Genomic DNA, 286,888 nt, shown 5'->3' on the forward strand with positions numbered 1-286,888 from the left:
TCCCTTGGAATGCCCATTCGTTCACGGTGTAGGAATTGGGTGTTTTCAAGCATTGGTGCTTGGATGCAATTGAAAATAGTTTCCCCAGCTGCCGGTCTGCTGGGTCTTGCCGACCAGCTGTTTTCCACAACCACAGAACTGAAACATGACTCTGAGTGGGGACACGTCAGCCGGCTACCAGCAGCTGTGGAGCATCACTAAGCCATGTCTCGACCCTTGATGTGGTCAAGGCCAAGGGCAGGCCTTGTTTGGAAGCCCTAGAGAGGGCAGGCAGGCTCAGGAGCCCACGCTGGAATGTCTGCTCAGGACCCCTGCTCTCCATGGAGACCCCCGGGGAGCAGAGGTCACATTAAAATCAGCTGGAAGCCTGGGAGGGTGAGTAGAGACCCTGGCCTTAAAACATGTGGTCAATGTTACCCGTTTCATGGAATACGTTTCAAAGATGTATGTCAATAATACTTTCTGTCTGGAAGGAAACTTAATGATAGTGAATTTTTCTAAAAGAAATATCTAATTTTAAAATTTTTCATTAACATGTAATGCTTGTACATATTTATAGGCTACTGTGTGATAATTCAGTGCATGTGTACAACGTGTCGTGGTCAAATTCGGGTCAGCAGCATTTTCACCAACTGGAATATTCTGAGTGTTTGGAACTTTCAGACTTTCTGCTCTGGCTGTTTTGGAATGTAATGTACATTATTTTAGACTAGTTATTCTACTTGCTATGAAAAATTGGAACTAATTCTTCCTGCTACTTGGGAACCTCAGGTTTGTCCCCTGTGAACCAGATATGCTTAGGATTTGGTCACAGGGTGGTAAGAGTGACTGAGTGGAAGTTGAGGCCACGTGTCACCTCGCTACCCTATAGTTGTGAAGCGTAAATGTAACCAAAAGATCTGGAACTAAAGCGACTGCTGTGCAGATGCAGGCCAGGGTGGGAGTGGCCTTGGTGGGTAGGGGGAGGGGGTTCTCCTTGGGTGCCCGGATGCAGAAAAGAGGAGGAGGTCGTGGAGCCCTCTGGCTTCCGCTTCCGGCAGCTTCCTGAATGACAAAGAGGCAGTGGAGCCTTTGTGTTTTCCCTCTGCCTCCTCAGCTTCTGCAGGACTCTGGGAAGGAATTCAGTGTACGGGAGACCTGTACAGTCCCCACCCCACCTCAGCGCAGGATTCCTTGGCTTCCTTCCCCTTGTTATTTTACGGACAGCACGCCTCCAGATTAGTAACTATTTCAGGGATTCCTGCTCCTTCTCTGGACAAAGAGAAGCCTTCCAAGCATTTGCAGCTCTCCACATAACAAAGGCACCAACCCCTCGGCTGTTATTTTATCTTTGGATCCAAGAATGTGGCCACGTGTTCAGCAGCTGTGAACTCTGGCACATGCAAAGGGAAGAAGGAGGTTTGAATTACCCGGATTCCAGCTCCCTGTCTTCAAGTAGGGTAGTAGACGCTGGATGGTAGGCATGTGGCCCAGCCTGCTGGTTCTGCTGGACCCTTCTCGGGTTCTCAAAAATATCTGACACTGTTAGGCTGCGGTCATGGGCCCTCTACATCCCTTTCCAAACCTGTGAGGACAGAATCAGGTCTCAGGAAGATGTGCAGGGCACCACGCTCAGGACCCTCAGCCTCAGTCTTTTTCTGTGGATCACGGATGTAGCACAGGTTCTGAGCCCTCGAGCCTCCTTCCTCAGGAAAAAAGAACAATAATCAAACCTCCTCTCTGCTATAGATACTGCAGTGCTGTCAAAGCAGCTGAGCCACTGGGGTATGCTGCAGACAGCATTGCTTTTTCAGGGCGCAGCTTGGCCTGGGGCGGAGCAAGGGTGTTGTGACACTGGATTGGATATGTGTGTGACCCTGGGCCAAGTGACTAACAAGGGGAGCTGCCAGTTAGCTATTGGCTCATAATGCATTTATTTGGCAGATGTTACTGTGTGCCAAGAGTGTCAGGCACCGGAAACACAGTAATGGACAAGTGGAAGTCATGGTCCTGTGGAGGAGGAGGAAGGTAACCAAACAAACCAGGAAAGTTTCAGACAGTGAAAGTACTATGAAGAGCACACTGCAGAATGACAGGGAGAGACTGACTGCTTTGGAGGCAGCTATCTGAGTCTGTTTGAACATCATGTAACAGTGAAATAAATACACCCATGGTATATTTATAAATGGTTCCATGTCATAAGCTATAAAGAAAACCCCAACAGAAAAACAAAGATCTTAACAGCCACTGTTTAACCAAAATGCAATCAGAGCTTAAATTAAGAAACAAAAGGAAAACAAAGCAGTAAAAGCTCTCCACTTAGAGACTTAAGACAGAAGTGTTCTTAAAATTCTTGGAATACAAGGGAATCAAAGTGGTATTACAGACTATTTAGTAATAAACAACAATCAGGCAGTACATGTAAGAATTTGGAAGCAAGAAAGGACAGGAAGATGTATGTCCTTATGTCACTCAGAGTGTAAAAGGATGAAGACAAGTTAGCTGATTGTCTAGGCATCCTGGCTTGTGTCTAGATGCCGCTGCCCCCAGGCCTCATGCTGTCCTGGGACTTCTTCAGAGATGGCTGAGTGCAGAGTGTCTGATGCTGGGATCAAGGGTGTGTGGTTAGTAAATAAACCCAAGATTGTTTTGGCATAGTGCAAGCTAAGATTAAGGGTGGGAGTGCTATGCCTGCTCTAGGGCATGTAGCCTGCATACAACATAACATAAGGGGCAAATGGAGTCTTGTCTCCCTGCATTGCTATTGGCTGTCATCCACCACCATGAACAGTTACCGCTTTGCTGTGTGCCACCTGCCTTGGAGCCAGCTGATTATGGACTGAAACCTCCTCAAACTGTGAGCTAAAAACCTTTTCTCCTTTAACTTTGGGTGTCTACTCTTTTGTCTCAGCAAGTAGAAAAGTAACTAACACAGAATTTTGGTACTAGAAGTGCAGTCTTTGCTGTGACTGTACCTGACCATGTGGTTCAGGAGCCTTTGGGAATGGTTGTGGGAAGAGTTTGGAAAGGTTTAGAGATGCTGGTTGAAAAAGTGGCACTGGGACACCTTAGCTGTACTGTATGGGAGATTTTTATCAGAGTTCAGAAGATCAGAGACCCAATAAAGACAAGGCTCAGTAGGTTACAGTAGGAAGAAGGACTGCACTGGCTGCAGGACTACAGGCAATGTGTGTTATGACTTGAAAAAAAGTTTATCTGCATTTTTCTTATGTCCAGAGACTTTGTCTGAGATAAAGGGTGGTGAACTAAATAATCTTGTAGAAGTAATTGTAAGGCAGTCAAATATTGAGGTGGTGGCATAGTTACTATTTGGGTCTTTTAGCCAAATTTATGTTGCAAATCAAGAGCAAAGAGCAGATCCCAGCAGAATGATTTTAAAAAGTTTTGAGTTTGGCTAGCAAGGAAACTCTAGTAAAGCTGTGAACTGCAAAGACAGATCTGGAGAGGCCTTGGTTGCTGAGAAGTCGTATAGTAAAGATAGCCTGAGAACATCACAAGAAGCAGCAGAACCCTGGCCTTTGCCGCCTCAAAACTGCAAGAGTGAAAGACTTTGCTTTGAGAAGAGACCCCCAGAGCACCATGTTCCAGAATGGCAGAGGCCCAGAGACTTTACTGTTTGGAAACAGGTACCGAGTGCTCAGCAATGCAGGCTCTCAACTGCTTCAGCCATGAGAGAGAAAACCCTGCCGACAGCCCCAGCTGGCAGCAGACCTTGGTGCTAGCCTTTAGGCACATACAGAATGCAAGAGTTGAGTCAGGATGGCGTGTCAGATTTTAAAAGAAGGCCTGGGAGGCCAGGCAGTGTGGCCCTGAAAGGGCAGTGTGTGAATCTGTGAGTGTGAAACCAAAGGTCCAGTGGAGACCTCAGTAGTTTAGAGAATCCTGGAATGTGGATCATCCAAGGAAGCCTGCAAGAAGGGAGCAGAGTGAGTCCAAGAGAGACGCCATGGAAGCTACGACCATCAGCAATGTCTTAGGGGCCAGCCACTCCAACCTTTTGAAGGTCACAACTTGCCACAGATTATCAACTGTATTGGAACTCAGGACGTAATGCTTGTTCTGCTGGATTTTGGCCTTGCTTTGGTCCCATTTCTTTGTATCCCCCTGTTTGGAACTTTTGGGATGGAAATGTCTGTCTTGTGCCATTGAATGTTGGAAGTGAACTTTCTTTTCCTTTATAGGGGGCTTGCAACAACAAGTTACCCTTAAATCTCAGAGGGGACATTGGACTTTGACTGGTCAGCTATGTTTAAATTGCTAGGACTTCGACAACTCTTAGAGATGGACTAAATCCCTTCTACGTGAAGGAAGGTGCATGAGTCTTTTGGGGGCCAGGGACAGAATGTTAGATGTCTCCTCAGAGCCTCAGGCAGTCATGGGTCTTTCAGAGGCTACTGAGGCTAGAGTGTGTGATGCTGGGATTAAGGGTGAGAGACCGTAAATAAGCACTGATCGGTGTGGCGCAGTTCTGGCCAGGATGGGGTGTGAGTGCCGCACCCTCCCAGGGGGGTAGCCTGCCTGTAGGGTAGGGGACAGAAAGAGTCTTGTCTCCCTTTGTTGCTTGTGGCTGTCATTCACCACCATGAACTGTGGGCCTTCTGCCATGTGACACCCAGCCTTGGAACCAGTTAATAATGGACTGTGAGCTAAATAATCCTTTACTCTTTTAACTTTGGGTGTCAGGTATTTTGTCTTAGCAATAATAAATATATCCAAGACACTAAAGCAGCTATAAGTATGAACAACAAACAAAATCAAAGTCAGAAGTACATACCGGGTTGACGTCATCCTGCCGTCACAAATCACCAGAGACAGCTGACTTCCAGGAAGTACGGGCTATGTCGGCTCAGGGTTCTGGATGTTACAGTGCTCAGTCCAGTGGCCTCATGCTTTGAACCTCTACCAAGGGCAGGACATCTGGGTAGGAGAGTGACAGAACAAATTGCCCACCTCATGGTCCCAGAAACGAGAAGAGAGACTGAGGGAGATGGGAGCCACACATTCCCCTCCAAGGTCCACGCCTCTGATTATGTAAAATTGTGTTAGCACCTCCCAACAGGCTTCACCTCTTAAGTCTTCCGCTGCCTCTTAATTTTACAATCCTCAGATTGCACCTTTAATACGTGGGCCTTTGGGGACATTTCAGATACAAACTATGGCACATTATAATGGGGTAGAATGGTAAAAATGCAATGAACTTGATAGTACCATATGTAGGTTCTTTGAAAACCTTGATAAAATAGAAAACAAATCTTTGACTAATACACAACGAACAGAAGAAGGGCAAGATGGAGAGGTGGAGAAGAATAGAGAGGAAACAGAAAACCGCGAATATTGGGTGTAAGGAAGGCATTTCTGGTCCAGAGACAGCAAAGACTTCAGGAGAGAGCAATACTGCAGACTGCATGGGCTTGGCTCTGCCCTGGGGACCCAGACCCTGCATAAACAGCAGCCAGTCGTGTGACTCAGACCTAAAGTAGCCCCCCAAATTCTCCTGTGCGTGGAAAGTGCCTGGATGGGGGCACTGTGCTGATGAAGCTGCGCCATCGTGCTGCGTGGAGGTCAGCCTGGCCAGAGGAGGTGGTTTCCTGGGCTGGTGCAGAGCAGGTTTAGCTTCCTTCCCTGCTCCTGCCTGCTCTCTCTGTTTCCTGCCACCCATGTGAGCCACTCTCCGCTGCCTGAGAGCCAGCAGGCCCTGGACTGAATCAGCTGAAACCAAGAGCCAAAAAGGCCTCCCCCCCTTTAAACTGCTTTCAGCAAGGAAAGGTGACTATGACATAAATGCCTTGGTTAACTGTATACCAATAAAACTTTACTTACAAATGCAAGAGGTCTGACAGACATGGAGTGTGTGCTGTGGAGAGAGCGGGGATGTAGGGTCAGGGCAGCTCTGGAGACCACCATTGCGCTCTGGATATTACTAATGTAGGTAAAGGAAGACGTTCAATGCAAACCGAGATAAACCTGTCCGTAAAGGTGGGGGTGGGGCATGAGCCATTACTGGAAGCACTGCACACCGGGCAGGGTAGAAGCGGAGAGTGCGGCCTCTCTTCGTCCCAGGGCAAGTGGAAGTGGTCTGGATATCAGGGAATTCCAGCCTCATTGCTCCCCAGCAATGAGGAACTCTGTCTTCAGGGCAGGGCTGTGGAAGTCTGCTGTGAGCCAGGCTGCTGTTGCTCTGAGCCTGGCACCTCCCAGGGCTTCTGGAAACCTAGGGTGCTCTGCTTGTGGTTTTGCCAGGGGAGCCTGCCTGATCTCTGGACAGGGCGGGCCAGCGAGCCCATACTGCCTGCGATGTGGCTTGGCAGGGTGAGCGACTCACTTGTCCGGGCAGAGCGTCTTCCCTGTACCTGTGGGTGTGCAGTGCTTTAGAGTATGGTGAATGGAATAGTTCTTAGAAGACATCAAATGAGACGCCTGTCAGTGTGCAGAAGATTGTTCTCAGAAGAGAAGTATGCCTGGACCCAAAATACCATCCTCTTTTTTAACCTGGTCTAGAGGTACCAGAGTTATTTCCTCTTTGATTTCACCCAGGCAGTGACCTCTCACAGGGGCTGGATGGGGACCCCTAGGCACTGCTGTCTGTGGGGCCTCTTGGGGATTGGAGCAGAGGCCAGCACTGTGCTTCCCATCCTGCTGGCTCCCTCGCCCACCCATGCCAAGGTCCCACAAGGTAGAGGCAGCCAAGGCTCCTGAGAAGATGCCAGCTGAACAAAGCAGCCCAGCCCGCCGCTGCACACTGCTGTTTGTATTTTGATAATTCCAGGCGCTCCTGCAGACTTTCCTCATTGGCAAAGTGCTGGGTGAAGCAATAAGGAATCACGTGAGCGTTCGTGGGCTGATGTCCCATCCCGGAGCTGACAGTGCTGATGTAGGCGCTGGTACCAGCCGGGTGGAAGCAGGCCTGGCACCTGCTCCTGGTTGTGAAACACCGAGCACCTCTCTGTGGAGTGCTGGTGGTGTTCTTTGTGATAGGTGCCATCACCTTTTAATTACCGCTAATTTGGCTTGGCAGCGCATCCTTGCTTGGCAGCTTGTTGAAGAAAAATATTTTTGCAAACTGGAAGGCAAGCTGGTGGTTTAACTTTGCTTTGTAAAAAAGCAAAACAAAACAAAACTGCGGTGCCCAGAGGGAAGCAGCATTTCAGGCTTCCCACCATGCACTGTGTTGCCCAGGGACAGATGTTTCTCCATGCCACCCTGTGGTCCATGGGGCACTGGTGAGTATGGGCACATGGAGAGACTGAGCTGTGTCTTCCTGTTGAACGAGGAAACTCAGGAAGCAAGCGGTTTGTGCTAACATCCATGGGCAAGAAGGAAAACTATAAGGAGACCTTGGCTCCTGCTCGGTCGTCTCCCAAGCTCTCGTGCTGGGAGGCACATGGGGCTTCTTTCTTTTCTCTACCCCCCTGCCCAGGACGCCTGCCCTGGCTGCTGGCTCCCGGCTGCACCTGGCCGCCTGGACGTCTGAGCCTGTGAGAGCTTCGCACTTGCCCTGCAGAGATAACAGGCATTCCCGAGGCAGACAGACACTCGGGCAGAGCTTTGAGAACGTGCAGTGCGTGGTGTTCCAGTGAACTCTTGCATCAGCAGAGAACAGTGTGAGCACAGAGCAGTGCAAAGGTCCAAGTGTCCGGAGAGAGTTTGGGCACAGGAGCAGACAGCAGGACGGCAGCCCTGCTGTGCGTGTTCCTCGAGGATGCACCCTGGGGCAGGGTGGCCCTTCACCTTGTGGCTTCAAGGTGCATACTTTTGCATACACTTGACTCAGGCTTATTCTTTATGGCAGAGTCGGGCTTTGCTATGTATAGCCCCATACTTTGTTTATCCATGTGTCTATGGAGATAGGCTGCTCCTAAAGTTTAGCTATTGTAAATTGTGCTGCTGCAAAGTGCGCTTTAAAAAATCAGAGTAAATTTAATTTGCTACTGCTCGGGCCCTCAGCAGTAGCACAGGCCTGATAGCATTCTGCAGCGGTCCTGAGTTCACCATGTGCTAACTCCCCAGGCGAGGAGGCTGATACCTGGGGCGCGCATGGCTTGTCCTGCAACCAACTGGGAGCAACACGATGAGGACCCAAGCCCAGGTGGGCATGGGAGCACAGGGCATGACCCTCTGTGTCTGGAAATGGCCAGGAGGCCGAGGCTGTGCCCCTGGGCTGTTTAGCTTTTCCTGTGCACATTGTAGGCTGTAGTCCTGGAGGAAGGGCCCGTTCTCAGCAGCTCTCGTCCTGGGCTGACGGAGAAGTTAGGGCCTTTCCCTCTGAGAGGTGACTTAGTGGCTTTTATTCTGCTGTTGGATGGGTGACATTAATTTCTTGCATTTATAATAGAAGGCAACAGGTTGCAAGGAAGCACACTGTGAGCCTCGAACCTTCTCAGTGCCCCTGTGGATCCTGAGGGTCCACTGCAGGCCATCTCCCAGCAGCTGGGGACCTCCAAGGAGCCTTGAGTAGTGACCGTGTTGAGAATGTGAGTCTTGGGGGCCGTGTGCTCAGAGGTGCCGTGGATGCTGCCCCATCGATCACCAAGCCCCTCTCCTTGTTGTGAGTGATGGTGACAGCACCCATGGTGAAGGTTCTGGGAGAATCACGGGGCTGGAGCTTCCTGGGGTCCTGCTAGCCCTGAGGTCCCTGTAGTTAGTGCTGTGAGAATTCACTGCTGGGCAGCAGCATGCATCTACCTCTGAAGACTGAGGGGGAAATGTGCCCAGTCAGGAACCCTCCCCCACAGGAACTAACAGGGACAATGGGAGGACCGAGGTCTGGGCTAAGGGCAGGGCAAGATGTGACCAGGGAGAGCCATCAAGTGCCCGCATAGTGACCTGCCAACTCCAGCGAGCAGGGGTTTCCCGAATCTGCTTCCTAAGGTGCTCTGTGGGTGCCTGGAAGTGCTCCACAGAAGGCCAGGTGGATGGACCCAGCTGGAAAACCAGATGGGCAGAGTCCAGGAGATCACAAATCCCAGGCTGCTGGGGCCCGCGGAGGGCGGAGCCGGTGCTGGAAGCTTCCCTACAGGAAAAGGGCCTGGCGGGAAGACCTGGCTGATGGCGCCACCTGCAGTGCGCAGCCTTGCGACTCATACCAAGCCCTGAAAGGTGAGATCCATGTTGAGCGACTCCGAAAGGACAGAAGAAGCAACGTTTATTCCAACCTCCCTGTCGTGGAGGTGAGTCACTGAGAAGTCACAGGGTGCTGGCAGAGAGAACGCACTGTATTCTGGAGGAAAACGGAAAGCTTAGGCAATGTCAGCTGAGGAACGCGCTCTTTGTACGCAGAGAGCTCTGGATGCATGCGTGTGTTCCCATCCATACCTCAGTGCCACCCTCCTGTGCGCTTGCAGGTGCTCCCAGCCCTGTGACTCTGGCCCACTGTGCAAAGAGAGTCGAACAGGGAAGCTAAGACATCTTCTAACTGCCACTGCTCAGACGAACGAGGGAAGGGATGTGCAGTGTGCCAGGAAACATGCCGAACATTCAAATTAAAAACGTATTTCAGGAGAGGACACAGCGCCGCAAATGCCTCTCAGAGTGCCCCTGTCACTCGGACATTCATCCTGTGTCCTTCCCTCTTCCAAAGCTGTTCTGCAGTCCTCTTCCCGAGTGTGGTCAGCTATGCTCTGTGGCCGCCTTGCTGTCCTGAAGTAATTCAGAGCTTGACCTTGCCCTGCCGTTTTGATGCTGGGGAGGAGCAGGCAGGCGTGCAGTGTAGAGCCTGGGGATGAGCTGGGGAGGACACAGCATCCTGCCTTAAGGAGCTGCCTTTCTCTTGGGTATCACTCGGAATGGCAGTCACTGTAGTTTTGGTTATACCTTGTGAAGACACTCAGGAAGCAGGACTTGCAGAAATGCTTCAGAAAGTGGCCCTAAGATGGGATGAGTGTTCCAAGCCAGGGAGGACTCTGGTGGAGGCTCCTGGCAGAGCATCTTCCCGTGTAAGGCACCGTTTCACTTACTCATTTGGTGGGTTTGTTGATCACACTGCATGGTCCTCAGCGACCACAGGGTTGGGGGTAATGATCGGTATTAGTGCAGGGCTGAGGTGGAGATTCCTTTATCCAGCTCTTTTTCGGGTGTACAGGTGCGTGAAGGTACCTGCATCTCTAAGTGGAAACACAGGTAAAAGAATTTCCACCATCCTGTGAAGCTCAGAAGGCAGTAGCTACGAGCAGCTGGTCCCCAGAAAGGCCCCACTGTACTGTGCCTCCCCAGGCTGGATGCCTCGATGTGGGGCACGGGCCTGAGCCTCAACTTTGCCAGTGCCTGTCATCTTGGTGAGGCTCCCAGCTTACAGGCCGTAGGACAGATCTTGGGTGGAAGAGGACCCGGGTGAGCACTGTCCGGAGGACCTGCTGAGAGTCACAGGAGCCTGGAGGAAGAGCGGCTTTTTGTACCTCGGAAGAGAATGACTATGTCCACGTTGCAATTAGACACCACAGTCCTGGCTAACCTGTCTGCATAGCTTTGCCCTCTGACACCTTGGGGCTCCTTTCTTTTATGGCTTCAGAGGACTTATCTTTGGCTTTGTGGGGGTTCACTGTGATCCTCTGGAGGTTCATCTTGGTTTCCTGGCTGGTGACCACAGGGCTTCTGCAGCAGGAGGATCAGTGTACCAAGCAGAACTCTGTTCTTCCACCAACACCCATGTCCACCTGCAACCTCAGACTGTGATTTCATTTGCAAACAGAATCTTTGCAGATAGGGTTAATTAAGATGAAATCACTTCATGGTATTCCCCGTACTTCATGGGAAGTGGAGTTTGTTGTGGATGCTTTGGGGACTTGGTATGTAGCTGAGCTTCCAAAGCAGAGCGCTAATGGCCCTGGTTTCTGCCCGGAATAAAGAGTTGGGAGAGAGCGATCAGCTGGTGAAGGAGCTGCTGAGTGAAACCAGTGCTAAGGATTTGGGGAGCCCCCAGAACCCTGCTTTTGTTCCCTGCTTTGGTTGCATTATGGCCATTGCATGGGCCTCACCTCCTGCCAGACCTGTGCCTCCCACACAGCGCATCCTTGATAACTAGTCCCTGGGGTTCAGAGAGAACTTCGTGATTGGAGGTGTGGTGTCCGTGTGTCCCCCCAGGTCCCAATCTCTCTGTGTCTGCTGCTACCCTCTCAGAGGTATGCTCACTCCCCATCCCTCACATCCCCCATCCCTGTGGAGGGGAAGAGGCTGAGTGACTGCCCTGGGGTCCTGCCTGGGGAGGCAATGCCTGGGATGGATAGGAAGACCAGAGTGGCCAAAGAAACCCACAGGTGTGGCGTGGGATGGAGGCGGAGACCAGAGCAGGAAGGGCCGAGCGGCCGGATTGCACCTGCTGCTGTGAATGGTGACAAGGTGGATGCCCACCTGCAGCACAGAATCTGTGTCTCTGTCCACTCCCAGCAGACACCACGGTGCTCCCAGCGCTTAGCTCTTGGGGGTCGCGCGTCTGTGAGCAGAGGCGTGTGATCACCTTTTCAAGTCTCTGCTTCCGGTTCTTTGGCACACTTCCCTGAAGTGGAATTTCTGGATCATATGGTTTTTCTGCTGGCACGTTTTGAGGAGCTACCACACTGTTTTCATAGCAGCTGTACCATTTTACATTCTCTCCAACAGGACAAAAGTTCCAGTTCATTCCCATGAAAACGTTTACAGACCTACAACGAGTTACCCCCTTCCGATTTTCCCTTTTAATCATAGGCATGGAAAGAAACAGATACACCAGCAGCATTTGTTCTACTTTGCAATTTTTTATTTTTTTCAGCCCTGGGGATTGAACTCAGGCCTTTGCATTGCGCTATTTCTCCGGCCATTTTAATGTTTTTATTTTTAGGTAGGATCTTGCTGAATTGCCCAGATGAGACTTATTTGCAGCCCTCCTAGCTCAGCCTCCCTCAGCAGTGGGATCACAGGTGTGGCCACCTCTCCAGGCTCTGCCTTGCAAAGCTTACCATGTTCGTTTGCCTGTAACCAGTAAAGACCGACACATTTCCTGCGCTGCCCTCAGAGCTCGTGAAGGTCTGCAGCGGAGTCTGGTCACAGCGTGTTTGCTGGCTGGATGTTCTAGCTCACTCCTCGCTGGGTCCTTCTACACGCACAGTGTGGGACATTGTGTATGGCGGCCACGAACACTGAGCTGAACCACAGGAAACTCTCTCAGTGCCACCCTGCCCCTCCCAGGTCCCCCAGCCAAAGCCAGGGCACAGGGTCTCAGCCCGTATTACACAGCCACAGACTTTGCGAACCACTGTGTCTGCAGAATGTTACTTTTGTGCAAAACTGGAGGTGGATCTAAACAGAAGAAAGAGGCTGTCCTGATTCCCACTGAGGTGAGGTCAGGTGGGTGGGAGCCCCCTCCCCCCCAGCTGGAGAATTTTTTCAGACCATAGTATGGAAATGAGCACCCAGAGGGCAGGCTGGGCCAACACAGCCCATGGCCTGCATTCCTCAGAGGAGCCTTGTGGGCACTCAGCCGTGGCTGGGGTTTGCTTGTGACCCACGACTTTCTGGCTGTAATGGTCACTGGGGTGTACAGTCACCCCAGCAGCCACATGACACTCACAGTGTAAGCTGTTCGCTACCTGGCAGCTTCCTTCTAGAGAATGGAGCTCCCCTGACAGACTGAGGTCTGGCGACTATCAGGGCTCCCCAGTAAGTCCAAAGATGCAGTCCCTGGCCTGTCCAGCAGGGGCACTGGAAGCCCTGGAGATAGGAGAGGCGGCATGCAGGAGAACAGGGGCTGGCAGGAGGCAGGAACCAGGAACCCTGCACATTTTATACCCGATAGAAAGCTAAACGGAGGAAGAAACAAAAGAAAGCTAGCATAGGATTCTGCTCTTAATAGAAATACCCATTTTCCAAGTGAGCAAATCTTCCAAACAGGAGCAACCAGGAGGGACTCGGGATTGGACCGGCATTCAGGCAGAGCACATTTCAGCCTCCGGGAGACTGATCTTCCTGATGTGACTGCCTTATCTGTGATAAGCGCTGTGTGTCCTTTCACCTGCCCTAAAGCAGGTGGAAACCGGAGCAGGGCTCCCTCCTCCTGGCTCCCAGCCTCCGCCCAGCCACGGCGGACTATGCCAGAGTGGAAAGGCATCACCACGCCACACGTCTGAAACGCACTCTACCCACATTCCAGCATTAGTGGCATTGATGGGTATGGGATTCCACTAAGATTTCTACACACTTGTGTTTTTCAAAAAAGCAATCAGTAGACCCAGCAGGGATGTCTCTACCCAGCTCCTGTGTGTTGAGGCTGATGATGTGTTTTTCGTCTTTGGGCTCAAAACTCTGTTGAGACCAACGACCCTGCAAAGAAGCTCGTACACAGCAGTGTTGCTCACATACACTGCTCACTCTCCACACGTGATGATAATCCACGCAGTCTGAACTTTTCCTCCAGTGCCCCACAGGGTGATAAATATGTGCCCTGGAGAGAAGAGGAACGGAAAACGTAACTTCTGGGCCATCACCCCTGGCTGCCTTCGGATTTTCCTCTGTACTATGTCCTTAGCAGTTGCAGATGCTTAGCAGTGGAGCTCAGGGGAGAGGATCTAGGAGCCCACGGCTGGCAGAAAGGATCACCCGCTCCTCCCAGCATGCATCTGCACAAGCACATGTGGCATTTCACCTGCAGCCACGTGATGTGGCCCAGCACTGTTGCGTAATGGGGCACTGAGTTTAATCACAGTGAAGGAAAATCAGGCCCAGCTGAATGCGTCTGCTCTCTATAGGCAGCTGAGCTCTAGCCCCCTTGGTCCCCAGGGATGGTAGTTTCGGGCAGTACATTGGCCACTTAGCATCACCCAGTGCCCAGGTTCAACCCCCACATTGTCAGAGGCAAAGGGAAACTGAGGGCCATAAAACGGGGGAGCACCAGGGTGCTGAGCTCTCTTTTGGAGTCTGGGGCTCACGACCCCAGGGCTCTTGTGACACTGACCTTTGGATGACTTTGAAGAAGACAGGTCACACCCAGATTCTGAAGGCTGAGTGTGACAGTGAGCACCCCTGTGAAGACACCAAAGGGCTACAGAAATTACTGCTGTGTTTAGACATCATCACAGATTGGTTCAAACACATTTACTATGGAAAAATTACTTTTCTCACATATCTTTCCATTTAAACATTTCAAAACTGTTGCTGACAGCTGGCCTTTGATAGAGCTAATCCATAACTTACTTTTCCTGTTGATACAGCACCACTAATACAGAATTCTGACAGAAAAAAAATACCAGATCCATAGTATGCCCATTTTAAAGTTAAAATATACTTTCAAGTTGTCCATTTTAATAACTTATAATTCTACCAGGAGCTACATGAGATAATGCTTACTTCTCCGTAACACTAGTTATTATTGTAATTATTATTTTGGGACAGGGTCTCACTACATTGACTCACTACATTGGCTTTGAACTCCAGAATGCAAAAGATCCACCTGACTCAGCCTCCTAGGTAGCTGATACTACAGGCATGTGCCACCACATGTGGCTTGCCTTAAGTAATGTTGAAAGTGACACAATCACAACAGTGTTACTTTAATTTGGATTTCCTGTAACCCCCTGAGAACCAGCATTTTGCTAAGGAACTCAGAGTCCTGGTTGTATAGGACTTGCCCTGTGAGCTGGCGAGGCAGAGCCAGCTTGGACTGGCTATCCTGCACTGTCCGGTCCTTGCAGTGTGGACCCAGTGGCTGCCACACCCAGCAGAGCGTTCCCACATGCACAGGGTCACACATCCCCTGCTGCACGGAGGTATCCAGAGCCAGCTATGACCCAGCCTCCCTCACCTCCACTTTAAGGTCCAGCATGCAGAAGAAATGAAAAGATGAAGCCTGAAGCTGTACCTGCACCTCTCTTCCCAGATCTTGGGATTGGAAGCTCCTGGCCTGGGTCCCCACCAGAGGGGACAGAACTTAAAGGGTGGCGCTGTCCCCCAGGGCGTTGTCTTTCCAGCTGGGCTGCAGCTCAGCTTCGTCCTTTCTGTTTCCGTGTCTGCAAATAACACAGTGACGCTCCCCGTCCAGACTTATGAGCACAAGACCGGGAACCATCTGACTGCACAGGACAGGCTGTACGGCATCTCCAGCCTGTGAGGGTGTGAACAGGAGAGAAGACGAGGACACAGTTCTTTCCGTCTGCCTTCCCTTGAGCCAGGACATCAGTTTTATCCAGACTCAGACTCACATTGGAGCTACTAAGTCCAGTTTCCCATCATTGGGCAAAACACCTGACACCCACAGCTTGAAGGAGAGGTTTTATGTGGCCCATGGTTCAGGCGTTCAGTCCGTGGTTGGCTGCTCCAAGACGGGGGTGTCACAGCAGAAGGGTGTAGTAGAGGAGAGCTGCTCAGTTCATGTGACCAGGGCCAGAGAGGAAGGGGCCAGGGAGCACATGCAGACCCCGGTGCCACCCCTCCCTGGGCCACCATGACTCACCCAGAAGTGTGCTCTGCAAGTCCTCTGGCACTTCTTGTGTTGTGCCAGTTAACAGCCACAGGGATGTGCACCATTAGCTGTCCTTGGATGTGACTCTCGGCCTCCTTAGTTACCCCAGTCAGAGCCTCATGATGGCCCTCTCTGTATTTATAACCCTGCTGGTTCTGCCCCCGGAGAACTCCAACCCATACGTATCTCCTTATGGTAAACCTGTGGGACCCTAAGGGAGCCACTGAGACCCTCCCTAGGCCTTGGGATTTTCTGCTGTACAACATGAGTGTACTCTCAAGCCGCACATGGACTGGTGCAAGGAATAAAGGACAGCTGGCACTTGGTGTGGGGCACCCAGCATGAGCTCAGGAAGCCCGGGAGAAGATTCAATGCATTTTCAGTGCCAACCCTGCACTGGACCTGTGCTCAAGAGGGTGACACCTCTTGCTCTAGGCTGCCTGGCCACACTGCTAGGGGCTGCTGGGGGAAGCCCTGCTTGCTCCTCTGCCTTTGCACGCTGGTCTCTTCCTAACAGCCGTGCACTTCTCTGACCTTTGCCGCCGATGCCCAGAGTTACCTGGCAGTGTCCATGCAGAACTCACACTCAGGCACTTGACTCCCACCCAGGCCTGTGGACAAGAATGCCTTGGCCGGGAGCCAGGGAGTTTGCATTTTAACAAGTTCCCCGGGTGATTCTAATGCAATTAAAGTGTGAGAGCTGCTGCCTTGCGGCCCACAGAGTCCCCTCACTCCAAGCCGACATAATTAAGCCTCTTAATTACACTTTTTGCCAAGAATGAACAGAGTCTTAATTATCTAAGACCGCTGATTGACAATAAGAGGCATGAGATGGTTGGGTCTTTATTGGCAAGGAAGACAACTATGAACACGGGTACAGAGTGGCACCTCCTGGAGGGGCAAGAGGCTCTCGTGGGTGCTCAGGGTCACCCCATCCACATCCGTCCACAGTTCTGTGGGCCTCTGGGTGATCGTGAGTGGATTCTTGTTCAGCTTGAAGCACTTAGATGCCTATAGGCCTCTCTGAGATCATAAGAGCTTTCAACAGCTTTACCTGCGGGGCAGTGTGGCTGCACAGGGTAACCCCTGGTGACAGGGCTACTGTGACCCGCCACTCACTATGTGTGGACAGTCGCAGGCAGGTGTCCCTGTCTTTGCTTTGCTGGTGTGGAGATGGAGGACAGGAGGCTGGCTGAGCTCTTCACAGGGTCCCAGTTGGGACCTCTGCAGTCCCCACTCTGATGTCACGAATCTGGGTCTCCAGGCCTCAAGGCGGAGCTGAACAAGAGGCAGCGTGCTGGAAAACCGTCCCTGGGGTCTGCCCTAGAGAGGCCCAGGCCCTGCGCTGAGGCAGAGGCGAGGTCCCTGGCTGTTTGCATGCACTCCCCTGCCCCAATCTATCCTAACTCAGCTTCCCACTGCAGCATCCCTGCATGACAAGCGCCTGGCCTTCCAGGGGGCTGCTGCAGAGAAACCTGAGTACCAGTGTGCCCCTCACTTGTCTAGTTCATCACACTGTGTGCAATAAATCATCCTTCGAGCTTCTCCAGGGTCAGGACACAGGAAATTTTTTTAGATGAGAACTGGGGAGAAAGAGAAAAGCAGCGAGCCTTCTGGGTGTGACTGTGAGCAGGGGCCAAGGTGGAGAAGGACAGGGCAGGGTCAGAGTAGGAGGGCGCAGAAGCATGCAGAGGCACACAGAGGCATGCAGGCACTGGCTGGCTGTGGTTCACAGCGGGAACGTCCCCTGACTCCGCTTGTGCTCAGAGGCAGGGCTGCTGGAAGGTCCCCGAGTTAGGCTGTGCGGAGGTGGGGTCTGGTGGGAACAGGTGGTCACTAGGGTGTGACCTGGAAGATTCTGTCCCCCGCACGGCCCCTTCTCTGCCCTCTGCTTCCTGGACGTGGTGCTGTACAATGCATCTCCCATGTATGTACAGTTTTTTATAGTTTTACAAATCATTTAGAAATTTTAAAAATGCACATTGAAAATAAACAGTATAGGAGGTCAAACGTATTAGTTAAATTGATAAATATAAATCAGCTCATGGGCTGGGGGTGTAGCTCAGCCACACAAGCACCTGCCTGGCAAGTGCAAGGTTGTGAGTTCAATCCCTGGTACCAAGAAACCAAACAAACAAACCAACAGAAACCCAAAAAAGGTAAATTGGCTCAACTCATTCAGTAATAGCAAAAGATTATCAACTCAGCTAACGAAGCAAAACCCAACTCAGAGTTTTGTAAGACAGAGCTGAAATGAACAGTTCAGAAAGTTAAAAATAACAAGCTAGTGTCATTGGTATGGTAGGTCAAAATTAATAATAAGATAGCGGGAAGTATTTGGGGCTAGAGCAGATGTTAAAGGGTCAAAGCACATCTGTAAGAGGAAACTTTTGCTCAGCCTATGGCAAAGCAAGGAGACAAAACACTCAGGGAAGTTCTTAACTGAATCCACGGGGGATGTTGGTCAATTCATGAGATTCAGAAACTGGGTTATATCGAGAACAGATCTCCTTCCAGGTACAAACAAATTTTCTTAAAAATTGTTCGTATTTTTGAACTTATATGAAAATCTTCAATAGCACGAGAAAATTTTACTTACACTGTTCATAGCCAAAATACAATAAGGTGAATATTAATTTTTAAAGAAATGTCAGCAATTTAAACATAAGCTTACATAGAGGAACTGTTCACTCGAAGCAGTGAGAAAGGGCAAATATAGTGCTTACCTCACTATTTATTAATGATTATTTTATGTGATTTCAGCAAACAATTGTTGGGTATTAACTCATGGTTCAAAGGAGAAAAATAAAACATAATTTTAGAACATCTCGAAAATAGCAATAATGAAAATGCAATACAGCAGAACATAAACTTCATAGCAGTAAACATTCCAGTAAGAAAAAAACCCAAATAATTTGCCAAATCAAAATCTTAAAAATCAACAGCATAACAAAAGAGAAAAAAAATCAAAGCATATTAAATACAGGAAAACTCAGCAGAACTAATAAGAAAATAGAAAACTCATTCTTTGAAAATAATGGCCATCTTAATTTAAAAAAAAGACAGTAAAATGCAAAACAGAAGCACGCAAGTTAAAGAGGTGATGAAAAAATAACCCTTGGAAGAGAAGGATAAAAAGAAGTCACTTTTTAGTGAATATTCTCAAATTTTATAACCTAGAAAAATGGATAACTTTTGAGGAAAACATAATTCCGTAAAGGTGACCCCAGGAGAGATAGGATATTTAATCAGGACCGATTCCATAAAAGAAATAGAGAAAATTGTGAGAATGTAAAGCACCGTCACCAGACTCATTCTGGATAATTCTCCTGAATCACTAAAGATCGGATAACTGCAGTGCCACTTAAAATAGTCCAGAGTTGTCCAAAAGGAAGGCCACGAGGGGAGATGCCGAGCGTGATGTGAAAAAATCAGTGTGAACAGTCTCATCTGTTACCATCTATTCAGCCAAATAAAATAATAGTCAGCAGAACGTAGCATCTCATTTAAACTCGGGTTTACTGTGATCCAGTGGTGCTTACTCCGAAATTGAAAAGGTGAATGAAGACTAGGAAATGCATTAGCATAATTCAGTATATTAGGATTCTAAGAAGAAAAGTCCCGTCATCAATTTGATAGATGTCAAGAAAGTATTCAGCACAATTCCACACTCATTCATGATTCACCAAAAAACAACAAAAACAAAACAAAAAACAAAAAAAAAAATCTTAATAAAAGAGAATGGATCTTTTCTTTTACAACAAATTATACAGCTCATATCAAAAGTCACTGTTTTCTTATAATAGAGAAACCTGAGAGGTTTCATCATCACCGAAAAGGAAGAAAAGGGAAGAAGAGAAGTCGTGTACCGGAGGGAGCAGAGGGAACAAAGGTGTGTTGAACCCGTGCAGTGAGCAGCATAAGGACTGGAAAGGAAGGGAGGACGCTGTGTCTCTGTGACACCGAAAGACTAGGATTTGAGGTCACATCAGTGATCTTCACAGATAAACACAACTTCTGGTAGATATCGTGGAACAGTAAGTAGGAATATAACAGCAAACACTGAGAAAACAAAGCTAGAATAAACCTGATTTTTTTAAAAAATGCAGAACTCTGTAAAATAAAAATAGATGAGCAGATGGATTCCTGTATCTCCATATATGTACGTTGTAACTTTTTCCCCAATTTTTTATAATGTATTGCTTGCTATCAGTAAAAAGCCCACTTCTTTTTGAAGTTAAACTGATTGATTTAAAAGTTGCTTAATGAGAATAAGCGATCTAGCTTAGCACGGATATCTTGAAAGTGAAGAGCTATTCTCAAGGACCAGCTCATCCATGTATTGAGAGACAATAATAATTATTAACCAGCTCTCTAAACGGAGCTGAGGAAATCTTTCCTGAGGAAAGATTTGCAAACCATCTTACGTGATTATGGAGCTCCTTCCAGAAAATAGAGCTAACCCTCCAGCTCACTAGTTGTCTTAGTTATTTTTTCTTTATTGCTGAGACAAAATACCTGAAGCCCAAAGTTGGGAAAGGAAAAGTTTATTTCTTACAGTTTTTAGAGGTTTCCGTCCATACTCATTTGGCTCCAAGGTACGCGGGCATGGCTGGGCCGCAGTTCATGGCGGCTGCAAACAGGAACCAGCAAAGAGTAAGACACACCTTCTTCCTGCCATTACATCACGTCCTGGCTCCACCCCTTTGAGAGTGTAGCACTGACACCATCAATCCAAGCACTAGACAATGAACCATCACAAATGCACAATGCAAACTCATGAGGCCTGCGGGGCACAGACATAAACCATGACACTAGTAAAAAGCATTCAGTAAACAGCGGGTCAAACCTTTGAGTTGCTGCTTCATCCAAGATGTGAGCTTGGCAAACGAGCACTGGAAGAAATATTCAGCGTTTTCAGTTATTATGAAAATGCAAGCTAGAAAGCAAAATGAGCTACGGCTGTGCAGGGATTAGGGTGGACAGTGTAGACACTGAACTGTGAGGGTGAGCTTCCTGGTCACTGTGCTCGACTTGGTGTCTGCCTGGGCTCCAGCCATCATTCCAGGTGCTACCGGTGAGCTCACGTTTTAATAGATGACTTGGATTGGAGGAGACTGTCCTCTTGGTGTGGGCCATGCGTCATCAGGAGAAGAACTGGCCAGAAAAAAAAAGAGGGGCCCATGTCTAGGTAAGAGGGATCCCACGGTGGACCATGCAGCGGTGGGAGACTGGGAAGTGGATGCCATCGTATATGGTGTTCTGAGAGCTGGCCATGGGGCAGAAAAGTGGACAGAACACAGCTACTCTTGGTTGTAAACAAGTAGCAGCATCTGGGTGACGGGTTGGCCAGGAGGGCGAGGGACACGGAAGATTCCGGAAAGCTGTGGGCTCTCGCACCTGGGATGGCGGTGTGGCAGGGGTGATGTGGGCTCTGCACAACTTGGTGCCCGTTCTGAGTACCTGTGGGTCTAGGGCAGCCGGCTCACTCCTGCTGCCCTGGGTGTTTGTGTGGGCAGCACTGGGGCTCGAACTTGGGATCCCTGCACTGAGCTGCATCCCCGTTCCATTATGTTTTTGCATTGAAACTAGCTCTTGCTACATTGCCCACGCTGGGCTCCAACTTGTGACCGTCCTGCGGCAGCATCCCAGAGAATGGGGATTACTGGCATGCACCACTGTGCCATTAGAAAAAGCTCTTTATCCTCCTATATTGCAGGAAGAGTGCTGAGCTTCCCCATGGTGTAGTCCACAGTTGTGTTAACTGTGTTGCTTTCCCAGGGACCACAGGGCACCTTGTGACCTCTGAGCTTATGATTCGTGTTCCTGTCCTCCATGGCCATCAGTGCTAGGGCCCTTCTTCGACCATGCCTGGGGTACCGTGGGGCACCCAGCGCTGTGGTGCCCAGCAACTGGAGCTCCCCTGGAGGCCCTCTGCCCCCACAGGTGTCACTTCCAGCACCCTGCTTTCCCCACAGTGACCCCTCTCCACCCCTGCACCCTAGATAGATGTGTATTCTGGGGTTTGTGCTGTTGCTCTGTCTCTTGCCTTCTTGTCTCTGGGTTAAAGCTCCCGATACCCACAGCCTAAGGAGGAGAGGTTATTGTGGCTCCAGGCACATCCCTGGTCTGGGCAGGAGGGGCCCTGAGGAGAAGGCAGCCATGAAGCAGAGGGCAAGGGAGGTCCTGGGACCAGGACGTGTGCTCCCATCAGTGCAGTCAGCCCTGACCTCGTGGGGGGTGGACCCACCCAGGGGTGCAGCTTCCGTGCTCTGGTCACTCTGGAGATGCTGATGATCCCCACAGCCTCTAAGGTGAGGTCCCCACCCATGGCCTGCAGAGCTCCGAGCATCACTGCCCCACCCTGGGGAGCATCCTGTCCCACTGTGTTTTGCCCTGTCTGTCCAGCATGATCAGCTGGTGTCACCTGTGGGGAGCTCTGTGGCTCATACATCTGGCTCTCAGTGCACAGGCCCTGCCTGGCCCGAGCCACCTCCTGTCTGCAGCTGAGTCTCAGAGAGCAAGGTCAGCCCCCACACACTGTGCCTGCTGGGCTTCGAGCAGGGTGCTGTCTCCTCCAGGTGCCCTTCAGAGGCCCCCAGGGTCCCTGCTGACGGATTTTACCCCAGCGGCCACAGAGCTGCTCATCGGAAGCTCGAGCATCCCTGGGTACTGGAAACCCAGACCGGAGAGCCGCACCCACTGCAGCACCTGTGCTAATCCTCAGTGTCTGCTGATTCTCTCTTCCTTTTTCTTTCCTTCCTTTCTTTTTTTTTCTTTTTCTCTTTCTTTCTTTCTTTCTTTCTTTCTTTCTTTCTTTCTTTCTTTCTTTCTTTCTTTCTTTCTTTCTTTCGTTCTTTCTTTCTTTCTCTTTCTTCCCTTCTTTCCTTTGTTCCTTCCTTTCCTCCTTATGTCCTTCCTTCCTCCCCACTTCTTTCCTTCCCTTCTGTTCTTTTTTCTTGATGTCCAGGCATTTCGGGCCCTTTGCAGGAATACAGGAGCTTGTGAAACCTCACTATAAATCACGCGTGCTTCTCTTTTATGGTTTCATTCAAACAAGCGTGCCTGCCTGTGGCAGGGTGCACTGGAAGACCCTCGGGTGTCCCCGCCACATGGTTATTTTGGAGGGACGTAGAAGGACGCTTATTGTCCCTTGGGTGACGGTGACCTGTGACCAAGACAGCAGGGTGGGAGGCAGGGGAGAGCTCGGTCTCCTCAGCCAGGCCAGCTTGGCAGCAGCTGTGTTTGCATCTCAAAGGTGACTCCTGGTCCTGTCCAGCGTGCCCCACTGCGTGCAGAGCCCCGAAACTGTGCTCATCCTCCCCTTGTCCTCACTCCGAGGAGGTGTGAAGTGGCTCCTGGTGCCAGCCCTGGCTCTGTCACAGGAGCCCTGGGACTTGCTTGGACCCGGCTGCCCCTGATGATAATGTGGCAGCCTGGACATTTCTTCCCATCCCTCTCCGAGCCAGCCACGTGAATCTGGGACTCAGGCAGAAGTAGCATCAAAGATGGGTCTGAAATGCACAACTCTGGGACCCCAGGCTTAGTGATCACTCACTGTCTTAGTGACTTTCCTCACATGGTAAAGGAGTGGGGGTTTATGTTGGGCCAGTATTGGTTCATGCTCAGCTGGCTTGAAGGCGGGGTCAACACAGCAGAGGGGCCTGGAGGAGGGAAGCTGCTCACCCCATGGCGGAGGGAAGCAGAGAGAGGGGAAGAGCAGGGACAAGAAGGCCCAATTTCCGGGTTATAGCCCAGTGACCTCCTTCTACAGCACGGTCAGCCCTGAACCTACCCATGACAAATCCCCGGAGGAGCACAGTACTGTGGGTTTCATCACCCCCACACACGGGAGGCTCTGGGACCTCCTGGGTGTGCACTGCGCCACCCACTGTAGGCTCCTTGCTATGCGAGGAAGTGACCACACCCACGGCGCAGGGACAGCCTGCCCAGCTTGCCCCCACATAGCCACCAATGGCCACCAGAGCTGGGATCAGGCGTCCTGCTGGCTGCTGACGTGGTCCTGGGGGGGCCCCAGATTGTGGCAGCAGCTGAGGTCCTGCAGGGAGGAGCAGAAGCCCTTGAGATGCCGCAGCTGAGCCCCACCTTCCTCAGCAATGCCCGGGACATGAGAGGGGACGTGGGACCCCTAAGGGACGGTGCCAGGGTACACAGTGGGGGGAGGTGCAGGGGCCTCCCAGCCTTCGGTGCAGCGACTGGGAAGCTGCAGGGTGAGCAGAACCACCCAAGTGACACCCAGGATTTGGGGGCAGATTTATTTGTATGGATGGGCACTGATTAGGATCGTTCCCTGAATATCAGGCTATGGGCTCTGGTGGTCTGGGGTTTATATGAAATAAGCAAGCAGGAAGTGTAGTGGCGGAATGACTTGTCAACTGGGGATCGGTTTCTACAGTGTGTATCACAGTGACAGCTGTTTCTAAGGGACAGGAGCAACTGGAACCAGAACAGGAACTGTTGCCTGGGCAGCCAACAAGCTGAGTACCTTGATGGGGGGCATCTTCTGCTACAAAGCGGATGGCATTTGGGTGACATTTCCTTCTTAGCACATCATGGAAAATGTTTGTCCTCCATCCTGAGCACAGGATCTCTTCGTGGGTGCAGTGGAGCAGGCATCACGCTGGCACCTGACACCCCAATGTCGAGGTGCTCTGAGGAGAGGGACGGCATGAGTCCACACAGCCAAGCCCAGGTTTTGAAGGGACCAGAACTGCGGGGTGTCTCCTCTGCCTGCACTGCAGGGAGCCCCATGCCCTGAGCTTGCAGGCGGGGAACCCCTGTTGCTGTGGTGCACAGGAGGGACGGGTGATGGGAGACCGCATCCAGGGAGAGGCAGCCACTGCCCAGCTCGCCCCAGCATCACCCACGGCAGCCACCGAGAGCCCGACCCAGCTGTCCCCAGCACCTGTGTCCCACCTAGTACGCCCCCAGAACCCGACCCTAGTGGTGAGCCCCGAGGCTTCACCTCCATCTCCTGCCCAGTCCCACCTCGGCCGACTCCTGGGCGTCACCACCAACCCTCCCTGCCTGGCTGAGACCTGGAAATGTTCAGGCCTCTCATGGCCACTAGGTCCCTGCTGCTTGGGGTCCTTCCCCAGATATGGAGCCTCCTTGGATGGCAGCACCATTCTGCCTAGCGTGGGCAGCTGCGGGGAGCTGCGACTGAGCTCAACTTGAGTTTGGAATTTCCTGCCTGTCTTGGTGCTACTCACTCCATTCCACACAGGCTTGTCATTGACCTATGGCCCTGGGCCTGAAGCTCCCCACAAATACCACACAGCCTGTGGCACTCCTTGTCACTAAGTGTAATAGGTTCTAGTGAGAAGTGACCTCAGTAAGGGGAAGTGACCCTTCCTACAGGGCAGTGGGTGGTTATGGAGGTCACTGGGCTTTGCAGGGTGAATAGGAGTCCTATGCAAGACATGGAAAGGTGAATCCACAGAGTGTATTTGGGGAAATACAAGAACCCTTCACTTTTGGAGGGGGAATGAGGAACATGAAGCTAAGCAGAGCAGCAGCAGTTTTTCAGGGCTGCAGCTCAATGAGGCAGGGCCCCACCACAGCCAGGCTTGCACCTATTTGCCATGCACCTTGATCAGGGTTTCTGCCTTCCTGGGGTGGGTTTTTCCACTATGGTCAGCTCCTCTCCAGTCTGAAGCCATGGGAACAATCCCTGGGAAGCAGAGCATGGTGTGCACACCTGTCATCCTAGCACTCCAGGAGACTGAAGCAGGAGGATCTCAAGGTTGAGCCCATCCTGGGGAACCTAGCAAGGCTCTGTCTCAGAAGTTTAAAAAGGTCTGGGGATGTCACTCAGTGCAAAGGCTCTGGGTTCAATCTCATGAATGAACAAATGAACGAAAGAATGAATAATAATAAACCCAAGGAGGCTGTATGTGCGGGAGGGGCTGGGACAGAAGCTGCTGCTCCCCGGTGACTTGAGCCCAGGCTCAGGGACTGGAGGGTGAGACCTACATGGCCACCACCAGAGCCCAGAGCCTTTTACAGACCTTGGCTCCGGCTCCGGGAGACCCCGGTCCACAGGGAGGTCTGGGGAGCACGCAGCCATGGCATGGCTGCCTTTTCTGCGTGATGTCTCATGCTCGGTAACACGGTTCTCAATTTTTTTTGTTTTTTTTCAGCGCTGGGGACTAAACCCAGGGTCTTCACTGTGCACAACACCCCCAGCCCCTTCCATTTTTATTTTTAGACAGGCCTTTTTTTTCCTTTTTAAAAAATTTTTTTGGAGATATGGTCTTGCTATGCAGTTCAAGCTGGCCTTGAGCTCACTGTGGTCTCAAACCCACAACAATCCTCCTGCCTCAGTCTCCAGAGTGCTGGGATTACAGGCATGCGCTACCATGCCTGGCTGAGAGAGGGTTTTGCTAGATCGCCTAGGCTAAAACCAGACTTGCAGTTACCCTGCCTTAGCCTCCAGAGTGCTTGCTGCCTGACTGCATGACCTCCCTCCGTGTTACAGGGGACGTACGCACACTATGCTGTAGGAAACCAACACAACGGCCAGGAGTCTGTCTTCATTTACTTGTGGCACTAAAAGAATCGATAGACAGCTGTGACTAAGAGCGATTGGTGGCAGCTTCTCCCTGCCCAGGACGTCCAGCAGCGAAGATCTGGGGTGCCAGGTCCCTGTCTGGCCGATCTCCAGGCCGGAAACCACGGCTGAGTCTTTAAGTGACTTCATGGTGTTTGCCTTTTGCTCTAGGGTAAGATTTTATGTCGAAAGGTCCTTTAGATCCCTGCATTGCTTGGTTTTGCTGCAGGGAACGAGCGTTCTGGAGACATGGGTGGGTCAGCCTGGCTGTGGTCCTGGGGCCGGGCACTGTGCTCAGAGAGTGCACTGGATGGTGCTGGAGTGGCTGCTGGACCGGGCAGCAGTGTCCCAACAGTGGCTACAAAGCACACATTGGCCTCACAGTCAGGCGGTGCCCAGGAGGCTCTGGGAGGGTGCCGGGGCTCCATACACGGGTTCCGGCTGGTGACCCGCTGTACTCACAGCCCGCGGGGGGCCCAGTCCACGTGGGGTCTGGCCAGCTCTCAGCGTCCTCGTCACCCCGAACACCCTGTCCCCCAGGCTCTTATGCTTGGTTGGACGGATCGCACGGTCTGAGGACGTCTGGGAGGGATTGGCCTCCAGCCCTGGAGGAGAAAGAACCGGGTAGTTTAATAAGCCAGCGAGGATCATGGAGCAGAGGGGAGAAGTTGCCCCTCTTCTTGCGCCCAAAGCGCAGGCAGCAGGAGCTGTGACAGGGGTTCTCTCTGTTGATTTGTGTGGGTTTTGCCCCTGGAATTACAATGTTAAACAAGGAGCTGCTTTTCGCCATCTCTGTGTGGTCAGGTCAGGGGGCCTGGTCAGCTGGAGACCAGGGTCCTTGCACGGTGCCCAGTCCTGACTGGGACCAGGGTTGGCTCCCACAGTGTCACCTGCCCCCTGCCAGTACACACTGTTCATTGGCAATGTTGCGTATTTATTTCCTTGGCACGCGGTGGCTGGGGAAGGCCACACTCCTCGCCGCGGGGCCCGATGCACAGCTTCGGCCTGCAGACGAGTCCCCCCCATCTTGTTCCTCGCCACGTGGGGTCCTGGGGTGGAAGGCAGGGGGTCTTCAGGGTGGGCTTCTGCCACATCTGGCCTCGGGGTGGTTCACACAAGCAAGGGCACCTACAACCGAGACAGACACAGTTACTCAGGGTGGGGGGGGTGTGCCCACCCTGTGGTACAGCGGATGCTAGGGAAGACTCCCATGTGCCTGCCCCAGAGTAGGAGGAAGGTGTGGGTGTGGACACAGGACCCCATAGCCCTCCTGGCCGCCTGCCATCCCATCCCTTTAGCCTCATGTCTGTGAAGGTGAGGGGCTCTGGGGTGCTGGGCTGATCGGTGGAGTCATCACTGGTGGGGCAGGGCTCAGGATGCTGTAGGAGCCGGGGCCTGGCTGGAGGTCACTGGACTGTGACTGGGAAGGTGTGTCCTCTCTGCTCCTGGCCACCGTGGGGTGGCCAGCTTCCCTCTGCAGGCTCTTCCACCCCGGGCATTTCTGTCTTACACTCAGGCAGCTACGAACCAAACCCTCTGACACCTTGAGAAGGCAGGAACATCATTCAGCATCCAGATGTGACTGCCACTGTGGACCCAGCTGGTGACCCTTCCCACACTGACGGGACCCCTTGCAGAAAGCCTTATGTGGCTCTTCTGAAACCAGCACAGAAATTCACCACAGAATGCATGGAGGTCAAGGAGCACGGAAATCGTCTGTCCACACTGTTTGCCAATGGACTCCTGGCTTCCGAAAGCCTGAAGGTCGGTATCTAGTTGGGGAGAGAGGGCCGCCCTTACGCAGGCTGGAGGGGCAGAGGGAGGGACATGGACAGTGGGACAGGTGGAGGGCGAGGTGGCTGTAGAGGTAAGATACGTGGCAGGTAGGCAGGATTTAAAAGTCACAGCCAGCAGCGGGGATCCATGCCAGCCATCCTCACCCTAAGTGAGGTTGAGGCAAGAGGATCTCAGGTTCCAATTCAGCCTGGCCAAGTCAGTAAGACCCTGTCTCAAAAGAAAAGATAAGGGAGGGCTGGGGATGTAGCTCAGTGGTACAGCACCCCTCGGTTTGATCTCTAGCACCTCAAAAAGAAAGCCCTACAGTTACTGCTTTAACCAGATGAAAAGTACACATGAAATATAATCAGATGCCTGCTGCATGTGAACACGAGTTCAAATCCTCCTCCTCCTCCTCCTTTGCTCATAACCCTGATCAAGCTTGTGGAAGTTCCTTCCTGCCTTACAGACCACTCTTCTTTTAAAATCAGAAGGGGACGCAGGGTATCGCCGGATGCCTTTACTGTGGCTGCTGAGAAGATGGTGTGAGGTTTTATTCTTTAGTTTCTTCATCGTGAGGAGCACCTCCATTTAGAGGCTACTGTGACCCTTTAATTCAGTTTTCTTTCCTGTAGTATCTTTGTCTGATTTTGGAGCCAGGGATGTTGGTTTCAAAGTAATGTGTGTGTGTGTGGGGGGAGGTCTCGGTACTCATCAAGTTTTAGAATGAATGTTGGTTCCATGTTTGTGGAACTCACTGAGGAAGTTACCTGGGCCTAGAAGGGAGTGGGAGGTGGGGAGAGGAGAAGAAAGAAGAAGAGAAGAGAGGAGGGCGAGAGACTGGGGATCTGCCAGGGCTTTCACAGTGAGCCATGCCCTCAGCCCTTTGATTGGGACAGGGTCTTGCTCATTTGCTGAGTTTCCAGGCTGGGATCCTCCTGCCTCAGCTTCCCACAGTGCTGGGGTCACAAGTGGATACCACTACTTCCAGCTGTGCGTTTCTTCTTGAGCGGGTTTTGCAGTTTGTGGTTTTCGGTCTGCGTGCGCTTTGTGGTCTGAGGTAACTTGTCCGTGGGACCTGCGGTCAGGTTCATTTGCCTCTTCCGCGTGCAGCTGTAGGTCTGCTTCCCCCATCCTATTGCTTAAGTTTTTAAAATCCAGAAGTCATTTCCAAGCATGGAAGTTCCACGCATCCCGTACCTGTTCCTTCTCCCCTTGGAGACGAACTCTTCCTGAGTTTCCGCTGCAGCTTCCACATTCTGCTTTTTGGATATGAGCGCAACAGCACAAGAATCCTGAAAAGGGTCTGAATTGCAGAGAAACGGATGGCGATTTTGCTCTGCCTTCTCAATTTGCAGTTGCAGCTCTTCAGGATTAAATGAAAGTTTATGTTTCCAAGTGAAAAGCATAAAATAAAGTAACGGGTTCACTGGCAAAGCTGCCCACGCGCGCCCTTTTATTTATTTAGTATCTGGAGACTCCCCCGGAGCGGCCGGGTGCGGTCATTCCTCCTTCCTCAACGCCTGGCTGTCTTCTCCCGTCTCTCTGCTATACTTGGCCCCAGGAGTATGGATTTTGTGGCTTTTGTTATAAGGAGAAGCTTGTTGGTTTAACTGATTGTGCTTTACCGTCCTCCTCTCTTTTATTTCCCCGTGCTCTGTGCTGACCTGTAGGAGTTCTGAGTCTCTGCTTCCTCTGGGTCTCTAAGTTTGCTCCTCACTGTCAGTCCCTGGGGGTGGGAGGGGCTCTGTCTTTCCTGGGAGCCACACAGCGTCACAAAGTCCCCACCATGAACGGGTTTTATGTCCTGCTTCCCTCCCCTCCCAAGCCCTTCCACTTCCCCCAATTCCGTTCACCCATGGGTTATTCAGCATGGGTCGTTTCTGTGTGTGGCTTTTCCTGAAGTCAGCATGCTGCGCGTTTCCAGTCACACCATGTCCTAACCGCAGGACACCTGTGTTCCCTGCTACTGTAGACACAGGTCCAGAGCTGTTCAACCTCCTCAGCGGCCTGACCAGCCTCAGCCCTGAGACCCTCTAAAGCGGTTCCAATCCAGATCCAGCCCCTCTGGCCTCGGGGCACCCTGACCCCTTTCCTGCCTGAGTTTTCAGCTGGATGCCAGACATCTCCATTGTCCCTGGTATGGTTTAATAGCTCCATGTGGCTGCTGCATAGGAGCCTGTTCCCTGTCTTCTGTTGCAGAGAATCTAAGGCAGTGAAGAGCTGAACCAGCGCACTGCAAAGAACCTTGTCTCACCCTCTTTGTCCATCCTGTCCGTCCACTGCACCCTCTTCTACCGCCCAAGTGGAATTCCATCTTCTATGAACTTGGGGTGCATTGTAGACCCAAGTGCAGACTTTTGACCTCAAACCCTGTTTGACTGTGAAGCCCTTGCCTGAAGCAAGGGGCTCACTGAGGGTAGCCCTAGGGGACAGGTGACAGGGAAGCAGGGCAGCAACCACTGGTTTGGGCCGGACCAAGGGTCAGCCTCTCCCCCCTGGGGCTGGGCTGGATCCGACCACAAGGTGCCCACTGCCCTGCCAGTAGTACGCTGGTGGGACCTGGATAGGAAAGGTTCTCAGTGAGGGCAGCAAATTCTTTGAAGGGGGAAGTAGGATTCCCAAAACTTGCTTACAAGAAAAAGAAACTGGGGGCTGGGGATTTAGCTCAGTGGCAAAAGCGCCTGCCTTGCAAGAAGGCAGTCGTGAGTTCGAGCCCTGGTACCGATAAAAAAAAAGGAAAAAGACAAAAAAGAAAAGGAAAAAAAAAAAAAAAGAAAAGAAAAAGAAACTGCAAAGCAGGGTGGGAAACATCTGGCCCAGCAAGAATCCTCTTCAACCCAGCTGCTTCCCTTCTGGTGTCTTCCCGAAAGAGTTACAGACGCTGTGTTACGGGATCAAACACACTATGCTCAGAGCCTCACAACTCACAAGGGAGTACTACTGTGCCACCACGCAGGATAAGCTGGAGTCCTGTAGAGGACGGACGCCCTTCGACACCGTGGTGCTAAGGGAAACAAGTAAGACACGGGAGCTGCAGTGTCCCCTGGCTTCCCTGATATGAGAAATGCAAACTATTCATGAAAGGCTGCATGAAAGATAACAGCAAGGTGGGAGCCAGTTCTGCAGATGGGATGGCGTGAGGGATGGCGGGGGAGGGGAGGCCAGAGGAACGAGGGTATGTGACACTCACGCACCGACTCCCACCGCGTGCTGCAAACCTGCACGTTAAAGAGAAAAGCTAAACACCGACTCTCAGGGGTTCTGTCCTCCCTGGGCTCACAGAAGCGGCACACGCAGCTCCCAGAGGTGAGCACGGCCTGGGGATGGGTCTCCCTGTCCAACAGAAGGTGGAGAAGGGTGTCCTGTGCGGGGGAGGCCGTGCTCTGCACCGGATTATGGAGGTAAAATGTCTACAGGGACCAGAATGGCTGATGCACGTAGGAGAGTGGGTGACAGAAGGAGCAGATGCAAGCAGTCAGCCTGGCCTGGCCGTTCTGAGTGCCACAGCTGCCTCTGCGGGGGCTGGGACCCTGCTGCTGCCCTGGCTGCGACCCTGGCCAGCACCGCCAGGCAGGCAGCTTGAGGACCTGCTGCTGGGGGCAGCCCCCAGGACTAGGCCACAGGCTTCCTGGAGACCTCTGGCTCCGGCTCCTAAAGGGGCCTCTTTGTATTTTGCTTGGAGAGAAAGAAAAGCGGAAGGCGCCCAGTGCCGCCGTTAAGACGCCAGCAGAGGAGCTGGCGAGATCTCGGAGGTTTTTTCTTGCTTCCTGGCCCAGGGAGAAATGAGTGTGGTGACGGGGAAAGGGGCCGGGCGAGGAGAGACAGCTGCTGGGCAGTGCGAGCCCCAGTAGCCCCTCAGGCCCCTGGGGGACTTCACATGTGGCCGGGCCCACAGCTCTCAGCCCTGGGGACACACAGGACTCATTTTCAGAGGAAGCAGGAATCCGGAGCAGTTTGTAAGGATCAGGGAACAGATGATCTAAGAGCAGTGGGGCAGCCAGAGGCCCTGGGACACACAGGGAGTTCCTGCACCCTCTGTCTCTCCCGTGAGGCGTTCTCAGTGCCTGGACTGTGCCAGGACTCCTGCAAGAGCCACCTGCTGGGTGGGCAAGAAAGGAGTGGCGGGCAGGCAGCGTGCGTCACACCGGTCCTCGGAGAACTCGGAGCTCTAGTTTGCAGCCCGGGTGAAGGAAGGAACGGCATGGCATCTCACGGGACTGGGCCAGCCCACAGACCCCAGGAGGCTTCCGGAGGACTTGGGGTTCACTAGGATGTGGGGGACCGGGATGTGGCAGAGCAGTGTGGGAGGCACATCTGTGGGGCCCTGCAGTGGCACTGCATTTGGTGGCCCTGAGACCAGCTAGCTGGTTCTGTGGGCAGACAAGAGAAGTGGGTCTGGAGAGCTGCTACCGGAAAAAGGATCCTGCACAAAAGTCAGCCACGAGCCGCCCACTCTGGGAGGCTGGGGCAGGAGGATCAGAAGTTTCAGTCCAGTCTGCATGACTCAGCAACTTAGGGAGACTGAGTCTCTAAATAAATAAATAAACAAATAAAAGAGCCAGGGTGGTAGGACTACAACCGATCAATTAATTTAAGACTGAAGAAAGTCAGCAGAGAATGACTGCCCCTACCGCTGGACACCACCCCCAGCCAAAGCCAAGGCTGCACAGGGCAACTGGTGTGATGTGGCCGGACACCCAGGTGTCTGTCACTGCGGCCTCTCCTGGAGTTCCATGTTCCCGAGGCCCGGGGAGGGGGCAGGTTCGCTGGAGGCCTCTTGCCTGCCTCAGGCTGTCCTCCTTCCTCAGAGCCCAGAGTCAAGGCCAGTGCCATCACCTATCTGCACACGAGCGCTGCTGCACAGGAAATTGGCAGCTGTGGGTGGGGGCTTGGCTAGAACTGACAGGATGCCCGGCATGGGCTGGCAGCACCCTACAGAGGTGCCCGGCGGGGCATTGGGACATCTGTCCTCACCATGGTGCCCGCCCTGCTCCTTGGAGGCTGAGACAGAGCATGCGGGGAGGTTTCCATGTTTTTCTTTTTTATTTTAAGGTGTTGCTGAGACGCTGAGTTGTGAAGACTAGGCTGGAACTTGCAGTTCTCCTTCCTCAGCCTCCCAGCATGCCGGGTTGATGGGTGGGAACCACCTGGCCCAGCGCACGGTCTGAATTTTAGGACCCTTTCCCGCCATTCTGTTCAGTTTCTTCCTTCTGCATCTACGCAGAACTCCACAGGAAAGGGAGACCCTGAAGGCGCCGGGACCCCGGCTGAGGCTCAGTTGTGCTTTTCTGGGGATAGAGCCAGGCTTGTGTCACCCCTGCCTGGGGTGGTACCCCGGGGTGGGGGACCACTGTCCCTGGTCTGGCTCTGGTTCTGCATCGGCTGTCTTGGTGCCTGCCCACAGCTGGAACAAGCTGGGTGAGTGATGTCCCCAGGTCTCCCCGAGGGCCCTGAGGGTCCCTGCTCCTGCCCCGTTGTGGGGCCTCTGAGTCCACACAGCCCTGAGTGACACCCTGCCCAGCCTGTGCCTGCACCTTGTCCTCCTCTGCCGCCTCAGGCTTGGGGCAGCATCTCTCCTGCCCATGTCCCCCATGTCCTCTCTATGGAGCATGTGGTCTGGACCCAGTGACCAGCACCTCCCTGCTTAGTGCAGTCCCTGGTGACCCCCACCGAAGGACCTGGCCTGAGCTGTAGCCCTGTGGTGCACAGACAGGAAAGGGGGGATGCGCGGGTGCCAACCGTTCCTGGGAGCAGATGCTTGGGAGGTGGCTGGAGTCCCAGGAAGGGGGCACTGGGCTCCCTGTCAGGATGCCCCCCACCCAGTGATGGTGGGGATGGAGGCAGAGTTGTGGCATCACCTAGCAGCTGAGCAGGGATCAGGCCTGAGCCCCACACACCTCATGCCTGGCTGAGGGATGCCTGCTCCACAGAGACAGTGTGATGTGCATGGATGGAGGGGACAGCGAGAGGACGCGTGTGCCCGCCCAGGGACCTTGGAGGGGGGGACAGCAGAGCGCTGTTTTGTGGAAAGAAACAAGATGAGAAGGAGGAAGGTGGGGGATGGAAGATGGAGGCTGCTGGCTGCAGGCTGAGGGCCTTGTGGATGATGGAGCCCCAGGTCCCCATTGCCTGCTTCGGCTCAGGCACGATGTCCCTGTTGCTCACTCACCTTCTTTAGCCTGGCAGCACCGGACCCCGAGCGAATGGCATCCAACAGGGCCTGGCGTGCGTCCACTGTTTCACTGAGGGGCCCTGCGCCAAGTCCTGGTGCCACTGGAGGTGCAGGGGGAGCACAGGGGCCCGGTGGGGGCTGTGGCACTTGGGGAGGCGCTGTATTTCGGCAGCCCTGGAGCTCTGCAGAGGCTGAAGATGACACCTGCCAATGAGACACTCCAGTGACCAGGCGGTGGGGGCTCAGGGCCATAGCATTGCCTCAAAATCCATCTGCTGGGAAGGGTCCCAGGGAGTGAGCAGGTCAGGATGAGGGGACCCTCAGCAAGATCAGTGCCCCTGAGTCTTTCAGGTCCTCTGAGAGAGGACAGGGAAGGCGCCACCTGGACCCAAGCCTTCTGGCCCAGCCTCAGGCTTCCGGCCTCCAGACTGCGAGGGTTTGAGCCTCCATTATAAGCCATGCGTCTGCAGTGCTGTCACAGCTGCTGGGTGGACTGGGTGGCAACAGTGTCTCCAGAGGTAGTTCCTGCAGCACCACCCCACTGGGCATCTTGCCCTGGCCTCCTGCAGCTCCTCCACTGGGGTGCAGGATGTCCTGTCTCTGGGCCACTGCTTCACGAGTCACAGGGCCATGCCATGTTGGGACTCAAGAGTTAACCCCCACCCCCAACCTACTCCCTATCCAGAGTTGTCTGGCTGGGTTTTGGAGACAGTAGATAACCAGCACTGTAGAGTGAGGTGCCAGTCTCCTTGTCTCCCCACGCAGGAAAGCTCAAGAGGACACCATGCTGGCTGAACACCATGTTGCCCTGAGTCCTATGACAATGCCCCAGGGCCGCCTGTCCCCTAGGGCCACCTGTGCCCCTGGGCCGCTGTGCTGGCAGGTGTGGTGCCTGCTCTGGCAGCCTTTGCCATCCTCCCACAGTGACAGAAGCGCCCACAGCACCTGCCCAGCTGCAGGGAGAGGTGGGCAGCCCCTGACCCTGTGCCCCGGGGGCCCCTTACCTTGCGCAGGCTGCGGGTTCCACTGTGTCCCCGGATGGCCGCCATCAGGGCTGAGCGCTCGCTGTCAGCCTCTGTGTAGGACAGCGTCCGGGGCCCTCGCTCCGTGCTGGGCTCTGCTGTCTGAAAGGCAACGGGAGGTTCAGTTCACCACCAAGAGCTCCCTCCCAGGCCCAGCTCGCTCACCCCAGGCCCTGCACTTCACTGTCAGTGCAGCCGCTGGGCCCTGCTTACAACGTGGGGTCTGAGCAGATTTCAACCAGACGGAAGCTGCATCAGGGCTCAGGGAGGATCCAGGCAGTGTGCGAGGCTGGGAGCACAAATGTTTGCTTTCTTCTCTTCTTCCTTGTCTCTTTCCTCCTCCTCTACTTCATCTTCTTTTTCTTTTCCTTCCTTCCTTCTCTTTTGCTCCCTTTTTACCCCCCGGAAGTGCTGGGATGGCATCCAGCACCTTTGCACTGAGTTGCGTCCTCAGTTCTTTTTAAATTTGTTTTTATTTTGAGACAAGGTCACTGGGTTCCCCAGATTGGGCTCAAAGTTTTGATCTTCCTGCCTTGACCTCCTGGAGTGCTGGAATAACAGGTGTGGACCTGCACACCCAGGAAAGCTCCATGGGCTCCCTGGGTCTAAGTGGGCCAGGAGCCAAGGAGCGGTGAACAGCATCAGGCACCTCTATTCAGGGTCAGTGCACCCTGCAACAGTCCCAGTGCCCCATACTGTGCGCGCTGTGGTCCTGTAGGCCCAGGTGAACATCCTGCGTCCCCATGGTGACTGGTGACTTTGGGCCAGGCCACTGGGCCATACCGTGCCTCAGTTTCCACACCCTGGTGACACTGGTTATCAGTGAGCATTCTGCAGTGTTAAACACATGGACAGGGCTTGTCCCCCTCACTGAGAATCACAGGGACCTTTGCAGAGTCACGAGCCGCAGGACTGGGTTCCCATCAGGGGCCACATGAGGACTGAGTCCCCTGAGACTGGAGCGGGGCTGAGCAATTCCTGTCACCTGGGGACCCTGTCATTCTCCCGAAACCCCATGGCCAGGTGGTCCCCACAGTCGGGTGACCCTGGGGTAAACAGATCCTGGCTGTGGGGAGCAGAGGTTCTACACAGACAGAGCCCTCAGCGCAAGGCTCTTGGAAGCCTCTGGGTGGACAGGTTTGTGTCCAGCATGCTGTGCTCACTCCGGGGTGCAGGACGGACTCCTGGTCACCATGGAAACTCCATCTCCTGACCTCCACCTTCTAGGGTGGGTGCAGGCTCACTTGTTCTGCACCGGGAGGAGCAGGCGGGAATGTGACCCCGTCCTGCAGCCTTCCATAGCCCCGTGGGGAGCCTGGCCCCTTCCCCTTGACACTTCTGGTGTGCAGTGTGCTGCCCTTTATCTCAAGGTCTCCGAGGCCCAGTGCTGAAAGCTTGGCCCTTGGCTTGGTGTCATGGGGTGCCATGTCTTCTGGAGGTCAGAAGTCATGGCAGGGATCTTGAAGGACAGTGAGGATCTGGTTGCCCCTCTTTTTGCTGCCTGGCCATGGCATGGAGGGTGGCTTGGCCATGAGCCTCATCCTCAGCCCGGGGAACGGCTTGAAACCAACCTATGCACGTGCCCGAGGAACCCTCTCTCCTCCTCAGCCAGCTCGGGCATTGGTCACAGCACAGAAAGCAGAGGCCACAGGTCCACATGCACCACATGGCCTTCTCAGCCCCTGCCCGCAGGGATGCTGATTCTTCAACGGGCCATTTACTTCTCTCCCACGGGCAGCTGAAGCTCACCCGCCTTGCGCCTGGTGGAAGGCGCAGGATAGAAGCTGGGCACACAGGATGCCTGGCAAGGACCCCAGCCCTGTGCTCCTGTGTCCGCCTCATCTTGAGCTCCTGCCCGGTCCGCTCGTTCTCCTGCCCTCCCCAGCCTGCCCACTTGCCATGCTTACCTTGCGGAGCCCGTCCTTCCCGCCAGCTGCCTGGATGGCCTCCATCAGCACACTGTGCAGGCATGTGTCCTTCGGGACCGGCCTCTGGACCACGGGCTTGAACTTCTTCTTTGGCCCAAAAATGCTGGCTGGGAAAGAGCTGTCCCCGTCACCCCGAGCTTCAGGGAACGGGCGAGGCCTCTCCCCCGTCTCCAGGGTGCTGTGGCTGTGGGTACTGGACACCTGTGGGCAGAGTGGGGGCTCTGGGTCCCATGCAGAGCCATTGGTGAGCACATCTGCCGGGTGTGTGGGGATGGGGCGAACCCTGTCCAAGGTATGCACAGAGTTGGGGGCCAGGCTGGCCTTGGGGTCACTGGGCTTCTTCTGAGGGCCACAGCTCCATCTTGCAGACATGGGCTCCCTCAAGGGAAGGTGGCTTGCCGAGGAGCAGGACACTCCTTGGACAGCAATGGGGCTGTCCTTGTCTGTGGCTGCTGCTGTCCTCTGTGGGCTGTCGGCCACCCTGCCAGGCTGGGTGTTGCTGGTGTCTCCGGGCCTGGGCTGCCGTGTGTCAAGGCCCTGTGGCTCTGTGTCCAGGCCACGAGCTGAGGCACCTTGGGTGGGGAGAGGCTGTCCAGGTGACACTGGACGCCTGGCCGAGGGTCCCTTCTCCATGACACTGTGCGGCCTAGCAGTGTCACTTGGGGCCGGCGTGGACCCCATGCGCCTCGCGATGGCCGATGCCACGTGCTGGCTGGATGTCCTCCTGTGAGGCCTCAGGAATGGGAGCTCCCCCATGGGCACAGCTGGCACCTTCTCCTGACCTGCGACTGCCAAGGGTGGCCGGCTCCTTGTGTCTTCCTGTGGCCTCTCGCCGGCATGGGGGACAGTCGGTTGCTTGAGGGTGGCCGGCACAGGGGCTGTTGTGACCGTGCTGTCCTGCGGTGGCTTCGAGGGTGCTAGGGTGGGGATGGGGGCAGCCATGGTGACACTGCTGGTGGTGGCCGCCGGGGTAACCCTAGCTGCAGGGCACCCCGCAGGCTGGCTGGGGGGCTTCTCTGAGGACCCGCGCCTCCAGAACTCCTTCACTTTCCCCAGGGGCCGAGCCTCTGTGTCCACCCCTGGTGTCAAGGGTGGGAACTCGGTCCTGCCACTGGCCCCGGCGGGGCTCACCAGGTTTCCCAGCTCGTCGATTTCAATGGCGCCTGTAGACAGGGACGCTCCACGGTCATAGCACCGCATCTCTGACCTGGGAGGGACGATCTTGTAGGTGGTGAGGCCCTGCTTCAGCCCGTAGCTTCCTGCGGCTGGGTGGCCTCGCCGACACCAGGCTGGAGGCCCAGGGATGCTGCTCGGCTGCCTGGCCTCCTGGTCCTCTGTGCCCCATGGGGCCTGAGTCCTCTCTCCGTGAGCAGAGCTGTGCCTGCTGCCTGGTTCCTTCACACTCGGGTTGGCCGGGGGTGACTTCACAGCCAGAGAGGCCCCCTTGGGCACTGGCCCCATGGCCTTCCTGTACAGGTCTCCTTGGCCAGCATCCTGGGGTGGGCTCCACCCGCCTTGGGGCTGGTCCTGCTCAGCCTTGCATGGGGGCAGGCAGGGGCCCCTTCCAGTGATGCCCCCTGAGGTGGAAGATGCTGCGTTGTTGTTCCTGTTGGATGACAGCCCTGAGTCCCCGGGCTCCTCAGAAACCTCCCCAATGAACGTCACCGGGATTGTGTCCACGTCGGCCATGGCACCATCCTGCACACAATGGCCCCACCCACCATCTGTGGAGCTAGCCGCAGAGCTGGAGTCCGTGTCGTAGCTGTCCTCCATCTCTGCAAGGGACAGGCACAAGTCATTGGCCAACAGCACCGTGCCAGGAGTCACTCCCACTCAACCCAACCAGCCCGGCTGCTCCTGAGCCACCTTCCCTGTCCCTGATCCTAGGCTTGCAAACTGCAGCTTCTGTTATGTGTAATCTGCATATCCCGGGCCAGAACCTTGGCTTTCAGCCCGTTTGCAGCCCGGCGAGGTCACAGGCTTGACAGTCTTTACCTTATGTTGGCTGTGTGTCTTTGGGGCATGGCTCTTTTGTTTGAAACATTTCCCACCTGTTTACTGAGATTAACAGCATCTGCTTTGGCCTTACAATGCCATCCCCTCAACATCTAGAGACCTCTGTGGCTTGGGGTGCTCCGCTACAGTGGGGTTACTGTGCATTTCCCTTGGAGATGTGCTGTGCAGTAGCCAGTTAAGACCTGCGTCTCCATAAAGACAGGGCTTTAGATCCAGGCATGGTGGAGCACTTGGGAGGCCGAGGCAGGCAGATGAGCCAGACCTTCTATCAAAAAAATGCAATAAGAAGATCTTGCTTATCTTTATGCCATTCTGTGCTTCTTTAACGCATTTGGGCACGCTAGAGCATTCTGTATGAAATTCTTTTTTTTTTTTTTTTGGTCTTTTTCCTTTTTATTGGTACCGGGGATCAAAGGCGCTTATGCCACCGAGCTAAATCCCCAGCCTTTTTATTATGTATTTTGAGACAGGGTCTCAGTCACTTGCCAAGTTGCCAGGTTGGGCTCAGACTTGATCCTCCCGCCTCAGCCTCCCAGAGTGCTGCGATTAAAAGCCCAAGTCCCCATGCTGGGATTGATACACCTCCTGAGTCCTCTCTCCAGGAGCAGAGCCATGCCTGCTTCCCAGCTCCTTCACACTGAGGTTGGCTGGGACACCTTCTTGGCCAGAGAGACCCCCTTGGGTGTTGTCCCCATGGCCTTCCCGACCAAGTCTCTTTGGCTGGGAGACCAAGCACCCAAAGGGAGAGACAGGCTGGCAGGAGTTGTGCTTTCTGAACTCCACCCCCAGTCTAGCCTCCGAGGCCAGAGATCAAGCTGGAGGCAGTCCTGTGGAGGACACGCCTCTGTGGTTCCACAGAAGTGCGCTCAGAGAGGGACTCGCTCTGCACTGACACCAAATGCAGGCCACGCTCACCGTCCGGGCCTCGCCCTCCAAGAGGCGCTGCCAGGGTCCTGCGTGAGTGTGCGTCTATGAACAGGTCTTCCTCGGCAGAGGTTACGGTGGCTGTCTCACTCCTAGGGAAAACCAAAGGACAGAAAGAGCACTTAGCTGGATTGTCTAGTGAGGGCACACTCAGGTTCAACTCCCGGAATTCCCCGCTTGGCAGGCCCCAGGGCTACCGGGAGCCCAAGTGTGCCAGAGTGTGCAGTGTGCGTGAAGTGTCAGGGTCACTGTGACCTTGGGGGTAGGACTGGAGGCTGCTTGGTGCCAAACCCAGTGAATGAGGGGATGGGGACACCTCATCGTGTTTTAAGTGACGGAAACTGCTGCAAATGTGCGGGATATAGAGGCAGCCACAGAAAGACCCTCCTTGAAGAGGACTCCAGAGGGGACAGGGTGGGCGGGTTCAAAGTGGGGGAGGATTTGGGCTTGGTGCAACGTGCCTTTTGCTGTGACAAACTTCTTTTAAAATCCAAACATTTGGCCCATGTTTTGATCTCAGCCCTACATGATGTGTGAGATGTGTGCATAGATGGGCCTGTGTCCTGTGTGGCAAGAGTGTTGTATATGTGACATGTGGTGTTTGTGGTGTGGGTGCACATGGCCCGAAGTGTCAGCTTCTGTCCAGTCTGCGATATAGCTCAGCTTCCGTCCTGCTGCCCAGCGGGTTTGTTCCTTCTCCAGGTTACGATGCCCTGGCACTTGGTAGCCCCAGAGAGGCACCTGGAGCCTGGGCTGCACACACACACACACACACACACACACACACACACGATGGCCAGGTCACCCCAGCCCCGCAAAGTCAGTGTCCCTTGAGGCCCAAAGGTGGAGGCTGCAGGTACTACTTGGGGCCCCACTGCAGGCCAGAGAACAGGAGCGCAGGCAAGGGGCAGGCTTTTGATCACCCACTGTGTGGTGTGAACAGGAGAGGCGTCCCCTGAGTCCCGAGGGGTGGTGTGGCCTCCCTATAAGCACCTTTAACACATGGGACCCGGGATAATCCCTGCACTGGACAAGCGATGGGGGACTCAGGGCCTCTGGGATCCAATCCTGCTAACTGCAGAGCTGGGTCCCTGACCCATTCCCCTGGGAACATAAAGTCAACCACGGGAGGTGACAGTAACCAGGAGAGATGCCATGGCAGGAAGGACAGCACTCGCCCTGCTCTGTGGAGAGCAGGCCTGCCCTGCCTCCGCGCCCGGCCTAGCAGAACTCTTGTGTGCAGACCACTTACTATACTCCCCCAGCAGCATGTAGGGTGGGCAGTGTGGGTGCTGGTCACTGCAGAGACGGGAACTGACTCAGGGAAACCAACAGACGTGCGCAAGCTCCCATAGCGCCCAGAGCTGCACCCAACTCACCAGCCAGTGGCCTGGTCTGCTTGGTGGCCAGGGCCTCCATGGCATGGGACATTGCAGGAGCCAGTAGCTGTCCTCCAGAGACCTGGTTCTGGCTTTGTGTGCATCCCAGGATGACACTGTCTGTGACACAACTGCCCCCAGCATTTGGGAGAAATCCAGCCTGTGCCTTCCCAAATGCAGGGAGCAGGACACTGCGTCCCCAGTGGTTCTGCCTGTAGGGGGAGCCAAAGCTTCTCTACCACCACTGGTAAACCTGATGACCATGTCCATGGCTGCCCACCAGGCCCAGATGATGACACGGACTGTGTGGGGTCCTCTGAGGTAGCACAGCCTCCACTGGATGGGTTCATCTTTCTCTGCCACTGGGGCCAGGCAGTGACCTTGGGGTCTGTCCTCACTAATGTCCTGTGACAGGCTGGACAAAGGGGCTGGCTGGGGGCTTGTGAGCCCAGACCAATTCACAAGGACCCCAAGGATGCACAATGGCCCTCTGGCCATGCTGCCTGTGGCTCTGAATGTTCGAATGCCTTTTACAGAAGCCTTTTCTTTTTTTGTGGGAATGTGGGAGTATAAATACATTTATATTTAAATATCTAATAAAATTCATGGCACAGGAAACTATAGAAATGGACAGATGAGATAGTACTTGAGATGAAAAACAGAGAACTTCAGGAAATGCTCATCCTTAGTATTGGTTGTGAGAGCCCCGCCACACAGATGGAGGCACAGACTTTTACTTCAGAGTATCTGTCTCCTCTCAGAGCCTGCCAGCCAGTCATGCTGGGAGGTGCTGTTGGGAAGAAGTAGGAACTGGGTCCCCGTTGTCCCTGGAGCCTCCTGAGGTGCGAAGTGAGACTCTTCTGAAGGTGGCTGAGTCCGGAGTGCGCAGTGCTGGGATCAAGGGTGGGCATCTTGAATAAAATGTAATTACGGGACAGAAAGAGGACTGCTTGGTCAGCGCTTGCTGCTCAGTGGGTTGTTTGCTTGCTTGTGCTGCCTCCTGCTGACCCCGCCATGCACTGCTCTGCTCTGCACTGTCCTCTGCCACATTGCCCTGCCCTGGAGCAGCTGACAGTGGACTGAAATGTCCACACGCTGTGAGCTACAGTAAACTTCTCAGCCCTTAGCTCATGGGGTCGGGTATTCCAGCTCAGCAATGGGAAAAGTAACGAGGACAAACTCAACAGATTTAAACTGGACATGGTGCACTCGTGTAATCCCAGCACTTGAGAGGCTGAGGCAGGAGGATTGTTGTTGCGAGTTCGAGACCAGCCTGGGCTACAAAGTGAGCTCAAAGCCAGCCTGAACTGCATAGTGAGACCATATCTCAAAAAGACAAACAAAACAAAACAAAACAAAACAGATTTAAGATGCAAGTTCTGTAAATATTTTGCTAGAGATAAAATAAGATAATAATAAAGTACCCGGAACTGAGGAAGAGGTAGTGAACTGGAGACACTGTTGCTGCTGGCTTTAACTGGAAAGCATCATGGAAACTTTTTATCAACAACAAACAAACATCGCTGCGTCTTTGTTAGCAGCTCTTGTGCCTCAGTCTCTATTCTCACAGCTTTTCCAACAGAAAGAAAAATGTCAGTATGGTAGTGCTCCCTGTGTCTTCATGAAGAAACTCCAGCAGTGGGGACAGATGTCAAAAGCTATGCAAATACGAGTAAAGTGCTCCTGTATCAGTAACTATGATGAGCACCATGTGTACCAAGGAGGAGAGATCGGTGCTTTGCCTAACATGGCACATGAAGGCTTCAGGCCATGTGACTGCAGGTCAGGTAATTAAGACATGAAAACAGCCAGCACTCTGGGAGTCTGAGGCAGGAGGACTGCAAATCTGAGCCCAGCCCGGGCACTTCAGTAACTTAGTAAGACCCCACCTCAAAATAGACAGTACCTTGAGACCAGAAGGTTAAATGAACTGTCAGACATAGGGTTTTAAATATCACATGGCCTTTATATGAGGAACCCAAAGTGTAAAAGAGCAAAATAAGAAAGAAATGACAGGAAAGAATGGGAGAGACCTTTGTAGATGGGGGGTGGGGGGATCTAGGAGAGTAACAGAATGGGAAAGATGGGGGGAAAGCCAGGATGAAGGGTGAGGGGTACACATACAGCTCCCCTCAGTGGGTTTACTCCTTATTCACTGCACATCCATACTAACCAAAAAATTTTAGAAATAATAAAATATGGGTTGGAGATGTAGCACAGTGTAGATGCCCTAGGTTCAGGAAAGGAAAGGAGAGAAGAGGAAAGGAGGGGAGGGGAGGGAAGAGTAGAGGGGAGGAGGGGAGCTGTACCTGTGGACAAACCAGCCAGTGTAAAGTACTGAAAGGGAGAAGGAGGTTTGCTGCTTCCCTGTCTGCTTTAACCACGCTTGCTGCACTGAGCACCTTTGCACAGTGAAGCAATTCAGGGGCTACACTTAACATACTATTTGCGCCCTCTGACCCACATGTATTGCAAAGCATTTCTGCCGCCTGTCACCACCGCGTGGCTCTGTCTCCACACGAGAGCCTCCACCTGGGTGCAGAGGTTGCATCAGGGCACTACTGAGTATGTAGTCTCTAGCTGCCATGCTGGGGAGTCTGGTCCCTGCCCTCCAGGTCAGGGGACACCTCGCCTCATCCTGTGCCCTGTGCCTGTGTCCTTGGCCCTGTCTGCCTGGCCTGGCCCTGGTGGGCTGTCCCTGACGCCGTCACCCAGTTCTGTGTGCCACAGCCTCAGCTCTGGATCCAGATGCGGGAGTCATGCTGTGGGCGTGGGCCCCTGCGGCCCAGAGCTCAGGATGGAGGGGATGGAGACGGAGAAGCCCCCTTGCTGCAGGGTCGCAGCCTGTTACAGTGAGGCAGGGGCAACAGACCCAGAAGGACACTCATGGCCACCCTGGGAGTCGCTGCAGAAATGTAAGTATTCAGTGTCCAGGGCACAGCCTTAAGGCTGGGATTGGGGGCTGCATCTGGGTGCCCTGAGAGCTAAGTCAGGCCCAGGGGGTTCTACCATGGTCAGGATCCTCCTCCTCCTGTCACCGCCTCTCAGTCACTGTCCTCAATGCCATGCTAAGGTCCCGAGTTTGTGGTCCGGCCTTTCTGTCCAGGTGGCCAGGGTGATGGTGGTGCCCTCCTGAGTAGCAGGGGCTCTACCTGATGCTTGCACAGTTCTCAGGTGTGGACACGGACTGGCCCACAGAGCCTGGTGCCTTATGCTGGCTTGTCTGTGCCTTGCAGTCCAAGTCTGCCCCGCCTTCGGTGGACCTCTTTTGCAGCCGCAGGGCATTTTGCAGGTGCGAACAGGAGGCTCCCTCAGAAGGTGCCAGCCTCAGTGGAAGACCTGAGACCTCCTGCACTCACATAAGGGTGTCTGCGCTGCCCTGAGGGTGATGCCTGGCAGGGGTGCCGCAGGCCGACTCTGGAGAGCACACTGCTTGTGGCATTTCCCAGGGCCTCAGCAAACTTGCCAGGCTGAGAGGAGCATATGTGGTGCCTTCCCCAGTGATTCCTGAGCAGCACCAAATTCCTCGGACCTCAGGGTGGCTGCGACCCTCTGGCCCAGTGGGTACTGCTGGAGCTGCCACCCTGGGCCTGTGTGTATCCCTGTCCTGATGCTTGATTTGTTTGCCCACACTGAAAATTTGGGAGGCATCATGGAAAGAGCTAGACGTCTGGTGTCTCCTTTAAAACCAGCCACACAGTGGCATGGGCCTGTAATCCCAGCACTCAGGAAGGCTGAAGCAGGATTGCTAGCTCAGGGAAGCCTGGGCTATTTAATGATTTAGTGAGACCTTACCTCAAAAAAAAAAAAAAGAAAAGAAAAAGAAAAACAAAGCAAAAAGGTTTGCATCAGGCCTGGAATCCCCAGCAAAGGGAGGACTGGGAAGGGGAGGAAGGCAGTTCTCTTTCAGAGAAGGCCCAAGCTCTACTTCCCTTCCAGTGGCCCCTCTCTACCTGCTCAGCCTCAGTTTCCCCATTAGCCAGCCCAGGCCCTCAGGTTTGCAAGACCCTCGGGCCACTGCAGGGCACTAAAGTCACACACTGGAGGATAAACACCCTGCCTGCACAGCTAAGAGCTCTCAGTGTGTCTGACTTTTCCACTGAGATTGCTCCTTAAAATAAACCAACCTAATGGGGGTTTTTTTGTTTGTTTGTTTCGTTTTTGAACCAGCAATCGAACTCAGGACTTCACTCTTGCCAGGCATGCGCCAAGCTGCTGAGCTATAGCCCCATCCTAAACTACCTGAAAATCCCCCCAAAACTAAAGTTTTTCATTTCATGACCTCAGGTCTTGGGTCACTAACTCAGTGCCGCAGACTGGTGAAGGCCACACAGCTCCTGCTGCTGCTGGGACCAAAGGTCCGTCTTCCAGGTTCCGAGACCTCTCCCCTTCCCCCAGGCCTCTGACAAATCGGGATGCTCAGGGATGAGGGCCGAAAGGCAGCCTCACTCCCTGTCTGGATAAAGCTTTGGGGTCCAGAGAGTAAGGGATTGGCTGTAGTTGCAGGCAGCATCACTGCCCTTCGTGGAGGAAAATCCTGAGTCCACACCCAGTGCCAGGGAGGCCAAGGCGAGTCCTGGACCAGTGTCCCTGGGCCGTGATCACAGATGTCTGATTAGCTTTGGAGGAGCCCAGGCTCGGTGACTCATCAAGCAGCCCAGGGTCCTGGCGAAGCAGGGTCTCCTTCCTGGTTGTTGATGGACAAAAGCAAGCAACCATGACCTCATTCCTACCTGCTCTCCTGGCTGCAGGGGACAGTGCTGGGCTCTGCTAAAACCTGGAGGGTGCAGCTATCCTGGGGCCTGATCTCCTCCTGAGCAAGCGCTCCGCTGGGCCCCGCCGCCCTCCAAAGGGGAGAGGCCGCCTGGCACCTGCCCAGGAGTGCAGCATGGTTAGACAAAGGCAAACTAGGACAAAACATGATGCGAGAGACCCTGACACCAGCCAGTGGAGATCTGTGTGCTCCTGTGCACAGGGTCAAGACCTGAAAGGTACAAAAGTAGTCACTAACTGTGTTGCCGAACTCCTGAACTTTAACACAACCATTTTACCTCATCTCTACTGATGTCCTGTAATACTGATTATCTGACTAGTCCCCCCTCCTCCATGACACTAGAGATGGGACCCCAGGGTCTGCCCTGAGCTGAAACTCTAGCTCTTTTTTTTTTTTTTTTGCTAAGTCTGCAAAGTGGCCCAGAATGGGTTTGAAGTTATGGTCTTCCTGCCTCAGCCTCCTGCAGTGCTGTGATCACAGGTGCACACCACCACACCCCACTCTAATGGCTTTTTTTTTTAATCAGTACCGGGGATGGAACTCCAGACCGCATGCCTGTAAGTTGAGCTAAATCCCCATCTCCTCTAATTGCTTGTGAAGTAATTGAAAAACTGACCGGCTAAGGAGAATAAATGCGTCTTTTTACAGAATAATATTAATAATGATAAAAGATTGAGGACAGCAAGGCTGTCTCAGAGGAGGAGGAATAAACAAGTCCACGCAAGCAACCCCTATAAGGGACCAAGAGAAGAGTCTGGACTTCAGCTGGGGTGGGGTTGGGGGCAGATTCCTTATTCACATCACACGGTAAAATAAACCTGGGGAAGGGAGCCCCAGTGATGGGAAACAACACTGAAACACCTACAAGGAATTTAGATTTTCCCTAGTCCATGAGGACGACGGGAAGGAGCTCCGATCTGCACAGATCTTATGCTCTGCAGAGACGGGACACATTCAGTGACACCGCATTAAAAGCCAGTTATTATACCATGAAAAAGCTAAGCTCAGGCCACAGACTTAGAGACGCTGCATGCAAATAGCCATCAAAGGAGAAGCTAATCATTTTTAAAAGGTAAACAATATACACTTTTAAAGATGGGCAAAGGCTACAAAAAGGCAAAATCCATAAAATGAGAAATTCAAGCTGTTAGTAAACAGGCAAGATGAACGCCCTTGTTAATCAGAGCCCTGCAAGTTAAAACCGCGTGAGGTGACCTCTGACACCCCAGGAGCCACGATGTCTGTTCCCCTCGAGGGTTTTGCAGATGTGGAAAAGCGGATGTCACAGGCCATCAAGGGACCTCTAAGCTGGACAAGCCTTTTGGAGAGCGAGTTGCCGATGTCCCATAAAACGAAACAGTTCTGTCTGATGCTCTGATGATTTTCCTTCTAGAAAACTCTCTATGTGTAAACAGACTATGTACAACTTCCTGGTAATTCCCAGTCCTGAAAAACTGGATGGGCCTCTGTGCCCAGAGCAGAGACATGCATAAACAAATGACCGATACCTATAATCACGAAGAGGTCCTGCAAACACACTGTGGTGCCAGGAATATGGAGCGTGGCACCTTTGGCCATTTGTGTTCAGCGCCAGGACAAGTGTCACACATCACTGAGGCACCAGGTGTCTAGGACAGCGAGGAGCTTTGACCACAGATAACCCCAGGTCAGGCAGCTGGCACTGCACCCTGATGTAAATGGGGAGTAACGGGGTTGTCCTGGCGCAGACCCCCACAGAGCCAAGGAAGGGGCTCCCATCCCACATGTCCCCGACTCACCTCAGACACGTGTCCCTGGGGCCAGGTCTCTCCCACAAGGGGCTCTTGGGGGGTCCTAGCTCTGGGGTTCCCGCGAGGTCCTGGTCGCTGCAGTCTTCCTGGTCTGTGGCCCACTTATCTTTGGATTTCAGGCTGTCGTGCTGGGAGTCCAGGGAGACAATGTCGGATGGGGAGCTGATCACCCCTGAGTCCTCTGTTGTGTCCTCTGACGCGAAGCAGCTGCCCACAGAGATGGTCTCCTCGGCCTCAGAGGTCACTGCCGGGCTGCTGTCCACACTGCTGTGGCTGCCAGGACTCAGGAGCAAACTCACTGCACAGGACACAGCAAGGACAGGTGAGCACAAGCCACGCCCGCCCGGCCACCTCCCAAAGCACATTCCGCCAGACTGGCTCCTCCGGAATGTGGGCGGCAGCGGGGCGCTCCATGTATGCATGCACGGAGGACCTGGTCCCTGGGGTCAGGGCTTCACCCAGGAAGTTGTTTGTGCCATGTGGCTGGAGGTAAAAATGGCCCTCATGGATGCAGAGTTTGATGGATTTGTCCTGCAACTATGTGTCCCTTGTAAGACAGGCAAACATGTTTGAATGTGTAATCTAACAGCATAATGAACGTGACTGTTTCTAGTCTGAAGGGGTCCCCTTGGTTTTGCTGAAATTGTTTTTAAAAAGTCCTTTTGTCAGCTGGATGTCATGGTATAGAGCTGTAATCCCTGCACTCGGGAAGGCTGAGGCAGGACGATCACAAGTTCTCTTGAGCTTACCCTGGGCAGCTTAACCACTCATTGAGATCCTGTTTCAAAATGAGAAGTTTGGGGTGTAGCTCAGTGGAAAGGTCCTGCCCAGGAATCTCCAAAAAAAGTTCTTTATAAAAATGGGGAAAAATTACTAGAGTTTCCAAAAATATAAAGAAATTTAGAAGCCATACTGGTGTGGGAATTCCTGGCACACTGCACAGGCACGAGGGATGTGCAGCGGCTTCTTAGCCCATCTGCCCCTTACTTTTCCACGCAAGGCCGAGATTCGAGTGTAAATAAGAACCAGCCTTGGGTGGGGGGACCAAGGTAAAATTCGGAAGCTGTCTGTCTCTGGCTGAGGTTCTCTGGCCCCTTGGGCACTAAGTGCGATCTGAGCAGTGAAAGCCAGGAGAGACCAGGGCCGCTGCTGACCCCGAGACAGATCGGGGCATGGGGGATGCCTGCACACCTCTCCTGAGAGACGCATTCCCTAAGGGGCAACTGTCTACCTTCCAGGGTGCAGGTTCCCTGCAGTCTCAGGGCTCATGCTAATGGCACCGAACCCCCATGACACCAGTGTCACTTGCTTCCCCCAGACAGCAGACAGACAGCATGGCACGAACAAAACCAACAGAAGCCCTCACGCTCTGACTTGCGCGAGAACCTGACAGCAACACGAGGACAAGCACTTGAGGGAACGCAGGCTTCACGAGACACGCGGAGGAGGTGGGGACCAGTGGGGGCTGCGACATGCTGGATGCAGTGAGCGTCCCGGGGCGGGCCTGGCCCAGAGTCACTGCCCGAGCTGCACGCTTTCTGTCCACGCTTTCTGTCCATGTTTTCTGCTGACTGCGTGAAAACGGTCACAAGGCTTCCAGGTCCCTGGGACTGGAGTTCAAATCCCAGCAGAGCTGTTTCCTGCCTGAGCCTGGACAGTGCAGGGACTGTGCTCTGCCCCAGGGCCTTGTCCAGAGGCTTCAGGAGGGATGGCCCTGAGCTCAGGCCTGAGATGAGGATTTCCAACTCAGGAACTTGGGCTGGCCAGTCCTGCACTCATGGGAAGGGGGTGGACATGTGTTCAGGGTTGGCCACGCCACTGAATGGCTTGTCTGGCAGGCAGGCCAGCCTGGGAGGACAGGCATGCAGGCAGTGACCCACAAATGCCTGTCCAGTATGCTCCTCATCCTGCCTCCCCAGGGCTGTCCCTGAAATGCACTGCCTTCCTGGAAGTTGGTACCCAGGGAGGTACGGGCTGCAGGCCCCAGGGAGCAGCCTCCCAGGTCCCTCCCCGGTCAAGGTTCCCTGAGGAATGGAGTGCAGTGAGGTAGAGGCAGGGTGGGAGGACCGGGTAGCCAGTCTACTTTCCCCATTCTCCCCCCCCCTCCCCCCGCTGTGCGGTCCTGGAGCTTGTTTGCGGGTTTGAGATCCCTGCGAAGTTCTGAGGTCAAAAATACCACAAAAAGACGGTGTAAATCAGCCAATTGTGAGCCCTTGAATCCACACAACTTGAGAGGCTGAGCCACCATGACCAAGAAACACAGCAAATGCTTAAAAGTTTTAAATACTACAGTAAAAGTCACATAGCCACGGAGCTCCCACCACAGACACCCCTCAGTGCCGACACCCTCACCCCATTGTTGCCTCTCCTGCACCAGCGCCGATGCAGTCCTCCTTCCTGAGGGTCTTAGCTACGCTGACCGGGTCCTCCTGGTCCTGAATGTCCCTGTCTCCCTCTCATGGCTGTTTTGACCTCATTGAGGAGCTGACAGGAGCTGCCTTGGGAGGTGGAGAGGATAATGGGGTGAGTTTGCCGGAAGGACAGGGAGGATTTTGAGGGGGGGTTCATGACAAGGTGGCTTTTACTGCAATGCATGTTTAGATTGTTATTTAAAACATTAGTGTCTATGTGCACTGTATAACAGTTACGTTCCTCGGGAGCTGGTGCATGTACACATGGACATTCTTTCTCCATCCCCTCCTCTAAATGTTCCTGTGCTGTTCAGTCACTCACACATCCTCAGGGCACAAATACAAGCACTTACAAATGTGTAACATGGGTGTAACAAGGTCGAGGCCCCCTCCTGCCTGCAGTTCCCAGCCCCCTGACATTCTTCCCATAGGCCCTCCTGGCTTGGTCTAGGGTCACCGGCCCACTAGAACCCTTGAGCCTACAAATGCAGGAGAACGTGGAGCTAATTCAGCCACCAGGTCGGGGGCTGTCTGGAAGGCCCAGTGCCCTGTGCCCGCAAGTACGTGCTACGCCGCTTCGCCATAGACCTGGAGTTCTGGGACTCTGTGATCCTGGGTCTTAGCCTGAAGTTGGGGCAGCAGCAGGGGGCACTGAGTTAGGAATCTAAATCCCACACTTCAGTCCCAGTTGTGCTCTCAACTTTGGGCAAGTGAAACAAGTACATTGATCCTGATAAATTTTAGAATCCCTCATAGATCTAGAATGTTCTTTGAAGTTTTGGGTCAAGATACAGGAAGTAAACATTGCTGTGCAGTTGACCAGTGACTAATTAGGAATTTCAGAAGGCACACAACAAGCTGGGTGTGGTGGCACACACCTGTAATCCAGTATTCTAAGAAGCCGAGGCAGGAGGATTGCCAAGCTTCCACTCAGCCTGAGCCATTTAGCAACTTGTTGAGACCTTATCTCAGAATTACAAGGAAATCTGAAAAGGCTGGCATGGTGTGTCAGTTCAACTAGTACTGCCAAGTAAGTAAACAAATACATGAATAATAATAAACAGAACACAATCCCTTCACCCTTCCTGACCCCTTCCATTTGCTTAAAGGGAGTCTGTTGTTATTTTTAGGTTAATTAATATGCTGACAAGTTTGCTTTTCTCTTAAGGCGCGAATGACCTTTTGTGAACTCAAAACTTAACACTGCAGGATTTTCAAAAATGTGAAAACATGTATTTATTTTGCGTTTAGCAGAAGCCTAATATACATTCAAGATGAAATTCTCTTCCAGATGAGTTGCTCCAGAGCCTATGAAAGGACTATGGACCCTTCATTTGTTCCCCCTTACAGAACCCCAAGTTCAAAAAGTGCCACTGTGTCTAAGTGGGGGCTCTGGAAAGTTCTCCAGATCCAGTGTGAGCTTTTCTCTTACATAGTCACCCAACAACATTTCAAGCATTGAATACAATGCCTGCTAGGGACACATGATCCCCAACTTATAAGGGCTTGGCTTGCTGTCTTGGTCACTTTCCTGTCACTGGGAGACAGGACCTGACACCCACAGCCTAAAGGAGGGTGCTGGTTTCGGCTCACGGTTTCAGTCCAAGGCAGAGACGAGATGGCCAAGGAACCTGGCTTTTAGCAGCCAGGAATCAGAAGGAGAGGTGGGAGGGGAGACTCACCCTGGGGGTCACACCCCAGCGACCACCCTACCTCCCGAAAGCACCCCTTTAATGGATTCATCACTGGTGAGCCCAGCGTGTGGCACTTCCAGAAAGTGCCAGCTCACAACACACGAGAGTTTAGAGCAGCGCTCCAGATGTAGCTCACAACACTTACAGCCCTGCAGACCCATCACAGTGCAGCGGTGGTAAACATACATCAGAAACCCCGTGTTTGGAATTCTGATCATGGCCGGGGCTGACACCAATTGCTGTCTGATTTTCTCCCTTGACCGAACACCAGCGGTGACCCGTAGCACCCAGCAGGCCATGAGGCCAGAGGGGCAGCTCTGTTCCCTGAGGATACGGGCGGCAGGGTGTACCAGGTCCCTTGTGCCTGTGATGTCCCCAGCTTAGCATGTGTCTGTTGCGAGGTGAACCTTCCTGCACAGAGGGGCCTCTGTATTCTCTCAATGGATTCGCTTTTATTGCTGTGTTACTAAACACAAATTGGAGGTCTTGTGTCCTATGACTTTGCTTTTTTGCTGCTCGTTATAGAAAGAGGTTTCCCAAGAGTCCACTCACACACTGATGCACATGGGCACACGGGACACTCACAACTGGCAGCAAGGCTTGTCCTTCCTCCCAACCCACGCTGGCCTCAGTCTGTGCTGCAGACCCAGCGAAGGCAAGGGACCCCAGCCTCTGCTAAGGCTCCAGATCCTTTTGAACAAGTTCCCTCTGATGTCTTTAATCAACATCTGGACATTTCCTCTGCAACAGACGTACAACACAAACCTTCATGTTCTTATAGCAGTGCTTCATCACTTTTGGAGGTGTAACCAAGGAGTTGGATACCAGTACCTTCACACCAGCACCCTCTCCGCAAAACTGTGGTCAAGTCTTCACTAAGATAGAATTTTCGACCATGTCCCTTCTTCCTGGAACTTATTTCCACCCCGCACCTGATAGAATCTCATCAGCTGAAGTACTTTACACCTGAGAGATCGTCTTTTAAAATCCAATCTCTATAAAATATGTATGTAAATTAAGTTTTAATGTCCCATTTCCTTTCACTGTAAGGTGGTAGTGTTAAGTTCTCTCTGTGTATTCAGTCACCACTGTGATGATTTACACAGACACATGCAGGTTTTTTGTGTGATTCTGGAGCTCAAACGGAGGGCCCTGCATGTGCTATACAAGTGGTCAATCTGTGCACTGCACCCAAGCAGTAGAAAAATGCTAGAAACAGTGACATCTACAAAACAGACACGGATCATGTTGTTACACATGCATTTTATAACGAGACACATCTTTTTAATGAATTCCTTAAAATGACGGAAATCCTTTTTGTTAGGATCAGGCAGGGCTTGACATAGCCCCACTTGCATCTGCCATTTGCAAAGCTGTAACCACCAGAGACTGTTCAGTAGGTGACTAGGGTTGAATGGAGGGAGTTTTAATCTAGCTACATCATCTTGTTCAATTTCTCAAACTCTTCCTCTGCTAGAGGCCAAACTTTTTTTAAACTTTAATGTCACAAGGACGATGCTTCATGATGTATTTATTACCTGACAGCTCAGGACCTTTGTCGATTTGGTTAAAAAGGAAAATTGGAAGAACACCTGGTGTTCAGAGGGATTTGTCGCCAAGCCTCTGGAGTTCGTCATCTGCCCCCCTTCATGTGATGTCTCTGCCTGTCCTGCTCGGCATTGGGAATGGATCTGTCCACTCCAACCATATCCTCAAGGCGCAAGACCAGTGCCCATCTCTGGGAGGGATCAGTGGGCATTTGTCAAACTTGGCACTGGGGACTGAGGCTTGGGCTGATGCTGGCGAGTTCTTGGGGACAGGAGTGCTGGAAGGGACCCATTTCTGGGGGATAGCCATGGAAGTGGACGCCCTTGGGCAGGCCCAGTGCCCTCCTAGTGGTGCCTGAGCACAGTACAGTTCCCTCATGTTAGAGCTGGGACGGTGGCAGTCGTGGAAGATGCCACAGGCATACAGAAGTGGGGCCATTGGAAGAGACAGGAAGCTGCCTATAGAACCACAAGACTCAGGCAGGTGGAGCAGGGAAGATGGGCCAGAGAGGGCCAAGTTCACATGCATGGAGCTGCAGGGAAGAGCAGGAGCTGGAGAGATGAGGGTCCCATGGCGTGTGGAAGGCCGTGTGTGTGTGTGTGTGTGTGTGTGTGTGTGTGTGTGTGTGTGTGTATCTTTGCAAATGCTCAGGTGCTAGTGCACAGAGACAGAGTTCAGGACCAGCCGTGGAGACACCCTCTGTCGCCAGAGCCCCTTGGGGTCTTCCTGGCTGGTAGCTTGCTAACCTCCTGTCCCCTAACTGAGCCCTTTGGCACGGTTTCTCAAATGGGAGTCCAGCTGGGTAATACTCTTCAGAATCAAACCCTTTAGCATGGTGGGCCCTAGTTAGCATTTTATATGAATGTGATTATCAATGCCCCCAAACATGGGCCCTCCAGAGACCAGTGGTGGAAGTAACGGCACAGCTAGCTGACCAGAGAACACCACCCTGTTAATATCGGTAGTTTTTCAACAAGGCAAGATGATGAAGACTTGGGAAGCTTGTACAGACCTAAAAATCTATTTTCGGAGTCGGGTATTGGATTCTTAGCACCAACCCACCCCTATTTCCCCACAGCCTGAAGTGTAAGTCCAGTTATAAGTGGCAGAGAGACACCCCACTGTAAGACCAGGCCATGTTCCTACTGCTATTCTTTTTTTTTCAATTTTTTTTTTTTATCAGTACTGGGGATTGAACTCACGACCACCTGCTTGCAAGGCAGGCACTTATGCCGCTGGGCTAAATCCCCAGCCCCTGCTATTCTTTTAAAAATATGGAGGGAATGGCTGCAGCTCTCAGCCATCCTCATTGTCCCCTCCCTCGTGTCTGGAGCAGGTAACCTGCTCCTCACTCACAGGGTGGTGTGCCCTGTCCTGAACACCCTGTCACAGAGGCTGGACCGAAGAGGAGGTGGACCTGGACCACTTGGGAGCCCATGGTAACAAGGACCCTCACCTTGTTGGGCTAGGATAGTGGATTAGGGGCCACATAAGCGGTGGGCATTTGAACTGAGGTGTGGAGGCAGTTTGCCAGGGACTGGATAGAAACTCAGCACTAACAAACTATTTCAGTTCAGGGAGAGCACCATGTCTGTAATTGGTGATGGGTGTCTGTAACCCCAGTGCTTTGAGAGGCTGAGGCGGGAGGATTGAAAGTTCAGGCTCAGCCTGGGTAACGTAGTGACTTAGCAAGACCATGTCTTAAATAAAAAATATAAAAGGGCCAAGTCTGTAGTTCAGGATGAAGGGCTTGAGTTCAATCCTAGGCACTAAAGAAAAAAAATGCTACTTGGGTTTCCAGTTATATGAACAACAACAATAAAAAGCACGCTTAGATGTGAAACCCTTTGATGTGTTTCTGTATCTCGGAACTAAGAATCCTAAATAATAAAGGCCTAAATCTCCCTGATTCTGCACAGTATTTATTTTACATTATGATCGTTCTCTCATAGAAACCTTTATTGTAAAGCCATAATAACCTGAGAACTGACATTCTAGGTCCTTCTTTTTTAGACTTTTTTATTTTCTCTGGACTGCACACTTGAGTGTAATCCAGTTTAGGGCACACGGAAGGGCGTGTCCCGAGGGTTCACTCTTGAAGCCCTCTCTCTTCTGAAGGTTGCCCCGTTGAACCCTTAGCCTTGACTCTGAGTAGAGCTAATTGCAAACTAGATTTAGATAAAACCTTTCTTTGAGAGTGTGCCCCCAAGGCCTCTGTTCTTGGGTTTTGGATACAGTGGAGAATCCAGGTGCTGTCTTCTGTCTTTGTAACCTATTTCTGGAAGGTGGCAAGATTTTCCTTCTCATCTGTGAAAATCGAAACACTTGCCAAAAGGTATCTAAATGTGTACTTAATGAATGACTCATTTCATTAGCAAGAAGGGAGTCAAAGATATTTTGATGTTCATTTGTATTTATTTTTCAGTAACGGCCTGCTCTTGTTTGATGTATGTGATAATCCATTAAAATTTGCCAACTGAAAGTATTGTGTTATAGCTCTGCTCTGTTTCCTAAATTCTAAGGAGCTCTGCTTCCTTTAGGATTAGTGTCTCCTCTTTGACGCACTGAACACTGGCCTGGGGCCCTGGGGTTTGAGTGGGGGTGGGAGGGGACACAGAAACATTGTTGCAGTATCACTTTGGGACAGGAAGCCCACTGACAGCCAGCAGCCCTCATGTGGCGTGAGGACCAGAACTGGACTAAGTGGATCTCCCTGAGGCAGGGACAGAAGGTCGCGTGGGATGAAGCCACAGTAGCCTTGGTGGACAGTGCTTGGACTCAATAACTTGGAGCTGTACTCCTTCTGTCCCCTTTATTCCTATTTTAAAAATTATAAAAGAAGCCCCACTGATCAATTATTTATGTGGAAGAAACATACTCTACTGTGTTCATAAAAGGGTAGGTCTGTTCAGAGTCACACATGTGTACACACACATGCACACATCTGCACACACCACTTGTCAGGGAAGACTCAAATTAAGGTTCTTCTACCCAGAAGACATGAACGGAACCTTATACAGAATACATGCATTTAAACATTTAAGCTTTCCTAAGCTAAAAGATTTTCTTCGTGTTCTATGGAGGAGCTCTTAATTCATTTATGGGTTCCAATATATTTGAAACTTTTTAAAGAAAAAAATGACATCAGATGTGGTGGTACACTCCTGTTATACCACTTGGGGGGCTGAGGCAGGAGGGTTAGAGTCCACCTTGGGCAACTTAGCAAGGCCCTGTCTTAAATAATAAAAAGCACTGAGGATGTATCTCAGGGTGAAGGCCTGGGTCCCATTCTGCTCGACCCTGTCTTACCCTGGGGCCTCTGCAGGGCACCGGACATCTCAGGCATGGGTGGCCGTCTCTGCGGATGTGGGAAGAGCTGGTGCTCCTAGCCTCAGACAGAAAGCTCTGTCTCTGGGAGTCTTGCACTGTGTCCCCAGCCTTTGGGTCACAGGGATGGCCCTGTGGGAGGTGACTGTCCCTGGGCAGTAGCAGTGGGGATGGTTTTGGGAGGACTCAAGTGCAGCACATTTAGTGTGAATTTTATTTCTACCACTGCACATTCCGTTTGCATAGAAGCCTATGAGCCTGACCTGGCCTGTGCAAGTCAAGGCAGGGTCCTTGCTCCCCTGGGAACCTGACACCCACTGTGGCCTGGGGTTGGGGACCCTGGTCTCATGTGTCAGACCCCGTGGATTTTATGTAAGCAGCACCTCAGAAAACTTGCTGTTCTGGGACCCACTGCGTGCCACGCTATTTACTCCCGAAGGTATTCAAGCATACCAGGGCGAGTCCCCCGCCCACGGGATGAGGAGTCTAGGGCAGGTGCTGCCAGAGTGGAACTAGGGGTGCACCCTGGTCTGTGCCTGTCTCCGCCCTCCCTCCTCCTCTCGTGGCTGCTGGGCATGGAAGCCACAATGCTGGGAACCTCAGGCTTCCCTGCCCTGGCCTCCCATCCCAGAGTGGAGTGGGTCACCCTGCTGTCCCAGTTTGAAGTCCTTCCTCCTCTGCTAGGAGCAGCTAGAGGGAACCAGCAGAAGCCAGGGATTCCAGGGGCATCTGCTCCCTCCCAGCCATTCAGCGCCACCCCCCACAGGCCCCAGGTGCTGCCAGCTCCTCTAACACCCTTGTCCATCACTGTCCTTCAGCTCCAGGTCTCAGAACAATGACCCAAGATGACACAGGAAGGAGCCACAACCGTTGCCCCTGCTGGTGGTGGCCCTGGAGACACCACATCTCTAAGACCTCGTGACTGCTTCAAGATGCCCCAGAAGATGTGTCAGTGGCCACTGTCCAGCTGTTCCAGGCCCCAGGAGCTCCCCCTGCAGCAGGGCGGACTGCCCTCCACTTCCCAGGGTACTCCAGCTGGACAGAGGCGGGGCTTCCTCACACCCTGCCAACTGTGGCCACCATGAAGGTCCCCAGATGCGTGACATCTTCCTCTACACGAAAGAAGAGCCGCAGTATCTCATGGGAAGTGCATGAGAATCGCCTCTGAAAAGCAGAGTGACCAAGTGACCCACCAACACCCAACACACTGCAAGGGTCTGCGAATGTGGTAGGAGTCACAATGACAGGAGGGACAGGGTCCACCTCCGAGTCTCATGGGCACCTCCACCGCCACGTGGCCCGCCAGCCTGCAGCCTCTGCTGGCCATTTTATTATTTTTGCTTTATGCTTATTTTTCCTGGAATGCACCAGCTGTCTGCAGTTCAGGTCTGGCTCCACCGCAGGAACTGGGAAGGCTGCAAGGGCTTCTGGGGCCTGGATTCATGTTGTGTGAGGAAGACGCTTCCAGGGAGCGCCGGTGCAGAGACGCATGCCTCAGTTCGGAATTCTAGAAATCAGAAAAGGCTGATACACCATAAAATAGGAGTGGTCAGACCGTAGATGAGTAACAGCTACGTTCTTCACACACACACACACACATACACACACACACACACACACTCCCCAGGAGCTGGAATCCAGGAGCGCTGTCAGCCCAATGAGCTGCACCCTGACCCTTCGGGCTGGCTGTGCGGGACTGTGTGTCTGCTTGTGTTGGCCACAGAGCAGCTTTCACTCTTAGAGCCCATCCCTGGGCAGGCGGCGGTAGAGTCACTCGCGGTCTTACTCAAGGCAGCAGACGACACGGTCAGTAAATTAGACGTTTCCCACACAAGCTGCCTGTCTAACTCACAATTATGGTGGCCCGAGATAACTTGTCTTTACTGGCTGGAAACACTCACCTAAGCAAATCCCCGCTACCCAAAATAACCTTCTCAAGAGGCCAAGGTCCAGTGCGGGGTTCCTGGCTCCGGGCCGGGACACGAACCCATGCCCTCTCTGTCTTTAAGGATGCAGCCAGCATCTCTGCCGATGCCCGCAGGCTGAGGCCTCTGCCTGGCCACCTAACCCAGCAGCGCTTCTCTACCAGGGTGCTCCAGGCTTTAAAATAAAGTGCAGCCTTCCTCCTGTAGTTTACAGAGTCAAGAAAATATGAACAGTTGAAAAAAAAGTAATCACTCGTTTCCAAAACATCTATCACCTGGCTGCTTCTCCTCCAATCTTCTTTTTAAAGACACTTTCAGGGTACAGGCGTGCTGGAATCACTCAGGTGTCTGAGGAAAATCGCGTGCACCTCTCTCCTTACCGTCAACGTGTTCAAGGCAAGTTCCTGCTGCATCCTTTGTGTGACTTTAAACGGTGATGTCTCCTGTCCCTACGCACTCGTGGGCTTTGCCGTGTTGGTCTCACAGGCTTTGACTCTGTCGCTCTTAAAATGTAGCTGGGGACAGTGCGTGCTTTTCGGGAGCTGTATCCTGGTGTTTCCAGCCCTTCGTTAGCGCACACTATGCTGGGCTGGTGAAAAGCACAGTGAATGTCCGAGGTTTTAATTTGGTAAGTAAAGGATGCATCCCCAGAACAATGGGACGAGTGTGTCTGAGTGAGGGAGAGGCCTTGGGGATTCATGGAAGGGTGTCTTTGACCGTAATAAAATTTTTAATTAAGCCTCCCACACCTTCTCCAGGTGTGCACACCAGCCAGAGAGTCAGACCCGGGCTGAGCTCAGGACCAGTTCGGACACAAGGCCCGGGCCAGGGGTTACATCTCCTGTAGGGTCATCAGAGCCGAGGCTCCTGAGCAGAGGGGCCCAGTTGGTGGGGAGAGACATGTCACTTGCTTCTTCAAAGACACACCGCACAGCCACAAAACACCTTACCCTGGTCACAGTGCCCCAGCCGAGCAGCTTGCTCCATGGGGAGGGAGCAGCATGGGCTCGCAAGGGGGCCTCACTGGTCCTCACGGTCTCTGCTGTCTTGAAGCCGCAGGGTGCTGTAGTCGCCTTTCAGACTGTGAGGCGCCGGTTGGTGCAGGACCTTGTGGGCCTGGGCGAGGCTCTCCCAAGGCTGCTCGAGTTCTGAATTGGGCCCAGGACCTAGCACTGTTCCTCCCACAGCCAGGATCCCCAGGCCCAGGAGCCACCTCCCTGTGACCCACTAGAGTCGTTGGGCCAGCCATTCCCACAGCCACCCCCACTGCAGGCCAAGGGCCCTTAGCTCCGGAGGCAGCAATGAGCCTGTCACAGACATACCAAGGAGGTCACCAAATCGGAAGCCCAGGCTGCCTCCCAGCCACAGGGACTCCTTCCGCTGCGGGGTCACCTGACAGTTGTGGCCTGGCAGTGTGGGTGGGGGTGACGGTCCAGACATCTGAGAGGTGTGTCTGGAACCCAGCGATCCTGTGGGGTGTCTCAGAATTATATACCCCATGACTAAGGTCAGTCGGAAACTACAACCCAATCCAGGCAGCACTGCAAATGAGCCAGGCCTTCAAGAATGAAGGTTTGGGTCATCTCGTCGGGTAGGAGCCATGCCCAACTAGGGCATGAAGAACAAAGGACACAGGAAAGAGGGGAGAAGAAGGTGGTCATAAACGCCAGCTACAGAAGCCTGGACCGGAAACGGCACACGCATCTCCTCTTCACTTTATTACACACGTTTATGTGTGCATGCAAGTACACATGCAGAATAAAAGCCTCTGGCTTTTTCCTCTCTCCCTTTAACACAACCGACTTCGCACCAGCATTTCCACATTAGATTCTGCATCCTGAAAGATATGGGACACTAGCGTAGTGCAACCACCACCCAGGGCCTGCACTGCTCCTGGGAGGGATCCTGTCTTTGCAGCTGTGTGCAGGACAGCTGACCATGTTACATGAGACTATGGCCTCGTCTTTCCCTAAGCCTGCAGACTGAGGCTGAAGACAGGCATGGGTTGCCAGTGACCAGTGTGGGCTCCTGGGGGTTACTCACCCTGATAGCCTGGTGGGGCAAAGCACGCAAGCTGCTCCTGAGGGTGTCTGCAGGCTCCCTGTGGAAGGAGCATTGGACTGGACAGGGTAGGCAGGCATTGTCCAGTCTCTTGAGGGTCGGCAGAGAACAGGATCTGAATTTGCTTTGAGCTGGGGCATCCTCCTGCTTTTACACATAGGGCTTCTCCAGCTTGCAAGCCTTAGGGGTCAGCACCTCTCCCTCGCTGGGTTTGCAGCTAAGGGAGGCAACCATGGCCTTTTGTGGTCTCTGCGATGGGTGAGTCAGTCCCTACCCCAGCTCCTTCTCCGTCTCTGCCTTTCTTTGCCTCTCCTTCTTCCTCTCCCTCCTTCTCTCTTGGTATATATAATTTGTGACACGCAGTCACAGGATGCAAGCTGTACTCCACAACCCAAGTTCTGGATCAGATCCAGTTCTGGTAGAACCAGGCCAAGGCCCTGGGCCATCTGCAAGACAGGAGAGTAACTTGTAGCCAGCATGGCCATGCTCTGGGTCTCAACTAACCAGGGAGCTTGGGAACAGTGACATTGGCTGAAGCGTCCACGGGACACCAGGCTTCATAGATTGCTTCACACTATGCAGAGTGGGGTGGCTCGTGACCTCAGGGGCAGGAGGAACAAGGCCTTCCTGGGCCAACTGCTCCAGCTCAGCCTGCCGTGACAACATTCTGCTTGGCTGACCCGGTCACATGGCTGAGGTCCTAGGGTAGCTTGGCCCTGCAGGAGCATAGTGGTGTGGGACTGTGGGTATCGCTGAGACCTGGGGAAGGAGGGAGGTAGCCCCTGTTCTGAGGCCCTCCGAGGTGGAAGGCACTCGGAGGCCGCAGGGGATCTCACCCCTGTGGGCTGTGAAAGGTCATTCCTTCCTAGCCCTCCCTCAACCCGTGATGTGCATGGTGACACAATAACCCAAGATAAAGGAGGACAGAGACAGCCCTGAGTTGTTCAGGAGGAGATGGGAAGCAGAAAAGTGAACGTACTGGTGAAAGCTCAATAATAGACTTTTAACATTTTCTGACTTTTTATAATGAGGGTTCATCTCTCCAGTCCGAATCGGTGAACACAGACTCACAGCCACAGAAATCTGGGGCCACTCTACTGTGAGTGCGCATGTGGACATCTGTGTGTTCACATGTGTGTGTGCATGCTATGTGCGCATGTAGCATGTTCACACGTGTTAGTGTGTGTGTGCATGGCTGTAGTCACTTTCTGATGGCTGGGACAGAACACTCGCCACCTGTGATTTAAAGTAAAAGTTTCTGTGGCTCACAGTTTCCAGTGGGGTCAGTCCGCGGCTGGCTCCAGGGCAGAAACAGCATGGCAGATGGCATGGTGGGGAGGGCTGGTCATCCCACAGCAGCCAGGACGCAGCAAGAAAAAGGCTAGGTTGGGGACAAGAATACAGCCTTCTGGGTCACACCCCAGGACCCCTACAGCTAGGCCCCAGCTCCTAACAGCACAGTCAGCAGCAGCACCTTCACCTCCATCACATGAGACCCTGGGACCTTGGGAAGCTGAACCATAGCAGCACAGAGAGGTACTGCCATCACATGTACACACATGCGCCCAGGTGTGTACACACATATACATAAACATGCACACTGTGCTGTATATGAGTGTACATGTGTACACTCTGTCTACATACGCAACTGTGCCTTGTGTGCACTTATGTGCCCAGGGATACTATGCAGCACACATGTTTGTGTGTACGTGCGTGTGCATATGCACATGCACTCTGTGTGTGCCATGGCTGCAGATGCATGTGTGTGTGTGTGTGCGCGTGCGCGTGAGTACACAGATCCTATTGTCACCCAGGAATGGAATCTCTGCCAGCCTGGGCCCTGGCCCTATTTAGCTGGGGTTTGAGCCTAGTCTCCGGACACTCCCAGCCTCCCGTTCCTCGATTTGTGCCCGGAGTGGGTTCAACCCCGTGACCATCATCACCCTGCCTGCTCGCTGTGTGACACGCTGTGGTACAACACTGGCAGGAAGCAGCGCTCTTAGTTCGGGTTTTAATCTTTGTTTCCTTTCTCTGCCAAACTCTCCACCGTTTGGAGAACCAGGGCTCCCCCTGGTGGTAGAAATGTGCAGACGGCCCTTGTACCTTGGCCGCCTCCCGGAAGCAGGCAGGCCCTTCGGAGACCCCGGAGGCTGAGGCTGGGCCAGACAGGGTGGGAGCCGGATGTTGGCCTGAGCAGGTCTCAATCCAGACCTCCAGCCCGGCCCAGCAAGGCGATGGCTGCCCCGGGGACCGGCGCCTGCTGTTTCCCTAGTGGAGCAATGGCTTGGCTGCTGGAGCCCAGGACAGGTATGCTCCTGCCAGGAGGACCCTGCCACACTGCAGGACATTGAGGTGGCGTCCGTCTGCCCCTCGGAGCATCGCGAAGGCTGGCAGTGTTAGCACAGAGCACTCCACCCTGGGACAGGGTCTCAGGCACGATGGAGCTTGATATCTCCATTAATTTAGACTTTGTGATCCACCACCACATTTGCTAACTCCTTTCCCCACTAGATTTACAGCGGCGTCCGGAGGTTTATTTATGTGCTTGTGTCTATAGTGCAAATAGACATCACGGTTTATATACAAGTGCATACATATGCATAGTTTTGCACATAAGCACACATATACACAGATTAGAAACTGTTACAAATAGTGAATGGGAACCCAAGGGTGCTGGTGTGTCTGTTAGCTTGCCTGTGGGTTACATGAGAAGGAACCTAACCAAATAACATGCTTCCTGGGAACACAGGGTGTCTCCTTGCACCTGGAGGACACAAAATAAACTTCCCACACTTCAACTTGCAGTACAAAATGTTGATGTATAACTCCGCCATGGGAGATTAAAAATCTGTTCAAAACCATCTATTAGCAGTGTGTGGTGGCACAGACCTGGAATCCCAACACTCTTGGAGGCTGAGGCAAGAGGACTGTGGGTTCGAATCCAGCCTCAGCAATTTAGCAAGACCATGCTTTAAAATAAAATGTAAAAAGGGTTGAGGACGTAGCTCAGTACTCCACAAGAAAAGGGATGCACCATCTGCTCTGTCACTTTGTAATAAACACTTTGTGCTCATTAATTAATTTGGCCTTCACACAAAGCACGTCTGTAACTGGCCCCGGGCTCCTGGGGTGAGTCTGGTGTCTAGGGAGCCCCAGGTTGGGACCTCACTTGGTCCTAGCACTGTGAACTGTGACGCAAAGGGTGGAACCCTTCTGTCCCTGGTGCCACTTCATGCGTGGCTTTGCAGGCTGTGTGTTTAGGTGGAGCCTGAGGCACCCTGCATAATTCCCACTCCCGTCCAGGCCTGTCTGCCTCTGGCTGAGGCTGGAACACTCCTGGTTTGGGAAATGTTTTCCACTTCTGCCCTCTCCTGTGGGCAACCTGATTGTGGGACCCAATTGCCTCCCGACGGCCAGCCTCTTGCTGAGCCCTTGCATTGATGCTAGGGCCTCGGGGACCCCAGTGACACTGGTGGCTCCTGAAGGAGGACCCAGCATCTCATGCTCTTCATGCCAGTGCCAGGTGGAGGAGGTCCGTCCACTGCCAGCCTGCGCTCCAATGCTTAACCTCGGCTTAGGGTCCCTGGGGTTGGAGGAAGCCTCCGAGGCTGTGGTCACTCTTTAAACCGTGGCCCCTCCATGCCAAAGAAGAAAGCCTGGTGCATGCCGGCTTCCCCTGGGACAGAGGCTGCAGGGGTTGGTTTTCCTCTCTTTCCTCCCTAAAAGGCTGCAGCAGATTTGCCAAACTAGAAGCGAGGCATTCGGCCTGAAGTATCTCAGAGACTAATAACTTTTGTCTCTTTTTCACTGAATACAGGTGGGTATGACTTTCCAAGTCTGACTCAGCTTCCTTCATGGTAACAAAAATGTTCTATTTTCCTAAGGTGGTGGGAAGGATAGAATAAACAGAGAAGTAATGATAAATTTGAATCACCCAACGTCCAGTGAAGAGTTACCTCCAGGACAGGGCGATTTGTCACTGGCTGTGTGACCGAAGGCACCTGGAGCTTCCTGACGCCTTGGCCTCCTCTTGCTTTGTGGGAGACACAATCCCATCCCTACCGCTAAAGCGTTGCTCTGTTGTGGGAGAGGAATCTGTGGGTGGAAACACTTTGAATCCAGTTATATAAGCTAGGAGAGCAGTGAACAAACTGTATCACACCATGGATCCAAATTAACATGAAAACTGTGAAAATTAGCAGCTGATAGGAATCGCAAACACAGATGGATGTGTGATTGATTACAACGGGTGCTCAAGGAAATACCAGGCAGGGAGCATGTGGGGCTTCCCAAGTGGCTTCTTGGATAGAATTGAGAACATTTAATGAAAACGGGGAAAAAGCTTGGAATCTTCGTATGAAAAAGTCCAGAGTACTGGTGATAAAGAGGACCTGGGAATTATAGCATGGGCCGCTGCCGACTGCCCACGTGGGCTTTAATGGAAAGAGTGCAAAAATTTAAGATGACTCTAGCTGGGAAGTAGTATGCAGCTAATGCATCTTCACCTTGGCATTGTACGGGACTGGTCTTACCCAGGGAACGTTCACGCCAGGAGCTTGTGTGAGCGCTGGGCAGCCCTGTGGGTGGCTTGACGTGTGCATCTCTAATCGGGAGCCATGACCACATGGTCATGTCTGAGTATGTGCAGCCTCCCATAGGAAAGAATGCCATGCTCTCCTGCTGGCCTCCCGGGGGAAGGGTTCTGGTCTGAGCCAGAAATGGGGAGCTTCGTGAAATGCTGTTGTTTGGCAGAAGGAAGACAGCTCACTTGTCTGATCCCTGCAGGAGTCTAACCCATTAGCACAGTGTTGAGTGCCCAGTAAACCTGCTTGGGACATCGTACATTGGGCCCCTGGGTGGCCGGTTGAAGGGATAAGGCAGGTGCTCTCTGAGACCAGCCATCTGTCTCTCAGTGACCTTCCCCATCAAGTCAGGGGCATAGTCCAACCTATCTGTTAGGTGTACTGACCAGGCTCTGTGGAATTTGGTCTCCCCCTCTACATATCTGTAGCTTGCTTCTGATAGAATGTGATATATTTGTGGCCTTATACTTTCTGTTTCTCTGACCAATAGTTCTGTGGGTAGAATCCCCTCCTGGGTCCTCAGCTTGAGAGTTGGTGCTGCCGCCTTCCTTCTACATAACAGTTACTTTTTAACCAAATGCTTGCTGCAGTAATTACCTAGCTCTTTTAAGGTCTTTTGCCTCTGGGTCATAAATTCTGATGTTTTCCCCAACATTTAGGTAAACATTACCTTTTCTTGTTTAGGCTTTTGCAACTTAATGGTGTGAAGTCGAATGATTGCTACTTAGCAGACAAAAGTCCTTTATTTTGATAGAGAGAGAGAGAGAGAGAGAGAGAGAGAGAGACAGAGACAGAGACAGAGACAGAGACAGGGACAGGCAGAGAAAGAGGCTTCCTAACTTGTTCCTTGTAAGCCATTTCTGTGACTTTCTGGTTCCCTAACAACACGTAGCACTGAGGTAGCCATGTGCAGCTTGGCTTATCTTTATCATCCACGCTGGTATCAGCTGTGGTCCTTTTTGCCTAAGTCAACTAACCTTTCCATTGTGATCAACCAGACAAAACTCCATCAATAGAAAATACCAACTGATCCTATTTTTTTCTTACTTTGAGCAGTAATGTTCTAGAGAAACAAGAGAAGCTGCCCCAGTTCAAGTATACTCATGTCACAGGGGATGTTCATGTTATTTGCTCAGCCCTGGGTCTTCACTATGACCCTTTATATCTCCTCCATGAGCCTCAGAATGCTGGGTGAGCGGCTCTCAGAGCCAGGGTTGTCTGTCTGCAACTGGGAGGCTCCCAGAGCTGAGGGCAGCGGGCAGCCCCTGCACACGCTTCGGGCACCTTTCACACGTGTGCACACTTCCGGACCTGCGCTTATCAAGTGGAGCCATCTCTAGTGGTTCCCCATGGCAGAAGAGGTTCAGATAAGCAACCAGCGTCCATGCAGCTGCTGCTCATCCCACTGCCCCACTACTTGGGAGCCAGCCTGGCATCAGGTAAGTGTCCCGTCAGTGTCTGGTGAATAAGTGATGGAGGAATGAACAGGTGAAGTGAGATGAGTCTTTCTTTTCCCTTTTTGTAAACTGCCTGGGTGTGGATACCAGGGATCGGGAAACCTGAACACACGGAGCAGCTGGGCCATGTGCCTCTCTCAGGGGGAGGCTGTCCGTGGACGGGAGGTCCTGCAGGTCTGGTTTTGCCAGGTGGACAGTGTGTCCTAACTCTACTACAATGACTACATGGTGTACCCTGGGCAAATGGAGACCAGATTCTCAAACGGGACAGACAGTAAGAAAACTGCGAATTCATGATTTATAATGAAGTCCTGCTCATCTCCAGATCCATGGGTCAACAAAGGCGGACAGGTCAATGTCACCTACTCAGAATTTACATAAAGTGCCTTTGCTACCTACAAAGAAAATGAGCCTGAAACAGATCTCTGCAAAGTATATGTTTATATGTAAATGCCAAGGAACAGAAACTGGATGTAGAAATGAGCCCTTTTATCCCAAAAGGTGGAGAAAGACAGCAGCATCAGAGCCAGGACAGCAGAGCCCGCTGGAGGCCAGGTCAGGAGGAGCCCGCTCGTCAGAGGTGCTTGCCATGGGCAGGGAAGGAGGCGCAGCAGTACACTGCGGAGGAGAGACGCAAACCGTGAGCCAGAGGAGGGGGCATGGCTGGCACTGTCCTCATTCTCAGCGCCGAGGGTTAAGGGTACGTGGAGAACAGAGGTGGCCATGGCAGGTGGCACTGTGCCCACTACTTTTCCTGTTTCCACACCTGCTGTTAAAGGGGCCGGGGAACCCACACAGGGAATTCTACCTCCTGCAAGAACCGTGCCACAGTGACTCAGTAGGTGTCTCAGATAAAGATCTTTGGATTTGGCACCAAACCTTAAAGTTCTTGGAGCAGAGACATCCAGAGGTGGTGAGTTAAAATCCCTGTTTCCCTCTGGAGATGAAGTCTAGTGACTGGAAAAACCCCACGGGGAAGCAAGAGATATGGCTTCTTGGTGCGCCCAACTTGAGGTCACGCCCCCTCCCCCCTGCTGTTGGGGTACAGGGAGGGCCCTAGCACAGGGTCACCAATCGGTTTACTGAGGTGGAGAGAGATACTAAGAGGCCATGGACCCAGGTTCCGGGGAGCATGGCCCTCTGAAGTTCTGCTGCTTTCTCCGGTACAGCCTGGCCCCCAAAATACAGGTCTGTCCGCAGAAGTAGTTTGGAGTCCCTGACTTCCTTGGAGGAGGAGGAGTAACAGGAGAGGGGATCCCTGGTCTGCACCAGCACACACAGACCCCGAGACACAGCAGATGACTGTCAGTGAGGGAATGCTCGGTGCACACGCCCTGGTTACTGCTCAGCTGGTGAATGAAGTACTGGTACTTAGCAAAAATTTGGACCCACTGAAAAAAAATAATCAAGACGCCCACACCCTATTTCTGAGAAGTTAAATTTACATGAACTGAGAAAAAATTTCTCACAATTAATTAAAATAAGTAAATGAACAAATAAATAAGAGATTTTTATGCTTAACTTGACTTTACATTGCCAATTAAGACTTCAAGAGTAACTATCTGTGTCATCTTAGTCCTTGATTGACAGGAAATCGAAGACACACTTGTCCTCAGTTTAATTAAACAATTCTGCTTCCCAGCATTTCTACTTATATTTGTTACTGTTTGCAGGGATATGCTGAGGAATCGGACCCAGCTCTCTGAAAACAAGAGATATAAATAGAAAGGGTAAGTTTTACTGATATAAAACACAGGAAGTACAAAATTATAAGTAATAAGAAAATATGCAGTCTTATTTTTATAAATTATATACTGTTTAATCAATAATTCCCACAGAATGCTTTCATTACTTTTTGCCAAATTCTTTAATCTATCGTAAGATAGTTTTGACTTGAAAGTGGACTGACAATTTCATTTATGACCATGAATAATATGCAAACAGGACCAGGGGAATACATAGCAGTATCTTATTTGTCAATCTTTGAGGAATTGATAATTGGCTTTTGAAAAATGGAAGAACAGTTAGTTCTTCAGTTTTTGGGGTTAGTGTACTACACTGGCCACAAATCTGAGATGTTTTGAATACAGTTAATTTGTACCATTAACTCTTCTCAAATGCTCTTTTATACATAGACAATTAAAAAACAATACATTAGCTTTGCTTCATAAACTTTGCCAATTAGCACCCTGTGAATACCGCAGGGTTGATTTCTAGCTCTGGCTGTCAGCCACTGGGGAAAGCACGGACACAGTGGGACAGGAGTACACTGTTCCAACACCTTTGCAGTGTCACACAACATGACTTAACTGATCCAGTGCACGTGTATAATGTCAAGGACGGGGAGATGACAAAATGTGTAATACTTAGGGAGTGTCATGAAGTTTAGCCTTACTGGCTTTGCTTTTAATACCATTTATTTAATTGTAAGTTTATATAATTTCCTTTTCTGTAATGACTCTGTTTAACAATTGGCTTGGAAAATTCCTGAAGTCTTAACTACTCGCTTTTCTAGGCTGGCACAGCACCACCATCCAGGGAGTTGGCACTGAGCTCTTTAATTCCCTTTGAAGTCATAGCATCCTGTCAGTAAAGGCCTGAGAAGTAATTAGCAAAAAAGGGACAGGTCCTGAAGCCTCTCTTTTGCCCTACTGCTAGCCACAGGTTGGTCGGGATTCCCACGGTTTCTCTTCCAGGCAGCATCCGGCCTATGGCCTGTGCAAGGTGGAGGTGATGGTTCTCAGGTGTAACAGCGGCAGGCTATGCCCTCAACTCCCCTCCTCATGTCCCTCTGGGTAGAGGCAGACTCTCCTCCTACACTTGGGCCTCCAGTTTCCCCAAGGGCGGCTGTGTGGTGGCTTTCTGGCCCAGGAAGGGAAGGGGACAGAAACCCCTATGGGGCAGGGGTCTTCCCTAGGCTGCCTCTGCCCTGCACACACGTACAAGGCTTCTAGGATGCTTCTCAGGAGACCTCAGACTCAGCATTGTGCCTGTCTCAGGAGCATCACAATGATCTGCTCTGGTTTGACACAGGACAGCATTTACAGTGGGCTCAAGTTGGAGGGAAGGAACACATCGGTGCGGTAGAGTTCAGATTGAAAGGCACCTGCCAAACTCCTGTTTCTCTGGTCTCGTCTCTGCTCAGACGGCCCTGGCCTGGTCTTCTCGGGCCCCGGGCAGGGTCACTCACCTAGTGTGTGAATGACGGCTCCTGTTATTTACTTCTTAGCCGTTAAGTTATCATATTCCGATTCAAGATGGGAGTTCTGTTTCCAGTCTTATTTCCCCATTTTAGAATGCTCTAAAAGAATTTTTGGAAAGGGACACCTGGCCACAAATTCAGGGCTCTTTGGCTGGAAGTAACACGATGGCTGTCATTGCTAGTACTGAGGACAGGAGGAAAATGACCTCTTCTGTCCCCACCTTTACAGTTCTTTGCCAAGGACTCTCGGGTGCATAATCAAGGAAGATTTACTTGGTCTTGGAAAGGAGGTAAGAAAATGTGTACCCAGTCACTGGATGGTTCAGCTCTAAGAATTTATAGCAGATTGTAGCTGTGTGATTTGAGCTCCATGTACATTGATTTTTGAATCTCCATGGTTTTCTAATTGGAATAAGTGATTAATAACTTAATAGTCTAATTATAAAGTCTTGTAAATCTCGAGGACAGACAGCTCAGTGAAGCTAATGGGGCAAGTTCGTTACTGTGGTCCACAGGGAAATTTCAACCACAATCAAGCATTAGGGGAAGCCTGATGGTTAGAGTCATGGGGGGCAAAGTCCAGACACACACACTTCTACTGTTCAGCCATGCACATGGTTAGGTATCTAAAGGTTAGTATGAAAGTCCATTAATAAGAAGCTAGAAGATTAAAGAACAATTAAAGAAAATCCTTGCTCATTATGCAGAGAAACCTCACACAGCTCCAGAATTCCGGGAGCAGTGACCTTTGTCCCACAGCTCTCAGCAGGGGCACAGTGTCATCACCCTTCCTGCACATACGAAGGAAATAAATACACAGCGACCCAGAGTCCACAAGCCACCCTGAGCGCGAAGAGGCTGGGAGCACGGATCTCATTAATGGGACCTCCTCGAGACACAAGGCCAGTGGCCAGCAAGGGCTCGTCCTCGAGGCTCACACCCCAAGCTGCCTCTTAGGGCTGCACTGTGCTTACCCACCCGGAAGACACGAAATTAGGCTTTCTACAGCTGAAGAATTTTAAGGAGGTCCAAACTTCATAAGTGTCCTAAATGGAACCCACAGCGTCACCAATACCACTCTGCCTTCTTGCCGCTGCTGAGATAGCCCAGAAACCAGAGCAGTCATCTCTGCATGCTACATGGGTGCACAGTGGCTCCTCTACCCATGGGGAATGTGTTCCAAGACCGTCAGGGGTGCCCAAAAGCACAGGCAGCAAACCCCAGGAAGACTTTCATTCTCACACACAGACCACAGTAGTCTCGGTGCCTGAGGGCTTCCTTTCCTTAGTGAGAATTTCCCTGTTCAGTTAAAAGAAGTACACAGGAATGCCAGTGTCTCTGCTGTCCACATTGGGCCACGATGGGCTGGGACTAAGTAGCATGATGGTATCTCAAGCTGTGGAGGACCACGGCGCTGGCTCCCCCTGAAAGAAGACAGTTTGCTTCCACGGAGGCTCAGCTCTGCCCTACTTCCGCGTGTACCGCAGTGTATACAGCTGGGACGAAGGCACTCTACCTCGTCGATTGGCTTTAAGCAATGCCCATGGGCCTGGAAGGCGCGGATGTGTGGCCTTTGAAGCAAAGCAACAGCTCTGTGTGCAGCCCTGCCTGGAGCTCCCCACTACTAAGCTTCAGCTAGGTCGAGCAACGCCAAGCTTGCAGCTGGGTTTGGGTGCTGAGAAGGAGCCAGGGAGGTTCTGGGGCGACAAAGGCCAGCGTCGGAGCTGAAGCAGGCACCAACAACACAAGACACCTCCTCAAACTGTGTCTGGCAGATTCCTGCAACTCAGAGGCCACCTGTGACCCACTCCAGTATACTTTGTGCACCCCGCTCTCTGCACACTGCAGAGGGCTATGGTGCTCCCACCTATCCCAGCACCCAGCACTCGGGTCCTACTGACCGGTCTCATAGTCACTCAACCCCGAGCCACTCCTCTCTTCACAAATTAATAAAACCCTGTTGGCCCTGGGTTGCAGCTTTTGCTCTGGTCAGCCTTTGTTTTGACTTGACTTAGGACCCCCTGGGCTCCCCACAACACAGATGTGTGTTTGTCTCCTTATTCTTGCTGTGGTCCTCTGAGTGGAAGTAGTAGATTGGAATTACTTGCGAGAATTCCAGTAACTTTTCCCTGAGATTACAACATATAAACTCCTCCGGATCACAAGGTCCAGATGGGCCCCTATATCACACCAGCCAGATCCATCCTTCCCAAGACACGGGCTAATTCCCAGCCACCAGGGACACTGCACTCACCATCCAGCTTTCCCCATGACCAACACTCCAGTGTGGACGAGGACTCTGTCCCGGGAGAGCAGGCCCCTTCATTTGTAGGCCTGGCTTCTGGTGAGGATCTCTTCTGGCCAGGGATGAGGCGAGTGAGACCCAGGAGAAGCTTCCTGCAGGTCTCTGACCCCTCCGACACGGTTGGAAGAGGGTCCCCCTTCTCCCTCCGCAAGTCCTGCTACCTGACTGTGACCCTACCAGTGACAGTGTAAGTATCACAATGGGATGAGTTTGAAGCGAGCTGGCTCAGGGGAGGGCTGGCAGCAGAAAAGGGGTGTCCCAGCAAAAGTCTCAGGAACAAGCCATGGTCAGTGTCCCACGGGGGTCAGGATGAGGTGTGGGACCATCAGGGACAGAAAGGCCCTGGGAGGAAAGAGACCGACACGGGGCGACACTCAGAGGACCGGCTTTTGTCTTCTTAGTTTCTTCATGCACGAATCTCTTCTCTACCAGCTTTTCTAATTTCCCACCTTCTGAAGGTCATCTGTGCCTGCTGCTTTGAAGGACATGCGTTTTCTTAGTTTAACAGTTTACGCACTGGATGTGTGAATTGCAGTGGACGTGCAAAAACAGTGGTGTCTCCTGGAGTTTTCAGTATAATGTGACACAGGTGCAAGGGACAGAGTGAGATTGGGGTCTGAGACCCTAGTCAGAGAAATCCCACCGTGTCACTTAGGGTGGAGAGGTATCTGCCTCAGTGTCCCCAGGGTGCCAAGAGCTGTGGCAGGGGTTGTCTACCCACATGGGAATTGCAGGGGACCCCCCCCCCCGACCCTTGAAGATCCCCAGGGTGGGTTCTCTCTGGGAGCAGAGTGTCTCTTGTACAGGAGGAGATGCGAGTTTGCAGGTGCATAGCAATGGCTCCACTGGGCTGGCACACAGCCAGACACACGTCTACCTGGGACAGCAGTTGGGGCTCACATTCACCCCGACACTTGGTACCAACCTCCCATGGGCTGGCTCAGTGGAGGACCCAGATTCTGGCATTGTGGGAAAGAACAAGACAGAAGCCCCAGGATTTGTCCTCCCTAACTGTGCTAAAGCCCAAGTCCAGAGCCAGCTGGACTCAGGCTGGTGGGGCCAGCGCCCTGGTCCCCGTGCAGTGAGCAGGAGCAACATGGGCAGTCTTGATGGGAGGGTGCAGGCGAGCTCCAAACCTCAGTGTGAAATTTGGGGGCACCAGTAGTGGGAGATAGGTGGGGGGCAAAAAGAGGCCAACCTATATCCTCAGCCCCCCTCAAATTTTCCATCCTCCCGTCTCAGCCTCCCAGAGTGCTGGGATTCTTGGCATGTGATGCGTGCCTGGCCTGCCTGATGGCTAACTAACCCTTTCCAATCGGTGTATTTGGATGAGGGGGACATTCAGATGCCCTAATGTACTCAAAGCATCTGTGGGGATGGAGGGACCAAGCAGGTTGCTTTGCCTGGAGAAAGTGAGTGAGTCACCCAACAGTTATCTCTTCCACCCAGAAGCCAGGACACTACTGCATGTTTCCCAAGGAACAGAGAAAGGTGCGATGGCTCAGGAGCAGAAGGGCTCAAATCCCCAGCAGGGTGCCCTCCAAGCTGCCACGGGCGGTGCCACCACTGTGCCCCTGGAATGCACAGTCCAGGGAGCGGCTTGGTTTCTGAAGAAGCCAGGGCAGCCTGTGTGCAGGGATGCCTTTGGAATAAACATGGCTGAGTGTGTGAAGCTCCTACCCAGCCAGGGTGGAGATTCTCCCCAGGGTCCCCAAGAAGGTCCAAAGGAAAGATAAGCCAAGGGACTGTGAGGACAGCACCCCCTTACACAGGGAGCCCAAGGAAGAGAGGCCAAACAGCGCTGCAATTCTGCCTTCTGTCAGACTCTCACCAGGCTATTTCTCCTTCTACTTCCTCAGTTTGCCCAAATGCCTGCCTGTAAAGTTTTGAGGCAGCTCGGCCGGGTGACTGGCACAACCCACAGGTGTCCTGCAGGTGCCTCTGTGACTGTCTCCATCCAAAGGGCCCTGTGCCAGCTGAAGCCTCACCTGGACAGCTGCCATCCTGGTGGCATCCTGAGCCCTGGGACTCTGCCTGCATCGGGGTGGGGCACATGCCCTGGGACCGGGGCTCACTGCATTGAGCATGGAGGAAGGAAGACCAGGAAGGAGGCACAGAGCCCACAGACAGCGACAGGAAGTGGGGGGAGGCAGCCCCCTCCCCCAGATGTGACCAGAGAGGCTCACAGTCAACACACAGCGGTGGGGATGAGCAGCACCTACGTTTAGGTCTCATCTCGGAGGCCTCGGAACCAGCACTTTCCCTTGGAGGGCTGAGGGGCTCCGCCTCCTCTGGGTTGGGAGGAGGGTAAGGCGGGGGTGGGGGCAGCACTAACTGGGGTGGGCCCCGAGCAGTGCCTCTGGGGGGCTTCTGCGGCACCTGCCGTCCAACACCTATGTGGAATCAGGGGAGCAACTTCAGGTTAGGCTGCAGATTCCCTGACCTCCAATGGAAGGTTTCCTCCATCTCACCATGCACTACATCCAACCACAGCCAAGGCCAAATCCAACCACACCCAACACCAAACCCAGCCACACCCAACACTAAACACAGCCACACTCCATGGCCAATACAACCACACCCAACACCACATCCAGCCACACTTAACACCAAAACCAACCACACCCAATACCACATCCAGCCACACTTAACACCAAACTCAATTTTACTCTGCACCAAATTCAAGTACATAACATAGCACCAAGTCCAACCCACTCTGCATCAAACCCGGTTGTACCAACACCTACACCAAATATGGGTTTATACACCACCAAATCCAAACTCACCCACATCACATCCAACCATACTCAGGGTCTGACTTTTTATGCATGTAGAATTCTGTTATCTGGCCAGTTTGGAAATCTGCCTGGTTGCAATCTCTCTGGCAAGCATAGTACATAAAGGCTGGGGCTAAAAATGTCTGAAGAGCCCTCTAAATAGCCCTGCTGAGTTAAAATGAACCTCTGTTCTGCACACCAGTCTTTCTCTGGCTCACAGATCTGTGCCACACTCATGGATAGAAGAGTCGAGGTCCGGAACATCTGTGAGCACCCAATGTGCTGGCTTGGGCATGGGATCCAGGTGTGCACTCCAGACACACTTGGCTTTCGTACACACCCCACCTAGATGCTGGGGGTCACTTACGTACTGGGCTTAATAGCTCTGTGCATAAAACCAAGTTTCAGGGTGTGGGTTTCCTGCTGGCAGCATCATCATGGTGCTCAGTGGGTTTCAGACCTAGAGCATTTCAGATTTCAGACTTTCAGGTGACCGAAGCTTAGCCTGGGATGTTTTGCAAATGTCAGCTGCCTTTCACAACAGCTTCCAAGGATGTCACCCTGGGGATTTATCTTTCTCCCATCTGAGAGACATACATCACAGGGTCACACACATCCATCCTCCACCTGTCACCTTGTCTCTGCCTTCCCACCACATGCGCCATCCACCTGCCTCAATACCCACAGATACCTATGGAAATGAACTCGAAGCTCCCTGCTCCTGGAGGTCTTTGCTCAGCACAGCTGTCTCTGCAAGTGTTAGTGGCAGTGCTAACATTCCATGCAGCAGAGGCATGCGACAGCAAGCCTGGTCACTCACCCATGGTGCTCTTCCGGTTCTCCTCCTTGTCCTCTCTGCGGTTGGGGACCAGAGGACTTGGTGGTGGTGGTTGTGGTGGGGGAGGTGCTGGTGCCCGTCGCTTCTTCTTCTGCAAGTCTACCTGGGAGCCCAGAGACACCTAGGAAATGCAGAGAGGAAGATAGAGGGTCAGGAGCCTCTGTCAGGGTGAGATGTGTTCGTGGGGCACAGCACCTTCAGGAGTGGGGACCACAGGGCGCAGGTCCTGTGAGGTGGGCTGTCAGGTGCAGGTCCCCATTCTGGGCCTTTGGAGACAGATGGTAGAAAGAGCAATGTGAGGCCCAGTGCATTTCCCAGGGTGGCCCCAAGCTGACATAGTAGTGTTCACAGCATGGGCCCTCATTTATTCTAAGGACACCAGGTAAATCTGGGTGCCTGGTAAACTTTCCCAGAGGATAAGAGAGAAAATGAGCACATGCCTTTAATGTGCTCATTTTAATTAGATACAAGAGGATAAGAGGGGTCACTGTGATTTGAGGTCAGAGAACAGAGTGCGAGTAGTCAGCAGCTTGTCTGACCCTGGCACAGGCTGGCTCTCCTGTCCCTGCAGCCTGCATCCCAGACTAGCTGGCCTTGACATCCGCCACAAAGCCTACGCCCTCTAGACCACAGCCCCGTGTCTCCAGGTGTGGGACCCTCGACCCCTTACAGGGCATGCATGTGCCACCTAAGGCGGAAAGTCAGTTCTGCTGGAAGACTTTTCTAGGTTATATCTGACATCCCACTAAAGACTCCTGGAGGACCTCTGGAAGATGACAGGTTACGGAGGCACAGTGCTGACTTGCTGTAGGAGGTAGGGTCTGGTTGGAAGAGGCAGTCACTGAGCAGGGCCCTGAAGGATCTGGCTTCTTCATCAATTCTGATTTCCAACCACCATGGCTTGAGCAGCTGCCCTTCTCTGCCAGACCCTCTGCTGAGCCCTTCTGCCATGGAGCCGCTGACGATGAACTGAAACTTCTATAACCTTTGAGCCCAAGTAAACCTTGACTCCTTTCACTGCAGGGGTCGGTACCATCTCTCAGGGAAGAAAAAGTGATCCACACAGACCCTAGCAGTAAAATCCTCAGCTCCTGGAGGAAGCTGCCGGCACTGGGTGGGTCTCATGGTTGAAAATGAAAATTGCTTTGTCTACAAAGACACTGGAACTTTGATGGAGACCTTGCTGAACTTACAGATTTCTTTGAGTAGCATGGAAATGTAAGAGAACATCAGTGCACGACCATTGCCCATCTTCCCATCTCAGTCTCCTCCAACTGCTCTCACCAATGTTCTGCAGTTCTCAGTGGCCAGATCTTCCCCTCCTCGAATGCACTTTCTATAAGGAGAAGACACAAAGGGACTGCACGACCTAAAATGCTTCCTCCCACCAGCAAAGGAAATAATAAAGAGGAAACCACAGCTTGGGACAGCTTAGTTCAAACCTCAGTCTGACAAAGGAATGTGAAATACAAAAGGAACTTAAAGGACTGTAAAGAAAGAAAACAACCCAACTCAACAATGGGCGCATGGCTGGAACAGATGTTCCTAAGAGAGCTGTGGAGTAATCTCCACGTGTGTCAGTGGGTGAATGGTATAAAACTGTGATAATATTTATAAATATATGAATATTACACAGCCTTAACAAATGAGGGAAGTCCATCCACCCCAAAGACAAGGGTGGAACTTGAGGCCATCATTTTTATATCACACTTTTTACACCATTCACCTTCACTGCTTGTGTGGTTTTCTCACCCACAGTCCCTGCTCTCTTCTTAAAACTCAGTGAGAAAGTGTGTTATATGCTGCTATTCACTGACTACTTCAGCTGGTCATAAGCAGGCGGAGAGCCCTCATTCTAGGACAGGACACCAGAAAAGGTGGAGGTCCTGACTGCAGGCTTCCCCGTGCTAATGAAGGAGCGAGACTCCTGTAACACTGGTTTAATTTTCAGTGTCTGAACTCTTCCCCAAAGGGCAGCTTAACTCAGGGCTTGCCTGGGACCCTGGGCTTTTCTGGTGAATCCACCCTGGCTCACAGGAGTGCTGGGTGCTCATGCCTCTGCCCAAGTTCTCCTGAGTATCCACTAGAGCTGAGGGTCATTGGCAGAGAGTGGGGACATCTCTGGTTTCCCTCTTGAGGAAAAGCAACCCGACAGGCTGAGACACAGACTGGCTTGCTCCTCACATGCAACTCAGAGCTTCGGTGAAGCCTGGGAGCCTCTGCCAAGTCGCCCACTCTCGCCGCTGGCGATTTTTCTGCCAAGTTAACCACAGCATTAAACAAACGCTCCTGCCATACCACGTGTCTTCCCGACATGGAGCCACGCCCAGGACAAGCAGAGAGGGAACCTGCTGGGGAAGAGTTTGGCAAGGGCCGAGACTTTCCAGGGCAGACAAGATCTGATCGGCAGCGGCGGCTTTCCAGAGGTTAAACAAGAATTCAAGAGGATGGGTTTGCAGACTTCAGGGAACACCAGTCACGTCTGGCAGCCAGAGGAGCCAGAAGGATTTACCCGACTGTCACGGAAGGGGCCAAGTGAGTCTCACGTGAGTATCTCAGGAGCCCCAGAGAGCATCGATGACTCCACCAACTCTGCTGCAGGATGGAAGGAAGATGACAGCCCAAAGCCACGGGGTGAATGAGTGTCAGTGACCCTCGGTGACCCCGAGATGACATCTTCCCGTCCACCCAAGCAGCGCGCTCTGCCTCAGCCTCCTCACGGAAAGCTAAGTGGATTCCCACCCAAGCAGTGTAATTCACAGAATCAGAGAGCAGACGGGGCTGAGGGTGGAGGAGGGGGTCAGCTGCGCTCTAGTCAAGTCTCCTTTGCCGAGGTGGGGAGGACCGAGAAGCTCAGGACACACAGAGACTCTCGTGGTGTGCATTACTGGATGGCCGCTGGGGCCCTGTTGGCGGGAGGACCTCACTGGAAGCACTCTTAGCGCAAAAAATTAAGACTGGTTTAAAATGCGATCCACGCTTCCAAGTTGGCCTTGCAAAAGGCTGTGTAAGCTTCGATTCTCATAAACTGCCTCTTCCCGCATTCGACAATGGTGCTGGTAAACAATCCCCACCAAAGGAAGGGAAAAGTGTTCCAAATACTTTGAAAATCTGCTTTTTTTTTAGGGCTGGGAGTGGCAGGTTTAGTGATTATTGCTTTTGTGTGTGGGTGTGTGTGTAAGGAGAGGATTGTGACATCCTTTACAAAGTGACTATTACATGTAATTGCCTCTAAACACACATAGTTTTGACACTATGACCACACAGAACATGAACCAGAGCAGCCTCAAAAAGTCCTTCAGGAGATTAGAGGACTCTGGAGCCTGGTGGCCGGGACTGCAATATTTTGTCTACTGTGCCACACTGCATAAATTGCTTAACCTGTCTGGCCCTCAACTTCCTCTTCTGTAAACCAGGGACAAAACAGTTGCACTGCTCCGGGTGGCTGTGAGGGTCCAGTAGGCACTGTGAAAAGTAGAGGCCAGGGCCCTCACAGGTGGACACGCCTCGGAGATTTCAGGTGGTCATCCCAGCCAAGAGCAGCCAGCCTGCTGGAGCCTGGATCCCTGGGGGTCGCCAGGGTCAGACTTGGCCTAACCTGAATCTCAGTTTTGGCTGCAGCAGGGAGGGGCAGGGGCCTGAGAGCTGTGACTGCTGGGTGTGATATTGGTGTCGGTGATTGTCAGGATGGAGCCACTTAGGGGGTGGCAGAGCACTCCCGGTGAGCTGGGGAGCTCTGTGGAATGGTGGGGTGGCCTCGGGCTCCATATCTGGGATTTCACCCCAAACTTTCTGCCTGCTGTTGCTGCCTTGGAGCTGGCTGGCTGACCACAGACAGAAACCGTGGACACAAGGAACCCCTCTTCCTCAAGTGTGGGGGTTCTGTCCCACGAGGAACATAGGCACTGAGTGAGACCCACGGACGTGAGGGGCTTCAGTTTCAGGGTCTCTGCAAACACTGGAGACTCCACCCACACGCTGATGCCTCCCCCAACTGAAGAGAGAGGAAAGTCCTGGTGAAAGCCATCCTTGTGTCTGGCTGGGGTGAGAGCCCAGGAAAGGGGGCCCTCAGGAGGTGCCCACCTGGAGACAAGACAGGATCGAGGAGGCCCCAGGTCTGGCTTCTTCCCGGCTCCTGCTGGGGACTAGGGTTTGAGTCAGGATTCCCTTTAATCCTTCTTTCAATCCTTCCTTCCTTCCTTCCTTCCTTCTTCTTCTAAAATGGCCTTAGCCGGAAATAAGTGACAAGGTTGGTAATCTTCTTACGGTTGAAAATCTGGGAATACACCTTTTGTCACTGTATTGTATATATGATTGCTACACGTTATTTCTATCAGTGAAACAAACCCAACATGATGTCATGAGGACTTACTCTGTACAATTTTGTGACTTTGAAAGAAGCTAAGAGAAGAAAGGAGAGCTAGGATACACTTAGAGATGGCGCCATTTTAACCCTCTTACTGATCACTGCTGGTTCTTCCCATGTGCTCCCCTAGGTCCCTGTTACCACTGATAGGTGTTTCCTTCCGGTTACAGAATTTGCCCTCTGCCTCCTCCTCTGAGCAGTTACTGGCAGATTCATTAATTTCCATGTCTTGGCTCAACCACATACAGATGCATACAGTTTTATACAATTGTTTCGTAAACCAATCAGAAGGAGGAAAATATGCATTTACACTATTACTTTAGTGCTTTACGCTTTACTACTGATCAAAAATAAATAAATTAATGAATGACTGGGAAAAGCCAGGCATAGTGATGCGTGCTATAATCCCAGGCTGAGACCGGAGAGTCTCAGATCAGCTCAGTGTGGCCAACTTCATGAGGTCCAGTCTAAGAATTTAAAAAAGGGTTTTGTGATGTATCTCAGTGTAAAGGTCCTGGGTTCAATTTCCAGTATCTCAAATAAATATGTTAATTAATTAATTAAAATTTTAAGAGGGCTGGAGATGTAACTCAGTGTGCTCTGGGTTCAACCCGCAGGGCTGTCAAAAAATAAATTCATAAAGAGGAGAAATCCTTTCTTTTCAAATGTGACCGCAGGGTGCCGACAGCCACTCTGACAGGCAGGGATAGGCACAGACAAATGCCACACCTCAGCGACTGCCCAACGATGGAAGACTGGAAGACTCGCAGGCGGGTACTGGCAACAGGGTACCCAGGGGCTGCCCCTTAGGGACACAGCGGCCCCAGGCGGGATTCGAACCACAGGGCCCCTCCTTCTCAACTGGGGTACAAGGGTGCAGTGGAAGCACTGCCAGGGAGGAATATCACCCAGCCCCAGCAGGTCTGCAGACAGTAACCGAAAGATCTTCTGTAAGTGGGGAGGGGGCCAGTTAGGTTTAGGGTTAATACTAAGGCACGCACAGTGATGTGTGCAGCCGCTTCCCATTGCAGTCACGATGAGGAAAAGTGGTGTTTTTTTTTTTAACCACTACTATGCTTAATGCGTACTCTGGAGATTTATTTCTGTTATTCTCTTCATATTGATGTCACAGGAAGATAAGGTGAAGCCTGCTCCTATAAACACGCTTTGTATTCAAACACTACAAAAGATAAAAGGTTAAAAATCAAAACCACTTGAAGGTGGCGGAAAGAAAGCAGAATGAAATAAATACGAAAGAGGAGGAAGAGGAGGAGGAGGAATGCACTGAGGATGTGCAGGAATTAACAAAAGCACAATCAGAAAGACGAAGGACCCTGGAGCTGTTTCTCTGAATGATCTCTGGGCTGCCTGGGCAAAAAAGGGGGAGCACGAGAAAGGCCCTTATGGGGGAGCGGTGGGGTGGGGTGGTGACGCCCCCCACAAGGAAATCCAGTTCCCCTGCCATGCACATAGGTCCAGGGGCTCGGCTGCATGCGAGGGTTTCCGGAGGGCCCATGTCCATCTTTACCAGGCTCCCCCGCATAGTCTTGGGAGCAACGCAAGGTCACAAGCATGCAATGAGAAATTAAAACAGAAAACAACTCGAGGAGTTGGGGTTACCGGTTCACTGTGCATATAAAGTTATTCCCCTGCTTCACATCAGCACTTTGATTCGAGTGTCATGGATGGATCTGAACAGCTTTCCTGAATGTTCTGTGGGGTTTTTTCAGAGATCATGGAGAACTTCTAAGACATGGGCCTTTACAAATCTACAGCGTCTTAAGCCTCGCTTAACCGGATGTGCAGAGTTGGCTCAGAAGCCGGCCAGGAGCCATGCACAGGAGCTGGGCCTCCTCTTGTGCTTCCTCTCAATTCAGCACATCGCGAGTGTGGAGTGCACACGGGTCTCCTCTGAAGTGCTACAGCCCAGGTCTGGTCTGTGAAGGGCACTGCGCCCAGGGCCTTCCTGGCAGGTGCCCGGTCCCCTACATCAGGGCACAGATGCCCAGGTGGATGACAGTGTGCTGGGAACACTTAACCTTCAGCACAATCCTGGTTGGTTTTAGACACTGGATTCCAGCAATATTCTTAAGAGACTGAGGTGAGAAGAGGTGTGAAGTAAAAAATGATACAGCGAATCTATGAGAAGGAAATAAAATATGAGCCACATAAATAATGTGCCCGGGATCAGGCCTCATTATCCCATCTACTAGGAGAAGAACACAGGAAAAAGTAAAATCGACCTCCAGAAGGACCAGTGTTGCTGTTTGCAGAGTTCCCTGAGGAAACCAGGCTCTGAATGATGTCTCATTTCCAGCCAATAATATTCTAGCCTCTCTCACCAAACATTCTGTGAACAGTTTTTAGTGACAGGAAATGTTCATTGTCACCCAATTCCACGGGTAAAAATTGCTAAATCAGTTCTTAATGTTTTGTTCCTTGGCAAATATAGAAGGTTAAAGAGAACACACACCCTAAAAAAGAACACCGTGCCTCTTTGGTGTTGTTATGTCTACCAAAACAATAGAGGCTTGAAAAAGGATTTTTTCCTGCGGTTGAATGAATTCTTTCTAAAGGATAATTTGGTCCCTTTCAGTATTACTTGGAATATTTTCCCTTCCAAACCAGAAAGGCACTATTTGCCACTCTCAGCACTGTTTTTGTTTACTACAAATGCTTTAGTTAGCTGGTAATAGGAAACAAATTTGTGTTTGCTGGAACTGGGCGTGGTGTTCTGCATGTAACTCAGGGCTGCCTGTTTTGTTTTCAGTGTCTAAAATTAATCAAGGGTCTGTGGTGACCCAAGTCTGCACACAGAGTGACCCAAGTCTACACACAAAGTCACCCTACCCTGTTTAGCTGCAGGACAAGCGAGACACCAAGATCAGTGTTGGTGGAGGACGGTTTCCTCGATTGCCCCAGCTGATCTGAGAGCCACCAGCCAGGTGCTGGACAGTGTGGCCGCCACTCAACACTGCTTGTAAAGCCACAAAACCCAGACCTGGTGCTGCGGAGCAGACCTGCTCCTGCCGGTGCCCACAGAGGTGCCTGCAGGACGTCTGATGGAGTCTGCACCTGCCTGAAACCAAGTTCCCCACCTGGCATCCAGTGGGGTGTCTCTTAAGCCGAGGCACTGAGATCCTAAGGCTGACCTTTGTCTCAGTGGCATCTATCAAAGTGGTGGGTCAGTGCAGGAGGGTGCCCTGTGCCCCTGTTCTCTATGTCATCGTCCCTTTCTCTCTGGGGTACACAGAGAGGGTCCACCAGCTGGTTCCTCTGGGTTCCAAACCCAGCATGTGTTCCAAACAGAGCATTCAACATAGTGACCTCTTCATAGCAAAATCTCATGCTTGGGAGAAAATGTAAGCAGTCAGAAATAAAATCCTGGCCAGCACGCCAGCCTGCTCCTGAGCGGATGGTAACTGTGCTGCTTTGGTGGCGACTCTGGATGGTTGACCTTTCTGCCATTTGCATTTTTGCCCTCAGCGTTTCATTAGTGCGTTCCAGTTCACAAATGAACGGGCTTTGTTTTGGCAGAGCTGTTCATGTGCAAAGCACACTTTAAGTGTCCCCCATCTCGCCGCCTCCATTGCCCTGCAGGTCTTCCAGCCTCAATTAGGGGGGTTTGGGGTGCACAGTGTTTTGTGATCATATCCAGCAGCCCACTGCCCCCACCTTCATCCCTTCTCCCCTCTGCCCACCCTTTACTCCTCTCCCTTCTTCCCTTCCTCCTGTCTAATGATATCTCCCTTCTACTTTCTTGTCATCTTTTCAGACTACTTGGCAAGAACATACGCTGTCTGTCTTTTTGAGTGTGGTTTATTTTGCTCAGCAGATTGATCCATTCATTTTTCTGCAAATGACAAAATAGTGGCCATTTTATGGCTAAATAATACTCCATGGTGTAAATACACATTTTTATCCATTCACTTGTTGATAGACCCCTGGGCAGCTCTGTAACTCGGCTCCTGTATATTGTGCTGCAGAAGTGGCAGCTATGCCTGTGTAATGGTTGATGCATTGTATCAACTTGAAAAGTTTAACTAACTCAGTGCTCCAGGGCTCCAGGGTGGCTGTTTACGCTTAGGGGTATGATAATGGTTGATCTGTTGTGTCAATTTAAAAAGTTTAGAATTTTAATTGACTCATCAGGGGGCCAGGGTCCTCACTTTGTAAACAGCCTCATCCATGCAAGAGGAGGGCAGGGAGACATCAGCCCTGGGAGGGGGTATGCTTACACCATAAGGGAGGAAAAGAGGCCAGCCGGCTCTGCCTCTTACTGCTCTTGTTGCTTTCCTGTCTTCTGCTGCATAGGATACTGCCCCTCTTCCACACCACTCTGCCTTGGAGCCAGCTGCTTATGGACGAAAACCTCCACAAACTGTGAGCTAAATAAACCTTTGCTGCTTTAACTTTGGGTTTCAGGTATTTGTCTCAACAATGAGAGAAAACTAACTGAGGCAGCAGGCATCCCTAAGCCTCACTCGTTTGGATTTCTTTGGGCGTAGACTAAGAGAGGGATAGCTGGCTCAAACAGGAGTTCTGCTTCTGTTTTCTCGAGGGACCTCCAGATTTCCGAAGTGGTCTTATTCATTTACACTCCCCGCTGCGATGTGGAGGTTTCTTTCCTTGTACACCACCAGCATGCCCCACTGTTCCAGCCAATCTGACCGGGGTGAGAAGGGACCTCAGTGGAGATCTGGTGTGCGTTTCCCTAATGGCTAAAGGTGAGGCACTTTGTCGGTAAACCTGTTGGCCATTGCACCTTTCCTTTAAAGAAATGTCTCTTCAGTTCTTCCCCATCCACTGACTCCGAGTTTTATACCGGGCACTACCGACTGAAGGATTCATTCACCATGTGAATCACCTGGCGACAACACTGGTTCCCAGAGTCACCTGCAGTAAGTAACCCCGGGAGGCTGCTCAGCAAGGAGATGCTGAGGCGACCTCCTATGTGAAGGAAATGCACAGGCACAGCCCAGAGCATGGACAGCGGCTTGCTGTGTCCATCTCCACACCAGCTCGGGGGCCGCCGAAGGTGCTCCGGTTAAGTGTAGTTCCAGGCGGAGTGTCCTCTGGGCCACAGGAACATGTTTGTGAAGTGCATCCGAGTAGAGACAAGAAAGAAAAAGTGCCAGCGCAAGACATACAGCATCACGCTGCATTCCCTGACATATGAAGCAAGGTCAGACTGAAGGAGAGCTCACCTGGAAATCGCCTTGCAAATGCGGCAGCCTCCCTGGCTCTGGTTTGATGCTAAACTTTGCACAGTGGCTTGGAACTTGCTTTTCTCAGGTAGTCAAGTGCAAATTTTTCCCAGGAATTAGCACTTGGCACAGGGATCTCTCCAATTTCAGAATCAAAATTGTGGGGTTTTTTTTTTGTTTGTTTGTTTGTTTGTTCCAGAAAGGATCTTGCTATGCAGTTATATAGCCCAGGCTGGCCTTGAACTCACAGAGTTCTTCCTGCCTCAGCCTCTGGAGTGCAGGGATTACAAATGTGAGCCACCACACCCCACTGTGCTGCTCTCTTTCATCACCATTAATTCCATCTCCAGTTTCTTCTCCTCTTTTACCAAGTATTATATTAATATCTTCTGTTTCTCTACCTGGTCATTTTCTATACCCCTGCACTGGCTCCCTCCAGCTCCTTCTCGCTCCTCGGTGCAGGAAACATTCACAGTGCACAGCTGAAAGGATGCCACGAGTTTCACTGTGATGTCCAGCACCTCCACAATCAAAGAAGCGAGGGCCCTGAGAGCCCTCGGCAGCAGCCTGCTCTCTTTAGGATTTTATCTGTTGGCCTTGGATAGGGGAAATGTGGGGAGAGCTGATTCTCGGGCTGTGTCTGCACGGTGTAACGATTCCTCAGACTGCAAAGCGCCACGGTCCCTGAGGCCGCTGGGGCTGTTCTCCCTCTACCCTGGACCCACCACCCGAGGGTCAGGCATGTTTCCCCTGCTAGTCATGAGCAGTTGGCCTGCACACGCACACCCTTGCTTTCTTTTTCTCCCACTGGCTTTTAACTATCCTACGTCTTCCTATTGGAACGAGTTTTTATTGTTGCTTTTGTTGGCCCACAGGTGGCATCCTTGGCATGGCAGGTACCCGAGTGTACCGCTTCTGTTTGCATCTCCCATTTTTTTGTGCATTTGTTCCCCTTGCCTTTTGTGCCACGATACCTTGGTGTATGAACTTCATGTGTTTTATGATCCTGGGGAAGACGGCTGTGCAGAGTTCAAGAACAGAAGCAAAATTTTGCCAAATGCTTTTGTGAATTGAATTGTTTGCAGGTAGGAGCATTTGTGAACCAAGGTTCAGCATGTTGTAAAAAAGGATCCACGTTTTTTTCAGCTGAGACCTCTCGCTGTTTTATATAATACTCCTCTCAGGACAGCAATTTGTGTCCTCCATGGTCACTGTCCGTTTTGTTTGAGCGTCACAGCCCTGCAGCCCCAGACAGCTGCTCCCTGGGTTGGTTCTCTTCTGTCTTTGGACAGCAGGCAGCGAGGCCTGTCACGGCCGGGCCTTTTCCTCATCACCAGTGACGCCGACTCTTTCCTGTGTCACGAAGTCTACTCACATCTCTGCTCCTGGTTTTAGAGCAGGTGCTTGTGGCTGCTGCGGGGCTGTGCGCTCTCCACACCCTCTGGGTGTCCGTCCTGTGTCTGATATGAGACCGATGAACATCTCGCCCAGCGCTGGAATTGCTTCTGGGACCTGTGACTGTGCCTTTAGTGCGGAGAAGCACAAGGTCACAGGGACGAAACTGTGTGTGCCCAGGACTAGGAAATCAAAGCCTGAAAACACCAAGGTCACCTTAAAGCCCTGTGTTCAGCGTCACGTTGGGAGCTGATAGCGCCCCCTGGAGAGGAGCTGGGATATTTTTCATCAAAAGCTGAAAACGCGGCCTTATCTTTAAATCCACTTCTCCAGCTTCCATCAAGGTGACGCTGTGAAACCACTGGGACATAATGAGGCATGCACGCTGTCGTCCCAGCACTTAGGAGGCCGAGGGAGGGGGATCCCTGCATGTTGTGAGACCAATGTGGGATGCATGGTGAGTTCAGGGGGAGCCTGAAGCACACAGTGAGCACCCGCCTCAAAAATCCCTGGGATAAACAAACAAATAAGGGCAGGATGCCAAGGCAGGGGAAACGACGGAATGGAGATTCCAGCTCAAGCCCTGTGACCAGGGAGGAGGTGGACGGGCAGAGCCTCTGTGACAAAGAGGACCAGATCGGAGAACTTGAGGGACACTGAACAGCAGCTCCTGCAGCCTGTGACTGCAGCACAGAGCCCGGCCTCCCAGCTGCTCCGGGACTTGGGGCACCAGCGCGCAGGGAAAGCCCGGGTTCCACTTCCCATTTCAGCTGGCAAGCAAAACCTATGCGTGGCTACTTAGTTCCAAAGGGAATTAACGCAAATCCAAGTAATTGAACTATTTTGCACTAGTTTGGCTTATTTACTAAAAATTCTTTCTTTTTGCTATCCTGGGGATTGAGCCCAGGGCCTTTGAACTGAGCTGTATCTCCAGACATTTTTTAATTTTTAATTTTGAGACAAAATCTTGCTAAATGTTATGTTTTCTAGGCTGGGATCAAACTTGTGGTCCTCTTGCCTCCGCCTCCCAAAATGCTGCCTCAGCCTCCCAGAATGCTGGGCTTACAGGTGTGCCTCTCCACACCCAGCTGGAAAATTCTCTTATATTTAACAAACACCACATCCTCAGAGCCTGCAGGACTGGAATGTAAACATCTGAAGGTAGCTCCTGTCCCCAGTGAATCTTTACTTTCTCAGCTAATATACAGCTGTCCCCAGAGTCATGGGTTTCACATTTGTGGTTCAATAACTCTAGGTCAAAAATATTCATCGAAAAGCCACCGTTACGCAGGTGAGCAGGGCTTTCCCGGGCGCACTCCTGACCTTCGTAGGGCCAGCTCCTGGCGGCGCCCTGGCTATTTCCAAACACAAAGCTGTGTGACTCAGTGAGTAGAGAGGAAGGGACAGGCCTCTGCCTGGTCCGAGGGGACCTGCTCCAAGGTCACCTCCCCATGCAGCTCCGTGTGGCCTGGAACTCAGTTTCCCCACCTCAGTGGAACAAGGGACGTCACAATGGGCAACTCCCCGAGTTACCTAGAGCAAATTTGGGGAGGGTATTACCAATGGCAACAGAGGTGGGATGCACACGCATGCGCCCACACGCATGCGCATGCACCCACACGCACGCGCACGCACACACACATGCATCTGCACGCCGAGACAAACGCGTGGCTCGGAAGAAAGGTGCGCACGCGGCCAAGCAGCACTGGGAGGCGAATCCCAGGGAAGGGCACTGATCGGGACACGCAGAAAGCAGCGGACGCAAACCTGGGCTGGGCTGCATAAGATGCCAGAGAGAAGCGGGGGATGGAGGGTGGGGAGCAATGGGGGGCCGGGACTGCGGCTTGAGGGGACCCCGCGTGCCCGTGCGTGCTACCCAGGGACCCCAGGTGCGGTCAGGGCCCAGAGCTGGGACAACTGCGCAGCCTGGGGCGGGGGAAGGTGTCTGAGACCCCAGTGAGCATCTGGAGCCCCCATGAAAAGCAAGATTGACTTCTGGACGTGCATACAGAAGTTTGGGCTGCAGCTTCCCCCAGTGTAAGCTGTACTATGGCGCTCAGAACCCGAGGGGTCGGTGTCTCAGACCTCCGAAGACACCGGAATTCACACGGGCCGATGGCCCCCATAGAAAAGGGCGGCTGGGCGGAGCGGCACACGTCCACCATTCCAGCACTCTGGGAGGTTGAGGCAGGAGGATCATAAATTCAAGCCTGGCCCGGGCAGTTTAGTGAGACCCTATGGTCAGATACAAATAAAAATAAATTAAAGGCTGGGCATGTAGCTCAGTGTGAAGGCTCCGGGTTCAATCACCAATACAGGGAAGAAAAAAAGAGTGACAAAGGAAAATACTCAGCGTCCGGCACCTGGGTGTGGACGGTGTGTGGACGGTGTCGAACGCCCAGGCAGCTGTGAGTCCGCAGAAGGCGCCCCTCCACACTCCTGAGCCTGCGGCCACCCTGGCCCACCTACAGCCCTGCAAACAGCATGTCACTGGAACCCATGGGGAATTTCCAGGCTCTCACAACGCTGGGGGATTCTCTTTGAAATAATAAACACTAGTGATAAAATTATGTGCACATAATCAGGTAACAAATATCTATATAAATATTACATTTTTCTTTAACCTTCAGGTAAACTGGAAGATGGCTAAAGTTAACCCACCTTCACTAAGTGATTACTAAATTTTTCTACCCATTGGAGAAGGAAATACATCTTTGAGAACACACAGGGTTGCTCCTTTTCTTACAAATGAGTCCCGTTCTTAAAAATAAACCTCTCTTCACTCAGGATGTCTGTGCTAGGAACAGCTGCATATTAATAAGGTCTACCAAACAAACACCTTATCTGTAAATGGAAGGAGGTTCACAAAATACCTTTCACTTACAAAAAAAAAAAAAAAAAAGAAAAGGTGTGGCCCCAGCAAACCCTTCCACCCACGGTGCCCCCCACCCCGTCACGCGTTTCGGAAAGGAGCCGACTTCAGTGAGCCGATTTCCCCACCAATTCTGTGCCAGGTAAAGCAGGTTCCAGTGAAAAGCTTTTACTGCCTCTGCGGGAGCACTGCGCATCCTACCTACAGTCTGACGCACTGCCTAGTTTTCATCTGGAATTCCCAATTCTCTGCTTACTGTGCTCTGCTCCACGGGAGCAGGCTGCAGCTGCTGCAGGTGAGCCCATTAGAGGCTCAGACGCCCGACAGCATCTTCCAGGGGAGAGGGCATTCCAAAGAGGCGGGTGCAGTCCAGCATCTCCGTCCTACACCTTATGTAAATGTTATCTCACTGGAAAGAAAGCTCACTGAACACAGACCCTGGAATTCAGCCTCTTCACCACTGAAGAGAGACTATCCCAACCGAAAGCAAAACAGTATCCCCTGGCCAGGTCATGGAAAACAGCCCATGCTGGAGCACTGGTCCCTGGGTCAGGGGAAAGTTCAGACCTCACCCAAGCACGTGAGGGGCACGCTTTGCGGCCCATCCTGGGAAGCTGCCTCACAGCCAGGGGCTGCGTGGGCCTGGATCTCCTTTTGTCAAAGCATAATGGTAGCAGCATGGGGAGTTCACATGAGTGGTGCTATGAAATGTTTGAGGCAAAAACTGAAATGTTTTCTTCTAAAACACATCGCATTACAGCCTTTGGTGACAGATCTGGGAGCCTGGACGGGAAGGTCTAGACATGGGGCAAAATGGTGTCTCAGTGACCTGACGTCCTCTGCTTAGAGGAGGAGAGGTGGATTTGCACTCACAGCTTCAGTCCAAGGCAGGAAGAGCGTGGCAGAGGAGAGCTGCTCACTGCATAGTGACCGAGAAGCACAGAGTGGAGGGCAGCACTGGGGACAAGAATGTACCTTTACAGGCCCCACTCCAGGGCCTGCCACCAGCCAGTCCCCACCTCCTGCAGCAGTCAGCCCTGAACCTGCCCACAGATGAGCACAGCGCCCCAGGATCCATCATCTTCCTTACACGGGAGGCTCTTGGGAGCAGTTTTGGTCTACAACCCTTAAAGTCTAGGAAGCAGGAAGCTTAGGGTCTCCTGGGTGGACAGAGAAAGGTGATCAGAGGATCGCCAGCAGAGCCAGCTGGAGCAGCTTGGTCCAGGTGCAGACGGACAGTGAGATGGTGAGGATGTCTGGGCCTGGCCCAGAGCAGAGCTGCTGTGTCTGCTCATGGAGATCCAGGGGCCAAGCCCCAGGCTGGAGAGGCCTGGACTCAGTTTCCGGTATTTTTGAAGGAAAAGTCGTGTCACAAAGAAGTGAAGGAAGGTTGGAACTCAAAGGCTAGCATGGCTGGGATGCGCCCAAGGTTTGTGACACAGGGACAGGTCCAGGGACAGGGTGGCAGCAGGCCGTAGTAAAATAAAGTCCTGGCACCAATAAAGGCGACCTGGCTGCGCCCCCTGGTGTTGGTGCTCAGGATGTGCTGCGGTCAGACGTGCAGTGGCTCACGAAGCACAAGAAATTCTTACCTTGCTCTGTGGGTCACAGACAGACCTGCCCACCTAGGCAGCGCTGGTTCTCAGAAGCAAAGGCATTGGGCCACCCCATCCTGCCACCCCCGCCACCCCGCCACCTCTGCATGCCTCTGCCGTACCACTGAGACGGGACTGAAAATTTATGAACTGTTTCAGGAATTTTATAGTAAATGTTTTTGGACTGCCTTTGACTGCAGGTAATGGAAGTGTCGGAAACAGAATCATGGTGCTGCCTGAGAGTGTTGAAACCATGACAGGAACGGTCCATGTTCCAATCAGGCTTCCGGGCATCAGCAGAGAGCCCTGAGAGGCAGCCAAAGGGTAGGGCACTGGACGACTCCAGCCAGTAGCTGGGGGCTCAGCCGCCTTCAAAGGCATTCAAGGGCTCTGGGAACACACTGGAGAAAGCAGGCCGCTTAAACGCTCAAAACACATTGAGATCATTCAGCAGCAGCTCGCAGGCAAAGACAGCTTCAGCTTTCCTGTGGACCCAAATTACTGCAATCTGTACCCCCTCAGGGGCTTCAGGTCTTCCAGGTACCTGCTCCCCCCCACCGTGCAGATTTCTCACAGGCAGTCAGGTGACCCCAGTCTCGGGCTCAGGTGAAAGCTGGCTCTGGGCAAGCCGCATCTTGAGGATGAAGTTCTGAGCGCTTTCCTGTCTCCAGCAGTGGAGGCTGCACCACCCCACCTGTGCTTCTCACCTAAGCTCGGGTGCTTGCCCCGCACACTTCTTGCCTGGGTCCCAAGTGTGAGGAGCTGCAGAGTGAGGGGGCTGCGGGAGCAGGACGCCCTTACCTTTTCCGAGGTCTTGTCCTGGACCCTCGGCCCTGAGCCTGGAGGTGGCGGTGCCTGGCGCTTCTTCATCTCCGACTTCCCCGAGGCTCCCGAGAGGCTGCCCAGGGACCTGGCTGGCCCCAGACTCCAGGAGCGAGGCTGCTCGGATGGGGAGCTGGGTGTGGTCAGGCAGCCCTGCAGGGAGAACAGGCATGAGCAGCCAGGCCATCCCTTTCCCACGGACCCCGACCCCTTCCTCAGGAGAGCAGGGAGACTGCTGTGGTCATGCTGGAGGGCTGTGTTCATGCTCCTAAAGGAAACACAGCCTTTCCCAGACTCTAGGAATCCCCCTGTCCCCTCTGAGCTGCGGTCGGATCAGCCTGCAGGGAGCTCTGACAGGAGCAGAAGGGAGGGCCCAGGGGCTGGGTCGCCCTGGAGGCCTGTGCTGGCCCTGCCTCCTGCAGCCTTCCGTGCTGGGAAACCACACGGCTGGGGCTTACTCAGGCCTCCCGACCACCTGTGATGCACGAAGCCCTGGGCCCACAAATGGCAGCTGCTCGGGGCTAAGGTGCTCTCTCCGCTTTGGTCTCCCCCGTCTGCAGCCTGGGAGCCTGTGCACTGATTCCCAGATGAGGGGAAGGCGGCCGCATCTAGCCCAGGTCTCCTCACCCACAGTCAGCAGCTCATGTGACCCCGGCCTGGTCCACTGAGTCGGGAGAGAGGGCGCAGCCCTCAGCCCCTGGAGACTTGTGGCTGTGCTACCCGAGAACCATGGGCCCTTGGGCAGGGTGCCGCGTTCTCCCTCAGTTCATCTCTTGTGCCAGTGGCTCCGACCTTTTCAGCACCGGGACCAGTGTCCTGGAACCCAATTCTTCTACGGAGAGTGGAAGGAGAATGTTTTGGGGCTGGTTCAAGGGGTCCCTGTGTCCTACCATCTCTCTTTTATGTTGTTCTTCAAATTATTTGCATTTGGAAGTCCTCATAGAAGAGAACCCACCCAATATTTAACTTTCTGAGTCTGATTTATTTCACTTTAGTATTAGGGTGCCAAGATTTATCCATTTTCCTTACAAATAGCTCAGGCTTATCTTTTTCACAGCACGGTAGTACTCCACCACGTGGAGATACCATACTTTCTTTGTCCAGTCACTTGTTGTGCAGCATCCGGGCCTCTCCCCTGACTTCGTTGCTGGGATGTGCTGCTGTTAAATCTTTGTGAGTTTACACATGGAGGACAGAGGATGAAGTGCTCCAGAGAGAGCTCCTGTGTCCCTGTGAGACACAGAGCATCCAAGGCACTCAGAACTCCCGGTAGGCCAGGGAGAGTCTGGCAACAATGCCGAGTCACGTGTCTGTGGATGAAACCGTCCCCCATCCCCAGCTCTGTGGCCACCATGCCCATCATAGGGCGGCTAAGTGTGAGTAGGAGGAGCTCTGAGACCTGCTGTCCTCCACAGCAGCAGCAACAGACCCTGCGGACTGGATGTGCCAGCTTGGGGCCATCTGGGTGACAGAAGCATGGAAGCAGCTCAGGGGGTCCGCTCACCCCAGACCACAGCTGCCCAGAGCTTCCCTGGGGGTGGGCATGAACCAGAACACCCAAACGCCCGGGGAGGCGCCCTCGTCTCAGCCCTCGGCACTGCACCTTGGCACACTGTCACTGTCACCATCACATGACCCGGCTGTGATGTAGGCGCTGACCCTGGATGCCAGGGCCTGTGCTCCTTTAAAGCCCCTCGCAGGGCACCGCTTCACCTCGGTTCCAAGTCCTACGCTTGTCCCCAGGAGCATGCGACCCTGGATGCCAAGGAGAGGAGCAGGGATGGCAGGAGCAGGCTGCCTGCCCCTTCACAGCTGCCTCACAACCAGCAGGGGACAGAAGCTGCGCCCAGGAGAAAGAGGACATTCCCACTGGCCCCCAGCACCAGCCTCTCTCTGGTGGCTCCTACTCTCTGGGTCTGTACCCTGCCTGAGGGTGGCATTTGTCCCTCCCCTCAGGTGACAAATGCCACCTGTAGGGCCCTCCAGGGACGAAGGGCAGGTGCTCTGTTCAGAGGCGCTGACCTCTGAATGACAAAGCCGTAAGCATCTTGCTTCCATTTCTGAACACCATCCTGTCTGGCAAAAGTGCTGATTACTTAGGAGAGCAAACAGTTCCTCCAGGCGCCTGGGATCCACAGGGGCTGTGGGTCTGGTGACCAAGAGACTCGGACTCAGGTTTCCTCGGGTTTCCTTGGGGCTCACTGTGGCTTCCAGGCAACCCCAGGCCAGCTGTTCGTGGTGCCACTCGGAGCCCTGAGAGCTGGGTCTCAATGTCAGCGCAGACGAACCTGGTCCAAAGCCGGACTCTGTGCCCCACCGGCCCAGAGGCAGCTGCCCCGCCCCTCCCCACCCCTTCAGACCAGCTCCGGGGCTTCTCATGCTTTGGCAACAGCAGAGGAGCCTCAGAAACAACCAGAAAAGCACTCGGCACCACCTGGAGACTCCAGATGTGCTGGATGTCCCAGAGGGACAGTGCTAGCTCCGAGGAGACGCCGAGTGTGGACCCTGTGTGGCTCTGGTCAGGAGGGTGGGTGTAGCACCGCCCGGGTGTCCCTGAGGGGCGGACACGGAGAACACGTGGCCTCGGCAGAACGCAGGCTGCAGGGCCCGGCGATCTGCGGGTGTCGGATGAGGCATGGAAGGGGGTGCAGGGCTCCCGGGGACAAAGAGATCACTGCCCAGTGATGGAGATGCCCACTCTCTCGATGGCAGCTTCAGACACTGTGTGTGCACTGAGTCCCTGTGCCTACCCCCTGTGCCCCACAGTGTGCACTGAAGTGTCAACACAAGAGAATATACAACGCCACTCATATTTTTAAAAAGAAAAGAAAGTATGGGCTGGGGATATCAGAGCTAGGACCCCACCCAGGCTCAATTCTCAGTCCTCTAAAGAAGGGAGGGGAAAACAAGGGTTAACTATGTGCAGAGCAGACTACTATTTAACCATGAAAAATAATGATATCCTGTTATTTGTAATAATACAGATAGAAACAACAACAACAACAGGTCATTAAGTGATCTGTTGTTGCGGGATCTATGTGGCAGATTTGGTCATCTCCCATGAGCCAGGGCAGGCGGGGATAGCGTCCTTTCTAGCCATGGGCCTGGCACAGGGGTGCCCTGGCTTTCACAGCCCCGTCTTCCAGTTCCGGTTCTCTATCTTCTGTTCCTGGCCAGGCTGATGGGTCCCCTCAATAGGCAACAGGAAGCAACCCAGAGCCCCAGGTCAGTTTGCTAGGAAGACACCCCAATGTCAGTGTGAGAGCCGCTCCTGCCGCTCTGCTGGGAAGTCTCTGCTTTGTGCCCCTGAGGTTACTCAGAGGCTGCTGGCATTTACTCTGGGCTCTTGGTTTGGCCTCTTCTTTGAGCCCTGCCTGCCCCAGGGCACTGTAAAGGGCTCACCCAGTGGGTGCCCACCCCAGTGACTTCCCAGGGGTGCTATGCCACCAGGCTGGAGCATAAGTCCTGAGGCTTCCAGAGCCCAAGCCCATCAGTATCTTCTCAAGGCTTGGTCACAGAGAAAATGCTAAGGAAGATGTGCAGAGCTCCAGGGACAAAGGTGGCCCTGTCATCAAAGAGTAGCAGCCACAGAGCAGAGAAGACCTGCTCCTCAAGGGGCTTGGAATGGACATTGCCACATGGGTCTCCCGGAGCCAGCAGGAGGCTGTGACAGTGCTGTCCTCAGGGTGAGGACTCAGGTGTCTGGGCGGTCACAATTGTTGATTCTCAAGTCAGGACAGAAACTGCAGGAGACAATCAGCAGACTCTGTGTGTGTGTGTATGTGCACATGTGTGTGCAAGTGTGTGTGAAGTATGCATTGTATGCATGTGTGCACAGTATGTTCATGTGAGTGTGCATGTGCATGTGTGCACACATCGCTGGGGAAGGAACCAGGGCCTGACACAGCCAGCCAGGCTGTCCACTGCCCTGCGCACCCTGCCTCCCGCTGTGGCCAATCTGGCCGTGCACCAGTATGGGATGTGAGGACATGCTGATGTACAGAGTGGGCGTGCATGCTGAGGGGTCACGTGGGCATTGGAATCTCCAATGCAGCCCTGAAGCTTCCCATGGGCTCCTTATTGTACAATCTCAGACCAAAAGATGCCTGAGCAACCCAAGCCGTGCTCACGCAGCAGCCCTGCAAACCCGGTCTCTACAGGAATTAGCTCTGCCCCAGCAGCACAGGGCTGCCCTTGGCACCTGCCTTCCAACCCAAGTTATAAGCTCTCCAAAGGCCTAGGTATTTGGTCTGTGCTTTTCCACCAGGGTGCGGCCACTTGGGTCCTCGTGACCCCCTCTGAGCAGGGTCTGAGTGGAGACCCTGCCTTCTGGACATGCGGTTCCCTCATGCAGTGCTCTTCCAGTCATGTCGGAAGGCGACCATCCCTAGGCACGGCTTCCGGGTCCACTCCCGAAGTCCTGACTGCAGCAGCCTCTGCAGAGGGGGGCAGGGCAGGGGACAGGCCATGTCCTCCTGATGCCAGGAACCTTAACAGGGCTGTTGCCATGGAAACCACTTCAGACACAGGAAAGCAAACACCGGGGAGTGACTGCGTTCCTACCACAGCCCAGGCAGAGCAAATGCCACAAATGTCTCCAGATACATCCGCATTTACCGAGGCAGAAACGTTCAGAACTCATTTTCCTAGACTTTATAGTAGCGGGCAGGGTGGTGGTGGCTGAGGAAGCTCAGGGGAAGAAGCTGTAGGTTGGTCACATTGGTAGAATTTGCTGTTAACCCAGGGGTGGGCCCGGAAAAGGCCGATGACTTCCTATAATGAATTCTAGAAAAAGCCAACAATGATTCCCCACCCCCACAGAGCACCTGGGCATGGAGCTGTAGCCTGTGGTCGCTGCACTCAGGGAGGCTGGGGCAGGAGACCATGACATATTTCACCTGGGCAGCTCGGACAGATCCTCTGAAAATTTAAAAGGAGGAGGTGGCGCTGGAGACATAGCTCATTGCAAAGGTTCTGCGTTAGTCCCCAGGACAGGGGCGAGGGAGCACAGAATATATACTTTCCTGGAAAATGTAAAAATGCAAAATTTCAGAAAAGCACTTGAAGGTCCTTGAAAGGTGAATATATTTACTGTGACTCAAGCACTGTTTGTCTACGGAAATGAAGAAGTGTCCTCGTGACTAACTTTCCTTTCCAGGACGCTAACCCTTCCAGGTCAGATCTGATTCTCTAGGACAGTGCATGTCCCATGTCAGTCTGTCCCCAAAGACTGGGTAAGCCCCCTGAGCTTTCTCAGGAAAACAGCAGCCGCTGCAAACCTTCTACGAAAGCGCTGCTCACTTCACTGGGCACTGCAGAGGCTTCCTGTGGGTGCCGGATGAGCTGTGCCCTCTGTCCTCCCCAGGGTCCTCTAGGGAGCTCAGGTAGGCGGTGAGTAACCTGAAGACACAGCGCCCCCTGCTGGGCCGCCATGGAAGCGCCTTCAGGCACCTGCCTGTGTTGGTACTGGGGCCCTTCAGAGTAGACCTCGTGGCGCCGTACAGCTCCCAGTGACTCGGGGACAAAGTCGGCAGCAGCCTGGAAGCAGGTGGGGACAGAGAGGAGCAAGGCCATGCCTGCGACAGCTAGTTCTCTGGATCCCAGGGAGGAAGAGGTGCACACAGACCTGGTTACACTGAGCCGGACCCACACACCAGTTCCCATGGGCACCAGGGGGGGAGGGCTCCCCAGGCCCCGGGACCCACATCCACGGGATGCTGCCCATCCTACTTGCCGGTCAGATTGAGAATGCCCTGGAGTAGAAGCCAATGGGAGATTTTTAAAGCCAGCAGCAGAGAGTGCTTGAAAACCCTTCTGTTACCAGCACCATTTACAGCAGAGATCCATATGAAATGCATGGAAGGGAATAAAGAATCTCCTCCACCATTAATGTGGGGGAGTGGACGCTCCCTGCGCCTACACACGGAGGACGACCATGGGCCAGCACCAAGCACAGCCTCTGCAGGAGCCCAGACCGGAGTGGCAGCTCAGGTCGCCAGCAGAAATCATGATGACCTCATTAAGGGTTTTCTTGCCTGAGGGCTTAAAACTAGGAGAGTTTTACTTTCCAGCTGTGACTACCCCACCGCACGGGAGCCTCATTACAACAATGGCAGCCTTAATTCTGCCAATATAATGACACTCTTCGTGGGTGTGCGATCACCGGGTCTCTCCCTTTGTTTTCGTGGCAGTGCCACAGTGCTGTCTGCAGTCCCCTACCAGGGCCATGTGGTGGCACTAAGCAGCCTTCCCTCACTGTGGCTGTGAGTGCTGGGACAGACTTCAGACAGTGCAAGTTGCAGGGTCGTAGAGCGGAGGCAGGTGTCGTCTGGCTAAAGACTGTCAGACTCCCTTCCATCAGGCTGGAGTTGCACCGCGCTCCCCCTGCTCCACGGCTTTGCTCACGTGGTTTAGGACAGAGTTCGGATCTCTGCCAACCTAATATGGATGGTGATTGGGGCTGTGAGCCACGCCCCTCCACGGCTCTCCCTGGGCCACGGCCCTGGCCAATGACCTCAGTCCAACAGCCCACTATCAGGAAGCAGAGTAAGGAAGACAAAGAGCCTTGAAGAATTCAGAGTCCCACACCAGGACACTTGTCACCAGATTCTCCTGCATGACCCGCAGTACCCTTCCTTTGCTCTCAGCTGCACGCATGGGGTCCCTGTTTTCACACCTCCGACTGCGACAGTGCATTATGGGAAAGGCTGGTGCAGCTGACTCCGCTGGCCAGCTCCGTAACACAGTGTGGGCCACGCTCATCCGCAGGCCAGCAGGTGGCGCCCCAGACCTGCGTGCTCCAAAGCCCAACGCCGCCAGGCGCCTTGAGTGCTCCTGCTGTTTGCTTTTCCAGGAGTGTAAGTGGGCTCACAGTCATGTGATTAAAGCTAGGCTGCTTTCCCCTTACTGCCACCTGCTAGCTTTTTGGAGCACAGAAACCCATCCTGCACCCGTTGCCCATGGCGGCAACCTAGGGGCTGCTGTCTGACTTCAGTTTCACCTCTGTCCCGGTTCTCAAACAGGCTGAACAGGGCTGCGCTCAGCATGGTCACCCAAAGAACCAGAAATTAGAAGAGCAAAATGAAGGACAGACAACAGGAACCGGGAGACACATCATCTGCAAACCAGAAAGGGATCTAGAGACCCAGGGAGCAGGGAGAGAGGGGAGAGGGAGGAAACAGAATTAAGATGCATCACGCATGCACCAGCTCCCTGGGCTCAATCCCCAGCCCTAGAAACAAAAACAAAATGAAAAATGAACCCGATGCTCTAATTTCAAGTAATTTTGACGGAGGAGGAGAAGCTCAGAAGAGGAGGAGGGTACAGAGGAGGGGAGGTCTCCTGTGGGGAGATCCCCACCCAGAGAAGACTGAAAAGGACACAGAGAGGGGGAAAGAACATGCCTGTGGAGAATACTGGGCCACAGCCACCACGGGCATCGGGACAGGCGAGGAGCGTGTGCCCTGAGTCCCTGGGACAGAGCCCCCTCCTCCGCCAGCCTCAGAGAACTCAGCGGGCACCTGTCCCAGCTATACTGCCGGTGCCAAGCACACACTCAGTGCTTTTGTCCTTTTTAGTCCACTTGTTAGTAGAGACAGCACCAGGCTGCCCCAGGTGATCAGAGGAGGTGGTTACCACTTACACTGAAAATATTTATTACAGTGAGACACATCTTGCGGACCCCTCTCAGTGCACCCCACTTCCGACTCTTATCCCATGATTCTGGCTGCTTTCTGCAGCAGCTCGGGCGTCCTCTTTCCTGAGTGTCTTTATGGGGTGTGATCAGAAACACGGTGACTGCTGCAGCCGAGCGCCCTCCAATGGAAAGGCGGCTCCTAAACACACGACCTTGTGTCTTCAGCCACCTCAGTCACTGGATCTGGCACCGTGTGACTTCTGGCTCCTCCTTGAAGTCGCAGTGACCATGAAAGGAAATGTTTTGAACCAATTCAGGACACCTAAGAAGCCAGGATAGTGCAACCAAAGACACCCCGGAAAGAGGCCCAGAGCTCTGCAGAAAGTGGCAGAGAGGTGGGATGAGGGTGTGGACTGAGGGGAGGGTTCTGAGGGATTTTAATGGCACTGAGTCTGTTACTGTCATAAATTTGTAAAACTCTAAACACTCGCCATATTTTTCTATCTCACTCTGTATTTGCTTACTAAAAAAATAGCTTAAGTATAATAAGCATGCTCTCTTCTGAAGAGTTAAGAGGAATTTATAGTTTTGGGACTCATAACTATTTTAAAAGAACTTATTATACTGTTAGTACTATGGCTTTAAATTTTTCTATAACATTAAATCAAAAGTATGACTTCAAAGTTTTATTTCCTACAGAGGACCAGTATCAACAAAGTCACCTCATCTTGGGGTCTATTCCCAACCCTGTTAGAGAGAGCTGACACCACCCTCAGCAGGGAAGGCACCGGGTGGGTGTATACCCTCCCCAGGCCCCCAGCTCCTCATTGGGCAGGCTTCAAAGGTGACGGCATTTATAAGGATGCAGACTGCTGTATGTGTGTGTGTGTGTGTGTGTGTGTGTGTGCGCGCGCGCGCGCGCCAGGGTCTCGCTGTGTAGTTCAGGCTGACCTTGAACTCAGTATGTAGCCCAGGCTGCTCTCAAACTCACAGTAACCCTCCTGCATCAGCCCCCTCGTGCTGAGGTCACAGACTTACGCCACCTTGCCAGCCATGACTGTTGTATCTAAAATGCACGGACCCATCCATCCACAGGCTATGTGCTGTGTCAAACAGCAGCCAGGCTGGCCCAGGCACTAGGTTTTAGGTCACCGCCCTAGCCTTGGGCCTCACAGCCTCTCCTTCCGCTGCAAAGGAAACACCTTCACCCAGGATAATTAACTGCTTCAGGATCAACCGTGGGGATTCAGAGTCCATCATCTCTGTGAGCTCCTCCTACCCAAAGGAATTCCTATTCCTTGGCATAATTATCCAGAAAAAGTCCCAGACAGATTCAGTACAAACATCTCAAGTAACCATTTTATGAAATGCGAAACCCTACGTAAATGTAATCAATTACCTTACTATTGCTTCTTTTATTAGCTTTCAAAAATCCCAGAAATTTTTTCTTCTCTGCATCTGTCTCATCGTTGCCAAGTGATGACTTTCTAAATGTTTCTGGAAAAAAGGAGAAACGAAGTTACTTCTCAGCATTTGAAAGAAGACATTCAATATTTCACTTTTTAAAAAAAATTGCAGTAACTGAATCTTTTACTCTAAAACTGGCAGCAGTTCTTCTAGGAGGGGAAACCACCAGCTGCTTCTTTCACAGCTTTTGCAGCTACCTGAAAGCCTCAGGGCACGTGGAACCCACAGAAAGTTCTTACACAGTCTCTGGTACGCACATCCCCACTTAGAGAATGAAAAACCAAATACACCAGTGAGAGTTCCAGGGCCAGGCTGCCCAAGAGGAAGCTGAGTCCAGCCCTGTGTGATGTTCTATTTGCTAGTAGCTGCATTTAACATACCGGTGAGAGGGATTTCAAGAAAAATATTATATAACCCAATTTATCCTGAAAGAGTTGTTCCATCGCATAATCAGTGTGGGTGTCACTGGCATTTTATGTTTGTTTTGGAGCTAAGTCTTCAAAATGCAGGACTTGCCCTGGGTGGACGGTGCATCCCTGCTCGGACAGGTCACCGGAGGGGCCCTTGGCCACGGGTAAACCGTGCTGACTCTGAACAGCAGGGCCCTAAAAACTATGCCCTCCGCCAAGACACCAGTTTAAAGAACCATGAGTGAGCTGGGCATGGTGGTGATGCCTGTAGTCCCAGCACTCTGGGAGGCTGAGGCAGGAAGAATACAAATTCCAGTCCCCCTTGGGCAACTGAGCAATTCAGTGAGGCCCCGCCTTGAAGTGAAGACTTTATGTAAAAAGGGCTGGGGATGCAGCTCAGTACTAAGACCCTGGACTCAGTCAGACTGCTCACAAGCTTTCCTGCTCCTTTCTAGAGCAGGCAGGTGCGGTGACAACTGCAGGTTGTTGGCTGGTGCTGGAAATCCCCACATTCCATCTTTAGGCCCTGCTTCCGGGATTCTCTCCCCCTGCACCAGAATGCCTGCCTTTCTGGTTACAGCCTCTAGGGGGCGATGGTTCACCGGCTGTTCTACTTGCTTTCTTTAGTGCTGAACTCTGGATCCTGGCTCACCCTTCCTGGTTTCTCCTCATCCGCTTCCTGGGTGGTGGGACCAGTGGGAACCCAGGAGACACATGATCCCAGGGCTGTCGGGACCTTGCAGGTGGAAACCCCAGGTGAGTCCTGATTCCGCTCACCCTGGGGACACACCCGGCCCCATACATGGGGCTCACTGCTCAGCCCCTCGGAGCCTCAGTTTCTCCCTCTGTGGTCCAGGGTGGGGCTTGTGGCACACGCACCCCAGCTGGCCCCCTGGTTATTATTACTCGTTTATTTGCACACCAAGGCCACTCTGAGCCTCGGCCTTTCACTGATCTCACCCTTCTCGCCCAAGGCAGGAACCAGGCAGGTCAGGAGGGTGGACACAGCTGCCCTGGAGGACTGGACCTTGCAGCTGCCATCACCTGCTGGACAGCCATCGCCCCAGTCTGGCCATGGCAAAGTCGCAGCCAGGATTTCACAAACCTGCAGTCTGTATTTCAGCCAGAGCATGCGAGACACCTGGGAGTGTCCCGGGCTGCAAACGTAGGATGTCACACAGGAGTCAGAGGCCAGGCGCCTGCCAGCGCGTGAGTGAGCACGAGAGACCTTGAAGACTATTTGCTGGGAGAAGCAACACCCCAGCACGCCCACCATCACCACGGCACAGGAACAAATGCCCGGGTTTGGTCCCATGCAGGGGAGGTTAGTGGGTCCACGCCACACCACATCCAAGCCGGAGGACCTGCCGGCCACCATGCAGCCACACGACATACGCGTGCACAGGCGTGCAGTGAGTTACACCGGAGGCCTGCTGCAGGCAGAGCTTCAGAGCACAGCGCAGTCCCACGCCTGCACTCGGCTTGCTGAGGTCTATGCTCTGAGCCTGCGCCATGGTCCCACTGACTGTGTGCCCTGGGGCGAGTATGTGGGTCGTGTCTGCATGTATCGATATGGGTAATACTGAGGGGCCCCGCCTTCTGCACACAGCCCACTGTGCCAGGTGCCAAATGCAGCACTCGTGCGGGACAACTGCAGTGAGGCTGAGCCCGGGTTTCCTGCCCGGCACAGGGGCAGCACCGGGCACAAGATGGAGGGTGTCCAGAGCAGAATCATGAGGGCTGGGGCATGTGTTCTGGTGACGCGTAGCCCATAGCCATCTGGGAAGGCCCGGGTTCCTCTCACAGCCCAGCGGGGCCTGCAGCAGGAGGTGTGCAGCAGAGGGCGAGTTGTGCTGTTGGCCTGGGTGGCCTTGGGAGGGAATGGGATGGCATGGACTGGCCACGTGGGCACCAACAACAGAAGTCCGTGGTGACTTCAGACAAAACCTGCAGGGACTCCAATGTCCTGTTACAGCCCCAGGAGCAGCTGCAGCTGACCCTGGACAACAGGCAGCCAGGACCTGCACGCTGCTCGAGAGGATCAGAGGAGCAGCAGAGGATGAATATATTCGGATTCACTCCAGGTTACAGACATTACTGGCAGGAGCTTTTCCAGGGTTCACATTGAATTGATAGAAAGCTCCTTCTTTTTCGGAAGCATAAAATGATTTAGTCATTACAACGATTTAGAAGTGCATGCCCCAGTGATCCCACCACTCTGGAAGGCTGAGGCAGGCAGATTACAAGGTCCAGCCACACCTAGATAATTTAAGAACTTGGAGACACTGTCTCAAACAACAATGGTAATAACAATGTGGGCTGGGGGTGTAGCTCATGTGAACCTGGTTTTATCCCTAGAACTGTGAAACTGATTAAGATGAACCATGAAAGACAGGAAGCTGAAGGGGCCCTGAAAGGCCGACGGTCTAAACTGCTCACTTCTCTCAAGTAAAACTGCAAACCAAAGCATCACAGCAAGGAGGAGGAGCTGGGCTCCAGTCCCAGCATGGTTCTGAGGCACCATCGCCAGCGACCCAGACATGATCAGCAAAGGGCCACGAGGCCCTGCCTCTGCCTGTCAGGACCCAGCTGAGACACAGGCTGCTGCAGGCCACATGCTTGGAACCCAGGGTGGCTGCCACAGCTCCCCTGGGAGCCTCTCTTAGGCTTGGCTCCACATCTCAGTCCAGGGTTCCTTCAGAAATGTGTGCAATAGAATTAAATTAAATCTGGTGTTAAGAACTGTAATGAATGGGATGAGGCTTTCGGTAGCATGCGAGACTGGCTGGTGTCTTCATGATGCTTCTGGCGTGTACAGGGCTGTGGGTGCATATGGGTGGGTGCACATGGGTGTATGTGTGTGTATATGGGCATGTGCATGTGTGTCCGTGTGTGTGTGTGTGTGTACATTAAAAACTCATGAAAATCCCAGAGTTTCCATGTGTGGGAACAGATGTATACAGGGATATGCCGTGTGTGCGGTGTAAACACACTGGACAGGTACACAGATCCACCTTCCCTCTTCCTCTCCTCTCTCTCTGAATTCTGTATCTAGAGACACAGCCAGCTCCCTATAGACAGAACACATCCTGTGTATAGAGCACCTGTGACACGAGTGTTAGGAACACGAGGGGTGTCAGTCTCGTGTCCAGCACAGGAACGGTGACTCTGTGGGTGCTCCCTGCACTGTGGTGTGGAGCTGGGTGGGGAGTGCGCAGCAGGTGCACCCTGCAGAGGTGAAGAGGAGCCGGGCTGCACCCACACTGGGCTGCAACGCTGGTATCCTCAGGCCTCTCCCCCTCTCCCGGGCCTCACATAGCACCCCAAGGAAGCCACCCGCCACCCCCAGCAACACCACAGGCCCCGAACCCAACATCCCCCGCCATGCAGAGCACAGCCTGCACCCTGGTACCTTGGCAGCTCAGGGACGGCTCAGACTGTGTTTTGGTCAGAACTGAAAGAGGCAGGCAGGAGAGTGAGGGCTGCTTCCAGACCCGAAGCCACTGCCCAGCCCTGCTCTGGGATGGGGTCTGTGTGTCCCCTGCAGGGATGCGGCCACCTGCAGAGAGGCCCTGCCTGGGGCATCCTGGGGCCTCTGCACTGCAGGCTGCTGGAGCTGGCAGGTGGCAGCTGAGCCTGTTTCTGCACCACCCCTGCCAACTCTCTACCCACAGCCTCACCCCTGCCGCTGCTCAGCCTGGGCAGAGGCAGCAGGGCTGGGGAGGGGACGACCAGCCCTACCTCGGTATCAGTGGACCTGCTGGCAGCAGCAGAAAGGGACTGGGAGCCACTAGTGCAGGAACCATGGGACAAGGTCGGTGCCCAAGGCAGTGCAGAGGGACCCGGGCTTGGGAGCAGCCTTCCGGCCCTGTCAGGGTGGGCTGGGCGCTCTGAAGGCAGTTGGGCTCCCTGGGCCACCATGGGCTGGACGGGCCGTGCCCTGCTCCTGGGGCAGCTCTGCTTGGCTTCTCTGGGACCAGAACCACACAGCCTGCTCCACATAGACACAAGCCTCGGAGCTCAGGCCCAGAGCCGCTTTCCCATCTCCTCCTCCCCTGGTTCACTGACTGAAACTGTTTCCAGAGACTCACAGGGTCATGTTAAAACAGGGCGGAAACACCCACAGCACCTGGGCTGAGAGGCAGGCTGCCAAGGACAGGACCCTGTTACGGCGACCCCGGGCAGGCCAGCCTGGGTGAGGCCCTGGGCTGAAGCCCTGCCCTTGAAGTGGAATCTCTCAAGCTGCGGACAGAACACAAGATGCATTATTCTTGAAGGTCAGAGAAGTGTTTGAACTTCTTGGCCACGGAGTTCAAGTGGCTAAACCCTCTCTCTTGGTCCTCTACAGAAACGGAGGCCCCGAGGACTAGGAGGGGTGTGCTAACCTTTGGGAAGTACAGACAGGGTGGGGTCGCATGTGACCACTGAGCTCATGACACACTGGTGAGAAGAAAAAGGGCATTTGATCAGAAGAATTTTGAAAAAAGCTATACCAAAGCTTGAATGTGTGTATTTTAAAAATCCATTCCACTCCACGTTTGTGGAATGAATAAAAGAGACCACAGATACTGAATGAGGCTCCCTGGAGGAAAGGCCTGGGCGTCCACTGGAACCACTCTAAGGTCAAGGAGTGCCATAGTCCCTCCCCTTGACACTGGAGCAGCTCCACCCCGGTCAGTGCCCATTCACGCCACGTCAGTCTCTGGGCCAATAGCCACAGAAAGGCCAAGGTGGCACCTCAGTTGTCCTCAGGGTGGCACACACGCGTGTATGGGGCACCTGTGTCCAGCGGGGGGGTGGGGGACACATCACTGCCCGCCGCAGGGCCTCACCTCTCCTGTTGTCCCACGCATAAAGCTCCTTTATCCCCAGCTCGCTGAGGGACTTGGACAGCTCCAGCTCCTCCCCCGCCGCTTCGCGCAGCAGGACCACGTGTTCCGGGCTGACCTCGCACTTGGCGCAGATGAGCGGCAGGATGCTCCGCAGAGGCGCGTCAGGGCTCACGCGCACCACAGCCTTCTGCGTGCGCAGGTAGTTGACCACCAGGCGCACTGACTTCTGCAAGGCACAGAGCAGAGCTCCTGAGTGAGCATACGCGGAAGGACCTGGCCGGCAGGGTGGGCAGGGGCAGCATATTCCCCCTTCGAGCTCCGAGCTCCGCAGGTCCAGGCACCCCGGAAATCAGGGTCCAGAGTCATAGATCGAGCTTAGACTCCTGCTCTGAAGGAACCAATGGCTTGGCACAGGGCGGCGGACACCAAGGAGGGCTCTGAATTTAACACACAGCCACCTGCCAAGATGCTTAGGGACGTTTTCTAAAGGAAAATAGTTTGGGTGGAATGTGAATAATTCATTGAGAAAAACCCTCACAAAATGAAACATCAAATTTTTGTTTAAGTCAAAATATCCACATAGGTATGTGAATATTTACACACATATTTCTACATGAATACATACAGGGTATTCTTTATATGCATATAAAACACATACGGAGAATATACACAGACATGTAATTTTTTCAGAACTGGTGACTGAACCTAGGGTCTTCATACTGAACTATATCTTAATCCCTTTTTAAATTTTTTATGTGGTGACAGGGTCTTGCTAAGTCAGCAAGATGCCCAGGCTGAGCCTGAACTCATAATCTTCCTGCCTCAGCCTCCCACAGAGCAGGAATTACAGTGTGTGCATCACTATGACCAGTTTGAATTGATATATACATGCTACACACACACATTTTAAGTTAGGAATCTGTGTTACCTTTTACAAATACCAGACACATAGCAGAAAGAGAGACTATCAGTCTGATCAAGGCTGACCCTGTGTGCCTAAGGATGCAAGGCTTCTCTGAAATCTGTAGTGTTCCAGGTTTCACCTGGTCTCCTTGAACTCAGCATCACTGACCACCACGGGGACAGAGTATGTCCATGTCCATCAAGAGTGACTGAGACAGACCTTGGGCTCCCTTCTGGTCTGGGAGGAAGGACTCGGTAGCTATGACAACGACAGAGTTTCTAAGGGAAGCTGGACCAGCAGAACCAGGGCAGTGGGGGCCAGGCAATAAAGGGGAGCCAGTGAGAAGGAAGAGAGACTCTTTTCCTCAGACGCTGATAGTTTTTGAACAAGAAAAAGACACTTGCTTCCGGCCTGGCATAGAAGGCAATGATTAGAGTCTGTTAATTGCTGAAACACAAAATCATGGGTGATAAACTGACGGTCAAATCCTCATTTTAAAAAGCAGGGAAATTTAGCATGTCTACGAGGAAACCCCCGCTTCTTTTAATGGAACCAAAATCTCTATCTCAAAGCCTTCTGCAGTTAGTTTTTTTTCCCCAGTAAAAAGCCTGAAATAAGGCTGTCAGATGCTCCCCAAGTGCAACACACAAATGTTTCCGACACCAGCTTTTCAAAAAGACCCCCCTACACACCTCTTTCTCTTGAGGAAAAAAGCAAAATCCTGTCTGGATCTCAACTGCTTCCTGGAGCTGGAAGAAGCCCTGACTGCCCAGTCTACTGAGGCAGACATTAGCCAGTTAACCTAGTCCATCAAATGGACACAGTCTTCCTTCATACAAGCCACATTCCAAGTGCGAATGGTGTCCATGGTGGGGCTGCCATACTGGGAAGGGCCACCCCACTTCCATGCTGGGAAGGGTAGGGTGTGGAGTCCTCCCAGTGGATGGCCCAGCTGTGCACTGATTCCTTTCCTGCAGCATTCGGTGGGCATGAATGGTTCAGAAAGTTCTGCCACGCCCATGAAACCAGCGTAGTGCCTAAGCTTGCTCAGCCCGCAGGAGCCACTGGCCGCCTGCAACTCTCTCACCACAGGCACCATCCCCTGGCCTCCTCAGGCAACCCACAGCTGCACACTGACCTCAGGCACCTTGCGGGGGCCAGGCTTTGCCTTCTCTTCCGGAACTTTCTCTTTCAGAAACACAGTGTGTACATTCAAGGTCCCAACCAAAGTATTTGGCTTAAAACTCAAAGGCTGTTGAGTTTCTGCAGACCGGATCTCCAGCGCATGGTGGGAAGGATTCAGATGATTCTGCAGGCAGAGTTCAACCAGCAGGTCCATCATGGCATGGCTGAAAGAGGGAAAGAGAATCATGAGCATTAGAAGGCTCTGCGCCCTCCCCGATGCCCAGCTCGATGAGCACTGAGCAAGGCATGAGTTTAAGGACAAACAGGATTGGATGTACAATGCAGAAAGACCACAGTGGCTCATTAATTTCTTCTGCGTGACTGTACGGCATCACGTTAGCATTTTCTGGGCCAGTAAACAACATTGGCAAAACAGCAGGATCATGCTAGCTGGGAAAAACAGGTAAGCCCAAGGGTATGTTAAAAGGACACTTCGTATGGTCTTAGTAGTACCTGCTCAGTGTTTGTAGAACACATTATAAACTCTAGGTTTAAACTGTGTGACCCAGAAGAAGCAAACTTCTAGACACATTAAATCCGCTAAAGCAGAACCAAGGGAACCCGCACCAGATGGAAAGGACTGGAGCGGGAGACTGAATCAGCTTTTAACCTGACCTGCAAAGAGAAGCCCTGCGTCACATGCAGACAGCAGAAAATTCCTCCAAACATGCAAAGAATCATGCTCATGTTCCCAAGCTGTGACAAGAAAGGGAGGTCCGAACATTCCAAACACTGTTTACGAAACCAGCATTAAAGATTGGAGATGGCACAAGAAAAGAAAACCACCAGCTAATACCTCTGATGAACACAAATGCAAGAATCTCCAGAAAAACAGCAGCAAGCCAAGCTCAGTAGCACACTTGAAAGATGATTTGCCATGTGGAGTGGGCTCTATCCCCAGGAGGCAGAGATGGCTCAGTGTATGCAAATGTGATGCATCTTATTACAGCATGAATCAAAAGTCCACATAAGCATCTCAGTTGATACAGAAAAAGCATCTGACAAAATTCAATATCCATTAAAGATTTTTTAAAAATTGTCTCTTTCTGAGGGCGCATGCCTACAAGCACTCTGGGAGGCTGTGGCAGGAGGATTATAGATCTACAAATTCAAGCCCAGCCCAGGTGATTTAGTGACTTAGCAAGATCCTGACTCAGAATAAAAATTTGCAGAGGGCCAGGGATGCAGCTCAGTGCAGAGGTCCCAGATTTGATCCCCAGTACCTCTCTGCACCCCGGTCCCAAAGTGTGACGTTTCTTATTCAGCTGCTAAGAGTGATAGCTACTAACCGTGTGTGTTCAGATCCAGAGCAATGCGTCACGCTGTCCCCAAGACAGTGGTCATGCTCCCTGCTCTGCAGGAGACCCTGAGCAATACCTGTGCCCCAGGAACCCCAGAAGCTGGTGCACTGCTGTCTGTGGGGCGTTTGGTGGAGCCAGAGCAGCGTGGGCTCACGCACAGGCTTGCTGGAATGAAGCAGGCATCACCCTGCTGCATGTGCAAGACGGGATATATACACTGAAAGGCAGCAGGCAGACTTGGGGGGTAGTGACCCACAGTCGTTTGTCTCAAAACAAGGCCTCACTAAATCACTAAGTTACCTGCTGGGCTTGAACTTGCGATCCTCCTGCCTCAGCCTCCCAGAGTGTTGGGCTGCAAGTCTCTGCAGCCATGTTTTCAGCAGACAAAGCAGTTGATTTAATAATCTCTCTGCTCCAATTTACTATTAGACATGGGAGAAGAATAACAAAGGAAACCATCCCAGCACAGTGAGAACGTGAAGAGAGAGCAGGCCCAGGTTCCCATGTGTGTTGGGCTGTGGGAGAGCAGAGGAGCTGCACTTATCCAGCTGGGGGCAGCGAAGGACCTGGACTCCTCCCTGGGGCCAGAAGCCCTACCCAGACTGAGCGGTTTCTACAGGAACCTGAGGAGGTCTGGGACACAGGTGCTAGGATTCTGGTTACCACTGTGCCCTGCACCACATCTAGCTGTGTGTGTGTGGGTGGCCCAGCTCCCCCTCGAGGGCAGAGTGGGTGGATGCATTAGTTAAAGGATGATATTCATTTATAAAGTGAAATTAAAAGAAGAGAAAGACGGAGGATATACTCTGTTCAAACCTAGGACTAGGTCTCTGAGCCATGCCGGTTCTGCTGCTCCTGGTTGGCACACAAAACACAGAACCCCACGCTGCCACCGGGCCAGGTCTTCCAAGGCTGCCCTAAGCCTCAGGTGAAAGCCAGGCGGGAGGAAGAGCAGCCCTTGGCCCTTCAGTGTCCTGCAGGACCCAGGCCCTGTGGGTTTCCTCCAAGCTCCTGACACCCAGGAACAAAGGGCCGGTGACCCCTCACTGGGTGGCACGTGGCACCTGGGTGGCTCTGACAAGCGGTCCCCATGTCTGGTCTGCAGCCTGGCTGGGCAGTGACTGCCTCTCTGTGCCTCGGTTTCCCCATGAGGAAGGCACGAGGCACAGCATGGCTGGAGTCTCTCGTCAGCCGGCTGAGCACAGTGCTGGGCTCGGAGGCAGCCACGGTCACAGGAGGATGGCACTGCTCAGTGTCGCCAGTCTGTGTCCACCACACCTGGGGTACAGCCCCCTGAACAAGGGGTGCACTGAGATAGCGAGGTGCTGGGTGCCTCGGGGCAAGGCAGGCAGGAAGGAAGGAAGGTGGCTGGCTGAGGATGTCCCCACCTCAGCGATGTCCTGTGGAGGCCTGGCTGTCAGGCACTGCAGGGACTGCAGGGTGTGTGTGTGTGTCTATGTCCCTCTGTCCGTGTTCTGGTTAAACCCCAGCTTTTAGCGGAACAGCAGACGGCAGCAGGGGACGGAGGGCTCTGAGCCCAGCGAGCAGGCGGGTGTTGGGGGCGCACTCTCTTTCCTCACCGCTGATCTTCGATGCCCTTGCTTTCTTCCAGCCTCACCTCTCCATGCCTCAACTGTCTTAAGTTCTCATAATTTAGAAGTGGATTTACTTTGATGCATTGGCTCTTGACCTCTGCTTTCAAGTTTTAAAACAGACAGACACTCTGCGTCCCTTTCTTTGAAACACGTTGCTTTCTAAATGTGTGCAGGCTTCCAAGCCATTTTCATGTGACCGGGTGACTTTGATGTGGCACATGCTGACTCTTTGCCTGCGACTGTTTGAGGTCCTGGCTGAGAGCTGGACAGAGGGGAGGAGCTATGGCCAGTACCCTTCCTGGGCACAGGGGACACTTGGGAGTGGGTTGGGTCCCAGGCTGCTTGGGGACCATACCCTGGAGACAGGGACGTCTGGAGGCCATTCTCTGCGTGTCGGGCCCAGCAGGTACAGAGCTGACCCTGCTGACTGGAGTCACTCTGAGTCACAGCCTGTCGTCCTGCTGACAGGTGATGTCTTGGAGACGACCACAAACACCACCCCTGTGGAGACATAGCCCACTGGTGTGGGCTGTGTCGCTGCTCCATCCTTGTTTGCAGGACGAAGTGACCGGCAAGTCCCCTGTCAGATCCTGTACTGGCAAAGGGGGAGCTGGGCATGCACCCAGCCAGGGGCCAGGAACCAGATGCCCAGGGCACAGGGGAACTCGCTCACCGCTCCACCCAGGGCCCCAGCCTGGTGGACCAGGCAGGGCTGCACATTGGCCTTTCTCACGAGCTCCAGGGTGACCCATGGCACAGGCCAGGGCCCTACTCTGGGCTCTGAACTCCCAGGATGGGCACAGCCCACACCTGTAGAGGATTCGCCACTGTTGTCATACAGCGATCTTCCCACGCTCCTGGTGCTGCTAAGTCCATGACTGCCCAACATGGCCTGGCTTCCTGAGTGGTCCTGGGCAGCAAGTGGCCCTGGGCTGCAGGCAAGGCACACAGTGGCGGCATGGAGTCCAGGCCAGGTGGAAAGAGGCCTGTCCCATGGCAGGGGTGGAAGGTGTAACCAGGACCCTGGGAGCTCACAGGAAGCACATACGGGTCTGTGGCCAGCAGGGGGCGCCAGGAAGCCCAGAGCCACTGGGAGGGGAGAGACAGTTCCCGCCAGGACCGGATTTCCAGCGTGAGGCTGGATTGTGCAGGAATCCAGTGCCGGAGGAGGAGGCCTGACGAAGCTCGGTGAAAATCTGGTGCAAGGTGCAGACCTCAGAGATTGCTGTGGGCCGGGCAGTGTATCCAGGCTGGACGCTACATCCATGTAGGAGAGACCTGGCTTGCTGCAGGCATTTGGCTTATAAAGCTTTGCAAAGACAACTGTGGAGCCAGATGTGGCAGCACATGCCCATGGTTCCAGCACTCTGGGAGGATGAGGCAAGACGATCACAAATTCTAGCCCAGCCCAGGCGACTTAGGGAGATGCTGTCTTAAAACTGAAACCAGAGCGTAGCTGGATATGAAGGCCCTGGGCTCAGCTCCAGTACCACTGCCCCCAGTAACGGAGATGCTGGGGTCCTCTGACCTGCAGACAGCAGATGCATCAAGGCTGGGAGGTAAGGAAGATCTGACGGTCCGCCTGCTTGAAAGCGACCCCATTTGAGAGGCTAACAGGACATGGCACACAGTGTCCTGCCCAAAAGCACCCAGCACCAGCACCCAGCACCAGCAACCTTCCTGTGCCCTGATCCTCTCTGATCTGCACCTTGGATCCCGAGAGGGAACCCACAGCCTCCTGTGTCAGGCCACACAGAAGTGCTCCCTGGACATGTCCCTGTTACCCTCAACACCACTCACTAGTGAGTTTGCAGGAGTCACGTGCCCTCCAGGGGACAGGCTGAGGTCCTCATCTGCCCAGCCCATGCATCTGGGAACAGGCAGCACACAGCTGTCCTGCAGGCAGAATCATGGGCCCCAGTGCTAGGGAGATTTCACCTGGTCATCCCCTGCTCAGCCCTCAGCTATGATACGCCATGGACGTGACCATGGACTGGTCCAGGGGACACGTAACACCCTCTGTCAGCCTCCCTCTGGCCAAGGGCAGCGGCTCCTCCAAAGCCTCCTCTTTCTTTGGCCCCCAAACAAATGTGACTGTTGAGTTCCTTCCAGCTGCGGCCCCACAGTGCCTGGACTTCGCCCGCCTCTGCTTCAGAACAGCCCTGAGCCCTGACTCTCCCAGCCCAGCTCAGAGACACTCAAACATAAGAAAAATTGATGACTTGCAGCCTGTGACTGGGAGCGCCTGGTTGCTAACTTCTTTTCTCTATGAGAGCCTGACGTCTGGAGCCCACCGTCCAGGCTGGCTGCCTTTTATAAACTGCTTGCTCAGCCTGCAGAAAGGTGCGTGCCTTCTTCACCGAAATCACCCTTTATGTGGAGCAGAGACCAGGAGAATGAATCGAGCAGGTCTGTTAGAAACCTGGCTTCAGCCCGTTCTTGTATTATTAAAGAGTGTTACGTATGAAACCAATTCCCAGGCTCAGGCATCTCCAGGAACCTGGGACCCTGCTCTGCCTATAACCCTGCGGCTGACTCTGGGACGGTATCCCAGTGCACTTGAGACAGGAGAAGTCTATTCGAGCATCCAGCCTTCGGGGTCACCTCCCCAAGTTGTGTGCTGGCGACTACTGCTTACCAGGGAGAAAAGAAGCAGTCTAAGGATGTGTCTCTTAAAAAGCACCTTTCAAAAATAATTTTTCCTTTCCAGAAAAGCAGTCTGTCTTTGGCCCCACATCTAGAAGAGTCTCCTGGGTATTGTACTTTAAGGCAGAAGCTACTCTATTGCTTTCTTAAAAAAAAAAATGTTACCCAGAATTTGGCCCACGTGTGGGAATACTAGAGAGCCCGTGATACATTCACTGGCGACATCTCTTGCATTCTGGCATCTTCTAGAGCAGGCTGTGGCATTGCTGTGCTGAATCTCTCAGGTTATATGGAAAGCTAGGTGGCAGGCGTCCTCACAGTGCAGAGGACACTAAGACGAGGAAACACACAGAGGCTGTCACAACCTGACAGTCTGGCGCCCAGAGTAGGGCTTGGGAAATGCCACTGGGGCTGGCCTCACTCCTGACACCTGGTGTCTTCCGGGACTGAGCCCCTAACAGACAGACGCTGAGAGCAGTGTCCTTCCACTTCCGCTCACAGAGCTCGAAAAGGGTTTTCCAGTGATGCACCCCTTTCTGCTCAGATCATCACCTGGGGTGTGGCCTGGAGGACGAGGTGAGCTTGACTGGCCAGGTATCGCACACACATTCTGTGGGGACAGCCTGAGTCATCCCCTAGCCTTTGTTGAGGTTTGCCCTGAGGTAACAACGTGACACCCCACAGCCAGCTTCTCCTTGCCTCTGGCTCAGGGCACTGTGACCTGGCACTGGTCCTTACCTCCCACTGACCACACTCTGCTTCTCCAGCCCACTGGGCAGGACCACGGTGACGTCCAGGGTGCTGTCACGCAGTGCCTCCTGCTGGTGGATCAGGTTCTGGTGGCAGCCGATGGCCGCATCTCGAGGAGGCTTCTGTTCGCTGGGCATACTGGGCAGGGCGGGCTTTCCGGGAGGAGGAGGGGCTCGGGCCTTCGTCTTCCTCCTGGGAAGGAAGGACAGCACCAGTGACAAGGTGTGTGCCTCACGCAGGGCCCAGCAACCCGTTCTCGTGAGTGTTTGCATTGTGCATCAGAAATACCTTTCGGTGGTCAACACTCAAGGTTCGAGAGAACAACACGGGGATTTCACATAAAAACTATGACAATGAAAGTGGCACAGCCTCAAAATCCTCCCCCTCCCACATGCTTCGGGCACACTTATGCCGTGATTCGTGCACTTTCTGAAGTGGTTCTGGAATCCTCTTTCCTGAGTGTCTCTGCCAGGTGTGATCAGAAACACGGTATGTGAGCGCCATCCAGCAGAAGGCAGCTCATAAAACATGACACTGTGTCCTCATCTGACCTGTTCACCAGCGGTCCTTCACTGGCCACACATGGGCAGTGTGGCCACTCAAGGGAAACGTCTCACATCGACTCTGGGCATCGAGGCAGGAGCCATGGGGAAACCACAGACCCTCTGGAGAGAGGCCGCTCAGAGCTGCTTCAGAAAGTGGCCAAGACCGTGGGACAGCTGTGTTCGAGGGTGGGCGTGATTTACGGATTGATGGCAATGTGTCTGTCGCCACAGTAAATCTGCATTTTTGTTTACACACTCAGTGTTCAGGGTGCACCTCGCGCCAGCACTCTGTAATGCTGACAGATAATACCCTCCCTAAAACCGTCACAACTAAACCAGTTAAAGGAAAAATAAAGGAAGCAGCATACAGGAAAGGCAGAGTGCCTGGAAAATACACCCTAGAAACATGGTGACCTTGCGGGACAGCACACTAGAAGCAGGGTTGCAGTGTGGGGACTATTTCCAACAGGTTCCTGGGGGAGGTGCTGGAGCGGTGCTGGTGGCAGCTCCCCAAAGACCCTCCGAAGGCCAATCCTGCTCCCTCGAACTCAAGACCAGCTCTGGCGATGGGGAATGTATGGATCCACGACACCAGCTGTGCTGAGACCACGTCCAGCCGTGCTTATACTGGGGAGTTCTCAGTCGGGCACCTGTGGACCCAGTCACCGCCCTGGGTGGGGCTGCTCAGCGGCTGAAGGACATGGCCAGTGGTGTCTTAATCCACTGACCTTCACCTGTCCCTGCTCAGGACCCTGCCCTTGTAGGAGAGTGTGACACCCTCCCATCCCGCCCCTTGATGGGGATCCTCCCAGGTTCTTGTTTCTTCCAGATCAGTAAAGGAAGACAAGCAATGCTACATTCTGTGTGGGTTTATTTTATATACAGACTGTATAATATGTATTTCTGTATGCATATACATGTCTATGTATATGCTTGTGTGTGTATAAACCTATACATATGTAACAGATATACATGAGTGCATATGGATCTACGTTCATTTATCTAAGGACCTTGTTTTACAGAGATCCTGGGCGTTTTATCACACCAGCCGGTACCTGCCCAGCACCTGCTGCTTGCCAGGAAGCATTGTGCTTGCAGGACCCTGTTTCTCTAAGGAGCGCCCTATCGGCAGTTACCTGCAGCCTTCGTGGGCTCTGCTCTGCCTTGGGATGCCCAAGGGTCACAGGGCTCTGGAGCTCTGCTCTAACTTCATGTCCTTTGGACACAGAAACTGGATCCCAGCGATGCCCCAGGTCCAGGCTGGGCTCTGCCCACCTCCCTGCCTGCCCTGGCTGAGGCGTGAGGTGCAGACAGGAAGATTGTCTCTCTATAAGGATTTCCCAGAGACACAACACCTCAGGCTGCACTCCGAGAAGTTCTGAGATGCTCATTGTGGCAGACAATGGTTGGCAAATTCACATCAAAAAGCTGCCAAAGGTCAGTAAGTAAATACACCACATAAATTATCTAATTAGGTATCACTGAAAGACAACATCAATCCATGACAGCATAATGTTATATTGGCACGAGCTCTATGTGTTTAAAGTTATGTAATTCGATGAGCAAAAATACTCAACAGATTTTTGGAAAAACAAGCTCCAAAATGTGATTTGCTTAGGAAAATGTCATTTTTAGAAAGAGGCCCACATGACAGCAACAGATCGTGAAACAGACTGGAAAATCAGTGAAGCACTGCTGAGGCGACACACATTTCTTGATTTTTTCCTCCAGTATCATCTGCACATGCACTGCTTTGAAATGAAAGACATCATTTAGAAACAAGGATGCCCAGGGAACCAGAGACGGAAGAAGCAGGGAGCTTATCTGCCCGGTCAACATGAGATGGAGATGGGAGTGACACTCCTCTGCTGGGTAAAGCATTCCCTTCTGATTTCTTGTTGCAAGACTTAGGACTCTACCCTGGTATTTCTAAGCTTATGCTATTCCCTTACCCATCATGTACGTCCTTCCTTTCATTTTGTAAAACTAAAATCAACACAGTTGACACACAGTCCACTACTGGAAGGACTGGCTATGCATTTGCTCATGGATTCCTCTTGACAGCATCACCCTCCGTGAATTGCAGCTAAGAAATGTGGGGTGCATGTTTGCTACGTCAGAGACAGGCAGAGTTCACATCAAATCCAGGGAATTTAACTTCAGAACCCTAAATTTTAACTACAGTGTCATTCGGTCTCTAGCAGGAAAGACAGACTCAGCCTGTCTTAGAATTAAAAACAAGATAAGATGCAGGTTATGGAATCTTTCATTAATCAAGGTACCAGTCCTGTGTTACTGCTCAAAAGTACTATCAGAAAAAAACAATGTGTTTGTCAGGCAATTTTTATGAAATAAATACATACTAGGGTTGATAAAAAAAAATGTGCTTAAACTTAAAAAGTGTTAGAGTAAGACACATCGCTGTGTACCCCCTCAAGGTCGTCCCCTCACTTCAGACCCTCGTCCATCGTCCTGATTGCCTTCTGTAGCAGCTCTGGAGTCCTCTTTCCTGAGGGTCTTGTGCCACTGCCTGCCCAGTATGTCTAAGGAAAACAGAATGAGGCTGTGTCCTCACCTGTCTCATCCTCTGGATCAGACACTGCAGCTCCTGCTCTTCCCCAAGGCCAAAATGACCACGAAAGAGGAACATTTTAAATCGATTCATGACACTGGAGCGGCCAGGGTGGCACAGCTAAAGACACTCAGGAAAGAGGGCTCTGGAGTTGCGACAGAAAGCGGGGGAGTGAGGGGACAGGTGTGTGCAGAGCAGGAGAGGGTTCTGAGGGCAATGAATGAGCACACAGCCAGGCAGGAGGCGGCCACTGACCCACGCGTGTACGCAGCCAGCTCTGCCGCACACAGGACCAAGGGGCTGGAGAGGGCTGTTATCCAATGAACCTTTTGTCCCCAGGCACAGGAGTCACCTTGCCGCACCATTTCATCTCTGCCCACTGGGGAGGGGTTGGGCCCCCACCACTGGGGTGGCACAGTCAGGAGGCTGCAGCCTGCTCCCCACAGCAGCCTCCATTTTGCCGGCCCCTTCCTCCCACCCCTGATCCTCGAGCTCCCCATGCACACAGTGTCCCACAGCACGTGTGGCAGGGCTGGGGACTGTGATCCAAACCACAGCTCAGTGGGCAGCGAGGCCAGGGGTGAGGAGTGTGTGGAGTGTGGGGTTCCTGTGTGCAAGGTGTGAGTGCATGAATGTGCCCACACTTACAGGAAATGAGCGACAATTTCTCAAAACAAAGCATTTTGCATGCAGGAAGTACATTTCTGGAAACCACCTGTGCGCTCCTGCTGGCTGGCCCTGCAGACTCAGTGACACAGCATCTCTGTACCCCTGGGGCTGGGGATGGACAGCCATGCCTTGAGTCTGGAGGTCTGCACGGACTTCAGCCTCACGTGCATCACCCCTGCTCCCGGGGCTAGGTCCTCTGCTCTCTGAAAGCCTCACAGTACCCACTGGCTGTGCACAGCACACTCCCGCCACCTCTCTGAGTGCTGTGGGCCCTAGGGCACCCTGGGCAACACACAAGGGTCTCCACAGCACCCACACCCAGCAGGGAATAACTGGGGACAACAATCTCTGGCTACCCAGGACCTGGGAGTCAGTTTGCGTGGGAGCTTTGCTGTGCTCTTGAACAGCAGGACGGAACATCTCCCACACCTTCCCATCCGCAGCTCACATGTAAACCTACAGGTAACATGTATGTGTCGCACCACTGCCCAGTTTCCTTTCTGCTTTACAGAACACGTATTTTGAGAAGCCCATGTGTGGCCCTGTCCGAGGCTGGACACAGAGTCCAGGACCATGTTAGTGGGTCTCTGTCTCATGACCGTTGACCGAAGGACGGGGAGGCAGGTTTGGTGAGTGCACCACATAGGGCTGTACCCTTCAAAGGGAGATGGGCTCTGACATCTTGCACAGCATGGGAAGCACTCAGGGGGTCATGGCAGTGAGTAATCCGACTCGAACAACCCATGGCGCTCCTGTCCCCGGTCAAGGGCTGCTGACCTCACAGTGATAGAAGCAGGGATGATTCTCAGAGGCTGAGAAGGGGACGGAGTTTCCAGCCTGCAAGCCGAATCAAGTTCTGCCGATGGACCAGGGAACCCTAGCACTGCAGCTGGATACACCTAACTCTCCTGAAACTTTCATCTAAAAATGTTTGACCCAGAGGCCTGGTAATCCCAGCACTCAGAGAGACTGAGGCAGGAGGATGGCCAATTGCAACCCAGCCTGGATTTAGTGAGATCCTGTCTCAAAAAAAAAAAAAAAAAAAAAAAAAAAAAAAATCCAAAAGGGCTGCAGATGTGGCTCAGCACGAAAGGCCCCAGAAGAATAGGCGGTCCATGGCCCACACTCAGGGTTAAATGCTGAGCAGGGAGCTGCACCAGGGCCTTCACACCCTTGCCCCAGCTCCTCCCTGGGAGCATTGGCCCTCCAGCACCTGGCCATGTTGAGCTGGCTGCAGGGCACCAAAGATGCTGAGCCTCAGGCGGGGCAGAGTTGCTCAAGGCCCCTGGGGGCAACGAGTGGCAGCAGGGTCCCCAGGAGAGGGATCAGGCTGGGTCTTCCTTCTGGCTGCTCTGAAGCTCATCAGTGGTCTCCTGAGAACATGGTGACAGAAAGAGACACAATTTCCGGGGAGAGAACTTAGGATCCTCCTGCCTCATCCTCCAGGGGCTGGGATGACAGGGCACCATCACAGCCCGAGTTTAACCACTTGTACACAGTTCGGACCCAAGAAGCCCTGAGCTTCCATGGCTGAGCAGGTGCTGCCTTGCTCAGGACAGGCACTCCGGTGGCCGAGGCAGTGAGAAGGGACAGGTTTCATCTGCTGACATGGGACCTCCTGGCTCCCTGGCACCAGGCAGGGCTCTGGTGGGCGGGAGCCCCAGGCCACACAGGCTGAGCCACCAGGTCTCCTCACTCTCAACCCTGGCCTGGTCTCCAGGTTCTTCAAGGCTGAGTCACCACTGACTCTGCTGCTTTAGGGCCCTCAGGGTTTAAAGGCTGCCTGTGGCCAGCTGCAGGAAGCATTACTCAAGTGGGGAGGAGCCAAGAGAACAGGCCTGGCACTGCACAAGTGTCAGTCACAGCTCTGCTGAGCTCGGCCCCACCTACCCCCAGGCCCTAGCCCACAGCAGGGGGCTAGGGCTCTGCTCCCAGATTCCCAGAGGCTTTAAGGCCACAGGCATGAGCCTAATGGCTCAGGCTGCTAAGGAAAAACAGATAACAGCCTGCAAGGGTGCCTGGGAGTTGTCTCCAGGCTGCCTTGGTTTCCCTCTACTCCCAGCCATAGCTCCAGACTTTAAGTCCAAGGGCAAAGGGATCCGACCTCCCTGGTAGCAGTGATAAGAAAGGGCAGGGACAGCTCAGGTGGAGCCGCAATAGAAGCAGGCATGGGTGGACAGCAGGGGACCCGGGCCAGCGCGGGCAGCGGGTGTCCTGAGCTCATGAGTGGGGCGCAGAAGGCAGACAGGGCTGCTGACCAGGAGGCCCTCCCACCCACTAGTGGAGCCATCCCTGTGAGTCAACAGGGGTGTGCTCTCAACCTTTACCTCCTGAACAAATTCCTGCCATGATCCACAAATATAGCAAAAGTTTAAATAAAAAGTTTAACAGGTATTACTGTAAAAGGCACATGGGCAGGAATTCTCAAAATCCTCCCCCGCTCTGGACATTCTCATCACCTCATCTATGCTGCTTTCTGTAGCAGTTTTCCGGACCCCCCCTTTCAGGAGGGTCTCTGGCTGCTGCTGCCCTCCTGAGTGGATTCCAATGGTGCCCAGTGATGGCCATGTTGACTCTGGGCAGAAGTCGCACAGAGCCCCATCTGCGGACTACAGTGGGTGCTGACACAGCTTGGGGTTCTCACGGCTGTGGAGGTTTTGTCAGATGGCACCCAGCAGCAGCATTCACTCTGCATTTGATCAAATCTCCTAAAGACACTGTAATAATTTTAAAATGTTCACGCTCACTGTGGACCTGGATCACCTCGTGTACACGCCACTCACTGCACAAATGCGATGTGTGTGTCCTGTACCCCAAGGTCCCCTGCCAGTGTACCCTTCCCAGTCTGCGGGTGCACTGCTGGGTGGGGGGCCAAGTGACTTCCTTCCAGCACCCCAGCAGGGAAGCCCAGTGCTCCAGTGGGGTCATCCCTGGCTGGGACACTGTGTGGCCACAAAGTGTCTCTGCCTCCTTGTTTCCTGAGGACAGAGACCCAGGTCACAGCAGCCATGCAAGCAGGCGCTGTGCTGGGCTGCAATCCCGGTGCCTGAGGTAGCCCTGTCAGGTCCAGGCGCCAGGGCCTCAGGGGCCAAGTTCCTTACTCAGCAATACGGGGAAAGCCCTATCCTTGGACCCAGCTCTGAACAACCTCTGTCAAGCTTCCTTGAGGCCCAGGCAGAATCCCGAGGCTGTCACCAGCTGCTCAGGGACAGGAAGAGGCCATGGTTCTGGGCACTGGGAAGGTGTGCTAGGCTTGTGGCAGGCATAGGCAGGGGCAGGACTTGGGTCAGGCTCCAGGGCTCCTCAATGTCTGTGGGGCTCAAGGTATCCTTTGAGCGGCCAGCAAAAGCCACACGCCCCGCCCCAGCAAGCAGGTCCTTCTCACCTTCCCAGCTGCAACGAAGGAGGAAACACTCCCATGTACCTCGCAGCCCAGCGCTCCCATGCCAGACCTCCTGGGCTCTTCCTGATGTCTGTGCCCTCAGACAAGCAGCCAGAGAAGCACTCGAGGGAGACCAAGCACAGCCTCTTGGGCTGGGCCTACAGAAATCGTGCCGCAGACCAGTGAGAGCACCTGTCCTTGGGATGTGGTCCCAGGCTCAGCCCTAGGAGCTGGAAGCCCACACCAGGGAGCAGAAGGACAGCAGTCACAGGTCACCACACACAGATGCTGCCATGCCGCAAACCTCCATCGAAGGGCGGTACCTGGGCCCGCCACTCTAGCTCAAGGCCTCAGTTTCCCCAAGAGCTCAGAGGCTCACGCAGGGTTGATGTGAGGATTCCTGCTTTCTGGTGTGGCACAGAAATGCAGGGCTCAGTGACTGCAGAGTGTTACAATCCTTTGCACTACTCCTAGTGTGGATACCCTTTAGAATCAACAAGAGCACTCTCATCTCTGTGAGGCTGAAGGAGAAGCTAGCTCCCTAAGAGTCCTCCTCACCAGAGAATTTCACAGCTCTGACCCAGAGTGGGGGAAGCTGTCAGTAACTCAACAGTAAAGAGATTAGCTTTCCAAGGAGGGCTCTCTACTCTGTGCTTGATAACAAAAGCTCCTGAAGGCAGGGGCCTGCGCCTATGGGAAAGTCGCTATCTCCTGGCATCGAGCACATACTCAGAGAGAAACATCTGAGAACCTGGTCCCACAGCTATTAACCAACTCCAGTAAGTTAAGAAAGAGCCTGCGGTGTAGATCGCCCGCTATCAGCAGAAACTGCAGGCTGGAGCCGAACCAGATAAAATCTCCAGCCTCCACATTGTTGGACATTACAGAAGAGGGTGTCTCCTTTCACAAAAGTTTCCTGAGCTGGCGCGCTCTGAGTAAATACAATGAAATAAATCAGAGGAGAGAACTTACTGGTTGCCAAGCCAGCAGGCAATGTTTGTGTGCCGCGTGGACTGCCCCTCCTCTGGCTTGGCAGGGGCTCGCAAGGCCCCGGGAAGGAGGACTGCAGTCCCAGGCTTGGGGCGAAGGACAGAATGGACAGGGCTGCTCCAGCCCGGCAGGGGACCAGCAGCCTCGGATCCCGGGCCCTGACTTATTCATGAGCTGCCACCTGAGCAGTGCAGCAGGAGGGGGTGGCTGTGTACTCCTGAGCTCCCGAGAGGAAGTCACAGGACCACAGAGGCAGCGTCCTGACGAACTGTCCAAAGGCATGAGCCCTCTGAACCAGAAAGGCAACAGGAGAAACCCGGAGCTCTGCAGGGCCCCTCTCCTGAGCCTGCTCTGCTGCCCTCCCAGCTGGCCGGAGTGCAAGCACGGTGTCCCGTTCCCCAGGGAGGACACCCAGTGCTCCTTAGAGAGGCAGGCAGCTCTCTGGAGCCAGCCAGCCTCCTGCCAGAAGTGCGTGTGGAATCTATGGAGAACATTTCTTCCATCGTCACCCAGGCAGGGTTTAGCACCTTCCCCTCAGAGTCCTGATTCATCTTCCCCCCGAATCAATGCAATCAGAAGCCTATAGTTTCCCTGTAGCCAGTCTTCAGGGCACAGCATCCTGCGATTTTTCAAGCTTGAAATTCATACATGGTGTGATCAAATATAAGGTGGCTGGTCACATTAAAAATTAAAAAGAATTATTACAATGAAACACAGGCTGCCACTGACCACCTTAAAATTCTCACTGTCATCCTGAACGTATTTATCCCATGGGGCTGGCCGCTTCCTAGAGCAGTTCTGGAGTCCTCTTTCCTAAGTGTCTTCATGAGGTGTGAGCAAAAATACAGTGGACATACTGCTGAGCACCAGCCACTGGAAAGGCAGTCCTGAAAACATGGCGCTGTGTCTTCCTTGTTCACTGCATGTGACATTGCATGGCTTCTGGCTCCTCCCCAGAGACAAAACGACCAAGAAAGAGAAATGCTTTGGATCCATGGAGGCAGCCAGGCAGTGCACCTCAAGGCCCTCAGGAAGTCCCTGAAGTCCTCAGGAAGACCAGAGCTGCTGCAGAAAATGGCATGGATGGGGGCAGGGAATGAGCATGCTCAAAGAGAGGGGAGGGTTTCAGAGGGGATTCACGGTAATGTGTCTTTTCCTGTAATATGTTTAAAATTTTTTATGTAAGCAGTCACCATATTTTTGGATCACACCTCTAATTTGCTTTCTAGCAAATGGCACTGTCCCAGGACACTGCCAAGCAGAGCAACAGAGGCAGACATGTGGGTCTGGTCTGGGAGGGGGTGCCGGGCCAGGAATGCAGGGCTTTGGCTCTCTCCTCCCTGTCACCCCTCCTTGGCATCACCCCTCCTGCTTCCTGGCACCTTCCCTGTGTAGGCTGCAGTGCCACACACCTGGCTGGCAGCCAGAGTTCTGGTCTACCCCCCTCTCCCATGGGGCAGTGTGGCCTGCCCAGCACAGCCCTGAGGAAGCAGGAAGGGTCTCCCTCAGCTGCGCTGCAAGCTACCACCTCCTCCACCTCTGTGCTACAGAGACCAAGCCATACCTGCTGTCACGTGCCTTCCATGAGCCCCAGGGGTTGTTCTGGTCCTGGGTCGCAAACCTGGGCGGTGCCCACAAAGAGGTCTTTCCAACAAGGCCTCCCATCCTGGGCAGGGGCTCTCTGTCACCAAGCTCCCACCTTGCAGCCTCCTCCTCCTGTTTTCCTCTTCCTCCCCCTCTCCCTGCTGCTCCAGGCTGCCCCAGCTCCTCTGTCCCAACCTGTCATTGGGAGATGACTCCCTCACAAACACCCCCCTCTAGCCGTGCCCCCAGGCACAGGCTCCAAGGTAGGGTCTGCCTTGCTGCCTGCTGGGTTAGGTCCATCCAGACCTGTGTGATCTCAGGGGTCCCGGGCGTGTCCACCAGGGGCCCGCATCGCCTGGGGCTGGGACCTTGCCATCCCACCACCCTGTCCCCACCCACTGCTCTGTCCCCAGGCTGCAGGGAGTGGGGAATGAGAAGTGACAGAGGACAGATTCGAGGTGGGAGGGAGGGAACTGCTTCTTGGTTCAACCTCCTCATCACCTTGAGTGAGCCATACAGGATTAACCCGTGTTTAACCCCTGCAGCCTCCGTTTCCCCATCCATGGCCACCATGGGCCAGGAAAAGACCACAGCTTCTCTCCTGGAGAGTCCAGCTCAGGGCTCGTGCTCAGAAACAGCTGTCGCCTGTGAGTAACAGCCCACACCTGTGGCCTCCCTCGCTGTGGGCACCAGGAACCCTCCCAGAGTGCCACAGGAAGGACCCTCAGGGACCTTCCTGTCCCCTACCAAACAGTGCCCTGGGCAGCAGGGATAGCCCTGCTTCCTTATGGAATAAGGTCCTTTTCCTGATGGTTTATTTTATTTTTTTCCGGGCTGTGGGTCCATTCTTGGCCGCACCCTGTGAAAATGCCTTCAAAGCTGTGCATGCCTTGCTGAGCTGCATGTTGGGTAACTGTGGAAATGAAGGTGAGCCAGTTGCATGACGTTTCCATGGAAGTGGCAGGCAGGACCTCAACAAGAACGGGAGGAAAAGGACGTGAGCCGCAGTGCCACTCCTGGACACGCCAGACCGAAGTTTTGCAGATATTAATGTAGATGAGACCCCTTAATGGCACGTTTTGAGGTACGCTGTAGCTAAGGATTTATGGCCATCCCCTTCAGCTTGGTGTCCGAATCCCAGGAGAAGCGCAGCCAGATTGATTCTGATTTGGGCTCCGTAGGCCTAAGGCAAGGTGGCACCCTTTCCCTGGGTCCCTGAGGCGTGAACAAGGCAGACAGCAAGAAAAGCTGCCCCTCCCCTGGTGGCACAGAAACGCCAGCCCCAAAAGCAAAAAATACCAGCAAGGAGAGTGATTTGCTCTGGAGGAGCCCCACAATGCAGTATTTTTCCCATTGGATGGGAATAAAAGAAACAGCTGTATTAAGTTCCTTCCAGCTAAGTGTGAAAAAAGCAGCAAACTGAGTGGGAACCCTAAGATAACACCCACGGGGCTGGGGTTAGGACGCTGTGCACCGAAATGCGCCTCGCTGCAGCCCGATAAGCGCGCTCTGGTTCTCTGTACCTTTGTGAGTGACTGAAAGGCAGGAAATCCGACCATCGCGCTTTCTCCTGAGGGGTAACTGATGGGAATGGAGGAGAGCTCTGAGTGCTTCTCAGGAAAAGGACACACTGCCCTGTGCCTGGGCCGTGGGTCCCCCCACGAGACTCGGTGCACAGAAGTGAGGGTCTATGCACGGCCCCACGCAGGCTCCCAGGGAGCTCTGATGTCAGGGCTGCATTTTGACCTCTTCCTTGCCATTCTGCCTACGAACTTGTGCACATTTGCTATTAAGAACAGCAGGACAGCCAGGCAGGGTGGCCCCATTCTGGGAGGCTGAGGTGGGAAGATGGAGAGTTCAAGGTCAGCCTAGGAAATGAAGCAACTCAGAGAGACCCGTCATCTCAAAATAAAAATAGGGCTGTGGGCGTAGCTCTGGGGTATAGCGCTTGCCTAGCGGGGCCCTGGGTTCGATCCCCAGTACTGAAATTAAAAATGAAAAACAAAACACAGCGAGACTGCTTACTTATGGCTTCAGAGTTAAAGGTCTAACAACGTTACTTTGTCTTCCGTTAGTAAATAGAGTCTTACTGCCTAAAGCAGATGGAAAAGCACCGTAAGGGGGTGATAGTGCTATACGATTCAGGATACCTTCAGCAAAGGTGGCGCAGAGGGGGATGAGGAGGGAGAGGAGTGTGCCACGGAGGCTCCCCCAGTAAGTGCCACTGACTACAGCCTCACCACTGCTGTCTCTGTTAAGAGGCGCTGGGCCTCCCCGGAAGCCTGGGCCGTGAAACCCGAACCGTGCACCTGGCAGGCTCGCTGGGCAGCAAGCTGGCTGCTGCTGGCCACGAACATCAGCCCGGGACCCGCTGCCATGGCCCACGAGCCAGAGCTGCCCACGAGGACAGGCCAGGGCTCAGCCAGCACTGGGAATTCAGACCAGAGCCGGGAGGAGAGGACCCCAGGAATGTCCACTCAAGGACCAAGGGTGCAGCAGAGGTGCTGCCAAGGTCTGGGTTACCAGCTTGTGGCTGGGCAGCAGGCAAGGCCTTGAGGAGGAAAGAAGAGGGGAGTGGAGGGGAACAGCAGAGGCTGAGGAAAGAGGGCCTTACCTTCTCAGAGCACACACTCTAGGACTCTCTTTGCATCAAAATCTCTAATTATTCTCGCCTCAGCTTGGTATTTTCCCCTCCAAGGGTCACATCACTTAATCAGTCCCTTTACAGTCCAGGGAGCAGGGGACGCCCCATACCCTGCTCCTGCCCTAGCGCTGAGCTCTCCAAGTTCACTTGCCCTCCAGGAATCCACACTGTCCTGAACTGGCCAATGGTCAGAGCCTCCACTCCTATAGTGACAGCCAGGACATTGCAGAGTGCAGATGCCTCTCCCTTCCCTCCCCTACCCTCCCCTTCCCTCCCCTCCCCTCCCCTTCACTCCCCTCCCCTCCCCTCCCCTTCCCTTCCCTTCCCTTCCCTTCCCTTCGGCCTCCAAGGGTGTTGATGGGTCCCAACCAGCTTTCATAGCAGAGCTTTGTCTGCAGATCCGTGGCTCTGGGGCCTCGATATTGGCTCACTGAGAGGCCAAATCCCTGAAATACACCCGTGGGTCCCCCTGAGGCTCAGAGGCCTCCCCTTTGCCATCCCCAAGGCTTCTCACTGGTTTGGGGGGACCTAGGGCACCCTCTCTCCAGCAAGTAACATGGGCACCGAGCACAAGGAAAAGCCACAGAGACAGGTGGTGCATGGGGCAGGGATTCCCAGCCTCACAGAGGCCTGGGGTTCCTCCTCTTCCTTTCCTTGAGCTCCCACAGCCCTGCCCAGCCCCTCTCCCACCTTGTACTCCACTCCAAGGCAAGTGGTTTAGTTTTACTGAACCCAGAGCCCACTGGGTCCTATGCAGGAGAAGAAAGACAGGGCAGAAGATGCTTTTCCTTCACCAGGAGCTGCTTGATGTTTGCAAGCATGCTCCTCCACTCTCACTGGGCTTGTCCTTCGAGACTGAAGGGAACTAATGCATATTGAAATTCACAAGCCCACCATTTTGGGAGGTTGAGGCAGGAGAGTCACAAGTTCAAGCCCAGCCTGGGCAATTTAGCAACTTAGCAAGAGCCTGTCTGAGGGTGGAGTGCGATGCAGAGGCCTTGGGTTCCACCCCCAGCAGACCAAAAAAAAAAAAAAAAAAGTGCTAATATTCCAGGACATTTCCAGCAAACCATCAGGAACTGCCATCCCATTTAACAGATGGGGAAACTGAGGCTCAAAGTCCCAGCTAAGAGGTGGGAGGATGATCTAAAAACAAGAAAACCCAGTTCCTGTTTGCAAGTGACTTAAAACAGGAAGGAGTCTGAGCTGGAGGAGTTATAGGGTTTTGAGTGTAACAGGCACCAGGCAGATCCAGAAGAGACTCAGCAAACCAGGTGGGGAGGATGGGAGGGTCCCTATAAGGGGCCACAGAGCCAGGCTGGGGGAGGTGGCCCTCCACGCCCCTCCCCTCCAGGGGGAGCACAGGCTCCTGGGACTCAAGCACTCGCCCCTTGAATGCAGCAGCCCTGCCAGACATGCCCTGCACACTGGAAAATGGGATCACACTCGGCCTTCCCTTGAGCTCCCTAAGCTCCGGCCTGCACCCCCTTTCCAGCCGGCTCTGTAGCACAGGCTCCTCCCAGGCCCAGGGGATCTGTGCTCCTGCTCCACGCACCTAATCCATCTTCAGGCTGGCACCCTGCACTCGGGGAGGTGATCTGTAACTCTGCAAGTTAAAATCCAGTTTCTCTCACCTTCATCCTAACAAGAGAGACCTTTTGGCAGCAAAGCTCCAGGGCCCCCACATCCTCCCACCCTCAGCAGAAGGATTCAACCAAATCATTACATGATGCAAACAGCAGCAATGTTGGGAAAGATTGGGTTGGGAAAAATGTTGGGTGTTACACAGGTGTAACACCGGGCAGCAGGAAGACGCCGCATGCCTGACATGCCACACATGTGGATGTGTTTATCATGGATCTCAGATGTGCTGATAAAGGAAGGAGATGCATCAGTGACTTTGCTGACCTCGGTACACACTACTGTATCCATGAGTCCCCCCAATAATTGCTTTCTTCAGCCCTGGGTGTGGAGCCCAGGGCTTCCAGCAAGTGCTCTACCGCCGGGTGAACCTCCAGCCCACAAGATGTCTGCATAAAACCTGGTACTGAGTAAAATAAGGTAAACAGATTTTGCCACAAGTCTGCACAGTTTTGCTAGTGTTTTTGAAATCTTAGTGCTAATATTAATAGAAACCACAGAATTATTGTCACAATGTTCCCTTCTCTGCGATGCCTTGGGTCATGTGGTCAGTGTCTATTAAAACAGAAAATGTACTTTCAGGGAGGGTACTCAAGGGGCTGCATCTATTTCAGAAATATAACACATTAGGAAAGAAAAGGAAAGATGTATCTGAGCAGAGCAATATGAGGGCATGATTGTTTTTCAGGGCGTTTTGGTCAGGTTTCCATGGTTAGGTTCCCAAAAGCCATGATAGGATTTCAGCCTGCTAAGATAGAGGGGCTGGCCCATGCCGAGAGCCCTGGACTCTTTGCCACCCCAAATTTAGCCCAACAGCTGATATCACAGGTCACATTGTGACACTGGTGACAGGTAATTCAGGTGTCACCATGACTGGAGCAGGAACCACCTGCAGTTTAGTAAAGCACAGATGTGGGCATCTACAGATGACTGACGTCCCCCCAGCTCTGGTGTCCTCTCCTGTGTTCTTGGCAAATCTGCTTGGCCAGGAAGACACAGGCCAAGGAATCCTCCTCCCCAGGGTTCTGAGCCAGTTCCCCACTCTGAGCGATGCCCAAGAGCAGCTGCTAGAATTTCTGGATTGTTGGTAACTGGTTCACTGTGAAAAGTTGGCTTGGTCCTACCCCTCAAAACTGCTATACAGATTTAATGCAATCCCAATCAAAATACCATTAGCATACCTCACAGGCCTAGGGAAAGCATTCCTAAAATTCATTTGGAAACAGAAGAGACCTAGAATAGCAAAAGCAGTTCTGGGGAAAAAAGGCAAGGCAGGAGGCATCCCAACCCCATACCTGAAATTATTCCACAGAGCTACCGTGATAAAATTAACATGTTATTAGCAAAAAGAAAACGAAAACAAAAGGAGACCGGAGTATCAGTGGAATAGAACAGAGGATGCAGGCGAAACCCCCCAACACACTTAGCCACCTTATCTCTGAAGGAGGGGCCAAACATGTTCCCTAGAAGGAGGACAGCCTCTTCAACAAATGGTTCTGGAAAAACTGGCTCTTCATATGCTGAAGACCAAAACTTAACCTATGTCTATCACCACGCACTAAAATAAAGTAAAAGTGGGTCAAAGACCTAAACAGTGACACAGAAGCGCTAAGTCTACTGGAAGAGAAAACAGGTAGAAATCTCAAAGACAGAGGTACAGGCAGAGACTTCAGGAACAGAACCCAGACTGCAAGGGAAATACTACAAAGAGTCAACAACTGGGACCTCATCTTATTAAAAAGTTCGGCCAAACAAAAGAAATCACTAACAGTGAAAAGACAACCCACAGGGTGGTAAAAAATTATAGCCAGTTGTCCCTCAGACAAAAGGTTCCTATCTAGAACATATAAAGAATTGAAAAAAATTAGACCTTCCCAAATTTAAAGACCCAATCCAAAAGTGGGCATCTGAGTTGAATAGATACTCCTCAGATAAATAAATACAAATGGCAAATAAATACATGAAAAAATGTTCGCCATCTTTGGTCATTTGAGAGGGACAAATTAAAACAACTCAAAGGTTCAATGTGATGGGGAAAAGGAAAAGGAAGTGAAAAGAAGAAATACATTTATACACCAGATAAGACAGCTAGTTTCTCCTAGTTCACTGGAAAGAAAGGTTTGTGCTGATACTGTTGGTTGAAGATTTCATACCTGTATCCCATACTCTGGAAAACTACTATGAAGATAATGCATGATGTGTTCATTATTGTTACTCCCCTACTAGCCTGTTTTGAAATTCTGCTTTATTATTTTTATTTTTTCTCTTTAAAATAAAGAGAAAAAGAAAGAAAAGTTAGGTTACATGAATTTCTGACCTAGTGCAAAGCCAAAGGTAGGAATTACTCAGCGTTCATCACTGGCTGGTTATTTGCCTGTTATTTACCCTCTGGGGTCATTATTCCCACTGGGTCTGGGGTCAGAAATTTGACACCTGGTGTCCCCATCCTGCGCCCAGGGCCCAGTGGATGGGAGGTGGTCTTGGTGTGGCCAGAGTGGGAACAGGTCAGTGATACCCACCAGGATGCACAGTACCACATTACCAGTTTCTAAGGTCGCAGTGAGTGACCGTTGTCCAGAAATGGCCAGACAGTAACCAGCGTTGGCTTTGGGGCTGCAGGGTCTCTGTCACAACTGTTCAACTGCTGCGGCCAAGAGAAACACTTGAATGACTGAATTTGGCTGCTGTCCAGTACGGTTTCATTCATGACACTAATCGTGGATTGCACATCATTTTCTTAGGGTATAAAATATTATTCTCCTTTTCATTTAAAGAAAAAACCTTTAGAAATTCTTAAATTTCAGACTCCACCAACAGAGGATGCAACTCCCTGGCCGCCGTTCGCCAGCTCTGGGTGTGGGTGGAGGGGAGAGGGAGAGGAAAAAATCCTGGTGATACCAATCAGCCCCGCAGCCCCCGCGTGGGGCCCTCAGGCTGTGCAGGGCACGGGCACCTGGGACAGCCACCGGTCAGGGCCCAGCCTCCCCCAGCTCAGCAAAGGAGCCGCTGCCAGCCTCGCCGCCTTCCTGTGGTTCTACTCATGGTAAATGAAGCCCTCACCATGGCCGGGTCAGACCACATTGCCATGGGGACAGAGGAAAGGAGGACACAGCGTTGGGCACGGGGGACAGGGTGTGAAGCTTCCGTCATGGCTGGTGGCATCAGGGAATGTGTGTTACAGATTCCACCGGGAGTGGAACTGGGCCCTACACATCCTTTGTGCCAGCAAGTGTGTAAGAAAGCTGCTGTCTCCTCTCAGGCCCAGCACCTGCTCCGTCTCCCAAGTGCAGGACAGCCACCTAGGAAGAGGGGACTTTGAGGCCACCCTCACCAGGGGGTGCCCCCAAGCGCTTCCCATCTCCTCTCTGCCCGGCTTCTTTGCTTGGGACTGCTGGGTCTCCGTTCTGTCCAAATCTCAAACACAATGGCCCTTTCTGTGCAACCTGAAGGGAGAGGGCCCCAGAGGATGCCCCACACTCCTGGCCTCTACTTCCTCCTCTGCTCTGCACACCAGGGGCCTACAAAGCCTGGCTCCTGCCTCCCTGCCCTCCCCGTGCACCCTCACCATCACTGTGCCTACAGCTCCAGGCAGGGACTGGACAGCCGGTGTTTACCCATCAATGGGACCCTAATGCTGTGGGCCTGGGCTCCTGGGACATGGGGCTGAGTTGGAGGAAATGGGCCTGTGCTGTGACCCGGGGGACACTTGCTGCCCCCGGTGCCCTCCTCTCTGGCTCTCCCCCTGTGCCCTGCTTGCCAACACCATGAACTGAGCATCTTTCCTCCTCTGGGCCCCACCACGGAGGCTCCTGCCTTGCAGCCAGCAGACTCTGAATGGAAGCCTCCAAAACTTTGAGCCAAAGAAAACTTCTGCTCCTGTAGGTCAGGGCATCAAGTATTCAGTCCTGGGGCGGAGGCAGCTCTTCCCAATCTCCCCCACTGCACAGCTGCTCCATCCTGTCCCGACCAAACCACCACCCATACTCCTCAGTGCCAGGGCTCCTCACTCCACCCACCCCCACAAAGACCCCAGTCAGGACTTGGTCTGTGGCTCTGAACACGTCCTCCTGGTCCCACTACCTGAGCTCCCTCTGTCAAGTCCAAGCTCTGTGCTCTCACCAATCCCTGCAACCAGCAGCCTAGGCAGGAACAACTCACCAAAAATGTGAGCTCTGAGCTGGAGACAAATCCTCCACCAAGTGGTTTGTGCCCATGGCAGGGATGGCGCACAAAGAACACAAAACTCTCAGTGAAACTTTCTGGATTCTGGATTCCGTAACCACAGACCCCCGGCGCTGTTTCTTGGTGTGCTACATCCATGGGTTCAACTGACTGGGACTGAAAATATGTTTTAAAACATTGTATTCACAACAAACAAATACAGACTTGCTCTTGGGTTGTTTTCTAAACAATACAGTATACCAACTTTGTACCTAGCACCCATTTGGTAATAGGTGCTGGAAGTTACCTAGGCAGGAGCTAAGAACACAAGAGGAGCACGCAGGTTCTACACAGACGCTGCAGCGTGCTAGGGAAGGGCTATGAGCGCCGTGGGCTCTGGGGACGACGGAGGTGATGATTCGAGGACCTTTCCATTACAGGGTGTCTCTGAAGAGTCTGTGACCCCATACTGCATGGCCCCGTACTGCATGCCCCCGGCTTTGTAGAAGCTGGTAGTCTAACAGATACAAGGCAATTCTTGCCTACAAAGTAACCTGCACTTTTGGAAGAAAATTACTTTAGCATCAGTAATGTATTATTTAATTTTCCCATAGCAAAGGTCTCTGCAAATGGACAGTCGGAGAGTTCTGAATTCTACTATCTGGTATGTGTGTGTTATTTATTTTTAAGCAGAGAGGAATAAACATTCTTGCCGCATTTAGAGAATGTTTCATACTTCTTCTGTCACTCCTGGAATTCAAAGCCAAAGGAAAACATCAAATATATTAGCGTTCATGAAGAAGATCCATTTAAAATCTAAATTTCCTCGTTGGAATGAAAACCATGAGGTGTGATTTTAAAAACAAAAGTGTCACAGTGAAAGACTCCTCGCCGTGATGCCCTGGAAATCCACCTCCTCCTGTTGACTTTCACGGGGTCTGACACCCTGCAACTCTGGCTCTTCCTCGAGGAGAAACGACATGAAAGGGAAATGTTTTACAGGGACTCAGGACACCGAGGCAGCCACCATAGCGCCACTGAAGACACTCAAAAGAAAACCCTAGAGCTGCTACAGACAGTGGCAGGAGCCACGGGACGAGTGTGCAGGAAGCCAGGTGGGGCGGGGATGCACAGGGGAGTCTTTTATTATAATAAATGTGTTGCATTTGAACACGTGCTAGACGTTAGATCAGCCCTTGCATGCTGGGAGGGTCTCTTTCACACCAGAAGTGGCTCAGCGTGGTGTCCGGGCAAAGGGCCCTCTCCCTTCTCACTCATGGCTCTGGGGCCCAGATCAGCATGGCTCTAGGATGCATGACCCAAAGGCCTCCCTCCCCACGCTTCTCCGGTCTCGGGGCCTCCCCAGGTGAACCACATGCCTGTCATACAGACCCTGGTGCCACACACAGCAGTGTGGCCTCAGGCTGACCCGGGCCTCCCTAGACTCTGGGTTGGGCAAATGCAGGTCCCTGTGAGGCAGGTTTTGCTGCCGCTGCTGTTCCGTGCTGGGTAGGACTAGGGTCCAGGTGCTCGGCAGGATCCACCTGCTGACTGCTGCCCAGCATGGTGACATCTGGCAGACTTGTGTGGAGACTCACACACATCGAAATGGCTTTCCTGACTACTCTGGTGAGGAGGAGGAGCCCAGAGGAGACCCCTACCCTCCTCACACATCAAGTGGGAGCATCGGGGTCCTGGTTTGGAACATGGGGAGGGAGAGTCTAGGGGGACACAGCATAGGGACTGAGGACTATGGTGCACCTTGGAACATCTGAGACAGAGAGCAGGCACAGCCCACCCGGGACACTCCGGCCTCTCTATCCCCTCTTGCAGTCGGGCTGCTCTGGACAGAGCCCGCAGGTCTCAGATGCATCTTTTGCATGCGCTAATATATTTGTGTAGGAACCCCACTCCATCCCCTAACCAGCCAGCAGTTCTGTGCTCTGCCCCAGGGCTGCCCTGTGGGACCTAGAGACACAGTCAGCTTCCACACTGCAAGGGCTCTGTCTCCAGTGCCATGGAGACCCACTCGAGATTCCACTCAGCAGTCCCAGGGCCTTTGCCTATGCTTGTTGAGGATATAAATCAGCACCTGCCCCGCTTCAGATACTCAAGATCCTGTGACACCTAGACGTCGCAGGCCAGGGGGTTCCTCCTGTCCAGCTCCAAAGCAGAAAAGAGAGGCAGATGAGTTTCCGAGAGCCACCTCAGGGACCAAAAATTCTGGTTTCTGCAGCCTGCTTGGCAAGGGAGACTGGAGTCAGAAACCACCATTAAACTCTAAGTACCCATGTTATAATGTCCCCAGCTAGCCATTCTGACAGTCCTTCATGTACACAGCTTCTGCAAATGTCTAAAATTAGGTAGCTAAAATCTGCAAGAAGCAGGACAACTACTTTTCTTGCAAACTTTTATTTTTAAACCGAGATAATAGAAGCCTCAGACACAACTGTGACCGTAAACACAAAGCCGTTGCCTAGTGATTGGGCTGCATTTTAAAGGAGGAAATTATTCAGTTTAGTCCCATAGCTTTAGAAATCTCTCCAGTAAAAAATTAACTGGGGTAGTCACACAGCCATTGTCTCCTGGGAGACCGTTTGCTTTTCCAAGGTAATTATGCTAATACCCGAGTGGCCTCGAGCTTATAAACTGTTCAGAAATAAACCAGACTGGTTAAGACTCAATATGAGTGGGGCTTTTTCTAAAACAGGTAAAATCTGCTTACCCATGTCTGCTTTTATACCACTGTACGGGGACTTTTGAACTATTCATGTCCCTCTTCTGTCTCCTGGGCAGCTCTGTGTCACAGAGGTAAGTGACGTCCAAGATCAGGCTCTGGGTGAATCATGGGCCGGAAGGGAGAGACTGTGAGTCACCACGGGGGACACAGGGACAGGTCGTGCAGCCCCCAAACAGCCTTTGAAAGGGCTGGCAAGGGGTGAAAGCCACCACCCAACATGGAGCATCTGCTCCCTGGCCTTCACCACCATGCCCTGCTCAGCACAGAGGCCCAGGAGACAAAAGTGAGCCGCATAGGCTGAGCCGCACCTCCCCCAAGGGCTGAGCCTGCTGCCAGAAACGACTTTCCTAACTGCCTCAGTGGTGGCTCATCCAGATTACAGAGAAGATGCCCAGGTGCTTCCTTAATTCCACTTCTCCTGGCGCACTGGACTTGGTCCTGTGGCTTCTCTGAGCAGCGCATACCCACATTTCTTTGTGGCCCCCTTTGTTCCTACTTGATGCTGTCTGTCTGTCTTACATTTGCCCCTCAGTGAAAGCCTTGATTTTTGCACACCAACCACCCTTCAGTACTTTCAATAACAAGGGGGTCCCCACACTACCAGACCCCAGGAGCTTCTAGCTGGCCTGGGAGAGCAGATTGGCACCCATGCCTTCTCTGGGTGCCACACCCGATGAGCAGTGTGAGATCCTCTGCAAACAAAGTGCAGGGTGGACACCTCCCAACCAAAGTCCACTATGGGAGCCTGGGAGAGCAGAGGTCCCCCTACAGTGAGCCTGTCCTGTGCCCCAGGCACTGAACAGCCTCCCAGGGCAAGGGGACGAGATAGCTTGGGGAACTCTCCCTGAAGGTTGGCTCTCAGGGGCGGAAGGGCAAGTGTGACTCACGGGTTCATCTCTGTTAGCTGTCCTTGTCTGTCACTGTGTGACTTAATTATCTGGTCCAGCAAGGAGACTTACTGTGGACACTGTGAGGCCACTGTGCAGGAACCCCTGAGATCACCCACCTATCTTAGGAGATTTCTGTGCGTGTTTGCCTGGCCCTAACACTCTGGGCTCACGCTGGGACAGTTTGTCACAGTGGGAACACAGCAGAGGAGGCTGCTCACTTCCTGGTGGCCCGGAAAAGAGAGAATCCAGAAGGGCAGGGTCTCAGTACCCCCCAGTCACCCCCCAGGGTCCTTACCTCCTTCCTACAGGCCACGCCTTCTAAAGGTCCCACACCCCCTCACAGCACCATCGTGGGGTGACCCAAGCTTCACTGCAGGGGCTTTCGCCAGACACCAAAAAATCCAAACCATAAAACCATAAAAATAGCTGACGATTCCTTCCTAACTTTGTAAAAATGCTATGGGCAGATCTGATAAGAGGTTAAATTTAGTGTTTTTAATTCTTCCTGTTGGTGGAGGCAAGGAAACTATACTCGAGCAGCAAGGGTTGTACAAACGCAGATGCACTTGCTACTCGGATTTTGGTGCAAGTACTTTGAGTGATGTCAGAAGTGAACGTGATTTTCTACTTCCCATACTCATGGGATGGTTTGCTCAGACATTGCTGAGGTGTAAATACTAGACCCTGGGGGCTGGGCCCCCTTGCTCAATGTTAGGGGACAGGGATGTCCTTCACAGCAGCACAGCCATGTGACTGGGGACAGGACAGACCCCACCCAAACGATGGGAGCTGCAGCATTGGCAGCTCTGCTCAGTTCCCTGGCGGGGCTGTGGCCCTCACTGTGGTTTCTACATGGAGTGGCCTCCTACAGCTCTGTCTTGAAACCTGGTCCCTGGAGCAGCCATGTAGAGACACGGTGGAAGCTCCCAGAGGTGACTGGTCATCGGGAGGGTCCAGGGTAGCTTCCTTGGGATACAGCTGCATTGCACGAAGGCGCGGGAGAGCAGGCTGGGATAAATCATGCCAAGTTGCCTCCGTTTCCTGCCATGGTAGGACACCACACAAGGTTTCTCCAGGGACAGCTGCCAAACTCAGACTTTGAACGGCCAGAAGCACCAGTCAAGATAAACCTACATTCTTTATAAAGCACTCAGTCTCAGACATAAACTGTCACAGAACTGAAGCAAGAGTGAACAAGTCCTACATCAAAGGATTGGGTGAGACTTGTACCTCTACATGTTAATTAATAATGTATTTGTGGGAATATTTTATGATTTCCTTGCATATTATAGAGGTTTTTTTTTTTTTTTTTTTTTTTTTTGTCTTTTTCCTTTTTATCGGTACCAGGGATCGAACTCACGACTGCCTGCTTGCAAGGCAGGCGCTTATGCCGCTGAGCTAAATCCCCAGCCCCATATTATAGAGTTTTGAAAAATCCATAATAAGGATTTATAAGGCTGATTACTGGTCTTATGTGTTACAAGTTTAAATAGAAATGTTTTAATAACAGATTACAGTATATATTACAATTTTTAATTGATTAATGGTATTGCTATGGGTTAGATCTAAAGTGTCCCCCAAAGTCTTGTATGTCAAGGCCAGGACTTTTCCATGGTGCTTAGATCCTGGGGTGCTGTGAGCTTAGGGCTGATTGTGGTAAGGGGTGGGCCCTGGCTGGAGGCGGCCACTTGGTGTGAACTGGAGGGGGAATTCTTATCTCCTCCCCTTCCTCTCTGCTTCCTGGCCACCACAGGGTGAGCACTTTTCTCTCCATTGGGCCCCTGCCATCCTGTTCATGCCTTGGAGACAGCCAAGCATAGATTGAAACCTTGAGCCAAAATCAACTCTCCTTCAGGTTGTGAGTGCTGGGTTACTCTCAGTAACAAGGAAAGTGACTGTGACAAACCTGTTGACTATGACCTTGGCCACTGGCTCAAGGTCACCTGAGTGGTTAAGAAGAAGAGATATATTTGCAAATTCAAACATGCAAATGGGTTGAAGAAAAGGAACAAAGAGAATTCACAGAACACATAGAGTGTCTTGTTCACGTGTGGCTCACAGCTCTTTACCAGAACCTCTGAGAACAAGAACTCAGCACCCTGTTAGCCTTTTATTATTCAGGGAGGGCATGGAATGTTACTCACAGGAAACCACTGCGATAGAGAATTCCACACACCTGCTCCAGGATGTGACTAGCTAAATAAAGCACACCAATTTTCACCACTTGAGAATGGTTGATCTCAAGTGACCCATACCACAGGATTGAAGCAAAGCTATTCCTGGCTTAAAAGAGTTTTGATTCACTTAAAATTTATTTTGAACACTGGTTATCAAAACAAAGGTGTATCTGCAGCATGCTCTCTGAAGGGAGAGATGGTATCTCTCAACTCCAGTGAGCTCCTCAAATGTCATAAAGTACTGCCCTGCATGAACCACAGTACTGGTACTTCCCGGACACACATGCAGGTGAAAGCACCAGAAATACAAAAGGAAATGAACAAACGTCTGCTGGATTCAAAACAAACAATGGAGTGAACGACTGGAGATCTCAAACCTACAAAAATGTTGGAAGACCTTTAATGAACGACCTCAAACCACTCCAAGATTCACTCGCTCTTTCTCTATGTTATTTACATGTGTGTACACTTACACACTCATGGACATGTTTGTTCTCTGAACAATTTGGAAGTCAGTTGCTGAGAAAATGGTAGTGCACCTTATAATTCTTTATCAAGCATCTCCTGAAGATGGTTCCCTATGTGAACTCCTTACCTCTATCACACCTGGAAAATATTATTTATTATCCAACCCAAACTCAAGTGTCCTCAATTGTGCCTGTTATATTTTAGAGCTATTTAAAAGCCAAAGTTTCAACCAAAACTTATGCATTGCATTTCCCTGCTTGACCTTTCTAAACTAGAACATTCTCTCTATTTTTTGTACTTTTGTTCATGACACTGACTTTTTAAGAGCAGCTTTATTTAGATGGGTATGGTGATGCGTGTCTGTAATCCCAGCACTTGAGAGGTGGAAGCAGGAGGATCACTGGGAGTTTGAGGCCAGCTTGGGCCACACAGCAAGTTCAAGACCTTTACATAGTGAGACCCTGTCTCAAAAAACAAACAAAAGTAATTTACTGAGGTAAATTTACCATCTAACTCATCCCGACACTGTACAATTCAGTGACATTCACACAGCTGCACAACTGTAACTACCACCAACTTCTAACTGGCCCCTCAGAGCCCATGTCCCCTGAGAGCCACGACCCTTTCTTCCCCCAATCTCATTGTCCTGAGCACCCAGGGTCCTGCATAGTTCTCATGGCCTCACCTATGCTGGGTGATTCTGTACATGCATTCGACTCCTCCACATCCCTGCCATTGCCTGTCACCGTGGCTTCATGTGACTGAGTTTGCAGAGGTATTGAACATGGTTCCATCTGCAGTTCCTTGATCACCATTTTTCATGTGTTTATTGGCTGTCTGGATTTATTTATTTATTTATTTATTTTTTGGTGGAGAACATGTGTGGAAATACTTCGGCCGTTTCCCCATGGGGTTTTCTTCTTACAGTGGAATTGTAAGAGTTCCTTATAGATTCAAATCCTTATTGTACAAATAACACCAAAACACCCTAATCCACTCTGGGAGTTGTTCTTTACCTTCTGGATGGTGTTCTCTGAAGCTCAGAAATCATTGGTTTTGATGAACTTTGGTGTCTTCCCGTGGTCCCTCTGGTGTGCTCCCTGCACGAATCTGAACAGACCTCCCCGACTCGAGAGCACAAAGGCTCCTTCCTGTGTTCTGCTAGGAGTTGTCACCTTAACTTTTACATTATGGCCCAAGGCAGGTTTGAGTTAATTTTTCTGCATGGTGCCAACAAGGAGTCCAGCTCTGTCCTTTTGCATGTGGACACCCAGCTATCCCAATACTGTTTGTTGAAAAGGCTCCTGGTCCCACTGAATGGACTCAGTGCTTAGCTGAGAGTCAAGTGTCCACAGACACAGGGCTTACCTGTCCACAGACACGGGGTTTGCCTCACCCTCTCAGCTCTCTGCCGTGGTCTCTCCTGTCTATGTCTGCACTGTCTCCTGCTTACCTTGGCTTTGCAGGGAGCTCTAAGGTGAGAAAGTCTGTGTGCTTCAGTTCTGTACTTTTTCAGGACTGCTTCAGCTACTGGTCTCTTCTTGCATTCCCAAACAGCTTTTAGGATCAGGGTACTAAGTTTGGCAGAAGACATCACTGCAGTCCTTTAGACGACCAGCTCAGCGGCATGATCTACTTCCCATACCTGGGCTCATACACTTCCACGTTTTCGAGGTTAGGATTTCCTTTCTTCACTGATGCAATCTTCCGAGTATGTACACCACTGTGTAGTTCAAAACACCTCTGTGGAAAGAGGTTTAGCGGTGTCTCCCTCCTACTTTGATCCCCATTCCCACAGACCCCCTTGTTCTTATTTTTCGTTTTCGGTTTTCGTCTTACTTCAAAAGCAACCAAATGTGTGTTTCATCCCATCGCCCCTCCCCCTTATTTCTAGCCCAAAAGATAACACACATGCACACTAACAATTTCCACGTGCCCTTTCCACGTGACAACCACTACCAAGAGTCACTCTACGTTCGTGGCAATAATCTTCCCCTTTCGTCTTCGTGGCTGATGTAAAGTACATTTAGAAGATGAGATGAAAGTATGAACAATAGAAAAAGTCACAGGAAAACAAAAAGCAGAAGAGACAAACAACAGCGACGACCCCCAAGCAAGAACAATACAGGCTTTCAAAAACAAGAGGATAGGAACTGAACAACTGCTGTAACATTGTATACTGCCAACTTCAAAAGGGTACTTAGATTACCGGATATAGACATGCAAAACTGATCTCCTCATATGACTATTAACTGTTCTTTGCCAAGAGCCAAGAGAATCAGTAGTACAGTCCGGAACTGCTCCAAAGGGAAGAGTACTTCAGAGAGTTGTGTGATGTCTGACACAGAGGCCGCAGTCCTGTTGTTGAGGAATTAGAGGTCTCTGGGGCTGGCTGGGCACCAAACGTGAACCGTCCAGAAAAAAACATTCGCTTTCAGAAAATACGGGCACAAAACCACTGCCACGTCTAACCAATGATGTGAGCTACAACAAACAAGGCCAAAACAAAGCAACTGGCCACGTGTCAAACAAAACCTCACTAAAACCTGCAGACAACCCTGCATCCCATCTTCTTTCTTGGCTATTCCTTTCTCCATCTTCTTCGAGGTACCAGAACATTCTCCACCACCCTCCAGATGAGACGCTAGGACTGAGCTGAGATTTCTCTAGAAAGGATCCTGCCGTGTTGAGTCTGCTGGCCAAATCTAGCTCCTCGGTTAACACACAGAAGCTCTAAATTCTGTTCTAGAAGTCACATCAGGTAAGGTCCTGCGGTCTCTGGGCAGCAATCCCACTTGGTTAAAAAATACTTTATCAGGCTTTTACCCAATACATATTTTTAAAAACTACTAATAAGAAAATAGGTCGTAGGCATCTTATGAAGCCTGAATACATATGAATATTTTATTCTATGTCTGACCCTGCTATATAGAACATGCCAGATTCCTTTGCTCAAAAACAAACCTCTGAGGTCATCAGAAGAGGGATTTGTGCTGGCTACTTGCACCACTACTGTGAGGATAAAGCAGGTAGAGGGTCTGGGGCCGCCCAGACCGGGAACACCCCACGGGGCCAGCCCTCGGTCAGGAGCAGACCCTGCCTGGCCCTGTTCCCATGTGCAGGCCACCAGCACAGGGTCACCCAGGGATTCCCCCTGGCAGAGGCCCAGTACACAGGCCTGTCTGTGTCACCTGTGGGGCTTAAGGCCTCTTTCACTGCAGCTCCCTAGTGACTGAGGAGGGCACAGTGGGCGGTGGACCTGAGGTGCTCGCGTGCCCCTGGCCTGTGCTTCTGGTTAGACCTCCACATCTCCCAGACCCCTGCCAACCAGGTTTCTCTGGGCTGTCCTTAGATTCTCCCACCACACCAAGGGTGAGTGATGCAGAGGGGACTCCAGAGGCAGTGGGAGTGGAGGAGCAGGGGCTAAGCGAGGGCCATGCCTGCTCAGCTGCAGAGCCACCCACAAAGCAGAGGCCCTCAGGGAGGGCGGCAGCTGCCCTGCCATGGTGAAAACCACTCCCAATGCAGGGCTTACACCCCGAGGTCACCGCAGGCACGCTGTCCCTTCCACATTGCTGCCTTGCCCGGCCACTCCCCAGAGTGCAGGGGCTGAGGCCACAGGATCCCCTTCCCAGCCTTGTGCACATGTGGCCCTGGGCCCTGCTCCACTTGCACCCCTCTCTGGGGCTGCCTGTGCACTTGCTCCCCAGCAGCCCTGCAGCCCTTCCCCACCCATCCGAGCTCCTGTGTGCATGTGCTGTATTCCATCCCCCTGCACAGGGCAGCCCACCCTGGCTGTCGCACTTATGGCCAAGTGTCCACAGGGCAGGGCAGGTGAGCAGGCACTGGGAGCAGCCAGGGCTCAGTGCCCATGTCCTAAGCCCCTCAGCAAGTGAAAGGGCCCAGGCAGCTCAGGGTGGGGTGCGCCAAGGTGGGTACATGCCAGCCTGCAGCCAGTGGGTTCCATGCCCAAGAGGCACAGGCTGGAGAAGCTGTTGGAAGGCAAGTCCAGGACAGAGCTGGGGAGGACAGAAATCTGGTGGCCACGTTGGCTTAGAGACCAGAGTGGGCATGTCCTGTGTCATACTGCATGGTGTCCTGTGCCCATGCATGGTGGCAAAGGCCATCTGATCTGCCCCCTGGGGAGGCCACCTCCCTGGGACTGCATGAGGCAGGACAGGAAACCCTGGGGTAGGCTGGCTGTGTTCCCCCATGGGAAGGAGGGGACGCTTTCAGGGGTATCAGGGGAGACAGAAAATGAGGCAGAGCCCTGGCATGGAAGGCTGGGAAGGGCCCTTGAGGCCAGAGCAGGCAGTACGGCCCTCAGAGGGTGTGAGTGACACTGTTTGCGGGCAGGCGACCTGACCTCCAGGCTCCACTGTGGACTCAGGGCCACTTGGGGTCTTGGCTGAGGTACGAAGAGTAAAAGCAGCATGAGTGCCAGTGCCCTGGGACGCAGCAGCCACCTATGCCCCTGAGTTCCATGACCACTTTGCCCAGAAGGCCCTATGCTCCATCAGATCTCTGTGTCACCCAGGGGACAGGAAGTGGAGGGCAGAGTGAGGTCAGAGTCCTCAGAGGCCAATCTGGCTTCACACCTCCTCCAGGTTCCTGAGCTGCTGCAGAGCCACACCCCGGGGTGGCCCAGCTGTGCCAGCCCCATGGGAGCCAAGGCTGATACCCTAGGTACCACACTCCCATGCAAGCCATCAGCAGTAAAGCATCTGGGTGGAAGAGGCCCATGCACAAGGGCACAAGTGACAGTGACAGTGACAGCCTGTGGATGGGCCCCTACCTCCCCTAAAGGATCTCTGTAGGCCTCCTTGTCACCTCCTTATCCAACACAGCAAACTCCTGTCACCTCCTTATCTACAGCCAGGACACAGAGGCTGGAGCAGGTGGTCCCTGAAAACCAACAGCAAGCACAGAATTTCACAGGCAGTGCAATGGCCAGGGAGCCTGTGAGGAGCTGCAGATCCAGGCAGGGGCCTTAGGGAGCCCCACAGGCTGCCCAGGCCACTTTCCCTGCCTGCAAAGCCTCACCCACAGCGCAGGTGCAGTTTCCCCCTAAAACTCGCCCACACATTCCCACTTCTGTTGGCAATCTTTTATGCCAGCCCCTGGGAGAGAGCCCGGCCACCCCCCACCAGCACCCCACCAGCAGGGTCTGTGATGGACCCGGCTTCCTAGCGACCTGGAGTTGTGAGATTAGGAAGCGGATAGCCGGTGGGGCAGGGAACCCTGGTGCCACCTGCCTGCCCCAGGAGCTCTCCTGGCCCAGGAAAGGCCGTGCCTCTCACCAGGTGTGCGTGCAGCCAGGTGGGGCTCTGCAGGCAGCAGTAAGTGGAACCGCAGTATGGAGAGGGCTGAGCCCAGGAGTGGCCCTGGGCTCTCCATGGACTGCGTCTGTCAGCCTGGCTGCGAATAGGGGGGTGACAGGCAGGGCCTGGGACAAGGAACCAGCCAGACCGGTTCTGTTGGATTCTACAGCCCAGGTGACACAATCCCAATGTCACTGAACACTTTTCTGGCAATTAGGGAACATTTATAGAGTCCCAGCACAAAGGTGCTGGTTGCAGGCAGCTCTGTCCTGGCTCAGGCAGGGACGGCAGATAAGGAGCACTCAGGGATGGCAAGCTGGAGCTGGGTGGTGCTGGAGCGGGGTGGCACTGGGGCCTGCATACCGGGCCTCCGGAGAGGGAGAAACAGAGAGGAGCGAGGACCTGCCTGGTGGACAGTGTCACTGGAGGGACAGAGTGGACGTTTGCCAGGAGGGGCTGAGTTCAAAACACAAATACAAGGTAATAAAAAAGCAATCGTCAGCTCTGAAAGCTGAAGGAACCAGAAGTCTTTTACCTGCACACTAAGCTGGGACTCAAAAATGACCTGAAAACAGCCCAGGGGTGGCTGACTGGGACGCAGGACATGCCAGGGGAAAGGCATGTGAGGGCCCCATACTCCTTCCTACACTCTGTATGGGAGCCCAGTTCCCCCCACAGGTGAAAGCAGGCAGCGAAGAGGCCTGGAGGTCACAGCCTAGCCTCCTCCTTCCCAGATTGCCCCGCGGCCTCCGGGCCCTGCAGGGCCCGTTGCTCTGGTTTCCAGTGCGGCCGCCCCTCGGGGCATGTGACAGTGACGTAGGCCTGGCACCCACCTGCACACCAGCACTCGGCTAAGGGGACCCCTGCGGTGGAGCCCGGGCAGTGCTCACCCTTGTTAGTCTTCCCGTCCTCTGCTGACCACGTTGGTCCGTCTGTCTGTCCCTGTTTCTGGTTCAGTTCCCCAGGCCAGCAGTGGCCCTCTGAGGACCCAGCAGGAAGGTCTCACGGCCACGCAGAGGGCAGAGCAGAGCAGCAGGCAACCTCCAGGGGAGGGCGGGCACTGCACATTCACCGCCGGCACCCTGCCCAAGGGAGGGGGACAGCCACCGAAGCACACTGGGCAGTGGATCTCACCTCCACTCTAGGGGATGAGGCGAGGCTGCTCCAGGACGTGGGGGCAGGACTTATCTCTGTCCAAAGACCAAAACAGAGGCATGCTGAAAAGCGGTGGCCACTGTCTAGGGCCACTGCGAGTCCCCGCCCTGGGCCGGCTGGGGCGAGGCAGGTGGGGACAAAAGGTATGGCCTTCCCTCGCCCTGCTGCGACTCATGGTGGTGAGCTCGAAGTCCACCTTGTGGCCAGGCAGAGTCCTTGGTGGATGGGAAGTGGACACCCACTCACACAGCCCAGGGAAACAGCGACACAGCCTCCCACAAAAACCTACCTCTCACAGAAGTGAGAATCAGGCTGACTAGGTCTATCCATGGGTCTCTAACTTTTTTTAGGGGGTCTACAATCCCTTTCATAAAAATACATTGTCTTTCCAGCTGTCTTGGGTTGATATGATATTTAAGAACATTAAATCAAAAGCAAGGTAACTGTTGATGTTTTTAGTTACTAGTAATATGCGCTGCAAAGTATTTCTACTGGGTAACAGGTGGGCAAATTCACTACTAAAATAATAAATTATTGTATAGGACAGCTGAGAACTTTAACTGTGGATTATAGGCAAACACTGGACTCAAGAACTGAACTGGTAACTTCGTGTTGTTGATTTGTTTAAGAAACACTGGCTAGCTTTTAAAATACTTATTTCTTTATTAGGTTCTGGGCAGCGACCCAGAGCTTGCCCTGAGCCCCAGCCCCTGCCTTTCCTACCAGAGCTCACTGGCAAACCCTGGGGCTCACAGGGCGTGGGGAGAGGATTTTCATCCCCAGGCCGGAAGCAGGAAGTTTAAGCCTAGCCACGCCCAGTGGCATAAGGCTACTTTGTTTCAACTTGTATTTCTGTGCTAGGAACCCGAAACTAAGAAAGGTAATGTTTTTATTCAGATAAAGCAACTCAGTTGCCTGGAGGAAGCCTGGGAAGGCAAGTCTGCAAAAGCCTCTTTTGTATCTGCTGTTAATTTTACCTTTCCCCATGTGTCCTTTGTGCCTTAATGTCAACCAGTTTTGCAGTGGAGCAGCATTGCCTAACGTATGACTGCCAAAAACAAAACATACCACCTTATATCACGGTCGAGATTTCCAGAAGGGTCTGTAATGAACTCAAAAGGGGTCAAAAATGCAGTTCAATGTGTAAAACCCCTCACAACCACCTACCTTCTGACCACATGAGCCTTAGGGTTAGGGTTAGTGTTAGCATGGCTAGAAGGGAAAATTCTAACCAAAAAGGTTACTCTCGTCCATGCAACCCGATTTTTCACAGCTGGATTTGGTGGCACAGGTGTGTCATCCCAGCACTCTGGGAGGCTGAGACAGAGGATCAAAAGTTCCAGCCCAGTGAACTTAGTAACCTACGGAGACCCCTTAAAATCAGGCTGGGGATATAGCTCAGCGCAAAGTCCCTGGCTTCAGTCCCTGCTACAGACAGAAAGCCTTGACTTTTCAGGAACAGAAATTTGAAACTGTTATTTCTACTTTTTAAGGACATTTTCTCTCCCCTGTGGTCCCACTGCTCCAGATATTTTCCTAACCTGGGCAGTACTGTGGCAGAGGGCAGCCAGGCCCTTGGAGGCACAGCCACCCTTTGGTAACAGGCTCACGGGAGACAGCCTCCTGGCAGCCTTGTACTCCGTCCCTGAGTTCCTCACTGTGTGGGAATTAAACACCCACCCTGCTGTGGGGTGGGGGTGCGGTTACAGAGGAGACTCTGAGACCCAAACCAGGGTCCTCTCCCAGAACCCCAGGCTTGGGCACACAAGGGGTCACCCTGCAGACAGTACAGGCGCCTAGCAGGGAGTGACAAGTCTACACCATCTTTCCATAGAGACCGACACACAGCCTCACCCCACCTTCCTGAGGACTGGTGTCCACTCCTGCCATTCCAGGGCCCTGAGTCTCCAACCTCCCTGCACACTGTGGCAGGAAATACCATGGAACCCGGACTCTGCTCTGAACAGCTTCTGAGCAAACCCAGCAGGAGATGAAGCTCCAGCAGCCATGAATTCGGAAGCCCTGTCCTCTTCCTCAGGGACCCACATGGCCCTCGTACCCTGGCCACCGTCTCAGATTAGCTGGGCCCACATGAACCTGTTTTCCTCCTCTGAGGCTTTTGAAAGTGACAAGGACACTGGTCACAGGGCCCAAGACAAGTGTCCACACAGTATGACATGCTGGGACACGTGTTTAAATTATTCGATCTCCCAGGGTAAAAGCAGATGTGACCACACGGGCCTTTCCCAGATGGAGACTCAGGACCCCAGAGTGACACAGTCAGTCACTTCCAGCTCTGGAAGACCCCAAGGGGCAGCAGGCAGCACTGTGACACTGCCCGGTACCATGCCAGGCTTCTGGGCTTTGGTTTCCCCACACCCCCATCACAGTGACGACGCCCATGAAGGGCACGGGAAGCATGGACGGGGGTCTGCAGGGAGGCGAGTGTCGTGTGACCGGAAGATCCAGGTGCAGCAGCTGCCTGGGTCCCCGGCTATGCACCAGCAAGTGAGGCCCATGTGTGGGTCTGGGGAACACAAGCTATACACGGCACAAGTCAGAGGTCAGAGAGGAGAGGTCAGAGGTCAGAGGAGGGATCAGGATCGGCCCTGCATGTTATCACTTCCAATAGAAAACCAACGTTCCCAGTGCCACTAACTCCACTGGCGACTCCTTCGTCAGGGGACAGCTGTGATGTGTATGTCTGTGACCCCAGCTATCGGGGAAGCCGAGGCCGCAGGATCCCACATTCAAGCCCAGCCTGGGCGACTCAGTGAGACCACCTCTTAATACCAAATAAAAAGGGCTGGGACATAGCTCAGGGGAGCACTTGTCTGCCGAGCTCATCCTCTGTCTTTCTGGCTGAGGACTTGCTGGGAACCAGCCCCGGTGCAGATCCCAGCCTGGCGACATCTGACAGAGGCAGGGCTGCCCTGCCAGGGCTTCTCCCCTTGGCTGAGCTTAACCAGCAGGCAGATTATGAACACAGGGAACTGGGTGCGGGGCTACACGTCCCTCACTCCAGGACTCGGGGGAGGCTGAGGCAGGGGGCTCATGAGTTTGAGCCCAGTCTGCTGGGAACCTTAGGGACTTAGCAAGACAGTCTGGAAAAAAAAAAAAAAAAGAAAGAAAGAAAAGGAAAAGATAAGAAAATTAAGAGACCTAGGGATGTAGATCAGTATGAGGGCTGTGAGTTCGATGTCCAGTGCCAGAAGGAAAGAAGGAAGGGAAAACATGCCTTGATCTGAGGCTGCTATGGGGTGGAAAGCGGAGCTGCCCCCAGAGGGTCAGCACTGGACATGCTTGCTGCCTGACCCCGGCAGGAGGCACCGGCTCTGAGGGCTCTGCAGGACAATTAGGAGTTGCTCACCTACCTCTACCATCCCCTCTGGGTGTCGCTTTCTTCCTGTTTTCCTCAAACTACCTGCAAACCATTGTCCACACTGGGGACTGAGCTGCATCCCTGTCCCCTTTTTACCTTGATCTGGGGTCTGCCTATCACTATTTGTGCAGGCTGGGCTTGAATGTGCAATCCTCCTGCCTCAGCCTCCCAGAGGGCTGTGATTAAGGTGTGCACCACCATGCCTGACTTTTTTGTTTGCTTGTTTTTGAGGCAAGGCCCCACTATGTCCAGACTGGCCTCAAACTTGTGATCTCCCTGCCTCAGCTTCCTAGAATGCTGGGACTAAGGTGTGCACCTCCAGTCCCGACTTGCTATAAATCTTAGTTGGCTTTAGAGAAACTGAAATGCACGAATAATGCCACGGCCCTCCCCCTGGAACTTTCCAGTACACATCAGCACATTTCACACAAGTCTACCACCGCAGGTGAGCTGGATCCACCTGCTGCACTCCCAGCTAGCAGGTCCCCAGCCCCCCTCAGCAGCCCCCCCTTTCCCGCCTTTTACAGATCCAGGGTGTGGACTTGGCCTCGGGAAAGCCGCCCAGTGCAGCCCCAGCCTGGGACAGCCTTGGGGGACTCTGAGACTCCCTCTTGGGAGGCCGGAGGACAGTTCGAGGACCAGGAAAGCAGGGAGTGTATGCCGTTACCTCTGCACGGACCACATGAGAAATTCACTTTAATCTGGGGCTGGGAAAACTCAGGTCCTTGAGCGCAAACAGGAAAGCAGTGCATGGGGCTCCCCAGGTTCACTCCCGACCCCCAAATACCAGCAGAGCTGGGCTGAGACATAGAGGCCAAGGGCCACTTGGGGGTCTCCACGTGTCTGAACCACGGTCAATGGCTCAGCAAGTCAGTGGGCTTGGGTGGGGTTCACAGCCCACCGCATGCAGGAGAGAGGGGAACACAGCTCCCCCTGCCCTGCACATTTTTCCCTGGGCATCTGAGCATCATCCATTGGTCAGCGATGACAAACTCTGCCAGTGTCCTGTTTGTAAGGAATAAAAATCTAACCCTGAGCACCCACAAAGCTTCCCAAATGCAAAGCTGCATCTTGCAGGTTTTTGCCAAATTCTCGCTCACCACAGAGGTCCCCAGGGCAGGATGGCAGCCACGGCTCTCTCAACCTTCCTGTTTACCCAAGAAGAAACTGGAGCCTAAAGTAGTGTGGCACAAGCCCGCCATCCCAGCACTCTGGGAGGCTGAGGCAGGAGGGTCGTGCGTTGGAGCCTGGCTCAGGGCAGAGGAAAGTGAGGAGGAGGAGGGGAAGAGACCTGTATGGCCGAGAACCGGCAGACATGGGGCAGGCTGGGTGTCACCTACCTGCTGCCCCAGTGCCTGCCGCCAGCCTCAGACCTTCCCACCCCAGCAGGTTCCAGAGGCCCTGCATATTTATAGTGGCGCCACCCAGCTGGCGTGAAAAGCGGGTTCTAAAAACACAGCCCAGCTCCAAGGCCAGACAGACTCGGTGGCTTATTTGAAAATAGTTAACTCACCTGACCCTTCGATTCCTGAAATACCTAAATGCCTCAGGGGCCCTGGAATCCGGTGGCATCTCAGAAGATGGTTCAGCTACTTATTTTCAGGAGCAGTGGCCGTGCCACGCCCTGTCCCCCGAATGCTGCGCCCCACCCTCCACTGGGCAGCTGCAGTCCTGGGCCTCTGGCCCCTGCCCTCCCTGACCGGGGGCCTTGTCCTGTGTCAGCACTGTGGTGGCTGCAGGGCTAGTGACTTCCAGTGCCCTCCACGGTCTCTTGTCCTCTCTGTCTGCCACGGTCACAGCTGCCTCCATCAGGTCAGGCATCCCCTCTGCACAGGGGCCTTTGGCTCCCACTGCCTCCCCCCCTGCATGCTCCGCCTACATGTTCCCTCCTGTCCCTCCCAAGGACAGGTCCTCCCAGGTGTCTCCTACAGGCCTGGCCACCAGACAGTGCTCCCTGAGTCGTCTTTCTGCATTTGTTGCAGGATAGGGGTCAGGAGATGAGGGGCGCTGAGGGACAGAGAGGAGGAGGTGCGTGGTCCCTGTCACCACCCCTGGGATCACAACCTTGACGCACAGCACTGAGCACTGGGAACAAATGTTACACACAAGGGCCCAAATCCCAGGCCTGGGGGGAAAACCCAAAGGTGCGGAGTAGGGTCCTGTGCAAAAGGAGGGTGGAGACCACACAGGCAGCTGGGGCGGCCTCTGGGGCTCTAGGGCTCCACAGGAGCGGAGCTGCAGTGCACACTGGTGCTGCCTGCACCCCTTGCCCCGAGGTGCAGGATTATACAGAGCAGGGGACTCCCAGGCCCCCTGGTCACAGGCAACAGACAGTTCTAGAAGCAGAGTCCTGGCCTGCCCTCAGCTGGTCACCATGTAAGACACAAGACAGAGCCTGATACTTTTAGGAAAAAAAGATTTATCTGCTACCAGCATTTGGAATGACTTTAAGGCTGCTGCCACCCCAGCACACAGGAGCTCACCCGAGCTCACGCTGGTCTCCTTATTTGTATTTGGAGACAGTCTTGATGAGTTGCTAAACTGCCCTGGCTGGGCACGAATTTGTGATCCTTCTGCCTCAGCCTCCCAAGTGGCAGGGATTTCAGGTGTGTCCTGTCGAACCACGGCCAGATGCTTGATCTGCCTTTCCTGGGAAAGTGCTTCTCTCTCACTCCCTCCCTCACCAGATGTCCCTGTTTATCAGGAGAGCTGGCCTGGGAGGCTGAGGGGCAGCTGGGAACCAAGCACAGAGTGACTAAGTGGATGGAAGGAAGGACTGAGTCACACATAGTGGTGCCCAGGGACAGAGCCTCAAACACCTGGGAGTCCACGGGAAGGCGGGTGGATGGGGGTGGGGGTGGGGCTGGGAGGCCGAGGGTCAGGTTGGGGACAGGCTCCTTGCCTGTGGGGTCAGTGCATGCACCCACGGGTGTGCGTGCCCATGCCTGTGAACACAGCAAGTGTGGCCATACGGGGAGGGCAGACCAAGACCCGAGGCCCCGGTCAGCAGCGGGCTATGCAGAGACTACTTGGGAATTCTTCAGGGGGTCGCTTTTCTGCAAGCCAGGTATTCCAAGAAGAAAAGTTAAATACCACACTGGGAGGCTGAGGCAAGGGGGTGGCAAGTTCAAGCCCAGCCTGGGCAACTTTTGTGAGACGCAGTTCTCGTCACAAAAGAATGAAAAGGGACCCGGAGACATGGCTGGTGTGAAGCCCTTGGGCTCAATACCAGCACACAAATCGAAAAACAGCATCCCCACCAGGGGCTGCTCCTCGAAGCAGGCTGGGGGCCACTGGGAAACAGCTGGGTCAGGGACAGGAGGGACAGGTCCACACTGTCTGAAGTCTCCACAGCATCCCGGGGTCGCCTCTGTGCAGCAGGCAGTGCGGGAGGTGAGCCCCAGCATCACAGGGCAGCTCCGTGGTGCCCGAGACGCAGAGCCCGCCCAGCCGCATGGGGCTCAGCTGCTCCTGACGCCTGAAAAGCCAGTGCCCAGCGCAGGGTCCACCCACCCCGCCAAGCGGAGCATAAATTTAGAAGCCCTGCATTCACAGTGCTGCCCACATGCTACCACAGAGGGCGGGTAAATCCGATCCGGAGATTAGCAGGGTGGGGCAGCGGGCGGGGGCCAGCCCTGGCCATGTACGGTCACTCAGAGCCTCGTCCACTGCACCAGGGACGGCAGTGCTATTTTTAGGCACCCTGGTGGCTGCAGCTCGAAGCCTGTGAGCAGCAGCGTCTTCCTGGCCATGTACCCATCTTGCAAAAGCCAGAAGCTGTCACACTGGGAACGCGGCAGCTGTGACATCCATACCAGCTGCCTTCCTAGTGGACTGCGATCGGGAGCTAACAGGTGACCATGGGCACGGCAAGCCTGCGTCCCCGCCCGGCTGCCCACTATCCTAATCTCCGTGCCCACGAAGCAGGCGTCCTGGAAACACTGGCCGCCCACGCTCTTGCGCCCCAAGAGGGCCCTTTCAGCTGTTGTCCCTCTCGGGTTACCAGGCGCCCCGCCCTGGACCCGCCCTGGGCTGGCCAGGGACTCAGGACTCAGCTTTGGAAGGACCCAGAGGGTCAGGAGGGCGCGCGTGGGCACAGCTTCATGAAAGCACCATGCACGCTCACTTCGGTGTGCCTTTCACCTCCTGAATCACCCGCATGGCAGCTCTGACCCCGCTGACCAGGGCACTCGCCACCAGCAACCAAGAGCCCCTGGCAGCAAGAGGAAAGGGGGTTCACTCTGTGAGCCCCCTGGATGCACAGGGCTTCGCTCTGGGCTCCTTAGGAAATCACCAGTGGTTCTCGCCACACTCCCAGAGCCTCGGTGATTTCACCGCTTGATCTCTGGCCCACGTGCTGTGTTGAGTAGGCTTCAGGGTCACAGCAGGATGCAGGCAGCTCGGAGCTTTCCCTGCAGTCCTCGCCCTGCACAAGCTCAGTGCTTCCCTTGCGGATATCACACTGATACATCACTGTCATTGCAGACTGCAGCATACCTCACAGCAGCTGCTCCTGCCCTGCGCCCCAGGACATGAACCGGGGCCCAGCCCCCTTATGTGTCAGGCAGAATCACCTCCCTGCCAAGCTCCTTCCTACTCCAAACCCCACACATTCCCAGCCATGGCACTGCTTCCCTTTTTCCTGGCACTGTAGTTTTCCACTCCCCAGACTGTCAAGCCCTCAGAAAGTGTGCAGGCCTCTGAGGTCACTTTGTTAGCTCAGTGATCGCATTTATGGACCTTGAGTCCCTTCGGAGCTCACCTGCTCACTTTTTGCCTGAATGGCACCTGACTCCCATCTGGATGTGTGGGAGCACAGAACAGCGAGGATGAAAGAAATGTGGCCCGGGAAGGTCGGCCTGGCCCGAGCAGCTGTACGAAGGCCATGGGAAGCAACTTGGTGACTGAACAAAACAGTGAAGGATAAATTTATACCTTGTGTGCACTCACCAAGCAGCCTGGCACCCCACCCTCGCCCTAGCACACCTGGCCCCTCACCCTGGCTGCCTCCCGCAACAGCCTGGAGCCCCCTTCCTGAGGTCTTCAGCTGCACCGTTCTGGCTGCCTCCAGGTCCTGCGTCTACTCAGAGCACTCTCTTTCCAAGCTCATCTGATTTTGGGAAACACCGGACCTCAAGGAGTGCAGTCCCAGTGACCAAGGACACAGAGGACGCAGCTCCGGGCTCCAAGGGGCCTGGCTTTCTGCCAGATGGGAGCCTGGCAGCAAAACTCGGTGGAATTTTGATCACAGCTTAAGACCCTCAGGAAAGAGGACTCCAGAGCTGCTGCAGAGAGTGGCCAGGGTGGGGATGGGAGAACTGGGAGCAGGAGGAGTGGCCTGAGGGGTTCAAAGCAATGTCTTCCACTGCGGGACACTTGACTGACTGTTTGGATACCCCCTCGAGAACAGCGGCAGGGAAGCTGCGAATATGTAGAGACCGGAACACGGGTCCACCGAGCTGGCACTTGGTTTACCACTATTCCCTTGGTCCTGGACTCAGAGGGCAGAGGCCAGGGCTTGCGCAGAGCGAGCTCCTGGAGAAACCCTGTGTTGGGGCTTGAAGGGAAGATGAGGATGGATAGCTGGAATGCAGACTCACAGGGAGGCTCCACAGCAGCCACAATGGGCTCAAAGACATATGGGAGGACATCACCCAGCCTGAATGTCACAAAGACGCACAGAGGCATAAACCTGGAACCTCCGGACAGAATCTGAGGTCAAGTTTCCACATGGACAGGATCCTAGAAGGAGAGGACAAAGAACGCAGGACCAGGAGCTGGAGGGAAAAGTTGGAATTGTGCTATACACCAGTGAAGCCTCCATGGAAGTCAGTGCAGAGTCCTAAAAACCCAGATGAGAAATCCCACTCCACCCCTCGACTCCCCTTATAGGTACCACCCCGAAAGAGTTGAAGACATCTCGTCACAGTGAGCCACGCACACTCGAGGGTGTAGCAGCATGACTCACAATAGATAAAACTTGGAAGCAGCCTGCGTGTCCACGAACACACTGCTGGATGTGGAAATGTGGCCTTCACACAGTGGAGGACTGCTCGGCCATAGAGACGCGTAAGCCTGAGCATGGCAGGGAAATGGGTGCAGCTTGAGGCTGCCATTTTGATGAAATCACTCAGAGACACCACCTCAAACTTCAGAGGGCCGCTCTTCTATGAGAAGCCCAAACCCTAAGAGTGAAGCGGACGGACAGAGAGTAGGAAATAGCATCTGACAGACAAGAGGAACTGGGGAGATAGCTCCTTCTAAAGTGGGGAGGGGACCCAGGGAGGGAGGGAGGACAGAGGAGGGGCCCGCCTGCAGCAGCCCTGCATGAGGAGCGCAAACATTCACTCTGCAAACCCAGACTCACGGAGAGGAAAACGAACGGCAGAAAACTTCCTGACGTGGTGGATGACATAAATCCACAGATTCGGGAAGTTCAGCAATGATCCTCACCCCTCAGTGCACTAAGATTCAGGCTTTGCCTCCTGGGGTGGGGAAGAGGGGATAGGTGAGGGAGGGAGGCAGAGGTTGGAGGCCAGACTCGCACTCAGGGCTCTGAGTGGCAGAGACAGCACTTGTGCCCTGCTCTCCAGTCATTGCGTGCCATATGCAGAATAAACCATTCAAAATTTGAGGTCAGAAGTGAGGCAAACCCTGTGGAGAACACAGAGAGGGACACCGGGGGTCTGGGGAATCGGAATCAAGGTGCTTGAAGTCAGGATGAGGAATGAATTCCTGAGAGCGACTAGCGGGAGGCACGGTTCTTACTCCATTGCCCCTGAAGACGCCAGGCCCAGCTGCGGGTCACAGTCCGCAGGACAGTAGTGTGGAAGTGAAAACTGGGTTTCCTTCCTGACGCAAGGCAGATGGAGACACTTTCGGGGGCTGCCTGGGTGCACTTCCAGGCCAAGGGACTGGGGCAGGTGGGCAGGTGAACCCCAGGCGAGCCAGCTTCTCCCCTGCCCCAGCTCTGAAGCTCACACACAGGCCTGGGCCAGGAAAATGCCCCAGGCGGGCCGGGCGCAGTCCCTATCTGAAAGGCCTGTGGAAACTAGTGTCTTAGTGGCTGGGACTTTTTGGAATTTGAAATATTTGGTTTTTGTTTGTTTGTTTTGGTACCGGAGAGGGAACCCAGGGCCTTCACGCTGAGCTACATCCAGGAGCCTTCTATATACATCAAATTTCGAGCGGATCTTGCTAACTAGTTTAGTTTCCCAGGCTGGGCTGGAACTGGCAAGCCTCCTGCCTCAGCCTGCTTCAGCTCAGTGCTCGGATTACAGGCTGGTGCCACCATACCTGACTTAAATGTGAAATATTTGTATGACTGCAACAGAGGAACATTGCTTATCTGAAAATCCAAAATCTAAACTGCTCCAAAGCCCAACCCTTTCTGCCTTCCGGCGCATGCTGGGCCTGGATGTCACGTCCCACACAGACACTGAGCCCAAGCAAGAGAGACGGGGGAATCTGCGTGTTTCAGTTCCGTCTGAACCACGTAAAACAGTCACAGGTCAGAAACCATTCCATCCCTCTGGGGATGAAAGGTGCCCACGGGAGAATCCCAAGTGGAGGCAGAGCAGGCAGCTGCCTGAGCAGGAACCATGGCTGCCCGAGGGTGACCACCATGTCTGGGCATCGGGCTGCGGGGTGCAGAGCCTGCGCCCGACAGGACTGCGTCCTGACTGTGGCTTCTTTTTTCAGCAGAGCACGCGCTCCCAGATGTAGAAGGGCTTGTCCCTATGATCGCTTTGTGCCTGTTCCCTTGCCTTTCGTGGCTCCTCCTTCCCTGTGCCCTGGCCCTGATCTCAGCCTCGGACACTGCACCGTGACTCGGAGTCCGAGGATGGTGCCTCCTGGCTCTGCTCAGCCCTGGCAGGCTGGTGCCCACATCCCCACCTGGTGGGCTTCTCCTTTCCTTCTCCCCAGCCAGGCTTGGTCCTATGCTGCCCAAGGACAGGGCCACCCTCAGAGTTGGGTCCTTTCATCCTGTGCCACACTGTCCCCAGGGCCTCCTCTGCCATCTACAGAGAGCAGCAGCTCACACAGCCCGATGGGCAGCTCTGCCTTCACTGGACCGGGTTTTGTCACCTGCACTGTGGGCCTAGGGTCCTGTCCCCTACAAGTCTTCAGAGGAATCCTTGGGCACCCAGGGTCCTTGAGAGGTGGCTGGGCCCTGCGTGTGGTGCCAAAGGAGTGGGCTTTGAGTCTGCACAGATCATATACCAGAGAGCTCCAGTCATGACAGTGCCCAGGCCAGGCTTGAACATGCAGTTCTCCAGCCTCAGCCTTCCAGAGCACTGGGACCGCAGGTGCGCACTGTCAGGCCTGGTGATGGTCAGCAACTTTAGCATCCTCACAATCCACCGAGGCACATGTCTGTACCTCCTGGAGCCCCCTCCGCCCACCTGTCCCTGGGCCTTGGCTGTGGTCTCCCGAGTGGTACCTGTGCTGGTGCCAGCTGCATCCTCCATGCAGGCGTGAGATCTGCTGAGCCAGAGCTCTCTCATCACTAAATAAACCTGCCCCCAATCCCTGTGTCCCCACAGGCTCATCCTCTGCTGGGCGCTCAGGGCCTGCACTGGCATCGAGCCCATCTCCAGCTCCCTGTGTGGTAGGTGAGGGCGCCCTGGCCTGGGAATCCGGGGCACAGGTCCCTCGAGCCACGATGAACCCTGCATGCTCACCTACACGAGCCAGGCACCAACTGTGTAAGTTCAGCCATGGGCATCGTTCTGAGGACACCAGCCCAGCCCTTCAGAAACGCTCACGAGAGCGACACCCCTCTCCCTGTGGCTCTGCTGCCCGGCTGTGCCCTCTGCCCTATTCTGGGGCCTGGTGACTGGCTCTGTCCACCTCACTGCACCTAGGCCCAGCACCAATACTGGGACATCGGAGGGTATGAGAGGGTGATGGCAGTGACAGGAACCAGCACAACCCTGGTGGCCGCAAGCCCGGTGGGCTGCAGGTGTCCATGCCTAGGTGAACTCTGCTCCCACCCACACTGTCCAGGGAGAGGCCAAGACTGCATGGTCTCTGTGCCCCAGCAGCTCTGTGTAGCCAGCATGGCTGAGTTGCCCAGGCTGGGCCCCGCCGGCACCCGCAGGAGCACCAGGAACAGAGGCCCAGTAGCAGGGTGCGCAGGGGTTCCAGAGCATAAGGGCTCCTAGGCTGGGCTGGTGCTGCCCAGGATCATGTCATGTTCATCACTGCCCAGTGGCAGCTTGGGGTGGTGCATGGACAGCACTGGAGGGCCTTGCCCCGTCCTCCTCTACACTGTGACCCGACACAGAGGTCGGATTAGCTGTGCACCACTCTGATAACTTAGACACAAAGCCAGGCCCGGGAAGGGTGCAAGGTTTTTTGGACTCTGTGTGTGTGTGTGTGTGTGTGTGTGTGTGTGTGTGTGTGTGTGTAAGGAAGGGGTGGGTGGAGCTTAAACCCAGGGCCTTCCCACTGGGCTGCACCCCCAACTCTTCCATTTGTTATTATGACACAGGTCCCACTGAATCACAAAGTTGCCCAGGCTGGGCTCCAATTTGCTGTCTTTCTGCCTCAGCCTCCCAGAGTGCTGGGATTGCAAGCATGGGCCCCCACACACAGTGCGGGCTCTTTCCAAGGTTTAAACTGAAGCCACCCTCCGTCCCGCAGGAGTCTTTGGGGCTCCCCTGTGCCCTGATGACCTCCCCACAGTGTAGCTGTCCCTCCCTGTTCCGCAGGAGCCTTTGGGGCTCCCCTGTGCCCTGATGACCTCCCCACGGTGTGGCTGTCCCTCTCTGCCCAGCCTCCCACTCTGGCTCCAGGAAGATTCAGTAAACTGAACTCAGAACGTGGGGCTCACACAGGAGTGGCCCTGACCCAGGCATGGCTCCCTCCCCACTGTGAGCCCCTGCTCTGTCCCTAATTTCCCGGCAATTCAGCGAACTCCTACAGCAGCCTTGCAGGCATCCACCCTCTGCAAGGACCTCTGCAAGGAGGTCCAGTGACAGTGGCATAGAGGGACCTCAAGGCCAGGTCTCTAGCACCACACACTGTGTCCCTCTCCTGTCAGATGCTGGAGTGTGAGCTTGAGGATGAGGACAGTGGCTGCCAGGGACACCAGAGAGAGGCCTGAGGGGACCACAGCTCAAGGAAAAGCCAAGACCACAGAGGAAGCTGAGACGATCACTCAGAGTGGCAGGACAGGGTGGATGAGGCAGGACAACTTCCTCATAGGGACGGAGCGGGAGGGACAGTGCCCACTAGGGCACCGAGGAGGAAAAGCAGCCTGTCACCTGGACATGGAGGAAGTGACAGAGCCCAGGGCTCTGGCCGCAGAGAGTCCCAGAGAAAAGACTCAGACTCCGGAGGGAGAGGGAGAGGGGTGAAGGCTCCTGGAATCCACCTGGCTCCCCCAGTCACCTCTCTGCTTCTGGGGGAATGGGATTAAAGAATCTCCCATGCAGTGGCAGCTTCTTCCTGGGCCTGCAGAAGTTGCCTGTGACGTCACAGGTTCTAAAATCAGGTTCCCCTTGCTCAGCCATTAGGACGAGCTCTGTTCAAGCATAAGCAGCAATAGCACAAGACAAAAACCGCACCAGGCGTGGAGGCACACGCTGGTGATCCCAGCACTCGGGAGGCTGAGGTAGGAGAATCGTAATGAGTTCAAGGCCAGCCTGGGCTCTGTCATGGGTTCAAGGCCAGCCTAAACTGCACAGTGAGACTCTGTCTCAAAAACATCACTGAACCGGGAGCTGAGGAAATGTAATTCAGCAGAGTTGAGTCAGTTTGCCAACGCCAGGCACGAGAGCAGAGAACCTGGTCCTTCCAGGAAGCTGTTGGGCCGAGAATCCACCTCCGGGGTGCATTTGCTATGGAAGCGAAGAAGCTAGCTCTGCCCAGACTTCAGCACTGACTTTTAGAGGCCCGTGGATGCAGCCCCAGCAGCATGGCCACGTGGAGACTGATGGCCACGGAACTGAACTCTGTCCACCCCTAGGGAACATGAACCTGCAGCCTGGCGTTAAGGTCAGCCGCCTCCTGACCTACCCACCACTCCTGAGCGCCTGCACAGGGGAAGGGTGCATGTGTCCCCCACACCGATGATGTGTGCATTTATGGTGGCCTCACCTTATCATCTCCGTCCCTGGGAAGGGACTCCAGGGGCAGCAAAGCATGTGTCACGTGGAGCCGCCTGCACTGCACATGCAGTGCCCAGCCATTGGGCGGGCCCAGGCCTAGGCTCAGGGACGCAGCTGGACAGTGTGTGAGCCGCACGGGCCCACCCTAAATCTTCACCTTACCCACGACCGAGTCGGACAGAGAGAGCTGAGAGGTCAGACAGCACTGGGTGCCTGAGGGAGCCAGGGCCAGATGAGAACTCAGCAGCACTGAGGCCTCCAGATGCCGACCGGCCATCAGGTGACACCTGCCTGATGGAAGTCTTGGGAGACCCCAGGCACCTCAGTGGGTGATTGGATCCTCGGGCCATTCCTTCCTGAGAAGCTTCTCATGTTCCCCGCACACACTTACTGCAGGACCTGCTTCCCTGCCTGATTCCCATCACCTACACTCACAGTGGGCAGATCAGGGCTGTACCCCACTTCGTACCACGTGGGTGTGCTCTGCAGACATTCCCCTGTGAAGTGGGCCCCTCCTGCCTCTCAGGAGACGAACGCACCTCTCCTCCTCAATAAATATTCCCACTCTTCACCTGGGCCAACCCTAGACTCCATCCTTGGAATTTAGAGAACTCGGACTCCGAGTGTCGGACACCTACAGGCTGGGAGCCGTGATCTCTCCCTTCCAGAGGTCCTGACTTCATCCTGTACCAAGCACACTGTGTGTTAATACGTGTGGTTCTCTGCTCACGTTTATATAATAATATCTACTTTATCACATGTAACACACAGGGTAGTAATCCAGCACACCTCTGCAAGCACACAGAGGAAGAATTTCTCCAAGAAGAACCTAACCTTCTAAACAAGAACAGCATACGGAAAGCAGTTCCTAAGCAGGAACCCACAGACATCAAAGGTGACTTCTGGGGTGTGCTGGCCCGGCTCCGGGCTCTCAGTTTAAGCTGAGTCCGGGGCCTCTCGCCCAGGGTTTCCATTGGTCGGTAACAACGTTAGCCTACTTCTCTAAGTAAAGGTTTAACACGCTCTCACATTCACTTCTACAAAGTGTGGTCAAAATATGAAGTAGATGCCCACGTTTTAAAAATTTATTATAGTGCCTCATTTCCATGAACCCACCTCAAAATCCTGCCTTCAGGCACAAAATGTCCCTGTCTTCAGGCATATTTCTCCCATCATCCTTGCTGCTTCCTCCAGCAGCTCTGGAGTCCTTTTTTGTGTTTTTACAAGTTGTGATCAAAAACATGGTAAACAGTGCTAGTGAGCACCATCCAGTGGAAAAGCAGCTCATAAAAACAGGACACTGCGTCCTCTCGTCCACTTTGTTCACAGATCTGGCTCTGTGTGACTTCCAACTCCTCCTCAGAGTCAAAGTGGCCACGAAGGCCGACGTTTTGTATCGACTCATGACATCCACTCAGCCTGGACACTCACACAAAATGTGCAGTGAAAGAAGAATCCTGTGTGTGCTCGGCCACTCACATAGCAAATGCCCTGGCCTGTGCCTTTGGATTGCTGCAATGGAACATTCGGCCAGGGTCAGGGCCAAAGGGCTGGTGACCGGAGGCACAGGACACAGCCCTGGGTACATAGCCTCACGCCTGCACCTCTCGAGTTGCCTGGGTCAGAGACTGGTGTGCATGCAAGTCCCTGTGAAGCCTAAATATCTACCTCCTCCCATCCTGAGCCTCAGCCTCCAGGCAGACCTCCTGAAGAGCTTCAGGCACTGCAGACCACTCGGTAGAAAGAGTCCCTGGAGCTAATCTTGGTATGTGTTTACATCTCCAGCAGGAGGGTTCTATTTAAGAATTGCTTCAGTGAAACCTTTCATAAGAATAAACCTGACTGCTACTGCTGTGCACCCTGACCCACTGCAGGACTGGTGTCCTTTTCCTGGTTGTCTCTGCACATGTGACCTCCCCATGACGGTCCCCATCCCAGTTCCCAGAGAGAGCGGCCCTCGCTTCCAGGGCGGGCTGAGGAGGGCGGAATCACTAAGGGTCCACATGGGTAAGCTGTAACTTGTGTTCATTTTAAAGATTTAGTGAGTCAACTAAATACATTTTAGAATGGACCAATGTCAGAGAAATGGACCGTTTCATATTTAAACCTCTATTACAATGCAGGAAAGGAAGACACAACACACAGAGACCATGCACTGTGGTTTTAATTTAGGGTTTAGCTTAAGGTGGAAGATGACTGACTGAGGACACCATGTTTTTAAAAAAATAATCTCGTTCTCTTTTTGTTGGTTTGGTTTGTTTTGCTTTTTCAACCAGAGCTTTATGTCACATAACTACCTCATAACTTTCTCTTTTTCTTTACAATGCAGGTGTTGAGTTTAAGCCTGATATTTCTTTTTTAAAATTTTTCATTAGTAGACTTTGTGTGTGATATATAATGATTACATCCATCCTGGCAAACTGGTCTTTTGATCAATAATTCAGGAAGACTTTTTCTCTTCCAGACAAATCATTCTGCAGGAAAACAGCCAAGCACGTGGCCCTGACAGTCTTCCACAGCGTGGCTTTATCTTGCAGTCAGTGCCGGGCGAGCTCTGCACCCAGCGTGGTGCCCCGATGAGTCAGCGCTGGGTGCTCGGATTCCGGGCAGCTGCCTCCTGGCGCGACTGCGTGCACAGCCATGTGACGGCACTGAGACGCGGGCCTTACGGCGGGGACCACGGGGCTCCTCACACAGTGCTCCTTCAGCCTAAACAGGACTCTGGGCCTGCTCATCCGTGCCAGTCCATGCCTAAGTGAGGGATGGGCAGGACAGGCACTGGGTGGATGTGCGCAGGCCACTGGCAGTCAGACATGGGCATGAGTCCCCTCCAAAGAATCCCGGCTCCCCTGGGCCACCCAGGGACTAGACGAGTTGAACTGAGATTTGTCCTTTGCAAAGCTGCCAGGTGACACCGAAATGTTGCCCTTTGGCTTTGGTGCACCCCTCCCCCATCCAGGTGTTTTATTTAGGGACCTGACCTGGAGGCGGAGCCTTCTTCCCCTTATAGCCAGGCAGCCTGTTCTTGCAGGCTGCTTGGGCATTGCAGTGATCTCACCAGTGCAGAGGTTTCGTGGGACTGGCCTGACCTCAGACACTGGTCATCACTGGTAACTGCCATATCCATCATCGCTGACCAGCGCTCCTTGAGGTCAGGCCAGGCTGTCAGGATGCCACTTAGTCCTCAGTCTCTGCGGGGTTCACTGCCTAGCGGTAGTGGGCATGGGGGACAGTGCTGTTCCTGCTGCCCACACGACCAGGCCAGGGCCATGCAGGGCCTCCCCAGAGGCTCTGAGCAGGGCAGGCTGCTCTTGGCCCATGGATGCCCACTCTGGAAGTAGAGAAGGAAATCCCAGTAGGTCAGGGCCAAGAGGCTGCCATGAAAACCAGAGGACAAGGCAGGGCCTGGCACTTGCAAGCTGCTGGCCCTGCACACACGTGACTTTCCCTTATCCTCTCGCCCCCCATCCTGCCCTCTCCACATCGGTGGTGACAATCTGTGTAAGAGCAAACCACACTGCCCTGCAAAACCTCGGCTTGTTGGAGTGCAAGGCAGAGGACTCCAGGCATGTTTCCATTCCAGTGTCTCAGTGAGCGACTTGCTGCCTTCTCTTCCCTGACCCCAGGGTGCTGGGAGCTGGTGGCCCAGACCATTCCCAGGGCTTCCCTGAAGGTACATGGTGACTGTTAGGCTGGAAAGCCTGCAGAGGACCCGCCCCAGAGGAACCAGAAGCTTTCACAGTCCGCACCACCGACAGCACCCGTGGGCTAGATGCTCCCAAGGCACTGAGCAGCAAAATAGGGCTACAGAAGCCTCCCCAGCCTGGTTATATGGAAGGTGTGGAGTTGGCTGCTGGGAGGCCCTATGGGGATCTGCAGAGCCTGGGCCTCAGTGCCTCCCAGAATGCAAAGGAGGACAGTGCAGCAGGGGCTGAGCTGACCCCGGCCTGGGGGCTGCTGCTCTGCCACCTCCTGGCCCCGGCACCTGGGACATCAGCCACCCGGACCCCGTTCTTCCTCGCAGGAGTGAATTATTTCATGAGCAACCTCTGTCCACCACTGCTGGGCAGCTGCTGTCCTGGGGCCCACACTTTCCTGCCCACAGCACTGCCTGGCCCTGCTTTTCCATTTTCCAGCCCCAGCTTGGAGTCCAAGCAGCTCTGCCTCATGCCCAGCCTCCAGGGCATCTTCTCATGGGCCACGTTCCTTTGGTGGCTCCGACTGATTGTTCCTGTCTCATCTTCCATCCCTGGTGTCCCATCTCAGGGCAGTGGCTGTGGCTGCCCATCTCTGCTCATGCAGCATCCGCTGATGGTCAGCACCCAGGCCTGGGAGGCCCTGCAGCATAACAGACATGCAGCAGCAGAATCGGACTAGTACTCACACCTGACGAGACACCCAGAACCCTGAGCACTGCTCTTCATCCCTTCCTGCCCATAGCCTGGGTAATTTTGCAAGAACAGAGGTTTATTTAGCTTGCAATTCTGGAGGCCGGATGTGCAGCATCTCATGAGGGCTCCCTGCTGCACTGTGACATCCCTGAGTGATGTAGCAGAGACAGAGCCATCCTGCCACCCCTGGTCTTGCTCCCTCAGCTTACAAAGCCCCTAAGGTCCTACCACATGACCTCACCTAGCCCAAGTCACCTCCTTCAGTGTCCATGGGCTTCCAGGTGCCCCAAGGTAGAATGGGGGTTCTGGGCTCAAACACAGGGAGACCTGGGAGACAACCAGACCACATTTCCCTGTGGAAAGAAGTTAAGACCACTGACTGCTTTCCTAGTGCCACCATCTTGGAGATAATCAGAATCTCCTTTCCGGCAGCAGGAACTGTCTCAGACTTCATTTGGCAGCTCGATAACGAACTGCTAGGACCCCCAGAACTCCTTAAGAGAAGACATTGCTAGGGCACCGAGCAGTTGGCAGACATCACCTCCTTCCTGGCAGCCAAGTCTTGGCCTGCATGAAACTCTGCCTCAATATCCCCAACATCACGATGAAATTATAGTAACAAGGTACTCAGAGGCTGCATGCCTAGAAATAAACTGTTTCCATTGCTGCCACAGAAACTTTTACAAATTAGCATGCTGGAAAACTCAGCACTAAACCAGGTCCTCCCAGGTCCTGTGCAGAGTGAACATAAAAGACCCACTTTCAGGTCAGTGGCTTCTGACATGCCTGCCCTGTTCAGAGAGGCTGATGGATGTTTGCTAAGGGTGCAGCATGGGGCTGCCAGTCCAAAATGGAGTCACAGTGGCACAGCTGGGATGGGGAACATAGCTGTCAGTGTGAATGGAATTACACAGTTGCACAGTTGAGGCCACAGAGCACACTGGCCAGTGTGGAACAGGGTTACACAGTTGCACAGCGGAGGAACCCGACATAGCTGCTAGTGTGTGAATTCAGTTATGCTGCGGCACAGCTGAGGTCCAAGCCTGTGATCCAAACCAGCACTTCCATCTAAGTTTGAGGCACATGGATGAGGATTGGGGTTGGGAGGATGCCAGCCCAACCCTCTAGACACTGGGGCCCGGAGACAGCGGCTGGCCAGCTTTGGACATTGATGAGACAAACACAAACATCCCTTTCAAACTGTAGCTCACCCAGGACCCAACTCCCTTCAGGGTAGGTTCGCCCTCTGGCCTGTTCTGCATGGGTCCTTCCCTCATGTGTTCCCAGCAGATTGAAGACTTGCTTACTATGTTCTCTAATACCCAAGTTTATCTAATACAGAGCTGCAACCACACCCCACGGGAATCCCCCAGCTCCCGACACACAGCCAGAAAAGACCTCCCCCCACGCACCTCCAACAGAAAGAGGGACCCCAGAAAATTTCACGAAAAATATTTTTGAAATTATGCATCACCATGGTTGGGTATGGTGGCACACACCTATAATCCCAGCACCCCTGGAGACTGAGGCAGGAGGATCGCAAGTCCGAGGCCAGCCTGGGTAACACAGCAAGGTCCTGGCCCAAAATGGAAAATGGCCTGGGGATGCAGCTCAGTGGAAAGGCCCTGAGTTCCATTTTCAGTACTTTAAAAAATACTCTCTACAACTGTTTGAGACAAGAGCAACCACATCTGCATGCCAACAACCATGTAGCACTTTAACTTCACTGCCCCATCTCAGCAAAAGTGTCCCCAAAGGATCGCAGGTCACCCCCTTTCCCAGAGGAGCTTAGCAGTAAAGCAGCTGGGGCGTAAAGCAAGCCGCCCTTTACTCCCCAGGAAGCCTCTCCGTTAAAGATTCACCCCTGGCTAGCAGCGCTGCATGCTTCTGAACTCAGGAAATGCAAAGCCAACATTAATAAAACATTTCAAATGTATCACTTTCCCAGGGGCTCACCACGAAGATGCCTCGGCCCACCTAGAGCAAAGGCCATGACACCTGTCATCCCAGTGGAGGCTGAGGCAGGAAAATCATGATATTTTTAAGCTCAGCCTGGGCAAGTTAGCAACTCAGCAAGACTCTGTCTCAAAAAATAACTAATTAACTAAATAAATAAAATAAAAAAGCCTGAGGATGCAGCTCAGTGCAGATGACTGGTACCCCAAAATCAAAGAGCGTCAAGCAACTGTGGACTGAAATCTCTGAAACTGTGACCCCACACAAGCTTTCCATCCTCAGAACCTGACTCTGGAATATTCTATCCCAGGCACAGCAGCTGACAAGTCCAGGCCAGGAGCTCTGGGCTCAGGGGACACAGATAACTCCGGGCATGACACAGCTCCCACCTCTGCGGCACTAGGCCCAGCCCTGCACATCCCTTGCCCAGCTCTTCCTACAGAAGGGCAGCAGCCCTCAGCGGCCTGGCCATGGTGCTGTCCCTGTCACTGGAAGCCCCTGGCTTGGGTCACAGAGGCCCGCAGAGCATGAGCGAGCCGTGCCCTGCTCTGGACCGTCCTCCAGGAAGCACAGTGGCCCCCGGGAGGCTCTGGGCTCCAAGGCCTCTGCAGTGAAGACGCTCACTTCCTGGGTGCAGCTGCTCAGGTCCCTGTGCTGAGTTTTATCCCATATCCCATATCCCATAGCCATCAGGGTGGGAAAATCACGGCAATGACCAGAGGGGCAGATGGGCAGATGCAGGGTGGCCAGGCCCCTCCTGTTGGGATTCTGGCTACCGCCACACCAGCCAGTCTCTTTCTTATTCCATGGTCTGCGTACTGAACATTAGTGGGTTTCGCTCTTAATTAGTAAGGGTGTAGCCAAAAAAAGTAAAAAGCTCTATCTATTTAAAGATTTAAAAATTACCAAACTAAAGGCAGGTGCATGCTCCTGCTGAATTATCACACCTGCTCAAGACCATTTTCCAACGCACTCCCAAATCGTTAGGCTCAGAAAAGCACTGCCAGAAGTGGACTGAGCCCTCGAGGGCAGTGGAAGGGAACCCGTACGTGTGTGCACACACAGGGCTGGCTTGCAGTCAAGCTGCCAGGCTGACTGCTCGAGCTGTGCACACACAACTGACACCGCTGCAGGGCTGGGTCGGCTTCTCTCTACTCCTGTTCGCTGACGCCTAAGACCACACGGACCTTTCAAGATGATGAGCTTTGCACTTGTCACGCCTCAGCTGAGACAAGATCTCTGCCAGGCAGGCAGGGGCCCAGCTTCCTCCGGCAGCTGCCCGGGCCTTGGAGCTAGGGGACCCTCCTCTGGCATCCACACTGGTGTCCACGGGAACAAGCAGGAGTGGGGATGGTGTGGGCAGAACTGAGACCCTAAGAAGCAATGCGCATCAGCACCTGGTGTGTGGCACACAGAGAGCCGCCGTAGGCCTGGCCTCCAGGATCACTGTCTGGATACCACCACCTCCCCCGAGGTTGGGGGCTGCCTGCTCTGGAGGCCAGCACTTTCCTGGGCACAGGGCAGGGTGAAGAGCCCATACATTCTCCACGCTAGGGGCAGGCATGGAGATGGCAATCAGGAGGGCCAGCCAACTGACAGGTCTGGGCAGGGTGAGCCTCGGCCGTTCCAGGGCAGCCTGGCCGTTCACTTGTTGTGAGCTCCAGCCAAGGCCCATTTTCAGCAGTAGAAGCTGCAAACCTCAGAATACAGCTTTTCAAGGCAGAGCAGATGCGGCTGCAGGCAGCGCTCGGCAGGAAGTCTGGAAAGTCCGCAGAGCAGTAGAAACTAGAGGCCAGGGCCTTGCTGCCCACCAGGGAACTTCGGTCACTCTTATCTATTCAAGTGGATTTGAACCCTTGTAATCCTAGCCTTCTGGGAGGCTGATGCAGGAGGATCTTAAGTTTAATACCAGCTCGGGCAATTTAGCAAGACTCTATCTCAAAATAAAAACCTACCAAGCAAAGAAGGCTGGGGGCACACCTCCATGCAGAGGCCCTGGGTTCGGACTACTCGGTTATCCACAGAAGAACTCGTGCCAAGGCACCTGTGGGCTGGGATCTGTCTGATCAAAGCTGCCTAAGGAAAACAGACTCTGACAGCCAGTTTTAAAAGCTGCCTACTTATTGTTTAATAGAAGTATTTCTGGCTGGAGAATTTTTCCTAATTGGACTTGGCCTGCGGAAGACAGGGCCTTCTCCAGCAGCAACTCAGCGTCCGACAGGGGAGACAACTGGGAATCTCCCTGCCCCAAATTCCAGCGTGCAAGGGCTGACCCAGGCACAGGTTGCAGGCTCTGGTCTAGGACAGTGAACCTCAGACCTCAGAAGTGAAAGCCACTGAGCTGGGTGTGAAGGTGCAGTCGCAGCATGATGGGAGGCTGAGGCAGGAAGATCACAAGTTTGATCCAGCCTGGACAACTTAGCTTGACTCTTAGTCCAAATAAAAAAGTAAGCAAGGGCTGGGAATGTAAACACAGAGCGGTGAAAAGGCCCTGGCTTGAATCCCCAGTACTGTAGGGGGGAAAACAAAACAAAACAAACAAACAAAAACTGACATCACAGAAAGCATGCAGAATAGTTTAATTCAGTTTCAGGAGGAGTCAAGAGAAAAATAATCATGGGGAAAATGGGGTAAGGTCAGATCACCCAGCAAGGGCCCTCCAGGGCAGAGTCCAAGGACCTGGGCAGCCGGGGAGCAAATCACGAAGTGGGGGCAGGGGTGAGAACGAAAATTGACAGCTCACTGAAATCAATGAAACTCATAAACTGAAAAAGGCCCATTGTTAATAAATCTATACATGCTAATAGCATAAATCAATGCTACATATTTTAAGTAAAGAATAGTACAAAGATGAAGTCATGTACGAGCTTCCGGTGGGTCCAGAAATGTCAAACCTCAAGGTCACTGAAATAAATCATTAAAATAAACAGACTCATGATGCAAGATCATAGGGCCCAGCAAATAAATGGACAGGGAAAGAAGGAATAAGAGGCCGGGAGCACACTATATCATAAATACACTGGCTCTCTGTATCTTTACTTAGCTCAAGTCTAAACAGGAACAATGTTACCATATTTCAAATTTCCTAAGTACAAAAGCCTGCAAACACACACTGGCTAGTATGGTGTGCGAACGCATCTTAGAATCATGGTTTTCTTAATAAATTTAGAGGTGCAGTTTGAGTACCTACAGTTAGGACCTCATTTCTCAGGTCCCAGGTTAAAAAGGCCACAGAATTCAGGTCACCACCAGTGGGAGAGCTCCCCCTCCACCATAGGACACTGTCTTGAGACAAAAAACACAGCACAGCTTGCAAACCTATAGACTCCCGGTCTGCCAGTATCTTTACACGAACTGTAGTCAGACCTGGTTTCCTCATCCTGACCAGTCACTGAGAAGTCATAAAATGTTCCACAATTATTTAATACTGTGACTCAGAAATGTTCAACTTCTTTTAAAACTAAAACTTAGAGCCACAGAACAATAAGATTCCTAGGCGTACTCTCCACTTTACACTGACAAATCCAGCATCCCTGACTTTGACGTCCTTAAATGAATGGCCAGCATAAAGACCGCTGAGAGGTAACATCTCTTTAAAAGCATAGCTGAGCCGGGTGTGGCGGTGCATGCCTGCAATCCTAGCCTCGTGGGAGGCTGGGGCAGAAGTGCAAACTTCAGTTCCACCAGAAACAACTCAGCGAGACCCTGTTACAAAACAACCAAACAAACAAACTTATTAAAGGGCTGGGATGCCACCAAGTTCAATCCCAGGAATCTCATTTAAAAAAAAAAGCTCAAATTGAGCGGTAAATTCTTATATAACAATTATTATCCACGCTCTCTTTTGAAAGAATACAAACACCTTCTCTAGCAACGCGTTGTGGTTGCAAATTCTTTAGTGTCATTCCATGCAGAGGGTTTGGCTCGCCCCATGACTGCCATGTTCCTTGGGACCCTTACAACGCCCAGGCCCTCCTCTTGTGCTCATGCTGGCTGTTAACCATAGTAAGGTAGCTCAAGTTACCCACTTGATACATGTTTGCAAACTGCTTGGTGCTCTGCTAACCTGATAAAACAGAAAGCCCCTTGATCTCCCACACACAAGCTCAGGGGCACACCTCTGACGGGATGCACCCCCTGTGCTGATATCTAGTGTCACCGTCACCGTCACCGGAGGAGACCTTGCCATTCTACACAAATGCGTGATTCCTCCCTAGAAAACAATAGAGAACCGCTGCTCTGCAGGGTCCCAAACTTTCTGAGCCTCAGTCAAAATGCAACATAAAAAAAAAAAAAAAAAAAAAAAAAAAAAATCCCTCTGATTCCTTCACAAAGGACTCTGGAGGAATCTCATGGACACTCAAGCAGATAAGCCACAAAAAAATGGATAAACTGCAAGTAAGCAGATAAGGTTGGGGCTTTGGTGTATTTTTAAACTTCTGCAAAAAGTGATTCACCTCTATCTGTATTCTAGAACAGCCTGTTGATTATTACACTTTATCCCAAACTGAGCTCTAAAGTTCCTTGGTGACACATCAAGTCTGTTCGGGAGATTTTACACATAGTCTCTTTCCTTAAAGCACAGTTACTGATACAAACTGTCCTCTCCGTTCAAGGAAAACTATCTGTGCTCCCAACACAGATAACTAAGATCTATCTGCTAATAATGTGATCAGAGCCAGAATCCATAAATCCATATTCCCTGGCCCACTTGTCCTTTCAGGAATCGGTCTCCTTTCAGGTGACGGTCTCACTAAGTTACCCAAGGCAGCGTGGGAACTTGCTTTTCTCCTGACAGCCTCCCAGGGCACTGGGATCACCAGCTTGCTCCACCGTGAAGGCTAATGAGGGCTTCCTGACCGGCACCCAAACCCTGGGTGTTCACTGTTTCCACGCAAGCTTGAGTGCACACAATGAAACAATGACTCCTCTTGTCATCCTGGGATGACACAGGCAAGTGGGCAGAGAGCCTTTCAGAGAAAGTTTGGTTTTACCACCAACCTTAGCGCTACCAGACTGAAACGTTGCACAGGCTGGCTTGTTCTGAAGGCAGCCAGAAGAGATAGTAAGTTCAATAACAAATCAACAAAACTTGCTCCCCCGGGAATGTCTCACACTCGGGAACCTCAGCACCCTTGTGCCCTTAGAGATGGACAGACAATACACCTAAAAATACAGAATACTCCAAAACCCGATCCCTCCACTTCCCTCAGATCTTAACACCTAATACGCATGATCAAACTCAAAGACTCTTTTCTGAAAAATATAAGCACGCTGACTTTTTTTCTTGACCCTTATTTCTTCAAAGTATTCACAAATAATCCAGTCGCTGGGAGCAGCGGAAAATAAGAACCCTGTGTCTGTATTTCTTGGACAAAGACAAACAAATCAGGCCATAGGAAGAAGAGGGAGGCACACGAAGAGACCACTTCCAGCTCTCGCTCCTGTGGGCAGCGCTGCGCCCGCTGTAGCCTGGGCCTCCCCGGAGATCGGGGTGGCCCTGGCTCCCCCATGCCCGCCACACTGCCTGGTTTCACTTCTACAGGCAGAAGGCTTTACACGGACACACACGCGAGGTACAGTTTGGCTGGCCTCATAAATGCTCTTTTCCCACCTTGTTTGTAAGGTGCCAGTGGGAAAATCAACTCAGGTGGTTCCTTTAGCAGCCTAGCACAGCGGCAGAGGGTTGGGCACTTGCTCCCCGCCCTGCGTTTAGGGCCGTCACCCTGGGAGGATTTCCCACGTTTATTTACATGGCGGTGGAGGTGTCTGTATGTGTGTGTGGGAGGGAGGAGGTTATTTGTTAAAAACGAATTACATAACCACAATTAAGTGCACTGCAAAAATAATGTTTTTAAAGGCCTCTCAGCTTCAAGAGTATCCGAATTGCTAACCTGGCTGGCTCCTTCCGCAAAGCCCAAGGCGGCTGTTTTAGAAGAGCGCTCTGGAACCTCTGCAACCTTGGGGCCCAGAGGCCGAAGGGACTCCGGCCAGAGCGCGATCTCCTCCATCCGCACTCGGGGATCGGCCGCGCTGCGGACCGCAGGGAGGACTCCCGGCCCGGCGCGCGTGGACTCCGCCCGCCCCCGCCCGCCGCGGCCGGAGCTGCAGCCGCAGCTCACGCGGCAGGGCTCCCCTCGTCCCACGCAGCACGGAGCCCGCGGCCCGCACTCCACGCTCGGCTTACCCGCTCGGGGGCCTGGCGGCCAGCGCGCGCGGCGCCTCCATGCTGGCCCGGCCGTTCAGGCTCAGGCCGCCCCGCCGCGCTCACCGCGCTCCGCGCGGACCCATCGTCCGCCTGCAACCCGCGGAGGACAGCGGCGGAGGGACGCGGCCGGTGGCGGGGACAGCGGGCGGGGCTGAGCAAGGTGCGCGCGAGGCGGGCCCGCCCCTTCCCCGTCTCCGCCCCGGCCCCCCCCCGCCCTTCCCACGGGGCCCGCCCCCGCCCGGAGACTCCAGGCCCCGCTCGGGAGAGGTCCGCTCTGCCAGACCCTGGCCCCGCCCACTGGGCGCCTGCTCTGCCTATAGAACCCGGTCCTGCCCCGCCCCGCCCACTAGGGGCCCGGCTCCGCCCAGAGCTCCACCCCACCGCTAGGTGGCCACGCCCCAAGCCTCGCCCGAGCCCTGCATGACCACGCCCCGTCTACAAGTTGGTCACGCCCCTAGTCCCCCCTACCAGCCATTAAGTGGCCAACAGGGCGCCAGTCTCAGCCCTTGGTGACACTCTCATCTACCTGGTGCTGGCCCCGGGACCCTCACTACCCCTTCACATCCCTAGGGCTTGCACCCAACACGGTGTGGGGTCTGTCCCCAGGGGAGAGGAGTTCCGTTCAGGTTGCTCACTCCTGGCCTGGCTACCTGTCCCGGCATTCTGGGCTGGGGTGCAGATGGAGGACACAGCCAGTCCTGGGGCTCCAACCCCGGGGAGCCAGGCCTGCCCCAGCCTCCCCCTCCCTTCCATGGCACCCCACGGTACAAACAGGCTACCGCAGAGGTGCTAAAGTGTGGCCTGCAAAACGACCCCCTCCTGCGGTGCCCCTCAGCCCCTGTGTGTTTTCCCGTCCATCTTCCTCTCTTTTGAGCTTTTATCATGCATGTTCGTTTCTAGCTGTTCCTAAGCGAGGGCTGCTGCTTGCATATATGTGTGAAATTGGCTTCAAGGCGAGGATGGAATGACATTCTTAGGATGGCGTCTTAGCTTGTCCTGCCTCTGTAACAGAATGCCTGATGCTGTGTGATGTGTAAAGAAAAAAAGATTCTTAGCTCATAGTTTTGGAGAGTCACGTTTGTGTGGTCCCTCGTGGTTGGGCTGTGGCTAGGATCCCTGGTTACACTGAAGTGTGGCGGAGAGAAGATAAGAGGAAGAGGGGTGGGGGTGATGGGAAAGGAGGGAATAGACAGAGAGAGAGGAGAGGGAGAGAGAGAGGTTAGGTGTTTAAGAACATGCATAACCACCACAATCGAATTTTAGGACAAACCCTCTGTCTATTTCACCTCTTTGTCTCCGCTGCTTCTGCAGGAGTCATGGAATTGCGATCCCATGGTCCTGGTCTTTCCAGCTTGGGCCTCTTTACTGAGGAAAGTGTCCCTCAGAGCGTGCGTGCGTGCCTGGTTCCTCGGGCCATGAACCTTAGGAAGTTTTCGTGTTGGCAATTATGGATAATGCTGCCAGTGAGACTCATGCCCAAATTTCTGCTGGGATCTAGGATTTGGTTGCCCCAGGGGTCCCCCCAAGAGTGGGATTGCTGGGGCAGGGGACATCCGGTGGCTTAGCCCTGGAGGGTTCTCTGCGGAGCTGGCCAACTTGCTTTCCACGCGGCTGCAGCTGTGTACAGCTCTTGTCATAAAGCAGCTCCCGGGTCCAGCTTCCCCACGCCCTGGACACCTGTCCTCATCTGTCCTAGACTGTCACTGTCATCGTGGGAAGAAAGGGGAGTCTCGATGTGTTTTTATCTCCATTTCCCTAACAGTGTTGAGCTTTCCTGTGTCTCCTTCGGGAAATACCACTCATGTCTTCTTCTGTTTTCTATGGGTCATCTTCACATGTCTCGAGTTCTGAGTTCTCTACAGTCTGCTCACCGCCCTTTATGATCTATTTGTGTTTACAAATATGTTCTCCCATGCAGTGGGTCATCTTTTCACATTCTCGATGTCTTCTTGTTTTTTCCAGTTTTGAGAACAGAAGCCAGGGTCTTTGTGCTGAATCACATCCCTAATCTCTTTATTTTAAAAGAAAGTCTCCCTAAATGGTTCAGACTAAACTCAAAGTTGTAGTCCTCCTGCTTCAGCCTCCCTGAGTGCTGGAATTAAAGGCCTCCTGCTTCAGCCTCCCCAAGAGCTGGAATCAAAGTCCGGGTGTCCACTGAAGCATACAACTTTCTACTTTTGTGGTTCAGTTAAAGTATTTTCCTTTCATAGCTTCTGCCATCAAAGCTCTATCATGCATCTCCTCACTCTCGCTTCTTAAATAACTGTATTTTTTCGAAGTGGTAGTCTCTGGTTTGGATCGCTCCCATGGAAGTGGGGAAAGAGCTCGTCCTCCCAAAACCTCCCTCTTGTCCTGCACCCCTCTTTCTGAACCTTGCTGTTGTTTAGGACATAAACCGACACAGCTGGATCTGCTGCTCCTGGTCCTGGTCCAGGACAATTGCCTTAGATTCCCCTCCCATGGCCTCCCCAGGACGGATGTCCAGGAGGCCAGGTTGGTACCAGTGGTGGGGGGAGGGGCGTGGAGCAGGGGGGCTGTGGTCACCACGGATCCTGAAACCAGCATCAGGGACAAGAGCTCCAGCTGGGCCGCCTGCTGATGTGAGTACTGGATGGGACAGGACCATCGGGATCCCAGGAGGTGACGGTTGTGTCCCCAGACCTCTAGTCTATGAGCCAAGCCAGTCTCCCCACATTCCTCATTGTTTCCTATGGCCTCCTCCAGGGCTTGCTGGTAGACAGAGACCTCTTTGTCTCTTCCTATCTTTGAATAAAATTATAATAGTCAACCCCATGCACTTGACAGGCAGCAGATACATGATGGGCAAATTTCCAAGGGTACAAAGAGTAGCTTAGAAAGAGGGGTTGGTGGGTTATGGTGTCGCACGTCTGTAACCCAGGGACTCCAGAGGCTGAGGCAGGAGGATCGCCATGAATTGAGTTCAGTCTGGGTTATGTAATGAGACCTTGCCTCACAGAATCAAAACAAACAAAAATAAAGTAGTGGCTGTAGGGTCCTGGAAGGCCCTGAGGCCCTGTGCTCCATCTGCAACAATGCATACAAGGAACAACAACAACCAAGCATTAAAAACAAACCCACCCCGCCAGGTGCCACAGAGGAGCCAGCTGCTCCATAGCCAAGCCTTGCTCAGGGGCTGGGGTGTGGCTCGGTGTAGGTGTAGGCCAACCTGCTCAGCCCTCTGGGCTGAGTCTCCAGCTTCTCCCCATTTGCACCAAAATCACCCCTGGATCCTCTACTCTTCTACCCTGTGAGCTTGTGTCACCGCCCAGCCCTGCCGAGATGCTCCACATGCAGCAGCAGCAGCAGCAGCAGGAGCAGCAGTCCTGTGTGACAGCAACCATGTGGCTGGGACACAGCACAGCCAGGCAGCAGGAGGAAGGACATGTCTCTCTCTGCCCCCTGTCCCAGAGCCTTTCTTTAAGCAGCCAGTGCCCCCAGTTCTTCTCTAGGGGACATCACCCAGGAGTTCTGCTTCCAAGGAGGGCTGTGCGTCCCCTCTCTAAGACTGTGTGCCATGGTTTCCGGGAACTTGCACCTACCTTCTGAGCCTATGTGCAGCTATCAGTCCTTGGGCTCTATCCTGTACTTATTTATTCTCTGGCACCAGGGATTGACCCTTCGCACTAAGTTACTCTCCTGGCTCATTTTAAAATTTTTGTTTTGAGCCATGTTTTCCCTAAATCAGAAAGTTGTCCAGACTGGGCTTGAGCTCGTGATCCTCCCGCCTCAGGCTCCTGGGGTGCTGGGATCTAGGTGTGTGCCACCATGTCTGGCATGCTATGACTCTGTAAGGAACTTTCGGGGCTCTAAGTCCACCGATGGGGAAAGGTTTACCAGTCTATAAAGACTCTGCCCGTCTCACCCCTGGATCTGCCTGCATTCCGCCTCCCTCTTCCTGGGGCCCTGTGACCCACACTCTTTTCAGCTGTGGTCCAGGAATTGAAAAGCACCGTGCAGTACCGAGTTTAAACACTCATATAAGATTGCTGACTTGTCTGTCGAATCACTGCAGTGACGCAGTTTGTATTTGGTGGCTTGTACTTGTGCACGGGCATTTTGCTCACGCTGGCAAAGTTAGAAAGTTCCCCAAACGAACTCAGTGGTTCTTCCTTTTGGTGGGCAGACAGCTAAGGAAAGGCTGAGAGCAAAGCCCTGAGTTGCTTTAGCTCTCCCCTTCCCATCTATGCAGTCCTTTCCAGGACTAAGGGGCAAGTTTACATCTAATCACCCCCAGCACATGGGCCTCGAACAAGAAACGTGAGGATTCTCCACTGGGCAGTGGGGCTGGGTCCTGGGTGAACCCAGGGACACGCTGGCGGGAGAGCACGTGTGTGTGTGTGCACATGTACATGCATGCAGTTAGGATGTGTCTTGACCATCCACTCTCCCAGAGAGTGGGAGAGCGGGGAACAGCTCCCAACTCATGGAATGAGGTTAAAACCAAATACTGAAATCAGACAGGATAGTATGCTGGGAGGTGCAGCGGGGGCTGTAAGACGTTTGCATTAGTCAGGGTTCTTCTGAGATGCTGAACTGGGGAGAGAGAGAGACAGTGACAGAGCGGCAGAGAGAGACGGAGAGCGAGGAGATTAATTTAGAGGGACACTTTGCGAGTGCATATTCGCTGTCTGTAACGACTTTCACTTTGGCATGTTTATACCTGCGTCTAGCACACTCGGATGAGGTCCTCGCTCCCCGCCCATTTCCCGATTTCCTCCCTTTTCTCCGTCTCCTTTCTTCCTGTGAGGGTACTCAGGCTGAATGGCTGGGTTTCATGCACCCCACAGTCCCCTATCTGTGTGCCAAGGGTCAGGACAGCCAGGAGCACCACCCCATCCCAGGCCCGGAGGTCCTAAGCTGGGGCCATGAGGTTGTCATCCCCAGCCTGTGTCTGAAGGCGAGACCAGGGCATCTGGGGCTGGCAGCAGAAGGACAGAGGGGTGGACCCACCTTCCTCCTTTTCCTCCTGTCTGGGGCCTCAGTGAGGGGCCCCCTTCTATACTCGGTTTGCTCTTCAAATGCTCGTCTCGCTCCGTGGTCTCTCAGAATCACCTCCACCCAGCAGCCTGGCGATGCTCAGCCCGGTCAAGTTGGCATATCAGATGACCCACCGTGAGTCTGCCCCCTGTCAGCTGGGCATGCATTCAAATCTCCTTCAGCCAAACTAACTCTCCACATAGAGATAACCACCATGGACCTACCCTTCCTTATGTCCTTGGTGGAGCCCTTGGTCCACGTGATCCCATGCACACCCACAACCATGACTTTGAACAACACAGCTCTATCCAGGGCTGCTGGATAGTCCATGCAAACTCTGATATCAGACAGCTTTAACACTGCCACACACACTTAATCACCCAAGTGTTGACTGATACAAAGCCAAAACATTTTGTGCTGCATGAGATACCGGCTTAATGCATGAGTATATATACACAGCGTGTTCCTGGCCAAGCAGGAGATACTCCGAACAGCGAAAGGTCTTATCTCCATAACTGCCACTCTCATGTCGGGATGGGTACTCATGTCATGATGGCCTTCTCAGCACAGCACCTCAGTGGTCACAGTTCTTTGTCTTTTGGGGTGACTCAGAGCTCTGTTCCTGGAGAAGCAGTAGTGTTGCCTGGGTGGGTTCACTGTAGTCCTGCCTGGATTGGGGGTCGGATGACACCTGGCCCAGCATGGGCAGCTCACCTGGTGTGGGGCCTTGGTGGCTCAGCTCCTACTGTGGGCCAGGAAGGAGTTGTAGAGTTCTCTCTCTGCAGCTGAAGCCAGAGTTGTGCTCCAAAATCCTGATGTGCTGTGCTGTGATTCAGGAGTGGGCCCTGCAGAGGCTCCAGGGAGCCTCCCTACCCAGAGCTGGCAGCTTTTGGGGTACATGATGGGTGAGGTGGAGGAACATACCATGCCCCAGAACCCCAGAGATTTCACTGAGGCAGGAGGGCTGTGAATTTTAATGAGATGTATTTCCAGTCCTCTGATGCATGCAGGTCTTACCAACGTGCCTGGAACAGCAAATGCCTCTTCATGGCTAGATCCAAACAGCACCAAACCATGAAGGTACTGACCACATCTTATACCTCGTGGAAGGATCAGGAGGATGACGTGGGGCAGAGAGCTGAGACAGAGGAAGTGTACTGCTGGTCTTATCAGCTCCTAGCATACTGCTTCTTGTGGCTTTTAATAATGCATGGGGACAAGCACCTGCTACAGCCATAGCCGCACACTGGGAAATGTACTCGGCCACACTGCCGAATACAGCAGCCATGGCTGGGGCCAGCACTCACTCACGCTTATGATGACCCACAGTCACACTGCAAGATTCGCCTGCTTTCTGTACCAATAGGAAACTCCAGGGAGGATGTGGTGAGATCACCTTTCCCTTATTTCCCAGTCTTTGGTGGTAACACTCATTTCTGTGCCCCTGGCAGGACCATGCTACTGCATTCCTTCTGCTGTGTCCCTAGGGAAAGCAGTTCTGGGGCTTCCACTTGGACCTGCCCACCGAAAGAGCTCCTGTTTCACAGATCGTTGAGCCAGGCTGTGGATCTTTCCAGCTGTAGAGTGTGTGTCTGTCTATTACGTGTCCCGGAACTGTGGTGCTGACCACAGGAAGGGTTGAAGGCACGGGACGTGCTGTGGGTTGGATCTGAGCAGAATTCCCTTGGTCACCTGGCTGGCGTCCACCCTCCTCTGGCTGGTGGGCTGCACCTGGAAGGAGCTTCAGTTCAAAACCAGTGTTTTACAGGCTTTGCCAGCCCTGGTCCTTTGCTTTTATCTCTGGCTTTGTTCTCTGCAAAGATTGTGAGACTCTGGGTCAGGAGGAGGCTGGGAGAAAGACCCATGCCAAGAAATTTTGGTGGTGTCTTGGGTCCTTCCACAAAAGGACATGGCCTTGCTGTTGTTCAGGGTTCCAGGATCCATGCACTGCATCGAATCTGAGAGTTGGTTGAAGGACTCTAGATTTGTCCTACAGAATATTGATTTAACACTGAAAAATTGATCAGCAGATGTCACTAAATTAAAAATATAAAAAGAAAAAAATATATAATCTTCCCAGTGGAATAAAAGAATGTCATTGAAATCTAAATGTCCATTTCTGATTTGGAACAAAAACAGCAAATCAGGAATAGAAATGAACTCACTCAATGACCAAAGAATGAATATTTTTTCCCTAGAATTATGAACAATACATACATACATTTGTTATAACAATTTCTACTTAATGGTGTACTAGATATTGTGGATGTCACACCAAGAGAATAAAAAGGTATAAATTAATCCAGACTGAAAAGGAAAAAATAAAATCTTATTTTATAGATATGATACATGTGATTGTTTATGTAGATAAATCTACAGACTACAAAAGATAACACTAGAACTGACAACAGTTTCAGCAACATTGTAGGAAACAAGATTAACATAAACTTTTGAATATATTTCTATATTATTAAGAACATGCTGTAGGAAATGAATTAGTAAATCAATATTTTAAAAAACAGCTCAAAAGTGTAAAATATTTAGAAGTAAATTCTGCAAATCCATACGAGATCTGAATTCTGAAGACTACAAAATGTATCTCACGAAAAATAAAGGAAGAAATAAATAAAGAAACTATGTTCAAGGCTCGGAAGACTAATATTGTGAAGATGTCAAATTTTCTCTAATTGAAGGGCACAGTGGCACAGGTCCAGAATGCCAGCACTTGAGAGGCTAAGGCAGGAATTTGCTTGTGATTCACCACAAGTTCAAGGGCCACCAGGACTACATAAAGAGTCAGGGTCAGCCAGAACTACACCATGAGACCCTGTCTCAAAAAGCAAACACACAAAAAATTTCATCTTATTTATCTATAGATTTAGTGGAATCACAATGAAAATTTCACACTTTTTTACAGAAACTGACAATTATAAAATTGACTCTTAAGAGTCTGGTATAGTCAAGATATCTTTGAAAATAAAGAAGGAAGTTGAAAAGCTAGAATTATATTATTTATAGACCCATGATAAAGAATAATCATTAAGACTGTGGTTAACATACCACATGAAGGATACTGTATTGGCATAAATCTAGGTAAAAAGATTAATGTAACAAAATAGGCAATCTAGAAATAAACTTACATGACTATGTAATAGAGATTTTCATAAAAAGGATAATTCAATAGAGAAAGGATATACTTTTCAACAGATAACTCTAGAACAAGGTTATACCCCAAATAAAAAAGACTGACTTTGAATCTAACTTGGGCAATATATAAAAATTTTATTCAAAGAAAGCAAATAGAACTAAGATTACGAAGCTCCTAGAAGAAAAACATAGAAGAGAGGCTGTATGACCTTGGGTTAAGTAAAAGTTTCCTTAATATGACCTCAGGATCACAGTTCATGAATGAAAAAAGCTGTATGTCATCTCCGAATACATTAATAAGAAAAAACCAGTTGACACATAGACTGAAGATTTATGAGACATTTCACAAGTGAAGATACGTGGGTTAAAAATAAACCATGAAGAGATGCCCAAAGCGTGTGTTATCCGTCAGGGAAATGCAAATGTAAGGCACAGTGAGGTGACAATCTACAACTATCAGAAACAATAGAGGCTTACTGCGCTCCGTGCAGCCAATCTGAGCAGACCAGGACCGTCAGCCCTTCTTGTGATGCTGCAAAATGACGCTAATTTGAGACAGTCTGGAGGTCACTTAAATGCCAAGCACATCCCTACCACACGGCACCGTTCCATTGCTAGTAATTCGCACAACAGAAGTGCAATCGGACATCTGCACCGAGGTGCAGAGACCGGTGTTTCCCAGCAGTCCTCTGCCTTGGGTCCCATGGCAAACTATCTGGGACTACAACAGGGAGCTGGAAACATTAATTATAGTTTGTGAACCCAATGGGAAATTATTTATCGGTGAAAAAGCATCAATTATTTATAGTCTATGCAATGACACTGAGGAATCTCGAAATAGTCACACAGATCAAGAGAAGTCAGATCAAAAAAGAGAGCAGGGAACAGATGATTCCATTTATATAAACTCCAGGAAATGCAAATTATCCTGAAGTGGCAAGGGGAGAGTCGTTGCCTGGATATAGTAGGTGGAGGAGGAACTGCTGGGGAAGAGGAGAGAAGGGGCGGTGGCCAGGGCGGCCGGGATCATGGTCGTGACTGCCAAGATGTGTCCGTGGTCACACATGTGCTGACATTTACCGACCTGCACACTTGAAGTACGTGCCCTTTACTGTGTGCCAGGGAGACGCTGGTGATGCTGTTTTCACACTGTGAACCAAAGCAAGCATCATTGCAAACCAAATATACTCCTAGCTGCCACTGTTCGACCTCAGAGAGCAGAACACTGGAGACAAACAGGGCCCCTGTAGTGGTCATTGTCCCCCTGCTCTCTGTCAGTCCCGTCACCTGTGTCTGAGGACCGAGGGACCACTCTGCCTCCTGTCCATGTTCCTGGATGTTCTTGCACGATGATCTCCTAGATAGCACCAGCTAAATATAAATCTTACGTATAAACTATCTGAGAAAGCCCAGCTGTTCACCAAGGGAGGAGGAAGATGGTCTTATCGCAGTCCAGACAGGCCTCTCGGTCCTCACAGCCACGCCATTTCCATTCCTCCCTTATCTCAGCTGGCTCCCGAGATCAGGCTTACTCTGATTTTCCAAGGATGTTTTGTTTAGTATTCATCATGACATTCTCATCCTGCAGTTTACCAGGAGCAGACACATCTGGGGGTGGCAGCCAGGTGGGCGGCTTGGCAGGCCTGTGTCCCAGCCTCTGCAGACAAGGAAGGCACCCAAATCTGGCGCTGTGCACAGAAACGCTGTCTGAGAGAAGAGGCACCCTTCAGGGAGTGGCATTTGTTTTGTTTTGCCTGGGTTCGTTTGGTTTTAGTTTATTTGCGGTACTGAGGATTGAATCCAGGGCCTTCGCACAAAGCTATGTCTCTAGCCATTGTTTCCTTTTCTGTTTTGAGACATGTTCTCCCGAAGTCATTAAATTGCCCAGGCTGAGATAAACATTTTGATTCTCCTGCCTCAGCCTCCCACAGTGCTAGGATCATGGGGATGCACAACCACACCTGGTTGGGAGCAGCCTGCTTTCCATGTTAGATACATGCTAGGAATTTGTGCCAGTTTTCAAATCCCTGTACGTCTTAACTCAAAGGAACGATGAGAACCAGCTCTGCACACCCCGAGTGACAGGCATGAGGTTACCTAGAAGGTACAGATTGGTGCCTCTCAGGCCACCATCCTTGTCTGTACTTCCAGGGCTCTGTCTCCAGGCTGCCCTGTTAGCAGACCCATCCTCTCCTAGGAGGGGCTCTGCTTCATCTCAGAAGGTGTGCCGGTGCCCAGCAGGGAGAGGGGACCCCATACTGCTTGTGGTTGGTAGTATGGGGGGCTGCCTGCCAGCTGCTGTCCCTGAAACCCTTTGTGCCAGCATCCTGGGCTCCTTGACCCCTTTTCTCTTCCTTATTCCTCACAGGTCTGCTGCCTATTTGACTAAGTGAGACCCAGGCAGCAGGAAAACACTATTTTTGGATGTGCCTCTAGGTGTTTCTGGAAGGCACTGGCATTTTGTGATAGTTTTGGTTCCTGTGAGAAGCAGAATCAGAAGTACGTGTCTAATTACATGAGGGCGTGACGGGCAGCTCGCAGGAGCAGAGGTGGAAAAGCCCACACACTGTCTGTGCCCTGGAGAGCCAGAGGCCTGGGAGGGGCCCAGTCCAGAAAGACAAAGCTGCAGAACAAGAGGGATGGAGGGTGCAACACAGCCCACGGGAGAAGCCCTGGGGCTCTCTGAAAGCTGCCGGGTGTCTGTTGGTGGAGGGACGCAGGTGTCTACACACATCTCCAGTCTGCCTGTGTCTCTGGACAGATATACCTAGTCACCTTGGCCACCATTTCAGGAAGACACATGAATGTGGTGTTTCCCAGTGCCGATTCTTTGTGTCCCAGTAAGCCCACTATAGACTGAAGATGTCCATGGAGAAGATGCCGGTACTGTGTGCAAACTGCCCAGCACCCACAGTCAGCAGCACTGCACTCCACAGAGACACAGGCGCTCCCCATTCTGAACCTGTGGCTGATGGGGGGTGGGCAGCAGTTCATGCACTGCTCTGCACCGTGGGAGAGCATCCCAGGGCCTGTAGAAGGTGAGGTTCAAAGGTCAAGGGGTGGTTTCTACAGGGTACATAACATGTTTGCACCATCAGGGAGTTAAAGATGGTGAGATGAACTGTCGGAGTCCAGGACTGTCCATAAGCAGAAGAGACTGTTCCCCCTAAGGGGACGGGGAGCCCTGGAGCTCTGGGGACAACACACAGCCAGCTGTGGTACACCTGCCACAGGTCCACTACCCTCACCTCCCCACCCTTGCCTGTGTGCCTGGGGGCTGACTCATCTGGTTCTAGAGAATCCATGGCTCTTCTTTCCAACAGGGATTTATAGCCCCATTGCCCCATCTTCTCCTCGTCCTGAACCAGCAGGTTCTGTCTCCAGCACCAACCGGGATGTGGCCATGCTATGTGGGTTCCTGTTCCCTGCTCCCCACCTGCCCGAGCCCACATCGCCAGCCTTGGAGTCCCCAACAGCCACTCTGACCCCAGTAAGCTGCCTTGCCAAGGACTCGGGTGTCCACCTGTAAGCAGAACTGATGAACTCTATCCCGTCTCCTCCAATCGCAGAGCCAGGTTGGAACTGCACATGTATGAAATGACTCCCATGCAAAAGAGAATACCAACAACAGGAAGCAAAAAGTCACAAGAAATAGGTGCAGACTTTTACAGGGATTCAACTGAACTTCAAGAATTTTTACATTAAAAACACCCTCCTTATGGGAGGCTGGGGCAAGAGAATCACAAGTCGATCTCCAGCTGGGATAGCTTCATGTCTTAAGTGAGACTCAGTCCCAAGAATAAAACACTAAAACACCTAGAGACGTAGCTCAGTGTGGGAAACCCAGGTTCTAGGTTCGGTCCCCGGTACCAAAGATGATGATGATGATGACAACATTCTGAAGTGTTTGTGGATAACACCTGGAGATGAGCCACAGGAAACAGCACAGGAAGTCCTGGGCCACCTGGTACAGGCCCTCTGTCCCCCATCACCTGGCTGATTATCCAAGCCCGGAAATGTACACTCTTTCAGTGTCACCCACTGAACACAGCACCAGGGAAACATGAACATCACCAGTGCCCTTTGTCTGTTCCAGGATGGGCACGAGGTGGTCCTGCCACCACAGTCTTCTCTGGTCCCCAATGGCTCCTCGGTTTTGCTTTTCCCAGAATTCTCCTCATCTAAATTCAGACATGGCTGAGGTCTCCTCATATTTATGCAAAGGTATTTTGGCAAGAACCTTGTACATACTGAGCATTTTTAGCATGAAAATCTGAGGCTGTGATTTTCTTAGGCCAAAGTGACCTCACAGGAGTGAATTCCACATTGGGAAACTTTGTCTTATGCACAAAAATATTAGAAATATTATTATCCCTCAGGCAATGTGTCCAGGTGCACATGGAACGTAAGTGAGCTTTGTATTTAGATTTGGATTCCAGACCCAAGATATCTCATTATCACATGTTAATATTCCAAAACTGGAAAACTTTTGATCCCAATTTTGGTAGTATGTATTTTGCTTTGTTTTGTGTGCGTATGTGTGTGTTACTAAAGATTGTAGCTTAAAGATTATATAATTGGGCACTCCTGTCTCAGCCTCCCAGAGTCCTGGGATGACAGTTGTGGACCACACCCTACCCCCAGCTAGAAAGTGGAATTTTTAAAGCTGTTTACTATGAAACAGACAAGTTTTTAAAAATACTTTTAAAAATGTCCCTGCACAGAGTACTGATTTCCTTCTGTTTTATAGATGAAGAACTAGGGTGTTAAGGAGCAGCTGAAGTTTGCAGGGTTATTACTGGCAAGGAAAGGCTGTGTGCCCTGCTTGGGGCTAGAGGTTTCAAAACTAAGTGGATTCCATCCCACTGAGGGAGTCAACCAGGAAATGAAAATGCAACTCTGGGTGACATAGCTCAGGCTGTCTTCCTCCTCCTCCTCCTCCTCCTAGTCCTTCCCCTCCTCCTCCTTCTCCTCTTTATCCTCTTCCTCCTCCTCGTCCTCCTCCTCATCCTCATCCTCCCTGTCCTCCTCCTCCTCTGGAGCATTCTCTTATTTACCTTTCAGTTCCACCTGTGTCTCAATTGTTTTGGTTTGGTTTGGTTTTGGCACCAGGAATTGAACCCAGGACCTGTGTACTGAGCTCCATACCAAGCTTCCTTTTGATTTTTTGTTTTTATTCTGAGACAGGGCCTCAGTGAGTCACCGAGTTGCCCAGGCTGGGGTGGAATGGCAGAACTTTCGGTCCTCCTGCGTCAGCCTCCCAGGTAGCACGGATGCAGCTAGGTCTATTTTAAGAGAGAAGTTATCATCTGGAATGCTGCCAATCAATCAGAGAATTTTGCATTGGAAGCTGCTAGACAACATTACCAAATAAGAAAAATGGACAGGGGAGGAGAAAAGTGTCCATCACGAAAGCCATCAGTTCTGCATCATCCTTGCTGGCTGACCCTAAAGTGATGCTTCAGATAGCTGCTTGTTAATGTATGAGGAGCAGAGACGGCTGTTTCACACCGCCACCTTGTAGGACAATTAAGTGCCTCATTTCCTGTCGCACGCAGGACATGTGAACATTTCTCATGGTCCTTTTCTTTCACATTGCAAGTGATTTAACATTCTATTAAATAGTCATCTATAATCATAACTGTGCTTGTATCTCAGCCATGAAACACCTTTGAGCAAGCAATCATTTCCAGAGCTATGTTAAGTCTTGGGGGTGGCTGTCACCATCCGAGCGATGCCCTGTTGGCCGAGGTCTGGGAGGAGCATGGTCGTTGCTGGAGCAGTGACACCTTAGTCAGCGAACAGGAGTCCCCACACGGCTGGGCCCTGTGTCTCACAGCTTTATCAATCGCCTGGGGCGGACTGAGTGCAGTGCAGGCTGTGTGTCCTGCAGCTGCTCCAGAGCCTCCGGGACAAGCAGGGCTCCAGAACGCTGGCGATTCACACAGACCTTGGTGCAGGGCTCCCGCAACTCAGCAGAACACACCAGGGGGTTTCTGCGGTGAGTGCAGTTTCAGGAAAGGCAGCACGGAAGCGTTTCCTATTCCTCCACAGTGGCAAGACATCAGAGAGGACACAGGCAAAGACAGTGCCCAAGCAAGAGGGAGTGTTTGCCAGCTACCAGAGATGGCTCTTTAGGGCAGGGATGCCAGCAGGGCCAGGTGTGGGGACCTGGGGCAGGGATGGGGTGTGCAGGAGGTAGCCCTCAGTGCTAGGCATAGTTTTATTGATGTCACGGAAAGTAAATAAAAAGGGCAAACCCAAATAAATACAGTGATTCCTATAGTCAAGAAGTATGCTGATATAAAGCAAATTACCAATACAGAAAATACACTATAGACTGCATGAAAGTCATGAAAGTAGGAAAATCTATAAATAGGAATTACAAAATGGGAAATAACCAAGAGACACCTGCCTTTGGAAGTGGAAGAGAAGCCGAGGTTCTGCTGTCCTATTACACACACAGCAATCACTTTGAAAAGAAAACCTGAAGGCAGACTCAGGGTACAGACCTGAAGCAGCTGTGTGTGGGGGACCCTGTGTACCCTCCACCCTGAAATCTGCTCCACAGACCCTGAAGTTCGCTCCCTGAAGGCTCTCCTTCCTTACTCAGTGCATGAGGTGACAGGAAAGCACCAGAAAAGAAGCAGCTAAGTACATTCAGCACGGAGAGCAGAAAGCTCTGAGCTGGCAGCAGGAGCAGCCTAAGGGAACGGGGTTCCCACCCGAAGCATGGCTGCTACAGGAGCCCATGACATACATCCCTTCTTATGCACTGAAAATGTGTGAAATTAAGAGTGGTTGGATCATTTTGGCAAGGTGTCCGATGCAGCCTGCAGGGCATGTGACTGTGTCTTATGACAGTAGAACACGGATAGAGAACGCATAGCACATGTGCCCTCCGGGCCATGTGGGTCCTTGCAGGTTCGCTGTCACTGTGCTAGGCCTTGGGGTGTCCCGTGACCCTCTCTGCTCAGCTCTCTGATGCTGTGGCCTTGAAAACTGGAAAATCACAGAGAGAAACAGCCAAGAAGTAGGAAAACACTGCCGTTAGCCACCAGGCCAGTGTAAATGTCAATGTTTTCCCAGACTCTAACGAAGCAGGGGAATACACAGCTGTATGTCTGCCTGTCCTGCTGGTCATCACTGTTCAGCAAACCCTCGATGTCAGATTATCAAATCAGCTGTCACAGATGCCACAAGATGGCGCTGTGTGAGGCCCCAATTCCACCCACGGGACGAGGACCCAGCTGTCCTCCAGCTCAGATAAACTGGATGCATCAGAAAACTCGCTCTCAGTCTCTCTGCTCCACGGCGTGGCTGGTGACCTGTCCTGTGGCTCTACGAGGATGTGGAGAGGCCACCAGCACTCCCCTTGAAAAGCGAGGCCTCTGTCATTGCATGACGTTCACCATGTGCTCTTTCACCCTCTTTGCAGGCAGGGAGGAAAGGAAGGGCGGGCAGCAGCTGGGCGGAGAATCCCACACGGCAGATGGGGCCTCGGGAGCCACAAAAGCCTTTTGTTCTCAGGGAGGGGCGCTGCCATCTGACAGGTGTCTATGGTGGGGTCCCAGCAGTCTACATGCTGGTCATTGTCCCATGGGAAGTGACATGAGAGAGCCGTGCTGTCTCAGGGGACAAGACGCTCCTTGGAGTATGGCAGGACGGGGGCAGGCTGGGTACCTGCATGGCCCAGGTGACACCCACCAGGGCGACAAGAGGTGCAGCGTCTTACCCATTTCACATGCACCCTGATTCCCCAGAGTCCCACATTGCCGAGGACCATGGGAAAGTGTCATCGGGCGGTGCCCTTGCTGCTTTTCCAGCCCTTGACCCATGGCCCCTTGCCCTTGGCACTAACTGCACAGGTGAATCTGCACCTAACAAGGTGCCCCAAAGGCCCTGTCTGGGATGGATGCCACTCAACTTCCAGATTCCTGAAAATAAAAGATGTCCCTCAACCCCCAGTCAAAGGAGGAGCTGTTAGCGGACAGATGCGGCGGGCACCCGTACTTCCCAGCCCGGCAGCCCTTTCTGTAGCCAAAGTGCTTGTGTTTGGAGCCCGTTAGGATCACTCGATTACGCTGATTTTCCCTAGAATATTAGGAATTTCCTCTTCAGCTTTCCCATCTCCCCTTTGATACACTTTTAACATTTAATGTAATGTCTGTGTCTGTGTCTAATCTGTCTGCTGCAGATCGGAGATGGTCGTGTCCCGTTACTAAGGCCTTAGCAGTAAATTCCTGTTAGACAATTTACACACACCACTGGGCTCTCGCTGAAATATTAAGCTAGCATTAATATATGATCAGCTCAGCTATCTTGGTCATTTAAAATGCCTTTTTCATGCAAAATTCTTCCACAGAATTGTTTTAATGATGTCATACCCACTGTGACTGTCCTGTGACTTGGGAGGGCATGGTCTTATTTGTGAGTATGCAGTATATAGAGGGTTTAAAATGGTTGAAAACATTTAAGAATGCTTACTCTGTGGTGATCTTAACTGGGTTACTTGATAGACTTAATGCACATGTAGCTTTTCTCACATTAAAGGGCCCTTTGCAAATGAATGGATTGAGGAGAGAGGGAGGTGTACCCATTTATTTGCCCTTCCATTATTTGCAAGTTAATTCACGTGGTCATTCGCATTTGTAGTGGGAAACTGACAGTACTTGGGGACACTCCTCATGAATGCAGAGTCTCACGACAGGTGGCAATTTTCCTGTATAATATTCATCTTTTGTTTTTCCCTGATGGTAGGTATTGAATCCAGGCCTTTGTACATTTTGTTTTGAGAAAGTGGCTTACGAAGTTGCTAAGTTGCCTTGGATGGCTTGAACCTGACATTCTCCCGCCTCAGCCTCCCAGGGTACTGGGATTGCCGTGTGCACCACCGTGCCTGGGTTAGCATGTTAATTCCAAGAGGATGACATGATTGAGCGTGGCACCCAGAGTCCAGCTTTCACTCAGCCGTCAGTGTGGGTGTGAGTCACAGGTCCCCCCAGGAGCTCCTGAGGAGTAATGAAAAAATCGGTCTCACAACATCCTCAGGATTATGTGCCACTTTCCTACAAGGCTGGTATGAGCACCTGAGAGAATCAGTGTTAGACACATGAAAAAGGTGAGTGCTTCTTTTACGCTAACGACATCAGAGACAGAGAGTGTCACTCACTTTCTTTGATCTGCCAGTTGGATCCCAGGTCTCTGGAAGGCCAGGATAATCTGAAAAATAGAATTATAAGCAATATACTCGGTTACAGGTTTTCATTATTGATATATATACCAATAAGAAGTAACAATAAAAATAAAAAAATAATACCCTCTGGCACAATCAGTGCTTCCCGGAAGAAATTAGCACAAATTCATCTGAAATGCAGTGGGCATTGGACATTTATATTATAGGTGGTCATGCCAATAAAAAGGGTTGCTCCATTATAAATATTTAAATTAATTAAAAGCACCATTCCACAGCTGTACATGCATACCCATATTTATAGCAGCACAGTTCGTAAAAGTTAAATCTTAGAAATAGCCCAAATACCTATTAACTGATGAATGGATAAAGATATTTTATACAGTGGGATACTACTCAGCCATAAAGAAGGATAAACTTGAGCCATTTATAGGTAAAGAGCACCTTGACACCATGCTCAAATGAAATAAATTGGACACACGTGTAAATACCACATTGTTTCTCTGGTGTGAGAAACTGAAAGTGTAAATAAAGACCAAAATGTTAATAGATATTGTGAAATAGGAAGCAAATGTTCAAATGGGAAAGGGACTTGGGGTGGGGGTGGGGGAGGAACAAGGAAGAGAGAGAATAGAAGGAAAAACCGGAAACAAAGTTTTTGTAAATAAGGAGAGGAAAAGGGCTTGAAGAGAGGATTGGGGAATGGGAAAAAAGAGAATCAAGGTATTTGTACAGGTACAGATTTCCTGTAATGAATGCCATCATCATGTGTATCCAAAATGTACCAGTAGATTTAATTAAAATAAATGTAAGTTTAGGGCTTTATCTCATGTTTGCCCTGGTGGGGAACGAATCCAGGTTCCTGCTCTAAGCAGATTTTGCACGAAGGGGAGGAAACAGGGAAGACAACAGGGCCGGACCTCAGGCTCCTCTGTGCCCAGCAGGGACCCAAGAGTGCACTCCCTGTCATGTGTCCTGCTCTAAGCAGGGCTGCCAGGAAGCCACCTGCGGGACCCTGACGCATGCTCCAGCCTGCCATCCAGGGCAGGGGACAGACAGGCGGAGGTGCGGAGAAGCCAGCAGGGCTGGTATCCCTGGGTCTGCGTTGTTCCCAGGACACACAATACAGCCGGGTGGCTCAAGTTTCAAGGGTACAGGATGCCAGCCCCTTCCAAAGGAGGGAGAAGAGCTGTGTGCTGCATGGAGAGGCAGGTGCTGAGTTTCAGCTCCCGAGGAAGAACGGATGGGGTCCCCGGATCGGATTCGCCTTGGCAGCCTTCCCTTCCGGAAACCTCAGACTCCGGGCCATGTGGCTGGGCCTTCCTCCCTGAGCGGGCTCCCTCCTGTGGACCAGGCCACGTCTGGTGACACGTGTGAAGTGTGAAGGGAGCTCTTCTCTGGGGCTCCCTGTGTCTAAGAAGTCATGCCTGCTGGACCTGTGGACTGGACTGACATCAAGCAATGATGTTGTAGGAAGTCGTGGGCTGCCCCATCTGGATTGGAACTTGGCATTCTGGTTTGACACCTGGCTCGCTGTCTGTCACCGAGGACAGGCAGCAGGAGGCCGTACAGCTTTCTTGGAAGTGTTTCCCTTTGCCTGTAAGTTAAAGACAACAAAAAGGGACACTTCTGTACTGTTACGGAAGCAGCTGAGTTTTGTAGAGTGTGGGTTTCTGATCGCATCTGAGGAGCCACCACAGGACAGGAAGCAGATTTCACTCCTGCTCAGGGGGTCTGAGCACGTGGTACAGGAAGAGATGGGTCTCTGTCACCCCCGGCTGTGCTCTATGGGAACATGCGACCATCAGGCTTATTTCTCTTTGAAGTGGCTGACCTTTGCTGGGACCCAGGAATCCACCTTAGCTCAATCCTGTCTCCGTGCATCTTGCCTTGAGGAGTCCCCCAAAGGGGCATCCAGGAGCCAGCCTCGCCCAGGCCTCCCCAGCACTGCGATGTGGAGGAGACAGGGTCTGACCTGCGGACTCCAGTTCCATCAGCTGTGACTTTGTCTCTGGAGCAGCCCTCTAGTGATGACTGGCTTTTCATGCAGACTTTTACAAGAGCCAGGGGTCTGCTCAGGGTGGTGACGGTGCCACTCTGCCATCAATGCGTCTCACCATCATTTGTGACGTTGGTATCTGATTTCTACACGGCCATCGTGTGTTTGGTTAATGGGAGATCTATTCTTTAAAGACATCAGTATGAAAGTCACGTAAATGGTGTGGAGACCTCGAATCGACTCGGCGATGGTAAAGGAAATGTGGGAGACCACAGGCAGCTGTCCGTGGGTCTTTTCCTTCCCAGGCATCCTCCTGTAACAGCCCCAGAGCTGGCTGCCTGCTTCCAGGCTACTCCTCTCTGCACTATCACAGGACACCAGGGGTGGCGCTCGTGAGCCTCCTCATCCACTTCCTCAAGCAGGCAGCACATTCACCATGAAGCATTGTTCCCTAGGCCGAGAAGTGGTTGGCATCTGGCGGCCACTGCAGGAGAACCCTGACCTTCCCAGGGACATTCCCCCCCACCCAGACCTTACTTCCCTGCTGCACGTGCAGTGCCCCCGACATTCCTGGGCTCGCTGTGTAAACTGTGGCTTTTAGCATTTGCCTGCTGGAGCCAAGGAGGCAGAGGCCCAGTGAGTGTGAAATCTACTGGTGCTTTTGCATATGGCAGCTGCCAGTCAGTCTTGCAGCTCTGTCTCCCAGGCCACTGGGTGACACTGGGCCATCAGGTGAGCTACCACTGCTCCACGCAGCAGCTTGAGGGAGACCTCGGTCTGCATTTTCCCTGTCTTGAGTTAAATGACTGTTTTCTGTCTCACACTGAAACTGGCAAGTTGGAGGATTTGTGTTCCAAGTTTGCACACCCTCCTGCGAGGCAGGTCTCACTGGGTCGGGGAAGCTGGACAAAGGCGCCCTTTCTTCCTCCCCGGCAGGAGTTTCAGTTTACTGTTGTTCATTTTGGTATCATCAATTTTGGGCCTGAATCCAGGTTTCCTAACTGAATTAAAACTTAGTTTACAAGGTTTCCCAAATATATCAGATTTGTCGAAATGGAAACAAGTTGGATTGGGGCCATAGATAAGAGCCTCAAAAGCCTTCACAAAGGACACACTCATTAAAAAATAAGCCAGGCACAGCAGGGCACACCTACGATGCAATGCTGGCATTCAGGGGGGCTGAGGCAGGAGGATCACATGATTGAATCCAGCGTGAGCAGTTTAGTGGCATCCTCGCTCAAAATAAAAATGTAAGAAAAAGGACCTGGGTGGTAGGCTTGGTCCCAGTAGTGTCAAAATAGATAAATAGGTGAAAGAAAAGAAAAGAAAGAGAGAGCAAGCAAGCACTATTTTATTGCTTCTGCTTAGCTTAGACTAACATGTTATTCCTTCTAATGATTTGATTGACACAGCTTTGGCTTAGCAATTTTGTTTGTTAATTGGCAAACTGTTTACCTTGTGCCTGTTACGTCCCAGCAGTGTGCTAGATCAGGAAGAGTTCTGCCAGGCAGTGACTTCGGACTCTCTGGGAAGATTTTTGTGGTTCGTCTCTTTGCAGTCCTGCTATTTTGTGTTTGATGACAACAGCTGCTCATCGAATAGTCTGTGTTTCTTTCACAACCTCTGCTTACCTTCTGATTTGGTGCTTTCAGTTTTATAAGGTTTTCCATTCCTACCATGAGTATTGTCATGTACCCAGGTCTCATAGATGCACATCCCTGTTAGGGATTTGGGTGGCTGGGCCGTGAGACTCAAGCAGGAAGCAGGACAGAGAGCACTTCTGGGGCTCGGGACGTCCTGGCACCCTGCCCTGTGTCTGCAGAGAGAACCACCATCGTTCTTTAGGGGCGACTGCTTCTGGCCGTGAGATTTGTCCACATGCTGAAGGCAGCAGCTGCGGGTTCTTTGGGGTGCTCCGCATACTGGTTTATGTACTCAGCCTACTTTTGATTCACAGGCAAGTGACTTTGGTTCCAGGATGATAAAAATCCTGTGTCCAGGGTATAGGGCAGGCTTTGGTGGGCACACGCATGTGTTCCTGACAGCCTACATCAAGAACTAAGACTGCTCACTCACAAAGAGGCTGCCAGTGTGCGTGCTCTCCATGAACAGCAGAGGCGAGAGCCATGAGCCACAGTCTTGCTGACCTGTGGCACTGCTGGTCTTCCCACTGTTAAGGGTAGGATGTCTGTGGAGGACTCTTGCTAGGATTCTCACTGCATTTCCCAGAGATCCTTCATAACTGAGGAAGTGGACATTCCGGTCTCTATACCTGGTTCTTGTGGATTTAGCTTTGTCAATCATCAGTGTCTCTATTCTGGCTTAAAAGAAAAAGATGGAATCTTTAATACAAAAGCTGAGAATGAGGTCGAGCTACAAACTGAGATGATAGTACAGTGGTGTCATGATTGAGACCCGAATGTCCCACCAAGATTCCCTTGTGTGGGAGGTGACAGGACCATGGAGCACTGTGCTCATCCGTGCATTTGTCATAGGTGAATTCAGGGCTGAACGCACTGTTGGGGGGTGGGGCCTGGGTGGAGGTGGTCACTGGGATGTGGCCTGGAAGGGTGTGTGCTTGTCCCCTGGTCTTTGCTTTTTTGCTGCTGTGACATGAGCAGCTTCCCTCCATCACACCTGTTGGCCTGTTGTTCCTGCCTTGGTGCCACTACCTATGGACTGAACCCTGTAAAACCATGAGCCCGAGCACCTTCCTCTGTGGGTTGGGACTTTTGTCCCCGTGATGGGGAACTGAGGGATACAGATGCTAAGGTGACTTCCCCAGGTCACATGCACATCTATCACAACCAGGAGCTCTCTTTTGTACAGGTGGGTGGGTGGGTTGACTCTCCATCTTCTTCCTCCTCTATAACCCAGATACTTCAATGTGAGCAGTCCAGATCCTGAGGTACCTGTCTTGTATCCTGAAAGCCACATTACATGGACCCTTTATTCTACCAGAAATTCTTCCTACCTGACACACTACCTTGAATGTGCTGAGGCCGGGTGGCCTCTGGGTGTAGTCTCAGCCTCCTCCCTGTCCCGCTGGAACCAACTACTGGATGGTTTGTGTCCAGATCTCACTCAAAGCCTCAGGTGCTCTGTGCTTTTTGGAAAGTGATTGGCTGCAGGGTTTGTGGAAGACTTGCTGTTGGGCAAGGGTTTGATCAGAAGAGGATGCATCTCGCTCCCAGCTCCACCCTTGGTGCTCTCTGCTTCTTGTCCACCATACCAGGAGCAGCTGTGCTCCGCCAGACCCACTCCCATGCCTTTCTGACTCGGAGCTAGCCCACTGCAGACTGAAACTGAGCCAAAGTAAACCTCCTTCCTACCCATTGAGGGAACCGAATATTTTGTCCCTGTGACCTGAAACAGACTGAAAGCAGCCCCCACCGTGGACCTAGGCTACTGCCAGAGGCTAGGCTCTCCTGACCTCCCGCCTGCCCTCTCACAGCATTTGATTCTCTGCTCCATTGCTGTTTATGAGATCCCTGGCTCCGGCTCTGCCAGTGGTTCCCGGAACGCACATCTCCCATTAGTTCTCACGCTCAGGCTGCCCCCTGGTGAGCCAGCATCTTTTACTGTCCCTGTGGAATGGCAGCATATTCTTTTCAAAAGCCCACTGCAGGGCCGGGGTGGTCCTCTCTCTTCTATCTAGGGGTTGGCTTTCTGAGGTTTCAGTCAGCTCAGGTCAATTTCAGGGTAAAAACATGAAGTAGAAAAGTTCAGAAAGAAACAATTTAAAACTTGTAAATAAATTGTATCCGATACATTGCTACAATTCCTCTACATTTTTAAGAGCTGCTCTAGATAGTAGCAAAAACAGTGAGTAGTGTGTTCCCAGTGAGGAGCAGGATCTAAAGGGAACTGGCAGCAATTGCCCTTTACTGTAGCCAGTTCTTTAAAAACCAGTCACTGTGGTTTTCAATCCCAGTTTTCTTTACACCTGGGTTTTCATTCCCTTGATCAGCGTAGGAGGCTGAGTCCTTGGAAGCCTACCCTCGTGCCCTCTTGTGCACCTCCCGGCAAGCTGCAAGGACCCAGCACAGAAGGGTGTCGGGGCCCAACTGACGCCGTGACCTCGTGTCTCCTGCAGGACATGAGCTCACGCTGCCTGGCTGTCTTTTCTCCACCCTGGCAGGAGCAGCAGGTAAGTGTGAGGTCTCCTTGGGCAGAGTGACCTGTCACTCTCTGCAGACATGCCAGCTTCCTAACCTCTCCGTGGTGGCCTGGCACAAATGTCCCCATGACGGAGAACCCTGATAAGGTCACCCTGGCCCCTCCTGCTCGCCATACTGAGTCTGAACGCCTGACTTTACCTAACCAGCATTTTAACACCCCATTTCAATCCCTCTTTTGACAGGAGAGAATGGATGTGTGCTGCCCTCCAGTGGCGAATGTGGGCAAACTCTTCACCACTGCAGCTTGGATAGCTACCTATTGCTGCCAGGTGTGGCCATACTGACCCTTGATCCCAGCACTTAGGAGGCTGAGGCGGGAGGGCTGCCATGAGGGCAAGGCCAGCCTGAACTACGTAATGAGACCTTGTCAAAAAACAAAAACCAACCCCAAACTAAAATCCGTTGTTTTATTCTGCATATAAGACCATACACCTTGGTCAGAAACGGAGTCTCTTTGGACTATGTTTCTGAAGTTCAGGTTGATTTATCTGGATACCTGCCCTGAAGTCCCCATGGGGCCTCTGTTGCCCCAGGGACCTTCTGTTGGGCGACACCCCTGTTCTCCCCCACTTCGCTGTCTTCACTTCTTCCCCTTGGTGCCCCCGTCCCCTCCCTCTCCACCAAATGCTGGCCCCTACTTTTCAGTTAAGCCCTCTGGGATCTGCTCTTGTGTGCACAGCACCAATTCCTTCTTGCTGAGCTGAGTGGCTGCCGTCTCCACCTGGGGTTCTATCCTTGTTGGTCTCCCTGCTTCTGGCCACCTGCCCACTCCTAGCTCTCCTCCATGTGGCTATAGCAGGACACCTGCCACCTGCTCTCCCCAGGGCCATGGGACTTCCTTCCTCAGGGACCTGCCCGTGCTGTTCCAGGTTCTCAACTTCAGCAGTTGAGCAGGGACAGGTGACGGGTTCTGCCCGGGCCTGGCAGCAGAGGGAACAGGGACCTGTTTCTAGGCCTGCTAACTTAAAGGTTGGTCCTCCACTGACAAGCTGTCTCTCTCAGTGACCTTGCAGCCCTTCTGTGGAATTAAATCATCACTGCTATTCAGGTGAGTGTTTGCGAGTGGCTATGTTGGAGGAAAACCAAAAGCCCTGGTAGTGGGCAATTCTGGTCTCCCCCCAGGGCCAGTGCAGACCACCCATGTGTCACTGCTGATTGCTGGGCAAGGCTGCCCCCAACAAGCTGTGGTGCTGGTGCGGGCAGTCACAGGGGACAGACAGGAGCCCCCCTTGGAGCAGGCAGGAGAGCGCCATCAAGGAGCCACTCTGTGTGAGTGGGAAGGGTCGTGTGTGTGGTGTATCAGGGATTGGAGGAACAAACAGCCACGATTTACAGTCCCCCTGCCAGGCACTGGGTCCAAGGGCTCCCGGTTTGGCCCTTTTTTCTCAGCAGGCAAAATGGAGCTTGAACCAGAGGCCACGTGCTGTGCTGTGTCTTGCACCTGTGAGCTCTGGGGGTGAAGATCGGGTCCCCGACACGTTGGCACCAAAGGGTCATGCTTGTATTATTTCCATGCTTCTGCAGTTCAGCAACTTACACGGCATGATTGTTACCTCACAGCATTGTGTGTCAGGAGCTGGAGGGGCCCTGGCTGTGCACTTTCCTCCTGATTCTGTCCCACCTCAGGCTGGGCCTTCCCTGAAGCTTGGGGTCTTTTTCCAAGCTCACTCTACTTGTTGGTGTAAAGTATAAATGAATGACTGAAGGTGACCCTGACTTCTGAGACTACTTGCAGGCATGGAGAAGGGCAGAGAGCGCATGGCATTGTTGATGGCTTGTTTTGAGCTGGGTGGGGTGGTGCAGGCTTGCAGTCATAGCACGGAGCCTCTCTCCGGTGATTTAGCAAGTCAGAGAGAGCCTATCCCCAAACAGAAACTAAAAGGGGCTGGGGTGGCAGCTCAGTGCAAAGCCTGGGGTCAACCTCCAGTGCGATAAAAGTTCTGAATTCTCTTTTCAGTGCTGGGGATGGAACCCTGGGCCCAAGCACACCATATGCAACACAAACACCCGACTCCTGGGCTGCACCCGACTCCTGGGTTGCAGGCCTGGCCTGGGACCTTGGCGCCCTCGCTGTAGAGGTAAGGCACCGGACAGCTAAGACACAGTTCCCAAGTTTTATGCGGTGCTGAAAAAGATTTGAGTCCTCATCCCACTGCCTTTGAAGATCTCCTGATTCATCAGCTTACCTGTTCCACAATCTTTGGGGTGCAGTTTCCACCAGTGAGGCTCCCTTAGGCTTGGGAATCAGAGTGTTAGGATTCTAGAGTACGTCACTCCCTCTAGTTTGGACTTGGAGACAGTGGCCTTGGGGTGTGCAGTCCACAGCTCCCTTTCTTACAGTCCTGTCCTTTATCCCAGGCAGACTTGTCCCTAGCCATCAGAGGAAGCAGGAGAGGTGGGCCAGCAGCCCAAAGAGCTCCCCTGCTTCTCATGGTGCTGCCGGGCCACGGGGTGCTATTGTTCTGGCACCATGCTCCAGCACATCCTGGGCTCCCCACGCTGCCATCAGGGAGGGGCTGCCTCTTCCCATGGCTGCCCTGACCACCTTCTGATGCCTCTCACACTACCTGGACACAGTTGAGGAACACTGCTTTTCTTTCTCCTGAACGCAGTGCATTGCACCCTGCCAGCTGGCTTAGCTTGAGCTCTGCAGGCGCCATCAGCACGGTATAGTCCAGGAGGCTGAGACTCCCCGTCTATGCAATAGCATGGGCTCCCTGACCGGTACATCCCCCGGACAACGAGAGCACACTACAAACAGCAAGTGAAGAAGCGATTGGAGCTGCCTCCTGCAAAGCTCGCTGCTGCGTCCAGGAGGTAGGAGGACGTCCAGACAGCAACCCCCTAACTGGCCAGAGTCCTCTCCCCAGGTGCCTGGGCAGCTATGCTGTCCCCACGAGGGCAAGGAGGGAACAGCAGAAGGCTGTATGCACCTGGAACGTGGTCCACTCCTGGGCCACAGTGCCTGTGCTCTCTGGACAGAGCCTGGACTTCTGGGGTCCACACACTGGCTCCTGAGACCCCTCAAAGTCAAAGTGGAGCCCAGGACAGGAGAGAAAGGGAGTGGTCCAGCCAAAGCCACTACCTCAGGGTCCCCTGAAAAGCCCCAGGCACCATGAAGGTTCAACCTCCTTTCTAAAGGTCTGCTTTTGGTTTTTATTTTTTGTGGCACTAGGGGTTGAACTCGGGTCTCACACTGAGCTCTCTCCCCAGGTCATTTTTTGGGGGGGATGCAGAGCTTCCCTAAATTGTTATAGCACTAACACCCCCCCTCCCCTGCCCCACAGTGGTGTCTGCTTTATACTCGAGGTGTATATGTGACCCCCGGGTGCTTGCCAGGCCCTGCAGCTCTGGCTTCCCTGGCCTGGGTGCTGACCACCACTGAGGCCAAGCAGGGAAGGCAGGTGGGCTCCAGCTTAGAGCTGCGCCTGGTGTCTATCACGTGGTTGTGGGATTACAGTAGGCCGGGCTGTCGGGAGCTTGGTGCTGATTCCCCACCAAACGTGGCAGCGGTCCTGTCTGCAGGCCACCCGGGGCTGGCCCTTTGCTGTGGGACATTCTGCTCCTCCTTCTCCAAGCCCCAGCCAGCCCCACCCTGTCTGCGCCCATCTGTGACCCAGGCAGAGTTCATGACTTTTCTATCTAAACTGAAAATTAATGACTTTTCTACCCATTTTTTTCAATCTACCGGTTTGGTACATTCAACTCTTCATGGTTTTGTCTTTTACCTTAGATTGGGAACTTTTTTCTTAATTTAAAGGAACCTCCATATCTTCTCTTCTCCTCCTTTAGTTTATTATTTATGTTCACAATACATAATAATTACATTCTTCATGAGTAGCCGGTACACATGTGTACAGAATCATTTTTTTTTTTCCTTTTCTTTTTTATCAGTACCGGGGATCGAACTCATGACTGCCTGCTTGCAAGGCAGGCGCTTATGCCGCTGAGCTAAATCCCCAGGACCTGTGTATAGAATCTTTTTTTTTTTTTTTTAATTTAAAGAAAAGGAAACAAAAAAAAATGCATGGAGATAAAAAAGGGTAGAAATAATACAAAATTACAGAAAAACAAACATAAGAAATCGCTGTTTGATAAGTTACATATTGTCATCTTAGAAATAGCTGTTCAGGTTACAAAATTAAAGTATTTAGATGACATTCAAAAAGTTACACTACAAACAGTTCTGTTCAATGATCGAACAAAAACTCAGTAGTATGGTTATCAGTCCTACACACTTGTTTTATATCTCAAAGAGAGTAAGACTAAACATATCAAAACAGAACAAAACAGTTAAAAAAACAATTTAAAGAAATACAGATTTCAAAGCAAGTCCACTGGAGATCTTCACTGTCTATCTAACTGTCTCTAGTTTCTTACAAATTGTTGTCCCCATCTTCACCCACTTTATATACTTATTGCATATTATAGAACTAATCAAATCATTACAGGATGATGAAGGCTGTTTAGGTCTTCAAGATCCAACATTAGGGAAGACAATAATAACTATCATCGCATCTCCCATTCTCTTCATGGTAGCCATCCCCATCTCTATATATGCTGAAATTGAACTCAAGAGACCAGACCAATGTCATTCTAATCAGCGAATAATAGTATTGCTAGAATTTATATCATAATGCTACAAAATTAGCAGTGGGTTTCTTAGCGTCTCTTCTTCAGAGTATCTGTTCATTACATCTTGCATTATATAATCTGTTCCCATAAATAATTTTTAAAAAAAAACTCATGTGTGAATTTCTACATATATATCTATCCTCTCTGTATTATAGGGAAAACCAAGTCATAAAAAGACAGCAAAACAAATTCCTAGAAAAACATGCAATGGATAAGACATATAAGACCACAATATAGGTGATCTTCCATAGTTACTATGTTTTCTCTTGTTATTTTCAATAGATTTGTCCACAACACTGGCTTAATATAGTTAAACATAGTATTACCTATTTTTATAAAAACACAACTTTGAAAGCATTGTAGGATTTGAGAGCTGTTAATAGTTAATACCAGTATGGATATCCTTTACATCTTGTCATCTTCAGAGTAGTTGCCTCTACTTTTAGGGTTGATACTAACAAGCATACCAAATTCAAATTAAATCACCCAAGGCCAACCCATGGTCTTATGATTCAGATTCAATTAAGATCAGTCATAGTAAGACAATGTAAGTAATACAGGATTTCAGTTTAAGTTAATAGGAAAGTAAGGATAGTTACCATGGTATAACCTGCTATTTTTGGGTCAGATGTCTGTGCCCTCAAATCTGACATGAGTGGACAGACCAGAACAAATTAAATTCAAACTAAATATGGCGATAAGACTACTGTGTCTTTTAAATCCTGATACACTATTAACAATGACCTCTGCCTTTTTTTATAGTGTTTCAGAGCTGTCTATACTAAAGACTATAGCTTACCGTCTCTGCCTCATGTCTGCTACTCCATTTTTCTGCTATAATTTGTCCACCTTATTCCCTCACTCCACTGTCTGCCCCGTTCATTGAGGCCCCTCTGCCACTGTTGCTTGAATCCTGGTATCCCTTCCTCTCTTTCTCTGTAATGTCCTTCACCACTCTCTGTAGGGTTGGATTGGTGGCCACGAACTCTCACAGTTCCTCCTTGTCTTATTTCTCCATTAATTTTGAGAGACAGTTTTGATGGGTATATGAGCCTTGGTTGCATATTATTTTCTTTCAGGACTTGGAATATTTCTCCCCACTCCCTTCTTAAGAGTTTGTGTTGATAAGTCTGCTGTTATTTTGATAATTTTCCCATTGTAGGTAATCTGCATCTTTTCTCTGGCTGCTTTTAATATTCTGTTCTTTTGGTGGATTTCTGGAATCTTGATTATTATATGTCTAGGCGTAGATCTGTTTTGGTTGTAGGTAGCTGGTGTTCTGTATGCCTCTTTTATCTGGATATCATTTCTTTTTGCTATACATGGGAAATTTTGCTTTAATATATCTGTGAATATTCTTTGTATTTCATTTTTGGTTGCTCCTGCTTCCTCACTCACATTCTTTATTCTTAAGTTACGTATCTTTTTGTCATCTTCTAGCCTTTGAATTGTTTCTTTCTGGTTCCTTGTTATTTTTAAGAGGCTTTTTCTTTCATGATCATATGCCATAAATCTCTCTTCAAGTTTCAGAAAGCTGTCTTTAGTTTCTGTCAGGATATTTTGCCAGTGTTCAATGAAGTTTTTAGTTTCCTGGTAATCTCTTTGGATCTGTTTCATGTATTCCAAGTTATGTTTAAATTCTTCTTCAGAAGTTTCTCTTTCTTTTCTGATTTCCTCAGTTCTTCCATCTGTGTTCTCTTGGGCAGGGCTTGTCATTTCTTTAATTAATCTGTTTATATCTTGCCTCACTTGGATCAAGAGTACAGCTTTAAATTCATCTATGAGGTCATGGAGATATTTTTTTAATTTCGGCTGATGCTGTGTCCAGTATTGGATGGTTACTGTTCTTGTTTTCTTCAGTGTTTACTTCTCCTGGGCTTATTTTCTCATGTTGGGCAGCTGGAAATTTTGTAAAATTTTTATCTCTTGTCATGTTTCTGGATTCTTTCAGACTGTAGTGTTCTGGGGGTCTCTGGCCCCTCCGTATTGCTTAGGGCCTTTCAGAAGCATGCTGACTTGAGTTTTTGCTGTCCTCCCCAATTTGCTGTTATCTGGGGTAGGCTGGGATGCAGGGGTGGTACAGGGTAGCCTCCAGCCTCTGTGCCAGTCAATCCATAAATTAGGCTGTACTTTCTGGATGTCACAGAGTTGTGACTATTTTGTATCTGCTTATTGGGCCCCAAGCAGAGGCTTGGTTCAGCCCCAGCAGATCCTGCCAGTTCTCTTTGTGCCAGAAGCAGCTGACTAATGTCACCATGGCACAGGGTTCTGCCCAAATCCCAGCTGTTCTCTTCCAAACCTCTCTGTGACAGGAGCACCAGGACAGCCGGTCTGCCCAATTCCAAGATGTCTTCCACCAGTTCTCTGTATGACGCTGAAGCCAACACAGTGTCAGGCTCTGCCCAATTTCAAGATGTCCTCCACCAGACCTCTCTACAGGGGTGACTCGGTGATGTCACTGAGCCACAGGTTCTGCCCAACTCTAAGATGTCTTCCGCCAGACTCTCTGTGTTATTGATGTCCCCGTGGTGGTGGGCTCTGCCCAGTTCCAAGATGTTCTCTGGCCAACCCTAGCAGCCACGGGACCCAGTCCCCAATACTCACCAGGGCTCGGTGCAGGTCCTCCCTTGAGTCTACTGCACACCACGCCACTCGCCCTCACTGTGCTCCCGGCACAGCATGGAATGGTCAGAAAACTGCACAGCGTTCAGCTTCGGAGCTCCAGAGCCTTTCACAATCTCTTCTGGTGCAGCGGGGCGATCCTGGCTGCTTCTTGGGGTCCCAGGTCTCAATTTCCAGCAGTCACCAAAAGCCAACACAGCTTTTCCTGTTGGGTCCACAGGTCAGTTTGCTGCATTAAAGGCGCGGGATTTGCAGCCTCCTGTTATCAGCCTTCGCAGTCTCAGCATGACTTTAAATCCTCCAGCCACGCTGTCTTGGTTAATAAGAATCGTTATCCATTCGTCTGGCCCTCTCCATGTTGTCATATTCTAGCATCTAATATGATTTCTCCCGAGAGACTCTCCGCCCAATCCCCTAGCAAGCTGCCATTTTAGGATCTCTGTGTGTATAGAATCTTAATCCTCTTTATTTCCCCTTCACCTCTCCACTAGGACTGGGAAGTCTTAAAGCCAGTATACTGTTTTTAAAACCTGTGTCCATACTGGGGAGGCTGAAAGTTCAATACCAGCCTGGGTTACATGGTGAGTTCAAATTCTGCCTGAACTACATAGTGAGACCTTGTTGCAAAAATAAAATGAAATAAAACTTGTGTCAAGCTGGGTGTGGTGGTATGGGCCTGTAATCCTAGCACTTTGGAGGCTGAGGTAGGAGGATCACTGTGAGTTTCAGGCCAGCATGGGCTACAGGATGAGACCCTATCTCAATTAAAAACAAATTTAAAAAAACTTTGCTTGCAATATCTAATAGTTTCTGGCATAGAAGACCCAGTAAATATTCCTTCAGAGATGAGTCAGCAAGATGATGGTTACTGTAATGGTAGCACAGGGCAACATAGATCCCCACATATTAGCAAAATGGAGACAAAAAGACATGGAAAATCAGAATGCTCTTCTCAAGGTAAAAGACTGAATTAGCAACTTTAAACTTCTCACAAACAAAGGCATGGGCACAAGAGGCCTCCTTGGTGAAGTCTAATGAGCACTTAAAAGAATAATTTATGCCCATGTTTTATAAACCCCTCCAAAACCAAGGAGAGGATGGAGCACCTCCCAGTTTGTCTTGTGTAGTGGCAGTTCTGGATGTTACAACAGGGACACAATGTGGACTCGGAACCACGGGGTGACATCTGCAGGGCTATAGGCATTAAAACACTTCACAAATTATTAGCTGACTCAGCCTTGCAGGGTAGGCACTATTTATATATGAAGCATTATAAATACACAAAAGCACCATTGCATATAAAATGAGAGTGGTGGAAATATATGATGAATATTTAAATTTATAAAAAGATCCACTAAAAGACACATTACCATGAATCCCCCTTGGAACATACCAATTTCATAAGGTGGATGAGGCCTCAGTGGGATGTTTTCATTTGACAGAAACTTTTACAACTAGGAAGAGTGATCAAAAATAGTGACTGCTTAAAATTTTTAAAATATTACAGTATAAGTTGCATTGCCATTAATCTTCCTTCAAAATATTCCCTTTTACTTTGAACATGACTGATCGTATCATGCTAGACAATGTGTCTTTTACTGCAGTAAGTTTTAATTATTTAAATATTCATTGTATCTTTGGAATACTCCTGTGTACACTCATATGACACCCCATGCCAAGTGGGACCTGTACCAAGATGTAAGGACATCTATATGGAAAGTCACGAATAACCTGTGCCACATTAATGGAAAGAGGATAAAGCATACAGACACCATAACCGATGCAGGAAAAACACCTGACACAAAAATCCAGTGCCTTCGCATGATTAAAAATAAGCTACCAAGCATATGGTGAGGACATAGGAAAAGGAGCCCCTACCTGTTGGTGGGAACGTAACAACCACTATGGAAATCAGTGTAGTGATTCCTCAATAAAATAGACATACAAATACCTCTGGATACAGATATGCCTTTCCTGCATGACTTCTCAGAGTTACCAGACATCATTATAGCAATCCATGTATACCATACTGATTAACAGTGCTACTCACAATAGCTAAGCTCTGGAAGCAGCTTAGATGCCCACCAACAGAGGAATGGATAAAGAAATGTGGTGTATACATGATGGAGGATTACTCAGCCTTAAAGAGGAAGGAAGTCATGCCATTTGTAGGAAAATGGTGGAAATGGAGACAATAACGTTACATAAATCAGATACAAAAGTTAAACACAGTATGGTTTCTCTATTATGGAAAATCTGAAACATAAATAAATAAGAGACTACAATAAAGGTGACTCGGTAGGAAACAAAGAAGGCAGACTTGTTGGACAAGGAAAAGGAAATCATGGAGGGTGGGCAGGAAGATAAAGGGATTGAATTTGATCCAGATATGCTACATCCACATAGCATGCCCCCAAAATAAACGCAACTGTGATGTCTTACATACATAAATTTAAAAAAGGAAACTAAGCATGGAAGAGAATTCCCTCAACCTTATATCTGTGAAAAATCTATCGCTAGCATGATACACAGTGATAAAAGAATGAGTGGGTCACATTCCAAAATGTAAGAACATCTGCTTTCACACTGAAAGCTCTTAGAAGAAACAGGGGAGCGGATCTTCATTACTTCTTAGCCATGCTAGGAAAAGCATAGAGAGAAAAGAAGACAAATTGGATTTCTTCATCAAAATTGAAAGCTTTTTGTGTTTTTCAAAGAATACCATTAAGAAAGCAAAAATTCTACAGAGAGAAAATGTTTAAAATTATATATTTAATAAAGTCTCTGTGTTCAGAATGCATAATCATTGGAGCAGTAATAAAATGACAAATAGCCCCGTTAAATGTTGGGAAGAGGATTTGAAGTGTTTTATTTTTCCCCCAAGAAAATATCGGAGTACCAATACAAATATGCCGATGTAATCAGCTGCTCGTTATTTGGGAGATCACACAGGCACTAGGATGGTTGAAGTACAAAATGTAGACAATAACAAATGTTGACAAGGCTGTGGAGAAACTATAACTTTTGACACTGCTGGTGAGAATATATAATGGTGCTTTGGAGAAGTTTGGGCTTTCCAGAATGTTAGTCTGATGATGTAACCCAGGTAGGATGCTCAACCTTGACTGTGAACATGACTGGATTTGCGAGCACCTAGATGATTGTCAGGTAACTTCTGGACATCTGTGGGTGGTTCCAGAGATGACTGGCAGGTAGGTTAGCAAGTGAGGTGGACGATCTGCTTTGACCATAGGAGGAGTCATCCAATAGGCTTGCAGGACAAGAATGAAAGGGGCAGAACTCAGGCTTGCTTGCAAGCTCAGTTTGGCTGCAGCAAGTCCCTTCTGTGTTTTGCTCTTGTGATTGCCTGACTCTAGTTTTTTCAGGTGTTCTTTTTCCTTCTCCTCCCCATCCCCATTTTTTTCTTCAGTACTGAAGATTGAACACAGGACATCCCAGAATGTTTGTTGTAAAGTACTCTGGGATGGAGTCTAAGTTGCCTAGGTTGGGCTTAGACTTGTGATCCTCCTGTCTCAGCCTCCCACAGTGCTGATATTACAGATGTGCACCACTGAACCTTCAGCTCCTTAATGCAGACTTGCAGCAGCGACTCCAGGGCCTTCCGTGCCTTCAGTTTGGAACTGGGCTGCATCCTTGGTCCTTCATGTTCTATGGCTTACAGTTTCCTGGGCTGAGCAGTTTCTGTTTCCTTCAGTTCCCCAGTGTGCAGACAGCCAGCGAGGGCTCTGTGATTTTTGATCCTGTGAGCTACCCAATAAATCCCCTTCCTTGAGAGATCCCTAAGCAATACAGAGGGCAGTTCCCCCTTGAGGTGTATACAGAAGGTAAGGAAAATATGACTACATATAAACTCACACATGAAGGTCACAGCAGTACTTATGTAATAGCACCACAAAGCTAGTAATGTAAATACCAGGGACTTCTGGCTTCACTTCCCAGGGGGTTAGAAGTACAAGATCACATGGTGACTGTTCCTTCTAGGGGTGCATTTATTCCATTGATTCCATTGGTGGTCCATGCCACCACTTTGCGAGACTGAGGCAGGAGGATTACAAGTTCAAGCCCTGCTTCAGCAACCAAGCAACTTCACAAGGTCCTGTCCCAGAAAGAAAAATGAGATAGATGGCCCTGGCTTTAATTCAGAGTCACTAACTTCCCCTCCAGCAAGGGTAGTCCAAGTCTGTTTGAGCCACACCAGGGGTGGAAGGTCCAGTGAACTCCTGGAAAGCCTCTCTCTTGGGGTGATCAATGGCATTTCTTTTTTTTGGCATCAAGGGTATGTATATGGTAACCGTTTCCATACCAAATTGGGACATAATGTCTTTGATGGCACCCACAGAGCCTACCTTTTGGGCATCAAAAATCCTTGCTAAGGAAAGCACCACTTCTCTGTTTTCAGCCTATGCACTGGTCTGTAGCTGTGTCATTTTAACTGGGCTCTTGTGTTTCAGATCTGGTTTACATGGGAGCTGAGCCAAGGCTGCAAATGTCTCTAGGTTGCAATCTTTGGTGGCCAAAACAATGGGAAAAAAGAAGTGACCTTTCTCAACACTGAAGAACAGGAACCTTGCATTGTGATACAAACCATGTTCTTCTGTACTGACCAAAGACAAAGGGGACGAGAAGTTTGTTTTCTTCTGTAAGGCAACACTTTCTAGGCAGTAGATTCCTTCACATGTGCATTAGTTAGCTTTGCACTGCTGTGACAAAACGCTTGAGATAAACAACTTACAAAGAGGAAAGTTATAATGTGGTATAAGTTTCAGAGGTTTCAGTCCATAGTGGCCTGATCCTGTGGCTTTGGGCTTGCGGTAGCATCCTCAGATGGAAAAAAAATGTATCTCTTTATTATTTTGACAAAAAGGAAAGGATAATTGAATTGATTTGAAATTTATATCATTAAAACCGAGAACAGCTCACTCTGTTCAGTGTTTTTCCAACTTTGAGTCATTCTTATGTTTGTTTCTGCCAAATCTATAACTTATGCTCATTTTTTTTGCTGTTTTACATCAATTTATACTTTCTTTTTTACCTAAATATTTTTCTTTCCTTTTTTTTCAAATCCATTTTATTTCAAGGAAAAAAAGAAAAAAAACTAAAACTAAATTTCACAACGGGGGTTACCTAAATTTCACAATCAGGGGTTATCTAAATATTTAAAAAATACTTTATTTGGAAAAAAATATATATCCTGTGAATGCAGATGTCACCGGAGTATCCAGGAGGGTCTTTCGTGGGGTGGGGTTCCCCTGGGGGGGATTGGGTGGCCTTGGGAGACAGAAAAAGCCCTGGTAGGCAGGGAGAAGCACAGAGGGGTGTCACTGCACGAAATGCTCCCCAGGGACCCATGCTTCCCTGGGGTTTTTCAGCAGGGTTGCAGGTGGTGAGCTTGGTGCAAGGATGAAGCTCTCAGAACTACCAGTGCAGTCCTGGTACTGTTAGTGTCCATTCCCACCCCACCTCCCGGGCTCCTCTCTCCACACTGGGTACCATGGTGCTTGCAGGTGGAGGAGCTTGTGGTTTGCAGAGCAAACCTTTACCTTCAGTGCCCAGATACAGGAATTTTCCTCCTTAGCATCTACTCCCTGTGGCTGCCAGTTCTGGTCTGGAACAAGCCTGGAAAAGACTGGCTTGACACTGTTGAATGTCTCAATCACTGGAAAAAATCTTCTTAGGCAGTGATGCCGTCAGTCTTCCATGATTCATTTGTTCTTGTTTTTCTGATTCTGTGCTCTTTGGTTGTGCAGAGTGTCACTAGCAGGACTCTTGGTCACCACACACTTTCTTAGAGAGTATCAGTGAGTTAGTCTAGCACCTTCTCTCATGGCCCAATTGTTTCCATTTCTTTTGCATGTGTATCATAACCACTCCCAACTCACCAGGCCAGATACAAATGTCTACTCTTCACATTGCTTTGAAAATTTGTATGAAAATTAGATAGTGGGACAGAGTAGTGAGCAGCTGCTGCTTCTCAGGTTTTGAAGCCTGAGCGTTCGTCTTTCCTGTCAACTCTGTTAAGTGCCACTGTGGGTCTGAGTCTTAAGATGGGCAGAAAAGAACTGGTCCTTTATCACCCACAGCACTTTCATTCTTCCAGACAAGAGAAAACCTGAAACTTGACCTCAAAAATTCCTCCCATGTTAATCAGCCTCCTTTGTAGATTCTCAGAATCTCATTAATTTATCTATTTAGCCAGCCTAACACTACAGCCACTCTTGATTATTGTTAGAATTTTTGTTTCTAATGAAAATATTTAACCCTTGATTTCTCGTAGCTTTTCTTATAGTATTCTGACACTTATGTCAATGACCAGCCTCTTCCACACAATGATCCTCAATCTGTGAGCCTGCCTTCTTATGAGGAGAAAATTCAAATCATCTGAAACTTTTGCACTGAGACTTACGCATCATATGTGGAGGTACAGGGGTGGGCCCTGGGTCTGAGTTTGACCTCTGTGTTGGATAAAGGTGCAGTCACTCCTGGCAGACAAGCACCCCAGCCTGTGCTTCTCTAGCCTTATCTCTAGCAGACTCCTTTACTCTGAACTTTTCTCCTCACAGCCCCCTCCCTCTTTATGCTCACAATCCAATAAAAGATCTAATAGACAGGAAGGCAGGGCGTGGCCAAACTGTCAGAGGACAAGAGTGACCAAATTCTGGAACACACAGGCAGAGCAGTTCCCAAAGCCCTGTACCTGCAATTCTCGTGAGAACTTGAGGTTTCCAATAGGATGGCTTTGACCTGACATCAGCCTGAGGAATGGCTGATACAAAAAGGACAGTCACACTGGGTTTTCAGCACCATGTTCTCTTTCATGGTGGCCTCTTGTCATGCTGTAGGATACTCTTCTTTTCTTTCACTTGGTCCAGACTTGCTCTGCAGAGGCCATTTCTTGTAATGCCTTTAATAAACCTTTGCTACTGTTTGCCCTTCTGTCTGCCAATTCTTTGCTCAGGAACGAAAGAATTTAGAACCTCCAGAAGGGGACTCCAGGACCCCTGAACTGGGTCACAATATCCTCCTTGAAGAATCACCAGTTTGACCAAAGTGCCAGAGCAGTCCCTCTCAGTTTTCTCCTAAATAAACCTGTCCTGAGTGGTGAGCTCCTATCGATGTTTGTCACAACTGTCCAGAAGTCCTTTCTTGTGGAAGAACTGGTGACCTCCTTTCATTTCAGTTGAGAGCTGCTTACCCAGAGATCAATCCAGACTTAATGAAAATGGGAAGACAGCTGTTCTGGGGATCTCTGGTTAACTGTCATTTGTCCTCTCCTGTGGAAAATGGAGTCCACTATACAGGGCCATTCTGGCCTTTGCCTACCTAGGGGTGTTATTACTGGGGTCACACCTACACAGTGCTGGCTGGTCACGGAACAAAGCTCCTGTTGGCTGGAAATGTACCTGACAGTCTCTTTTCTTTCTGGGTTTTAAGGTACCTGGGATTGCTTTCTGGGGCTTAGATGCTCACTAATCTTCACAGACACAGATGCCCTAGTAGTGGTTTGTCCTCTGTATTACTGGCTCCCTTACTTCCCAAGCGTGGTCCATGGGACATAGGCCCCATGGCAGGGTTGCAACACCAGCCTCCTGGGAGGCCCTGCTGAGATGGGATGCCGGCGATCCATACCTCCGGCTGCCAGGGTCCATCTCAGCCAGCAGAACCGACCTTTGTGGCCTCCTTGTGGTGCAGGCTTCCACAGGAGCCTGCAGTAAGCTGTACCCCAAGCCGTCGTCCTGGGCTCCCCCTGTCTTTCCCTAAGTTTCCAGAACATTCGGAGCTGATCCTCAAACGCTAGACACAAGGAGGCACCGGGCGCCCTTACCTTCTGCTTTGACACCTGCACTGGCACTTTTGGCCTGGTCTGTGCTCATGACCCCGGCCTTCTGCACTGGGCATCACCCGCTTCACTCTGAGCATGGGGCCTCCACCCTTCACACCCCTGAGCTCCTTGGCCAGACGGCCTTCCGGGCCTGTCTCTGCTGCCTGGCCTTTGGCCTTTTGGTCTGGCCCTCCTGTCGCCGCAGGCCCCACGGCTGCACTGCCCAGGACCTGTGCACGGAAGACGGGGCCTGCAGTCCCAACCTGGCCTCAACTGCCTACACTGTCGAGGAAGGGGACCCTAACATTCTTCTCTGCCTTCACTGTTGCGCTACTGGGTTTGAGGCCTCTGAGTACCCGAGGCTCTTCGGGTCTCACCTCGGCTGTCTCTGTCAGGACTCGGGCCCCTCCGCTTAGAATTGTCCATTTCCGGCCCTAAAGGTAAGGCAGCCTAGCTCGCCTGACTGCCCCACACTTCCTCGGGTTCCTGCAAACGTTTTTGCACTCTTGCGGGTCACTGTGCCCCTGTGGAGTTCTGAACCTCTGGCCTTAGATCCCTCCGTGCCTCCTGGGTCTTCTTCACCAGGCCTCTGTTCCCTTTTCCTCGGGTCCCTTCTTCCACTTGGGAATCCCACAGTTCGGTTCCGTCAGCCCCTCCTCGGGTCCTTCCGTGTCTGCTCGGTTTTCTCTGTGTGTCCTCGGGTCTTTCCGATTCTCCTCGGATCATTCCCGCCCACGCCGTGTCCTACGTCCCAGGCTGGGTCTCTTCCCCCCTCTTCCGTGTCCCTCCGTGTCTCCTCGGTCTTTCCGCAAGGCCTCCGGACCCTTCGTTTCTCCTCAGTTCTCCGTGCATGCGAGAGGCCTGTGCAGGGTGAATAAAGTGCGATGAGGTGAGTGACCCACCTTTTTCTCTGTGTCCCCTGAGTCTTTGCCTTTTGCTGCTTTATTTTTTCGTTTTTAAAACTTTAAACAAAAACAAACAAGTGTTTTAATGCGTTTCTAGCTAATTCAAGAGACTTTCCTTCTTCTGACGTTTTAACCACACTTCTGTCTGTTCCTGTGAATCCGGAATGCGATTCCGGGTAGCAGAGCTGTGCTGGGGAATCCAGAGTGACGGGCTGGTGGCCTGCCGCCCCCTGCAGGTGGAACGCAGCATTGCGGGCGCGCGGTCACTCGAGTTGCAGGTGCTGTCCTGTGCTGCAGGCAGCAGTGAGCTGTTCTTGGGGTGCATTTACCACTTTGGGTATGCAGGGTGCCACCCCTCTAAGGGATGCACCTATTTGGAAACAGGACGGTCCACTGTCACGTGACGGAAACTGTGGGTCTTTTGACTTTATTATTTGTTCAGTCTCCCTGTGCAGTGCAGTCTGGTGTTGTTCTCTGCGGGGGGATCCTTCTGCTTCTCCTGCCAAGCGCTGGGATCACAGCTGTGGGCCACTGCATCTGGCACAGGATGGACGGTCCCCTTCACTTGGCTTTATAGGGAGCAAAACTCATAGGTGGTGAACATAATCTGAGTAGCGGCTGCGCCTCAAGAGTGGGTCAGGAATTTCCCAGAGAGATACAGAGGCGTGGCACTGCAATTCCGTGCTAGGCAGGAGCTTGACCCACAAAATCCTCCGGGTGGCACACTTTGCATTTGTATTTCCCACTGCACGTTAACTTCTGCAAAATGAAACACAAAGGATGGTGAGGCAGTGCTGAACTCTGGGAGTGGGCTGACGTGTGTCTCTGAGATGCATCAGGAAATACTGTGACTGACAGATGCACAGAGGGAGGAAAGCTGTGGAGGTGGGTGGTGAAGAGGACGCCATAAGATGTTAAGTTTAGAATTGAGAGGGAAGACACAGTTGCAACCACAGGGACTGTTGGGTGTTTCATAATAAAGCATCAGAAAGCTGGTAAGTCCTGTGTAAGTGCCAGACACTTTCAATTTGCTTATATCAAGTTAAACCAGTTACTCCAAGGTGAGTGGTGGTATTATGTTAAAATATACTAAGAAACTCAGCTGATTACCAGGCATGGTGTGTATACCTCCAGTACTCCAGGAGGCTGAGGTAGGAAGATTGCGGTTTCAGACCTTGTTTCAGAATAAAAAATAAAACAACTGGGGAGGTAGCTCAATGCAAAGGCCTGAGTTCAATCCCCAGTAACCCTTCCCCCAAAGGATAGAAACTGGGTTTCAGAAAATTTACAGAAGTTAATGAAACACAGCTACAGAAGAGGGGTCCAGAGTCACAACTGTGTTACCCAGGTCTAAGTTCAGTGGTTTTCCCACTGCGGTGTCCCACTTGGTTTTTACTGATTAGATTGAGGCAAAGCATCTTTCAGGCCTTTGAAGCGCCATAGTGGGATCAGTGTGTCCACCTGGCGGAAACGCAACTCTGGGTTTCTGCATGGAGGTGAGAGCTGCATCCTCCTGTAAGAAAAGTAGTCATGGAACAAGACAGCAGCTTAGGAAATCTCCAGAGAAGGTCTGGATGCTCATGCCTCAACCTCCTTTCCTTGCACAGGCTTTGGTCCCAGCTCACCTGTTACTCAGAACTGTCCTGCTTCTCAGCAGTAGCAGCTCACATGTTGCACTGGCTTTGAGTCCCCTGGAGACAAAGGCATACCTCTTCGCATACCCTTCCACCCCGTCCTTAGAACACATGCTGAGTGTTGTCCTGGGGCAAAGGATGGATTCTGTGCAGCCACGAAGCCATGTGGTCAACATGGTGGGAGCCTCTGTCTGCTGAGTCAGTGCCAGTGTGGGTGGCCTGGTGCCATGGCATTTGCCAGCCGGGTCAACCAGCATCTGTCCCCGTGGCTCCAGTGCCCTGAGCCTTGCAGTGGCCTCATGACATTGCTGATGCTTCTTTCCTGTGTCACGTGGCTGAGGATGCCCTCTGTCTCCTGATGAGCCTGGCGTGGCCAGCGACCTGGTGACACACATCAGGATGTCCTTTTGCAGCCGCTGGGGACTGCTGCACTTTCTACTGCAGTGAGGGGCTGGCCCCCTCTTCCTCGGCCCTCGTTTCGCTGCGCCCTGAATCACAGAGTCCCATGAAGATTCGCAGCTCATGTGGAAGGACAGGCAGGGGTCCTATCCTGTGAGGCAGGTGTGGTGACAGTCACGCCTTCACGAAGCAGGGAGGGTGACAGGGCCAGGAAGGTGTCTACACATCCAGCCGCCCACATGCCTTGTCACGTACCCAGGGCTTCTTGTTAGGGTCCCGGGACTCGGGGTGATGATGAAGCTCGTCAGCACCTTACTCAGAATTCCTCGAGAGCCGTTCAGCGTCTTTCTGTCCTTCTGGGCCAAGTGCTGCACGGAAACCAGGTGTCGGCCTGAGGTGGCAGGGTCGCTCTGCAAAGGACTTCGCCCCCGGATTTCCCTGGGCTGTGGGCTGTGGCAGCTAGGAGTGCTGTGTGCCCTGGCCAGGAGAAGGACGGCAGGTGGCCAGGTGTAGGGCTGTGTGTCATGAGTCACCTAAGATGTCACTGTGAAATGATTGTGAATACGCTGATGTATTTATTCTTTATGCAGCTCGGACACCCTGCTCTGTCTGTGCCAGGCCCACTAATGTCTAACTGCCTGACAGTTCTCCGAGAGCCACCTTCTTCCCTCAAACCTAGCACCCAGAGACTGTTCTGGAACAGTTTCTTCACCTACACCAGGCAGAGGAGTTTTCGGCTTGCAGGTGTTTTCTGTGGCCACGAGATGTCACTGCTGCCTCACTAAAAATCTGGATTCCCCCTCCACCAACATCCAGATAATGTTTTCACAAGCGTCTCCCTTGACATAATCACTTGTTCAACAGCAATGTCCATTCCTAAACCCGGGAGTAGAAGGGGCAGTTGGGCTGCAGTGGGGCCCCAGGTGGCCAGCTGATAGGGTTCCGATCAGCCCTGACATCAGGGGTGACTGCTGGTCCATGTGGGTGCTTTGTATGGGTAAACATGAGGATTGAAGTATTGTTTTCTTTCCTTATTTTTTACCCTTAGTAAACATCACGTTAACATCTGGGGATCAAAAATGCAATGGATTTAAACACAGAGAAATAAAAGGAAAATATTTTTAATGACACCTCCCAATAAGCCTTAACTATCAAAGCCTGTAAGCTCTGCACCGTTTTTCTGGGACACACTGCAGCCTGCAACTGTGGTTTGCCTTTCCAGGACCCAGGCCTGGCTGATCCAGAGGCCCTGAGGGGTGGGAGAGCAGAGTGGGGGAGGTTTGGGATGGCAGCGTCCTGCAGGAACCCACTTGAATGAGGATCAAAACGCTTCACTGAAATACTGCATGAGGAAAACACCCCTACGCCTTAACAATAGAAGGGAGCTTTGCTTATACTACAGCTACCCTGAAGTCTGAACAGCGGGCTACCGTGCTTGAGGCCCAGGCATGACATGTACAGCAGTGACTGGAACAGGAGAGGGAGACACAAGCTGAGAAAGGAAGGCTCTGCAAGCTCATGTGAAAAAATACACTTTTGGATTAAAACCTTTCATTATATAAAAGGAGCTAGAGAGGACCGTGCAGGGACCAGAGGAAAGAAAACCCATTTGTGTTATTACTCTCATTTTAATATTTTCAGATAAGAAAATGAAAGATTGTGAATCAATACATGTGTAAGGAATCCATGAACACAGGCACCAGTATTCACGAGGGTGCAAGGAAGAAACTTGCCCAGGTCCGAGTGTCGTCTGTAGTCACACTGTCTATTTCGTGGACCCTGAGACCCTGTCTTGGTCCTGTCCCTCCTTGCACCAAAGTAGAGCAGCCAGGAGCCTGCTGGGAAAGGGAACCAGGGGCCAGTTGTCATGGCCGCCACTCAGCCTCCAGCCCGCTCTGCTCCATCCATGCTGTATTCAGTCTGTCTGTGTCTGTGTTGAATCACACTTTTCTCTCTGGGTTTTAACCAGTCTGATATTGATGTTGATGCATATGTGTCGGTGAGGCTGGAACCACAGCCTTGCACATGCTAAGCCAGCTTCCTGTTCCGAGCAGCATGCCCAGCCCTTTTATTTCTTATTTTGAGACAGGAACTCAGGTATCTTGTTTATGAAGAAATTGTTGCAAACCATGTCAACTAAAAAAAGTGCATGTGTCTGTATGTCATTTAATTTCTTTCTGCCCTAAGGGAGATGCGTGCACAGAAACACCCGGACTACTGGGCTTCGAGGGGCGCAGGCCTCAGGCTCAGGCACAGGGGCATGGCAGGGTAGCCCGTGCTCTGTGGCTGGGGGAGGAGCCCTTGGGCTGGCGAGGACAGGACAGTGCAGTGTGGACAGTCTGCCAGTCTCTAGGGATGAGGTCCTCCCCTAAATAGGAGGTGACACTTTCTGGCCCGAAGGACGCGTCCCTCAGGAAGGACAGCTGTGATGGTGACTCCCTGCAGGCCATGCAGCACTGGGTGGTCACTTGGCCGAGTGAGGACCTGTCCAGAGGAAGCTTGGGCCACTCATGAGGATGCTGATGGTGGACTCCGCACGGTGCTGGCCCCGCTGCTTGGGAAGGGTAGGCCCAGGGAGGCTGTGTGCCCTGAGTGATAGCAGCCAGTGGCCTGGGATGCTCCTCACCATGGCGCCTGCTGCTGAAGCAGGTGAGGGACTCATGGGACACAGATGCAGGAGGAGCCTGGGGACCCACGCAGACAGCACTGCTGTGCCAGGGAGCAGAAGAATATGGAGGATGCAGTGCTCTCTGCAGTGACAGCAGCAAAAGACACCTGGAACCATGATGGGAACACAGCAATCAGACCTCAGGCTTAGCACTCTCATGTGAGAAGCCCAACGTGTGAATACTTCTTTGTGAATCAGGGTCTTGCTATGTAGTTCAAGGTGACCTTGAGCTCCGTGTAGCCCAGCGTGGCCTCAAACTCACAGTGACCTTCTTGTCTCAGCCTCCTGAGTGCTGGGACTGCAGGCGTGCGCCACCATGCTTGGCTCTAAAGTATAAACAAAGAACAAAATAAAAGACAGATAATAGGACACAGATCTTCTCTAAGAGAGCAGTAAACAGAGGGAGGGAGGAAAAGAAAAGAGAAGGAGAGTTAAAAGGAATGAGGCTGTGTGATGCTGCTGTGCCAACTCCCCTGAGGAACGTGGTCACCTGCACTGCCAGCAGGGACTAATGAAAGTTAAAGTAAATACAAACCGGGATGGCATGGCGAGTAGATGGAGTTAAGGCCAGCTCAAGGAACACTGGACAAAAGAAAAGCAAAAGCAAATCAAACCAGAACAACAAAGCAAGACAAAATCCCCCAGTAGCCAAAAGGTGAAGAAGCAGATGTCAGTTGAGCCCGCCCTTGTCTGGGGACCAGCGTCCCCCTCAGTTGGTCCCCATGTGGCCATATCCTGCTAGTCGGTCACCCCGCCCAACACTCATGCAGAGGTCACAAGGCGCTGTGCCACTGAGCCGTGTCCCCTGTCATTGTGCCCTCCTGGACCACAGGCTCAGGATGTTGACAGAGTGAGGCCCCCGCCCCTGCTGAGTCTCTTCCTAAACTTCTCAGGTTGGCACCATGTGTCACCTATTACCCTGTCCTCGCTGCCTCAGCGTCCTCGGTCAGGTCTAAGTGTTTTCCTGCTTGGTCCCTTGACTTTGGGGAGGAGCCAGAAGTCCCACAGAGCCGGATCCAGTGGCTGAGCTGGCTGAAGACACAGTGCTGTGTTTTTATCGGCTGGCCTGCCCTTGGATGGCACCGGGCTGCAGCATTCCGTGTGGTTCTGATCCCAGCTGGGAAGGGCGCTTAGGAGAAAAGGTGTGCACCCAGCTTCAGAAAACAGCATGGGGGGGGGGGTAAGCGTGTTGGAAGCAGGGAGTAATCTGAGGAGGGTTCACAGCAATCTTTCTCTTTTCTTGAAAAAGACCTTTATTCATTTTAAAAATAACCTAGCATAGTCTTTCTGAGAAAGCTTATTTTTTGTTTTTTTAATTTAAATTGTTTTTTCAATTTTGAAACAAAAGAACAATGATACAGAATTTTGAAACAAAATAATGGGAGGGTAACAATGGTTAATAATTGTGTATTGTTATGGTAGGCATGAGAAAAATGATAAAACAAAGCACAAACTATTCTTTTTTCTTTGGTACCAGGGATCGGACTCACCATGTCCCACTTGCCAGGCAGGCACTTGTGCCACTGAGCTAAATCCCCAGCCCCTATTCTTTTTGATGAACTAACAGAGATTAGTAGTATAATTCGTAGTATAATTCATATGTATATAGATATGTATATAAATATACATGTACTGTATATACACTATATGTACCATATATGTACTGTATACATATACATGTATCTCTCTTTGTGTATATATATATGTACATATATCTTTTCTTTTCTTTTTTCCTTTCCTTTCTCCTATCCCACTTGTTCTTCCCTTTTCACTTTCATAATAGTTAGTGTACATTTTGGATCTTATTTACTCCTTCAGTTTTTACACTAGGGAGACAATATGATATTTACACATGCAAGTGTGATTTATTTCATGTATGAGTGTGTTCTCAAGTTGCATCCATTTACCTCAAGTTTATCCTTCCTTATAGCTGAGTAGTATTCCACTGTATAAAAATACACATTTTTTTTATCCATTCCTTGGTTGAAAGGCATTTAGGTTATTTTCAATATTTAGCTATTACAAATTATGCTGCTACAAACATAGGTACACATAATGTTTTTAATTCTTTTAGTATTTAGTTATTTTTCTGTCATTGCTAAGACAAAATACCTGACACCCAAAGTCAGGAGGAAGGATTTATTTGGCTTACAGTTTGTGGAGGTTTCAGTCTATAATCAGCTGGCTCCAAGGCAGGGTGGTGTGGCAGAGGGGCCACAATTGTGGTAGCAGAAGACAGCAAACACAACAAGAGAAACAAGAGGGAGAGCACGTCTCTCTTCTTCCCTTACATTGAATGCAGGCTACCTGCTCTTAGGTGAGTGTAACGCTCACCCTCAATCCCAGCACGAGATGATGAATTGATCATAAACTCTAGATTCAGCCACCCCTGAAGAGCCCACCCCCATGACTGCATGAAACTTTGGGGACATCCAGATGCAAATCATAACAAGTATAAATTTAAAGTGTTGAAGCAATTACCATATATTTGGATCACATCTTTTATGAGCACAAGAAATATTACATGTTTAGAGGACACTGAACTTTCTGGGGCTTTTTGGTGGATCCCTGTGTGGGTCCATGTGTTGTTGTAGGATACATATTCCTGGTTTAAATGGCTATACCTGTAGTGAGAAGGTCATATGGGGTCCTCCCTTCTTCCTTTTCCTTCCTTCCCTCCTCTCCCTTCCCTCCTCTCTTATCTCTCTCTCTCTCTTTTTCTGCCACACTGGGGTTACACTTGGCAATTCACACTGAACTGCACCTACAGCCTTTTTTAATTTATCCATTTTAAAATTTTGAGACAGGGTCTCTTAAGTCAATAAGATGTCCAGGCTGGCCTCAAATTTATGATCCTCTTGCCTTGGCCTCCTACAGTGCTGGTATTACGAGGATCCACCAGTGTGCCTGGTTCTGTCTGTCTGTCTGTCCTTCTCAGGAGTTGCATTGGACTCTTGAAGGGTTGAGTGTGGACTCTTCCCACCATGGCCAGGGAAAGCAAAGGTACCTACGAGCCTCCGCCCCCTAATGCTGCCAATGCAGGTTCCCTTCTGCTGGCAGAATGTCCTGACCCATGAAGGAGCCTGGATCACTCAGGCCACTCCTAGCGTAGAGATGGAAGGGCAGGGAATTTTGGTGGCAGTGGAGTTTAGTCACTGCTACTTGCACTGCATGAAGCTGTCCCTGCCACTGTTATGGATTTCCTGAGGTAGAAAGGGGCAGCTGGGGCTCCTAAAAGAGGGGTCCCAGGCCCTGACTGGGACATGAGCTTGGAAGAAGAGTGCCTCAGATGCCTGCTGGTCTCCACCTGTGCTACTCTCCCACCCTCCTGATGCTGTGCGGGGCAGAGGCAGAGGTTCTCACTGGAGGAACTTACCCATAAGAGCTCCTGGCTGTGGGACTTGGATACCCACGGATGTGGGGTCCTGCCCGGCCTAGCTGTCCCCTAAGGAACCATGCTGCATCCAGCCTGCTGGGGAGAGGGCGTGGAGATGACTTGTCTCCAAGGCCAGTGGTTCTTGCCCCAGCGACTCCACCACCTTTCTTGCCATTCTGTCAAGAACTCGACATGAACCGGGGTCCAGGGAGGAAAGGCTGCACTGTTCCAGGGCTCAGCTGGTTAGCTGTGGTCAGCTGGCTCCACCATTTCTGGGCTGGACATCCTGGAGGGCAGTGTGTATCCCCTTGAATGCTGCAACCCCAGTGGAGTGACTGTTTCCTAGCATGCCTCACCTTCCAATGCTCCCTCTGGGGTGGCCCCAAGAGCAGAACCTCTGAAAACCCCCAAGTATGGGCTTACAAGAGCTTATGGGGCACAGAGAGGGCTTGGGGTGCCACCCGCTTCTGCATCCCCATGCCTCATCCTGCAGATTTCTTCCTTCAAGCTGAGCCTGGTACTGGGATTGAGCCCAAGACCTTCATACCGAGCTGCATCCTCAGCCCTGCCGAGTCACAGTAGGCCCTCATTGAATCGCCCAAACTGACCTTGAACTTTTAACCTTCCCACTTCAGCCCCCTGAGTCATGGGATTACAGCTGGGGACCCCTGGCCTTATTGCCCAGTGGCATCTTTTATGTCAAAACACTGAGGGTAAGGAAACTGCTCCCCTGAGTTCTGCAGCTGTGCTAACAAATACTGACCACAAGGAGGGGGTGTGGAGACCCAGATTTGTAGCCAGTCTGTCAGTGAGGCCGGATCTCAGGAGAGCTATGAAATGGGGACCATGCTGCTGCCTTCCCGTGGTCAACTCCAACTCCTCCCAATGCCAGGATTGTGCTAAATCATGGAACTCATGGTGGTGTCTGCAGTGTTGGCATACCCACCCATTTTGTGTCAGAAGAGCTGTGACAAGAGAGAAAATAGGCCTTTTCTTTTAAAGAAGTTTCTTTCATGAAACTTCCCACCGATGTACGTGTGTTCCTGGCAGATTTCACCTAGAGAGAAAACAAGTTCCCAGATGGAACCCTTTGGAGGTCAAGCCATTGACAGCAGAGTTCTTGGCAGTGGGGGACCAAGAGCTGGGGCAGAGTTGCACATGTCCAGTAGTGGGGGAGTGGACAGAAGGTGGCCGATAGTTTGTTGTAGCCCACTGAGCAGGAGATCGCATGGTCCTCGTCACAAGAGGCCAAGCCAAAGCCTTGGGAGGGAAAGCCCGTTTTGCCAGGACACAGAGGCTCCCTCTTCTCTATCCCTAGGGCTGGAGCCAGCTCAGGACGCTACGGTATATGGTGTGGCACCAAGGAGGGCACTAGGCTTGTGTCTCGGTGGTGACAGCCTGACCTCGCTGGCAGAGCAAGTGATGAGACCCTCTTGGCTGTTGAAGTGTCGTTCTGGAACTGAAGGCCACACAGTTGGGTGAGCAGCCAGGTGTCTGCACCAGGGTCACATTCCTGCAACACCACCAGCCACCATGAGGACCAGGCATGCTCGAGTTGGCAGCTGTTCCAATGTGGAGCCAGCGAGCTGAGGTCCCCGAGAGCCCCGATGGAGACGGTTTGTTTTGACCTACACAGTGCCCGACAGGGAAAAACACTGAAAACTTAGAGATTCTGTGCCATAATTCCAGTTCTCTTCAAACACCGGCAGATCTGACCACTCTGATCTGAAGGCCTGGATTCATTTTGTGGTGAGTTGGAGCCAGGAGGTAGAGTTGAATTGTATCACTGTCTGGGCTGCTGTCACATCCTGGGGACAGAACGCAGTGTTCCTGATCTCAGCACAGACCTTTTACTTGCCTTCATTGCTGTGACCATGGACAGGGTCCCCTCTCCAGGCTTCCTGCTAAGACACAATGTCAATGAGAACGATCGCTTTTTAAATTGGGGACTTAATTCTCTCAAACACATTGCAATCAATTTTCCTGCACAGTATTGGAATATCACTACTGAAAAATTCTGAAATGTGTTTGAGGACTGTGAATGGGTAGGAAGTACAATTACCTTCAGAGAAAGAATTACTTTAGTAGAAAGAAAATAGAAATATATATACTGCAGGGCTAGTGAAAGATTGCCTCCACATTAAAGAACCATTTTATTTTGTTTTGGTTTTTGTTTTCTGTCTGAAATCCTGTTACAAAAGACCTTTCTGGGTAGCGAAGCTGATTTGCTGAGGATCTAAGTGACCTTGAACTATAACAACACATTTGCATTCTTCCTGTGTCACCTGTAAACAGGCTTTGGAGTTTCCACGCCTGCCTTGTAATGCTGATAAATTAGACCACGTGGACTGGGACTTCGTGTTTCTCTGCAGAGGGGCAGGGAATTCACTGGCAATCTTGGCATTATGAATTGTAACCTAGACCACAATGGTATTTATTCTGAAAACTGAGGTTATTATATCTTAGGGAATTGGATGACCTGTTAGCCAAGTGCATCTTGTCTTATGAGACTTGGGAGAAATGAAAGACTCTATTCCACTTGGCACAGATGCATATTTTTAAATGTTTGTAGGGGCAGACAGTCTTAGTGCCCTAATCACTTTGGATCATCCTAGTCATCGCCATAATGGAACAGAACATAGAATGCCTCTCTTGTCTCCTAATGCAAACCGTTTGTGAAATGAAGAGAGATGCAGAATAAATGGAGGTTATTATGACAGGAGGAGGATTAGATTGCCTTTTGCTATGGCAAATATTTGCTGTCCTTGTTTCCTTTTTTATTTTCTTTGCTGGCTGTCATTTGAAATGATTCCAGAGAAAGTGTATCTGTGCAGCCATGGATTCCAATATTTTGGCCTTAAGATCTTGTGATTTTCTCTAAAGTCAAAATGCTTGGGAGATCATGGGAATTGCACATCTTACTGTCTGTCTCTTCTGTGTACTGGTCAGTGGCTCAGAGCTTCCTGGGAGGACTCAGTGCTCCTATCTGCCCCTGGATGACCTGCCCACATCCTCTTGCTCTCTGGAGATTGCTTCCGCTTCCCACCTTAGAGCAGGGTTTTCCAAAGAGACAGAACCAGTAGATGAAACCAATATATAGGAGAGTGGTTTACTAGGGGACTTGTGTCATGTTGTTCTCAATATGTGTGCTTTGGGTCAATTCAAGTTTTAGGGCTCAGAAACAAGGAACCCAACAGCGTGACTCTCAGTGCAAGACTAAAATGGGAGAAACTGGAGTAGGAGAAGTGTAAATCACTGGCATCCCAAAGCCGGGAAGCTTGGAGCCTGGAATGCCAAGGGCAACAGAAGAGCATCCTAGCTCCAGGGAAAAGAGTGAGGAAATCTGTTTCTGTCCTGTTCTCCAAAAGAATGGATGGCACCTGCCCATACTGAGAGTGGATATTCCCCATGTGGTCCACACGCACTCACTTGCCCATCTCCTGTGGAAACATCCATGCACATATAACCCAGAACAAAGCCTTAGGAGTTGTTCTGCTATTCCATCATCCAGGTATACTGGTTCCTGAATTGATCAGCTCTCCTGTTGCAGGACATGATGATTGACTCCCACAGTTTAACAGAGGACACACAGTTTACTTGGCTTATGGCTTAGAGGATTCAGTACATGGTCTTCTGGCTCCAAGGCAGGACCATCATGGGAAAAAAGTATGAATGGGCAAAGATACATAGTTCATAGCAGCCAAGAGGCAGAGCAGGAAAAAGTGTCACAGAGAAAGGGGCCAGGATCAGATATAGTTCCCCTAATCACACCTCCAACCCCTGGACACACCCAGAAGTGTGTGTTCCTCTTCCCCTGAATAGCAATCAGCCCAATCAAGTTGACAATCCAATTTAACTACCACAATACCTGAAATTATCCATTACAGACCTCTTCTTCTGTCAGGTCGTTTCCTTCCTCACTCAATAACTTGTATATTTACTTCACTGAAAAATAAAATGGATGGGATGAGAGCCTCTTCATTTCTGTACCATCAGTCCACTCATTCTGTGACTCAGCCCCTTTCTCCTCCTGGTCACAATGAACACCTATGTCCTGCCTTGGCCAGTGTCTGCCACTCTAAAGTGCTGGGTTCCTAATCCTCTAATCTGATAGAGAATTTGACTCTGCTAATGTATTAGTCACATTTCCATTGCTGAGACAAAATGCCTGATGCAAATAATTTAAAGGAGGAAAGATTTATTTTGGCTTATAGTTTCAGAGGTTTCAGTCCATGGTTAGTTACCTCCAAGGCAGAAAAGCCATGTAGAAGTTCTGGTGTAGGGAAATGGTTCAGTGCATGATTATGAGGAATCAGGAAGAGAGAAAGGAAGACAGAGACAGAGACAGACAGATAAACAGAGAGACAGACAGACAGACAGACAGACACACACACACACACACACACACACACACACACACACACACACACACAAGTTGATCCACTAATGAGATTAAAAACCTCATGACCCAGTCTACTTCTTCCTACTGAAAGCCTCACCTCTGAACACAGGAGACTTTTGGGGGGCATTTCAGATTTACACCAGTTATAGTTTATGTTGAGATGTTCCTCTATGATTCATGAAATCATAGAGCTTTTTTGGAGATGGCTGAATCGAGAGTGTGTGATTGATTGGTGGTGCAATACTAGGAATAAAAGTGAGTCATTGCTGAATAAATCCACCCTAATCCCAGCAGCCTGGATAGAGTACTAAAGAGGCAGAAAGACACTGTTAATTTGGGTTTTGATTTTCCTGTCTTCTACCACCATGAACTGTTGCCCCTCTCCCATGAGCCACTCTTCTTGGACCTAGCTAACTAGGCACTGAAACTTCTACAAACTTTGAGCTAAATAAACCTTTCCTCCTTTAACCTTGGGTGTTGGGTATTTTGTCTCAGCAATGAGAAAAGTAACTAAGACAGCATTTGGTGCCATGAGTGGGTTCACTGCTGTGACATTGCCTGCCCATGTGGCTTAAAAGCCTTGGGAATTAATTTGGAAGACTTTTGAGAGACTGGCTGAAGAGGTGGTCCCCATATGCTGTAAACTATATTGGAGACTCTGGTCAGACCCTGGAAAATCAGAGCACTGGTGGAAATTCTGCTGGTTAGAGTGAGGCTCAGGAGGCTTCTACTGAGAAGACTTCACTGGCTGCTGGATCCCCTGTGCTATGGCAGGAAGTGGGTCTGCATTTTGCTTATGTTAGAGATATTGCCTGAGTGGCAGAAAAATTTCAATGCAGGCTCCTATTGGAACAGTGGTGTGGTTACTGTTGAGAGCTTTTGGCCTGATCTATGTTGGAAATTGAGTGAAGAGCCAGCAGGGGGATTTGAAGCATTTGACCAGAGGGAAGGCCCCAGGGAAGCTGTGGATTGCAGGGATGAAACAGAGTAGATCATGGTTTTTAAGAGGCCTTTTACCAGAAGGGAAAGGTGTGTCTGAAATGCACGAGACCATTGGGGCATTTCTTGTTGTTGCCACGTACTGTTGTTAAAAGTTAATGGAAAGCAAGGATTGTGATTGTAGTAGCTCTCTTAAATATGATTTTAATGTAGTTTTTAGATGCAGGTTATTCAGTCAAAATATTGTAATTTTAACCTTGAATGTTGAGAACCTTTTAAATATTTTGCTTTTGGTGTGGAAATGAGTGCAGTAAGAATTGTATATATGTAATTATTAATGTAAATCTGAAGATCAAGATATATTAACTTTTCACAAATCTGCTGCTGAAGACTGCTGTTTAAGGATATGTATCTGGTTATCAAGTTGACCAGGGTGGGTCGTGGTGGATTAACTAATGGTCAGCTTGGCACATCCATCTGAACTGAGTCAGTGTGGTGCTGGGTGTGGAAGGACGTCTAAGGTTTGGTGTCAGCAGCATAAAAGGGTATCTGGAGGCAGGATGGTGCTGTTGATTCTTCTGTAGAAGCTTGTCACGCTTGCTTCCTGAAATAAAGTCAGCTGTTCTCATCATTTGAGCAGCTTGGGTCCTCACTGTCACTGAAGATGGTTGTGATTCTCTTCAGAGTAGCTCAGGTCCTTAGCTTGAGCATCACTTCCTGGCTCCCATGCAGACCCTTCAGCCTGCTGGCAAAGTTCCTCCACCCAGCTGGCGCAGACCTAGCTTCTACACTGACCTTTGGTCCTTCCCAGTGCAGATACTTGATACAGACTTGCATGAGACATTGTTGTAGGCTCCAGACCCCCAGCTGGACTTGTAGAGGACATTGCCATGGACTCGGTCTTCAGCTGAACTCATACAGAACATTGCCATGGGACCTAGGCTCTCAGCTGGATTCTTTGGGTCTCTAGTGTGTATATTTGGCTCTTTGAGTGAATACTATAAAGTGACCCTATAAATTATGTGTCCTGCACTAAATACATTCCCTTGTAAACCTTTACTACAACACCTTAACAGCTAATAAGCTAGATGTCACTCCTGCATTAATGATTTTTATTCTTTCACAAAGGGACAGAGACAAGTTGCAAAATACCTTACCTTAAAAAGCCCTCATTTTCATTGCTGTAGTTCCCAGAATAAACTCTTTTGTAGTTTTTACTTAACTCCCACTTTGATCCACTGTGCTTTTGCTTTGCCCTGTCACACTGTAACCAAAAACACCAGTGAACCCACTGATTCCAAAGGCAGAGATTCCTCGTTGGCATCCTGACCGACCAGAGTTGTCCAGTCTCTCCATGTGACTTCCAGTGTGCTTTCTTCCTGCTCCTCTGATCTTGGCATCACCACCTCCTTCATTAGTCAAGAAACCAGCCCCATGTTCCAGTCAGCCTTCCAATGCTGTGCAGACAAAGCAGGAGTGTCCTAGGGCTCATTTCTCAAAACTCTTCTCTTCCTTCCACTTTCTATGTGCTTGTATTCATTCCCATTCAATCTGTCAGTTAGGGCTTCAAATCTGACCTCCAGCCCTAACTCTTCCTGTGAATTCCATACTCTCACATGGTCCCCCCTTGGCACCTGTGGCAAATTGGTCCACTCTCTCTGACCCACTGCAGACACCAAAATCTTAAGATGCTCAAGCCATTCTATCAAATAGTGTGAAAGTTGCACATTCTCCTGTAAACTCTAAATATCTCTAGGGCATAACACCTAGTAGCACATTAATGGAAAGAATTGAAGGTCAAACACAAGCAAAAACATCTGTGCATTTTCATTAAGGGCAGCTCTTGTCTGTGATTAGCTGAATCTGTGGAGGTGAACATTGCAGACCTTGTGGGTATATTTCTACAAGGAGTCCTAAAAGCCCCACAGAGGTTCAGGATGAGGATCATGAAGTATGGTACCTTGGCAGGTGGTGTATTTTCAGCTGAAAAAAATCTGAGAAACACCAGGCGCGGGAGGCTACTCTTCTCTCTGCCCTTTCTCTTAGGTCAGGTCAAAAACTTTGCAAGAATTTTCAAATTTTTCCATAAAATATACTGTATCTTAAGGTCCTCATTCAACCCAGAAGCAAAAGCATCTTTCTCCTTGACACGGGTGCAGAAGAACCTTAACACCCCTACCTAGTTCCTTGTGGTTGGCTACCTTCATACTGTGCCCAATCTGCTCATCTTGGGTTCCTACAGTGGTTCAATTCCTCACGGAACGGAGCATTAGAAAACACACAGGCTTGCCTGTTTCTTTGGGTTCTCTTTTCTGAAGGCTCCCATGTCCTGCCAAATATAACATAAATGGGCATAATTTTTCTCTTTTTTAATTGACACAAATAATTCTATGAATTTATGGAGAACAATGTGATTTTCTGTTCATGTATCTACTGTGTAATGATTAGATCAGGCACCTGGCACATTCGTTACCTGAAACTTTTATCATTTCTTTGCGGCAAAATGTTCAAAATTGTCCCTTCCAGCTGTTTGAAATGTTCAGTAGTTACCGCACTGTGCAACAGCTCACTAGAACCCGTTCCTCCTATCTCATTGTGACATTGTACCCCAAGACATTTCTCTGATTCATCAGTCTTTTGTTCTTGGTTGACAACGTAAGAATAAAAATGATAGAGGAATGGTCCAAATGGGAGCAGAAACCCTTTGCTGAGCTGGAGAGATTTCCTGATGAGGTAAAGTCACACCAGCACTGGGCTGGGAATTGAAGCCGCTGGAAGGAATAATTCTGTGGACTCTAACAATACCTTGCCAAGGTCTGAGAAATAGCAGCGTGGCCAGTTTTGCCTCTTAATCATGGATTTATAAAATTACCACCACCCTAATTTGTGCAGGTTTCTAATCATAGGATTTTTGTCTCAATTCTGCTTGTCCCCCAGCCCCGAATGCTAAGGTGCTTGTAGCAGGTTCTTGTTTAAAGCCTCAGCCTGATTTCTCTTGGTGGAATTCTCATTCATCAAAATGGAGCCTGTGCTTCCCTATTTACCAATATATCTTGCACACACATAAAACCTTCACGTTATTTCAACCTTGTTCATGATTTCTTTGGCTGTGAGGCTAGAAGTGGCTGTGTTAATCAGCTTCATAGTGTAGTTTATATGCAAAGTGTCCCTCGAAGCCTCTTCTGTGTGGAAGGTGACTGGATGATGGTGGGGTGCTCTTCGCACCCAAGGATTCATTCACTCATGAGTTCATAGCCCAGGGTGCTGCCAGAAGATGGGGCCTGGTCAGAGGGGGGTTACTAGGGGGTGTGACCTGGGAGGGTTTATCTCCCCACAGGCTCTTCTCTTCCCTCTGTGCTTCCTGGCCACCATGACTTGAGCTGCCTTCCTCCTCCACTGTGCCTTTCCACCCTGACATCCTGCCATGGAGCCAACAGACCATGGAATCCTCTGAAAACCATGAATCAAAAATAAACCTCTCCTCCATTTAAGTTGTAGGTGTCAGGTATTTTGTCCTAGTGACACAAAAGTAACTAAGATACCAAGAAAATCAGCTTTTCAGGAGGAAGTGCTTATTTTGGCTCAGAGTTTTAGAAGTTGGTACCTGTGATCGGTGTCTTTGCAGCCTTTTGGTCCACAGAGAGACAGCATCTCATGGTGGGAGCTTGTGATGAGTGAGACCCGCCAACTTCATGACCAGGAAGCGAAAGTTAGAGGAAAAGGAAAGATCTGGGTCACTCACCGCTCGCAAGGCTGCAGCACCAATGACCTAAAGACCCCCCGGGTGCCATCTCTTAAAGGCTTTCCACCTTCCAGCAGTGCTGGCATTGCCAGGCCAGATGCAACTAACAGCAGCGAGGGAAGGTGTTTCTTCCTCCTATAGACCTCTCTTGTTCAGCTTGTCCACACTGAGTTCAGATTTCCCCACATGGAAAGCATGGCCCCTGAGTCACGCACAGCCACAGCCTCCCTGGAGTGTCTTCTCTTTCTTCTTGTCGGCAAGCCCTGCAGCAGCTCCTTGGTAGTCTCCCTGGTTGAGACAGTTTCTATCTTCCCCACCAGGAACTAGTGTTGAGCCACAAAATGATTTAGTAAGTGTTTCACAGATGGCTGTTTCTGGGTGTGTGGTGGATTAACTGATGGTCATCCTATAACATTCAGCTGAACTGAGTCAATATGGTGCTGGGTGTGGAAGGCCGCCTGAGGTCTGTTGCCAGCAGCATAGAAGGAGAACTGGAGGGGAAGATGGTGCTGTTGGTTCCCCTGGAGAAGCTTGTTACGCTGGGTTTCCTGATGAGAATGGCTGAGTTCATATCAGGAACAGTGATAGGAACTCAGGTCCTCACTGGTACTGAGAATGGCTGTGGTACTCTTCAGGGGAGCTCTTTACCTTTGGTCTTTACCTTGAGTTTCGCTTCCTGGCTCCAGGGCAGATCCCTCAGCCTGCTGAAACAGATCCTTCACCCTGCTGGCACAGACTTTCTAGCTTCCACTGCTGATCTTTGGGCCTTCCTACTGTAGATTCTTTCTTTCTTTCTTTCTTTCTTTCTTTCTTTCTTTCTTTCTTTCTTTCTTTCTTTCTTTCTTTCTTTCTTTCTTTCTTTCTTTCTTTTTGCCTTTTTTCATTTTTTATCGGTTCCGGGGATCGAACTCATGACTGCCTGCTTGCAAGGCAGGTGCTTATGCTGCTGAGCTAAATCCCCAGCCCCGATTCTTAATACAGACTTGCATTCGACATTGTTGTGGGCTCCAGACCTTCAGCTGGGCTTGTGCAGGACATTACTGTGGGGTCCAGACCCTTAGCTGTATTATTTGGGTCTCTGGTGCATAGACAAATCTCTTGGGGTATTTTGCATTTGACCCTGGGGTGTCAGGAAAGCTGCTGGTCTTTCTTTTTTTTTTTTTTTTTTTTATTTAAGAGGAAAAAGAGAAAAACACAAAACAAACCAAAGCGGCGTAAGGGTACACGCAATACAGAACTACAAAACAAAACAAAACAAAACAAAACAAAAAACCATAACAGTAAGAAATTACCTGCTAGTAGATTACACACTATTTTCTTGAAAATAGTTCCTCAAATCACAGTATCAAAGAACACAAGGTGGACATTCAAACAGGGAGACTGCAAACAGCTGTGTTCAATGTTCCAAAAACATTGATAAAGTCAGCTATTTAACACCCCCAAACACACTTGCTGTTATATCCGTTAGAGCTCCTTTTCTTTTTTTTTCCCTCTCTTTTTTACAACAAAATTTACACATCTTGGATTTTATTACTCCTTAGTGCTTATTACTTTCTTTGGGGGGGGGGGAAGAATACAGTCAAATATGGCAAAACAAAGCTGTCAGTCAATACCAAGGATAGACGTAGCACATGGTGTAGAACAGAGTACAAGTTTATCAACAATGGTTATCAACGTTGTCCCTTGTTTCCTTAAAAAGAATTGTCTATCTTATTAGATATTATAAAGTTGGACAAAACAGTAGAGAACAAGACCAATAAAACTTAGGCATTGTAAACATTACAGGACTTCCAAAGAAGACAATAGTCAAACCAGAATGGGTATCTTAGTGAATCTTATTGTCTTCAAAGTAGTTGCCTATGTCTTCAAACTTGATACTATCATATAGAATGGAACAGAGTCTAATCAGTCAAAACAAGATCGTGGGAGTACTACAGGACTTCAAAACAAGTTAATAGGAAATCGAAAAGAGTTACGATTTATATATCCTAATTTTTTTGAATTTTTTCTTTAATTAAGACAAACATAAGAAATGACTAAATAATTTTTTTTTGAAACAATAAGGGGGAGATTGAGATAAAACAGGACATAACAATATAACAATAGAGGTCACAGCATGACTGTTTCAATAACCTAGTACTTCACCACCTTATAACCTGACTTAATAGTAGTTACCATAGTGTCTTTTTCCTTGAAATATTTGGGTAAAACTTCATATACTCTAGCTTCAAATATTTTCATATCAAGAAGCCCAGAATAAAGCCTTTCTAATTAATGAGTAAAAACTTTATAAGGCTTCAAGGCCACCTAATGGAGAATCATGATTACCACATATTTTTATATATTTGAATCATTACTTACATTAGGGAAACTATTCGGTATTCACACATGCGAGATTGATTTATTTCACTTATGAGTATGGTCTCAAGCTGTGCCCATTTATTGATAAATATCTCAATGTGATCCTTCTTTATAGCTGAATAATACTCCATTGTATAGAAATACCACAACTTTTTTATCCATTCCTCAGTTGATGGGCACTTGGGTTGTTTCCAAGATCTGGCGATTACAAATTGTGCTGCTATAAACATAGGTGCACATATATCACTGTGGTATGATGCTTTCAGTTCTTCTGGGAATATGCCTAGAAGTGGAATAGCTGGAATAAATGGGATTTCCAGTCCCAACTTTTTGAGAAATCTCCAGACAGATCTCCACAAAGGCTGTACCAGTCTACACTCCCACCGCTGCTGGTCTTTCATGTCCTTGTGCCATGGTGGCTGCTCAGAAGACAGCAAGACTGAGACAGAGCAAGCCTCAAAATGAGCACCAGCTGGCAGGTCCTTGGCAGAGGAGGCTCCTGCTTTGGTGCCTAGCAGATGAGTGAGTCAAAACGCCCAAGCTGATCACCTTGAAGCAGGGGCTTCTCTGACTCAGAGTGTTGGTGGCTTCGGTCCAAGGCTGGTTGACCTGTTGTCTGGGCCTGTCACAGTGGGAAGTGTGACGAGAGAAGCTGCTCAGCTTGTGACAGATGGGATGCAAAGATAAGAGACAGGTCCAGTTGCCTCCTTGAGGACACACCTTCATAGCCTGACTCCTTCCCACAAGCTTCACCTTGCATGCCTCCAGCCACAGCACTGTGAACTAGGGACAGGCTTGCCACAGATGGACTTCCAGGGACCTCAAGACCTGGACTGTGACCTCAGGGTCCTGGACCGGGCAACTCCACGGGGTCCTGAGTTTCAGGAAGGGGAACTGGTGCAGGCGCTGGACACTAAGGGAAGCCTCTGTCACTGGGACCGGGGTGTGGGGGTGACCGCACAGTCATCACAACCGGGAGCAAGTCCCTGATGGATGAGCAGGCCTGGTGCCTTGATATGGAGCCCAGACTGTGAGGGGGCGATTCCTCAGAGTCTGTGCCAGGGTGAGATGGGTCCGAGGGGTGCACTGTGGTCTGCCTGCTGTGAGTGCGAGGGCTGAGTGCGTCCAGGGGCCCAGTCTTGTAAGCAGAAGGTGAGAAGCTTTTGTGAATGGACGTCTGAAAGACCCAGGGACCAGCCACACTCTGGTTGTATGTAGTTTTGTACAAAGTCCTCATAAATGAAACAAAGCAAAGCAAAACACCAAAGAGAGGCATAAACAATAACAATCTTATATATAGAGTAGACGGAACTTTGGATTCAGAAATCCTGTGTGCAAGTGTTGGTACCAAGCTGCATACATTGGGTGACACTGAGTTTGGTCATGTGACTTCTATGAACCTCAGTTTTCTCATCTATAGAATGGAAATAAGAATTCCTGAATTTTTTCTTAGAGGAGCATTTTTTTGTTCTGTGAAACAATAGATTGCTGGTTGCTAATGTGTTTTGTAAGAAAATAGATTTGCTAATGAAAGAAGCCTGGGGAAATCTGGGATGTATGAAGTTGGAGAAATATAACTCTATATCCACCATGCTTTGGTTTCTTGGAGGCTATAGATAGCATGCTCTTTGAATTTCCATAAGGACATTTTGCATGTGACATTTTTCTTTTTCTTTTTTTCCTTTTCTGCTTTTACTACAATCTCTCCTGATCTTCCTGCTTCATTTATTACCCTCTCTCCAGCGAGCATTTCTGGGCTGCAGTTTTGGAAAGGCAGCCGCGGTGTAATAAAAGAACAAACTCCCTGAACGTGTGCTGAGCACCTGCGAGTTTTCTTTCCTTTTCAAGCAGCGTCTTGTTTGTAACACTGGCGCTGCAGAAGCAAATGCAGCCTGCCTGCTTCTAATGGAGGTTTGAAGCAAGCTGGCAGCTAGTGCTGGAGGAAGTAAACAGCTAAGTCTGTAATGGAAAGATGTATGCAGAAAAGCGTTATTATCTGGACCTTGAGACCCAGCACGCCATCTTGAGAGCTTCCTGCTGGCAGAGCACAGCTCCTTGCAGGGTTGCAGAGCCACGTGGATATCTCAGGCAGAAGCAGCCAGGTTCCTTGAAGTCTACTGCAGTGCATGAGCCTAAAATTAAAGGCTTTTTGTTACTTTGAAAAGCTGAGAAGATTCTGAAGGAAATACTGAATTTCAGTACTTTAAACAATTATGAAAAATATGTAACTGTATTAGGCAGTCTTATCCTTGATAACAATGGTATTGGTTTGATGGAGGAGAGGTGATAGAGCTGTGTCTCCTGTCACCTGTGGAGAGGACATGGGAGGCTTATGGGACAGTGGGGAGAGTCACCCATCTGCTGCTTAGCATCCCTATAGTTTCCTTATGATGAAACCTGGGATGAATTCCACACTTTCTTTGAGTCCTGGCTCCTTTGTTTGAGAATCAGGGATGGCTTCATTAAGGTAGAACTGCCCTCGCCTCCATTTCCATAAATTCTCTGCTCATAGGCAAAGCTTAGGGCCAAGGTTGGCATTGTGGACATTTTCGTGCCCAATAAATCACTGTGGGTGGCCGTGGTGTACACTGCAGGATGCTTAGCAACACCTCCTTGTTTGGATACTGGCACTACTCACTCACCATGGCGACCAGCAAAACTGTCTCCTGGCCAGCTAGTACCCGTAGGGGGAGAAACCAGCCCCTGTGTTATCATCTGTTAGGACTTATATTAAAAAAAAAAAAACTGGTTCAGAAGAGATGAAATGATTCCGGCTGAAGCTTTTAAAACAGGAAGCACAGATGTTTTGATGCTTTGTTTGAGGGCATTTTCAATTGCAGGGAGTTGGAATCTGGGGGGTATTGGTTGCAGGAAGACAGCAGACACTGACACATGCAAGCGCTCAGGAATTTTACGTAACACAGCGTCTGTATTGGAACCTCCTGTGAGCTGCAGAGCATCGTTAGCTCACCCGTGATACTCCTGAGGCGCAGTTGTGCTGCACAATAAGAAAGCCACATCCACTGGTCCAGAGGACAGATGCAGCCTGTGTCTGTCTTCTAAGTTTTTTCAGCCCAGCCCACGGTTGCTGGAATACAGAGAGGAGGAGTCGGAACATAAAAAAACACACAGATATGGAGAACCAACTCTGCATCACTGTGAAACAGAATGCCCCGGACCTACAGCACGGGACTCTGGTGTAGGTTTCCAGCAGGACACTGCCTTCTCTCATCTTGTACCTCTGGGATCACGTGAGCAGAGGTCTTGTTGCTGTGCCTGTCAGGTAAAAGAACAGGGTCACTTGAACCGGTGAATGCAGGCCCCGCACTTCTGCCTTGCAGTGCTACTGATGGTTCCTTGAGTGTTAGTTCTCACTGTCCGATGCTGGAGCGGACAGTTACACACCTAGCATCACCGATTCCTTTCACTGTCACCCGTTCAGGGCATGGGCACTCACGAGCTACCCATCTGTTTTGCGCTACCTTTTCCTGCCTTCCTTGGCTGCCTGGGTTACCAGCACAGGTCCCTTGCTGGTCTCTGTGCTTTGGCGTTTTGCTCCTGCTGTCTGTCCTTTCCCTCCCTGACAGTGCTCTTCCCAGAGCCTGAGCTGCTGCTGGTCCTCTGCCTGCAAACCCTCTGTGGCTGTGTTCTGCCCTCTGGATGGCATTTACACTCGGAGGAATGGTGTGGAGCGCACTTCCCGGCTTCCATTCAGCCCACCTTCCACCTCTCCCTCTCCACAGCAGGTCCTTCATGCAGCCTGAACCATGGTTGTCACCTGCGTGTGCTCTTGCCCTTGAAGAATGCTATTCTCTTTCCGGAATGCCCTTCTCTTCTCTCCTCATCCCCCTCCCGGTGAACTCTTGCTCTTCCTCTTGGCATTAGCATGCAGGTCACTCCCTCCAGGATACTTGCCCTCCTTTCCCAGGAGCACCCTTTAGCCCCAATAAATATCTCTTAAGAGGAAAAGGGAGCACAAAGAGGATCTGCAGAGATCTGGTCACAGAAACGATGTTCCTTCATCTGGCTCAGGGACCTGACTCCCACCAGCCCCTGCCACATCTCTAGCAGTTTCTTTGCTCTCCCTATCCTCCACCTCCTCCGCCCTATTGGGTCAGCACCCAAAGTCTCAGGTGCTTCACAGAGGACAAACTCCTGCTCCTTCCCTCCCGCCATCCTTTCTGGACATCTGGTCTCAGTATCTTATGTGTTTCAAAGAGGTGAGAAAGAGATGTCACTATCAGGGCAATCAGCCAGACTTTTCTCAGTGTTGTGAGGTCACCATGACAAATACCATGCCTGGGTAGACTGCTATGGAAATCCATTGTCTTCTGCTTTGGAGGCCGAAACCCGAGATAAAGGTGTCAGCAGAGCTGGTGTTTAGCTCAGTATTTCCTGGTGGTGGACATGATACCTCACGCCCACAACTTAAAGGAGGAGAGCTTCAATTTGGCTCAGAGTTCAGGAGATGCAGTCCATACCCCGCTGACTGTGAAGCAGAAAGGCCATGGAGGAGGCCTTTCTGGTGGAAGAGGTCTGGCCTTGGCTGCCAGGAAGCAAGATTTGAAAATTTAACTTAACCTATAACCCTCAGTCTTGCCACCATTGCTAAGTTACCTGCTGCCATCTCAGAACCCAATTCCCTCCTCCCCAATACCCTATATATTTGATACTTTTTCCATGAATAAAGGAGACATGACTGGACTTCTGACTTGTCTCCATTCTTCGTGTCTCTTGTCCCCTTTCATCCCCACTCCCCCTCTAGGGTCTCTGTGGACTTACCCGCAGGCCAGGACAGTATAGTTTTAAATTCTGTGCAGCAAATCCCTTTATGCTTCTTTACTAATAAGTCTTGAAAGTATTTTTCCGTGATGGAAGTTAGTAAACCTGCCTGTGGTCAGGGTGAGTCCAGGCTTCTCATCTCCACCTCGGGGGCTTCTTTGACACTGTCCAGTGACTGCTTCATGTTCCTTGTCCCTAGCAGCCTTTATGTTGCTGAGGTGCAGTGACTTAATGGCGAGAGTTAATGTGGCTCATGGTTTCAGAAGATTCAGTCCCTGGTAGGCTGTTTCTAAGGTAGAAGTATCACGGTGGAGGAGTGTGGAGGAGCAGGGCTGCTGAGTTTATGGTGGCTGGGAAGCAGGGTGGAGGGACTGCACCAGAAAGGGTGGAGTGGGCACTGTGTCCTGCAGGGCTCCCCAGACTTTCTGGCACTAGGAGCTGGTTTCATGGGTGACAGTATTTTTACAAGGTGCAGAGGTGGTGGGGTGGTTTGAGATTGATTCAAGGGAGCACACAACCTAGATCAACCAGTCCGCCAGGTGTTTCTCAGTCCAGTGGCATTGGCGCATCAGGGTTTACAGTCGCACTATGTGAGTGGCACTTTTGTCTTACTCGGATTCTAGTGATAGAAGGGTTCCAGAGCCTCAGAAGATAGAAAGTCCAGATTCTTTGGTAAAAGTGTGCAATCTGTCTGGGTTGGAGATTAAATCACTCACGGCTTGCTGAAAGGAATTCAGAAGGATTGCCAATTGCGTTCCTTCTCAGTTACAGGAAACATAGGGATTTCAGGTGGATGGCCAGAGAGGAATTTCCTGTTTCAGTGGCTAACAGTCCACAAAGCTTCTACACTGTGAAGTACACAGGACAGTGAAGGCAGGCCCCAGGTAGTCCACTGTCTGTCCAGCTGTGCATCATCACAGTCAGGAGTGAGCACCACTTTTATGTGATGGATGTGGTCATCTCCCAAACAGACGGCCAGGTGAGATTACTCTGTGAATTACAGTAATTTTGGTAATTAGGACAAAATACTCTGAATTTTTTCTTGGCAAAACCTCTAAGTGGCTGAGCCCTCTGACCAGGCAGCGTCTTCCTCTCGTGTGCCCATCACCCAGAGGGTGATTAATTAGGCCCAATTAATTAATCCAGTCACCCCTGAGGTGGCTATGGGGCAGCCCACTGATGGGCTGCAGCAGCAGCAGAGCTGTTCTCTTCCTCTTCCCCATCAGAGCTGAGTGCCGCTGTGGCAGAGGACCTGGCACCGGGTTTCAGGCTGTGCCAGGTGTGGGTGTGCTGTGGGATCCACACCAGCCCGGCCTATAGAGCAGATCCCTGGGACTTCCCACGCCCAGCTGGTCCCATCCGTGGGAACCGGGGTGGAGATCACTGCCAGCTGCAGAGGGCTCTGCACGACTCTGGGTCTTTACTCTCTTCTCGCCCCTTCTCCTCATCACACTCTTATTTCAAATGGCAGGGGTCATCTTGTAACAGGCTTGTATGAAGGGTGATGGAAAACTACAGTGAGTGTTTAACTTAAAAATATTCATTGTAGCAAGAGACATATCAGCATTAACCCCCACCAAAAAACTCCCCCTCATTTCCCACACACTTACCCCGTCATTCCCCCACCCTGCCCTTTCTGAAGCAGTTCTGCAAGTCCTCTTTCCTGAGTGGCTTTTGTTGGCTGTCTTGCTGTCCTGTGTTGATTCTGCACAGTTACCTTTCATGGTCATTTTGTCTTTGAGGAAGAGCCAGAGCTACGTGGTGTCACATCCAGTGAAGAAGGTGGATGACTAGCAGGGTCAGATTGTCACGAGCCTGTCTTTCCCCTGGATGGCACTTGGTAGCGGCATTCACCATGATTTTGATCACATTCAGAAAAGACTTCCAGAACTGCTTCAGAAAGGGGCCGAAATAGTGGGATACAGCATTGCAGCAGGCAGGAGGGTTCTGCTGAGGATTCATAGCAATGTGTCTTTTACTGTAACACATACACACACACACACACACACACACAATGTTTTTTATTGCGATCACTTCTCATGTTTGTCATCTGCTTTTGATGACCTTGGAAAAGCGTGACTGTCCTAGGGGAGACTTGGTTCCTCCAGGTGTACCAGCACCCACAGAAACTCCCGAGAGCCACTCCCTCCCTGCTCTCTGAACACCAGGTGGGGACACACTGAGGCCATCTGTAGACTTGGCCCTGCTGTGCAGAAGCAGTGCCCTGACCTTCATCACCTAGAACTCTGTGTCCTTGGTGACAGGTGGAATGCGTATAGCTGTTCCCATGAGAAAGAGATGTGAATCTGAATTATTTGTATGCCAGAGAGATCTACAGCACTCAATTTCTGTTTTCAGGTTTCTCAAGATGAACTGAACTTAATGGATGCGAATCTTACAGTGATATTGCATTTAAATCCTGTTACCAAGCACTGATGTTTTCATTTTATTTGCGCATCTCCAATAGAGTGCTGTTAGGAAAGGCAGGAGGTGGAGCTGAGTTTATTGCCTTTGAGGTTAAACGTCCTCCTTTGGGATTTTGTGAGGACCTACGTTGTCACAGGGGCTGCAGCAGCCCCCGAGTGTGGAGCACACAGCAGCGATTGTATCCAGGTAGGTGATCCTTTCATCTTTTCCTGACTCCTGGAGTCACACACTCCCATGCATGCACTGACTTTGGGGAGCAGTTGCACGGGTGCTGTTGAGGGCGGATGGTGCGCGGAGCGTCCCGGGCCACAGAGGCCCCTGGCCCAAGCCTTCTCCTCTGCCTGACTTGGCTCTGTAGCTCACCTTGCCTGAGAAGCCCTCACCGTGGGGAACGTGCAGGGGGTCTGACAGGAAATCCACACTTATGTGTAAGCTCGTGGTGTTGTATTTCACAGTGCCACACTACAAGTGTAGGGAGAAGTTTTCTTAAAACTCATTTAATAAAACGGTATTTATGAAGTGATTTCTCCAGGTTATTCAGCTAAGATACCTGGGCCAAAATTCATATAATAAATACTAATTTCTACTGGTTTTGGGTTCTTGATACTCATTTTAACTCATTTCCATAAGGCTGCTGCAAAGTAGATTCTACCTTTCCTATTTTATCACATGAGTAAACAGGCTGGCACGTGTTGAGGGAAACTCCCAGCAAATGCATCTGTGAAAGGTTTCTCCTCAGAGCCCTGCTCAGAGCGCACCCCCCACCCCCCAGCCCTCGCTGCAGAGCCGCCCCAAGGGTCTCAGTAGTAAGAGAATTCCTGACTCCATATTGCTGGAAAGAAGCAGAGGGGGAAATGTGGGCGTCCCAGGGCCAGTGTAAAGGAGATGAAACCCTACAGAACTCACACGTTTACCCACCCAGCTGCACCTGAGCTCAGCACTATACCCGTAAGTGACAGTTCAAGCTGGGCATGCCTGTAATCCCACCACTCTGAGATGCTGAGGCAGGAGGGCTGCTGGACCTCAACAATGTCTTTTCTCAAAATTAAAAGGATTCCAAACACAAGTCTGGGCTGCAGCCCAATGTAAATGTGTTATATTTACATAACTGTGCTCGGGCCCTCTGAGCAGCAGGCACACTGTGGTGACAGAGGGGACCCAGGAAACAAGCAGGGAGGGGGTCTACTGGGAGTTTACAGGTCCACGGGGATCTGGCTGCTCTTCCTCCTAGCAAGTCCTCCACATCTTGTGACACACAGCCCTGCCTGTCGGTTCTGGAAGGTTGGAGGGCTCTGTGCATCCTTGAGGCTCCCTTCAGAGGTTCTTGATGAGACCTGGGTTCTAGTCAGGAGCTTGGGTCCAGCTTGCTGGAAGATTTCTCTAGAGATCCATCCCCAAAGGTGTCTTTGTGAATTTCAGTTGCGGGCAATCTTAAATATCTGGCTGTGAACTTCAATAGACCCCAAACACAAACTGAAAATGACAAAGCATGCAGAATATTCGAAAACTAAACTAAAGGAGCCGAGAGTCCAAAGGTAGGAACATAAAACAGCAAGGCTTTCTCTCTTGGGAGCTGCCCAGATGGCCCCTCTGTAGTACAATGGCCCTCGTGTCTTCAAACTTACAGTGATGGCTTCAATTAAAAAAAAATTGTTATTGGAATAGACACATCACCATGAATCCCTCTCAGAATCCTCCCCTCACTTCACACACACTGACCCCATCGGCCTCGCCACTTCCTGCGGCAGCTTCAGAGTCCTCTTTTGTGAGTGTTTGTAGTTGTCCTCTCTGGCTGCCTTGGTGTCCTGCATAGCTCTAGAACATTCCCCTTGCTTGGTTATTTTGACTTTTGAGACATTTCCAGGTGCCAGATCCAGTGAAGATGGTGGATGGGGCCATGCTGTCATCGTATTATTTGGCAGGAATTGTAAATGGCTTGAATCGGTTCAGGACGTGCTGGCAGCCGTGCAGAGACACTCAGGAGACAGGACTCGCAGAACTGTTTCAGAAAGTGGCCAGCTCCATTGGGGCAGACCGGGGCATGGCCAGCCACATATGTCCATTTCCTGTCAACCAGAAGATCCAGGACACAGGCACAGAACAGCTTCCCAGCAACCTGGGCCCACCAGAAAGTGCTGTCTTTGATCTTCTGGCAGAAAGTAAGCAGCATATGATAGGATGGCTTAGCTCTGATGTTAGCCTGAGGAACCAGGGCCCCAAGGACCCCTTGATAGCCCTTAGGCTGCTGTGAGCTCTCTCAGTTGCCCAAGCCTCTCTGCAGAGTGTGCTCCTTCAGCACCCTCAGTAAATGTAAAATCTCCCTACCTTTTTCGTGTCTTGCCCAATTCTTTGTTCAGGATACTGTTAGGGATTGAGAACTGGTGGTCAACTTAAAGCCAGCTGGATTACATCAGCATTCATTCAGCAAAGATGCTGCACCTGAGGAGGGTTGCAGGATAAATAGGTGGAGAAGAAGGGAGGTGTGGAGAGGGTTGAGGTGTTAAGGAGGCATTGTGGGTTCTCCTACGAGTTGCTGTCTGAGCTGTTGGTTCTCCTGGAGAAGCTTTGGTCTTCACATCAAGCATTGCTTCCTGGCTCCAGAAGGGAAGACATGTGCTGCCTGGTCTCCAGGATGAACTCCTCACACTGCTTCCTGGCACGCACTCGACTGTGCTTGTCTTCGGAGGAGCTTGGGGCCTCCGTGTTGCTGAGGATAGCTGTGGTGCCTTTCAGGATAGCCCCAGTCTTTGTTGTGAACGTGACTTCTGGGCTCCAGCGTAGAACCTTCATCCCACTAGCACAGCTCCTTCATCCTGCTGGCAGTCTTTCTGGCTTCCACCGCTGACCCTTGGGTCTTCCCGGCACGGATCTGTAAAAGAGACTGGCGTGAGTCCTTCCTGTGGGCTCTGAATCTCCAGTTGGACTTGTGAGAGGCATTTTCCTAAGGTCTGGATTTTTATCTGGACTCATGTGGGACATTGCTTTGGGGTTTAGACTCTTGACTAAATAATCTATGTCTTTGGTGTTGCAGATAGATTTCCTCCATTTTCCTGTGTTAACTCTCAGTGACCATTGTAAAAATATTATAAACTCCATGTCCTGATCTGAATTGTTCTCTGTGTACAACCCCTGACTACAGCAGATACCAAGGATCTGGAAAGAGTGTAGTGAGCAGAATCTGGCAATGCTATGAGACAAATGTGTCCCAATTGAGGGCCAGGATTTTGGGGTTCATGGCAACATGTCTTTTCCTGTAATGCATCTTTATAGTGCAGACATACAAGGTACGTTTTGTTCTCACTTCATACTTGCAGGGGCCTGAGTGAGCCTCATGCTGATCGGCAGATGTGCATCTTGGATCTGTAGTTCAGGAGAGGCCAACCCACTGCCAGGGCTAAGCCGAACCATCACTGATGGCTCCCAGCACCTAATTGAAAGTGTATTGTTTAGCAGCACCATGGCAGTCTGATTCCCAACCTTTCCCCCAGGGTCAGATGGACCTAAGTAGGATTTTCTGGGTGATGTTTGGGGAACTCCTAACAATTCACTAGTTCAGTGAAGAGCAAAGCAAATGGCATAAGAAAAAGCCTGATTCTTACTTTTTCTGGCTTGCTGTGCTACGGAGGGGAATTTTTAAAAGGCCACTCTCTGAGCTGGAAATTGACATCTGAATATACTCATGGAATGTTTGCCACAGAATAAAGCTGAGAAACCCAGTAAGGGGGTGGAAGCTGGCCACTTTACAGTGAGCCTTTCCTGGCTGACCAGGCACCCACAATCCCTGTCAGAGGCCAGTGTCTCCCACTTCAGTCAGTCCTCCATAGGAGGCCAGAAGGAGATGAACACAGGCAGGATCAAATGACAGCTTAAAATCCTCTACTATTGCAGGGATATAGCTCAGCAAACAAGGGCCTGCCTGGCAAGCGCAAAGGCATGAGTTTGAGCCCTAGTATGAAAGAAAAAAGGAGGAAATTCTCCACTATCTTGGGAAAGTCCTGACTCAAGTCCCTGAAGCTGCCTCCGCCACCCCAGCCCTGCCCTTTGTCACCTATCCTGTTTCTCAGGCTCACTGGCCAGTGCCCTGGTGACAGGCTCCTTTTCTCCCAGCTTCCCTGCAAAACTCATCATCTTCTGATGTCGCTGCAGCATCATCTCTCTGTGAGGTGCTTTCCTACCTGCCTCCTCCATTAAATAGAATTATTTATGCAGCATTCTGTGTCCCTCACTGCATTACCAGTTCCCTAAGATACATCTTAAGGCTTAGTTCATCACCTAGCATTTAGTGGACACTAACCATTTTTCTTTAATTGCTGGAGGCTGGATTGAAGGGCTTCGATGAAGCATGAAGTCTGGCCTGAACGTGGTTGTCCCAGTTCTGACCTCTGAAGCCAATTAATTGCTGAAGGCCAGTTCAGCTGCAAGCATCAAAGACATCTCCCGAGACTTTTTATTCCTCAGTCTGTGATTCAATACAGTCTGTTATAAGTAGTTGAAATATTACTGGGTTCTTATGATATTGTCAAAAATAAAACTCCCAACTTAGCTTAAAATTCTTAATTGGCTTTATTTATGATCTTAGTATCTGGCATCTTTTCATTCTATAAGATAAAACAAATGTTCCAATGAGCACAACAGAGGAGGTTGGTCTCACAGATTAAAAAACAAAAGGCTGAAGATAGCAAAAATAAAATAGAAAAAGCAGATTGGTCATTTCAAGACGACTTTCTCTGTAAAACCAGTACAGGGAGCAAAGGAACTGTGTGTGTGTGTGTGTGTGTGTGTGTGTGTGTGTGTGTGTGTGTGTGTTAAAGCAGAGAAACAGGCAACTTTGTTACCATGCCAACCAACTGAAGCCAGCCTGTCTGGGGCATCTGGCTGCTATCACCCTAGTCCTGATTCCTGGGAAGGTCAGATAAACAGCTTAGTTTCAGATTGGTGATGTGGGACTTCATCATGAGTGATTCCATTTTGATTTTTTAGCCTAATCTGCTGAAACCTAGTATGGAAACTTAGTTTAAACAGTGGCCTCAGGTAGTTTTTATCTAACAGCACCCTGCTGCTGTGGCTTTTCTCAGATATCTGAAAAAGTCTCCCCATCAGAGGGAACTCATTCTCCTGAAACACTCCCGCTACTGGACTGTATCTCTGGGAGGGACTCCTTCCCCAGGTGAGTGAAGGTTGGAAACTTCCCCTTTCTGTAATGTAAATCTGAGGATTGAGAACCAAAGCCCCCACCTCATGACTGCAGCTTACTTATTTATAATCGGAGAGCATGGCCTGCAAAGATAAGGCCACGGAGCTGTCCCTCATTCAGTTGCAAATTCCTGAACACCAGCTACTCCCCTGGGCACACAGATGCCCTCTTAGGATCACTCATCACACAGCACTCACCAGGCAGCAGTTTACTCATCAAGGCAGGCATAACATGCTCACCCGCCTGTGTTCCCCAAGCCTGCATCTGGAATGGGGCTCCTCTCCAGTCAGTTCCCCACCTTGAGAGGCCACAGACCACCAAGCAGTCAGCAGCCTCATCTGCCTCTTTCTTCGGAGCGCCTCAGAGACAGTGCTGGCCAGTATTCTGCCAACTACAGCAGGGTTAGCAAACTTCACAACTCATTCTGCTGGCTTTGGATGAAGCCAGTGTCATCAAAAATGTAAGATGTTCTGCTGGCCACACAGGATCTGAAGCTCTGGCTTCTACTGTGACTTCTGTGAGTTCGGGCAATTCTCCAGTGTTCTCAGTTGGTCAGGAGTTACAAGAGAGGTAGGAATAAACCACTTTGCCTGACTCTGTGTTGACCACTCTTGTTTTTTCTGGAAAGTGGCAGTGAAAGTGGTGGCCAGTACTGTGGAGAAAAGGATGCCTATCAGCTGGTACTGGCTCATTATGCACTGGAAGGATTATCAGATTCTTGATACTTTTGGGGAACGAGAGAGCTCTTTTAAATGACATTTTGAAGTAAAGGAGTGAAGCTATGGCTGTGGACTTGTGTGGGAAGCTTTGTTCGCAGTGCACCTTCAAGAAGCCTAGGTCATAGGGCCAAGCTCCAGTGCGTGAATCAGTGCAGTTACTGCAGGAGCAGGTTCCTTCTAACAGACAAGGTCAGCTCCTCTTAGTCATGTGATATCTTCTGCCACAGGGACCCTTGGCCACTCCTTCTAAATTACTCAGCATGTGGTGTTCTCTAAAAACCACTCAAAATGGACTAAGGTCTTTGCTCTACTACAAGGATCTTTAAAACTATTACCCATTTAAAAGAACAACTTTCTAAACTCTTCCATAGGAATCTTTCCAACAATACAATCATCTGCCTTCCAGAACTGAAGACATAGAATGTTTTCCAGAAGTCTGGTGACATAGAATGATAAGTAAAGCCAAGGAGACATTGCTTGCACTGAAGGAGTCAACAGAATATTTGTAGCATTTCCTAAAGTGATGACATTGTGATAATTCCTACAGAAGGATTCATGAAGAACATTCATTATATCCTGAATTCACATAGGCTGTTCAAACTTCTATAGAAATCATATTAGTTGACTCTCCTGTCACTGGGACACAATCCCCTATGTCCATACTTTAAATGAAGGGAGTAAGAGAGGTGTAATTTGCTCATGGTTTTGGGTAATTCAGTCCATGGTAAGCTGACTCCAAGGCAGAAACAAGATGGTGGAAAGGTGTGGTGGTCGGGAAGCAGAGACCAGGGAGGAGCCAGGGAGGGAAATATGTTCACACGTTGGGAACCAGTACTTCCAACCAGGTCTTGCCTCCTTACCACATTTAGCACCTTTAGCTCTGAACTTATCCCTGGATGAATCCATGAATGGGTACAGTTCCTACCCCCAAGATGCAGTTACCTTCCAAAACCCCACCTTTGAATATGTGAGACTTTGGGGGGATATTTTACTTATAAAATATAGCAAAAATGAATGGAAAAATTATTGCAAGGTTAAATAATCTTAACAGTGGCCTCTTTTGGTGCTGATTAAAATTTCTTCTTCGTGCTTTTCAATATTTTGCACATTTTCAACAATACAGCCTAAGATTTTTATAATAAGGTATCAGTCAAATTGTCAACATAGAAAGTTCTCAGCCTGGAAGCTGAGAGAGGCTGGTTCCCCACCCAGGCGCCGTGAGAGCCAGGGAGCAGAGGCCTAAGGGTTGAGAAGTCTCTGTCCTGGTGCAGAAGGAAAGAGCAGTCTCAGTGCTGAGGCTGCTCCCAACTCATGCAAGGGTGAGCAGAAGATACAGGGAGTTTAAAAAAAAAAATAAAAGCTGTTACGGTGAAAGACCCTGGCCAGGAACAAGGGCGTAAGTGTGTGTCAAGCAAATGGGGTATTCTTTGTAATTTTTTTGGCGGGGGGTAACTAACAGCAATGTGTCTTTTACTATAATGTGTGTTTTAACTTACACATTTATTATTCTGTGATCAACACTCATTGATCAAAACTTTATGGCAAATTCTATCCAATTAAAACGTGATGGTGGATACTTGCCCACCTTAGGCACATGTGACTTCTGGCTTTTACCCAAAACCAAAATGACCATGAAAGATCAATTATTTTTGTCTTTTTGAGACAGGGTTTCATGACGCCTCAAACTCATAACAGTTGTCCTGCTCAGCCTCCTGAGTGCTGGGATTACAGACTTGTGTCCCCATGCCTGGCCTTAAAAGGTCAATATTTGAATCACTTCAGAGTACCAAGGCAGCCAGCACTGTGTAATTAAAGACACTCAGGAAAGAGGACTTCCAGAACTGTGTGAGAAGGTGGCAAGGTTGATAGGATGATTGTGTTTGAAGTGAAGGAGTCCGTGACAGCGTATAGTTTTATAATAATATACTAAAAATCAAAACAAGTACATTCACCTATTTTTTGATCACACCATCGTGTCAGGGAGGGCTGGGATCTGGAGACCGGGTGGGCCGCTTGATGTGTGAGTGGAGGGAAAGTCGTGACGGGAAGTTGGGTGCTGGTGTACTGACTTGGTCAGCTGGGTAACACAGTTACTGTGTGCTGTTGGCAGTTGTTGCTAAGTAGCTCGCACTGAACCGTGCTCCTGGGATCCACCTTCACAGCCCTGTTTGAGCCTGACTGTTCTCTGGACTTTTGTTTCTGGGCTGCATGTTCTCAGCCTACTCTCCTCTTGTCTCTTGGCTTTGCTTTTCATATTTCTCATGAGCCGCTGGTGGAGTCTGTGGGGTTGTACACAACCTTTGGGAATCTTACTACTAGAATTGCCTACCTGTGTGGCCAGGTGTCTAATGCCCATGGTGGGGGAGCTTACCAACATTTCCCAGACCCCGGAGGCTCCAGCCCCATGTTGGCAAAGGGGCTGCTGCCCCTGACCTCAGCCGGCCTTTTCCACCACTGCCTGGGGCTACAGTTCAGCGTTGCTACAAGCTGGGGAAAAAGGATTTATATCCTGAGAGTGCTGGTTCTCCCCCAAACCACCTGAGATGTGTGCTTGGGACGAGATGGAAGACTTCTAGGGCAGATAAATGTAAGAAAACCAAGGTTTTGAGTGACACTTGTATATGCTATTAGAAATGTATTTATAGTCACTAAAATAGAAGGGCACTAGGGCATAATTTTTATGGGCAGTATCCTGTGGCCTTGGCGTGAAGTAGTTTACATGTTAGGTCAGGTATTTCTCATGAGGAACCTTCAGGTGGGTTCTCTGTTCCTTACAGGGCAAAGTAGCGTGCACAGGTGAGTTACTGTAGTGCATTCGGTGAGTGGGCAACTGCACATGGTTCTCGGCTCAAGATGTGTGCCATTGGAGTCAGGAGGTCGCATTTTACACATATCATGCTGCTGCAGCACAGAGAAACACAAGGGACAGAGCCAGCAGCCACTGTCACCAGGGCCTTCGGTTTGCTGTTTCTTAATCATTGTTATGTCGTGATCTTCACTCTCTGAAAAAAAACACTTGATGCCTGCCATCGCAGGTGGTGTGTATTAACTGGGGAGTTCTGCATTTATTCTGCCACCTAAGTGCATGTGTCTGAAACTCCACAATTAAAAAAAAATTGAAAGCGTGATTTTCCTGAGAAGCAGAGGGAACTTAGGCTTTGAAAGAAAATGCTTTCGGCAGTTTTTCTTGAGCTGGCTGGTAGCACGAGCCCCATAACAACTGTGGTTATGTCATTTCCTGTTCTGGCCCTCTACAGGTATTAGCCACTGAGTCCTCACAATAACAGAACACGACTGAGCTATCATTATCCCATTTTAGGAATAAGACCAAGTTGCAGGCAGGTAATCACCCAGCTGGGGGCAGATATAGCAGGCAGGTCCCGAGCAGTGATCAGACCCGCAGTGCCGTGGTTTCCTCCTGAGATAGCACAGTGACAGTAAATCAGTGTTTAAAAAAGCATATACTCATGCCTTGATTACTTTTTTCATTGCTGAGACAAAATACCTGGCACCCCAAGGTAAAGGAGGAACCATTTATTTGATCTCACAGTTTCTAGAGATTTCAGTTTGTAGTCAGCAGGTTCCAAGGCAGAGGGGGGCGCTGCGGAGAAGCAGTTGGTGCCATGGCAGGCAGGAGGCAGCAAGCAGCAGGGGCAGCAAACAGGGAAGTAGCAGAGGCCTGCCTTCCTCCCTCCCTTTGGGTTCCACCCACATCCTATTGATGGTGGCACCCACACCCAGGCTGGGGCTTCTGTCATCCACCCTTCACTCCCAGAGTCAGTCACACCCCTAAGCCATATTCCCACACCCTCATCCAGCCACCTTGGAAGCTCCCCACTGTTGAGCGCATGAGGCTTTTGGGGGCCTCTAGATGCCAGCCAAAACAACTCACAAGGCCAAAGAGAATGGGAAAGAAACAAGAGCAGAAATGTGGGGAGGGCTTTGGGATTTGCACGTCAGCAGTGAGCTGTCACTTTCATAACTCAGCATTCAGGGGACCGGGAAGCAGGCACTGGTGAGACTGCAGATGGTGGCCCAGATGCTGGTTTTGTGGAATGCTGAATAAGTATTTAGAGCTCAGGAGTTCTTCCTCTGCCTTGAGAAATAGCCTCTCTCCAGCCCTGGAAGAACACTGGAGTTTTGCTGTCTGGGAATCCTGCAGCATAATTCTGCATGGGAGAGCCCTGGGTCACCATCTGTGTGAGACCACACAGTGACCCTAATGCAAACATATCATTGACTGAGTTTTATTTAATTCATTTAATTTTTTTTTATTTTATTAGCACGTGTAGTCAGACTATTCCATCACTATGCAAACACATGCAGTGTTCTTTCCTAAATATTTTTTTAATTAAAAAATAAAAAAAGAAGATTAAAATAAAAGAGGACATAGCAATATAACAACACAGGTCAGAGCAGAATAATTTAAGCAACTTAGTGTTTCACCACAAGATAACCCGACGTAACAGTAATTACCACAGTGTTTCTTTCCTTGAAATATTTGAGTATAACTTCGTATACTATAGCATCAAACATAACAAGACAGTGTAAAACCATTCAAGAGAATGAAAGTATTACAGGGTATTTAAAACCAACTAAGAGAAAATGAAAATGGTTTCTATATTATCTCCTTGTCTATAAAAAATTTTATTTATACTATCACATATAATAAAATTGAATAAGATACAACATGATAAAACTGATGGAGACAGAAGAACAAAAGTTCAATAGGACTTGAAAACAAGATGACATTAAATCAGCACTAGCTATTATGATGTCTTGTTTTCTTCAGAATAACTGTCCATACCATCACAAACAATAAAATCAAACAACCCAGAATAAAACCATTCCAATTAATGAATGAAAACATTATAAGACTTCAAAGCAATACAATGTGGAATCATGATTACCACATACTTTTAGGTATTCTTACCATTTCTCACACTAGGGAAACTATTAGGTATTTATACATGTGAGTTTGATTTATTTCACTTATGAGAATGGTTTCAAGCTGTACCCATTTATTTATAAATATCTCAATGTGATCATTCTTTGTAGTTGAGTAGTGCTCCATTGTATAAAAATACCACAACTTTTTTATCCACTCCTCTGTTGATGGACACTTAGGTTGTTTCCAAGATATGGCTATTACAAATTGTGCTGCTATAAACATGGGTGAATATATATCACTGGGGTATGATGTTTTCAGTTCTTCTGGGAATATGCCTAGAAGTGAAATAGCTGAAACAAATGGGATTTCCAATCCCAGCTTTTTGAGAAATCTCCATACTGACCTCCACAATGGTTACACCAGTCTATACTATCACCAACAGTGCAGGAGAGTTCCTTTTTCCCCACAGCCTCTCCAGCAATTGTTGTTGTTGGTTTTCTTGATCCTGGCCATTCTTTCAGGAGTGAGATGGAATCTCAGTGTGGTTTTAATTGCATTTCTCTAATGACTAATGATGATGAACATTTTTTCATGTATTTATTTGCCACTTGTATTTCTTCATCTGAGAATTGTGTATTCATCTCAGATGCCCATTTTTAGATTGGATCTTTGAATTTTGGGCGTGTAATATTTTAATTCTTTATATGTTTTAGACAGAAGTCCTTTGTCTGAGGGACAGTATACTAAGGTTTTCTCCCAGTTTGTGGGATTTCTTTTCACTATGCTGGAGATTTCTTTTGACCTGCACAAACTTTTTAATAAGACGTGATCCCAGTTACTGATTCTGGGAAGTATTTCCCGTGCGGTTTGAGTCCGGTTCATGAATTCTCTACCGACCCCTACGTCTTCAAGGTTTTTACTCAATTTGTCTTCCAATAGATTTAGTGTTTCTGTTTTAATATTCAGATCTTTGATCCATTTAGATTTTAATTTAGTACATGGTGGTAGGCATGGGTCTAATTTTAGTTTTTGGCATATGGAGAGCCAGTTTTTCCGACACCATTTATTAAAGAGACTGGCGTTCTGCCAATGAACATGTTTGGCCCCTTTATCAAAGATAATGTGGTTGAGTGTATTTGTAGTTGTGGTTGTATCTTCTAATCTATTCTATTGATCTTCAGCTCTGTTTTAGTTCCAGTTCCATGTTGATTTTATTACGGGAACTTTGTAGTATAACTTCAAGTCAGGGATTGTGATACCTCCTGCCTTGCCTTTGTTGCTTAGAACTGTCTTTGCTATTCTTTGATCTTCTCACTCCAGATGAATTTTAAGAATGATTTCCCTAGATCTATGAGGTATGTTGATGGTATTTTTATTGGTATTGCATTGAATCTGTATAAGAGTTTTGGGAGAATGACCATTTTCACAATATTTATTCTTCCTATCCATGTGCATGGTATATCTTTCCACTTTCTGAGGTCCTCTTCAATTTCTTTTTTCAATGTATTGTAATTTTCCCTGTATAGGTCTTTCACTTCTTATGTGAGAATAATTTTGAAATGTTTCATTTTTTGGGTGCTAGTGTGAAGGGTGTGGCTTCTCTTATTTCTCTGTCAGTGATTTTGTTGTTAGTGTATAGGAATGCTATTGATTTTTGAGTATTGATTTTGTATCCAGCTACATAGTTGAATTTATTAATTATATCTAGGAGTCTTTCAATGGAGTTTTGGGGTTCTTCTATGTAGAGTATCATGTCATCTGCAAACAATGATAATTTAACTTCCTCTATTACTATTTTTACCCCTTTTATTTCTCTCTCTTGTCTAATTGCTCTAGCTAGTATTTCTAGTACTGTATTAAACTGGAGCAGTGATAAGAGACATCCATGTCTTGTGCCTGATTTTAAGGGAAAGGCCTTCACTTTTTGGCCATTTAGCATGATACTGGCTGTTGGTATTCATAGATGGTCTTTATTATATTTAGGTAAAGACCATCAATTTCAATTTTCTGTAAGGTTCTTATCATGAAAGATGTTGGACTTTATCAAAAGTTTTTTCTGCATCTATAGAAATGATCATGTGATTCTTACTTTTGGCTTTATTGATATGGTGGATTACATTTATTGATTTATATATGTAGCACCATCCCTGCATGCCTGGGATGAAACTTACTTGGTCATAGTATATAATCTTCTTGATGATTTGCTGCATCCTATTTGCCACTATTGTATTGAGGATTTTTGCATCTGTGTTCATTAGGGAATATTGGCCTATAGTTCTCTTTTTTAGTTGGGTCGTTCTCAGGTTTTCGTACTAGAGTAATATTTGCTTCCAGGAATGACTTAGGAAGGATTGCTTCAATTTCATTGAAGATTTTGAGGAGTGTCATCATTAAGTCTTCTTTGTACTTCTTGTAGAATTCTTCAGTGAATCCCTCTGGGCCTGGGCTCTTATTACATTTTCAATTTCATTAATAGAAATTGGGTTATTCAGCAGTTTTACATCTTCTTGACCTAGCTTTGATACTTCATATGTTTCTAGGAATCTGTTTATTTCTTCCGTGTTATCAAACCTATGAGAGTAGAGGTTTTTGAAATGGGTGTTGATGATCTTCTGTATTTCTGCGAAGTCTGTAATGAATTCACCTCTTTCATTCCTTATTGCATGAATTTGAGCTTTATCTTCCTTTGTTAAAATAAGGTTGGCTAGAGGCTTATCGATTTTATTTATTCTTTCAAAGAACCAATTATTTGATTCATTGATTCTTTGGATTGTTTTCTTAGTCTCTATTGCATTGATTCCTGCTCTGATTTTTATAATTTCCTCCCCTCTTTTGGCTTTGGGTTTGACTTGCTATTTTTTTTCTAGATGTTTGAGTTGTAGCATCAGGTTATTTATTTGTATTCATTTTGTTTTCCTGATGTGGGAACTCAGTGCAATAAATTTTCCTCTAAGGACAGCTTTCATTGTGTCCCACAGATTCTGGTAAGTTGTATTTGTATTTTCATTTGCTTGTAGGTATTGTTTAATTTCTTCTTTAATTTTCCCTGTGACCCACTGAATACTCAAGAGTGTGTTATTCAGTTTCCATATGTTTGTGGGATTTTTGCAGTATCTTTTATCATTAATTTCTAATTTCATGATGCTATGATCCAATAACATGCATGGGTTAATTTCAACTCTTTTGCATTTCTATAAATATATTCTGTGAGCTAAAATATGGTCTATTTTAGAGAATGCCCCATGTACTGCACAGAAGAATGTGTATTCTGATGTTGTTGGTGGAATATTCTGTATATGTCTATCAAGTCCATTTCTTCACAGGTGTGATTCAGTTCTGTTATTTCTTTGCTTATTTTCTGTCTGGTTAATCTGTCCCTTGGTGTCAATGGTGTGTTAAGGTGTCCTGTTATAATTGTGTTACTGCTATTTTGGTTTTTCTTTTCTGTTAATATTTGTTTTATATAACTGAGTCCTTTGGAATTTAGTTCATATATATTTAAGATTGTTATCTCTTACTCTTGAAGTTTTCCCCTAACTAGTATGTAATGACCTTCTTTATCTCCTTTGATCATTATTGGTTTGAAATTCACATTGCAAACAGAATATATACCCCCACTTATTTGGGGGTTCCTGTTTCATTAAGTATTGTTTTTTATCCTTTGACTTTCAGTTTGTGAGTAACCCTTTGGGTTAGATGGGTTTCTTTTAGACAGCATATGGTTGGATGTTGTTTCTTGATCCATTCTGCCAGTCCATTTCTTTTAATTGGTGCATTGAGACTATTTACATTCATACTTATAACTGTTATATGTTAGTTTATTGTTGACTTGTTATCTTTCTGCTGTTGCATCTTTATCTTTCTGTTCTGTTTAATTGTCTGCTTTGCTTAGTGTTTTTTTCCCTAAGTGTATCTAATACTGTCTTTCAGTATTCTCCAGGGTTGGCTTGGTGATCATGAAGTTCTTCAGCTGTTCTTTGTCATGGAAGTATCTTATTTCTCCATCAATTTTGAAGGAAAGTCTTGCAGGGTACATCAGTCTAGGTTGGAAATCATTTTCCTTTAAGATCTGAAATACTTCACTCTGTGCTCTTGACTTTATTGTTTGTGCTGAGAAGTATGCTGTGATCCTGATAGGTTTTCCTTTATAGGTGATCTATCTTTTCTCTCTGACCACTTTTAATATTCTATTCTTATGTTGGATTTCTGGGATGGTGATTATTATATGTCTGGGTGTAGTTTTATTTTGGTTATGGTGATGTGGAGTTTTATATGCTTCACTGATCCTGATGTCAGTTTCCATTCTCATGTTTGGTAAGTTTTCAGCTATTACTTCTCTAAATATCCTCTTGACATCCTTTATGTTGTCCCTTCTTTTTCATTTATCCCTATCAATTGTATGTTGTTTTTCTTTGTATCTTCTTACAGTTGTTGAATTGGTATTTCCTGATTCCTTGTTATTTTTAAAAGATCTTTCCTTTCCCTAGCTGCAATCTTGTGTTCAAGGTCTGAAATTCTATCTTCACTTTCATTGAGGCATTTTTTACAACTTTCAATGGAATTTTTGATTTTCTTTATATGTCTTTGCATCTGCTTTATGTATTCTGTTTGTTTCTTATATTGTTCATGCAGGAATTCTACCTTTTTGTTTAGTTCCTCCAATTTTTTAATTGTGTCTTCTTTAGATATGTTCAGCATCTCTTTCATTTCTTTTATCATTTCTTCTTTTACCTGGGAGGTTATTTCTTGTTTGAATTCCTTTAAAGCTTCCCGGAGTTGTTTCTTTATTTCAGTTGCTATTATGTCAGGGATTTCAGGTGTATGGCATATATTTTCTTTTATGTGCATAGCTTGTAAGGTTTCTTGGGATGGGCTGGAGGTCTGAGATTGTATTTTGGTCTTTTGTTTTGTCATTTTCCTATATTTTTGTGTTTCAAGTGTTATTCTAAGGCTTACCCAGGGCCTGTTGGAAATTTTCTTCTATGCCCTCATCTCCTGGGACTCTGGTCGACCAGTTCCCCAGATTGAGAGAGGGTCACTGGGGATGGGGCAGACAGGCCCAAGCCCTGCAGGGCAGGTTAAGTGTGGCAGGAAGCTGTGAAGTTCCTTGGCTGATGGGAGCAATGATCCCAAACTCCTGGGTTTGAGATCCTGGAGAGACACTAATCTCAGGCCACCCCATCTCCAGAATTTATGGCACAGGCAGGCCCAAATTCCCAGAGTCCAACAAGCAAGGTAGGATGTGGGGAAGCCAGTGCAGGCTGGCTCAAGCCTCACTGAGCTGGTTCAGTGCAGCAGGAAGCCAAGAATTTCCCAGGCCAGGGCCTGAGCCAGGATCCTAAACTCTCTGGGTTCAGGTAATGGTGTGGGGACACTCACTGCAGGCAACCCAGTCTCTGGGACTGATGGCAGTGGCAGGACCAGGACTCCAGAGTCCACCAAGCATGGTAGGGAGTGGGGAAGTTGGCGCAGGCTGGCTCAAGACCCGCTGAACTGGTCCAGTGTAGCAGGAAGTGGAAAAGTTCCCAGGCTGGGGCCAAGTGAGGTTTTTTCCTAAATCTAGATAGGATCTTTTCTGTGTCTGATGTTCAACGTAGGTCACTAGAAGTTTATCCATAAGTGGTAGATTCTTCTTGATTTTTGTTGGTCTTACTGTCTTCAGTGGAGGCGATTCCTTGGTTGTTGTTTTGTTCTTATTTTACGAGATTGTATCTATGGTGGCATGGGTGCCTCCTGACTGGTGAGCAGGAACTGTCATGAGTTTTTTTTTTTTTTTTCACTGCCCCCCATCACTTTTAATCTTCTTGCCAGTCTGTCACTCCACATGGATTCTTACTCTGGAAATTAGCTGTGGGCTTTTATACCTGAAAGGACCATGATAACCCATATACCACCGATTACATCAGGCAACAAAGGAAGTGACATAATGAGAAGGCTTGGTAAATGTGGTATCACGACATACACAGCTTGTCATGGGCTGAGATGGTATGGGTGTCAAATTACCCAGCCAGGTGGGGTGGAGCCTGAATTTGTGAATCTGGGTGGGGGGGCACATTCCTTGCATCCAGAGGATTCTGCTTCTAGCTGCCCATCTCCTTGCCTGCAAAATGCATTTGCTCTGTTCCTACAGCTTCAGTCTCAACTAATTTTAGCAACAATTTTAAACCCCAAAGTCCAAAGCTTTATTTAAGCATTATGTAAATGCAGTAGGTCTGAGATGCTAGGTGAAACACATCTAGACCTAACATTCCCCTACAGCTGCAGATTTCTAAAGCCAGAGAAGTTGATGCGCCGAGCAGAAGATAAACATTCCCATTGCAGAGGGGAAATGGCAAGAAGGTTCCAAGCAAATAGGACATTGTAGGTCAAGTTCCATTAGACTCTAAGGCTCAGGATGAGTTCTCCTGCGTCTATTGACCTCTGGGGTGGCAGTGTTACCAGCTCGTCTCCAAAGTAGCCCTGTGCCTGTGGCCTGGGAGGGGAGGAGGCTGATGTTGTAGCTGTCAGCTACTGCTTGGTGGCATCCAGACCCCACCCCACATTTTAAAGGCTCAAAACTTTGAAAAGGAGGATGAGCCATCCCTGCCTCAGGTCTGCGGTGGGAGTGGTGGGCTCAGGGATCTCTGAGTGAAAGAGTAATTCATGTCCATGGCAGCCTGGTGCTTTTCTCTGCCCTGTCTAAACCCAAAGCCTGGTAACTTCTTTTTTTTTTATTCTGTCACATCCACTTTCTCACCTTCAGTTCCAGGTGGCCAGCAGTGTTTCTCCTGCGACAGTCCATCCTCTGCTCCTAGCTGCTGTGGACATGACCACTCACTCGTTCACTATGTCCTCTGTGCTCTTTTCAGAACAAGCTTCCTCATTTATTTATCCTTGTGATATGGGTAGGTGCATAATTTTTCAAATTGTCAAGCTTTGATTCCTTTCTGCTTCACGATTCCTTCCCCTTATCTGTCTCCTCCTGCACTTTTTTGAAAGTGAAAAGGAGAAATCAAGTTGTTCTTTCAATGTGTGGCTTAGAAATTTCCTCAGCCACACCACCAATTTCAGATCTGTTCTCCACTGCACACTGGAACAGGAACAGGAAGGTGATTAAGGCGAATTCTTTGCTGCTGTAAAGCAAGGATTGCCTTTCCTCAGTTTCTCATATGCTCTCATTTCTTACTACTGTCTAAGCTTAACCAGAATGGCCTCTGGCATTTATAGTCTGACCTATGAATGAAAACTATTCATGATCATCAATGCACTTTCTCAGGTGACAAAGATATTCTCCACAACTCTTCTGTTTTCTTCTTGAACCCTTGCCAGAATGATCATCAGTATCCACATTTCTACACAATCTCTTCCAGGCAGTGTAGACATTTCCTAGCACAGGTACCTCAGTGCCCTTCTGATCTCTATACATAGCTCCACTCTAAAGACTTACGTTTAGGTATTTCTTATAAGAGCACCTGTCTCTCACTCCAAAATTAACATAGACTTATATGACAGTAACAAAATTTTACAGAAGAGTGAGTCAAATAGTAGAAATCACTTCTCATACTTCTGGAAGCTTGAAGTCTCAAATGAAAGTCAGGGAGGGTCAGTTTGTAGTGTAGGCTCTCTTTCTAGATTGTAGGTGCTTGCCATCTTGTTATGTCCTCATTTAGCCTGGCTTTTCTGAGAGGGAGAGAAAGAGAGAGGAGATAGAGATAAAGAGAGATAGAGATGATAAGGAGAGATACAGAAGTAGAGATAGAAGTAGCTATAGAGAATAGAGATGGAGATAGAGAAGAGCAGAGAGATGAGGGAGAGAAAAGAGAAGAGAGAGGAGAGAGATGATAGAAATAGAGTAGAGGTAGAGATATAAATAGAGACAGAGAAGAGAGAGGGGAGAGAGAGACACTGGAGGTTAAAGACCAACATAAATGTGATGTGATTGGATTTAGACATGACTCCAAAATCTTGTGTTCTAAAATCAGGCTTTTGGAAGGTGATGGGATCATGGGGATGCTATATTCATCAATAGATTTATCCACAGATGAGTTCATGGCTAAATGTACTCTTATGAGGTGGGTCTGTCTGGAAGAGGTGGGTCACCAGGTTGAGCCTTGGGAGGTTGTATCACCCTCCCTGGTTCTACCCTTTTCTTTCTGCTTCCTGGCTGCCATGGGTTGAATATTTTTCCTCTGCCCTGTATTTGTACCAGGATGTTTTTGCTTTGGAGACAAGTAACCATGGATTGCCACTGAAACCATGAGCCAGAATAAACTTCTCCTTAAAGTTGTGGGTGTTAGATATTTTTCCCAGGAATGTGCAAGTGAAAAATGCATCTGATATGGGCTGAGTTGCTTGGAAATGCAGTCCACTGCTGCAGCCTTCAGAGGACAAAGAAGAAAGAATCCACAGCAAGGTGGTGGAAGGATACCTAGGAGTGCTACCTCCAAGACACAGAGAAGGATTTCTTGTGCTTGGATATGCTAAGATGAGACTTACTCTCAGGTGTGAGTTTCTGGGGATTCCTTAATGGGCAGAAAAATTAGGAAACAGGAGGAGAAAGGAAGCATGAAGTAATTTTGGAGAAGAGATTATGTAGCACAGAGAAAACTCAAAGTTAAACTAGAATAAATGCCATTACTCTGCCTGGTTTAACTGTGACCATCATGTAATCTGTATCTTTGTCCACATCTTTGGCACACCATACTGGGAGGAAACTTAGAGGTTTCCTATGTTATTATTTCTAGAGTAGAATATTACAGGTTTACATATTCCTCTTCTTAGAAAACCCCAAGAATAATATCTGCAATGAACATCAAAGCATAGGATTAAAATGCATAGAAAATACCCCAATAATAAACCAGTTTGTCGTGGACTGGGGAGAACCAGGAAGGAAGCTACACCCTGCCTGTGAGTGAAGTGGTGCATATGCTGAGGAGAGAAGAACTATCTCTGTCCCCTGTAAGCAACTGGGTGATTTGGAGGAACTATATTGTTTGACTGACTTTGTAGGCCTAAAGCCAGTCTTCTGAGCCACTATTTAGAGGATCACAATATGCAATATAGTAACTATTGTAGATTTCCTACTGTCTTATCACTGTTATTTTTATGTTTTACTCCCTTTAAAATGAAAAAAAAACTAAAAGAATAAGATTACAACAATGTCAGAAAATATAAAGATTAGAAGGATCACTTAAAGGAATTAAATTGGTTACTTTTGGGTTTCAATTAAAAGAGATTGAAACCTATTTTGTGTGTGTGTGTGTGTGTGTGTGTGTGAGACAGCCAAAATCATGGCTATCAAATAAGTGCTTTCTTTTTTATGCCACCCTGGATTGTCACCAGAGCTTTTGTACTCAGTTACATTACACTGCCCTTAAAAATATTTATTTTCTTTTTTTTTTTTTTTTGTCTGTTTCATTTTTATCGGTACCAGGGATCTAACTAAAGACTGCCTGCTTGCAAGGCAGGCGCTTATGCCGCTGAGCTAAATCCCCAGCCCCGAAAATATTTATTTTCTTAAAAAAAGCAGGGTTTTGCTAAGTCATTAAGTTGTCTGGACTATCTTTGAACTTGGCATCCTCCTGCCTCAGGCTCCCAAAGTGCTGGGATTGCAGGGATACTTCGTTCACCACAGGCGACTATCATCTAAACCTCAGTTACCGCTCTCCTATGTCACCTCCCATATCACCACCTCCCAGGTTTGGTGGGGGAGGAGGTCATGAGGACTGAGTCTCAAACTACTTCACTCTGAACGTTTAATTACTTCCCTACTCAGTGACTGTTACTTCACATTAATGGAGCAGGAGGTCCGCTAGATGCTGACCATTGCAGACAATGACAGCAGTGACACTGGGACACTGGTCAGGTCAGCAGTCAACTCTCTCTGGCCCAGATCCTCCACAGTCCATTTCACCGACAGGGTCCTCAGGACACCACACGGCTGAATAGACCTTCGCATCCAGGACACCCTGACCCTTGTTTGCTGTGGACGCCGGCACAGGGAAGCCACCTTGATGGCCATGGTCACACCAGCATCTGTAAATGTGCAGCTCTGATGCACTTCCTCCTTAAACAGACCAGTGACTGATTGCCTTCCCAGGTCTCTTAGTTCAGCCTAGGATGAGTGATCATGAAAGAGGAGCTTGACAAAGTTTCTATAATTAAAAATCACCTTGAAGGCTCCTGCCTCTCTGGGTTTGGATAATAGAAAGTTTCTATCAGGCTAACCTGAAGATATTGCCATCAGTTTTTGTGTGCTCCAGTGAACTGCAAATACTTTGGGCACCTGCGCTACTTGCAATTTGTTATTCTTGTTATTATCTCAGCAGCAAGGAGGAAAGGAGGTGGGGAGAAAGGGGGTGAGGGAGGACAGGGAGGAGGATGCGGGTGAAGGCGGGGGCTTGGGTGAGCTTAGAGCTGAAGAGTGGGAGAGAAGGGATAGGAAGAGCAAAGCGGGGCACCAGGAGATGTGTGCAGGGAGACACAGCGAGACAAAGCCGGGAGAGAGCTGAAGCCCAGGAAGGTGGAGAGGAACAGAGTGCCACAGCGTTCAGGTCCCGAAACAGCGCAGGGTTCACCGAGGCTCGGCAGTCCCTGTGGGCTCTGGCTCGGGATCAGAGCGGACTCCCCGCAGGGCTGCACCATTTGAGCCATCTGCCAAACTCTGTGTTTGAAGGCATCTTTTCTTTGAAGGCTCCCTCCCCCTCCTCTGCCTCCTTCTTGCAGGACTGAGGTGGAACTGGCCAGGACCATCATGGCTCCAAGCTACACCCCCAGACCACTTTAGATGTTTAGATATTAGCTGAGATGGGATTTGGCTAAGTTTTCCAGGCTGGGTTTGTGCCTGTGATCCTATGTTTGCGCTGTGGAATGGTCAGCGCAGGCATCCACATTGCCCTCACCATGGGGTCCACACCTTCCCACCTGGCAGCTCCCTTCTTGGCCCCACAGGCACCATATAACTGCACTGTCCCGAAGGGTCAGACACATGGTTAGGTCATTGTTAGAGCACAACTCTCTGTTTTGGCAGTTACAATTGCTTAAAAGGTGCAGACTTCACACAGTGCTTAAAACACACTCCGGGAAGAGGTCCTGTGCTGAAGCGTCCCAGGACCCTCTTGTGGGGTGAAGACAGTGCCTGTGTGTGAGGAATACCCTGGGTAGTCCAGTACGTTTTCTTCCCAGTGGCTCTCATTTTTGTTTATAGCCAGGACACTATCAATTTCTAGAATGTTCCTCTTTTTCTTCATTTCTTTATTTTTTCAAAATTGTGTTAGGAAGCAATTGAAACATAGAAAAGTTGAAAGAACTATATTTTACACACCTGACTGTCCAGAAGGTAGGGTCCTCAACTGACACTTCTCCCCAGTAGATTTATCATCTGTGTCATCCATTGTCCATCCGTGTGTCCGTTTATCCATCCACTCATCTGTCTCTTGGTGTTTTGTCCCCTCTCTGCATGAAAGTCTGTCTAGTGTGTACTCTCTCCTCGTTTTACCCACTAAGACCCATTTGCTTTAATTCCTAGTCATGGTCCTTCACCTCCGCCTAGAGCGTGACTTCCCTTGTAGTCAGTACTTCCCACCTGTCCTTCCCTGTTTCTTCTTCTGCCTTCATAAACTACACTTTTCCCAATGAAAAATCCAGATGTGTTGTGCGCGATCGCTTCCTTTTTGTCGTGCTCTGTGTGTGTTTCTGTTTTCCATTTATCAATTAGCAATGGCAGAGGAACTAAGAGGTCTTCATATTACATTCTCTGTAAAATCACTGACATTTCAGGTTCACTTGGGATTTTATTCAAATACAGTCTGAACCATTTTGTTTCCAACATCGGTGTTTTAGATGGAGTTGTTCCAAGTTCCTTTGGGTTTCGTTTCTTCTTGAAGAGAAGCCAGCAGTCATGTATTTAAATATTTGTCCCAACATCTCTGATGCTTCTGAACATTTTTCTTCATATCTTTGGTCTTTAGAATTTGTCTACAATGTGTGCAGGTCTGGTTTTCTTTGTGTGAATCCTGCTTGAAATCGATGACTTCGATCAGTTTAGGAAGTTAGGGAGCTTCTCTCCTCAGCGTGCTTTCCTCCTCTATGTTCCCCGGCCTCCTTTCCCCTCCTTCCTGGGGTGCCAGCGGCCTCCGTCCTGCTGTGTGGATGCCTTCCTGCCTGGCCCCTGAGGTTCTGTCTGTTCCTACCAATCCTCTCGACAGACTGGGTCATGTCCAGGGGCTCAGGGGATGCCAAGCCCACAGCCGCCTCTTCCCGCCATCTTCTTTCTGCTGCTAAGCAAAAAGGCAATTTTAAAAGATAATTTCTGATATTGTGCTTTCAGCTCTAGCGTCCCAGTTTGTTCTTTCCTGTAATTTCTTTGCTGTGAATTTCTAACTTACTCATGTGTATGTGACTGTGCTTTCTGTCTTTGGGTATAATTTTAATGTTCCAGAACTTTGGTTTATTTATTCACCCTTTGATTTATCCAGGGATCAGTCTGTTATTTTTACTATTATTGTGTTATTATTAGAGGGTAAATTTTGTTTTCCTTCTGCACACTGAGTTTAAGATCGTATCCTAGAACTTGTGGTTGATATGTTATCGAAGTCTGATTTCTTTTATGATCTTTCAGAAAATAAAATTATCCTGTAAGCAATCAGGTAATTGGCCAAAACACTGACACTCTCTTTCCCTTGAGGTGGTGGTCACTCAAGTTTTAGTTTGGTTATTTTTAGTTCAGCTGCACAGCTCAGTTTTCACACTGGGCACTGGGGATCTGGGGCATTTGCGTATGTGACGCAGGCTTGCCCTTCTTGTTCCCTCTTTTGTAAGATTCCAATGTCGTTTTTCCATCTTGAGTTCCTCCACCCGCTGCTTGGTTCATTTGCCTGCCAACACCATGGACTGCCTTCCCTCTGAGATTTTAGCAACTTTTCTGGGACGTACTTGGGCCTTCCTTCAGGCTAAAAATAAGAAAAAACAGAAAATTCACGTATTTGTTTTCTCAGTTTTCCCAAGTGCCAGCTCCTTTCTTGTTCCTGCCTGCTTTTATTAACATCCGGGTCCTTTGGTTAATTTTTCAAGACTTTTCCTCTTGTGCATCAGAACACTTTCTCCAGGTGGGCTGACTGTGACCCCACAACTCTCCTGTCCATGTAGGCACTGTGGCTTCACTTGTTTATGGTCATACATTAGATTTTGATTTTGCAATTTCCTGTGATGAATAAGGTACTGTAAATAGGCTTCTGCAATTGTTCTTTTTACTTGGTTTTTCTTGTGATTTATCTATGTTGATATAATACCTCTATTTCATTCAGGTGCTTTATATTACATTATTATATGAACCAACCAATATTTATTTACACCATCTCCTATTGAGAAGCATTTGGATTATTTCTTTTCTTTTGACTTAAATATTGTTCTTTTTATATTGCTTTGTACATGCAGATAAAAGGTATTTTAGGAGAAGTATTAAACACGGAACTATAATAAAAAAGTATATGCGTCTTTAATTTTGTTACATCTCTCCAAATTGATTACAAGATAACCACAAAATTTATTCCCCTACCAGTTTTCTTCCCTTATCATAATGGTAGCAGACTTTGAAGCTCTACCGAGGTTACTGAATGTATAATGTAACATTATTGTTTGCATGTACTGTCTGTGAATTTGTCTTTTCACATTTATTGGTTTTTTGGATTTCCTCTTTTGTGGACCATTAGTATTACTTGTTTAATTTTTCTTAGGTGTTCAAAAGTATCTTGCATGATTATTTACATATTTTTCATACCCAATCTCTTGCATATATATATTCTATATATTATAAACACGATTTCAGCACTTTTTTTGGATTTTTTATTTTCTCCCCTTTTCCCTTATTTTTAAAACCTTGACTCATCTTAGTTTCATGCTGAACAAACATTAATTATATTAAATGTTTCAATAATGTTTAAGGAATTTTTGCTTAAAGCCATAGACATATTCTTTTCCTCCTTACACTTTGCAGGTACTTTTTCCATGTATAGGACTTCATTCTTTACAGACTCTTTTAAAACTCGATGATGATGTGTTACAATATATTATTTCTCTGTCAGATAATCAGATCTCCCGGCATTTCCCTCAGATTTCCTGCCAATCCTATTGATTTCTAACACTACCTTTGTCATATGTCAGTGTATTATATCTATGATCCTTTAGTATTTCCCAACTTTTTCATATTTTGATTACTTTGAGAATGAGAGTTGATATCTGCTGTGATTAGATTGTTTGGGTTCCCTCAAAATCCACATTGAAAAGCAAATCCGCAATGCAGTGGTGTCAGGAAGTGGGGGCGTAGGGAGACTCAGAGGTCAGGGCTGGAGCTGGCACCTCGGGGAAGAACGGTGGACCTGAGGACCCTCTGCACTGCTGCCCTCTCCCCCAAGCCGCCAGGGCCATAGCATGGGACCCCTCCTTTCAGCCCATTGCCTTGGTTTCTGCCTTCTTAGTCTCCAGAACAGAGAAAATGAGTATCTGTTGTTTATAAATTATGCAGGCTGAGGCATTTTGTGTTGGCAGCACAAATGCACTGAGGCGATTTCTTATAAGCAAAGTCCTACAGTCTTGCACTTTTTCTTTAAAATTGTCTTACTTAATCCTGGCTCCACTCCTTATACATCTCAGCTGGTCAGGTTCCAAAAATTACCTCACTGGACTTTAACCAACAATTTCAATTGACTGTGAGATAAATTGGGGGAATAATTATGCTCATTGTATTTAATGTTCTCATTAATTATATCTACCTACATCTGTGTCTTCATCCATATCTGTGGCCGTCATCTACACTCATCTAGGTGGGTGTCTGTGTTTCTCCTGTCTGCGCCTGTGCGTGTGTGTAGGGAAACCTCACTGATGTTTATCAGGATGTATCCACGTGTACGCGGGTTTTGACTATTCATTTTGAAATAGCTTGCAGTTTTAAAGTTAAATTTCTAAACAACTTTAGAAATATTTATTCCAGATGCCTCGGGCTTCCTATTCTTGTGAAAAGAGTTGTATTTCAGAAGTTTATTAGGTTTCAGTTTTGCTTGTTCCATGGGGACACTACTGATATCTGTATGTCTATTGATCATCCAGGCACCTTTCAGTTGTTTTAAAAAGTATCTTTAATAGTCTAATTTTTAACTTTCTCAAAGAAGCCATAATATTTGTGATAAGTGTGTCTTGTTTGCAGATAAAATTTGCCTGCTCTCTACTTCTTTTCATACTTACATTTTAAAGAAATATTTCTTGTAGCAGTGGCTAGATTCTGCAGTGCGATGTTGCGCAGAAGTAGCGAGGATTTACATTCTTTCCTTTTTCTATAAACGTGATGCATGAACGCATGCGTCTTACCACCAGCCACACGGCTTTAGGTTCCTGCGGGCGACAGTTTCACAATAAGCTTGCTCAGTGCATTTGCCATCACAAATAAACATTCAGCTGTACCTTTCTTGCATCTTTTGAAATGATGATGGATTATTCTTCTTTGATCTGAAAAAAAAGGAGCCTTAGGAAAACTGATTTTTGATGTCGACACACCTTGTTCTTCAGAGAAGAGCTATTCCATCTGCATGTGCATTTAATGCAGGGCAGAAAATAATTTCTCAGTATTTTTATTTAGGCTATTTGCTCATTTGTTCCCAGTAAGATTGACCTCCAATTCTGTCTCCTTATATCATCATCTTCTAACTCTGGTGTCCTTCTCCTAGTAGTGACATAATTAGTTGGTGTTTTTCAGCCTTTTGAAATCTCTTATTTCAGCTTGTGAACAAAAGAACCAACTCTTTCTTGATTCATTGTATGTGTTCATGTTTGGAAAAGAATGCACTGCATTTTCTATTTAATTTTCTGAAAGGAGCTCGGCCATTAGTGTCCGTTTCTAGGAAGGACACCAGTGTGCTGGTCACGGCGGCTGCTGGACCCAAGGTGATGTCAGGCCCCGCACCCAGATCTGCGGGCTGGGCATTTTCATTTCCAGGCTGTTCACATGCTGAACACTTAGTAAAATCAGCGATAAGAACAGAAAAGTATTGGTGCTCAGAATAAAGGAACAGTGACAGAAAACAGTGTATCCAAGGCAAGAGGAGGCGGGAATCACGCGGGTCCCAAGCAGGGCAGAGGCCACTGGACCTGCTGCTCAGTGGGAGGGCTGAGCCCAGCTTCTGAGCAGGGGTTCTCCATGCCTCTCCCTTACTGGGGCTCTGGGATAATTATGAAACACTATGGCGCTCTCTTGGACCCCTCGAAGACCCCGTGAACCAGGGCTGTGATAGTGTGACATATAATCTTCCACTGTGTACACTGTGCTATCTAATTCTGAAATAGTTTCCCTCCTAGGTAAGTTACAAAAGTGGGCTAAAGAATCCCTGATACCTTTCACAAGGATTCCTTAGTGTTTTATAAATTTACTTTCTTTCTAATTCTTTCCATCTCTCCTTTCCACCCTCCTTCTCTCCCTTCTTTTTCTCTTCCTCCCTCTTCTCTTTTCTTTCCTCTCTTTCTTTCTTCGTGTTTTCTCTTTTTCTTTCTTCTTCTGTTTTTCTCTCTTTGTCTTCCTTTCTCCTTTTGTTTCTTTCCCCTTTCTTTCCTTTCTTCCTCTCTTCCTTTCTCTTTCCTTCTCTCCCCTTATCCTCCCTCCTTCCCTTTCCTAGCCCTTTTGAGTGTGAGGTGGCTGTGTCCTGTCTCCTACCATGTTACACTTCAGTGTGGTTCCCGTGACTGCAGGGCATTTTCTAACAGAGCTGCAGTGTGGCTGTGGAGCCCGGCCACTTTCCCAGGGCACTGCACTGTGGTCAGGCTTCGGTCTGCACACTGTGGCCCAGGGCTCCTAACGTGCCTGCCCTGTCACTGAACTTCCGGGTCATGATCACGTACCGGCACACACACTGTGTTTTGTTGCCCTGTGTGGCCTCAGACTCCTGGGGTCTGGCAAAGGCTCTTGGGTGCCGTCTCTTTCGACACTGATATTTGAAAGGTCCCAGGTGGGTGTGCCCTGAGTGTCCCCTCAGGCTGACTTCCGCTGGGGTCAGGGTAGCAGTCATGGGTGGGGTCTCTCTGGTGCAGCATTTTGTCTGTCTTGGTGCAAGAGGCACAAGAAGTCAACCTGCCCCAGTGTTGGTGATGTTCACCTTGATCCTGTTTCTCCCTGGTGCTGTTACTAGGTATTATTTTATACTTAGTCATAACTTGCTGAAGATATTTTGTAAAATTGTGTAAATAGCCAGTTTCTCATTGAACTTCCATCTATTTATTTATTTATTTATTTATTTTTTTTTAAACAGGGTCTTGCTATGCCATTCAGGCAGGCCTTGAACTGACTGTTCAGCTCCAACTGGCCTTGTAGCGGGACTCCTACTGCCTCAGCCTCCTGGGTGCTGGGAGCACACACACACACCACTGTGCCTCACTGACATTTTGTTTTAGTTTTGATTAATGCTCTTTGCCTAAGTCACTTGTTACCATGATGGTAAAAAATGGTGATTTTCTCTCATTTTCTGTTATTTATTAGTCTATTGTAAAGATTTACTGACTATAGGAGTTAATTAGTTCATTTTTGATAAATAATGTCATTATAGACTACTTAGTGAGGAAGTCAGTCTCTGTATTTAGGACATTTAACCAAACAAAGCTTTTCCTCCTTGAGGCTGCAAATGTTTATCTGTGATGTCTTACTTAAGTCTGTGATTTTAGCTTCTGTCTTCAGCATGCATTGCTGTGGCCTTACCTGCTGGTCACTGTCCTGTCCACCAGGCTTGCCAATGAGCAGGTGTCCGGCAAGACCTGTGACAGTCTCTTGTGTGCCCAGAGCCCGAGAGGGGTTAATGTGCAGCTCCTGTGGGTTGCATACAACTGAGTGGTCCAGCCACAGGTCACCTGCCAGCCCTCCTGCTACATGGGCCAAGGTGCCCTGGGCAGGGCCCCATCCCACAGGGTGTGCTCACTGCAGGCCTATGCCTCAGTTGCCCTGTGGAGTGGCCTCTGTCCCCACCTGTGCCAACCCTTCTGCCTTTTGTGACTCACCTTTGTTCTGAACCCGAGATCAAGCAGTCAGGTGTGGGAGCAGGGGGCTCCTGTGTCATTGCACCACTCCTCCCAGGCTCCGGAGTGAGCTGGGTGTGGAGGGCTGGAAGCAGCACCTTCGGGTCCTTGCTCTAAGTGTCGTCCTGTGTGGAGTTGTGGTGAGGCTTCCTGTGAGCTCAGGCCTTCATGAGAAGTGGAAGTTTTGTAAAAGCAACTGCTTTGCTGTGTCTGCCATGATGACCAGAGAGCCAGAGGAGGTCCGGGGCGGAGCCTGCCGTGTGGGGTGAAGGAAGCACAGGAAGCAGAGGATGCAGCCTGGGAAAAGTTAGGAGGGTGTGAGCTCTGACATGATTGGAGTTTAAAACTTAATGCGGTGCAAGGACCCTGGAAGCCCTCGGGTTGCCTTCTGTAACTCCCCTCCAGCACTGTGCGACTGTGGTTTCTGCAGCTGTGAGTGGCAGAGCTGGGGAGACCGCACTGACCGCTGCAGCGTGAACCTAGCACCTGTCTGGTGTCGGGAGTCATGTGACAATCATATCTCATTCCAATCCCTGGTGGTCAGGGTGACATCCAAGAGCTGGGGGGCACTACCCAGGAGGTGCCACTGCTGCAGAAGGGTTGGTTTAAGCTGAAGCCAATTAAATAACATCAAAGACAGAGAGAACTGCGTATCCTCTGCTTGTCTGCCTAAGACCAAGGTGTAGGCTTCCCTTCGTGTAGGTCTTCAAGCTCCACTACCTGCTGTGAGAAGGGACATAAACCACCATTATCCTTAGACGGAAAGCGCTGGCACCCAGGTAGGCCTGTGTGACTCACCTTGTGACAGTTGCTGACAGCTGTCTTCTGCTGAGCTCTCCCCACGTAGCCTTTCTCTCCAAATCCACTGCCCTTTCCTTTGTCTTTTTACTTCTCTGTAATTTATCACCCTTTGTTAAAATGCTCTATAGATTTAGTGAGTACTCTCACTTCTTTTCTGTGACGGCCACCAGGCACGTAGGGGAAGATATGAATACCTGCTGGCGTTTGTGGGCCTCTCATGTCTTTTGCTGGTTTAATTTTCTGGCACCAAGCACTGAACCCAAGAAAGCAGATGCTGGTGTCAGTTTAGTGTGAAGTCAGGGTTCTCACCCTGGCTCCTGGGCTCCAAAGCCTGTCCCACACCTGTTCCCTTGTTCTTTGCAAATCTGGGGGATTCCTCTACACAGAACTGCAAGCTAGGACAAAACTCTGCATACCCAGGGATCTCTGTCTTTCAGGAAAGCTTTGGGCACAGCCCTGAGGACGTCATACCATGTGTTTTCACAAGAGGGGAAAGCACTGGGCCAGGTCTGACCCCACCTTTGTGTGACACCATCACAGCCTTGGGGTCATGCTGACCTGGGCTGGATCCTAAGCCTGTGAAGGGTGAACATTGCAGTTAAGGTAAATACCTTTGCTCTGAAAACCGGTTTCTTGTTTTGTGACAGGCTCTCAGTTGCCCAAGCTGGGCTTGCATTTGGGATTCTTTCACCTCAGCCTACAGAGCGCAGGGAGTGTAGGTGAGCATCACCTGCCTGGTTTACGTTTGCTCATGAAGGCAGGCTTTGCTGTTCATTTAGGGGACTCCACTGGCCTCCAGCTTGTAGACCATGGCCTCTTTGGGTGCCTGTGTTTCCTCCTCGTGCAGAGGGAGAGGTTGCAAGGCAGTGCCTTTGGCTTCCTCCAGACCTGCGGGTCCCCACAGCACCACGTCTTCTGATGCCTGAGGAGAGACCTCAGCAGGAGGCCATGCTACCCCTGCCTCTCCCAGTCCACTTAGTGTGACCATGTCCTTGCTGTCCAGGCCCTGGCGAGGCCCCTCTTGCTCAGCACCTCTCCTGACCCACTGTCCATCAGGCACTCATCATGAAGTGCTCACTGCTGGAAATCACACTGCTCTGCTCTGTGGCGTCACTGGAGTCCAGGGATAGGAGAAGCAGGCTTCTTGCCAACTTGTTCTTTCCATCTGTCTTGGCAGAGAGACTTTCCTTGGAGCACGTGTGTTTAATGCTTTGGCCTCCACCTGGCAAAATGCAGATGAAAACCCATCAAGTCCCAGGCAAGCAACTCCGAGACATTCCTAAGATTTCTCTGTGCTGGGGGACTACTGGTGGTTTCTGGGTCAGGTTACTTGGAGCCGTAAGCCAGAGACCCTGCCTGGCAGGTGAGCACTGCTCACCTCTATGCCCTACCTGGCTCTGCAAGGGCATGGGCCATTGTGCTTTGGGCGGGGAAGTCTGAGTTGGGCTAATGCAGGGCCAAGGTTGATTAGAAATATGGAAGTCAGGGGTCAGAGTGGGGAATAAGCAACAGAACAGAGGAATTGCCATCCTTCTGACTAGGGAGCTGGAATTTGCTCCCCTCTTGCTTCCTCTGCTCTCATTTCGTGAAAATGTGAGTCCTTGTCGCTGGTGGGTGTTGGCTGCCTTCCCTGTCCACTGTCTCCTCTCTCTGTTCACAAGGTTCCTGAGGGCGGATTCCCCACAGCCACGCCTCACAGTCTCTGTGGGCTTCCTGGGGACTCTGACTGGCAGAGCTCACACAATCCAGGTCACCCAGCAAGCCCTTTCAGGGAGCCGGCACCCTGGAGCACTTGGCCATGGTGGGGTGACAGCACCCGGGCCAGGTCCACACCTTTTGTTCCCTGACCCTTCATGCAGACCCTCCAGGTTCTCACTCAGACTTAGAGGCCTACAGCTTGTGCAGTCTGGTCTAGCAACTTTCACCTGTTCCGAAATGTTTCAGAATGAGATTGTTGCATTGCATACTCTGTATTGGCTCTGCCATATGAACATGACTGGTATTACCCACATGGGGAATCTGAAGGGTTCCCCATTCCCTTCAGATTCATGTGCCACGTCCAGTGTCCTTCTAGGGACAGGGAGGAGTCAGGGGACACCAAGTGGGAGAATGTCACTTCCAAATTGTTGACCCAGGAGGACAAGAGGACCTCGGACTGCACAGGCATTCATCATGGGAACTGTTTTGAGGTAGGAAATCTAACTGAACCAAAGGCTGGGCAGCATGAGATGCAGAGACAGGAGCGTGTCTGCAGACCTCCCTATGGTTCCCAGGGGGCCTTGGACAGCAGTAAGACTCAGTAGACTAGGACACAGGTGGGGTGGCCAGGCACATGGGGCTTCTGGGGCAGTGTGGCTGAATGAGTGCCTCAGCTTCAGTCAGGTGGGGTCAAAAAAAAATAAATCTAGGAAGACACTTGTGATAAGGGACCCAGGACAAAGGGCTAGATGGGTGTTAGGAAAGGGCATGCGATTTCCTGGGGTGGGATGGCAGGAGGGACGGTACGGGGGCAGTGTGCTGGGAATACTCTGTGTTTTCACTTCTGCTTTCCGAATGTCCATGCTCATCAGAGCTGATGGTCCTGCCAGCTCCTCTCCCTTTCCTGCCTCAGAAACAGACATATAGGGCAGTGGTGGAAACTAGAGAGTCTGTGCCAGTGGGGTGAAGGAGCTGTGCCAGCAGACTGAGGGTTCTGCAGGGAGCCGTGGAGCAATGCTCAAAATTAGGGCATGGCTCCCCCAAAAGTACCACAGCCATCCTCAGAGAGGAAGACATCCCGAACTCCTCCAACAATGAGAACAGCTGAGTTCATATTAGGAATCAGCATGCAAGCTTCTCCTGGAGATTGAACAGCACACATCTTCCCCTTGGAGCCAGGAAGCAATGGTGACAGTCAGGACTAGAGCCCCCTCACAAAGTGAACCACAGCTACTCTCAGCACCAACAAGGTCCCGAGCTCCTCTGACAATGATAACAGCCAGGAGCATGCCAGGAAAGAAACTCTTTTCCAGGAGAACCCACGGCAACAGGAGAACCCACAGCATCAAACCACAACCACTACCTCTTCCTCTCCAGGTCTCCTTTTTATGGTGGCAGCAGTCCTCAGGTGGGCCCTCTGGTTCGGTTCAGCTGGTATTACAAGCTGACCACCAGTTGCTGCCACAGTGCTACTTCCAGGACACCCGGATGTGCCTGCTCTGCTCTGGTTTGACCTCCGGTTTCCTTCCCTTTGCTGACAGTCAAAACACCCAGCACAAAGGCATTCGGTCAGCACTTGTCAGGCAATGGGTAATGTTTTGGAAAATGATGGGAAAGGGCTGCAGGTTTGGAATAACGGACACTTGGGCTGATAGCTGCCCTCCTATGCATCCTGGAGAAGGGTTTTCCACAGACTAGAGCCCAGCAGAGACAACCAGAGGAGACTGGGTGAGAGGGAAGGAGGGAAGGAGGCGCGCGGGGAGGGGTCCCAGGCTGACTCTAGTTGTCTCCTCTGCCACTTCCTCCCCGGTCCTACATTGCCCCAGTGCACAGCAGTCCCTGCCCCCATGTGCCCCGCTCACTCTCTGCCCGTGCATCCCAAGGTCACCAGGATCATGGGGCCAGGAAGGTATCCTCCGGCTCCCAGGGCAGGATGTGTGCCCTCCACCTGTGCAGGACTGGACCCAGGTGTTTGCTGGGAAGAACTAACACGCTGAAGCTGAGGAGTCCAGGGCTGGGAGCTGACTGGCCATCACCACTCTCTGCCAGCTTTGCCATCTTGGTCTGTGCATCCCCAGTTAGGAGCTGCTTTACAAACACGAATATTTTGTGTGTTCCTCTTGGTCATCAATTCCTATTACATAAGGGTCAGCTCCCCTTTGTGCCAGGCCTGGTACTAGCTCCTGCAAGAACTGTGGAGATGAAGCCCTCAGATAAAATTATTTACAATAAAAATCACAGGATGAAAAGGTAATCTTGGAGTCCATGTGCAGCCCCTCAGGTGTTCAGGATCTCTTTTCTTCTCTTTTTATTGATTTGTTTTTTAGTACTGGTGATTGAGCCCTGTACATTTTCACTGAACTCCCAGTCCTTTTTAGTAATTTTTTACTTGGAGACAGGATCTCTCACTAAATTACAAAGTTGCTCAGGCTGGGCTTGAACTTGGGATCCTCCTGCCTCAGCCTCTCTGAGTGCTAGCATGACAGTCCTGTACCACCAAGCCGGGACTTGTTCACTGTTTCACCCAAGGGTGCCTAGAGTCTGCTGTGTTTAAGACCCAAGGTGAAGGGGTTTCAGCACACTTGATAAGCAGGCTATGTTCCATAGATAATTGTAGAGCTTGACAATTAGGACTGAATCTCAGCCAAATAAGAACAAAGATCTCACCGCTGAATTGGGACAGGGATGGTCCAGCCAGACAGAGCATGTAGAAGGACGCAAAGCATATTTTCAGGTGTGACTGCTCTGGCTTAGTGGCTACCCACACCGTGTGAACCTCAGGAGGGTAAACACAATTGGGGACAGTCCAGAACCAGCCTGAGGCAGGAGAGCTCTCGGAGTGCCTCTGTCTCTGGTAAGAAATGCCCTTCTCTAATGTGCAATACAGATTTGTTTGATGCTGAGAAAAACAGAGACTTATGTCAGTAACGGTTTGGAAAGATATTTGCAAATAAGCAGATCTGCAGAAATGTCACTTCCTCGGTGAGTGTGACAGTCCCCTTATGGGAGGTCGAGGGCCACAGCTTCTGCTGACAGCATAATTGTGTTCATGCTTGGTCCAGAGACAGGGAGGGAAGGGCCACTCAATTTCGAGGGGGCAGCTTGACAGATGGGGAATATCAGTTTTATTCTCTAAGGTTAATGTCTCCCATCACCAATCTGAGGGCTTTGCTAGTATTTCTGATGCAGGGAGATTTTCCTTATCTTATTGCAAATTATAGCTGGAAGAGCTTCTTTGGCAGTGCATTTTAGAAACAAAAAAATCAGAGAGCTTGCAGTCCGGAGGTGTTTGTCAGCTTTATGATTGTGGAAAATTAGAGTTTTTTCATCTGACCAGTGGGGAGACTCAGACTTACCTACCTCAGGGTAGTGTGAGGAGTAAGTGTCTGGACAGAGAATCTTAGGGTGTCCTTGGGAGATGGAACAGTGATGGTTGTCACCACTGTGTGTGCTCAGGCATGGTTAGGATGGGCAATTCTGAAGGGCAATTTCAAAATGAAAAATTGAAAAATTGTGTTGAAAACAGTTGTGGTTTAGATTTAAATGGTCCTTGAAAGTCTCCTGGGGCTTCTCAAAGGTGATTCATTGATGAGGGTGCTCTAGCTACTGTGCTGTTTGGAGGGCTGGATGGAAGGGGTCATTGGAGTGTTGCCTGGAAAGTGAATTCCTGTTCCTGGCTCCTCCCTTCTCTCTGCTTCTTGGACCCAGTGGGTTGTGCAGCTTCGCCTGTGCTGGACACCTCTGCCATGCCGCTCTGCCTTGGAGTGGCTGACCATGGACTGAGCCCACAGGAAATGGAGTCCAGTGAACATTTTCTTCCTTAAGTTATGGGCAACAGGAATCGTGCCCCGCATTGAGACGTCTGACCGACGCAAGCTGTCTGACTCTCGTGGTCTCTGTCTCCACAATGAACAGACGGCACTGTCATCAATGTGCTCATTCCCTGCCACATGGAGGTCTGAACTCTGTCCTGACCCTGTCAGAAGAATCAGTGAATCTAAAAGATTGCTGAAGAAATAAGAAGGGAAAAAGGGAGAAGAAACAAAATAAAGGCTCAGGGAGAAAAGCGTGCTTTGATGCATCTTGCATGCAGAATGGACTGGACTGCAGCAAGAGAGACAGGGTGGTGGCCCGAGTCCATCGCTGCGGCCCTTTGTGTCTTCCTGGGCAGTTGACCCTGGACAGTTGACCCTGGTAGTCCCCCTTGGTCTCCTGCTAGAAGACTGGCATCCAGTGCCAGGTTCTGTGTGTTGTTGTGTCAGACGATTTGTGCTGGGTGCAGGCTCAGCTGGATCCTTCATCGTGCTTGGGGAGCTCCTGCTCCAAACTGTGGCTACCAAGTCCCCTTGGTCGGCAGGTCATACCCGTATCCTCCAGCCACCGTGCAACACCTAACCTCCTACTGCACAGGTAACCTTGTGGCAATCAGAGTTCATGCCCTCTTCTTCTACTCCTCCCTCTGCATCCTGGCACTATGGGGTAGGGAGCCCCGTGTGCACCTTCATACCACGGGCCCCAAGGACTGTACCAACACCAACTCCATGAGCCAGAACCACCTTTCCTGCCTCCAGGTCATTGTCATGGGAGTTTGTCACGGTGATGGAGAGCTGACTGTACCTGTCTCCTTTCTGACACTGTTGACCAGATCTAGTTTCAGATCCAAGTTGGCCTCATCAATTTCCCAGGAAAGTGGGACTCCTGGGGCAAATGTGTGTGTTACCCTGTTCACAGAGCCATTTTGGCTTTTGGCTTGGTGGCCTGTCTCCCCTAGGAAAGGACGCTCCCCCATGACTGTGTGATCCACCTTCATCACTCTCTGCTTCCTGCCCACATTTCCATCCTTCAGGGCTGACCTCAGTGGCTTGACACCCGAAGATGGGCATCAGGCTTGTGATTCATTATATTTAAAAACAATCCAACCCTCCGAGCCCCACAGGGACAATGTGACTGCAGATGTCTGAGGAGGAGCCCCGAGGCCCAGGGCCTTTCCTCTTCCTGTACTGCTTGCTTCCCATCTGGCTAGCACAGTCAGAAACAAGGCAGAGTTCTGTACATACAGTGTTGACTATAAAGCTGAGACCCAGTCTCGGGGTGTCTGTAGCCCTGGAAAAGCATTCCAGGCCTCTGCTGTTGAAAGCCCCCTCCTACACACCTGGCTGAAAATCATTTTAAAGAGAGCAAAAATAGTTCCCATACCAAGCATCCAAAGCTTGTGGCCTGTTTTGAGTGGAGGCTTTAATCTAATTTATGTCTTACCCCACAAGTTTGGGTCTAAGTCAGCAGTCGAAGCTGCTTGTCCTGGGCTGGTATGCCTCTGTGCTTTTAACAAGCAGCAGGGGCCTATTAGAAGTGCACCTGGGAGCCACAGTCATGGCCATGACGGGTTGCGGGGGCCCAGCAGGTAGGAAGAGCTCCCAGTTCAGCTCTAACCCCGGCCTGTGACAGCTACCCTCATTGGCCGGGACCAGTGCGGTGCTGTTCTCTCATCTGACTGGCTGCAAGGACCTGTGCCCTTTGCAGTTTGGGATCGAGGTCTCTCGTCAGAAAGTTGAAAGGAACATGGGACACACAGGCTTGCTCTGTCTGAATTCAGAAGCTATAGGAACTGAGCCGCCCTAGATAGAGGTGAGAACAGAGTTCAGAGAGCTGGCTCTGGGTTTCCTGGAGCCTGAGACCAGGCCCAGGCCAGTAGCCTTCCACCTTGTCCTGTCCAGGTGGAGGTAGATTGGGAAGGTGCTCCGGAGGGACACACCTGCCTTCTGGCCCGGGACAAAGCCCAGGCCACACCAGGGGCAGCTGTGGTGAGATACGGTGTGAGGGAGGAGGCAGGCACGGTGGAGCAGAACATGGCAGGCATTTGGGGTTCTGCTCACCCCAGCTGGTTCCATCTTTTCCTTGGAGAGACTGAGAAGGCAGAGGAAAAAGAACTTGGTGTCCTGCAGGAGCTTGTTGGGAATTCAGGTTCTCCAACTCCATACACCAACTGGATCCAAGTCTCTGAATGGATCCTGGCAGCCTGAACCTCATAAAGCTAGTGAGGTGCAGGGCAGGGCTTCTCCTGTGGGCGCCACCCCTGAGCAGCTGTGTACTGAGGTGCTGTGTACCCAACCTAGCCTGTGCTTGCGGGAGGCTGAGCAGCCTCCCTGGTCTTGCTGCAGGAGGTGCCAGCATGCTCATAACAACTGCATTGTCAGAGTGTGGCGTGTCCATTGCCAACTGTGCCCAGGAGGGCAAAAACCACACTCAGAGTTTCTGATTTGAATCAGTGCCCGTCGTAAAGCATTTGCCTTTACTTGCTACACTGGAGAACAAAAACAAAACTAGGACTTACTAGAAGTTATTTCTTATAGGTGAGCCTTACATGATCTCCTTTTAACCTTGAGAAAAACTGTGCAAATGGATAAAATGTTTTTAGTTTGTACTCACAAGAAATGCAAATGTAAAGTAGCATCTCTGGACCTCTGCCCACATGCAGACATCTGCGCTTCTCTAGGGCTTTGCCGGTGGCCAGGCTGTGCCCTGCCCAGGGCTCTGGATTCTCAGGGCTCTGACGTCTCAGTGGCACCTGCACTGCTGCTCCACCCCACTGTCTCCCAGTTGATTCATCCTCAGCCTGGAGCTTAGGGACAACAGATGGGAGCTTGGGGACCCGACCTCCAGGTCCTGCACACCACTGGCGTCTGAAATTCTGAGCACAATGTGGGAACTGTGTGAATGCACAAACGGCCAACAGCAGAATGCAGTTGTAGGGTGTACCCGGCCCTCTGTCACCACAAACTGCAGACGAATTGCATTTCACGAAAATCTTAAAAAATAGTGCCCTGAGCACCAGTATCAGCAGAAGAAAAGTACAGAGATTGGGAGAAAAGTAATTGAAAATTATATATATGATAGAGGATTAATATTCAGAGTATGCAGAGAACTCTTAAAGCTCAGTACCAACATAAACATTTATAAATGTATGTAGGTATGTGTACCCTGGATAGATAACTGTACTACTAATCTCCCTTAGTTCATCAGAAAGAACAGCTTGTGCTGTCATTTTTGCTCGATCACTTTTGTATCTAGATTTTGAAACCCGAACAACTAGTTCTGAGATAACGGTATGCAATATATTAACTAGTGTTAATTCCCTACTTTTTTTCTTTTTTGAATTTCTGTGTCATTCCTATCCTTTTTCTGTTTTGTTTTTTAAAATAAGAAAAAATTTTAAAAAGTACCAACATGCCCCTGTTCAAAAACGGGCAAAGTACTTACCTATTTTTCAAATACCAACGACCAATAAGCTCATGAAAACGTTAGGGTTAGGTGTCCCCCTAGATGTAGACCCCTTTAGATGGGTCAGCTTTCTATTGTTACAATGAAGCATCTGCCAGAGGAAGGAGGGTCACTGTGAGCTCAAGGCTGGCCTGGGTTACATAGTGAGACCCTGATCAAAGAAAAAACAAAAATAAAAGTTACCATTAGATCCAGCAAGTCTATACAGGATGCAAGTTGGATCAGAGTCCTGAAGAGGTACTCATACATTCGTGTTCACACCAGCAGCATTAAGGGCAGGTAAGGCATGGGGTACAAGTGCCCAGGATAAGCTAGGAACGATGCACGCACAATGGAAAATTATTCAGCGTTAAAGTAGAAAGGGGCTCTGGGACATGACCCAACAGGGACCCCAGGGACACTGTGCTAAGTGGAATAAACCAATCAGAAAAAGAACACTACATTATTTTACTGAGTCAAACCACCTGGAGTGGCCGAAATTGCAGATTGAAAGTAGCCTGTGGGGACCAGAGGCAGAGGGCGTCTGTGTGGCTGCTGTTTAGTGAAGGAAGTTACAGAGGTGCTGGTGATGGCAACTCTGCAGCAATAAGAATGCAGTTTAGTATCACTGGACTGTATTCCTAATGGGCACAAGGTGACAATCTGTTACATGAATTTTGTGACTCTAAAAGTGAATTGAAACGTTTCTGGGATGGTGCACCCCAAAGTGCAGATCTGCCTTGGGCACTCGGGGAGGGCCACCCTTGGAGGCTTCCTGGCAGGTGGCTTCTCACTGTGGCCCAGGAGGTGGGTGTGGATGTGTCATGGAGGGGACAAGAATCCCACCGCCTTCCCATCCAGTGACGCTGGTCACTTCATGGCCTCGATTGTGTAGGGGTCAGTTGTCTTGAGAAGCTTAAACACATGGAGTGAAGCGAGGGCTTTAGCGTGGGGCCTGGTTTGCACAGCTAGCTGGGGACTCCCTGGGTGAAGGCCTCTCTAGGTGATGCAGGGTGCGTGACAGAGAAGGAGCTTCCTAGCTGGAATGTCAGAACCTTATGGATTAGGGACGCGGATGCCTGGGGTCATGCAAAAGATGGGTTTTAAGGATTTCCAGTGTAGGCAGGGGAGCAATGGAGAGGCACTGCCGGGGCAAGAACAGCCTGAAAAAGGACCAAACTGGACAGCCTTCACTGGGCAACACCTCCATCGGGAGCTGGCATTGGCAGGACCCTGCATTTCATATTCTCTTTCTGTTTTTAGATCTTGCTGTGATGCTAGATTCTTTGCAAGAGTCCCTGCTCTGTGCACCAATTCCCAGCTTCTGGCTCCTTCTGTGTGGTATGAATTGCTGGTAAATGTATGCCATTTCCAGGAACACAGCGGTCTCCTTTTCTAGCTAGCAGTACCTGCCAGGTCTCCTCTGGTGCTGTACAGTAGACCCGCTCTTTCTACAGTATTTCTCTCATTCCAGTGCCCGCAGGACTGAAGCGAGGGCGACAGTTCCTGGCTGCACTCCTGTAAGTAAAAAAATTGCTTGAATGTTGAGTGCTAAGTGAAAGTGGCACAGGCTTGCTTGAAATTTCCAATCAAAGTGCTTCTCTAATGAGAGATCAAGCCCAATCTCTGAGGGCAGTCACACACTCCGGCCCTGGTGTGCATGCAACACAAGTGTGTGCAGGGTCCCTGTCGTGAAGCCTTCACTCTGGGGGGAGAACAGAGGCTCATCACGCACAGGGGCAGCCTGGGGCTGGTTGCTGTGGAGTTGGCAGCTTTAACTGACAGTGGGAGGAGGTAGATGAGGGTGCTCGAGATCAGATGCCGGGTGACAGAGCAAGCAGAGCAGGGAAGTGGACAGAAGGGAAACCCACGTGATTTTTCAGGACCAGAGGGGCTGTAGCTGATGGACCTCACGGACTGGGATCGCTGCTTCCTGGTCACACAATCAAGTCCGCCTGTCATGTTCCACTGGTGATCACAGCTCTCTGCGGATGCAGTGTATGGCATGCAAAATTTCAACCTCTCCGAGTGTACAAATTAGGGGTTTTTAGTGTGTGTACAGTGTTGTGGAACTGTCACTACTGTTTATAAGTCCATGTGTGCAGCACACGACACTCACATTCCATGTGGAGCTGGTGCGCCACCTCACTTGTTTCCAGTCCTGTGCCAGCCCCTTCCCTCGCCTGCCCTTACCCTTTCTCTTGGTCCCCTTCCTGTTGGAGAAGGATCTACCACCCTACTTCATGTGGTCTGTCTTCTGTTTTGCATTTTATTTATAATCTGGCTTTCTCATATAAGAGAAACCACACAGTACTTAAGGTCATGTGTCTGATTTATTTCAGTTAATAGCATACTCAAAAAGTACATCTGTTTTCCTACAAATGACTCAAATTTATATTGTTAGAGAATTGTCACCCCAGAAGAAACCCACTCCCTGAAAAGAACTGGTCAAGCCTTAGGGGAAGGAGTTCGGTTTACTCAGAGCCTCTGTTCTCTCCCAGAGTGAAGGCTTCACGACAGGGCGCCCGCACACGCTCGTGTTTGCATGCACACCAGAGCCAGAGTGTGTGACTGCCCTCAGAGATTGGGCTTGATCTCTCATTAGAGAAGCACTTTGATTGGAAAGTGGGATTAACAGATGCTCTTTTCCAGGATGAAGAAATTCATTTCTAGTTCTAATTTGTTGTGGCTTTATTTTCTAATTACAAAACGCTGTTAGGAATGGTAAAATGATTTTATTTTTTGTCTTTGGACATGGTCATGTGCTGTTATTTATTCTATTAATATGCCGTATTACATTGGTAGATTGTTTTGATGTTCATTTAGTTTTGGAATTTTGAAATAAACTGTACTTATATAGAATTACATCTCTATATTCCTGTGTGAAATTTCTTAGTATTTTTTGGAGAACTTTTGTCTATATTCCCAAAAGACATTGATTCATAGTTTTGTTTTCTGGTGAAGTTGTTGCCTTGATTTTGTACCAGTAAAACTGGCTTCACTGAATAAGTTGAGATTTCCTTGTTTTCTATTATTTGGCAGAATTTGTGAGACATTAAAGTTAGCTGTGTAAATGTAAGGCCCTTTTCATCTGTAAAACTGGTTATAGAGCTCTTCAAATTTTCTTTTTCTTTGCTAGTCCATCTCATTTTGCATCTTTTTATAAACTCTTCTTTTTTCCAGATTATCTAGTTTGTTAGCGTGACCTTCTGTAGTGTTTTTGTAGCATCCTTTTTGTCTATGAATGGCCATTAACAATGTCTCCTTTCTCACTTCTGGTATTAGTAACATAAATCCTCTTCCGATTTTTCAGTCTGTTTGAATTTACATACAACAGCCAATTTTGGGTTTCAATAACTTTCTCTATTGTTTTGCTACTCTGTGTTCCTTTGTTTTTCATCCCCAAATCCTTATTTTCTCTTCTTGCTTTATTTTAATTTTTCTAGTTGTTCTAAAGTAGATGATTATTTATAAGACATCTTTCCCATGTTTAATAGCAGTGTTTATACCTACACACATTTACCTCTAAGCTTTGCATTGATTTTTTTTCATAAATTTTGTTTTGTTAAGTTTTTGTTTATATTTGCATCAAAAGGTTTTAAAAATTATTTTGCAATTTCTTCTTTGGCCCATTAGGAACAGGCAGTTTTATTTCCACATATCTTGCAATTTCCAGTATTTTCTCTTGCTATTCATCTAATTTTATTCCATTGTAGTCAGAGAACACACTTTATAATTTCAATCATTTTAACTTCAGGAAACCATGTGTGTGAGCGTGTGATCCTTGGAGAATGTCTATGTGCATTTGAAGGAAAACATGGTGCCGTGAGTGGGGTGTGTGAATGAGCTTGACTCCTAGCATCATTCGTAAATTTTACTTCCTTGCTTACTTTCTACTTATTTTTTTTAATTAGAAAAAGGAAAATACTGAAGTCTCAAATTATTACTTCATTGTTTGTAAACTGACAAGTAAAATCACCAAAATGTATACAACAATTCTTCGTTGATGCTTCAATATCCATATACACTGTGTGGTGTTTGAAGTGAGTTAACTGTTTCTTCATGATGAAAACTCAGTGTCCTTAGCTATAGCTTTTAAAGATATAGAACACATCAGTATTCTCTGCAGTCACCCGAGAGCACAGTTCTTTATATAACCAATTCTGTACTCATTTCCTGCCTTGTTTTTTGTGCTTGTTTCCTACTTCCCTTCCTCTCTTTCCTCACACTCTGAAAACCTTCACTCCACTCTCAACTTCTATGGGACCAACCTTTTTAGACTGTACATAGGAATGGGACCATGCAGCATGTGCCTTTCTATGTTTAGTTCATTCACTTAACAATGATTTCCAGTTCCATCCATGTAGTTACAAAACACCAAAGACTTCTATTCTTTTGGTCAAATAGTACTTCATTGCATTTATCTGCCCATTCCTTTACTCGTTCATCTGTCGATGGACACTTAGGTGGATTCCATCCTTGCTGTGATAAACATGGGGTGTGGATGGCTCTCCATCATATTGATTCCCTTTCCTTTGGACAAGTCCCATGAATTAAGTACTTTCCCACTGTTGGAACAAAATACCAAACATCCACAGCTTAAAGGAGGAGAAGTTTATGGTGGCTCACAGTTTTAGATAGTTCAGTTCATGGCCAGGTGGTACTAAGGGAGAAATGAATGGCAGCAAGATGTGACAGAGGACAGTTGCTTAATGAATTACAGCTAAGAATCATCGAGAGAAGGCAGAGGCTGAGCTGTAACTCTAGTGACCGCTTTCAGCGAGACCCCACTCCTCACAGCACATCCAGCTGTGAACTCTTTCGTGGATTCATTCAGTGAGTGATACAGCAATCCCACAATTTAAGAATTATCTCACCACAAACACAGGTGACTTCTGGAGAACATTTTTTATGCAAATGTCATCCCTAGTAATGGGACTGCTGGATCATATGGTGTCTCTATGTTTAATTTTGGGGGAAATTTCGTGCGTTTTCCACAATGATGGTACTGATTTACCTTCTCACCAGTGCTGTGCAGGGCTCCCCTTCCTCAGCATTTTTGCCACCGCTTGCTATCTTTTGTCTTTCTCAGACAGCCGTGCTTACTACACTAAAGTGAAGTCTGTTTGAGGTTTTGGTTTTCATTTCCCTGGCAGCTGGATGTTGAGCTCTTTATTCACACCTCACTGCACTTTATGTCTTCCTTTGAGAAAGCTCTGCACGGGTCTGCTCACCATTGCGTATGTCTTGCAGTGCTGGGGACCAAATGCAGGGGCTCCTTCATGCTCATGAAGAGACTGATACTGAGCTAATCTCCAACACTTTTTGAATGGGTTACTTCATTTTTAATTGTTTCCTATTGAGACAAAGGTGCATAGTTTGCACACATCTTTTGTTTTTGTCTTGTCCAAAACTGTCTTGCCATTCCTATCTCCTGAGGCTTTCCTTATGTTTTCTATTATTAATTTTGTTGTTCCACATATCACATTTAAGTCCTTGGTCCATTTTGAGTTGATGTGAATACCCAATTTTCCCCACACCATTGCTCAAAAGACTGCCTTTTTTCTGAATCGTTCTTTTAGCTCCTTTGCTAAAAGTCATGCAGCTGTAAAAGTGTAGGGTTATGTCCAGATGCTCAGTATTTTCTGTTGGTGTACATGTTTGCTTTATGTCAATATCATGCTATTTTAGATACTATATCTTTATAATACATTTTGAAGTCAGGCGGTGTGATGCCTTCAGTTTATTTGTTTTGCATAAGACTTTTGGCTAATTTGGGTCTTTTGTGCTTTGTGTTCAATTTTGAGGTTGTCTTATCTGCTTTGTGAAGAATGTTGTTAGGATTTTGATGGTGATTGTGTTGAATCCATACATTAATTTAGGGAGTGTTGCTATTTCAACAATATCAATTCTTTAGCCTATGAACATATTAAGTTCTTTTTGTAGATCATAGAGAATAAAGTTATAAATTAAAATATAGTTATACTGTCTTTTAAATTTCTTTTTATCACTGATTTTTATTTCTCCAATTGCTTTATTCTTCAGGTAGAGCTCTGTGTATTCCTGCTTGAAAGAATCCCTTGTGTATTTCCTGTGAGGAATATCTGGTAACAACAAATTTTCTTACATTTTTCTTAACCTGGGAATGTCATAATCTTCCCTTTGCTTTTGAGTTGTAGCTTTGCTGGATATAGAGTTTGTAGTTGGCGATCTTTTCTTTCAGCACTTTAAATATGCCCTTCCACTTTCCTTTGACTGGCAAGGTTTCCAATGAGAAGTTAGCGGTCTCTTTATTAAATGTCATTCCTTGCTTGCTGCTTCTGAGAGTACCCGTTTTGTCTCTTCATGTGTCACTTAACTGAAATGTCTAATATGGGTTTCTTTGAGTTTACCATGCTTGGGGTTTTTTGAGCTTCTTGGATGTGCTGATTAATTCTGATATAAACTGTAGGGAGATGGTGGCTTGTTGTTTCCTAACATTCTTTCTTCCCTTCCCTCTCCTTGTTGTCTCTGGTGTTCTCCTCTGTGTGCATGTTGGTGTATTTGGTGGTATCCCACAGGTCTATGAGGCTCTGTTAATTTTTTGTCTTCTTTTCTTTTCGTTCTTTAGATTTCTAATTGCCATTTAATCACCTCTAAGTTTACAAACACCTTTTTTTATTGTCAGTTGAAATCTCCTGTTAAGTTCTAGTAAATTTTGCGATTTCTATTTAGTAATTTTTAAATTTAAAATGTTTATATAATCTCCATGACATGCATCATTCTCACACTTTTCTTTAGTCTTTAGACATGATTTGTTTTCAGTTTCCAACATGATTTAAACAATGATTTTAAAACAATGATTCATAAGGAAGGAATATTTTGGCTTCCTCTAAATTAATATTTAGTTAATTTCGACATTTTTCTCTCTATATCTTGTTTGTGTGTGTGTGTGTGTGTGTGTGTGTGTGTGTGTATGTGTGTGTGTGCAAACCTAGAAGTTTAAAGTAATAGAATGCATGAAACTATAAGTTAATTTCTTCTCCTCCCCCTCTACATTTTTGGTGCTATTTATTTAGTGAGTTTCCCCAAACTGAATCTGAAAAGTTTGCACTTTTATTTCTGTGGCCAGTGAAGTTGCTGATCAGTTATCTTAGAGATCAGTTAGTGATTTGAAATAGTTTCCCTGAATTTGATGGACCAGTAATTCTCCAAGCATGATTTTAGTGCTTAGACAAATTGTAGATCTCCTTCATAACTCATTCCCTGCTTGTGTTGATACTCGAGATCTACTAGACAAAGGTAAAAGCTTCAGATTTTCTTGAGGCTTCTGTGGTCATACCTCTGCATATGACAGAAGAGTTCATAAGAACTTTTCAAAGACCCAATAATCTTATTGTCTAGTTTGTCTTTACTTTTTTAAAGCTGTGAGTCATCCACTGAGTTACCACAGACAGAGATGATAGCAAACACTTGTTGATCATCGTTTCTGACAAATGCCCTGAGAAGTAAAGCCGTTTGTGCAATGCAGGCACTAAACAGGTCAAGTGAAGATCAGTCCTGAGGATGGCGCTGTGTTGGGAGGTGCCGTGCTGCTCACAAAGCAGCGACAGATCTCTGCGGTGGAGAGAAGTGTAATTCATTCTCTCTAGTAGAACGCTAAATTCCAGCAGCTGCTGAGTTTTTGTTGTGTGTGTGTGTTTAAATGACTGTAGTTATGAGCCTGTTGCTTTTCTAGGCGATCCTGGAGCTAGGGGGAGGAGATAGGCAAAGAACTCTTGAAAATACACAAAGCTTGCAATTCTTTCAGAGTCAGCTATTTTTATTGAATGAACACTCCTAGCATTTTTAGGAAGTCTTTAGATGATTTTTAAAAACCTTGAGAAGTTAATATTGGCACATTTTCTCAGTGTTCTTGTTGCTCTTGTGGAGAAGTAGGTTTAAGAATTCTTGAATATGTCATTCTGGAATTGGCTTGGGCTGTATTCAACTTTTATGGTGCATTTGAGTGTGTCAGTGTGATTTTAAATTAGAATCTTCTTGAGGTGTGGGGTTAGGTCTTCCTGTCCTAAATATCCCATGCCCTGGTCCTGGCCCAGTGTGTGGTGTGGGGCGAGGTGCTGTGGCCCAAGAGTGAACAAATGATGAGGGTATCTAAGGAAACCCATGCAAAGGTCCCTAAGAGGACAAGAGAGAGAAGTGTACTCATCGTTTTCCTGCAGATGAAAGAGCAGCATCCCACTGCCTGTGAGTCCTTGGCTCATACAGTCCTGTCTTTATAAATTGGTTTGTGACTATTTGGTTAGGACCTAAACACGTGCAGTGTCTCCTTTGCCTCTGTATCCCATCCCTCTAACCTGTGTCACCAGAAGCCACTGTAGTAGGGGAGGGGAGGGTGGCTTCCTACACTTCTTTCATCTCTCTCACTCCTAAGCTGCTTCCTAGCTCCCATCAGTGGACACAACTGTTCTTTGTTGTGAGAAAAACTGGTGCAGGCGTGGGCAAAGAGGGCCTGAGTCTTGACACAGGGAAAGAGCTTAACCAGAGTTTAGGAAGGCAGGGTAGCAGCACAAGCAAACTGTGTCTGTGCTGGTAATTTCCATCAGGGTATCTGAAAAGGAAGGGTTACAGGGTCCAGGGAAGGCTACAGGGAACATAAAGACTAGACCTAGATCAGATCAAAATGACTATGATGCATTTGAGTCTAGTCTAGACTAGACTAGACTAGATCAAAATGTCAATACGTACTTTGAGGGCTCTGAGTTTCCAGAGGAGGACTTTAAAATGGATTGTGACAGCAGATTTGTAATTTAGTAAATGGACCCTTCTGGAAATTCAAAGATCTCAAATCTAGAAGAAGGTAGAAAAGTTGAAATGTTGTGCAGTAACAGGCAGGCAATGACGAAAGATTGAATGAGGGAAGGTTAAGTAGGTAAAAGAAGCAAAGAACGTGTGGAGATACATAGACAGGTAATCGGCAAGACTTTGGTAATGATGTGATGTGGGAGCAGAGAAGAGGAGGAAGAGCAAGGATACCAGGTTTATGACTTTTGTTAGCAGGTGCATCTCAGTGAGGAGAAGCTGGAGAGGCAGGATAAGTTTTGTGCTGAGAGGCTGCAGTACTGAAGAGTCGACAGTGCATCAAAAGGGACCATTTCCTGGGCTTTTGCATCTTCAGAAACCCAGAAAATGA

General features: G+C 50.5%; 1 protein-coding gene and 1 long non-coding RNA gene across 8 annotated transcripts; one reads left to right on the plus strand and one right to left on the minus strand.

The window, feature by feature from the left end:
* Positions 1-25,964: 25,964 nt before the first annotated feature.
* On the minus strand, positions 25,965-173,062 carry Cobl (cordon-bleu WH2 repeat protein). 7 transcript variants are annotated; one of them, XM_063234364.1, is made up of 15 exons: positions 172,862-173,062; positions 114,878-115,081; positions 108,551-108,761; positions 106,509-106,734; positions 105,089-105,130; positions 101,199-101,296; positions 92,143-92,316; positions 75,889-76,027; positions 74,514-74,684; positions 47,767-48,076; positions 39,827-39,927; positions 36,875-38,670; positions 34,950-35,069; positions 33,943-34,149; positions 25,965-27,122 (listed from the first exon to the last, which is right to left on the minus strand). In XM_063234364.1, exons 1-15 carry the CDS (start codon positions 172,900-172,902, stop codon positions 27,105-27,107), a joined length of 3,858 nt encoding a protein of 1,285 aa, XP_063090434.1. In that variant the 5' UTR covers positions 172,903-173,062; the 3' UTR covers positions 25,965-27,104. The 7 variants fall into 7 exon arrangements, with proteins under 7 accessions (XP_063090434.1, XP_023417994.2, XP_063090435.1 ...); XM_023562226.2 differs by lacking the exon at positions 172,862-173,062 and adding an exon at positions 172,569-172,831; XM_063234365.1 differs by lacking the exon at positions 105,089-105,130.
* On the plus strand, positions 47,970-52,365 carry LOC134472533 (uncharacterized). Its single transcript, XR_010042401.1, has 2 exons — positions 47,970-48,100; positions 49,097-52,365. It is a non-coding gene; the product is annotated as an uncharacterized LOC134472533 (long non-coding RNA).
* Positions 173,063-286,888: the final 113,826 nt, after the last annotated feature.

Source organism: Cavia porcellus, unplaced genomic scaffold (assembly GCF_034190915.1).
Source record: "Cavia porcellus strain 051 isolate PalLab524CR breed Dunkin Hartley unplaced genomic scaffold, mCavPor4.1 scaffold_23, whole genome shotgun sequence".
Classification (NCBI taxonomy): Eukaryota; Metazoa; Chordata; class Mammalia; order Rodentia; family Caviidae; genus Cavia; species Cavia porcellus.

What these genes read in the sequence shown, in the direction of transcription:
- Cobl (XM_063234364.1), bottom strand. Translation starts at nt 172,902, where the DNA reads ATGGAGGCGCCGCGCGCGCTGGCCGCCAGGCCCCCGAGCGG. An exon ending in GCCGCCAGGCCCCCGAGCGG is followed by an intron (nt 115,082 to 172,861) that starts GTAAGCCGAGCG and finishes CTTCCTTCCCAG; the next exon opens with GAGGAAGACGAAGGCCCGAG. An exon ending in GCCGTCCCTGAGCTGCCAAG is followed by an intron (nt 101,297 to 105,088) that starts GTACCAGGGTGC and finishes CCTTTTTTCCAG; the next exon opens with AAACATTTAGAAAGTCATCA.